This window comes from Hemitrygon akajei, chromosome 5, assembly GCF_048418815.1.
Source record: "Hemitrygon akajei chromosome 5, sHemAka1.3, whole genome shotgun sequence".
Lineage (NCBI taxonomy): Eukaryota > Metazoa > Chordata > Chondrichthyes > Myliobatiformes > Dasyatidae > Hemitrygon > Hemitrygon akajei.
In genome coordinates, this window is record NC_133128.1 from 197,661,295 (window position 1) to 197,924,442 (window position 263,148).

At 43.5% G+C, this 263,148-nt stretch overlaps 2 protein-coding genes across 2 annotated transcripts; both read right to left on the reverse strand.

Moving 5' to 3' along the window:
* Window positions 1-78,546: 78,546 nt before the first annotated feature.
* Window positions 78,547-88,747, reverse strand: LOC140728618 (uncharacterized). Its single transcript, XM_073047619.1, has 2 exons — window positions 88,701-88,747; window positions 78,547-82,771 (listed from the first exon to the last, which is right to left on the reverse strand). Exon 2 carries the CDS (start codon window positions 81,585-81,587, stop codon window positions 79,983-79,985), a length of 1,605 nt encoding a protein of 534 aa, XP_072903720.1. The 5' UTR covers window positions 81,588-82,771; window positions 88,701-88,747; the 3' UTR covers window positions 78,547-79,982.
* A 16,006-nt stretch (window positions 88,748-104,753) lies between these two features.
* On the reverse strand, window positions 104,754-225,501 carry rab3gap1 (RAB3 GTPase activating protein subunit 1; the record flags this gene model as incomplete). Its single annotated transcript, XM_073044527.1, has 20 exons — window positions 104,754-105,490; window positions 106,128-106,148; window positions 113,475-113,577; window positions 119,470-119,585; window positions 119,666-119,769; window positions 119,973-120,069; window positions 144,130-144,357; window positions 144,670-144,807; window positions 148,844-149,257; window positions 152,830-152,884; window positions 159,168-159,340; window positions 163,180-163,278; window positions 176,387-176,559; window positions 176,654-176,746; window positions 176,860-176,933; window positions 180,528-180,596; window positions 190,891-190,972; window positions 196,405-196,504; window positions 213,250-213,415; window positions 225,382-225,501. Coding segments are annotated over 20 exons (2,668 nt in total), but the record flags the coding sequence as incomplete, so codon positions are not given.
* Window positions 225,502-263,148: the final 37,647 nt, after the last annotated feature.

Genomic DNA, 263,148 nt, shown 5'->3' on the forward strand with positions numbered 1-263,148 from the left:
TGTTTGGGATCCTCCAGTGTCCCATAAAAAGATAACAGCATGGCCTGTTGTAATGGGGAACTTCAATATGCAAGAGAATTGGGGAAATCAGGTTGGATTTGGATTACTAGAGAGGGAAATTGTTGAATGCCTATGAGGTGGGTTTTTAGAGCAGCTTGTGCTCGTCTACTCGAGGAAAGGCTGTCTTATATTAGGTGTTGTGTAATGATCAGAATCTTATTAGGGAGCTTAAGGGAAAGGGGCCTAAGGAGGCAGTGATCATAATATGATTGAATTCATGCTGCAATTTGAGAGGGAGAAGCTGTGGTAAACCATGTAGATCTGTCTGGACATGCCTGGACACATCCCTCATCTGACTGCTCCTGTGGCTCCTCCCACAGACCCCTGAATAAAGGCAATTGTGTCACTGCTCCTCCCAATGTCCAAGACAGACATACAGTATGGACGTGGATCTATTTTACTGTTAATAAAAGCCTTTCAGTATTTACTCTACTTCCAGTCTTTTGGAGTAATTGATAGTGCATCAATTTTATTAACAGTAATTTTAAGGCATGGAGCCCGTCCTGAAACCCGACAAGTTAGACCTCGACCCGCAAACACCTGAGGCCGGAAATGCTTTCGAACTCTTGCTAGCCTGCTTCAAATCATACCTGGAGGAGATTGAAGTGACCAAGTCCATGGCGAAGCGCAGAGTTCTCCTCTCCAAGGTCAGTCCACGGGTCTACTCAATGATTAGAGACCAGCCGAGTTACGATGGCGCGATGAGCGTCCTCAGAAGACAATACCTGTGGCCCGTAAATACCGTCTATGCACGACATCAGTTAGCGACGTGGCAGTAGTGGCCTGGAGAGTCGAACACTGAGTTTGTCTGGGCCCTACAGACACTTGTGCGGGCCTGCGATTGCCGGGGGCTTTTGGCTGAACAGCATGCAGAGTTCCTAGTAAGAGATGCCTTCGTCAGGGGGACCAGGTCAGTGTATGTACGCCAGCGGCTGCTAGAACACACCGATATTACCTTACGTTCGGCGATTGAGCTGGCCGACACACTGGAGGCTGCTCTGCACAACTCTGACACTCTCCAGGCACGTGATCTCCCGACGGCCTCGTGGATGCCGCAGACCCCGCAACCCACCAGCGAATCGACCACGGCTGTTGCCAGTTGCGAGTCCGTGAAGTTTTACTTCTGCGGACTCGAGAAGCACCCCCGGAAATGCTGCCTGGCCTGAGAAGCTACCTGCTCCAGCTGCGGAAAGAAGGGCCACTTTGCCCTCATGTACAGGCCTGAGAAGCTCAATGAGCCCTCCGATGCCCTATCCCAGGGAATGTGTGCCAGCGCGCAGATCGACCGGCTATACGCCCTACATGTAGATCTTTGCCACCCGGGGGTCACCCGACTTTTCCACTTCATGAAAGCCTGGAACCTGCCTTACTCCCTTGAGGAGATCAGGACAATGACCAGGGACTGCCAAGTCTGCGCAGAGCAAACCGCACGTCTACCGACCCGAAAAGGCACAACTAATCAAGGCCACCCGCCCCTTTGAGCAACTGAGTGTCGACTTTAAGGGCCCCCTTCCCTCCACCGACCGCAATGTGTACCTTCTTAACGTAATCGATGAGTACTCGTGGTTCCCCTTCGCCATCCCCTGCCCCGATACCACTACCATGTCAGTCATAAAAGCCCTGTACAAGCTCTTCACTCTGCTCAGATACCCATGCTATATCCACAGTGACAGAGGGTCCTCATTTATGAGTGACAAGCTGCGCCAATACCTGCTGGCTAGGGGTATTGCAACTAGTAGGACCACGAGCTATAATCCCCAGGGAAATGGACAGGTGGAGAGGGAGAATGCCATGGTATGGAAGGCCACACTCTTAGCCCTTAGGTCAAAGGGAATGCTGGTCTCTCGCTGGCAGGAGGTCCTTCCCGAGGCACTCCACTCCATCCGCTCCCTGTTATGCACGTCCACCAATGCCACTCCTCATGAGTGACTCTTCTCTTTTCCCAGGAAGTCAACCACCAGGACCACCCTACCGGCTTGGCTGACATCCCCGAGGCCAGTGCTGCTCCGGAAACATGTGAGGAGCAATAAATACTCCCTGATGGCCGCGAGGGTTCACCTACTTCATGCGAATCCCCAGTATGCCGACGTGGTCTTACCTGATGGGCGGGAAGACACAGTCTCCATCCGCGACCTGGCGCCCACAGGAGCACCAGACCCCTACCCTGAACACTCCATGGTGACTATGATCCCCATACCCACCGATCTATATACTCACAAGACACTGTGCACTCCAAGCCCTACATAGACACCACACGACACTCCCATACCGGGCACGACTCACACACACAGGGATTACCGATGTCTAACGTGCTGACACCTCAAGTCAGGCCGGAGCCAACACAACCACCGTCGCCAGTGCAATCACCACCAGTGCTACGTAGATCGCAGTGACGGACTCAACCGCCTGATAGACTTAACCTGTAAATAGATTTGTTTTAAATATTGTCAGTCACTTCACCCTGCGGGACTCTCTTTTTTAAAAAGGAGGGGTGAATGTGGTAAACCATGTATATCGTCTGGACATGCCTGGACACGCCCCTCTGCTGACTGCTCCTGTGGCTCCTCCCACAGACCCCTGCTAACTGTTCCTGTGGCTCCTCCCACAGACCCCCTGCTGACTGCTCCTGTGGCTCCTCCCACAGACCCCTGCTAACTGCTCCTGTGGCTCCTCCCACAGACCCCTGAATAAAGGCAATTGTGTCACTGCTCCCCCCACTGTCCAAGACAGACATACAGCATGGACGTGGATCCATTTTACTGTTAATAAAAGCCTTTCAGTATTTACTCTACTTCCAGTCTTCTGGAGTAATTGATAGTGCATCAGAAGCATAACTCACATGTATCAGTATCACAATGGAATAAAGGGAATTACAGAGGCATAAGAGAGGAGCTTGCCCAGGTGGATTGGAGGAGGATACTGGTGGGGATGACAGAAGAACAGAGATGGCTGAAGTTTCTGGGAATAGCTTACAAGGCACAGGATAGATCTGTCACACGGAAGAAGTTCTCAAATGGCAGGGGTAGGCAACTGTGGCTGATAAGGGAAGTTAAGAAATGCATAAAAGCCAAGGACAGGACATACAATGTAGCAAAAGTGAGTGCGAAGTTGGATGTCTGGGAGGCTTTTAAAATCCACAAAAGGCAACTGAAACACTATAAGAAGAGAAAAGATGAAAAATGAGAGAAACTATCTGATAATATAAAGCAGGATACTAAAAATTTTTCAGTTATATTAAAAATAAAAGGGAGGTGAGAGTTGATTTGGACCACGGGAAAATGATGTTGGTGATATAGCAATGGGAGACAAAGAAATGGCAGATGAATTTAATAAGTACTTTGCTTTAGTCTTTACTGTGCAAGACACTAGCTGTATGCCAGAGGTCGGTGGATGTCAGGAAGCATGAGTGAGTGCTATTGCTATTACAAAGGAAAAGGTGACAGACAAACTCTAAGATCTTAAGTTGGATAAGTCACCAGGACTACATGGACTACATCCCAGAGCCCTGAAAGAAGTTGCTGAAGAGATAATGGATGCATTCGTCATAATCTTTCAAGAATCACTTGATTCTGGCATCCCTAGAGGACTGAAAAATTCCAAATGTCACCCCATTCTTTAAAACAGGAAATAACAATCGATTCAGACCAATCGATTTGAAGAGAGATAGAGAGCTCACCTGGGAGGCAAACTACTATCTGTGTTTCCTTTTCGCATCCGCAGAATCGCCTATCTGTCCCCCTAACTATAAAGTCCCCTATTACTGCTGCCTCCTCTTCAATTCCCTACCCTTCTGAGCCACAGGGCCAGACTCAGTGCAAGAGGCATGGCCTCTATTGCTTCCCCCAGGTAGGCCACTCCCCCCCCACAACAGCATTCAAAATGGAGTACTTAATATCAAAGGGGACAGCCACAGGGGTGCTCTCCACTACCTGATGCCCTCCCTTCCCTCTCCTGACAGTCACCCACTTATCTGTCTCCTGTGGCCCCAGGGTGACTACCTGCCTGTTACTCTTGTCTATCACCTCCTCGCTCTTCCTAACAAGCCAAAGGTCATCAAGCTGCAGCTCCAGTTCCCTAACTCAGTCTCTAAGGGGCTTCAGCTCGATGCACCTCGTGCAGATGTGGCCACCAGGGAGGCTGGAAATCTCCTGGACATCCCATATCTGACACCCAGAACAGAAAACTGGCCTCATGGTTAAATCCACTATTCTAATTCACTGAGCCCCGTGAGACGCTCTCTTTTAAACTCTTCTCACCATCTCTATCTTGATGACCTTCGGCTTGTTAGGAAGAGCGAGGAGGTGATAGACAAGAGTAACAGGCAGGTAGTCACCCTGGGGCCACAGGAGACAGATAAGTGGATGACTTATTGGAGTGGTCCAATAAGGTTGGAGTTGGAGGTTGGAGTGGTTGGAGCACAAGTAGAGACAGCTTGTAGGGAGTTTGTGACGAAGGATAGGCAGATGTTGGAGCAAAGGTGCACTCAGCCTGATGGTTTCAGATGTGTCCATTTTAATGCAAGGAGTATCATAAACAAGACAGATGAACTTAGAGCATGGATCAATACGTGAAACTGTGACGTTGTGGCCACTGATTTGAGTGTACTCTGTATTACATTGACTGTTCTATTTATTATAAATTATTATAAATTACTATGATTGCACATCGCACATTTAGATGGAGACATAATGTAAAAGTTTTTACCCCTCATGTATGTGAAGGATGTAAGAAATAAAATCAGTTCAATTCAATTACAGAGACTGGGATGTCTCAGAAGCAGGAATGGCTGCTGAGTGTGCCAGGCTTTAGATATTTCAAAAAGAACAGTGAGGTGGAGGCATGGCATTGCTAATTAGGGGTAGTGTCATGGCTGCAGAAAAGGAGGAATTCATGGAGGGATGTTCTACTGAGTCAGTGTGGGTGGAGGTCAGAAACAAGGAAGTGACAATAACTTTAATGGGTGTTTTTATAGACCTCCCCCCCCAGAAATAACAGGGATGTTGAGGAGCATATAGGGAGGCAGATTCTGATACAGTGTGATAATTAGGTTTGTTGTGGTGGGAGATTTTAACTTCCCTAATATTGGTTGGCATCTCCTTAGTGCAAGGGGTTTAAATGTGGTGGAGTTTGTTAGGTGTGTTCGGGAAGGTTTCCTTACACAATAAGTAGAGAAGCCATCTAGAGGAGAGGCTGTACTTGATCTCGTATTGGGAAATGAACATGGTCAGGTATCAGATCTCTGGGTGGGAGAGCATTGTGGAGGTAGTGACCACAACTCTGTCTCCTTCACCATAGCACTGGACAGGGATTGGAGCAGACAATTTGGAAAACATTTAATTAGGGTAGGTGGGAATATGATGCTATTAAGCAGGAATTTGGGAGCATAAATTAGGAGCAGATGTTCCCAAAGGAATGCACGGCAAAAATGTGGCAAATGTGTAAGGAAGATTTGCATGGAGTTCTGCATAGTTATGTCAGAATCAGAATCTGGTTTATTATCACTGACACGTGATGTGAAATTTGTTAACTTGGCAGCAGCAGTTCAATGCAATACATAATCTAGCAGAGAGAGAAAACAAAATAATAAATAAAAATAAAACACAATAAATAAACAAGTAAATCAATTACATATATTGAATAGATTATTAAAAGATGTGCAAAAACAGAAATACTGTATATTAAAAAAGTGAGGAGGTGACCAAAGTTTCTTTTTTTTTGTAATTAATTTTTTTATAATGAAGTTCATCAAACAAACATTTCCATAAGATGTATTTCAGACATTGTACATATATATTATATAATCATATATATCACAAAATCTCCACAAAGTATTTATCTGGGGTATACACTTATAGAAAAGAGTGGAAAGAAAAAACAAGCAAAAGGAAAGAACTATGTTCAAGTAGAGAGTGATCTTTTTTTTTACAACAGATTCATTGATTTGTGAGAATAAAATCAGGCCTATGAGGCATTATGTAGTTAAACCATCTTTCCCAGTATGAATCAAATTGTTCCAGCTTATGATTAACAGAAGCTGTTATCTTCTCCATTTTGTAAATGTCCATTGTAATTTCCATCCATGTATTTAAAGTTGGGCTCTCCTGTGATAACCATTTCCTAGTAAGAGTCTTTTTACCAGCCACCAACAGTATATTCATTAAATATTTATCTCTTTTCAACCATTCTTGAAGTATATATCCAATATATATGGTCTTACTCTCCAAGGGTATTTCACATTTAAAGATGTCTTGTAGGGCATTGTGTATCCCCCTCCAATAGTTTTTGATAACAGGGCAGTCCCAAAAATATGATAATGATTTGCATTTTGATTTCCACAATTTCTCCAACAAACGGAGGTTACTATCATAATGGGATTTCTGAGAGGGTGCAATAAAATATCTTATCAAGTTTTTCCATCCAAACTCCCTCCATTTCTGTGAATTGGTACACTTCCATTGATATCTCCATATTGTTGTCCATTCTTCCTCAGATATAATTATCCCTCCTTCCTTCTCCCATTTTGATTTAATGTATGAAGTCGAATGTGTTTTAAGATTTGACAACCCCTTATACATGCTTGAAATGATTCTACTACCATTATCTGAATTATATTCTTTTCTAAAGAGCTCTATCAAGCATGTATTTGCCTTGGTTACATTTTTAAACGTCTTATTAACATATTGTCTCACCTGTAAATACTGATAAAAATCTTGTTTTTCTAATAAGTGTTTCTCTTTAAGCATTTCAAAACTGAACAGTGTTCCTTCTTTCATTATGTTGCAAAGAACTGTTATTCCTTTAGATGTCCAGTCCTTAAATCTAGCATCCAATTTGTTTAGTGTAAAATCAGAGTCATATGCACACCATTTAAGAATTGCAATATCTTCCTCTAGATTATATTCTTTTATAGTGGTTTTCCATATTTTAAGAGTCAATTTCACCCATAGGTTATCAATAGTATTTATGTACCTTTGCAGGTTGTTCTCAGCCAAAATTGCTTGTATTGGGATGGGACGTACCTGCTCCTCAATGTTTTTCCATTGAGAGTCATATGATGGGTTGCACCAACATATCACAGCTCTCAACTGTGCTGCAAAATAATAATCTCTAAGAGAAGGTAGGCCCCATCCCCCCTTTTCCTTTGCTAATTGCAAAGTTTTGAGACGAACTCTAGGCCTTTTACCCTGCCAAATATACCTTGATAGCATCTTGTTCCATTCATTGAATTGATTTTGATTAATCTCTTTTGGTAGGGTCTGAAAGAGATATAACAGTCTGGGCAGTATATTAATTTTAATAGACTCAATCCTTGAACTGAGACTGAAAAAAGGAATCAGGCTCCATCTTGCCACATCTTCCTTAATTTTTTTATATAAAGGCTGATAATTACATTCTGATAATTTTGCCAAATCTTTTGGCATAATGATGCCCAAATATTTGAAAGACTCTGTGTGCCATGCCCAGGGGTATCGACTTTCAATTTCTCTTGGTGGGCTATAGTAATATGAAAGTACTTGGGTTTTATCTATGTTGATCTTGTATCCTGATAATTGACCATATCGTTCAAAGGATTGCATCAATTTAGGTAAAGAGTATGTTGGTTGCCCTAGATAGATCAAAATGTCATCTGCAAAACAAGCCAATTTATGCTCTGTCCCTTTAACAGTAATTCCCCTGATACCTTCATTTTGTCTGATGTATTGAGCTAATGGTTCCAGATATAGCACGAAGAGTAGCGGTGCCCATGCACAACTCTGTCTTGTGCCCCTTTCTAGGGTAAGACTATTTGATAAATATCCATTGATTTTAATCCTAGCAGTAGGATTGTCATATAGTGTCTGTATAGTTTTAATAATTGTGTCTTGGAAACCAAATCTATGTAAAACTCTGTAAAGAAAATTCCAATTAACCGAATCAAATGCTTTTTCAGTGTCCACGCTTATCACTATTACTTCGATTTTATTTTTTTGTATATGATCCATAATGTGAAGTGTCCTTCATATATTGACTTGAGTCTGGCGTTGTCGTATAAAACCTATCTGATCATTACGTATCAGTATGGGTAGAAACTCCTCTAATTGTTTGGCCATGATGAAGGTAAATAACCTATAATCTACATTAAGAAGGGATATTGGTCTAAATGACCCGCATTCCATTTTATCCTTGCCTTCTTTTGGTATAGCTGAGATTATCGCTTCCTTCCAACTGGGTGGAATTTGTGCCTTTTTTAGAGCCCAATTCAGTGTGGGGAGTAAAACAGGAATTAACTGATTTTTAAATTCTTTGTACCACTCTGCCGTATACCCATCTGATCCTGGTGACTTGCTTAATTTAAGCCTACTAATTGCAGCTTTTAATTCAACTTCAGCTATGTCAGCAGTCATCCTATTTTGTTCTTTGCTTAAAGTGGCTAACTCTAGAGAATTCAAGAAGGTGTCAATTCGGGTTATGCTTCCCTCTGGAACTTTGGAATATAGCGTTTTGTAAAACACTTCAAAAGCTTCTTGAATTTCACTTAGCTTATTTTTTTTATCATTTTTGTTCTTGGGTCCCTAATTCTATGAATTGTATTTTCTGCTATTTTTTTTTCCATTTCCACACCAATATTTTCATAGATTTCGATCCACTTTCATAATGTCTCTGTTTCAGAAACATTAAGTTTTTCCTGATTTCTTGCGTAGCCAAATTATTTACTTCATTCCTAATTCTTTTAATTTCCCCTAATGTATCCTGTGCCAAATTCAATTTGTGTTTTTTCTCTAGTTCCTTCAGCCTATTTTGTAATTCCTCTGATGTTTTATTCCTTATTTTTTTCTTATATGAAGATATCGCTATAATTTTCCCTCTTAAGACCACCTTCAGAGTATCCCATAAAATGGGAGGTGAAACCTCTCCATTATCATTAAATTCTAAGTAGAGACCAATTTCTTTTTTAATTTGTTCCTTAAAGTACAGATCATTGAGTAGACTTGAATTTAGCTTCCAAATAGTATTCTTTGGTTGTAGGTCAAAATCAACAGATAAATATATAGTGCATGGGCACTTACATCTATTGTCCCAATTCCACAGGTGTTTATTTTGTCTTTGTCTTTTCCAAATGTTATGAAATAGTCTATTCTTGTATATACAGAATGGGGAGCAGAATAATGAGTGTAATCCCTTCTGTCAGGGAAAATGTCCCTCCATATATCAATTAAACCAACATCCTCAAAAAGTGTATTAACTTTCTTATGTAAAGATTTTGTTTCATAGGTTTTTCTATTAGAAGAGTCTAAGTTTGGTTGTAATTGTAAATTTAAGTCTCCCCCACATATCAGGAGGCCTTCTGTTTCCGTTACCATAATATCAGTAATTTTCTGAAAGAAACCAATATCACTTTCCCAGGGGTGCATATATAATCAATAGAGTAACTGAATTGCCATCTATATTCCCCCTTACCAGAATATATCTGCCTTCTTTATCTCCCATTTCGAATATTTTTTCAAAATTTAGCTTATTTGAGATAAGAATAGCAACTCCTCTCCTATGTTCTGAATTATATGAGGAGACAAACAGATTAGTGAAGCCCATTCTCTTTAGTTTTTTATGCTCATTATCACTTAAATGAGTTTTCTGTAAATATACTACATGGGCTTGTTCTTTTTTCATTTTGGATAAAATTCTCTTATGTTTGATTGGATTTAATAGCCCATTTATATTAAAAGATATGAATTTTACCTTGTCCTTAGCCATCTGTATTTATCTGTCAATGTATCATTGAAATTAGAATAAAACAATCGATCTACTCCTTGAACAAATAAGAACCAAGAAACTCAAATAATAACAAAAATGGCAACGAACGTGTGATTCCAAGGCTGAGGTCTCTAGTAAATGACCCTGCGTTGAGCTAGAGGAAATTTCTAGCTGTGGGGGATAACCCCTCCTATTTGTGAGTTGAGGGCCCCCAATGCAGTATTCATAAAAGTCAGTGAACAAATCCATTACACAGAAAAGACTTCCCTGTGTACTCCTCCTATATACATACATACATGCACACACACACACAAATATATCATATGCATACATATATATACACACACACACACACACACACAAATATATCATATGCATACATATACACACACACACACACACACACACACACACACACACACACACACACACATATATACATATTCTCATTTTGGTGGGGAAAAAGGAGTAAGTGAGCGAATAAAGAATAACAACTAAGTAATATAAAATCCACGTTATAATAAATATTTCTCGAGATAGGTATATCACCGTGTACTTTTGCTTCTGTTTAGCTTCTCAACATTTAACGTTAGCCAAACCTTATGGCTCTTCTGAAGGGGGTGAGGACTGTCTTTGGGAAACTCCCGGTCTCTTCCTGATATGTTTCTCTCGGCCTCCTCCCGTCTCCTGCCTTCTCGATTCTCGCACTATTTCCCAAGCTGAGCGAGACAATTCCTCAGCCAGGCTTTCTTTTTTTTGGTCATGCTGACGGGCAACCCTCTGGCCTTCATGTCTGTAGTCGCCTCTTCCACTGTCTGGTACAACTGCATCCCGTTGTCATAAAACACTCGAAGTTTAGCAGGGTACGGAGTTTGAAATCTAATGTTATTTTGCTTTAATACTCACTTTACTTCGGAGTATTCTTTGCATTTCTGGAGGACCGTGGGGGGGGGGTAATCTTGGTTGAAATATATTAATTTATCCTCTAAAAACACTCTCTTCTTACCCCAGGCCTTTTTTAAAATCTCCGCCTTGGTGCTGTACCAAAGGAATTTTATTATAATTGAGCCTGGCTTTCTATCCTGGGTAGGTTTTGGAACGAGCGCGCGGTGCGCTCTCTCAACTTCCAGCTTCATAGCCGGGGGAAGCTCCAGAGCGTTCCGCAGTAACTTTCCAACAAACTCTGTCATAGACGAGCTCTCCGCTCCTTCGGGAACGTTGTAGATTCTGATATTTTTCTGCCGTGATCTTCCCTCCAGGTCAAGCAGTTTACCTTCTTGGTGATGTATGATTTTTATTGTCTTGCTCAGTATCCGTTCCACGTTTTGAATGCGATCTTCCACCTTCTCAATGCGAGTCTCTGCCACCGCTATTTTTTGATTAACGCTGGTGAGCTCTGCCTTAATATCACAGAGCTGCTGCTTTATATCTTTCTGTACCTCCATTATTTCTTTCAGGATTTCGAAGATATTCGCCACTTCATCTGAACGAGGCCCAGCAGGAGGTGACCAAAGTTTCAATGTCCATTTAGGAATCAGATGGCAGAGGGGAAGAAGCTGTTTCTGAATCACTGAGTGTGTGCCTTCAGGCTTCTGTATCTCCTACCTGATGGTAACAGTGAGTAAAGGGCATGCCCTGGGTGCTGGAGGTCTTTAATAATGGATACTGCCTTTCTGAGACACCGCTCCCTAAAGATGTCCTGGGTTCTTTGTAGGCTAGTGCCCAAGATGGAGCTGACTAGATTTACAACCTTCTGCAGCCCCTCCATACCAGACAGTGATGCAACCTGTCAGAATGCTCTCCACGACACAACTATATTAGTTTTTGAATGTATTTATTGACATACCAAGTTGCTTCATACTCCTAATGCAGGGAAAGGATAGCAGAGTTAAAGAACCATGGTATACAAAGTATGTAGAAAATTTACTTAAGAAGAAAAGAAAAGCTTATGAAAGGTTCAAAAAACTAGGTACTGTTAGAGGTCTAGAAAATTACAAGCTTGCTGGGAAGGAGCTTAAGAATGGAATTAGAGAGCCAGAAGGGGCCATAAGAAGGCCTTGTTGGGCAGGATTAAGGAAAACCCCAAGGTTTTCTACAAGTATGTGAAGAACAAAAGGATGAACCATGTGAGAATAGGACCAATCAGATGCGATAATGGAAATGTGTGCATTGGATCAGAGGAGGTAGTGGTGGTACTTAATAAATACTTTGTTTCAGTATTCACCAATGAAAAGGACCTTGGCAATTGTGGGAATGGCTTACAGCAAACTGAAACGCTTGAGCATATAGACATTAAAAAAGAGGATGTTCTGGAGCTTATGAAAAGTATTAAGTTAGATAAGTCACTGGCCCAGATAAGATATACTCCAGGCTACTGTGGGAAGTGAGGGAGGAGATTGCTGAGCCTCTTGCAATAATCTTTGCATCATTAATAGGGACGGGAGAAGAACTGGAGAATTGGAGGGTTGCAAATGTTATTCCTTTCTTCAAGAAAGGGAGTAGAGATAACCCAGGAAATTATAGACCAGTGAGTCTGACTTCAGTGGTGGGCAAGTTAATGGAGAAAATCGTGAGAGGCAGGATTTATGAGCATTTGGAGAGACATAATCTGATTAGGGATAGTCAGCATGGCTTTGTTAAGGACAGGTTGTGCCTTACAAGCCTGATTAAGTTATTTGAGGATGTAGCAAAACACATTGATGAAGGTAGAGCAGTGGATGTAGTGTATGTGGATTTCACTAAGGCATTTGATAAAGTTCCTCATGCAAAGTTCCTTCAGTAAATAAGGGGGGCTGGGATCCAAGGGGACATTGCTTTGTGGATCTAGAATTGGCTTGCCCACAGAAGGCAAAGAGTGGTTGTAGATGGGTTGTCTTCTGCATGGAAGATGGTGGCCAGTGGTGTTTCACAGGGATCTGTGCTGGGACCCCTCCTCTTTGTGATTTTTATAAATGGCCTGGATGAAGAAGTAGAAGGGTGGGGCAGTAAGTTTACTGATGATACAAAGGTTGGGGATGTTGTGGATAGTCTGGAGGGTTGTCAGAGGTTACAGTGGGACATCGATAGGATGCAGAACTGGGCTGAGAAGTGGCAGGAGAACTTCAACCCAGAGAAGTGTAAAGTGGTTCATTTTGGTAGGTCAAATTTGAAGACAGAATATAATATTAATGGTAAGTCTCTTGGCAGTATGGAGGTTCTGAGAGATCTTGGAGTCCGTGTCGATAGGACACTCAAAGCTGCTGCGTAGGTTGTTGTTAAGAAGGCATGTGGTGTGTTGGCATTCATTAACCATGGGAATGATTTCAAGAGCTGTAAGGTAATGTTACAGCTATATAAGACCTTGGTTAGACCCTACTTGGAGTACTGTGTTCATTTCTGGTCACCTCACTACAGGAAGGATATAGATACTATAGAGAGAGTGCAGAGGAGATTTACAAGGACGTTGTCTGGATTGGAGGGTGTACTTTATGAGAACATCAAGAGGAAGAAGGAAGCATTTTTTAGATATAAGAAGCAGGAAGCAGGAGGGGCTCATGAGAAATATAGGGTAGCCAGGAAGGAGCTTAAGAAAGGACTTAGGAGAGCTCAAAGGGGCATGAGAAAGCCTTAGCATGTAGGATTAATATTCTATGCATATGTGAAGAACAGAAGGATGACAAGAATGAAGTTGGAGCAGCTAAAGGATAAAAAAGGCAACATGTGCCTGGAGGCGGAGGAGGTTGAGGAGGTCCTAAATGAATACATTGCTTCAGTATTCACAAGTGAAAAGGACCTTGTTCAAGATGAGGTTGAAATAGAACAGGCCTGTGTGCTGGACAATGTGGAGATTAAGGAAGAAGACATGTTGGATCTTCTTAAAAACATCAAGATTGATAAGTCCACAGGGTCAGACGTGATCAAGTCAAGTCAAGTTAAGTCACTTTTATTGTCATTTAATAACTGCTGGTACAGTAATTAGTAAAAATGAGACAACATTTTTCAGGACCATGGTTTACATCACACAGTACAAAAACTAGACTGAACTACGTAAAAAAAAACAACACAGAGAAAGCTACACTAGACTACAGACCTACACAGGACTACATAAAGTGCACAAAAACAGTGCAGGTATTACAATAAATAATAAACAGGACAATAGGGCAAGTGTCAGTCCAGGCTCTGGGTATTGAGGAGTCTGATAGCTTGGGGGAAGAAACTGTTACATAGTCTGGCCGTGAGAGCCCGAATGCTTCGGAGCCTTTTCCCAGATGGCAGGAGGGAGTAGAGATTGTATGAGGGGTGCATGGGGTCCTTCATAATGCTGTTTCCTTTGCGGATGCAGCGTGTAGTGTAAATGTCCATGATGGCAGGAAGAGAGACCCCGATGATCTTCTCAGCTGACCTCACTATCCGCTGCAGTGTCTTGCGATCCGAGATGGTGCAATTTCCGAACCAGGCAGTGATGCAGCTGCTCAGGATGCTCTCAATACAACCTCTGTAGAATGTGATGAGGATGGGGGGTGGGAGATGGACTTTCCTCAGCCTTCGCAAAAAGTAGAGATGCTCCTGGGCTTTCTTTGCTATGGAGCTGATGTTGAGGGACCAGGTGAGATTCTCCGTCAGGTGAACACCAAGAAATTTGGTGCTCTTTACGATCTCTACCGAGGAGCCGTCGATGTTCAGCGGGGAGTGAGCGCTCTGTGCCCTCCTAAAGTCAACAACCATCTCTTTTGTTTTGTTCACATTAAGAAACAGGTTGTTGGCTCTGCACCAGTCAGTTAGCCGCTGCACCTCCTCTCTGTAAGCTGACTCATTGTTCTCGCTGATGAGACCCATGTTGCTGTGGGATGTGAGAGAAGAGATCGCTGCAGCAGTAGCTATGAGCTTTGAATCCTCTTTGGCTGAAGGGGAGGTGCCGGAGGATTGGAGAATGGCAAATGTAGTTCCTTGTTTGAAAAAGGTAGTGGGGAGAATCCTGGGATCTATAGACCAGTGAGACTTACATCGGTGGTCTGCAAACTATTGAAAAAGATTCTTAAGGATAGGATCTACAAGCATTTGGAGAAGTACAGTCTACTCATGGATAGTCAACATGGCTTTGTGAAGGGAAGGTCGTGCCTCACGAGCCTGATTGAGTTTTTTGAAGAGGTAACAAAAGAAATTGATGAGGGTAGGGTGGTAGATATTCTACATGGAATTTAGCAAGGCATTTGACAAGGTCCCCTATGACAGACTCATCCAGAATGTCATGAGGCATGGGATCAGTGGAACCTTGGCTGTTTGGATAAAAAATTGGCTTACAGGAAGAAAGCAGAGGGTAGTAGTGGAAGGAAAGTATTCTCTCTGGAGGTCGGTGACTAGTGGAGTGCTGCAAGGATCTGTCCTGGGACCCCTGCTCCTTGTGATTTTTATAAATGACCTGGATGAAGAGGCGGAAGGACAGCTGAGTAAGTTTGCGGATGACACGGAGATTGGAGGAGCTGTGGATGGAGCTGTAGGTTGTCGAAGGTTACAAGGGGATATAGACAGGCTGCAGAGTTGGGCAGAAAAATGGTAGATGGAGTTCAATCTGGATAAGTGTGAGGTGATGCATTTTGGAAGGACAAACCAGAAGACTGAGTACAGGTTTAATGGTCAACTACTTAAGAGTGCAGATGAACAGAGGGACCTTGGGGTTCAAAAACATACATACCTGAAGATCGCTGCACAGGTTGATAGGATATTTAAGAAGGCCTATGGGATGCTAGGCTTCATTAATAGGGGGATTGAGTTCTAGAGTAGAGAGGTCATGTTGCTACTCTACAAAACTCTGCTGAGACCACACTTAGAGTATTGTGTTCAGTTCTGGTCACCTCATTATAGGAAGGATGTGGAAGCTATGGAGGGGGTGAAGAGGAGATTTACCAGGATGTTGCTCGGTTTGGAAAACAAGTCATATGAAGCAAGGTTAGCAGAGCTGGGACTTTTCTCTTTGGAGCGTAGAAGGATGAGAGGGGACTTGATAGAGGTCTACAAGATTATGAGAGGCATAGATAGGGTGGATAGTCAGTACCTGTTTCCCAGGGCACGAACAGCAAACACTGGAGGGCATATGTAATAAGTTAAGGGAGGGAAGTTTAGGGGAGACATCAGGGGTAAGTTTTTACACACAGGGTTGTGGGTGCCTGGAATGACTTGCCAGGGATGGTGGTGGAGGCTAAAACATTAGGGGTATTTAAGAGCCTCTTGGACAGGCACATGGATGAAACTAAAATAGAGGGTTACGGGGTAGTGTGGGGTTAGTACTTTTTTTAAGGAATATATGGGTCAGCACAATGTTGAGGGCTGAAGAGACTGTACTGTGCTGCAGTATTCCAGTGTTCTAGTGTTCTAGAATAGGTTGAGTGTACTTGGCCTTTTCTCCTTGGAACAATAGAGGTTGAGAGGTGACCTGATAGAGGTGTATAACATCAAGAGGGGTCTGTACTCACTGGAATTTAGAAGAATGCAGGAGGATCTCATAGAAACCTACCAAATATCGAAAGGACGAGAGAAGGTGGATGTGGAGTTGCTTCCTCTGTGGGAGTATCCAGAACTAGAGGATACAGCCTGAAAATTAAGGGGAAACCTTTTAGAACAGAAATAAAGAGGATTTTTAAAATTTTAGCTAAAATGTGGTGAATCTGCAAGAGGCTTTGCCACAGTTTACAGTTGAGGCCAAGTCCATGGTTATATTTTAAATGGAAGTTGACAGCTGCCTGATTGGATGGGGCATCAAGGAATATGGTGAGAGGGCAGGTGTATGGTGTTGAATGGGATCCGGGATCCACAGTGATGAAATGGCATACTGGACTCGATGGGCTGAATGGCCTAAATCATGGCTTGACGGACACCATAGAGTCTTTTAAGATACTTTTAGATGGGTACAAATAGAGGTAGGGAAATATGTGGTAGGGAAATTCTAGGCAGTTTCTTGAGTAGGTTATATGGTCAGCACAACACTTTGGGCTGGATGGCCTGTAATATGCTATAGATGTTTATGTTCTATGTTCTAATTCTGCTCCTATGTCTTACCTTCATATCATTTGCAAACTTTTCAACAAAGCCATCAATTCCATCATCCAAATCATTGACATATAACAAAAAGAATTGGGCCCAACACAGACCCTGTGGAACACCACTTGCCACCAGCAGCTGGCCAGTAAAGGCTCCCTTTATTCCCACCCTTTGCCTTCTGCCCATCAGCAACTGCTTTATTCATGCTATAATCTTTCCAGAGATACCATGGGCTTGTAGCTTGTAAGCAACCTCATGTGTAGCACTCTGTCAAAGGTTTTCTAAAAATCCAAGTATATCAACCATTTCTCCTTTGTCTATCCTGCTTGTAATTTCTTCAAAGAATTCCAAAAGATTTGTCAGACACATTTTTCCCTTGAAGAAGCCATGCTGACTATGGCCTATTTTACCATGTGCTTCCAAGTACCCTGAGACCTCATCCTTAGTAATCAACTCCAACTTCTTCCCAACTACTGGACTATAGTTTTCTTACTTCTGCCTCTCCCCATTCTTGAAGACTGGGGTGACATTTGCTATTTTCCAGTCTCTTGGAATCATTCCAGAATCCAATGAGTCTTGAAAGATCATTGTTAATGCCTCCACGATCTCTTCAGCCACCTCTTTCAGAATACAGGAGTGTCATCTGGTCCAGCTGACTTATCTACCTTCAGACCTCTTAGTTTGCCAAGACCCTTCTCACTAGAAACATAGAAACATAGAAAACCTACAGCAAAACACAGGCCCTTTGGCCCACAGAGCTGTGCTAAACATGTACTTTAGAAATTACCTAAGGTTACCCAAAGCCCTCAATTTTTCTGAGCTCCATGTACCTGTCCAGGAGTCTCTTAAAAGACCCTATTGTATCCGCCTCCACCACTGTTGCCAGCAGCCCATTCCACACACTCACCACTCTGTAAAAAACTTACCCCTGATATCTCCTCTGTACTTACTTCCAAGCACCTTAAACCTGTGCCCTCTCATACTAGCTCTTTCAGCCCCGGGATAAAGCCTCTGACTATCCACATGATCAATGCCTCTCATCATCTTATACACCTCTATCAGGTCACCTCTCATTCTTCGTCGCTCCAAGAAGAAAAGGCCAAGTTCACTCAACCTATTCTCATAAGGCATACTACCCAATCCAGGCAACATCCTTGTAAATCTCCTCTGCACCCTTTCTATGGTTTTCACATCCTTCCTGTAGTGAGGTGACCAGAACTGAGCACAGTACTCCAAGTGGGGTCTGACCAGGGTCCTTTATAGCTGAAACATTATCTCTTGGCTCCTAAACTCAATCCCATGATTGATGAAGGCTAATGCATCGTATGCCTTCTTAACCTGCATAGCTGCTTTGAGTGTCCTATGGACTCGGACCCCAAGATCCCTCTGATCCTCCACACTGCCAAGAGTCTTACCATTAATACTATATTTTGACATCATATTTGACCTGCCTAAATGAACCACCTCACACTTATCTGGGTTGAACAGAGAAGTTCAACCATAACTCTCCAGTTATAGTATGTCCCGTGACACATGGAACTTTCATCATGTTGCTGGAGTCTTCCATAGTGAACACTGATGCAAAACACTTATGCAGTTTGTCTGTCATGTCATTGTCCATAAGACCATAAGAGATAGGAGCAGAATTAGGCCATTCAGCCCATCGAGTCTGCTCCAACATTCCATCATGGCTGATCCCGCATCCCACTCAATCTCATACATCTGCCATCTCATCATAAAGTTTGATGCCTTGACCATTCAGGAAACTATCAATTTTTGCTTTAAACATACACATGGTATTAGCCTCCACAGTCTGTGGCAGAGCAATCCACAGATTCACTACTCTCTTGCAAAAAAAAATCCTCCTTACCTCTGTTCTAAAGAGTGGCTCCTCAATTTCGAGTCTGTGCCCTTTAGTTCTGGACAGTCCCACCATGGGAAACATCCTCTCCACAAATTTGGAGAAGGAAGTCTGAGAATCAGAACTGGAGTGCAGCAGGAGCCATTTTAATTTTGACAGACAGACATACTTTATTGATCCCGAGGGAAATTGGGTTTCGTTACAGCCGCACCAACCAAGAATAGTGAAGAAATATAGAAATATATATTTTTTCTTCTCTTTGGTGTTGAGAGAAGCGGGACTGCGCAGGTGTGTGATGTCGGGCAGTGAAACGCGGAAGATTTAAAAGGAACACAGCCTTATACAGTGGGCAGCGTTGTTTGCAGGCAACGGAGTGAGCCAGGAACAGAGTGAAGGGTTAAGGGCTTTGGCTCAATGGGCTTAGGCGGAAACGGGTGAGGCAAGTTAGGTTTAGGTTTCAGTTTTTCCTGTTAATTGAGGAAAGGGGGAATTATGAGTGTGAGGGCAGCTTGTTGTTCTCGGTGTTGGATGTGGGAGGTCCTGGAGTCTCCTAGCCTCCTGGATGTCCACATCTGTGCCAGGTGCGCCCAGCTGCAGCTCCTAAGGGACCGTGTTAGGGAACTGGAGGCGCAACTCGATGACCTTCGTCTGGTCAGGGAGAGTGAGGAGTTGATAGAGAGGAGTTACAGGTGGGTGATCACACTGGGGCCATGGGAGGCAGACAAGTGGGTCACGGTTAGGAGAGGGAAGGGGAAGAGTCAGGTACTAGAGAGAACCCCAATGGCTGTACCCCTTAACAATAAGTACTCCTGTTTGAGTACTGTTGAGAGGACAGCCTACTTGGGGGAAGCAACAGTGGCCATGTCTCCAGCACAGAGTCCAGCCCTGTAGCTCTGAAGGGTAGGGAAAGGAAGAGGAAGGCAGTAGTAATAGGGAACTCAATAGTTAGGGGGTCAGACAGGTGATTCTGTGGACGCAATCAGGAGACCTGGATGGTAGTTTGCCTCCCTGGTGCCAGGGTTCGGGATGTTTCTGATCGCGTCCAAGATATCCTGAGGTGGGAGGGTGAGGAGCCAGAGGTCATGGTACATATAGGTACCAATGACATAGGTAGGAAAAGGGAAGAGGTCCTGAAAGGAGAATATTGGGAGTTAGGAAGGGAGTTGAGAAGAAGGACCGCAAAGGTAGTAATCTTAGGATTACTGCCTGTGCCACTCGACAGTGAGAGTAGGAATGGAATGAGGTGGAGGATAAATACGTGGCTGAGGGATTGGAGCAGGAGGCAGGGATTCAAGTTTCTGGATCATTGGGATCTCTTTTGGGGCAGGTGTGACCTGTACAAAAAGGACGGGTTAAACTTGAATCCTAGGAAGACCAATATCCTGGTGGGGAGATTTGCTAAGGCTATTGGGGAGACTTTCAACTAGAATGGTTGGGGGTGGGAATCAAATTGAAGAGACTAGGAGAGAGGAGGTTAGTTCACAAATAGAGAAAGCTTGTAGACAGTGTGTGAGGGAGGATAGGCAGGTGATAGAGAAGGGGAGCACTCAGATCAAAGATATAGGGGAGAAGGAAGAAAAAGATAATAAAGTTGTTTGCACCGTTAGGGATAAACAGAGAGTAAGAGGTGGAGAATTTCTTAAATGCATCTATTTTAAAGCTAGGAGCATTGTAAGAAAGGTGGATGAGCTTAGAGCATGGAGTGATAACTGGAAATATGATATTGTAGCTATTAGTGAAACATGGTTGCTGGAGGGGTGTGATTGGCGACTAAATATTCCTGGATTTTGTTACTTCAGGTGTGATAGAACTGGAGGGGCAAGATGGGGAGGTGTTGCATTGCTTGTCAGAGAAAATACTACAGCGGTGCTTTAGCAGAATAGATTAGAGGGCTCATCTAGGGAGACTATTTGGGTGGAACTGAGGAATGGGAAAGGTGTAGTAACACTTATAAGGGTATATTATAGACCACCTAATGGGGAGCGAGAATTGGAGGAGCAAATTTGTAAGGAGATAGCAGATATTTGTAGTAAGCACAAGGTTGTGATTATGGGAAATTTTAATTTTCCCCACATAGACTGGGAAGCCCATTCTGTAAAAGGGCTGGATGGTTTGAAGTTTGTAAAATGTGTGCAGGATAGTTTTTTGCAGCAATACATAGAGGTACCAACTAGAGAAGGTCTCAGGATGAGGCTTTTCATTCCAGGACGAAGGAGATGTCTTCCTTTTTTAAACAAAGGGGCTTCCCTTCTTCCACCATCAACTCTGCTCTCAAATGCATCTCTCCCATTTTCCGCACATCTGCCCTCACCCCATCCGCCCACCACCCCTCTTGGGATAGGGTTCCCCTTGTCCTCACCTACCACCCCACCAGCCTCCAGGTCCAACGTATAATCCTCCGTAACTTCCGCCACCTCCAACGGGATCCCACTACCAAGGACATCTTTCCCTCCCCCCCCTTTCTGCTTTCCGCAGGGATCGCTCCCTACGCAACTCCCTTGTCCACTCATCCCCCCCACATCCCTTCCCACCGATCTCCCTCCTGGCATTTATCTTTGTAAACGGAACAAGTGCTACACCTGCCCTTACACTTCCTCCCTCACCACCACTTAGGGCCCCAGACAGTACTTCCAGGTGAGGCGACACTTCACCTGTGAGTCAGCTGGTGTGGTATACTGCGTCCGGTGCTCCCGGTGTGGCCTTTTATATATTGGTGAGACCCGATGCAGACTGGGAGACCGTTTAGCTGAATACCTACGCTCGGTCCACCAGAGAAAGCAGGATCTCCCAGTGGTCACACATTTTAATTCCACGTTCCATTCCCATTCTGATATGTCTATCCATGGCCTCCTCTACTGTCAAGCTGACGCCACACTCAGGTTGGAGGAACAACACCTTATATACCGGCTGGGTAGCCTCCAACCTGATGGCGTGAACATTGACTTCTCTAACTTCCGTTAATGCCCCTCCTCCCCTTCTTACCCCATCCCTGACATATTTAGTTATTTGTTTTTTTCTCTCTCTCTCTGCCCATCACTCTGCCTGTTCTCCATCTCCCTCTGGTGCTCCCCTCCCCCTTTCTTTCTCCCTAGGCCTCCCGTCCCATGATCCTTTCCCTTCTCCAGCTCTGTATCACTTTCGCCAATCACCTTTCCAGCTCTTAGCTTCATCCCACCCACTCCGGTCTTCTATCATTTCGCATTTCCCCTCCCCCTCCTACTTTCAAATCTCTTAGTATCTTTCCTTTCAGTTAGTCCTGGCGAAGGGTCTCGGCCCGAAACGTCGACAGCGTTTCTCCCTATAGATGCTGCCTGGCCTGCTGTGTTCCACCAGCATTTTGTGTGTGTTGTTCAAATTTCCAGCATCTGCAGATTTCCTCGTGTTTGCTCAATAATAAGCAAATGCTTTGAGGGGCTGGTCAAGGACTACACCTGCAGTTTGCTGCCACCCACACTGGACCCCTTACAACTCACAACTGACACAACTGATTGACGGATGACACAATAGCCACAACTCTGCACACCTACCTTACACATCTGGAGAAGAGGGATGCTTATGTGAGAATGTTGTTCTTGGACTGCAGTTCAGCATTCAACACCATAATTCCCTCTACGCTCGACAAGAAGCTCAGAGACCTTGACCTTGACCCTGCCTTGTGTAGATGGATCTTGAACTTCCTGTCAGATCATTGGCAGGTGATAAGAGTGGGTTCCCTCATCTCTGCACCTCTGGTCCTCAACACAGGTGCCCCTTAGGACTGTGTCCTAAGCCCCCTCATTTACTCTCTGTATACCCATGATTGCTTTGCCATCCACAGCTCCAATCTGCTGATTAAATTTGCTGATGATACTATGTTGATTGGCCTTAGTGCAAATAATAATGAGGCAGCCTAGAGAGAAGCAGAAATCACCCTGACACAGTGGTGTCAAGAAAACAACCTCTCCCTCAATGTCGCAAAAGCAAAGGAGCTGGTTGTGGACTACAGGAGCAATGGAGACAGGCTCATTCCTATTGACATCAATGGATCTGGGGTTGAGAGGGTGAACAGCTTTAAGTTCCTCAGCATACACATCACCAAAGACCTCACTTGGTCTGTACATATGGCTGGGTGGTGGAAAAAGCACAACAGTGCCTCTTACACCTCAGACAATTGAAGAAGTTGGGTATGGAACTCAAATCCTAAGAACTTTCTACAGGGGCACAATTGAGAGCATCCTGACTGGCTGCATCACTGTCTGGTATGGGAACTGTACCTCCCTCAATCGCAGGACTCTGCAGAAAGTGGTGCGGACAGCCCAGCACATCTGTAGTTGTGAACTTCCCATGATTCAGGACCTTTACAAGGACAGGTGTGTAAAAAGGGCCTGAAGGATCATTGGGGACCCAAGTCACCCCAACAACAAACTGTTTCAGTTGCTACCACTTGGGAAATGGTACCACAGCATAAAAGCCAGGACCAACAGGCTCCGGGATAGCTTCTTCCACCAGGCCATCAGACTGATTAATTCATGTTGATACAATTGTATTTCTATGTTATATTGACTGTCCTTTTATACATACTATTTATTACAAATTACTATAAATTGGACATTGTACATTTAGACAGGGACATAATGTAAAGATTTTTACTTTTCATGTATGTGAAGGATGTAAGTAATAAAGTCAGTTCAATTCAGTGTGTACAGGCCCAAAACTGCCAAACACCCCTCATACGTTAACCACTTCATTCCCGGAATCATCCTCATGAACTCCTCTGGACTCTGTCCAATGACAACACATCCTTTCTGATATATCAGGCCCAAAACTGTTGACAATACTCCACAGTTTTGTCCCCCATTACCACCTCACCAGCAGCATTTTCAAGTGGTCCGATATCCACTCTCACCTCTCTTTTACACTGATGAAACCTTTGTTATTTTCTGGAATGTTATTGGCTAGCTTACTTTCATATTTCATCTTTATCTTCTTACTGACTTTTTAGTTGCCTTCTGTTGGTTTTTAAGAGCTTCCCAATGCTCTAACTTCCCACTATTTTTTGTTCTATTATACGCCCTCTCTTTGGCTTTTATGTTGGCTTTGACTTCTCTTGCTAGGCACAACGGTTGTGTAATCTTTCTTTAAAATACTTCTTCCTCTTTGGGATGTATACATCTTGTGCCTTCCAAATTCATTCCAGAAATTCCAGCCATTACTGCTGTGCCATCATCCCTACCAGTGTCCTTTTCTCCTCCCTCTTGCCTCTGTAATTCCCTTTACTCCACTGTAAAACTGATACACCTGACTTTATCTTCTCAAATTTCAGGGTGAATTTGATCATATTATGATCACATCCCCCTAAGGGTTCTTTTACCTTAAGCTCTTTAATCAATTCTGGTTCATTGCACAACAACCAGTCCAGAATAGCTGATCCTGTAGTGGGCTCAATCATGAGCTGCTCTAAAAAGCCATCTCATAGGCACTCTAGAAAATTCCCCTCCAATCTTCAATCTTCAATGAGCAGTGTCTCAGAAAGGTGGCATCCATCATTAAGGACCCCCATCACCCCAGGGTATGCCCTCTTCTCATTGTTAATGTCAGGAAGGAGGTAGGGAAGTCTGAAAGCACACATTAGGCAATCTGGGAACAGTTTAAAATCCAGCCCCAACCTGATTTTTCTAAATCTACCTGCACATTGAAATCCCCCATGAATATTGCAATATTGCCCTTTTGGTATATAGTTTCCATCTCCTCAAACATGAGGAAATCTGCAGATGCTGGAAATTCAAGCAACTCAAAATGCTGGTGGAATGCAGCTGGAAAGACAACATCTATAGGAAGTACTTCTTCCTATAGATGCTGCCTGGCCTGCTATTTTCCATCTCCTGTTGCATTAGTAGATCACATCGTTACTGCTGTTTGAGGGTCTGTGTACAACTTCCATCAAGTTTTTTTTTACCTTTGTGGTTCCTTTGCTCTATCCACAATGATTCAACACCTTCCGACCCTATATTACCTCTTGTAATGATTTAATTTAATTTTTTACCAACAGAGCAATGCTGCCCCCTCTGCCTTCCTGCCTATCATTCTGATAGGTGTGTTTATCCTTGGACATTAAGCTCTCGGCTATAATCTTTCAGCCATGATTCAATGATGCGTTCAACATCACACCTGCCAAAATGCAACTGCAAACTGCACTATTTTTGATTTGACTATTTAAGATACATTCTGTGGATGAAGATGAGACCACATTTGATGAGTAATTAATGCAGAAATCTAGGTAATTGCAAAGGGCTCACAATTTTTTTCTTGCAACTGTATATATATTAAATAGTTAAATTAAAAATAGTGCAAAAACAGAAATAATAAAAGTGAGGTAGTGTTCATGGGTTCAACATACATTTAAGGATCGGAGGGCAGAGGGGAATAAACTGTTCCCGAATTGCCTAATGTGTGCTTTCAAACTTCCCTACCTCCTTCCTGACATTAACAATGAGAAGAGGGCATGCCCTGGGGTGATGGGGGTCCTTAATGATGGATGCCACCTTTCTGAGACACTGCTCATTGAAGATGTCGTGGAGTAAGAATGACGAGGGCTTTTTCAGACTGTAAGCAGTTACAAGTGTACTGGCTTCACTGAATATCAAATAATTAGAAGTCTGATTTGTTTCTATGTTTGCATGCGATTCAAAGCTGAGAGACTGAGATAGGAAAACGATGCAGAGATACTGCGTGATTTAGACACCTGAGAATGTGGACAAGTGTTAAGAGGCATGTAGCATAATGCATATCATAGTGCGGTTAACGAGCGCAGTGGATAGAAGGGAACAGATGGATTTTATCTACTTGGATTTCCAAAAGGCATTCAATAAGGTGTGGCATAAAAGACTTATCCAGAAGATAAGGATGCATAGAGTTGGGGGTTGATGTATTAGCATGGATAGAGGATTGGTTAACTAATAGAAAGAAGAGAGTTGGGATACATGGGTGTTACTCTGGTTGGCAATCAGTGGTGAGTGGTGTCCCCTCAACTGTTCATGATATACATCAATGATCTGGAAGAGGGGACCGAGAGTAGTGTATCTCAGTTTACTGATGATACTAAATTGAGTGGAAAAGTAAATTGTGCAGAAGATATGGAGAGTCTGCAGAGAGATGTAGATAGTTAGGTGAGTGGGCAAGGGTCTGGCAGATGGAGTGCAATGTTGGTAAATATGAGGTCATCCACTTTGGAAGGAAAAATGAAAGAGTAGATTATTTTTTAAATAATAAAAAAATGCAGCATGCTGCTGGGCAGAGGGACTTGAGAGTGTTTGTGCATGAATCATAGAAGGTTGGTTTGCAGGTGCAGCAGGCTATCAAGGAGCAAATTGAATGTTGGCCTTCATTGCTAGAGGGATTGAATTTAAGAGCAGGAAGGTTATGCTGCAACTCTACAGGGTACTGGTGAGGCCGTACCTGGAGTACTGCATGCAGTTCTGGTCTTCTTGCTTGAAGAAAGACCACCTTGCTTTGGAGGCTGTGCAGAGGAGGTTCACCAGATTGATTCCAGAGATGAGGGGGTTAGACTATGTGGAGAGATTGAGTTGCTTGGGACTGTAATTGCTGGATTTCAGAGGAATGAGAGGAGATCTTATAGAAACATATAAAATTACAAAAGGAATAGATAAGGTAGAGGCAGTAAAGTTGTTTCCACTGGTAGGTGAGACTAGAGCTAAGGGACCTAGACTCAAGATTCGGGGGAATAGATTTGGGACAGAGATGAGGAAGCACTAGTTTTCCCAGAGGATGGTGCATCTGTGGAATTCTCTGCCCAATGAAGCAGTGGAGACGACCTCAGTAAATATACTTAAGACAAGATTGGATAGATTTTTGCATAGTAGGGAATTAGGGGCTATGGGGAAAGGCAGGTAGGTAGAGATGAGTCCATAGCCAGATCAGCCATTGTAAACTTAAATTCACCGGACCAATAACCACATCACAAACAGTTCTTTACTTTATCCTTTTCACCAGTCTATTCGTTCGCACTCAGCCAGCGAGAGGCACAGAGCCAAAACACCAGAGGGACAGAATTCCTCTCCCCCTGGGGGCTCGTATCAGACCTCTGTCTAACATGAAGAAGCATTACAATTTATAGAACTAGCGAAACAAAGAGCACTTATTTCACCTGGTATTCCCGCCAAATCTGTTGGAGCAAAACTTAATTTCTTAGATAAGAGAGTCCACTAAATCAAGGTTTTAATTATAAATTAATGTTTTTTCCAGTCCTTATCAGTTATTCCCTTTGCTAGGCCCTGACTTAATTACAGACAGATATTCATTCCTGTCCTTATCAATGAGCCCTCCCTTTTGTTAGACAAAGGAGGGAACTTAGCTCAATTCGTAACCCATGAGAACCCAACGCTACATAGCATTCCCAAGAGACATCTGTGAGTTGTTAATGTAAACAAGCTGCTGGCAGATTCCTCAGAGAAGGACAAACATAAATTTGCACACTATCCAGAACAGAGCACACATAAGTTCGCATTTAATTTTAACTCGTTATACACAGGATCCAAGAATCATCTCTTACATCCCCAATACCCTTAAAACTTTATCACCATGATCATATTGAATGATGGAGCAGGCTCATTGGGCCAGATGGCGCACTCCTGCCTCTATTTCTTATGTTCTTATCTATTTGGTGGAAAAACTGAGAATGCATGGAAATAGATTGGGAAATTGTAAGCGTGGTTACATCGAGACATGGTTGTCCTTCTGTACGGTCTGTTAGGTGTCACTATGGAGTGAGAGGTCAGCCAGTAGCAACACACACAAAATGCTGAAAAAACTCAGCAGGCCAGGCAGCATCTATGGAAACAATAAACAGTCGATGTTTCGGGCCAAGACCCTTCATCAAGACTAGAAAGAAAGAGAAGAAGTCAGAGTTGGAAAGTGGTAAGTGATAGGTGAAACTGGGAGGGGGGGTGGGAGAAGTAAAGAGTTAGGAAGTTGATAAGTGAAAGAGATAAAGGGCTGGAGAAGGGGGAATCGGAAAGGAGAGGACAGAAGACAATGGAAGAAAAGGAAGGAAGAGGAGCACCAGAGGGAGGTAATGGGCAGGTAAGGAGATAAGATGAGAGAGGGAAACAGGAATTGGGAATGGTGAAGGGTGGAGGGGAGAATTCTGGAAGTTCAAGAAATCGATGTTCATGCCATTAGGTTGGAGGCTACCCAGATAGAATATAAGGTATTGCTCCTCCTCCCAGTACAAGAGGTCATAGACTGACATGTCAAAATGGCAATGGGAAGTAGAATTGCAATGAATAGCCACCGGGAGACACTGCTTTTCTCGGTGAAGCCGTCTCCCGATCTAAGTCAGGTCTCACCGATGATATAAAGGCCACATCGGGAGCACTGGATACAGTTGATGACCCAATAGACTAACAGATGAAGTGTCATCTCACCTGGAAGGACTGATTGGGGCCCTGAAGGTGTGAGGGAGAAGGTGTGGCACTTGACCGCTTGCAAGGATAAGTACAGTACCAGGAGTGAGTTCATCAGGGAAGGATGAGTGGACAAGGGAATTATGTAGGGAGCAATCCCGCGGAAAGCAGGAAGTGCTGGTGTATGGGGGGGATTAGTATTTTGCCTTTCTGTGAAAGGATGTGTGTTGGATTACCATGTGTCCCTCAGGAAAAGTAATGTCGCAGTTTTCCAGATGCGCTTCGGAGACGCAGCAACAAAATATTGATACGCTGCTGGGTGCATCCTCTGCGTTACTTAGTTTCCACAAAACACGCTCCTTATGTATCTTAAGATGGACAGATTCAAGATATACAGTAAACAAAAAATATAAAACTGTGAACACAAAGCTAATTCTATTTATTGATACAGATGTTCAAACAGTCGGTCTTCAGAGTCACTTGATACACCAGGCTGAACAGAACTTAATTCCCATGCTGAATGTTTCATTTTCTTTTCAGCATTTTGCAGCATTTGTACCAGTGAATGCAATATCCATCATCCAGTAGGTCACTCGGACAGGAATCCAGACAAATGCCCCCAGTCTTGAAGCAAAGGTCTAAGGGTCATAAAAAGCAATTTTATTAAGTGATTGTTAGATGATGTTATGTGCAAATGCAGTAAAAACTTGTAAAATTGCTGAAAGTATATTTAGTGCTTTGTAGATGGGCATAGATCCTGAGACAAATAGCGGTGGATGTTGTCTATATGGACTTCAGTAAGGTCTCTGACAAGGTTCCACACAGTAGGTTAGTTAGGAAGTTTCAATTGTTAGGTATTAATATTGAAGTAGTAAAATTGATTCAACAGTGGCTGGATGGGAGATGCCAGAGAGTAGTGGTGGATAACTGTTTGCCAGGTTGGAGGCTGGTGACTAGTGGTGTGCCTCAGGGATCTGTACTGGGTCCAATGTTGTTTGTCATATACATTAATGATCTGGATGATGGGGTGGTAAATTGGATTAGTAAGTATGTAGATGATACTAAGATAGGTGGTGTTATGGATAATGAAGTAGATTTTCAAAGCTTGCGGAGAGATTTAGGCCAGTTAGAAGAGTGGGCTGAATGATAGCAGATGGAGTTTAATGCTGATAAGTGTGAGGTGCTACATTTTGGTAGGACTAATCAAAACAGGACATACATGGTAAATGGTAGGGCATTGAGGAATGCAGTAGAACAGAGTGATCTAGGAATAATGGTGAATAGTTCCCTGAAGGTGGAATCTCATGTGGATAGGGTGGTGAAGAAAACTTTTGCTATGCTGGCCTTTATAAATCAGAGCATTGAGTATAGGAGTTGGGACGTAATGTTAAAATTGTACAAGGCATTGGTGAGGCCAAATTTGAAGTATTGTGTACAGTCTGGTCACCGAATTATAGGAAAAATGTCAACAAAATAGAGAGAGTACAGAGGAGATTTACTAGAATGTTACCTGGGTTTCAGCACCAAGGTTACAGAGAAAGGTTGAACAAGTTAGGTCTTTATTCTTTGGAGTGTAGAAGATTGAGGGGGAACTTGATAGAGGTATTTAAAATCATGAGGGGGATAGATAGAGTTGATGTGGATAGGCTTTTTCCATTGAGAGTAGGGGAGATTCAAACAAGAAAACATGAGTTGAGAATTAGGAGGCAAAAGTTTAGGGCTAACACGAGAGGGAACTTCTTTACTCAGAGAGTGGTAGCTGTGTGGAATGAGCTTCCAGTAGAATTGGTAGAGGCAGGTTCGATATTGTCATTTAAAGTAAAATTGGATAGGTATTATGATTGCACTGCTCCTGGGAAACGCTGTCTCATTCTGCCCTGCAGAGCTGATGTACGGTTAGAATGACAATAAAGTTTTTGAATCTTTTTTATATGGACAGGAAAGGAATGGAGGGTTATGGGCTGAGTGCAGGTCGGTGGGACTAGGTGAGAGTAAGCGTTCGGCACGGACTAGAAGGGACGAGATGGCCTGTTTCCGTGCCGTAATTGTTATATGGTTACATGGTTAACTCTTATCCTTCGTGATCATTATGATCCAACGGATGTTAGAGATAGTGGATCATGTTTGCATTTCACGAAGCGGAGCTGAAGTGGACTGCTGCATTAAGCAATAGTCGTGTAGCAGATTGGCCTTTGCGTATGGATACAGAATTCGCTAAACAAGGGAGAGAATGATTATGGATACATTCAGGTTGGCAAAGCAATAGAGACGGTCCCAAACCCCTATTTTATCCACGGGATGTTGCGTCAACGCTGGGTCCCTATTGTCCCTATTGTTTGGCACTGCGGCCAAACTAAATATCTCCGGTCAGCTCAGTTCTGTGCTTGTCCGGTATTAGACATATGATTGGGATTCCTAACAATCCCCTCCAACAGCATTGAAAACGATATCTGAAGGTCAGGTTATACCTTCTAGCTGCAGACCGGCAGAGAGTAACTTAAATCTAGCTTCTTCTATTTCTACTATAGAGCGAACTGTACTATATACAATTAACAGTTATGTTAACCTACCAATATATAGATCCTCTCTAATCTCGTCTGTGAACGGCGTGGTCAGCAGTAATATTCCAAAAACAAACAGAAACACGTTCCCCATCTTCAGCTGTATTCCCCCTCCACGATCAAAAAGGCGGTTTTCGATCTGATAGCCGATTTTTACATTTACAACGAGCAGGTTAATGCACTGAGTTGATGAGTGTGGTTAGCTGTGGGGAGGAGCCATTGTTGTCGATTTGTTCCAGGAGGCGGCCGTCAGTCAAACTAGTTTCTAATAGGTTCATAAACTCCGATTCTTTGCCAATATGAATTATCTAACGCTGTAGAAACATGTTTGTGTGTCTGGGCACCAGTCCAAATTAAAATCGTCAAACTAACGACGAGCAGTGAGATAGCCTAGAGTCAAACTTTCCGACACGTCTTCTTCCCCATTGTGTTAATGTGCGGGTGCTTCTTTCCCCGTGTCCCAGCCCCTTTGATCGTTTTATCTTGTGCCTCCAAGTACTCCGAAGCCATATTCTTAACAATCGACTCCAGCATTTTCCCAACCACTGAGGTCAGACTAGCTGGGCTATAACTTTCCTTCTCTGCCTTCTTGAAGAGTGGAATGACATTTGCAATTTTCCCGTCGTCCGGAACCACGGCAGACTCTATCTGTTACTGCATGAATTTTTACTAATGCCTTTACAATTTCTTCAGCCACCCAGTTCAGAACACTGGGGTGCACACAATCTTGTCCAGGTGACTTATTTACCTTCAGATCTTTGCTTCCCAAGAACCTTCTCCCTAGTATTGACAACTTCACTCACTTCTGCCCCGACACGGTCGAACATCCTACATACTGCTACTATCTTCCGCAGTGAAGACTGGTAGGAAAAAGGTGGCACGGTAGCATAGTGGTTAGCACAACGATTTACAATACAAGCGACCAAAGTTCAATTCCTGACGCTGCCTGTACGTTCTTCCCGTGACCACGTGCGTTTCCTCTGGATAGTCCTGTTTCCTCACATAGTCCAAAGATGTACCGGTTGGTAGGTTAATTGGTCATTTTAAATTGCCCCGTGATTAGGCTAGGGTTAAAATCAGGGGATTGCTGGGAGGCGTGGCCTGAAGGTCCGGCAGGACCTATTCTATGCTGTATCTCAATAACTTTTTATTTAAATTAAAAAAACTTATTCAGTTCATCCGTCATTTCCTTGTTCCCAATTAGGTAACACTCTCCAGTATCATTTTTCAGTGGTCTAATATCTACTCTCATCACTTTTTTACTCTTAATATATGAAAAAAAAATCTTTTTGATATTACTGGCTAGCTGACCTTCATATTTCATCTTCTCACACCCTCATAATTATTTTAGTTGCCTTCTGTTGGTTTTTAAAAATTTCTCTATTCTTTAACTTCCCTCTAATTTTTGCTCTATTATATGCCATCTCTTTGGGGTTTCATGGAACTCAGCAGATCAGGCAGCATTTATGAAAAAGAGTAAACAGTGACAGGTGAAACCAGGAGAGGGGAAGAGTTGGGAATTTGATTGGTGAAAGAGATAAAGGGCTGGAGACAGGAGGATCAGATAGGATAGGGTAGAAGACCATGGAAGAAAGAGAAGGAGGAGGAAGAGCACAGAGAGAGGTGATGGACAGGTAAGTTGATAAGAGAAGGAAACAGAAATGGGGAAGGCAATTACTGGGTTTGAGAAATTGATGTTCATGCCATCAGATTGGAGGCTACCCAGACGGTATATAAGGTGTTGCTCCTCCAACCTGAGTGTGGTCTCATCCAGACAATAGAGAAGGCCATGAACTGACAAGTCAGAATGGGAATGGAAAGTTGAATTGAAATGGGTGGCTACAGAAAATTCCCACTTTTTGTGTTCAATGGAGTGAAGGTTTCCAGCGAAGCGGTCTCCCAATCTATGTCAGGTCTCACGAATATACAGGAGGCCACGTTGGCAGCATCGGATACATTAGATGACCTCAACAGGCTCACAGGTGAAGTGTTGTCTTACCTGGAAGAACTGTCTGGTGCCCTGAATGATAGTGAGGGGAGGAGATGTAGGAGCAAGTGTGGCACTTGTTTCACTTGCAAGGATAAGTATCAGGAGGGAGGTCAGTGGGGAGGGATGAGTGGACAAGGGAGTTGCATAGCGAGTGATCCCTGCGGAAGGTGGAAAGTGGGAACCAGAGAACCCACCATCTCCAACAACCACAAACCACGATCTCTGCACCTGCCCATTTGGACCTCAATTCCATCTGATGCCCGCCGCTTACCATAAGACCATAAGACATAGGAGCAGAATTGGGCCATTCAGCCCATCAAGTCTGCTCTGCCATTCCATCTTGGCTGATCCCAGATCCCACTCAATCTGCCTTCTTGTCCTATCCTTTGATGCCCTGACTGATCAGGAAATGATCATCTTCCACCTTAAATATACTCACAGACTTGGCCTCCACCACAGTCCATGGCAGAGCATTCCATGGATTTACTACTCAATAGACAATAGACAGTAGATGCAGGAGTAGGCCATTCTGCCCTTCTAGCCAGCACCGCCATTCACTGTGATCATGGCTGATCATACACAATCAGTACCCTATTCCTGCCCTCTCCCCATATCCCTTGACCCCGCTATCTATAAGAGCTCTATCTAACTCTCTCTTGAATGCATCCAGAGACTTGGACTCCACTGCCTTCTGGGGCAGAGCATTCCACATATCCACCACTCTCTGGGTGAAAAAGTTTTTCCGCATCTCTGTTCTAAATGGCCTACCCCTTATTCTTAAACTGTGGCCTCTAGTTCTGGACTCACCCATCAGTGAGAACATGCTTCCTGCCTCCAGCGTGTCCAATCCCTTAATAATCTTATATGTTTCAATCAGATCCCCTCTCATCCTTCTAAATTCCAGTGTATACAAGCCCAGTCGCTCCAATCTTTCAACATATGACAGTCCCGCCATTCCGGGAATTAACCTTGTGAACCTATGCTGCACTCCCTCAATAGCAAGAATGTCTTTCCTCAAATTTGGAGACCAAAACTGCACACAATACTTCAGGTGGTGTCTCACCAGAGCCCTGTACAGCTGCAGAAGGACCTCTTTTCTCCTATACTCAATTCCTCTTGTTATAAAGGCCAGCATGCCATTAGCTTTCTTCACTGCCTGCTGTACCTGCATGCTTGCTTTCATTGACTGATGTACAAGAACACCTAGATCTCGTTGTACTTCCCCTTTTCCTAACTTGACTCCATTTAGATAGTAATCTGCCTTCTTGGTCTTGCCACCAAAGTGGATAACCTCACATTTATCCACATTAAACAGCATCTGCCGTACATTTGCCCACTCACCCAACCTGTCCAAGTCACCCTGCATTCTCATAACATCCTCCTGACATTTCACATTGCCACCCAGCTTTGCGTCATTTGCAAATTTGCTAATGTTACTTTTAATCCCGTCATCTAAATCATTAATGTATATTGTAAACAGCTGCGGTCCCAGCACCAAACCTTGCGGTACCCCACTAGTCACAGCCTGCCATTCCGAAAGGGACCCTTTAATCGCTACTCTTTGTTTCCTGTCAGCCAGCCAATTTTCAATCCATGTCAGTACTTTGCCCCCAATACCATGTGCCCTAATTTTGCCCACTAATCTCCTATGTGGGACTTTATCAAAAGCTTTCTGGAAGTCCAGGTACACTATATCCACTGGCTCTCTGGCTAAAAAACCTTAACTCTTTAACTCTCCTCTACAAGGTTGCCCCTTACTTTTGAGGCTGTGCCCCTTAGTTCGGGATACCCCCACGATAGGAAACATCCTCTCCACCTCCACCCTATCTAGTCCTTTCAACATTCAGTAGGTTTCAATGAGATCCTCCCCCCCCCCCCACGTTATTCTAAATTCCAGTGAGTACAGGCCCAAAACCGCCAAATGCTCCTCATATGTTAACCCCTTCATTCCTGGAATCATCCTCATTAACCTCCTCTGGACTCTCTCCAACGACACTGCATCCTTTCTGAGATAAGGGGCCCAAAGCTGTTGACAATACACAAAGTGTGGCCTGACTAGTGTCTTATAAAGGCTCAGCATCTCCTTGCTTTTATATAACCATATAACAATTACAGCACGGAAACAGGCCATCTCGGCCCTTCTAGTCTGTGCCGAACACTTATTCTCACCTAGTCCCACCGACCTGCACTCAACCCATAACCCTCCATTCCTTTCCTGTCCATATACCTATCCAATTTTACTTTAAATAATATCAAACCTGCCTCTACCAATTCTACTGGAAGCTCGTTCTACACAGCTACCACTCTCTGAGTAAAGAAATTCCCCCTCATGTTACCCTTAAACTTTTGCCCCCTAACTCAACTCATGTCCTTTTGTTTGAATCTCCCCTACTCTCAATGGAAAAAGCCTATGCTCGTCAACTCTATCTATCCCCCTCATAATTTTAAATACCTCTATCAAGCCCCCCCGTAACATTCTATGCTCCAAAGAATAAAGACCTAATTTGTTCAACCTTTCTCTGTAACTTAGGTGCTGAAACCCAGGTAACATTCTAGTAAATCTCCTCTTTATATTCTATTCTCCTTGAAATAAATGCCAACATTACATTTGCCTTCTTTACCACTGACTCAACATGTAAATTAACCTACTGGGAGTTTTGCATGAGGACTCTCTGCCTCTCTGTTGTTTAGATAACAGTCTGCACTTCCGCTCCTTTTACCAAAATGCATTATCATATGCTTCTTAACATGTATTCCATCTGGCATTTTTTATTACCACTCTGAGTATGTCCACTCAGAGGATGCTAGCTACGTTTGCCCCTGACTTCCTTTTCGTACTGATCTATCCCAGATGCCAACTGGCTGCTGGTTAAAGCTTTATTGCACTGCTGTGAACTGCTCCTGCCTTTTATCTTTGGGCAGTGGACCTGATTGGAGTTCCCTCCTCTCCTTACTTCCAATGTCCAGAATGGCCACTGGTCAAGGCTCTATGTCATGGTACTTAGCATCTGCTAATAACTGCTTTAGTCCACTTTCCTCACACATTTTGCCAAGTTTATTCTTAAATTGTTCTATTCGTCCTTTCCACTAGGCTCTCTGACTGAAAATCAAAATGTTGATTCACCTGTAAGGCTTTGCATAATTCTTTACTTAATTTGCCAGTGAAATGGGTACTGTTGTCACTACACAGTTTCCAGGGGATCCCAAATCGTGGGATTATTTCCTTTAACAAACATTTTACTAGAGTAACTAATGTATTCAAACCGTTGTGAGAACACATCAATAATGACTAGCAGATACTAATTCCCTTTACATTAAGACAATTTAATAAAGTCTATCCATAAGTGTTTAAAAAAAAAGACATCTGATGGGAGGCTATGAACCCCTGATATTTACAGTGGCATGCAAAAGTTTGGATACACCTGGTCAAAATTTCTGTTACTGTGAATAGCTAAGCGAGTAAAAGATGACTCACTGTGGAAAGCTACAGGGAGGTAGTCACACCGAGGCTACCGGAAGCAGGTCGTTGGGTGACAGTCAGAGCAAAGGTGAGTAGACAGGTAGTGCAGAGCACCCCTGTAGCCATTCCCCTGAATAATAAGTTTACTGTCCTGGATACTGTTGGCGAGGATGACCAACCAGGTGTGAGCCACGGTGGCAGGGCCTCTGGCACTGAGTCTGACCCTGTGGTGCAGAAGGATGGGACGGAGAAGAGGAGAGCTGTCGTCATTGGAGACTCTATAGTCAGGGGAGCAGACAGGAGATTTTGTGGACATGAGAAGGACACCCGCATGGTTTGTTGCCTCCCGGTGCCGGGGGGATGTCTCTGACCAGGTGCATGACATCCTGGTACGAGAAGGAAAGCAACCAGAAGTCATGATACATGTTGGTATCAATGACATAGGCAGGAAGAGAGATGAGGTCCTGTAGTGTGAGTTTCGGGAACTAGGCAGAAGGCTGAAGAACAGGACCTCAAGGGTGGCGTTCTCAGGATTGCTGCCAGTACTACGTGATAGTGATGGTAAGAATTGGAGGAGATGGCAGTAGAATGTGTGGCTGAGGAGTTGGTGCAGAGGGCAGCGTTTTAGATTTTTGAATCATTGGGATCTCTTCTGGGGAAGGTGGGACCTGTACAGATTGGATGGGTTGCACTTGAACTCGAGGAGGAGCAATATCCTTGCAGGTAGGTTTGCTAGCATGGTTTGGGAGGGTTTAAACTAATTTGCAAGCGGGATGGGACCTATAGCGATAGAGCAGTGAAAGAAGTGCATGGAGTAAAGCCAGATCTAACATATAGAGAGTCTTTGAGGAAAGAGCAGCAGAATAAAGGTAGTAAGGTAGAAGGGCTAAAGTGTGTGTACTTCAATGCAAGAAGCATCAGGAACAAAGGTGATGAACTGAGAGCTTGGATACATACATGGAATTATGATGTAGTGGCCATTACGGAGACTTGGCAGGTACCAGGGCAGGAATGGATTCTCAATATTCCTGGATTTCAGTGTTTTAAAAGGGATAGAGAGGGGGGGAAAGGGGGAGGAGGGGTGATATTACTGGTCAGGGATACTATTACAGCTACAGAAAGGGTGTGTAATGTAGCAGGATCCTCTTTTGATTCAGTATGGGTGGAAGTCAGGAACAGGAAGGGAGCAATTACTCTACTGGGGATATTCTATAGGCCCCCTGGTAGCAGCAGAGATACCAAGGAGAAGATTGGGAGGCAGATTTCAGAAAGGTGCAAAAATAACAGGGTTGTTATCATGGGTGACTTTAACTTCCCTAATATTGATTGGCACTTGATTAGTTCCAAGGGTTTAGATGGGGCAGAATTTGTCACAGTATGTTGACAGGCCGACTAGGGGGAATACCATACTAGATCTAGTATTAGGTAATGAACCGGGTCAGGTCACAGATCTGTCAGCGGGTGAGCATCTAGGGGACAGTGATCACCACTCCCTGACCTTTAGCATTATCATGGAAAAGGATAGAATCAGAGAGGACAGGAAAATTTTTAATTGGGGAAGGAAAAATTATGAGGCTATAAGGCTAGAACTTGCGGGTATGAATTGGGATGATGTTTTTGCAGGGAAATGTACTATGGACATGTAGTCGATGTTTAAGGATTTCTTGCAGGATGTTAGGGATAAATTTGTCCCGGTGAGGAAAATAAAGAATGTTAGGGTGAAGGAACCATGGCTGACAAGTGAGGTGGAACATCTAGTCAGGTGGAAGAAGGCAGCATACATGAGGTTTAGGAAGCAAGGATCAGATGGGTCTATTGAGGAATATAGAGTAGCAAGAAAGGAGCTTAAGAAGGGGCTGAGAAGAGCAAGAAGGGGACATGAGAAGGCCTTGGCAAGTAGGGTAAAGGAAAACCCCAAGGCATTGTTCAATTATGTGAAGAACAAAAGGATGACAGGAGTGAAGGTAGGACCGATTAGAAACAAAAGTGGGAAGATGTGCCTGGAGGGTGTGGAAGTGAGCGAGGTCCTCAATGAATACTTCTCTTCGGTATTCACCAATGAGAGGGAACTTGATGACGGTGAGGACAATATGAGTGAGGTTGATGTTCTGGAGCATGTTGATATTAAGGGAGAGGAGGTGTTGGAGTTGTCAAAATACATTAGGATGGATAAGTCCCCGGGGCCTGACGGAATATTCCCCAGGCTGCTCCTCGAGGCGAGGGAAGAGATTGCTGAGCCTCTGGCTAGGATCTTTATGTCATCGTTGTCCACGGGAATGGTACCGGAGGATTGGAGGGAGGCGAATGTTGTCCCCTTGTTCAAAAAAGGTAGTAGGGATAGTCTGGGTAATTATAGACCAGCGAGTCTTATGCCTGTGGTAAGAAAGCTGTTGGAAAAGATTCTTAGAGATAGAATCTATGGGCATTTAGAGAATCATGGTCTGATCAGGGACAGTCAGCATGGCTTTGTGAAGGGCAGATCATTTCTAACAAGCCTGATAGAGTTCTTTGAGGAGGTTACCAGGCATATAGATGAGGGTAGTGCAGTGAATGTGATATACATAGATTTTAGTAAGGCATTTGACAAGGTTCCACACGGTAGGCTTACTCAGAAAGTCAGAAGGCATGGGATCCAGGGAAGTTTGGCCAAGTGGATTCAGAGTTGGCTTGCCTGCAGAAGGCAGAGGGTCGTGGTGGAGGGAGTACATTCAGATTGGAGGGTTGTGACTGGTAGTGTCCCACAAGGATCTGTTCTGGGGCTTCTACTTTTCGCGATTTTTATTAACGGCCTGGATGTGGGGCTAGAAGGGTGGTTTGGCAAGTTTGCAGATGACACAAAGGTTGGTGGTGTTGTAGATGGTGTAGAGGATTGTCGAAGATTGCAGAGAGACATTGATAGGATGCAGAAGTGGGCTGAGAAGTGGCAGATGGAGTTCAACCCGGAGAAGTGTGAGGTGGGACACTTTGGAAGGACAAACTCCAAGGCAGAGTACAAAGTAATTGGCAGGATACTTGGTAGTGTGGAGGAGCAGAGGGATCTGGGGGTACATGTCCACAGATCCCTGAAAGTTGCCTCACAGATAGATAGGGTAGTTAAGAAGGCTTATGGAGTGTTAGCTGTCATAAGTTGAGGGATAGAGTTTAAGAGTCGCGGGGTAATGATACAGCTCTATAAAACTCTGGTTAGGCCACACTTGAAGTACTGTGTCCAGTTCTGGTCACCTCACTATAGGAAGGATGTGGAAGCATTGGAAAGGGTACAGAGGAGATTTACCAGGATGCTGCCTGGTTTAGAGAGTATGCATTATGATCAGAGATTAAGGGAGCTAGGGCTTTACTCTTTAGAGAGAAGGAGGATGAGAGGAGACATGATAGAGGTGTACAGGATTTTAAGAGGAAAGACAGAGTGGACAGCCAGGGCCTCTTCCCCAGGGCACCACTGCTCAGTACAAGAGGACATGGGTTTAAGGTAAGGGGAGGGAAGTTCAAGGGGGATATTAGAGGAAGGTTTTTCACTCAGAGAGTGGTTGGTGCATGGAATGCACTGCCTGAGTCAGTGGTGGAGGCAGATACACTAGTGAAGTTTAAGAGACTACTAGACAGGTATATGGAGGAATTTAAGGTGGGGGGTTATATGGGAGGCAGGGTTTGAGGGTCGGCACAACATTGTGGCCGAAGAGCCTGTAATGTGCTATACTATTCTATGTTCTATGACCTCATTTCCAAAAGGCATAAAGTTAACAATAACACATTTCTTTAATATTTTAAGCAAGTTTTTTTTATTTCCATCTTTTACAGTTTCAAAATAACAAAAAAGGAAAAGGGCCCGAAACAAAAGTTTGGGCACCCTGCATGGTCAGTACTTAGTAACACCCCCTTTGGCAAGTATCACAGCTTGTAAGGGTTTTCTGTAGCCAGTTAATAGTCTTTCAATTCTTGTTTGGGAGATTTTCACCCATTCTTCCTTGCAAAAGGCTTCTAGTTCTGTGAGATTCTTGGGCCATCTTGCAAGCACTGCTCTTTTGAGGTCTATCCATAGATTTTCGATGATGTTTAGGTCAGGGGACTGTGAGGGCCATGACAAAACCTTCAGCTCGTTCCTCTTGAGGTAGTCCATTGTGGATTTTGAGGTGTGTTTAGGATCATTATCCTATTGTAGAAGCCATCCTCTTTTCATCTTCAGCTTTTTTACGGACGGTTTGATGTTTGCTTCCAGAATTTGCTGGTATTTAATTGAATTCATTCTTCCCTCTACCAGTGAAATGTTCCCCCTGCCACTGGCTGCAAAACAAGCCCAAAACATGATCAATCCACCCCTGTGCTTAACAGTTGGAAAGGTGTTCTTTTCACAAAATTCTGCACCCTTTTTACTCCAAACATACCTTTGCTCATTGTGGCCAAAACATTCTATTTTAACTTCATCACTCCACAGGACTTGTTTCCAAAATGCATCAGTCTTGTTTAGATGTTACTTTATAAACCTCTGATGCTGAATTGTGTGGTGAGGATGCAGGAAAGGTTTTCTTCTGATGACTCTTCCATGAAGGTCATATTTGTGCAGGTGTCGCTGCACAGTAGAACAGTGCACCACCACTCCGGAGTCTGCTAAATCTTCCTGAAAGTCTTTTGCAGTCAAGGGGGGGTTTTGATTTGCCTTTCTTTGCCTTTCGATTTGTATTTCTTTGGCAGTTTGGACGGGGCACGACTGCACAAGCGCGTGAAAGTTGACCTGTGAGGCAATGGGAGAGTTTAAAAAGCAAGCAGATTGAGAAAGGGCGGTCATTTCTTCGGTAGTTTGAATGGAGCATGACTGCACAAGCACGTGAAAGTCAGCCCATGAGGCAATGGGAGAGTTTAAAAAGTGAGCAGATTAACGGAGCGGGCAATGTAGTAGCAGGCAATGGAGTAGTGGGGGACAGAGTAGGAAGGCTTTGGTGAGCAAAGGCTGAGGACGAGCTTGTTCCCATTCAGGTAAGGCAGGGTAAGTTCCTTTAATAATTCTAATAAGCTTAGGAGTAGGTAATGGAGGCAGCAGTTAGGGCAGTCGAATGCTCCGTTTGCAGTATGTGGGAAGTCAGGGCGAGCACAATTGTCCTTGATGACTACACCTGTAAAAGGTGCATCCAGCTGCAGCTCCTGACAAACCGAGTTAGGGAACTGAAGCTGGAGCTGGATGAACTTCGGATCATTCAGGAGGCAGAGGCAGAAATAAACCAGAGTTACAGGGAGATAGTCACCCCTAAGAGTCAGGAGACAGGTAGCTGGGTGACTGTCAGGAGAGGGAATGGGAATAGACAGGAAGAGCAGAGCACCCCTGTGGCCGTTCCCATTAATAATAAGTATACCGTTTTGGATACTCTTGGTGGGGACAAGCTACCAGGGACAGGTTGCAGTGGTTGTGTCTCTGGCACCAAACTGGACCCTCAGCTCAGAAGGGAAGGAGGGAAAAGAGGAGAGCAGTAGTGATAGGGGATTCGATAGTTAGGGGGACAGATCAGAGGTTCTGTGGAAGAGATCGAGAATCCCAGATGGTCTGTTGCCTCCCTGGTGCCAGGGTCTGTGATATCTTGGATCGAGTTCTCAGTATTCTCAAGAGGGAGGGTGAGCAGCCAAATGTCGTGGTCCATGTAGGGACCAATGACGTGGATAGAAAGAAGGAGGAGGTCCTGCAAAGAGAACTTAGGGAGTTAGGTGCAAAGTTGAAGGATAGGACCTCCAGGGTTGCAGTCTCAGGGTTGCTACTCATGCCACGTGCTAGTGAGGCTAGAAATAGGAAGATAATGCAGCTAAATACGTGGCTAAGGAACCATAGAACCGTAGAACACTACAGCACAGTACAGGCTCTTCAGCCCTCCATGTTGTGCCGACCCATATAATCCTTAAAAAAAAGTACTAAACCCACACTACCCCATAACCCTCTATTTTTCTTTCATCCATGTGCCTGTCAAAGAGGCTCTTAATACCCCTAATGTTTTAGCCTCCACCACCATCCCTGGCAAATCATTCCAGGCACTCACAACCCTCTGTGTAAAAAACTTACCCCTGATGTCTCCCCTAAACTTCCCTCCCTTAATTTTGTACGGATGTCCTCTGGTGTTTGCTGTTGGTGCCCTGGGAAACAGGTACTGACTATCCACCCTATCTATGCCGCTCATAATCTTGTAGACCTCTATCAAGTCCCCTCTCATTTTTCTACTCTCCAAAGAGAAAAGTCCCAGCTCTGCTAACCTTGCTTCATATGACTTGTTCTCCAAACCAGGCAACATCCTGGTAAATCTCCTCTGCACACTCTTCATAGCTTCCACATCCTTCCTATAATGAGGTGACCAGAATTGAACACAATACTCTAAGTGCGGTCTCACCAGAGATTTGTAGAGTTGCAACATGACCTCTCTACTCTTGAACTCAATCCCCCTGTTAATGAAGCCTAGCATCCCATAGGCCTTCTTAACTACCTATCAACCTGTGCAGTGACCTTGAGGGATGTATGGATTTGAACCTCAAGGTCCCTTTGTTCATCCACACTCTTAAGTAACTGACCATTAATCCTGTACTCAGTCTTCTGGTTTGTGCTTCCAAAATGCATCACCTCACACTTGTCCGGATTGGTGCAGGAGTGAGGGCTTCATGTTTCTGGACAATTGGGCCTTGTTCCAGGGAAGGTGGGACCTTTCCTGATGGGATGGGTTGCACCTGAACTGGAGGGGACTAACATCCTTGCTGGAAGGTTTGCTCGTGCTGCTCCGGGGGGTTTAAACCAGATTTGCAGAGGGAGGGGAACCAGAGTGTAGAGCAGATAGTGAGGTGGAGGAGGATAAAGGTCATGCGAGAGCTGCAAGTATAGTGCATGGAGAAAGCCAGATCTAACATATCAAGAGGCTTTGAGGAAAGAGAAACAGAATAAAGGGTGCAAAGGTAGTAAGGTAGAAGGGCTAAAGTGCGTGTACTTCAATGAAGCACCAGGAACAAAGGTGATGAACTGAGAGCTTGGATACATACATGGAATTATGATGTAGTGACCATTACAGAGATTTGGCTGGCACCAGGGCAGGAATGGATTCTCAATATTCCTGGATTTCAGTGCTTTAAAAGGGATGGGGGGGGGGGCGGAGGGGAGGAGGAGTGGCATTACTAGTCAGGGATACTATAATAGCTACAGAAAGGGTGGGTGATGTAGCAGGATCCTCTTTTGAGTCAGTATGGGTAGGTCTGGAACAGGAAGGGAGCAGTTACTCTATTGGGAGTATTCTATAGGCCCCCTGGTAGCAGCAGAGATACCGAGGAGCAGATTGGGAGGCAGATTTTAGAAAGGTGCAAAAATAACAGGTTTGTTATCATGGGTGACTTTAACTACCCTAATATTGATTGGCACCTAATTAGTTCCAATGATTTAGATGGGGCATAGTTTGTTAAGTGCATCCAAGATGGATTCCTGTCACAGTATGTTGACAGGCCGACTAGGGGGAATGCCATACTAGATCTAGTATTAGGTAATGAACTGGGTCAGGTCACAGATCTGTCAGTGGGTGAGCATCTGGGGGACAGTGACCACCGCTCTCTGACCTTTAACGTTATCATGGAAAAGGATAGAATCAGAGAGGACAGGGGATTTTTTAATTAGGGAAGAGCAAATTATGAGGCTATAAGGCCAGAATTTGTGAGTGTGAATTGTGATGATGTTTTTGCAGGGAAATATACTATGGATGTGTGGTCGATGTTTAGGGATCTCTTGCAGGATGCTAGGGATAAATTTGTCCGAGTGAGGAAGATAAAGAATGGTAGGGTGAATGAACCATGGGTGACAAGTGAGGTGGAGAATCTAGTCAGATGGAAGAAGGCAACATACATGAGGTTTAGGAAGCAGGGTTGAGATGGGTCTATTAAGGAATATAGGGTAGCAAGAAAGAAGCTTAATAAAGGGCTGAGAATAGCAAGAAGGGGCATGAGACAGCCTTGGCGAGTAGGGTAAAGGAAAACCCCAAAGCATTCTTCAATTATGTGAAGAACAAAAGGTTGATAAGAGTGAAGATAGGACCGATTAGAGATAAAGGTGGGATGATGTGCCTGGAGGCTGTGGAAGTAAGCGAGGTCCTCAATGAATACTTCTCTTTGATATTCACCAATGAGAGGGAACTTGATGACGGTGAGGACAATATGAGTGAGGTTGATGTTCTGGAGCATGTGGATATTAAGGGAGAGTTGGAGTTACTAAAATACATTAGGATGGATAAGTCCCCAGGGCCTGACGGAATATTCCCCAGGCTGCTCCACGAGGCGAGGGAAGAGATTGCTGAGCCTCTGGTTAGGATCTTTATGTCCTCGTTGTCCACGGGAATGGTACCGGAGGATTGGAGGGAGGCGAATGTTGTCCCCTTGTTCAAAAATGTTAGTAGGGATAGTCCAGGTAATTATACACCAGTGAGCCTTACGTCTGTGGTGGGAAGGCTGTTGGAAAAGATTCTTAGAGATAGAATCTATGGGCATTTAGAGAATCATGGTCTGATCAGAGACAGTCAGCATGGCGTTGTGAAGGGCAGATCATGTCTAACAAGCCTGATAGAGTTCTTTGAGGAGGTGACCAGGCATATAGATGAGGGTAATGCAGTGAATGTGACATACATGGATTTTAGTAAGGCATTTGACAAGGTACCACACGGTAGGCTTATTCAGAAAGTCAGAAGGCATGGGATCCAGGGAAGTTTGGCCAGGTGGATTCAGAATTGGCTTGCCTGCAGAAGGCAGAGGGTCATGTTGGAGGGAGTACATTCAGATTGGAGGGTTGTGACTAGTGGTGTCCCACAAGGATTGGTTCTGGGACCTCTATTTTTCGTGATTTTTGTTCATGACCTGGATGTGGGGGTAGATGGGTGGTTTGGCAAGTTTGCAGATGACACAAAGATTGGTGGTGTTGTGGATAGTGTTGAGGATTGTTGAAGATTGCAGAGAGACATTGATAGGATGCAGAAGTGGGCTGAGAAGTAGCAGATGGAGTTCAACCCAGAGAAGTGTGAGGTGGTACACTTTGGAAGGACAAACTCCAAGGCAGAGTACAAAGTAAATGGCAGGATACTTGGGAGTGTGGAGGAGCAGAGGGATCTGGGGGTACATGTCCACAGATCCCTGACAGTTGCCTCACAGGTAGATAGGGTAGTTAAGAAAGCTTATGGAGTGTTAGCTGTCATAAGTTGAGGGATAGAGTTTAAGAGTTGCGGGGTAATGATACAGCTTTATAAAACTCTGGTTAGGCCACACTTGAAGTACTGTGTCCAGTTCTGGTCACCTCACTAAAGGAAGGATGTGGAAGCATTGGAAAGGGTACAGAGGAGATTTACCAGGATGCTGCCTGGTTTAGAGAGTATGCATTATGATCAGAGATTAAGGGAGCTAGGGCTTTACTCTTTGGAGAGAAGGAGGATGAAAGGAGACATGATAGAGGTATACAAAATATTAAGAATAGATAGAGTGGACAGCCAGGGCCTCTTCCCCAGGACACCACTGCTCAATACAAGAGGACATGGCTTTAAGGTAAGGGGTGGAAAGTTCAAGGGGGATATTAGAGGAAGGTGTCTTACTACTCAGAGAACGGTTGGTGCGTGGAATGCACTGCCTGTGTCAGTGGTGGAGGCAGATCACTAGTGGAATTTAAAAGACTACTGGACAGGTGTATGGAGAAATTTAAGGTGGAGGGTTATATGTGAGGCAGGGTTTAAGGGTCGGCATAACATTGTGGGCCGAAGGGCCTGTACTGTGCTGTATTGTTCTATGTTCTATATTCTATGTTCTAGCAATCCTATGAGCAGTTCTCTCAGAAAGTTTTCTTGGTCTTCCAGATCTCAACTTGATCTCCACCGTTCCTGTTAACTGCCATTTCTTAATTACATTATGAACTGAGGAAATGGCTATCTGAAAATGCGTTGCTATCTTCTTATAGCATTCTCCTGCTTTGTGGGCATCATTTATTTTAATTTTCAGAGTGCTAGGCAGCTGCTTAGAGGAGTCCATGGCTGCTGATTCTTGGGACAAGGTTTTAGGAGTCAGGGTATTTATAAAGCTTTGAAATTAGGCCTTTCCTAATGATGACTGTGTACGAGCCATAGCCCTAACAAGCTAATTAAGGTCTGAGACCTTGGTAAAAGTTATCTGAGAGCTCAAATCTCTTGGGGTGCCCAAACTTTTGCATGGTGCTCCTTCCTTTTTTTCACTCTAAAATTGTACAAAACAAAAATAAAACATTAATCTTGCTTAATATGTTGAAAACAATGTTTTATCTTTAACTTTATGACTTTTGGAGATCAGTTCATCTTCTACTCATTTAACATAGAAACATCAAAAACCTACAGCACAATGAGGCCATTTGGCCCACAAAGTTGTGCCGAACACGTCCCTGCCTTAGAAATTACTAGGCTTACCTATAGCCCTCTATTTTATTAAGCTCCATGTACCTATCGAAAAGCCTCTTAAAAGACCCTATCATATCTGCCTCCACCACCATTGCCGGCAGCCCGTTCCACACAGTCACCACTCTCTGAGTAAAAACTTACCCCTGATATCTCCTCTATACCTACTCCCCAACACCTTAATCCTGTGCCCTCTTGTGGCAACTATTTCAGCCCTGAGAAAAAGCCTCTGACTATCCACACAATCAATACCTCTCATCATCTTGTGCACCTCTATCAGGTCACCTCTCATCCTCCATCGCTCCAAAGAGAAAAGGCCGAGTTTACTCAACCTATTCTCATAAGGCATGCTTCCCAATCCAGGCAACATCCTTGTAAGTCTCCATTGCACCCTTTCAATGGCTTCCACATCCTTCCTGTAGCAAGGCAACCAGAACTGAGCACAATTCTCCAAGTGGGGTCTGACCAGGGTCCTATAGACCTGCAACATTACCTCTCGGCTCCTAAATTCAATTCCACGATTGATGAAGGCCAATACACCATATGGCTCCTTAATCACAGAGTCAACCTGCACAGCTGCTTTGAGCGTCCTATGGACTCGCAGCCCAAGATCCCTCTGATCCTCCACACTGCCAAGAGTCTTACCATTAATATTATATTCTGCCATCATATTTGACCTACCAAAATGAACCACTTCACACTTATCTGGGTTGATTTTGTGCTCTTCCCAGCCCACTGCAATCCCTCTTCCTGTCCAGCCCAGCACTATTAGTGCTAGATGATGGATTGTGAAAACAGAAACTGTGGTACATGTACTGCTCTTCCTTCATCAATGTGTTAGTCACATCCTCAAAAAATTCAATCAGGCTTGTAAGGCATGACCTGCCCTTTACAAAGCCATGCTTACTACTCCTAATCATATTGTACCTCTCCAAATGTTCATAAATCCTACTTCTCAGGATCTTCTCCATCAACTCCATCACTGGTCTATAATTTCCTGGGCTATCTCTACTCCATTTCTTGAATAAAGGAACATCTGCAACCCTCCAATCCTCTGGAACCTCTCCCATCCCCATTGATGATGCAAAGATCATCGCCAGAGGCTCAACAATCTCTTCCCTCACCTCCTACAGTAGCCTGGGGTACATTTTGTATGTTCCCGGCAACTTATCCAACTTGATGCTTTCCAAAATCTCTACCACATCTACTTTCTCAAGCTTTTCAGTCTGCTGCAAGTCATCACTACAATCACTAAGATCCTTTTCCATAGTGAATACTGAAGTAAAGTATTCATTATCTCTGCTATTTCCTCTGGTTCCATACACACTTTCCCACTGTCACACTTGATAGATCCTATTCTTTCACGTCTTATCCTCTTGCTCTTCAAATACTTGTAGGATGCCTTGGGGTTTCCCTTAATTCTGCCCACCAGGGCCTTGTCATGGCCCCTTCTGGCTCTCTTAATTTCCTTCTTAAGCTCGTTCCTAGTAGCTTTTTAATCTTCTTGACCTCTAACATTACCTAGCTCTCTGAACCTTTTGTAAGCTTTTCTTTTCTTCTTGACTAGATTTATTACAGCCTTTGTACACCACGGTTCCTGTACCCTACCATAACTTCCCTGTCTCATTGGAACATACCTATACAGAACTCTACACAAATATACCCTGAATATTTGCCACATTTCTTCCATACTTTTCCCTGAGGACATTTGTTTCCAATTTAAGCCTCCAATTTCCTCTCTGATAGCCTCATAATTCCTGTTACTCCAATTAAATGCTTTTCTAACTTGTCTGTTCCTATCTCTCTCCAATGCTATTGTAAAGGAGATAGAATTATGATCACTATCTCCAAAATGCTCTCTCACTGAGAGATCTGACACCTGACCAGATTCATTTCCCAACACCAAATCAATTTCTCAATTCACAGTAACAGAAATTTTGACCAGGGGTGCCCAAACCTTTGCATTCCACTGTATATCAGTTTTCCCCAATTCAAATCTCTCCAAATCCATCCCTGGCCCTGATGGCTCTGGACTCCTCTATACCGGTGATACTAACACTAAAGATCCTCAGAGATTTAAAAGTTCTTTTCCACCACCATCAATGTCGGTTCCAACAACCCCGAACACCTTCAAACTGCTAACCGTGCAACCTCTAAACCTGGACCTCAACCGACAGCGTCTTCAGGCCGTGAATTTACGTGCTGCTGCTGGAAGCCCAGTCACTCCTTCCTCCACAACTCTACAATTCTGTGTCTCTCAGGCCCCACTGTTAACGCTTGGGTCCGCTGAGCCTCCATCTTCTTCCCACTCCATCTTCGCTGAACACCCCAACCCTCCTCACTCCTCAGACACTACCAACACTCTGATCCCAGCTCTCATCCAGAATTCACAATTCCCTCTGACCTTCCCTTCTCTGAGGCAGAATATTTTGTCCTCTGTAAGGACCTCACCTTTGTCCCCTTGTTCCAATACCTCAGTAAGCTCCGTGCCTGCCATGATGCCAAACTCTTCTTTGGCAGCCTCTGTCTCTGTGCCTATTCTCCATCCCACACTAATGACCCCTTCTCCAGTTTTCAACCCTTCATCTATTTCTGGACACCCCACTCTGGTCTTCTGCCTTTTTATTGCTAACTTCCAAGGAAACATCAACCGTCTCAACTTTAACGCTCCTCTCTCCAATTCTAACCTCACTCCTTCTGTACACATAGCTCTCCACTCTCTCCACACTAATTCCAACCTCACCATGAATTCCCACAGATGAGGGGGGGGGGGTGCCTTAGTAGTATGACGTACTGACCTCTGCCTTGCTGAAGCTAGGTGGGAACTCTCAGATACCTCCTCTTACTTATCCCTTGAACAGGACCCCATTAGCGAGCACCAGGCCATTGTCTCCCACACCATCACCAAAATTATGGACTCTCAGAATCTCCCATCCACTACCACCAACCTCACAGTTCCCTACCCCGTACTCCCATTTCTACCTCCTACCCAACATCCACAAACCTGCCTGTCCAGGTTGGCCCATTGTTTCTGATTGTTCCTGCCCCACTGAACTTATATCTGCATACCTTGACTCAGTTTTATCCTCCCTGTTTCAGTCCCTACCTACCTACATCCGTGACATTTCACATGTTCTTGATCTTTTCAATGACTTCAAGTTCCCTGGCCCCATTTTCTTACTTTCACTATGGATGTCCAGTCCCTATACCATAACACCATAAGACATAGGAGCCAAATTAGGCCATCTGGCCTATCGAGTCTGCTCCACCATTTAATCATAGCTGATCCTTTTTTCCTATCTCCTCCTCAACCCCAGTTCCTGGCCTTCTCCCCATAACCTTTGATGCCATGTCCAATCAAAAACCTATCAAACTCTGCCTTAAATATGTCCAACAACTTGGCCTCCATAGCTGTATGTGGCAACAAGTTCCACAAATTCACCACCTTCTGGCTAACAAAATTTCTCTCCATCTCTGTTTTGAAAGGGCACCCCTCTATCCTGAGGCTGTGCCCTCTTGTCCTAGACTCTCCCACCATGGGAAACATCCTTTCCACATCTACTCTGTCAACATTCAAAAGATTTCAGTGAGATCCCTCCTCATCCTTCTGAATTCCATTGAGTACAGACCCAGAGCCATCAAACATTCCTCATATGATAACCCTTTAATTCCTGGAATCATCCTTGTGATCCTCCTCTGGACCCTCTCGAATGCCAGCACATCTTTTCTAAGATGAGGGGCCCAAAACTGTTCACAATTCTCAAGGTGAAACCTCACCAGTGCCTTATAAAGCCTCAGCATCACATCCTTGCTCTTATATTCTAGACCTTTTGAAATGAATGCTAACATAGCATTTGGCTTCCTCACCACTGATTCAATCTGCAAGTTAACCTTCAGGGTGTTCTGCACAAGGACTCCCAAGTCCCTCTGCATCTCAGGTTCCTGGATTTTCTCCCCTTTTAGAAAATAGTCTGCACATTTATTTCTACTACCAAAACTGCATGATCATGTATTTTCCTACATTGTATTTCATTTGTCACTTCCTTGTGCATTCTCCTAATCTATCTCAGTCCTTCTGCATCCTACCTGTTTCCTCAATGCTACCTGCCCTCCACCAATCTTCATATCATCTGCAAACTTTGCAACAAAGCCATCTATTCCATCATCTAAATCATTTATATAAAGCATAAAAAGAAGTGGTCCATCTGGGAATCTCGTTCTTGCCCGCAGAACCTCCTGACTGTTCCCCTTACTAACTAATCCCCTATCACCACAGCGTGCCTCTTCTCTCCCCTTTCCTTCTGAGTGACAGAGCCAGAGCAGTACCAGAGACCCAACCACTGTGACTTTCCTCTGTGAGGTCAACCCCCCCCCCCCCACCCCAACAGTATCCACAGTGATATACCTTACCTGTTGCTGAGGGGGATGGCCACAGGGGTAGTCCTCCACTGGCTTTTTAACCCCTTTCCCCTTCCTGACTGTCACCCAGTTTCCTGCGTCCTGCACATTGGGGGCAATTACCTCTCTATATGTATTTACTGTGATTGGCTGCAAGTAAAGGAATCTCAGGGACTCAACAGGTCAGGCAGCATCATGGAAAAAAAATAAACAGGACTTCTGATGAAGGTCCTCAATTCGAAACATCAACTGTTCACCTATTTCCAATGATGCTACGTGACCTGCTGAGTTCCTCCAGCATTTTGTGTATTTGCTTTGGATTTCCAGCATCTGCAGACTTTCTCATGTTAATAAATCTCAGAGTTGTATATGTACTTTGATAATAAATTTACGACCAACTTTTACGTGTGGAGTGTGTTTAAGGACCAACTGGCATATTTCAGTCAGAAGAAAGAACAAGAATAGTAAGATAAAAGAACACATCTGGCCTGTACATGCAGGAACCTCCTAGTCTCCATCTGGCTAATAGGATTCACCAGCCCCACATCTAGGCTGATCATCTGCAGCCTATTTAACCCCAGTTCTCGGCCACAGTCCTTGTTTACTTAGCAATACAGCCAACCTCAGCTATTACTCCTAGCCTTCACTCTCTCTGCCTAAAGTTTACCTTGCTACCTGTTGTGTTTAGTTTCGGTTCTCTTATTTTGTGGCCCCCTCATGGCTTGTTATTTTGTGGTCTATCAGTCACTGCTAAACGTCTCTGCTGCTCTGCTTTTGGGTTGAGCCTTCTCTTCATTTCCTGACAGAACCTTCGATGTTTACAGATGAAATATATTTATTCAAGAAAAAGGAAAACTATGTACTGTGATGCTTAGGAAGGAATCAAACAGAACCCTTAAGGATTATTTAAAAACCAGAAATGATACCGAGAAAGGCCTGTGACTAGTGGTGTGCCACAGGGATCAGTGCTGGGTCCATTGTTATTTGTCATCTATATCAATGATCTGGATGATAATGTGGCAAATTGGATCAGCAAATTTGCTGATGATACAAATATTGGAGGTGTAGTGGACAGTGAGGAAGGTTTTCAAAGCTTGCAGAGGGATTTGAACCAGTTGGAGGAATGGGTTGAAAAATGGCAGATGGAGTTTAATGCAGACAAGTGTGAGGTATTGCACTTCGGAAGATGATGCACCATCAATAACTCTCGGAGATGTGAGACGAGATATAGGCTTTTATTGGCTGGAAGAAAGGACAAGCAGCAAATGACCACCACACTACATCCTGGAGACTGAGGCCGGGGCTGTGTCTCCAATCACCTTTATACCGGGGTCCGTGGGAGGAGCCACAGGAGCAGTCAGCGGGGTGGGGGGGGGGGCGTGTCCAGACAGGTATATGTAGTTCACCACAGAAGGTCAAACCAAGGTAGATCATACAAGGTAAATGGTAGGACACTGAGGAGTGCAGTAGAAAAGAGGGATCTGGGAGTACAGATACGTAATTCCCTAAAAGTAGCGTCACAAATAGATAGGGTTGTAAAGAGAGCTTTTGGTACATTGGCCTTTATAAATCAAAGTATTGAGTATAAGAGTTGGAATGTAATGGTGAGGCTGTATAAGACATTGTTGAGACCGAATTTGGAGTATTGTGTGCAGTTTTGGTCACCTAATTACAGGAAAGATATTAATAAGGTTGAAAGAGTGCAGAGAAGATTTACAAGGATGTTGCTGGGACTTGAGAAACTGAGTTACAGAGAAAGGTTGAATAGGTTAGGACTTTATTCCCTGGAGCGTAGGAGAATGACGGGTGATTTGATAGAGGTGTATAAAATTATGATGGTTATAGATAGAGTGAATGCAAGCAGGCTTTTTCCACTGAGGCCAGGGGAGAAAAAAACTAGAGGTCATGGGTTAAGGGTGAAGGGGAAAAAGTTTAAAGGGAACATTGGGGGGGGGGGGCTTCTTCACGCAAAGAATGGTGGGAGTGTGGAATGAGCTGCCAGATGAAGTGGTGAATGCAGGCTCACTTTTCAAGTCAAGTCAAGTCACTTTTATTGTCATTTCGACCATAACTGCTGGTACAGTACATAGTAAAAATGAGACAATGTTTTTCAGGACCATGGTGTTACATGACACAGTACAAAAACTAGACTGAACTATGTGGAAAAAAAACCAACACAGAGAAAGCTGCACTAGACTACAGACCTACAGGACTGCATAAAGTGCACAAAAACAGTGCAGGCATTACAATAAATAATAAACAGGACAATAGGGCAAGGAGTCAGTCCAGGCTTTGGGTATTGAGGAGTCTGATAGCTTGGGGGAAGAAACTGTTACATAGTCTGGTCGTGAGATCCCGAATGCTTTGGAGCCTTTTGACATTTAAGAAAAACTTAAACAGGTATATGGATGAGAGGGGTTTGGAGGGATATGGCCCAGGTGCAGGTCAGTGGGACTAGGCAGAAAAATGGTTTGGCACAGCCAAGAAGGGCCAAGAGGCCTGTTTCTGTGCTGTAATGTTCTAAGGTTCTATGGTTCTAAAGGAATTAGGAAAGCATTGGGAAAGCCACGAGATGCCATGAAAAGTCCATGGCAGGTTGGATTAAAGAGAAACCCAAGGCATTATATACACACATCAAGATCAGGAGGGTAATGAGAGAATGGGTAGAACCACTCAAGGATAAAGGGGGCAGGGTATCATTTGCTTGGATGTAGAAGATGTAGCTGAGGTCAAATGTAGAAGATATTACACTGTTAATAGCAAAATACTTAATAGTGTTCCAATCACGAACAAGAGAAAATCTACAGATGCTGAAAATCCAAGCAACACACACAAATGCTGGAGGAACTCTTCCATAGCATCTATGGAAAAGAGTATTGTTGACATTTTGAGCTGAAACCCTTTGGCAGGACTGGAGAAAAAAAGCTGAGGAATAGATTTAAAAGGTGGGGGTAGGGGAGAGAGAAACACAAGGTGATAGGTGAGACCTGAAGGAGGAGGGATTAAGTAAAGAGCTGGGAAGTTGATGGATGAAAGAGGCAGAAAGCCATGGAAGAAAGAAAAGTGGAGAGGAGCACTAGAGGGAGGTAATGGATGGGCAAGGAGACAAGAGAGAGGGAAAAGGGGATGGGAAAAGTGAAGGGGGCAGGAGGCATTACCAGAAGTTTGAAAAATCAATGTTCATGACACTACTACTGGCTGTTGATGCAGTAGCAGTGATTTTATAGGTGCTCCTACTCTTTTCAATTTACTGCTTCCAACTTTTGAAAACTTACTTGTAAACGCAGTATTGCTTTATGATGAGTCATGCTAAAGCCACTAAAAAAGAAGAGGACCCACCAGTAACTTAGGAAGCTATTATGGAGATACTTCAGAAGCATAAAAATGAACTTTTGGAGAAGTTCCAACAACTCAGCACTGAATTTGAACAAATGGATGTAAAATTGGATTCTATTCAAAAAACTTTCAGTGAGCACAAGAAACAGATAAAAGAGAACGAAGACACTTTGACGATGTTCGACGCGAAGATTGATGACCTGGAACATATCTGTGATAAACAGTTAAAGGTTAATGAAACACTAAGACAGAAGATTATTGACTTAGAAAATAGAAACAGAAGAAATAATTTATGTATTCTGGGTTTTAAAGAGACATTGGAAGGCAATCAGCCTTCAGAATTTTTTGCAAACCTTTTGGCTAAATTATTTCCGAATATTTTCCTAAAATAAACTGAGCTCACAAATCGCCTGTACTGAGACCTCCTCCAGAAGGACGACCCCGTTCAGTGATAATTTGCCTACATGATTTTCAAACAAAAGAACTTTTAATTCGTGAATTTTGGTGGAAAGGTATGATTGATTATGAAGATCAGAAATTCAGAATTGTGGAAGATTTTTCACCCGAGAGATTAAATGAACGCTTCAAGTTTAAAAAAGTCAGGTCGGAGCTATATAATAAAGGTTTTAAACCCTCTCTTCGTTACCCCGCTCGTCTTAGAATCATTTTGAAAAATGGCTCTCAGAGATGGTTCCGGCTGGCTCAAGAGGCGTAGGATTTCTTGAGTGCTGAATCAATTTAACAGTTCAATAACTCTTTACACAAATTTATCTTGTGTCTTCTTGATAGATCCTTTTTTTTTAAGAATCAGGAGTCCAATTGTTCATTACTTTCTTTTATGAACAATTGTTTTTTTTATTACTTTTGGTATACCTTCATATCTAATTTTTTGTACTTTTATTCCCTTGTTTAGAAAATTTAGGATTTATTATTAGTAAATTTTCTTTGAGTTAATACTTTCTAAGCTAATATGTTTTGAGCTTTCATACGTCTTTCTAATCTTTTTTATACTATGATTTTCTATGAGGTTTTTTAAAATATGTTTTTTATTTTGCTTTGTTTTTTGTTATGTTTTCTTGGAATGCAGTTTAGCCTTGAATTTTTTTTTGGAGCTCAGCCAGTAGTTTGTTTTGGGAAGGAATGATAGATTTGGCTGTCAACTGTTCTTTGGTCAACCTTCTCTCTTTGGGCGGAGAGTGGGGGTGGCTTTCTTTTTTTCTATCAGCTGTTTGGTTCTCTTAGCTTCATTTGTTGCTTGGTTACTTTATCATAAAGCTCGTTCTTTGGATTTAATGTATATTCCTGTGGTTTTTATTCTAACCTCTCTTTAAAGTAATATTTTAAATGGATCATGTGATTAATTTACTTAGTTTTAATGTGAAAGGATTAAACCATCCTATGAAACGTAATAAGATATTTAATTATATTAAGAAATTGATTGTCTCAATTATTTTTTTCAAGAAACACATGTTCATCAATGTGATAATTTAAGTCTTTTCAACCATTGGAAAGGTGTATTTCTCCATTCCTCCTTTCAGGCTAAGGCAAGAGGAGTTTCGATTCTTATAGACAATTCAGTTTCATTTGTTCAACACAATATAGTGTCTGATACCAATGAGCGTTTTGTTATAGTGTCAGGGAAATTAGATAATAAATTAATGGTTTTTGTTGATTTGAATGCCCCGAATATAGATGATCCAGGCTTTTTTGAATGTTTTTTTTTGCTTTTACCAGACTTAAGTTTATATTCTTTGATTTTAGGAGGAGACTTCAACTGCTGTTTAAATCCTGTCTTAGATCATTCTTCTTCTAAATGATTGACTTGTAGTAGATCTGCCTTTTTATCCAATCTTTCCTTTTTTTTGGAATTTATTTTTTTATTGAAGTTCATCATCAAACAAACATTTCCATAAGATGTATTTCAGACATTGTACATATATATCATATAATCATATATATTACAAATCTCCACAAAGTATTTATCTGAGGTATACACTTATAGAAAAGAGTGGAAAGAAAAAACAAGCAAACGTAAAGAACTATGTACAAGTAGGGAGTGATCTTTTTTTACAACATATTCATTGATTTGTGAGAATAAAATCAGGCCTATGAGGCATTATGTAGTAAAACCATTTTTCCCAGTATGAATCAAATTGTTCCAGCTTATGATTAACAGATGCTGTTATCTTCTCCATTTTGTAAATGTCCATTGTAATTTCCATCCATGTACTTAAAGGTGGGCTCTCCTGTGATAACCATTTCCTAGTAAGAGTCTTTTTACCAGCCACCAACAGTATATTCATTAAATATTTATCTCTTTTCAACCATTCTTGAAGTATATATCCAAAATATATGGTCTTACTCTCCAAGGGTATTTCACATTTAAAGATGTCTTGTAGGGCATTGTGTATCCCCCTCCAATAGTTTTTGATAACAGGGCAATCCCAAAAAATATGATAATGATTTGCATTTTGATTTCCACAATTTCTACAGCAAACAGGGAGGTTACTATCATAATGGGATTTCTGAGAGGGTGTAATAAAATATCTTATCAAGTTTTTCCATCCAAACTCCCTCCAGTTCTGTCAACTGGTACACTTCCATTGATATCTCCATATTGTTGTCCATTCTTCCTCAGATATAATTATCCCTCCTTCCTTTTCCCATTTTGTTTTAATGTATGAAGTTGAATGTGTTTTAAGGTTTGACAACCCCTTATACATGCTTGAAATGGTTCTTCTACCATTATCTGAATTATATGCTTTTCTAAAGAGCTCTATCAAGCATGTATTTGCCTTGGTTACATTTTTAAATGTCTTATTAACATACTGTCGCATCTGTAAATACCGATAAAAATCTTGTTTTTCTAATAAGTGTTTCTCTTTAAGATTTCAAAACTGAACAGTGTTCCTTCTTTCATTACGTTGCAAAGAACTGTTATTCCTTTAGCTGTCCAGTCCTTAAATCTAGCATCCAATTTATTTGGTGTAAAATCAGAGTCATATGCACACCATTTAAGAATTGCAATATCTTCCTCTAGATTATATTCTTTTATAGTGGTTTTCCATATTTTAAGAGTCAATTTCACCCATAGGTTATCAATAGTATTTATGTACCTTTGCAGGTTGTTATCAACCAAATTTGCTTGTATGGGAATGGGAAGTACTCGCTCTTCAATGTTTTTCCATTGAGCGTCATATGATGGGTTACACCAACATATCACAGCTCTCAAATGTGCTGCAAAATAATAACTCTAAGAGAAGGTAGGCCCCATCTTTCCTTTGCTAATTGCAAAGTTTTGAGATGAACTCTAGGCCTTTTATCCTGCCAAATATACCTTGATAGCATCTTGTTCCATTCATTGAATTGATTATGATTAATCTCTATTGGTAGGGTCTGAAAGAGATATAACAGTCTGGGCAGTATATTCATTTTAATAGACTCAATCCTTGAACTGAGACTGAAAAATGGAATCAGGTTCCATCTTGCCACATCTTCCTTAATTTTTTTTATATAAAGGCTGATAATTACATTCTGATAATTTTGCCAAATCTTTTGGCATAACGATGCCCAAATATTTGAAAGACTCTGTGTGCCATGCCCAGGGGTATTGACTTTCAATTTCTCTTGGTGGGCTATAGTAATATGAATGTAATTGGGTTTTATCTATGTTGATCTTGTATCCTGATAATTGACCATATTGTTCAAAGGATTGCATCAATTTAGGTAAAGAGTATGTTGGTTGCCCTAGATAGATTAAAATATCATCCACATAACAAGCCAATTTATGCTCTGTCCCTTTAATAGTAATTCCCTGATATCTTCATTTTGTCTGATGTATTGAGCTAATGGTTCCAGATATAACACGAAGAGTAGTGGTGACCATGCACAACCCTGTCTCATGCCCCTTTCTAGGGTAAGACTATTTGATAAATATCCATTGATTTTAATCCTAGCAGTAGGATTGTCATATAGTGTCTGTATAGTTTTAATAATTGTGTCTTGGAAACCAAATCTATGTAAAACTCTAAAGAAAATTCCAATTAACCGAATCAAATACTTTTTCAGCATCCACGCTTATCACTATTGCTTCGATTTTATTTTTTTATATATGATCCATAATGTGAAGTGTCCTTCGTATATTGTCTTGAGTCTGGCATTGTCGTATAAAACCTAGCTGATCATTACGTATCAGTATGGGTAGAAACTCCTCTAATCGTTTGGCCATGATGGAGGTAAATAACCTATAATCTACATTAAGAACGGATATTGGTCTAAATGACCCGCATTCCATTTTATCCTTGCCTTCTTTCAGTATAGCTGAGACTATCGCTTCCTTCCAACTGCATGGCATTTGAGCCTTTTTTAGAGCCCAGTTCAGTGTGGGGAGTAAAACAGGAATTAACTCATTTTTAAATTCTTTGTACCACTCTGCCGTATACCCATTTGATCCTAGTGACTTGCTTAATTTAAGCCTACTATTTGCAGCTTTTAATTCAACTTCAGTTATGTCAGTGGTCATCCGATTTTGTTCTTCGCTTAAAGTGGGTAACTCTAGAGAATTCAAGAAGGTGTCAACTTGGGTTATGCTTCCCACTGGAACTTTGGAATATAGCATTTTGTAAAACACTTCAAAAGCTTCTTGAATTTCACTTAGCTTATTTTTATTATTTTTGTTCTTGGGTCCCTAATTCTATGAATTGTATTTTCTGCTACCGTTTTTGTCAGTTTCCACGCCAGTATTTTCATAGATTTCGATCCACTTTCATAATGTCTCTGTTTCAGAAACATTAAGTTTTTCCTGGGACTTCCGGTAAGATGGCGATTGTTTAGCTGCTCCGAACTTTTGTTCCGTTACTGTCGCTACCTTTGCACTAAATGTCTCCATTTTTTAAACCTTAGTTAGGAATTATTTCGGTATCTCTTACTTGCCTGTGAATATATCTAACCTACAATGTCTAGCAAGAGTTCTAAATCCGGGAGAAAAGAAGCTATGACCCCGTCGGACGAGACTCTGGTTGCGCTGGGAAAGCTCTGAGACGAAATCTTAAAGGAATTTAAAACCGCTTTCAAACAGTTAGAAGACAAACTGGATCGGATCAACGATAAAGTGGACAAACATGCTGAACACTTATCTCGCATCGATTCGACTTCTGAAGATTTAGAAAGTTGTGTTTGATACTTGGAGACTCTCTGTTCCAGCTTAGAGGAAAAATCTAATAAACTTCTTTCCAAAATGGTGGATCTCGAAAATCGCAGCAGACGCTGCAACATCAGAATTCTGGGATTACCAGAGGCGACTGAAAAGGGACCAACTGTGAAGTTTTTCACCGAGTTTCTCTGTGAGTTATTCGGGAAAGATTTGCTTCTGAATCCGCCCGAGCTTGAACGGGCACACAGAGTTTACGTTCCCCCCGGAATTCTGGGCTCCCGCCCGCGACCAGTAATCTTGTGTTTCCATCAATACCAGGTAAAACACAGTCTGATTGTGGAGGCACGTCGCAGAGGTTTTTTTTCTTTCCAGGATACAACCATTCGCTTTGTGGAAGATTTTGCACCCCAGACCTTAAAGATGCGCACTGAGTTTAAAGGCGTAATGAAAGTACTTTTTGATCGTGGTTTCAAACCTTCCCTTTGTAACCCTGCTGATCTACGAATCAAGCTTAATACCGGGGAATTCAAGTGGTTCAAATCAGCAAAGGAAGCTGAAGCGTTTGTGGCAAGTCTTCCGGCTATCCAGTCATCTTCGGAATCTGATCGGACCTCCTAAAATGGTGGATAAGTACTCCTCGTAGTAAAATTACTTTCTCTGGACTCGGAATTCACTTGAATCACTCAGACATTATTCATTGAAACTTTAAGGGCTGTTGACAATCTCTCCCAGGATTTGGTGTGTGTGTAACCTATTTTTATTCTTGTATAACTTTACCTACAGAGTTCTACAACTAATTCTAACTTGTTTTGGAGGTTTGAAGTCTTTAGTGAAGGCCTCCCTGTTTGTCGGTTCACAGTTCAACTGCTGATTTATTTTTCCTTTGCTTTAAATATTTATTTATTTTATCTTTTTCTTTTCTTCACCCCTTTTTTCTAATCTCTGAATTTTTTTCTCCCTTCTCTGTAAATGGTTGATAAATACTCGTCTTTAATTTATAATTTTCCCCTTCCTCTTCTTTTTTCTTTTTCCTTCTTACCTTTTTTTCCCCTTTCTCTTACTTTATTCTTCTATAATTTTTCGCGGGTAGGTTAGTTTTGGTTTTCTTCCGATTTTCTCTGTATTAAGTTGTATATTTCTGCAGAAGGTGTTCTAATCTGTAGTTATGTTTTCTAGTGCATAAACTAGTGACTATTTGCTATAGTATTTATACGGAACTGTTGTTAATGACACAGATCTGGAAGTTGTATTTGGGTTAATTTTTTTGGTAGAGCTAGCTACTTGTTTTGGTAGCCGTCTAGTTTTGGGTTGTGTGGGTGGGGTGGATTTTCCAGTTCCAACATCTCTTTATTGCTTAGGACATGTTTATATTTTGACCTTACGAATCTATGTTTACATCTCTGCTTCCAGACTGCTATTGTACTGCTTGATTTTTTATATGCCTGCTGCCTTTTATGCATTAGTAATTGATAATGGCTAGTGCACTTAAATTCGTGAGCTGGAATGTAAAGGGATTGAATCACCCTCTTAAAAGGAGGAAGGTATTCTCACATATTAAACAACTCAAAGCTGACATTGCTTTCCTCCAAGAAACTCATATTCGTTGTTTTGATAACTCCCGGCTTCTGTCAAAGTCGGCGGGTCAGCATTTTCATTCATCCTTTGCCGCTAAAGCTAGGGGAGTTTCCATTCTAATTAACTCAAATATTCCTTTTGAACTCCATAATAAAATATCTGATATAAATGGCCATTTTATTATTGTTTCTGGTAAACTATATAACACTAAAGTTGCACTAGCAAACCTGTATGCCCCCAACTTTGATGATGTTAACTTTTTTGAATGGTTTTTTTCCTCACTACCAGACTTAAACTCATACTCTCTTATATTGGGTGGTGACTTCAACTGTTGGTTGGATCCTAAACTGGACCGATCGTCTTCTGTTACCAGATCACCTACTAAATCTGCCTTAGCTGTTCAATCGTTTCTCTCTAATTTTGGTATCTCTGATATATGGCGTTTCCTCCATCCTACGGAGAGAGATTATTCCTTTTTCTCACATGTTCACCATACCTTCACTAGAATTGACTATTTCTTACTCGATAACCAACTTATCCCATTTGCCCACTCTTGTGACTATCAGAGTATACTGATCTCTGACCATGCCCCAATTACCCTCTCTCTGAACTTTCCTGGTCTCCCTCAGAGGAACAAACACTGGCGGTTCGATTCAACTTTACTATCGGATGATGATTTCATAAAATTTATTAAGGACCAGATAACCTTTTATTTTAACACTAATACATCACCTGAAGTGCCATCCCAGATTGTCTGGGATGCCATGAAAGCATATCTGAGGGGTCAAATAATCTCTTACACAGCAAATCTCAATAGAAGATCCCATGCAGATCGAGCAGACTTCATTAACCAGATTAAAGATTTGGATCAAATATATGCCCAAACTAAGAACCCTGAATTATACAAGAAGCGCGTTGAACTCCAAACTAAATTTAACCTTCTGTCCACTCAACCTGTCGAACGCCAACTTCTCGAAAGCAAGAGCCGCTTTTACATTCATGGGGATAAGTCTGGTAAATTCCTAGCCAATCAGCTGAGGCGTTCCAAAGCCAAACAACATATTACAAAGATCCGGAAGGAGAACGGAGACTTTACATCGGATCATTTAGAAATTAATGACGCATTTAAAAAAATTTTATTCTCGGCTTTATTCCTCTGAATCCCTGAATGACAATATCTCTGTGGATCAATTTTTACAGAATCTGAATATCCCCTCACTTTCATCTGATTTCAAAGCCAAACTCAATGCACCTATATCACCAGAAGAAATATCTTTTGCAATTTCTGCACTGTCCTCAGGGAAATCTCCTGGACCTGATGGGTGCCCTGTGGAATTTTATAAATCATTCTCCTCACTTCTTTCTCCTCAGTTACTTTCAGTATTATCTGACTCGTTTAATTACGGCGAGTTGCCACCCTCTTTCAATGAGGCATCTATTATTCTTCTTTTAAAAAAGGGCAAAGACCCAACAGAGTGTTCCTCGTACAGGCCGATCTCTCTGCTCAATGTTGATGTAAAGATCTTAGCTAAAGTGTTGGCTCATAGATTAGAAACCGTTATTCCCTCCATTATCTCTGATGACCAAACAGGCTTTATTAAAAACCGTCTCCCTTTTTTTAACATTCGGCGTCTATTTAATATTTTATACTCAGTTCCAACCGAGACTCCTGAATGTGTTATCTCCCTTGATGCGGAGAAAGCATTTGACCGTATAGAGTGGAACTACCTTTTTGCAGTCTTAGAAAAATTTGACCTCGGCCAAAGTTTCATCTCTTGGATCCAATTGCTGTACCTGTGTCCTACTGCTTCTGTTCTAACTAATTTTCAGAAATCCCAAGTATTTAATCTCAAACGTGGCACCCGTCAGGGATGCCCCTTAAGTCCCTTTCTCTTTGATTTGGCTATAGAACCTCTGGCGATAGCATTTCGAAATTGTCCTGAATTGACCGGGATTTGGAGAGGGGGTGTTGAGCATAAAGTTTCTCTCTATGCTGATGACTTATTACTCTTTCTCTCAAATCCGTCTACATCCTTACCTCTAATGTTTTCACTTCTTGACCAGTTTAGCCAGATCTCTGGCTATAAACTCAACTTACATAAGAGTGAACTTTTCCCAATTAATAAAGAAGCACAAGAACTAATATTTCGTGATCTCCCTTTTAAAGTAGTCCATAATCAATTTACTTATCTTGGAATTACAGTCACAAGGAAGTTTAAAGATCTCTTTCGTGAAAACTTTGTCAATCTTTCATATGCTATAAAACAGAGTCTGGTACAATGGTCACCTCTATCTATGTCCTTGGTAGGTCGTATTAATGCTGTTAAAATGTATGTTCTCCCCAAATTTTTATACTTATTTCAATCTATCCCAATTTTTATTCCTAAATCTTTTTTTGATTCCTTAGACTCTATTATTTTGTCATATCTGTGGCAGAATAAGCACTCTAGAATTAATAAAATCCACCTCCAAAAATCTAAAAAAGAGGGTGGCATGGCTTTACCTAACTTTCGCTTATATTACTGGGCAGCTAATATACGTTGAGCAGGCTTCTGGTCTTTCTTCCACGGTCAACCCGAGTGCCCTAACTGGGTAGCAATGGAGTTGAGCTCCACTAAAGAATTATCTATATCTGCACTTCTTGGCTCTGCACTCCCTAGCAGTCTGCCCAGATCAATAGCTAATCCTCTGGTTAGACACACTTTGCGTATATGGGCTCAGTTCAGGCAATGCTATGGTTTCCAGGGGTTTTCCGTTTCTAGCCCTGTCGCACATAATCACCTTTTTTTACCTACTACGTATGATTCAGCATTCCATGTTTGGTACAGGAAGGGCATTAGACATTTTGAAGATCTCTTCATTGATAATCGCTTCGCTTCTTTTCAGCAGCTCTCCGTTAAGTTGAATCTGCCTAACGCTCACTTTTTCAGATATCTCCAAATCCGACACTTTACTGCTCCTTTAATTCCTAACTTTCCTGAAATGCCTGCGAAAAATGCTATGGACCTATTTCTTTCCATTAATCCACTAGGTAAAGGTTTAATTTCAATTATCCGAGATAAACTAGCAGCCTTACAATGGGCCCCTGTGGATAAAATTAAAATGGCCTGGGAGCAGGATTTAAATATCTCCTTATCCGAGGAGAGCTGGGACTCAGTTCTCAAATCAGTTAACTCAACCTCCCTTTGTGCTCGCCATTGCCTCTTACAATTTAAGATTGTTCATAGAGCCCATATGTCTAAATCTAAACTATCTCGATTCTACCCTGGCATTAGTCCGCTCTGTGATAAATGCAAGAGGGGCGAGGCCTCTCTCATCCATATGTACTGGTTCTGTCCTAGCTTGGAGAAATTCTGGAAAGATGTCTTCACTACATTATCAGGTATTCTGAATCAGCACCTAGAACCTAACCCCTTAATTGCTCTGTTTGGTTTTTGGGGTGAGACAGATTTATGTCTGGGTCCGACCAAATGCCGAATACTATCCTTTGCCTCTCTCCTGGCGAGACGCTTGATCCTCCTTAGATGGAGAGATGTTGCCCCGCCCACTCATGCGCAATGGCTTAACGACATTATGGCCTGCTTGGACCTCGAAAAAATTCATTATTCAGTTCTTAATTCGGATCTAAAGTTCCATAAGGTCTGGGGACCTTTTATTGAGTACTTTCATAACCTTCCTCCTGACTAGGGTTTTCTTTTTTTTTCTTTATCTTTTTCTTCTTTTCGGTCCCTTGCTTTCAGCTCCCTTTTTTTTCTGGTAGTAGGCATTATTATCCTCTGTTACTAAGTGTATTCACAGTCTGGGAGTTTGACTGTCCGGACTTATACTCTTTATACTGTGTGGTGGTTGGTCTGGAGTTGTTGTTGTTTTTTTCTTGTGTTGTGGGGCTTGGGGAGGACACTAAGCTCACTTGTCTTTAATTTAGGTGCTTTTTTGTTAAATCCTCTTCCTTTGTAGTATATTGTTATTGTATGCTTAATCTTGCACTGTATTAATGCTCCTCATTGGGATTTGGGGTTTTTAATTTTGTAAAATGTTTTGAAAAACTAATTTAAAAAAAAGTTTTTCCTGATTTCTTGCATAGCCAAGTTATTTATTTCATTCCTAATTCTTTTAATTTCCCCTAATATATCCTGTGCCAAATTCAATTTGTGTTTTTTCTCTAGTTCCTTCAGCCTATTTTGTAATTCCTCTAATGTTTTATTCATTTTTTTTCTTATAGGAAGATATCACTATAATTTTCCCTCTTAAGACCGCCTTCAGAGTATCTATATCCAATCTTTTCTAATGAAATTTGATATTGTTGATATTTGGCATTTTTTGCATCCAAAAGATAAAGAGTACTCATTTTTTTCTCACGTTCATCATTCCTACTGCAGGATTGATTATTTTTTTGTTGCTAGCCAATTGATTCCATTGGTTCGATTCTCTGAATATAAAGAAATTGCTGCTTCAGATCATGCTCCTGTGTTTTTATCTTTAAATTTTCCGGGTGTCTCCCAAATAAAATGGCATTTTAATCCAAGATTTTTTTTAAATTTTGGAGAGACAAATTATTCTTTTTTTTTGAAGAGGTATTCTAGAATTGTTAGAAGAGACTTCTAGTCTTATTATATGGATGCTTTTAAGGCTTATATTAGAGGTCAAATTATTTCCTTTACCGCAAGTGTTAAGAAAAAACCTAATAAGGAGAGAATTGAATTCGCAAATCAATTGAAACAATTGACCAAAAAGATGCTTTGCCTCTAGATCCTGTTTTATATAAAAGAAGTGTTGAAATTAAAACTAAATATGATCTGCTTCTAACTTATCTAATTGAAATGCAACTTTTAAAAGAAAAACTCAGTTTTATGTTCATGGAGAAAAATCGGGTAAACTATTAGCTAACCAATTAAAGACCTTTATAATTAAACATCAAATTAAAGAAATTTGTAAAGCTAATGGTGATAAAACATCTGATCATTTAGAAATAAATTATGTTTTTAGAGAATTTAACTCTAAATTTTATAGTCCTGATCCTCCTAAAGATAACACCTGAATGAACAGTTTTTTAGGTTGATTAAACATTCCTACACTTTCTGATGATACTCGAAAATTGTTGGATCAACCTATTTCTTATGAGGAAATTGCCATGGTTGTTCACTCTTTGAACTCGGGGAAGGCTCAGGGTCCTGATGGATTTTCTGGAGAGTTTTATAAGGCATTTTCCTCTTTGCTTATACCTCATTTATATTCAGTCCTTTCTGACTCTTTTAAATTAGGTAAGTTGCCACAATCTTTTTATGAAGCCTCTATTTTGCTTATTCTTAAAAAGAATAAGGACCCAATTGAATATAACCATATAACAATTACAGCACGGAAACAGGACATCTCGGCCCTTCTAGTCCGTACTGAACGCTTACTCTCATCTAGTCCCACCAACCTGCACTCAGCCCATAACCCTCCATTCCTTTCCTGTCCATATACCTATCCAATTTTTTTTTAAAATGACAATATTGAACTTGCCTCTACCACTTCTACTGGAAGCTCATTCCACACAGCTACCACGCTCTGAGTAAACAAGTTCCTCCTCGTGTTACCCCTAAACTTTTGCCCCCTAACTCTCAACTCATGTCCTCTGGTTTGAATCTCCCCTACTCTCAATGGAAAAAGCCTATCCACGTCAACTCTATCTATTCCCCTCATAATTTTAAATACCTCTATCAAGTCCCCCATCAACCTTCTACGCTCCAAAGAATAAAGACCTAACTTGTTAAACCTTTCTCCGTAACTTAGGTGCTGAAACCCAGGTAACATTCTAGTAAATCTCTTCTATATTCTCTCTATTTTGTTGACATCTTTCCTATAATTCGGTGACCAGAACTGTATACAATACTCCAAATTTGGCCTCACAAATGCCTTGTACAATTTTAACATTACATCCCAACTCCTATACTGAATGCTCTAATTTATAAAGGCCTGCATACCAAAAGCTTTCTTCATCACCCTATCCACATGAGATTCCACCTTCAGGGAACTATGCACCATTATTCCTAGATCACTCTGTTCTATTGCATTCCTCAATGCCCCACCATTTACCATGGATGTCCTATTTTGATTAGTCCTACCAAAATGTAGCACCTCACACTTATCAGCATTAAACTCCATCTGCCATCTTTCAGCCCACTCTTCTAACTGGCCTAAATCTCTCTGCAAGCTTTGAAAACCTACTTCATTATCCACAGTGCCACCTATCTTAGTATCATCTGCATACTTACAATCCAATTTACCACCCCATCATCCAGATCATTAATGTATATGACTGACAACATTGGACCCAGTACAGATCCCTGAGGCACACCACTAGTCACCGGCCTCCAATCTGACAAACAGTTATCCACCACTACTCTCTGGCATCTCCCTTCCAGCCACTATTGAATCTATTTTACTAATTCAATATTAATACCTAACGATTGAACCTTCCTAACTAACCTTCCGTGTGGAACCTTGTCAAAGGCCTTACTGAACTCCATATAAACAACATCTACTGCTTTACCCTCGTCAACTTTCCTAGTAACCTCTTCAAAAAATTCAATCAGATTTGTCAAACATGACCTTCCACGCACAAATCCATGTTGACTGTTCCTAATCAGACCTTGTCTATCCAGTTAATTATATATACTATCTTTAAGAATACTTTCCATTAATTTACCCACCACTGACGTTAAACTGACAGGCTGATAATTGCTAGGTTTACTCTTAGAACCCTTTTAAAACAATGGAACCACATGAGCAATTATGCCAATCCTCTGGCACCATCCTTTATATTCTTTAAAAGTGCCAGTACTTCCTCTTCTTTAATCATCATAGTTTCCATAACTACCCTACTTGTTTCCCTTACCTTACACAATTCAATATCCTTCTCCTTAGTGAATACCGAAGAAAAGAAATTGTTCAAAATCTCCCCCATCTCTTTTGGCTGCACACATAACTGTCCACTCTGATTCTCTAAGGGTCCAATTTTATCCCTTAGTATCCTTTTGCTATTAATATAACTGTAGAAATCCTTTGGATTTATTTTCACCTTACTTGCCAAAGCAAACTCATATCTTCTTTTAACTTTTCTAATTTCTTTCTTAAGATTCTTTTTACATTCTTTATATTCTTTGAGCACCTCATATACTCCATGCTGCCTATATTTATTGTAGATCTCTCTTTTTCTGAACCAAGTTTCCAATATCCAATATTCTATACGAATGCTCTTCTTATAGACCTATTTCCTTACTTAACGTTGATACTAAAATTTTATCTAAATTTTTGACTTGTAGGATTGAAAATATTTTGCCAGCTATTATCTCTGATTATCAGATTGGATTTATAAAAAATCGATACTCCCACTTTAATATGCATCATTTACTGAATGTTATTTTTTCTCCTTCTTAGGAGATTTTGGAATGTGTGATATCCTTAGATGTTGAGAAGGCCTTTGATAGGGTTGAATGGAATTATCTATTTAAAACTTTAGAAAAATTTAACTTTGGGCCCGATTTTATTCAATAGATTAAATTACTTTATTTATCTCCCTCTGCTCAGGTTCTTACTAACTCTCAGTACTCTAAACCATTTAAACTTTATGGTGGAACTAGACAAGGTTGTCCTTTGAGTCCTTTGCTTTTTGATTTGGTTTTAGAACCTTTAGCTATTGCTTTCCAGGAATCTAATGATATCACTGGTATTTTAAGGAGGGGTATTACCCACAAAGTTTCACTTTATGCTGATGACATTTTGCTCTACATTTCTAATGTGGAGTCTCCTTTACCTTCTTTACTCTCTAGCTTTAGTCAGTTTTCAGGATATAAACTTAAACTTTCATAAGAGTAAACTTTTTCCTTTGAATAGTTTGGTATAGTTAATACTAACCTTCCTTTTTAAATTGTAAGAAATCATTTTATGTATTTAGGCATAACAATCACTAGGAATTATAAATTCCTTCTTAAAGAAACATTTTTTACACTTCTAAAGTATGTTAAGAAGCTACTATCTAGTTGGTCACCCCTCTCTGTATCATTGGTTGGCTGAATCAATTCTATTAAAATGAATATTTTACCTAAATTTTTATATTTATTTCAGGCCATACCTGTTTTTATTCCTAAATCCTTTTTTGATTCTTTGGATTCTATTATATCTTCTTATATATGGAATAATAAAATTTCTTGATTAAATAAAGTTCATCTTCAGAAAGCTAAAAAGAATGGAGGTTTAGCCTTACCCAATTTTAGATTTTATTACTGAGCAGTCAATATACAGAATCTTACGTTTTGGTTATATTATATCAATCGAGAGGATTGTCTGGTCTGGGTTTCTTTAGAAGCTAACTTTGTTAATAAATTTTCTATCATTTCTCTTCTTGGATCCTCAATTCCTTTATCTTTAAGTAATTTAATTGATAATTTTGTAGTTAAACACACTTTGAGGATTTGGGTACAATTTAGAAAATATTTTCGTTTATTGAGTTTTTCACTTTCCAGTCCCATTTTTTCTACTGTTTTTTAAAACCTTCTACCGTAGATTCCGGACTACAAAGCGCACCTGATTAAAAGCCGCTGGCTCTAATTTTAGAAATAAAATCTATTTTATAAATGTACAGGCCGCACCGGATTTTAGGCCGCACCGAATTTCCGGCGGAACGGATTTTCGGCGCACTGGATTTCCGGCGGACCGGATTTTCGGCCGCTTGTAATATGAGATATTTACACAGAAAGATATTACACGTGTTGGGCTTCAAATTCTGCCCTGTGTTCGTTTTGGAAGAGAGACAACCAACACCGGATTACAGTGCAGCGTGGCTTTATTGCAGAACGCGTTTTGCCTTCCCCTTACATTCTGCTCTTATTTATACTCCTTTTTCCCCCAAACCAAACCCTCGCTACACATATTTGGTAAGGCTAAACTTTGTTATACCTACCGGTATTTGGTAACATCGGACACTTGTGTCCTTATTGGCCCGATACCATTCACACACGAGTTTTACTGTTTTTTTGTTTACTGAATCGCTAGCAGTTTCGGTGCAGCGGAATCCTCAGTTTCGCTCCCTCCCTCCCTTGTACTGCTGTCTAATATCACGTGAGCCATTCCTGACCTGAAGCGGCAGTCCCAAATTAAATCTCCACCGTCTCACCATCGATTCATGTATGCCAAGATTACGCGCAGCAGCTCGATTTCCTTGTTCAACCGCCAGATTGATTGCCTTTAACTTAAAAGCTGCATCATATGCTTTTCTTCGAGTGTTTTCCATGTTGATGAGGGTGAGTACAAATGGCTGATTTACAATAATTTGTGAAGTGCGCTTGATTTATCGTACAATTTCATTGGACCTCTGTGAACTACTCATCAATTTTATTGGTCTACTGTTACGAGGCAAAATGTTTTGGCGGCATGGGAAAAAACCTTATATTAGCCGCACCTTATTATAAGCCGCTATGTTCAATGCTGTTCAAAGCATGGGAAAAAAGTAGCGGCTTATAATCCGACATCTACGGTATGTCTGATGTAGTTTTGAAAGAGTGTCATAGATTGGCTATTAAATGTTTTCATGATTTGTTTGTTGGAGATAGTCTCTCTTCATTTGAACAACTGTAATTTAAGTATAGTCTACCGAGAACTCACTATTTTCAATATTTATAAATTAGAGACTTTTTGCGTTCTCAAGTACATACATTTCCTAAAAGTCCAGATAAAAATTTACTTGATATAATTTTAAAATTTGAAACCCTTCTATAATACATTTATATCTAATATTTATGATACATTGTTGGGAATGAGAAATATTCCTTTAGATAAAATTAAAAATCTTTGGGAACAAGATTTACAGATTTCAATTTCTGAGGATACTTGGAATGAAATTTTTAAATTGGCTAATACCTCATCGTTATGTACCCATCATTCCCTTCTACAATTTAAAGTGGTTCATAGAGCCTATATGTGTAAAGATAAGCTGTCTCATTTTTATTCGGATATATCTCCCTATTGTGATAGATGTAATAACGGAGAAGCTTCACTAATCCATATGCTTTGGACTTGTCCGAGTCTTGAAAAATATTGGAAGTATTTCAAACTTTTTTGGTGCTTTTCAAGATAGATTTTAAACCTAATCCTTTGACTCCCTTACTTGGTATTGTTGGAGACACATGATTTGCATATTTTGGCCTTTATTTCTCTTATAGCCAGGAGGGAATTGTTGCTTAAGTGGAAGGATGTCACTCCGCCACTCTTTGGTTACATGATGTTATGTCTTGCTTAAATTTAGAGAAGATTCGCTGTTCAATTTCTCAACATAGACAAGATTTTTTTTAACATTGTGGGGACCTTTTTTGAATTACTTTCAAAATCTTTGATTTGCTAATAAGAACAGATGTTGGCTAATAATATGTTTTACTATATGTTAAGGAATTTTTCCTTTTCTTTTTTTTAACCAAACAGCTGTTTTTTTTCAGGTAGTGGATTTAGATTTTTTGTATAATTATTTCTTTTCAATTTTATGTTTAAATTTAATCTGTATGAATATGGGGTAATTAGGCTTTACAATTCTACCGCCAGGACTTAAGAACTTTTTAAAAGCTATTATTAATGCTTTTTGAGATAGTGATTTAGATGCATATCATATTTTTTACTGAGTTAAGTATTGTATGTAATTAGTTTTGCTACAACAAGTGTATGGGACATTGGAAAAAAAGTTGAATTTCCCCATGGGGATGAATAAAGTATCTATCTATCTATCTATCTATCTACACTTCATCTGTGATTTCAATATATTGTAATCGATATATATTATATATCTTATATATCTTACTGTACCCTGTATTCCTTTATGTAAGAAATCAATAAAAATATTGAAAAAGAAAAAAAAATCAATGTTCAAGACATCAGGTTGGAGGCTACCCAAGTGGAATATAAGATGTTGTTCCCCCAACCTAAGTGTGGTCTTATCACGACAGTAGAGTCAAAATCTATGTTTTTTGCTGTAATTTTGTCTTATGAAATCATCGCTGAAAATTATACTTTTTGTTATGTTTGTACTGACCAAAATAAAATATCATTCATTCATTCATTTATTTTGAATGGGATGTGATATTAAAACATAGAAACATAGAAAGCCTACAGCACAGTACAGGCCCTTTGGCCCACAAAGTTGTGCCAAACATGTCCCTACCTTAGAAATTACAAGGCTTCCCTATAGCCCAGTGTTTTACTAAGCTTCAAGTACCTATCCAAAAGCCTCTTAAAAGACACTATCATTTCTGCCTCCATCACTGCTGCTGGCAGCCCATTCCATGCACTCACCACTCTCTGAGTAAAAGACTTACCCCTGACATCTCCTCTGTACCTACATCCAACCACCTTAAAATGATGCCCTCTTGTGCTAGCCATTTCAGCCCTGGGGAAAAGCCTCTGACTATCCACATGATCAGTGCCTCTCGTTATCTTATACACCTCTATCAGGTCACCTCTCATCCTCCGTCGCTCCAAGGAGAAAAGGGCAAGTTCGCTCAACCTATTCTCATAAGGCATGCTCTCCAATCCTGGCAACATCCTTGTAAATCTCCTCTAGACCCTTTCTATGGTTTTCACATCCTTCCTGTAGTGAGGTGATCATAACTGAGCACAGTACTCCAAGTGGGGTCTGACCAGTGTCCTGTATAGCTGCAACATTACCTCTCAGTTCTTAAACTCAGTCCCACGATTGAGGAAGGCCAATGCATCGTATGCCTTCTTAACCACAGAGTCAGACCGTGTAGCAGCTTTGAGTGTCATATGGACTCGGTCCCCAAGATCCTTCTGATCCTACACACCGTCAAGAGTCTTACCACTAATGCTATATTCTGCCATCATATTTGACTTACCAAAATGAACCACCTCACACTTATCTGGGTTGAACTCCATCTGCCACTTCTCAGCCCAGTTTTGCATCCTATCAATGTCCCGTTGTAAACTCTGACAGCCCTCCACACTATCCACAATACCTCCAACCTTTGTGTCATCAGCAAATGTACTAAACCATCCCTCAACTTCCTCATCCAGGTCATTTATAAAAATCACAAAGAGTAGGGGTCCCAGAACAGATCCCTGAGGCACACCACTGGTCATCGGCCTCCATGCAGAATATGACCCGTTTACAACTACTCTTTGCCTTCTGTGGCAAGCCAGTTCTAGATCCACAAAGCAATTGTCCCCTTGGATCCCATACCTCCTTACTTTCTCAATAAGCCTTGTATGGGGTACCTTATCAAATGCCTTGCTAAAATCCATATAACTACATCTACTGCTCTACCTTCATCAACACGTTTATTCACATCCTCAAAAAATTCAATCAGGCTCGTAAGGCATGACCTGCCTTTAACAAAGCCATGCTGACTATTCCTAATCATACTATGCCTCTCCAAATGTTCATAAATCCTGCCTCTCAGGATCTTCTCCATCAACATACCAACCACTGAAGTAAGACTCACTGACCTATAATTTCCTGGGCTATCCATTCTCCATTTCTTGAATAAGGGAACAACATCTGCAACCCTCCAATCCTCTGGAACCTCTCCCATCCTCATTGATGATGCCAAGATCATTGCCAGAGACTCAGCAATCTCCTCCCTCGCTTCCCACAGTAGCCTGGGGTACATCCCGTCCAGTGCTGGTGACTTATCCAACTTGATGCTTTCCAAAAGCTCCACCACATCCTCTTCCTTAATATCTACATGCTCAAGCTTTTCAGTCCACTGTAATTCATCCCTGCAATCACCAAGATCCTTTTGCATAGTGAATACTGAAACAAAGTATTAATTAAGTACATCCTTTTCCACTGTCACAGTTGATTGGCCCTATTCTCTCACGTCTTATCCTTTTGCTCTTCACATACTTGTAGAATGCCTTGGGGTTTTTCTTAATCCTGTCCGCCAAGGCCTTCACATGGCCCCTTCTGGCTCTCCTAATTTCATTCTTAAGCTCTTTCTTGCTAGCCTTATAATCTTCTAGATTCCTAACAGTGGGGAGGAATGACTGGACAAGGGGGTCATAGGGAGCAATCCCTGCAGAAAGCAGAAAGTGGGGTGGAAGGGAAAGATGTGATTGGTGGTGGGATCCCATTGGAGATGGTGGAAGTTTTGGCGAACCGCGAAGAAAAAGAATTTCAGGATGCATATTGTGTACATTTCTCTGACATTAAATGTGCCTATTAAAACCTATTGAATTATGAACTGGATGTACCAGCTAGTGGGATGGTAGGTGATAACAAGAGAAACCCTATCCCTAGTGGGGTGGCAGGAGAATGGTGTGATGTAAGTAGATGTGCATGAAATGGAAGAGATGCTGTTGAGTGTAGTGTTGATGGTGGAGGAAGGGAAGCCACTTTCTTTGAAAAGGTAGGACATCTCCTTTGTTCTAGAATTAGAAGCCTCTTCCTGAGAACAGATGCGGTGGAGACAGAGGAATTGAGAGAAGGAGATGACTTTTTAACAAGTAACAGGGTGGGAAGAGGTATAGTCTAGGTAGCTGTGAGAGTCTGTGAGTTTATAATAGACATCAGTGGATAAGCTGTCTCTGGAGATAGAGACAGAGATCAAGAAAGGAGATGGAGGTGTCGGAAATGAACCAGGTAAATTTGAGGGCAGAGTGTAAGTCGGAAGCAAAGTGTATGAGTTCAGCATGGGTGAAGGAAGCACCACTAATGCAGACGTCAATGTAGCATATGAAAACTAGACTATTCCATGTAGCTAACAAAAAGACAGGCATAGCTGGGACCCATGCAAATGCCCATGGCTACAACTTTTGTTTAAAGGAAGTGGGAGGAGCCAAAGGAGAAATTATTTAAAGTGAGGCCAAGTTCTGCTAGGTGGAGGAGAGTGGTGGTGGAGGGGAGCTGGTTAGGTCTGGTGTCCAGAAAGAAATGGAGAACTTTGAGGTCTTCCTGGTGGGGAATGGAGGAGCATAGGGACTGTACATTCATAGTAAAAATAAGATGATGAGGCCAGTGAACCTGAAATCATTGAGAAGATCCGGAGCATGTGTGGTGTCACAGATGTAGGTGGGAAGGAACTGAACTAGGGAGATAAAACAGTCGAGGCATGCAGAAATGAGTTCAGTGGGGTAGGAACAAGCTGAAACAATGGGTCTATCTGGACAAATAGGTTAAGAATCTTGGGTAGAAGGTAGAAATGGGAGGTGCAGGGTGCAGGAACTATAAGATTGGTGGCAGTGAATGGGAGATCACCAAAGTCAATAATGTCGGTGATGGTGTGGCAGACAATGGCTTGGTATTCCTTAGTGGGGTTCTGTTACATCGAAACATAGAAAATAGGTGCAGGAGTAGGCCATTCAGCCCTTCGAGCCTGCACCGCCATTCAGTATGATCATGGGTGATCATCCAACTCAGAACCCTGTACCTGTTTTCTCTCCATACTCCCTGATCCCTTTAGCCACAAGGGCCATATCTAACTTCCTCTTAAATATAGCCAATAAACCGGCCTTAACTGTATCCTGTGGCAGAGAATTCCACAGATTCCCCACTCTCTGTGTGAAGAAGTTTTTCCTCATCTCGGTCCTAAAAGGCTTCCCCTTTACCCTTAAACTGTGACCCCTCGTTCTGGACTTCCCCAACATTGGAAACAATCTTCCTGCATCTAGCCTGTCCAATCCCTTTAGAATTTTATACGTTTCAATAAGATCCCCCCTCAATCTTCTAAATTCCATCAAGTATAAGCCTAGTCGATCCAGTGTTTCTTCATATGAAAGTCCTGCCATCCCAGGAATCACAGTTTGAAAGGGCAAGAGCAGTTATAAAAGAAAATGTCACGTTAGCAGGTAGGAAAACATTGTTATAATTATACAGGGTGATATTGAGGGTGTAACTGGCTTGCCCACAAAAGGCAAAGAGAAAGTTCCTTGCATCGAAATATATGCAGCTCAGAACATTAGGACCACCATGGTTAGCCTTTCAATTTTTGTCTCTGTATGCAGGCCTAACATTTTTCAACACCATTCCTGGAGAAACACTCCAGTTTCCAAACCTCTTTAATCCTCCAGAACAGCACTAGCAAATGTTCCTACGAAGATATTACTTCCTCTTGAGTTCAGTTGCAAACAGTCCCGTCTCTACATGGATAAGGGGTGTCCCACAGACAATAGTGTGGAGGGGTACCCTAGAGGAGGGAGTGATGGTAATATGCCAGAGATGGGGACACAGGTTGGGGTTGTCCCATAGATGGAGAGATGGATGAAGGGAGTAACAGGAGGAAGGGGGCATCCCATTGTCAGTGGGGGTGTCCCAGAAACTGAGGATGTACAAGGGGTTCCAGATGGGGGTGGGGTTGGTAAGAGGAGTCGTCTCAGAAGTGTGTGGGATGGAGGAAAGGCGGCCATTTCAGAGACAAAGGATAGGAGACTAAATAGGGTGGGGAGAATGGAGGTACGTGGAAACAGGGAGGAGGTTGGCTAGAAGAGGGGAAAGGGGAAAGGAGGAAGGGTGTGAAGGGGATATGCGCCATGTCAGGAACAGGAGGATGGTGAATAGGGTGTCCCACGGACGAAGGGCTGGAAGGCACATCACATGGATGGTGGGGGGGGGGATATAGAGGCATATCAAACGTGGGGGTGCAAAGAGGCATCCCAAAAATGGATGGGGTTGGTGTGAGGAAGAAGGGGAGAAACAGGCATCTGAGTGTCGGATAGGATGGGAGAATGGGTTGGGGAGGGGTGAAGGGAAATTGGGTTGCCCCAGAGACAAATGATTTGAGGATGGCATGGGAAGTGGGGGCGGGGGGAGGAAGGGGGTGCCCCAGAGGAGAACATAGAGGCAAAGAATGGGTACCCCTGAGATGTGTTGGGAAAGAGGTCTCCCAGAGAAAATGGGAAGGGGGAACCACAGAGGGTGTAGGTGAGCAAGGGGCAACACAGAGATGGAGGAAAGGGAGCAACCAAGAGATGGGGGAGGGGCAGCCCAGAGATGGGATAATGGGGACAGCCAGGGAATTGAGAAGAGGATGTGCCTCAGACAGTGGGGTCAAGAGGGTGGGGGTGTGGCAGGAGGTGTCTTTTTTAATTGTATTTTTTATGGCAAGATCCTGCTGAACATTAAGAACTTAAAAGAACAGAGATCTACTCCATCAGCAAGTTGTTTGTTGTCGGAGAAAATGAAGGAGTTGGCCTTGCTGCAGGTTGTCATGCTGCCTGTGACAGAGAGGCATTGGAGTGGGAGTGCAGCTTAACAGCAAGTCATTATATTGAGATCGCAACACCCTGTTGAACATTGTTAACATGGAATACTGTAGTCCAATTCACTGGCTTATTGGTAAACAGCAGGGGAGCTGCATAGCCACGGTCATAGTGTAGACCTCAAACCGTGGTGTCACCTGTTTGCAGCCCCCCAAGAGAAGCGTTGATCAATGCTGCCCCCAGTGTCACTCAGCAAAAGACAAACTATATTGTGTTCAACTGCACACTTCTACACCGTTTATGGTCTCAGGGTCTTGGATTATTATTTGTGTGACAGTATTTTATTGATATCTCTTGTATGTGCCTTGTGATATGTGTGACTATTGGTATTATATTGCACCTTAGCCCCGGAGTAAAACTGCTTCATTTGGCTGTATTTATGTATGGTTGATTGACAACTAAATTTGAACTTAAACTAGTGGCAAAGCCTGAAACGGGCATTGAGGTGAGAAGGGGAGTGACCTAGAGACAAGAGCTAGTGGGGATGTAAAAGGGTAGGAATGATCCAGTGATGGAAGTTGTGGGGGTTGGTGGAAGGGAGTGACCTAGAAATAGAGGGAGTGGAGGAAGGAAAAGGGACACGCAAATTGAGCAGGGAGTGAATTGACTGGTAGATGGAGGAGGATGTAACAGAGCGATCTAGTGAAGAGAGGTAGTGGTAAAAATGTGAGAGACATTGGGGATATCGGGTGAAGCCAAGAAACCGGAAGACAGGAAAGGGGCAGAGGAGTGGAGTGTGGATCAACTGGTGAGAGGGTTGACCAGAGGCTGGGGGTAAAGGAGTGATCTTAAGATGGGAAGAGGATTAGGGGAGGAAGGAATACAGACTTAGAGAGTGGGTGATGAAGTGCCTCAGCCCAAAAAGTCAATCATTCATTCCACTCCTCAGATGCTGTCTAACTTGCTGAGTTCCTCCAGAATTTTGTGTAAATTGCATTTAGTTTTGTTGGTCATTACAACCTGTAAGAATATATCATGATAAGTGTTCTGTGTATGTAATTAAGACATTAGAAGATGCACAAGATTTCAATTGGTCAATATTGATATAAAATTGATAATTCTGAGCAGATTGGTGATGGGCTAGATTGTTGCCTTTGTGCACAAGTGAATAATGTTTGAAAGAAAAGCAAGTGCAAATTGTCAGAGACCAGTTGGTATCACTCTATCCAGAGTGGTGAGCATTCAGTACCCATCAGTATAGGGGATGCATTTTAAGGGTAAGCTGAGTGAACAGAATAGAGCAAAGAACATAACTACAGGGTGATGGGAAGTGTTGGAACAGGAACACTGACAGGAACCAGAGGGACAGAACGGCCTCTCTACTGTTGATTGAGTATGCTGAGGAGTCAGCAAAGACCTGAGACACAAAATTTAAAATAGAACTTATTTATTATGACAGATCCACAATATTTAACTCCAGTCTGGTTAGAGACTAATGTCATCAGAACAATCTCCTCCTGAGACCAGGGTTCAGTTCCAGGTCTGATGAACAGCAATAATAACTCCAAATCTGACACCAACAGTCACTCTTCAATTTACGACTGGATGCACCAAATGTGATGGTTGGATTATACACTCACATAAAAAAGAAACAATGGAATCACTTGGTGGAAGGATCCAGAACCAGGTGACGTTCAACAAAGGTGATCCATTAAAGAACCAAAAGCTATGCAAGGAATTTGTTTGTCCTGTTTAGCCCAATTGACACTTTAATTCACTGGAAATTGGACCCAGTTCTTTCTTTTGGGCCTGTCTCAACTATTTCCATTAGGTATAGACATCAGCTGGTTCTGGACATCAGACCTGATCTCAATGCTTCACTTCAATTATTAGGAAATCATGTATTGACTTGTCTGAAAGATACATTATAAATTCTTCATGCGAAATAAACGAACTATATTTTTTGTCGGTAGTCCCAATCCTTAGATTTAGGTAACAAGATCTCAGTTGTGCCTGGAAGGTCCAGTGCACCCATTCTCGGAGACTTTTGACCACTGAATGGATGCGCAGCTTTCAACAAACTTTCGACTCTCAGCACCTGTGCACTTGACTTGCAGTGATAGTACATTCTGAAGCTCAAAAGATTTCTGGGTAAAAATAGTGCCATTGTAAGTGCTTACAAGAATTGCCTCCCCCCTGCCAAATGGCACCAATCCAGACAATATTTTTTTTGAGAATTCAGTAGCCAGTTTAACACAGCAAGTTCCCACAGGAAATATACTCAATGTCACTTTGAGTTGAGGCATTGTGTACATCAACAGTCAAAGTCAACTTAATTTTTTTCTCTGTCAATCAGCCTTACAAATGCTGTTTCTCTATCATTTGTTACCTTGTCCCCGCCCCACCCTCAACTACAAATGTTAATCTTCCTTGACCCAGAGATTTGAGGGACAAAGAACATGTCAGATATAACTCCAGTCAGCTCATCACCTTCTTCAGTCTGTAGAAAGTCAAGCAAGGAAATTCAAGGGAAACCTCCTCACCCACAGATTGGTGACTGTTTGGAACCCATCACCACAGGGTGAATGAGAGGTAAACAGCAGTGATGGATTGTTGTGGAACAGAAATACAAGCAGAGACTCCCTTCTGTCAACTGGATGTGTTTAAATTCACTAGGTACCTAAGACAGATGTTAAAGTAGAACTGATTTCTTTGTCACAGATCCAGAATATTAAACTCCTGTTCCATTAAGGGAAGAAATTCCTCCCATGTCCCGTGACCAAGGCGCAGAACTGGGTATGATGCGCAGCAAGGTTCAACACCAAAAGTCACTTTTGAACTTGCCTCTGGATTCAGCAAGTGATAGTTAAACCTTTTCCCCAGTGTGAACTCGGTAGTGCGTCACAAGGTTAGATGATTGAGTGAATCCCTTCCCACATTCAGAGCAGATGAACGGCCTCTCCCCAGTATGAACTCGCTGATGTACCTTCAGTTGAAATGACCGAGGAAATCCCTTCCCACAGTCTGAGCAGTTGAATGGCCTCTCCCCAGTGTGAACTGACTGGTGTGCCAATAGGTGAGATGACTGAGTGAATCCTTTTCCACAGTCAGAGCAGGTGAACGGCCTCTCCCCGGTATGAACTCGCTGATGTACCTTCAGTTGAGATGACCGAGGAAATCCCTTCCCACAGTCTGAGCAGATGAATGGCCTCTCCCTAGTGTGAACAAACTGGTGTGTCTGTAGGTTGGATGAGTGAGTGAATCCCTTCCCACACACTGGACACGTGAATGGCCTCTCCCCAGTGTGAACTCGCTGGTGTGTCTGCAGGTGGGATGACCGAGTAAATCCCTTTCCACATTCAGAGCAGGTGAACGGCCTCTCTCCAGTGTGAACTCGCTGATGTTCATTCAGTTGAGATGACTGAGTGAATCCTTTCCCACACACTGAACATGTGAACGGTCTCTCCCCAGTGTGAACTCGCTGGTGTGCCTGCAGGTGGGATGACCGAGTGAATCTCTTCCCACAGTCTGAGCAGGTGAATGGCATCTCTCCTGTGTGAACTCTCTGATGTTCCTTCAGTTGAATTGACTGAGTGAATCCCTTCCCACATTCAGAGCAAGTGAACGGCCTCTCCCCAGTATGAACTCGCTGATGTACCTTCAGTTGAAATGACCGAGGAAATCCCTTCCCACAGTCTGAGCAGATAAACGGCATATCCCTAGAGTGGACTGACTGGTGTGTCTGCAGGTTGCATAATTGAGTGAATTTCTTTCCACACACGGAACAGCTAAAAGGCCTCTCTCCCGTGTGAACTCGCTGGTGCGTTTGTAGGTGAGATGACTGAGTGAATCCCTTCCCACATTCAGAGCAGGTGAATGGACTTTCTCCAGTGTGAATTGACTGGTGTGCCAGTAGTAGAGATGATTGAGTAAATCCCTTCCCACAGTCTGAGCAGGTGAATGGTTTCTCCCCAGTATGAACTAACTGGTGTGCATGGAGATTGCATAGCTGAGTGAATCCCTTCCCACATTCTGAACAAGTAAATGGCCTCTCTCCAGTGTGAACTCGCTGATGTATTTGTAGGTGGGATGACTGAGTGAACCCCTTCCCACAGTCTGAACAGGTAAACGGCCTCTCCCCAGTATGAACTCGCTGATGTAGTTTCAGTTGAGATGATTGAGTGAATCCTTTCCCACATTCTGAGCATGTGAACGGTTTCTCCCCAGTATGAACTGACTGATGTGTCTGTAGATGGCATAACTGAGTGAATCTTTTCCCACACACAGAACAGGTGAACGGCCTCTCCCCTGTGTGAACTCGCTGGTGTGTCTGTAGGTGGGATGACTGAGTGAATCCCTTCCCACATTCAGAGCAAGTGAACGGCCTCTCCCCAGTGTGAACTCGCTGATGTACCTTCAGTTGAGAGGACTGAGGAAATCCCTTCCCACAGTCTGAGCAGATGAATGGCATCTCCCTAGTGTGAACTGACTGGTGTGTCTATAGGTGGAATCTGTGAGTGAATCCTTTCCCACAGTCTGAGCAGGTGAACAGTCTCTCTCCAGTGTGAACTGACTGGTGTGTCTGTAGGTAGGATGACTGAGTGAACTCCTTCCCAGATTCAGAGCAAATGAATGGCTTCTCCTGAGTGTGAAATTGCTGATGTGTCAGCAATCAGGTGGCCAAGTGAATCTTTTCCTGCACATGGAACAGTTGAATGGTTTCTTTCCCTTGTGAATTTATTGGTGTGTCTGCAGGTCGGCAGAGTGAGTGAATCTCTTCCCACACTGAGAGAAGGTGAATAATATCTCCTTGCTATTAATTCTCTGGCAATTTATCAAGTCAGATTTCAGACGTAGAGAATGGATTTCACTAAGTTACAACAGAAAACTTAATTTTAGACACGAAGCACATTTCCAGTTGGAATGAGATACACTTTCATCTCTAAAGACCAATGACAGCTATATTGGTGTTACAAAGTAATGTTTCCTTAAGGTTGTTAAGGGGGAGGTAGTGGGGGTAAGCTCCCATTACCGATTAAATGCTCCCAATGGCATATGTCTCAAATAGCCTCTGACCACCAAGTTCAACTCCTGACCTTCACGTGTGCACTAGCTACTAAGCCTGGTGGAGCCGTTTCTACTGACAGCAGAAGGGACAAAGGCAAGTTACTGGTGCCTTAAAACCTGTCCCTATGGGCAGATGGGGCTCACCAAACTGGTTGGAAACTCATCTAGAAAGAAAACTGGTCTCAAAACATCCACTGCCTTGCATGGCGAAGGCTTCAGAAGTAAACCATGAGGAAAAATCTGGAGCTGGAGTCCCTAAGGCAGTACTAGGTGGAGTTCAACGTTGACTGGTAACTCCTGTGACGCATCTGCTGCCAAACTGTATCGCTCTCCGTCATTCCTTTGGATTCATCAGCTCCGTGGAGAGATGGAGTCTGCTACATGGGCAACAGCCTGCTCTTCATATCGTACTGCCCTGGCTTGCATATTACGTAGACAGTTGGGTTGCAACATCTAGAGTTGACCCAGACCAACGGAGGACCTCTGAAGAAATATCTGGTCAATCCTTAAATATCTGGACAGAGACAGCAAAACTGATGCATTCTTGTCTTTGAAATTCTCATACACAAATTCTTTGTCATTTCTAACCTGTAAAAAGATTTACAAAAGACATCAATGGAAGAAAATCAACATTTCAGGTATTATTTTAGTCTCTATAGTGAGTTCTGACATCACACTTTTACAGCGAGGTTAAACACAAGTTGGAGAAACAACTCCTCATCTTCTAACTGGGCATGGATCAGGCATCCAGACTGACGTCACATTCTGTTTTTTCTGTCTGTACTAGAACGGGCCATTTCTGCCAGTCATCAGTCTGTGACTTGGCTCAGTTTGTCTCTCTCCATTAGTATTATTTAAAAGTTCAACAGTTCAAAGTAAATTTATTATTAAATACATGTATATCACCATATACAATCCTGAGATTCATTTTCTTGTGGGCATACTCAATAAATCCAATAACCGTAATAGAATTAATGAAAGACCACATCAACAAACCATTCAACCAGTGTGCAAAAGATAACAAACTGCAAATACAAAAAGAAAAAAAAAAGAAAAATAAATAAATAAGCAATAAATGCCAAGAGCATGAGATGAAAGGTCCTTGGAAGCGAGTGCATAAGTTGTGGGAACAGTTCAATGACAGGTCAAGTGAAGTTATCCCCTCTGGTTCAATAGTCTGATGGTTGAGAGGTACTAACTATTCCTGAACCCGGTGGTGTTAGTCATGAGGCTTCTGTACCACCTTCTTGATAGCAACAGTGAGAAGAAAGCACCAACTTGGGTAGTGGTGGTTCCTGATATTTCAGGTTCCGGTAATTTCTCACAGTGCTGCAAAGAACTTGTTATAGTCCTTGGCTGCTTTTGGAGTCTTTTTAGCTACTCTGACACCCTCCCCCCAGTGACTGATAGTGTTGAACTCATCGAAGGTAATGCCAATAAGTATGAAGGGGAGGACAATAGTCTTTCTCATTGTATGGCAATTTTGTGATGTGAAAGCTACAGGTTACTTGTTACCCAGGACACAAGGTAGATTGGTGCTGGATCCCAAGGGGGGAGTTTCTAAAATGCCTATGAGCAGCTCATGGTTGAGTTCACTAGGGGATCAGTTATTCTGGATTGGGTGCTGTGCAATGAATCAGAATTGATTAGAAGGTTATTTCTTCAGTGGTTCCACCGGGGCATCACTGCGCAAACGCATGGACGTCAGCCAGTGAGAACATTGAGAAGAGCTTAAAAGCTAAAAGAGTTTAAAAGGAGGACAGTTATTTCTTCAGTGATTTGATTGGAGCACAACTGTGCAACCGTGTGGACATCAGCCAGTGAGAACAGTAAGAGTTTAAAAGGAGATGGTTTTTTTCTTCAGCGATTTGACTAGGGCATGACTTGAGCAAACACATGGATGTCAGCCAGTAAGAATGGCAAGAAGAGTTTAAAAGGAGGCGGTTATTTCTTCAGTGGTTTGATCGGGGCACGACTGCATGAGTGCATAGACGTCAGCCAGTGAGAACAGTGGAAGAGTTTAAAAGCAGACAGCTTTATAGAGCGGGCAGTGGAGTAGAAGGAGACAGAGTAGGAAGGCTTTGGCTCAACAAGGCTTCAACAATAACAGATCGAGGTGAGGTACGTTATCTATGTAGAATACAGACAGGAAGAATGTGAGTGAGACCAGTTTTCTGTGCTCGGTGTCAGATGTGGGAAGTCCAGGAGACTCCCAGCCTCCCAGACGGCCACATCTATGCCAGGTGTGTTGAGCTGCAGCTCCTTAGGGAACTGGAGATGCAGCTGGATGACCTTCACTTGGTCAGGGAGAGTGAGGAGGTGATAGAGAGGAGCTGTAGGCAGGTTGTCACCACGAGGGCTTGGGAGACAGATAAATGGGTAACAGTCAGGAGGGGGAAGGGCAGGAGTCAGATGCTAGAGAGTACCCCTCTGGCTGTACCCACTTGACAATAAGTACTCCTGCTTGAGTACTGTTGGGGGAGACAGCCTACCTGAGGAAAGGAACAGTGGCCGCGCCTCTGGCACAGAGTCTTAGCCTTGTGGCTCAGAAGGGTAGGGAAAGGAAGAAGGCAGCAGTGATAGGGGACTCTACAGTTAGGGGGTCAGACAGGTGATTCTGTGGATGCAGGAAAGAAGCACGTATGGTAGTTTGCCTCCCAGATGCCAGGGTCTTTCTGATCGTGTCCACGATATCCTGCAGTGGGAGGGAGAACAGCCAGAGGTCGTAGTACATATTGGTACCAATGACATAGGCAGGAAAAGGGAGGAGGTCCTGAAAGCAGACTGCAGGGGGTTAGGAAGGAAGTTGAGAAGCAGGACCACAAAGGTAGCAATCTCGGGATTACTGCCTGTGCCACGTGACAGTGAGTAGAGAAATAGAGTGAAGTGGAGGATAAATGGTGGGTGAGGGATTGTAGCAGGGGACAGGGATTCAGGTTTCTGGATCATTGGGACCTCTTTTGGGGCAGGCATGACCTGTACAAAAAGGACAGGTTGCACCTGAATCCCAGGGGGACCAATATCCTGGTGGGGAGGTTTGCTAAGGCTATTGGGGACAGTTTGAACTAGGATTGCTGGGGAGCAGGAACCAAACTGAAGAGACGGAGGAATAGGCGGTTGGCTCACAAATAGAGAAAGCTTGGAGAGTGGGCGAGAGGGAGGAAAGGCAAGTGATAGAGAAGGGACGCGCTCAGTCCAATGGTTTGAGATGTGTCTATTTCGATGCAAAAAGTATTATGAACCAAGTGGATGAGCTTAGAGTGTGGATCAGTACTTGTGGCCATTACAGAGACTTGGATGGCTCTGGGGCAGGGATGGTTACTTCAAGTGCCGGGTTTTAGATGTTTCAGAAAGGACAGGGAGGGAGGCAAAATAGGTGGGGGCACGGCACTGCTGATCAGAGATAGTGTCAAGGATGCAGAAAAGGAGGAAAACATGGAGGGATTGTCTACAGAGTCTCTGTCAGTGTAAGTTAGGAAAAGGGGTTAAAAACTCAACTGGGTGTTTTTTATAGACCACCCAATAGTAACAGGGACATCGAGGAGCAGATAGGTAGACAGATTCTGGAAAGATGTAATAATAACAGGGTTGTTGTGGAGGGAGATTTTAATTCCCCAAATATCAATTGGCATGTCCCTAGAGCGAGGGGTTTATATGGGGTGGACTTTGTTAGGTGTGTTCAAGAAGGTTTATTGACACAATATGTAGATAAGCCTATGAGAAGAGAGGCTGTACTTGATCTGGAATTGGGAAATGAACCATGTCAAGTGTCAGATCCCTCAGTGGGAGAGCATTTTGGAGATAGTGATCACAATTCTATCTCCTTTACCATAGCTTTGGAGGGGGATAGGAACAGACAAGATAGGAAACCATTTAATTGGAGTAAGGGGAAATCTGAGGCTATCAGACAGGAACTTGGAAGGATAAACTGGAAACACATGTTCTCAGGGAAATGTATGAAAGAAATTTGGCAAATGTTCAGGGGATATTTGTGTGGGGTTCTGCATAGGTACATTCCAATGAGACAGGGAAAGGATGGTAGGGTACAGGAACCATGTGTACAAAGGCTGTTGTAAATCTAGTCAAGAAGAAAAACTTACAAAAGGTTCAAAAAACTAGGTATTGATAGAGATCTAGAAGATTAAACAACTAGCAGGAAGGAGCTTAAGAATGAAATTAGGAGAGCCAAAAGGGGTCATGAGAAGGCCTTTGGCGGACAAGATTAAGGAAAACCCCAAGGCATTCTACAAATATATGAAGAGCCAGAGGATAAGGTGTGAGAGAATAGGACCAATCAAGTGTGACAGTGGAAAAGTGTGTATGGAACCGGAGGAGATGGCAGAGGTACTTAATGAATACTTCAGTATTCACTACGGAAAAGGATCTTGGTGATTGTAGTGATGACTTGCAGTGGACTAACAAGCTTCAGCATGTCGATATTAAGGAAGAGGATGTGCTGGAGCTTTTGGAAAGCATCAAGTTGGATAAGTCGCTGGGACCGGACGGAAGCGAGGGAGGAGATTGCTGAGCCTCTGGCGATAATCTTTGCATCATCAATGAGGACGGAAGAGATTCCAGAGGATTGGGGGTTGCGGATGTTGTTCCCTTATTCAAGAAAGGGAGTAGGGATAGCCCAGGAAATTATAGACCAGTGAACCTTACTTCAGTGGTTGGTAAGTTGATGGAGAAGATCCTGAGAGGCAGGATGTATGAACATTTGGAGAGGCATAATATGATTAGGAATAGTCAGCATGGCTTTGTCAAAGGCAGGTCATGCCTTACGAGCCTGATAGAATTTTTTTGAGGATGTGACTGAACACACTGATAACAGAGCAGTAGATGTAGCATATATGGATTTCAGCAAGGCATTTGATAAGGTACCCCATGCAAGGCTTATTGAGAAAGTAAGGAGGTATGGGATCCAAGGGGACATTGCTTTGTGGATCTAGAACTGGCTTGCCCGCAGAAGGCAGAGTGGTTGTAGACAGGTCATATTCTGCATGGAGGCCGGTGACCAGTGGTGCACCTCAGGGATGTGTTCTGGGACACATGTGTTCTTTGTAATTTTTATAAATGACCTGGATGAAGAAGTAGAGGGATGAGTTAATGATGACACAAAGGTTGGGGGTGTTGTGAACAGTGTGGACGGCTGTCAGAGGTTACAGCAGAAATTGATAGGATGCAAAACTGGGCTAAGAAGTGGCAGATGGAGTTCAACCCAGATAAGTGTGAAATGATTCATTTTGGTAGGTCAAATATGATGGCAGAACATAGCATTAATGGCAAGACTCTTGGCAGTGTGGAGGATCAAAGGGAGAGTCCATAGGATGCTCAAAGCAGCTGCACAGGTTGACTCTGTGGTTAAGAAGGCACATGGTGGATTGGCCTTCCTCAATCGTGGGATTGAGTTTAACAGCCGAGAGGTAATGTTGCAGCGATATAGGACCCTGGTCAGACCCCAGTTGAACTACTGTGCTCAATTCTGGTCGCTTCACTACAGGAAGGATGTGGAAACCATAGAAAGGGTGTACAGGAGATTTATGAGGATGTTGCCCGGATTGGGGAACATGCCTTATGGTAATAGGTTGAGTGAACTTGGCCTTTTCTCCTTAGAGTGATGGAGGATGAAAGGTGACCTGATAGAGGTGTACAAGATAATGAGAGGCATCAATCGTGTGGATAGTCAGAGGCTTTTTCCCAAGGCTGAAATGGCTAGCACGAGAGGGCACAGTTTTAAGGTGCTTGGAAGGAAATACAGAGGGGATGTCAGGGGTAAAAAAATTTTTACGCAGAGAATGGTGAGTGCGTTGTATGGGCTACTGGCGGTGGTGGAAACAATAGGGTCTTTCAAGAGACTCCTGGATGGATACATGGAAGTTAGAAAAATAGAGGACTATGGGTAAGCCTAGGTAGTTCTAAGGTAAGGACATGTTCAGCACAGCTTTGTGGGCCGAAGGGCCTGTATTGTGCTGTAGGTTTTATATGTTTCTGGAACTAATTTACTTTTTCACTGACTGGAACATAGAACATAGGATAGTACAGCACATTACAGGACCTTCGGCCCACAATGTTGTGCCGACCCTGCTGTTGTCCCGAAGGAAGACTCTTCATTTGAGATTAACTTCAGAGCTATATTTTTGTTCCTTAGATTTAGATACCACGAGCTTATCAGTGCTTGCAAGATCTAACTGCTCTAATTTCCTGCGCATGCAGTTCCAGAGAAAGTCAGAGCATCATCCATGGCTGCTTGTATACCCAGAAAGCCCCACGACCGAGAGACCCACCAACTCGTCAAGGCTACAGGAATGCGCATGCGTTCTGGAAATGGCGCTATCACCCTTCGCTCATCAACCGAGAAATCTCGGGGGCCCAGTGACGGCCCATGGGGCTGAGAGAGAGGGAAAGGACCGGGACTGCGTGGCCACGGTGTGTCGAGTGCTCACGGTGATTGTCCCTCAGTCGGCGTGCGAACGCCAGTGCTGATGAAATCCTGAGCCCAAGCCCCTTTCCTACCTACCTGCTGCCGAACCTCTGGAGCCTTTTGTCAACTAGACGCATGCGCGGTTTTCGGGAAATGTCGGCGTCTTTTACGCCTGCGCAGTTTACATCTGGTCGCCGTTGGCGAATTGTGAAGCGCGGAGTTGTGTGGGTCGGGATTGTGCCATTAAACTCGTCTGCTAGCATTGGTTCGGCGTCATACAGCTTCTTGATTGGACATGGCATCAAAGGTTATGGAGAGCAAGCCGGGGAGTGGAACTGAGGGGGAAAAAACAGGATTAGCCATGATTGAATGGCGGAGCAGACTCGATGGGCCAAATAGCCTAATTCTACCCCTTTGTTTTATGGTCTTGTATGCTTTGAAACAATTAATGTTTTTTTTAATGTAGAAAATTTAGCAGCAAGCTCCCACAAACAATATACTCGATATCAACAGGCATGCTGTGTGTCAAATGCCAAAGTCCAATCCACTTATAATTGCTGATATAAAATACAAGAGTTCTCCAAATGTTGAATGTATAGAGCACACATACAATGGATTTAAGGGGAAATTGAGTCAACAGAGGAAGAGAAAAGAACATCGTTACAGGGTAATGGGAGGAGACTGAACAGGAATACCGACAGGGACCGCGAGACAGAATGGTCTCTCTATTGTACATTGTATAGTCAGTAACAAACCAGAAACACAACATTTTAAAATAAATTAGCACTGATTTATTTATTGACCGATCTACAATATTTAACTCCAGGTCAATTAAAGGCTAATACCAGTGATGAACAACAGCAATAACTGCAGAATCTGATACCAACAGTCACTCTTCAATTTATGGCTGGATTCACCAAATGTAAAGGTTGAATAATTAACATAGAATTATTTAAACTGCCTCCCTGTGTGAACCTGCTGCTGTTTGAGCAGTTGGGATGATGGAGGAAACCTTTGTTCTCACAGGCCATGTTGCAGCCTCTCAGTGTGAACTCGCTACTGCCCCACAAGGTGGGATAACTGATTAAATCTCATTCCACAAACGGAACAGGTGAACAGTCTCTCCCCAGTGTGAACTGACTGGTATGTCTGCAGGTGGGATGACCAAGTGAATCCCTTCCCACATTCAGAGTATGTGAACGGCCTCTCCCCATGGTGTATCTGTAGGTTGTATGACCAAGTGAATCCCCTACCATAGATGAAGCAGATAAACAGTCTGTCCCCACTGTGAAATCGCTGGTGTGCCTGGAGGTTAGACGACACAGTAAATCTATTTCCACAGTGAGCAGGTGAATGACTTCTTCACAGAGGGAACTCACTGCTGTCCCTTCAGGAAGGATGAACTATTGAATCCGTTCAGCCCCACGGAACAGGTGAATGATCTGTCTCACGTGAGCTCACTCATGTATCAGAAGGTTGGATGACTGAGTTACTCCCTTCTTGCATTCAGAGCAGATTAATGACTTTTCTCTACTGAACTCACTGGTGTGTCAGCAAATGAGATGACAGAGGTTAGGCCTGTCCACAGATAAAGCTGACAAACTGTCTCTCCCTTCTGTGAAATCGCTGGTGTGTCTGCAAGTGAGATGAATGTGAATCCCTTCCCACACTTGAAGCAGGTGAACAGCCTGTCACTCCTGTGAATTTTCTTATATAACTTAAGCAGATTAGATGTCAGAATGAATCACTTCCTGCAGTCAGAGCAGATGAACTATCTCTCTGTGTTGTGAAACTGCTAATACTGTATATCTTCAGGCTGGATGACTGAGTAGATCCTCTCCCACACACAATCCATATACACTACATCTACTGCTCTTCATCAATGTGTTTAGTCACATCCTCAAAAAATCCAATCAGGCTCATAAGGCACAATCTGCCCCTGACAAAGCCATGCTGACTACTCCTAATCATATTATATTTGTTACGTACCCCATAACTGGGTGTCTTACCAGCAAAGATAGAAGTATCCATTGGAGTCTGGTACTATTTTCAAAACAGTGTTTATTAGTAAAATATACAAATCAATATCAACAATGCAAATATACAGATAATACACGTTAGCAATACTAAACCTAAAAGTGTGGGTATAATAATAATAATCAATAATAAACAAGCTCTATCGTTGTCTAGGGGATAATGAATTATCATGGGAAAGTATAAATTTCAGTTCAGTTCATGTAGGCTGAGGTAGTTGTTGGTTCTTTTGTTGTAACCGTTGGAGGGAGAGAGAGAGAGAGAATGGGTGAGCAAACAGTGACAGCTACAGTCAGTCAAACCTTCCTTTACGTTCTTGATCTGTCGATGTGTTGTTGTAGCCATTCAGGTATGACCCCTCTCGCCTTTAAAGCTAGACCGTTCTTCTGTGGTGGACTCGTCACCCAGGCAAGGGTGGACACACACACAAGCCCCCACCGGCCTCGCTATAAACACTGTGAGTTAAAATTGACCGATCCTTCGTTCGGTCTCCGATGCCCCACACCTTCTTGTGGGTTCCAACACTTAAGCAGTGCTCACTAGTGTGCCTCTTGGTGCGCTTCTTGGTGTGTCTCCTGGTGTGTCTGAGGGGTGTCTCCCCAGACCTCACTTTTATCCTTACTCACAGGGTCTCAGGTGTCAATCAGTTTTGAATGGCTTAGCCCTTCAAACCAGCCCACTCCGGCTGTCCACTGAGGAATTTTAATGAACAGAATAGTACAAAGTAAACAGCCCTCTCCAGAGCCATAAGTCTTACAGGAGTCATAATATGGTGGAACAACAAGATTCTCTCTCCCGGTGTTCTCTCTCCCTTATCTGAAGCAAATGTTCCAGTCCCAGTATGTTTTTCCCTTTGACTCTCTTTCTCTCTCATTAGCAGCATGGCAACAGTAACAGTTTGTGATTCTCCCGGGGGGGGGGGGGGGGGAACATGGGCAACTCTGTACCCTTCTGCCCATCAGAGCTGTTCATCCTTCATAACATACCTCTCCAAATTTTCATAAATCCTGCCTCTCAGGATCTTCTCCATCAACTTACCAACCACTAAAGTAAGACTCACTGGTCTATAATTTCCTGGGCTATCTCTACTCCCTTTCTTGAATAAAGGAACAACATTCGCAACCCTCCAATCCTCTGGAACCTCTCCTGTCCCCATTGATGATGCAAAGATCATCGCCAGAGACAGACAGACATACTTTATTGATCCCGAGGGAAATTGGGTAAGCAGTCTCCTCCCTCGCCAGGGGTACCTCTGATCTGGTCCTAGCAACTTATCCAACTTGATGCTTTCCAAAAGCTCCAGCACATCCTCTTTCTTAATATCTACATGCTCAAGCTTTTCAGTAATGCTGCAAGTCATCACTACAATCACCAAGATCCTTTATCATAGTGAATACTGAAGTATTCATTAAGTACCTCTGCTATTTCCTCCGGTTCCATACACACTTTCCCACTGTCACACTTGATAGGTCCTAATCTTTCACGTCTTATCCTCTTGCTCTTCACATACATGTAGAATGCCTTGAGATTTTCTTTAATCCTGCCCAAGGCCTTCTAATGGCCCCTTCTGGCTCTCCTAATTTCCTTCTTAAGCTCTTTCCTATTAGCCTAATCATCTTCTAGATCTCTAACATTACCTAGCTCTCTGAACCTTTTGTGAGCTTTTCTTTTCTTCTTGACTAGATTTATTACAGCCTTTGTACACCACGGTTCCTGTACCCTATCATAACTTCCCTGTCTCATTGGAACGGCCTGGTTGAGGGAAGTGCCTGGTGTGAAAAGTGCCAGTCTTTGGCTCAAGAGTCTTCAGCGAGGAGGCTGAGGGAGGAGACTACGTCACAATTGGAGAGGGTGAAGACATGACCGCTAAGCTGATTCAGAGTGCTACATGCATGATGTGGGAGATCAGGGACACTGATGGTGCCCCCGGCTGCTACAGCTGTGGAAAGTGTGTCCAGATTCAGCTTCTGAAGGAGCATGTTGCAGCACTGGAGAAAGAACTGGATGACCTCAGGTTTATCCGCAAAAACGAGAGTTTTCTGGACAGGACCTACAGTGAGGTCGTTACACCAAGGATATTGGAAGAGAGAAAGGGGGCGATGATGAGGAAGGAAAGGATGCTTGAAGTACAGGAGACCCTGGGGGATGTACCTCTCGTAAACAGGTTCACCCTCTTGGAAGCTGTCGGGACAGAAGGCACCGCCAGTCTGAGATGCGGACAGGTTTGCAAATCGAAAATTGGTGCAGAAGCAGAGCCGAGGAGTCAGACATCAGGAAGAGCCGTGGTAGTAGGGTACTCCATAGTAAGAGGTATGGAAAGGGGTTTCTGTGGCAACAGGCGAGATTTAAGGATGGTGTGTTGCCTCCCTGGTGCTAGGATCCAGGACATCACGGTCCGATTGCAGGAATCCTCAAGGGTGAAGGTGAACAGCCGGAAGTGGTAGTGCATGTCGGCACAAATGACACCGGGAAGAAGAGGAAGGACATTCTGCAGCGGGACTTCAGAGAACTCGGAAGAAGGCTGAAAAGCAGGACTTCCAGGGTGGTTATCTCCGGTTTGCTTCCAGTTCCTCGTGCTGGAGAGGGCAGGAACAGGGAGATAATGGATCTGAATGTGTGGCTGAGGAACTGGTGCAGGAAGCAAGGATTTATATTCTTGGACCACTGGGATCTGTTTTGGGGCAGGGATGAATTGTACAAAAGGGACGGGTTGCACCTTAATAGGCGGGGGACCAGCATTCTGGCAGACAGGTTTGCCACTGCAACACAGATGTGTTTAAACTAAGTAGTGGGGGGGGGGGGGGGGGAGGGGATGAACTGGAAATATAAAGATGGAGTTAAAGGGAAAGTGAAAATAAGAAAAGTTAAAAAGGACAACAGAATCAATGGAGTAGAAAGCTCAAGAAGAGATCATACAGTATGGCCAAGTGAAATAGGAATTGATATGAAAGGAGAGGGGAGTAACAAATTAAAAGTATTATATATGAATGCACAAAGTATAAGGAATAAAGTAGATGAGCTTGAAGCTCAGTTGGAAATTGGCAAGTACAATGTTGTGGGAATAACAGAGACATGGCTTCAAGCGGACAGGGCCTGGGAAGTGAATAGTCAAGGATATATGTCTTATCGAAAGGACAGACTGACTGGCAGAGGGGGTGGGGTGGTTCTGTTGGTGAGGAATGATATTCAGTCCCTTGCGAGGGGGGACATAGAATCAGGGGATGTAGAGACAGTATGGATAGAACCGAGAAATTCTAAGGGTAGAAAGACCCTAATGGGAGTTATCTACAGGCCCCCAAACAGTAGTCTGTTTGTAGGGTGTAAGTTGAATGAAGAGTTAAAATTGGCATGTCGCAAAGGTAATGATACAGTTGTCATGGGGGATTTCAACATGCAGGTAGACTGGGAGAATCAGAATGGTACTGGACCCCAAGAAAGGGAGTTTGTGGAGTGCCTCTGAGATGGATTCTTAGAACAGCTTGTACTGGAGCCTACCAGGGAGAAGGCAATTCTAGATTTAGTGTTGTGCAATGAACTGGATTTGATCAGGGACCTCGAGATAAAGGAGCCATTAGTAGGTAGTGACCATAATATGATATGTTTTAACCTACAATTTGAGAAGGAGAAGGGAAAATCGGCTGTGTCAGTATTACAGTTGAACAAAAGGAACTATGGAGCTATGAGGGAGGAGCTGGCCAAATTTCAATGGAATAATACCCTAGCAGGGCAGACAGTGGAACAAAAATGGCAGGTATTTCTGGGAATAATGCAAAAGGTGCAGGATCGGTTCATTCCAAATAGGAAGAAAGATCCTAAGGGGAGTAAGGGGTGGTAGTGGCTGACGAGGGAAGTAAAGGACAGTATAAAAATAAAAGAGAAGAAGTATAACATAGCAAAGATGAGCGAGAAGCTGGAGGACTGGGAAGCTTTTAAAGAGCAACAGAAGATAACAAAAAAGGCAATACGCAGAGAAAAAAATGAGGTACAAAGATAAACTAGCCAAAAATATAAAGGAGGATAGTAAAAGCTTCTTTAGGTATGTGAAAAGCAAAAAAATAGTTAAGACCAAAATCAGGCCATTGAAGACAGAAACGGGTGAATTTATTATGGGAAACAAGGAAATGGCTGATGAGTTGAACAGGTCATACAAAAAAGCTGGATGAACTCAGAAGGTCGGGCAGCATCCGTTGAAAGGAGCAGTCAACGTTTCAGGTCGAGACCCTTCGTCAGCACTGAAGAAGGAGGGGATAAGGGCCCTATAAAGAAGGTGGGGGAGGGTGGAAAACCAATCAGAGGAAAGATCAAGGGGTGGGGGAGGGGAAGCAGGGAGGGGATAGGCAGGAGAGGTGAAGAAGGAATCTAAGAGGAAAGCACTATGGGTAGTAGAAGAAGGCAGATCCTTGAGAGGTGATAGGCAGCTAGAAGAGGAGACAAGAGTGAAGGTGGGATGGGGAAAGGGAGAGGCAGGGAATTACCGGAAGTTGGAGAATTCGATGTTCATACCAAGGGGCTGGAGACTCCCCAGACGGTCTATGAGATGTTGTTCCTCCAACTGAAGTTTGGCCTCATCATGGCAGTAGAGGAGGCCATGTATGGACATATCCGAATGGGAATGTGAAGGAGAGTTGAACTGAGGGGCAACCGGGATTAGATTAGATTAGATTCCTTCTTCACCTCTCCTGCCTATACCCTCCCTGCTTCCCCTCCCCCACCCCTTGATCTTTCCTCTGATTGGTTTTCCATCCTCCCCCCACCTTCTTTATAGGGCCCCTGCCCCCTCCTTCTTTAGTCCTGACGAAGGGTCTCGACCCAGAACGTTGACTGCTCCTTTCAATGGATGTTGCCCGACCTGCTGAGTTCATCCAGCTTTTTTGTACGTCTTGATTTGACCACAGCATCTGCAGTGTACTTTGTGTTTACTTTGAGTTGAACAGGTACTTTGGATCTGTCTTCACTAGCAAAGACACAAACAATCTCCCAGTTGTAATAGTGGCCAAAGGAACTAGGTAATAGATGAACTGAATGAAATTTATATTAGGGAAGAAACGGTATTGGATAGACTGTTTGGTCTGAAGGCTGATAAGTCTCCGGGACTTGATGGTCTGCATCCCAGGGTACTTAAGGAGTTGGCTCTAGAAATCGTGGACGCATTGGTAATCATTTTCCAATGTTCTATAGATTCAGGATCAGTTCCTGCAGATTGGAGGGTGGCTGATGTTGTCTCACTTTTCAAGAAAGGAGGGAGAGAGAAAACAGGGAATTATAGACCAGTTAGCCTGACGTCAGTAGTGGGAAAGATGCTGGAGTCAATTATAAAAGAGGAAATTACAACACATTTGGATAGCAGTAGAAGGATCAGTCCGAGTCAACATGGATTTATGAAGGGAAAATCATGCTTGACTAATCTTCTGGAGTTTTTTGAGGATGTAACTATGAAAATGGACAAGGGAGAGCCAGTGGATGTCGTGTACATGGACCTCCAGAAAGCTTTTGATGAAGTCCCACATAGGATATTAGTGGGCAAAATTAGGTCACATGGTATTGGGGGCAGAGTACTGACATGGATTGAAAATTGGCTGGCTGACAGGAAACAAAAAGTAGCGATTAACGGGTTCCTTTCAGAATGGCAGGCTGTGACTAGTGGGGTACCGCAAGGTTTGGTGCTGGGACCGCAGCTGTTTACAATATACATTAATGATTTAGATGAAGGGATTAAAAGTAACATCAGCAAATTTGCCGATGACACAAAGCTGGGTGGCAGTGTGAAATGTCAGGAGGATGTTATGAGAATGCAGGGTGACTTGGACAGGCTAGATGAGTGGGCGAATGTATGGCAGATGCAGTTTAATGTGGATAAATATGAGGTTATCCACTTTGGTGGCAAGAACAGGAAGGCAGATTACTATCTAAATGGAGTTAAGTTAGGAAAAGGGGAAGTACAACGAGATTTATGTGTTCTTGTACATCAGTCAATGAAAGCAAGCATGCAGGTACAGCAGGCAGTGAAGAAAGCTAATGGCGTGCTGGCCTTTATAACAAGAGGAATTGAGTATAGGAGTAAAGAGGTCCTTCTGCCGCTGTACAGGGCCCTGGTGAGACCCCACCTGGAGTATTGTGTGCAGTTTTGGTCTCCAAATTTGAGGAAGGACATTCTTGCTATTGAGGGAGTGCAGCGTAGGTTCACAAGGTTAATTCCCGGAATGGCGGGACTGTCATATGTTGAAAGATTGGAGTGACTGGGCTTGTATACACTGGAATTTAGAAGGATGAGAGGGGATCTAATTGAAACATATAAGATTATTTTAAGGGATTGGACACACTGGAGGCAGGAAGCATGTTCCCTCTGATGGGTGAATCCAGAACTAAAGGCCACAGTTTAAGAATAAGGGTTAGGCCATTTAGAACAGAGATGCAGAAAAACTTTTTCACCCAGAGAGTGGTGGATATGTGGAATGCTCTGCCCCAGAAGGCAGTAGAGGTCAAGTCTCTGGATGCTTTCAAGAGAGAGTAAGATAGAGCTCTTATAGATAGCAGGGTCAAGGGATATGGGGAGAGGGCAGGAATGGGGTACTGATTGTTTATGATCAGCTATGATCACAGTGAATGGTGGTGCTGGCTAGAAGGGCCGAATGGCCTACCCCTGCACCTACTGTCTATTGTCCCTATACAGAACTCCACACAAATATTCCCTGAATATTTGCCACATTTCTTCTGTACTTTTCCCTGAGAACATGTTTCTAATAGCATATATCATGAAATTTGTTAACTTTACATCAGCAGTACAATGAAATACACGACAAATAAATATAGAGAAAAAAAGAATTATAGTTGTTACATATCCCGTGGGTATCTTGTGGCTGTCTTATGACCATGATGTAATTGAGCATCTGGTGAGCATGATGCAACCGTCTTGTAATGGTGGGATGATGTAATTTCCCACCAATGTGAGGTCACATGATGTAATTTTCCCACCAGAGAGAGGTCATGTGACAGCCTGTTTCAACAGGTATAAAACGGGAAAGCCTTGCTGTGATGCAGGTCAGTTCATTGTTTAATTTGTCAGACTCCATTATGCTGCATATTCATCTCATGATGCAGTTTCATTTTAAAGCGGAGTTTTACTTTCTATTGTAATTTGTGCCAGCAGTTTTGAAAATCACTGCCAGTTATGTTCGAGATATCTTTGATTTAATTTTTAAGTCTATGTATTGGAGAGTGAAGATTTGTCAAAGTGTGGGGAACCCGAAGGATCGAGAAATGTTGGTGTCGTCGGCGGTAATACAGGGTCGACCTTATTGAGTCCTCATTCATGGAGGTAGTAACCTGCATTCGAGATAGCCCCTGCATTGTGAAAGCAGAAAGGGCTGGGCGCAGCATTATTCGCCAGGGAAAAGGTCAGTTCTTTAAACCATTTTTATTTCCTTCGTTGTGAATCCTTCGGGCAAGGCATATTTCAGCTGGGATCAGCAGTAACATCACATTGTCGAGGAATTCGTTACTTCAGGAAAGTCTCTCTTAATTGACTGTTAGATCATTTGGACTTCCGCGTTTACCACTTTTAAGAACTGTGTTCACATTTATCGCTTTAAGAACTGTTCGAGTTGCTGTATAGCAGTTAACTTCCGGTTAAGTTAGTCGTTTGCTTACTTTTCATTTTTATTGCGCAGTGTTTAATAAATGTTTTGTTTATAAAAAACCTGTCTCAATTCTATATTCATTGTTGCCATATTGTAACACAGTATGTATGGCTTTTAAATAGTAATTAATAAATAATAATTAAGTGCTGCAAATAATTAAATAAAAGTAATGAGATAGTGTTCCTGGGCTCAATGTCCATTTAGAAACCAGATGACAGAGGGGAAGCTGTTCCTGAATAACTGAGTGTGTGTCTTCAAGTCTCTGTTCTCATTTCCCAATGGTAACAACGAGAAGATGGCATGTCCTCTGTGATGGTGTCCTTTGCACTGCTCCTTGAAGATACCTTGGATACTCCGGAGGCTGGTACTCATGAAAGAGCTGAGTAATCTTACAAGTTTCTGTTACTTACTTTGATCTTCTGCAGTAGCGCTCCCCCACCCCACCCCACACGGCGATGCAGCCAGTCAGAATGTTCTCCATGGTACATTTGTAGAAGTTATCAAGTGTTTTAGTAGACAAACCAAATGTCTTCAGTCGCCTAATGAAATATAGCTGCAGCCTTGCCTTCTTTATAGCAGCATCAATATGTTGCATCTGGGTTAGATCCTTAGAGATATTGACACCCAAGAACTTGAAATTGCTCACTCTCTCCACTTGAGATACCTCTGTGAGGATTGGTGGATGTTCCCTCGTCATACACTATAAGTCTACAATCAGCTCTTTGGCCTTACTGATGTTGAGTGCAAGGTTGTTGCTGCAAACAGCTTAATGACACAATGACATGACTCCATCTTATTTTGTCAATATTTGTTATTTATTTATAATTATTTCTTTTTCCTTTATTTTTGCATTTGCAGTTTGTTGTCTTTTTCACACCAGTTATCTGCCCTGTAGTATGGTCTTTATTAATTCGGTGGTGGTTATTAGTATTATTGAGTATGCCCGCAAGAAAATGAATGCCAGGGTTCTAAATGGTGACATGGAGTACATGTACTTTGATAATAAATTTACTTTGCGTTTTTATGGGGATACAAGTGTATAGGAACTGGAAAGCCATGGTGAAAATGAGGTGGTCAGTCAGGGAATTCGAAGTTGTTGAGAAGATTGAGAGCACGTGAAGTGTTGTGGATGCAGGTGGGGGGGGGGGGGGTTTAGATTGGAGTCGAGGTATGCAGGAGCAGACTGAGACGATAACCAAAGACAAACATGCATAGTCAGTTCCTTGGATCTGTGATAGAAACACTATTGTGTGAAGGAACTAGGAGTGGTGGCAGAGCTCCAGAGCTGATGATGTTAGTGAAGTAACCACGTCATTAACAGTGGCCTGATGGCTCAAAGGGTCTTTTTCAAGGGGTAATTAAGCAAGAGGAGGCATCTGAGAGTTGCCACCTGGGATCACATCTGGGGTTCGGCGTGACCTCTACAAGTGATGGGTTACACCTGGACCCGAGGAGGACCAATATTCTTGCAGGCAGGATCGGGAGTGAATTGACTTTATTTCTTACGTCCTTCAAATATGTAAAAATCTTTACGTCTCCTTCTGAATGTACAATGTGCAAATTATAGTAATTTGTAATAAATAGTATGTATAACAGGACATTAAATACAGCTTAGAAATACAATTGCATCAGCATGAACTAATCAGCCTGATGGAAGAAGCTGCCCCAGAGCCTATTTGGCCTGACTTTAATGCTGTAGGACCATTTCACAGATGGTAGTAGCTGCAACAGTTTGTTGTTGGGGTGACTTGGGTCCCCAGTGATCCTTCAGGCCTTTTTTATGCAACTGTTGGTGTAAATGTCCTAAATAGTGGGAAGTTCACATCTACAGATGCACTGGGCTGTCTACACCACTCTCTGTATCTCCCTGCGATTGAGGGAAATAGAGTTCCCATACCAGGCAGTGATGCAGCCAGTCAGGATGCTCTCAATTGTGCCCCTGTAGAAAGTCCTTAGGATTTGGGGACTCATGCTGAACTTCTTCAGCCATCTGAGCTGAAAAAGGTGCTGTTGTGCTTTTTTCTACCACCCAGCCGTATGTACAGAATAAGTGAGGTCTTCGGTGATGTGTATGCTGAGGAACTTAAAGTTGTTCACCCTCTCAACCCCAGATCCATTGATGTCAATAGGAGTGAGCCTGTCTCCATTGCTCCTGTAGTCCACAACCAACTCCTTTGTTTTTGCGATTGAGAGGTTGTTTTCTTGACACCACTGTGTCAGGGTGATGATTTCTTCTCTGTTGACTGCCTTGTTATTAATTGTGATAAGGCCAATCAACATAGCATCATTAGCAAATTTAATTAGCAGATTGGAGCTGTGGATGGCGATGTAATCATGGGTATACAGAGAGTAAATGAGGGAGCGAAGGACACAGCCCTCAGGGACACCTTTTTTGAGGGTCAGAGGAGCCTTCACCCTGCCTTGTGCAGCTTAGATTGTCAGCAAGTGGTAAGAGTAGGCTCCTTTACCTCTGCTCCTCTAACCCTCAGCACAAGAGCACCACAGGGCTGTGTTCTAAGCTCCCTCCTTTACTTTCTGTACACCCATGACTGTCACCATCCACAGCGCACTCTGCTAATTAAATTTGCAGATGATACATTGATTGGCCTTATCTCAAATAATAACAACATTTTGTGGTTTCACTGCCTTGATGACTTTGTACAGATTGTAGATGCATTTCTTGAGTTCCTGTTGGTCACCGACAATGCAAGCTCTGTGTCACACGCGAAGTACTGCTCACACGGAACTGTTGATCCAGGGTTTCAACTCATCTCACCAACCAGACCTTTATCTGCAAGTCCAAATTGTTTATATACTTCAAGTAACAGCATTGGTCAAAGACTGTCAATTACAAAAATAATCATGTTTCTCCAACCAGCAAGTCAACTTCAGATCCAATTTGACAGGTTCTCACCTTTGAAATTTGTCAAGACCTCCTATTACATTTTTTTTCAACCCTCTGTTAGAGATCAAGCCTTTTCGGTATGGAAAATAAAGGGTATAGTATGTTTTCGTGATTAATTTTTGTATAACTGTTTCATGTCTTTTGAACAGTTGTCTAATAAATATAATTTACCCAGATCTCATTTTTTTTTTAGATATTTACAGATTAGAGATTTTTTGAATACTATGTTATCTACTTTTCCGATTTCATATCCAACCAATATCACAGAAAAGATTTTAGGTTTAAACCCTTATCAAAAGGGTTTAATAACAATCATTTATGATATGATTATGAAAACAGAGTCAGGTATATCTGATAAAATTAAGAATGAATAGAAGGAACTTCAACTCTCCTTTTCTACAGAGAAATGGGAGAAAATTTTTCAATTAGTTAATTTTTCTTCTATTAGTGCTAAATATGCGTTGATTCAATTTAAAGTGGTACACAGGGCCCATATGTCTAAAGATAAATTAGCTCATTTTTATTCTCATAAATCCAATCGGTGATAGATGTCATTCTGAGGTAGCTTCTTTGACTCATGTTTTGGTCTTGCCCTTTTCTGGAAAAATATTGGAAAGCTATTTTTGATACTATTTCTACAGTTCTGCGTATTGATTTACAACCTCATCCTATTACCGCAATTTTTGGTCTACCAATAATGGATTTACCCTCCTCAGCTTGTTGAATGATTGCAATTGCTACTTTAATGGCTAGAAGACCCATTTTACTGAATTGGAAAGCGATTAACCCTCCGACTAGATCTCAATGGTTTTCCCGAACCATATCTTGTTTAAACTTAGAAAAAAATTAAAAGTGGTACTTTTGATCCCTCGGTTAAATTTGAAGAAACTTTGAAGAGGCCTTTTATTCAATATTTTCATAGAATGTAATTTGACCTTTTCTGATTCCTTTGTATTAACCTTAAATATAGGTAGAGGAGCGGAGTTGATGACATTAATGATTGTATCCGATGTAAAAAAAAAATCAGCCCAGCTTTGTTTAGTTTATCTTATTTTTGATTTTTCAATTTGGGTTTTTTTTTCTTTGTTTTTTCTTTTCATTTCTTTATATCATGTTTATATTAAGAGCTTGGGAGGTCAACTATATTGGTGTTACCTATTGCTTATATCAACATGTGTTAATTACCAATAATGAAATCCCACTCTCTTTGTACTATTATGACCGCTATGTATACGTGTTTAAAACTTAATAAAAAGATTGAAAAAGAAAGAAATCTGTCATGACCTTACTAAAGTCGGCTGCATCAACCATGCAATTACACAAATAGTTAATCCTTTGAAAACATTAGTCAATTTAAAATGTGCTTGACTGATTAATTCAGGTGCAGATTAATTCTTCACTGTGGTTTATTGCAATAATTTCACTGCCACTTGTATTAGGCTCAACTGAATTCTGATTGTCTGGCTTACCCACTGCTGCCATTTGAGTAAGTAACATTTTTCAGTAGCTTAAGAAAATTTGAATATCTCTTTCAGAATTTGTACAATTTTCTGCTCTCACTTCCCTGATAATATGCAGGTCAGGCTGAATTTGTGCTTCCCTACTCTTCCTGGTAGTGCTAATGTTACTCCCTCACACACTAAACATAACTGCAACAAACCATCTACTTTCCACCTTTCATCTTTGCTAAAGGCTCTCCAGTCAGGATAAGTCTCCAGTCATCCTTTATACAACAATTACAGTGCCTATAAAAAATATTCACCCCCTTGTAAGTTTTCATATTTTATTGTTTTACAACATTGAATCAAAGTGGATTTCATTTGGCTTTTATGACACTGATCAACAGAAAAACTCTTTCGTGTCAAAGTGAAAACAGGTCTCTACAAAGTGAACTAAATTAATTGCAAATATAAAACAAAAAATGATTACAAAAGTACTAACACCAAATGATCACTGGTGTAGCCAACTGGTTTTAGAAGTCACATAACTAATTAAATATAGATCTGTTTTTGGCCTCCTATGTGCAGTCAAGCTGTTTCAATTGACTGTAGTAAAAATACACCTGTATCTGTAAAGTTCAACAGCTGGTCAGTATCCTGGCAAAAACTACACCATGATGAAAAAAAAACACTCCAAGCAACTCCAGGAAAAGGTTATTGAAAAGCACAAGTCAAGAGATAGATACAAGAAAATTTCCAAGTCACTGAATATCTCTTGGAGTATGAGTCATCAAGAAATTTAAAGAATATGGCACAGCTCTAAATCTGCTGAGTGCAGGCCATCCTCAAAACTGAGTGAAAGTGCAAGAAGGGGACTGGTGAGGGAGGCCACCACAAGACCCATGACAACTCTGGAGGAGTAACAAATTTCAGTGGCTGAGGTGGGAGAGTGGTAAAGTTAAAAAAAACTCATGTAATCTCAGCTCAAGTTTGCCAGAAGGCATGTGGGGAAACTCTGAAGTCAGTGGGAAGGTGGTCTATGGTCTGATGAAACCAAAATTGAGCTTTTTGGCCATCACACTAAAGGCCATCTTTGGCATAAGGCAAATACTGCAAATCATCAAAAACACACCATCCCTACTGTGAAGCATGTTGGTGGCCGCATTATGCTGTGGGGATGCTTCACTGCAGCAGGCCCTGAAAACTTGTGAACGCAGAAGGCAAAATGAATGTAGCAAGATACAGGGAAATCCTGGAGGAAAACCTGATACAGTCTGCAAGAGAACTGTGACTTGGGAGATTTGTTTTCTAACAAGACAATGACCCCAACCACAAAGCCAAAGCTACACAGGAGTGGCTTAAAAACAACAAAATTGGTGTGACCAATTCATAATCCAGACCTCAATCCAACTGAGAATTTGTGGCTGGACTTGAAAAGGGCTTTTCACTCACGATCCTAATGCAATCTGATAGAGCTTGAGCAGTTTTGTAAAGAAGAATAGGGAAAATTTGCAGTGTTCAGATGAGCAAAGCTGATGGAGATCTATCCAGACTCAAGCTGTAATTACTGCCAAAGGTGCTTCTGCTAAATACTGACTTGAAGGGGGTAAGTAATTATGCAATGAATTATTTTCTGTTTAATAATTGGAATAAATTTAGACCAATTTGTAAAAATTTGTTTTCACTTCGACACAAAGGATTCTTTTCTGTTGATCAGTGCCAAAAAAGCCAAATTAAATCCACTGAGATTCAATATTGTAAAAATAATAGAAGATGAAAACTTCCAAGGGGGGTAGGCAATATAGTGAAAGAGAACAAATTTTTTGTGAGCAACATGAATGTTGCAATGGATAACAAATACATTGTGATTACACATTGTTAAAAAGAGTCTGAGTAGCCAAAAATTCACTGCAACTTACCTTCTTCATTTGTGGTGTTCTTGCTGTGGATGCAAGTAGAGGTTTATTTTTCATCAAACTCAAGGTAGTCAGAGCCTCAACTTGGGCTCTATGGCTACTCAATTGTTGAAAAAACAAATATTGTTTTTGTAAATTAAAATAACAAATAATTCTGCTCTGCAGAGGCAATACATTTTTGCTATTACTGAATTGTAACCACATTTTTGACAATACTATTTGTAATTTGTATGATTTATTGATGCAATAAAAAAAACATTTGAAGCACCTACATCAGAAAACTTATACTAACGTTGAATACAAGGTACAAGCTGGGATCTTTTGTGGCCATTCCAAACTCTCTCCAGGACTGTAGTAAGTTTTGTCTTGCACTCAGCAGACCATTCAATGAAGTAATAACTGTCAGACATATTCAATACAGAGTTAATTTTACAAGTAACATTTTACATTTTATCATATATAACTACAGTTACTTTTGTTTTGAAACACTGTTTAAACATTTCTGCTTTTGCCAAATTCTTTCTTTTGTGAAATTTTACCAGAATCACTGCTAGTGTGTATATGTCCTTGAATATTAATGAAGTACTAGATTAATTTTGAGGAACTTAGCAACTTCAGCTAAAGCATGTTTATTTACTAAAGTGTGTAAAATGTAGGAATGACACAAAAGTAGTTGTGAATGATCATATTTTAATTACATTATCAATTTATATTAGAAGAATGACGTGTCAGATGAAAATGCACCAGCTAGACGGAATTCATCTTTTAACAAAACACAGTACATGCGTTGTGGTAAAGATCTCGAGTATGGTGCAGGGCGAGGTACAGTTGTCCGAAGAATTATTTCTCGTCCAGTTGGCAGAGGAAATTCTGATGCTGCTCCTGGACTTGATCTGTGCTCATCAGAAGAACTTTGCTTTATGGGTTCATCATCAACTGGATTCAGAGTTGGGGCCTTGAAAATAGAAGAGATTTTTTACACACCAATCATCAAAAAAGCCTGGCTAGTATTTGCAACTGATTTACTAGCATTGACAATGATAGCTTTTATTTACAAAAAGAACTCAAAACAAGAATTATAGGTACAGAATTGGCAGCTGGATATGAAATTAGCCAAACATGTAGATGCTAGAATTGATATTGATAAAATTACTTTGTTTAGGCAGCCCTGGATTTAAAAAAAATCTCTATCTTTGAAAAAGCTACCATGCTCCAATTCCAGATTGGCTGTTTTTAAAATGTACGTTTTTCTCCCCCAAATGAAGTTTGAATGAACATTCTAAACAAATTCAAATGCTAAACAGTGAGTGAGCAGTATGAAAGTCAAAGGAAAAATTGTAACTGGATTAGAATATGAATGGTTCCATTTCAATAGTATTTAAGCTCATGGGGAAATAATTTCTGTAATTATAAATATTATCCAAATAGCCTGATCCATTAAAGCAGATGGGTCATATTAACAAATAGAAATCAAAGAAATCAAACTGGAACGAATGCTACATGGCTACCATTTATGCATTCTCCCAAAACGAAATGTGCATCTACATGAGGCATGACATGAAGGGTGCTGGAAGAGAACAGTTGGTTGTTACCTCTTCAGTAGATTCAGAAAGCTTGAGAAGGGGTGAAATAAAAGTCGTATTAGGAAAAAATCAATGATGAAAGGAAAAATCAAATCAGATGGCCAAAAGGTCAAAATACCTCAAGGAAATACAAAACACCAAAACATAGTTATTTAATAACATGATTAAAATTATTATTTATACAAGTTATTCATCATCAGTTACTATATACAGTGCCCTGAAAAAGTATTCATCCCCCAACCCTTGTATTACAACCAAGGATTTTGATCAATTTAACTGAGTTTTTATGTGAATCACATGCTCCTTTTTCTCCCCCCAAAAAAATACAGTGAATATTGTAAAGCATGAAAAACTAAAATTTCAAGAACTGAAATGTCAGTAGTTCAAAAGTATCCATCCCTTTGCTCAATACTTGGTTGAACAATATCTCAAAGCTATTACAACCAGCAGTCTCTATTAGCTTTGCACAATGTGACACAAGATTTGCCCATTCCTTCTTACAAAATTGCTCAAGTTGTGCTAGGTTAGTTGGGGAATGCCGGTGAACAACAATCTTGAGGTCTTTGCAGAGATGTTAGATTTAAAGTCAGGACTCTGACTGGGCTACTCAAGGACATCAATTTTCTTCATTTGAAGCAATTCCATGGTTGCTCTGGCAGTGTGCTTTGGATCATTGTCCTGCTGAAAGACAAACTTCCTCCCCAGTTTAAGCTTTCTGGGCAGAGGCCATCAAATTTTAACCCGGCTCTCTCTCTCTCTTCTCATCAATCATCACCAGATTTCCAGTCCCTGCTGCAGAAAAGCATCCCCATAGCATGATGCTACCATCACTTGGGACATACTATTAAGATGTGGAAGGCTCAACACTATTTGGTCTGAATGGCGGAAATCTAATACCGAACATAAGAACATAGAACCGTAAGAAATAGGAGAAGGCCATCTGGCCCGTCGAGCATGCTGCACCATTCAATCATGGTTGATCTGACCATGGACTCATCTCCACCTACCTGCCTTTTCCCCATAACCCTTAATTCCCCTGTGCAACAGCCAGGTAACACCATCCCTACTGTAAAGTATGGTGGAGGTAGCATGATGCTATGTGCATGCTTTTCAGAAATCTGGTCAGAAGCGATGGGATGATGTATACTGCTGAACTGGGGAGGAAGTTTGTCTTTCAGCAGGACAATGATCCAAAGCACACTGCCAAAGCAACCAAGGGTTGGTTTCAAATGAAGAAAAGTGATGTCCTTCAGTGGCCCAGAGTCCTGACCTTAAACCTGGCAAGACCTGGCAGACATCAAGATTGCTGTCCTCTGCCGCTCCCCAACTAACCTAGCACCGCTTGAACAATTTTGCAAGGAATGGGTAAATCTAGCTCTATTACATTGAGCAAAGTTTACAGATTTATCCAAAAAGACTACTAGCTGTAATAATCTACGAGGTGGTTTAACTAAGTACTGAGCAAAGGGGGATGAATACTTTTGAACTGCTGACATTTCAGTTTTTGAATTGTTACTTTTTCATGCTTTACAATTTGCAGTTTTTTTAGGCTGTATACTGCAAAAAAGGAGCACGTGATTCAAAATAAAAATCCTCAGTTAAATTTATCAATATCTCTGGTTGTAATACTTATTTATGTGAACAAAGGGCTGGGGACTGAATACTTTTACAAGGCCCAGTCTGTAGGCTGAAAATGCAGTAAAGCAACAGGCAATTTACCCGCCAGAATTACAAAAGTCCTGAGTAATGTATCATTTACCCAGTGGACTACGGAGTCAGTTCTCCAAAATAAACATACTGTGGCGACCCACTTCCCAGCGCACTTGAACCGGCTCACAAAGTGGCACGCGCCGGCATCGAGGCCGGTCCCAAAGAGGGCGCCAAGCCTGCTTCACCAGCAAGGGGAAAAGCCCGCGCGCGGGACGGGACTGTGAATATGCGCCCCCTGCAGCATTCCTGCCCTCCCCGGGCGGGATCAGGAAGGCTTTACAGCGAGGCCGCGAAGTTTGAATAAATCTCTTTTGCAACTGCAGCTCACTGACTACGTGTCGTTATTTCAGCGCTGCGTGTAGCACACCGCTACAATTGGTGACCCCGACGGCCCAAATGATATTTGGACCGGAGATGAACGACACCGCATCTGTTCATGCAGTTTTGTTAAAACTGCCAAGCTTCTGGACGCTGCGACCTCATCTATGGTTTCAGCAAGCAGAAGCCCAATTCCACATTCGGCAGATAACCTCAGATGCCACACGTTACTACTACGTGGTGAGCTCACCTCGACCAGGAGACAGCCGCCCAGGTTGAGGAGTTCATACAGTCGCCCCCGGAGGACGGCAAATACACAGAATTCAAACCCCTGCTCATAAGGACCTTCGGACTCTCACGGCGCGAGTGAGCTGCCCACTTTCTGCACCTGGATGGTTTGGGAGACAGGCCACCGTTGGCTTTGATGAACGAGATGCTATCCCTGGCCGGAGGACACAAGCCCTGCCTCATGTTTGAGCAGGTGTTCCTGGAGCAGCTGCCCGAGGAAATACGCCTGCTGCTGTCCGACGCGGATTTCAGCGACCCCCGGAAGGTGGCGGCCCGCGCAGATGTGCTGTAGAAAGCCAAGGAGAGTGGGGCATCCGTCGCACAGATCACCAGGCCACGCTCCCAGCAGCAGACCAGACCAGGCCCGGCCTCAGAGCCCACTAACCCCAGAGGCAGGGGTGAGGAGACTAACGAACAATGGTGCTTCTACCACCAGTGGTGGGGCACAGAAGCCCGCCGCTGTAGCCCACCCTGCAAGTTCCCGGGAAACGCCAGGGCCAGCTGCCGCTGATGGCTACGGCGGCTGGCCATCGGGATAGCCTCCTGTATGTCTGGGACAAGCAGTCCGGACGCCGCTTTTTGGTCGACACCAGAGCCGAGATCAGCGTCTTACCTCCGACAAGTTACGACACCCACAACAGAGAACTGGGTCCCACCCTGAGGGCCGCGAACGGCAGCACAGTAAGGACCTACGGCACCCGTACGGTGCGGCTACAGTTCGGCTCCAGCCGGTTCACATGGGACTTCACACTGGCCGCCGTAGCCCAACCGCTCCTGGGGGCGGATTATTTGCGAGCTCACAGCCTACTGGTTGACCTGCCAAGGAAGAGACTGGTCCACGCTGAGACCTTTCAAACGTTCTCCCTGGGTGAAGCCCAGTTGCCGGCCCCACACCTAGACTCCATCACGCTGTCCAACAACGACTTCACCAGAGTCCTGGCGGATTTCCCATTGGTTCACGGCAGCCATACCCAGACACGGCGTACAGCACCACATCCCGACACAAGAACCACCCCTACACGCCCGTGCTCGAAGGCTTCCCCCGGACAAGCTCCTACTGGCAAAGAAGGAGTTCCAAGAAGATGGAGGAATTGGGGATCATACAGCGGTCCGACAGCCCATGGGCCTCCCCCCTGCACATGGTGCCCAAGGCAACAGGGGGCTGAAGACCATGCGGCGACTACTGCAGGCTGAACGAGGCTACAACACCGGACCGCTACCCTGTGCCACACATTCAGGACTTTGCAGCAAACCTGCATAGCGCACGGATGTTCTCCAAGGTAGACCTCGTCTGGGGATACCATCAAATCCCGATGCATCCAGACGACGTCCCCAAAACGGCACTCATCATCACCCCATTTGGCCTTTTCAAGTTCCTCTGCATGCCGTTCGGCCTAAAGAATGCCAGACAGACATTTCAGCGGTTAATGGACGCGGTGGGATGCGACCTGGACTTCGCTTTCATCTATTTGGACGACATCCTCATAGCCAGCAGTAGTCGTCAGGAGAATCTGTCCTAACAATCAACCCGGCCAAATGCCAGTTCGGGCTCGACACCATCGACTTCCTGGGCCACAGGATTACTAAAGACGGGGCAACCCCTCTGCCCGCCAAGGTAGACGCGGTCCGCCACTTCCCCCAACCCAACACAATCAAAGGCCTTCAGGAATTCGTGGGTATGGTGAATTTCTAGCAACACTTCCTCCCTTCAGCAGCCCGAATCATGCGCCCCCCTGTTCGCCCTGATATCGGCTAAGGGTAAGGACATTACCTGGGACGAGGAGTCCGCCACCGCTTTCATTAAAACCAAAGAAGCCAAGGCAAACGCCACGATGCTAGTCCACCCCAGAACGGACGTCCCTACCGCCCTCACAGTGGACGCATCTAACACGGCAGTCGGTGGAGTGCTGGAACAACTCATTGAGGGTCGCTGGCAACCCCTGGCGTTTTTCAGCGAACACCTACAACCACCCAAGCTCAAATACAGTGCTTTTGACCGGGAACTGCTGGCGCTATACCTGGCAATCCGGCATTTCAGGTACTTCTTAGAAGGTAGGCCCTTCACCGCATTCACGGACCACAAACCTCTTATCTTTGCGTTCAGGAAAGCATCCGACCCATAATCGTCCCGCCAGCAGCGACATCTGTCCTACATTTCCGAATACACGACGGATGTCCGGCATGTCTCGGGAAAGGACAATATCGTGGCGGACGCTCTCTCCAGACCTAATATCCAAGCCCTGTCCCAGGGGGTAGACTATGAAGCGCTGGTGGAGGCGCAGCAGGCAGACGAGGAGATCCCTAGTTACAGAACCGCAGTCTCCGGTTTGCAGCTCCAGGACCTCCCCGTAGGCCCAGGTGAGAGGACCCTACTCTGTGATGTCACCACCGGCCAGCCCCGCCCCGTCGTCCCGGCAGCCTGGCGGCGGTGCATTTTCAACTCCATTCACAACATCAGGTCAACCGTCCGGATGGTAGCCAACAGGTTCGTTTAGCACAGATTCCACAAGCAGGTCAGTGAATGGGCCAAAATGTGCATGCACTGCCAAACAGCTAAGGTGCAGCGGCACACCAAAGCCCTGCTGCAGCAGTTCCACCCCATCCGCCGGCGTTTCAACCACATTCATGTGGATATTGTGGGGCCCCCTGCCAGTGTCGCGAGGAGCGCGGCACCTCCTGACTATCGTGGACCGGTTCACAAGATGGCCAGAGGCGGTCCCGCTCACCGACACCAGCTCCGAATCTTGCACCCGAGCACTGATTGCAACCTGGGTATCTCATTTTGGTGTACCAGCCCACATTACCTCCGACAGAGGCGCCCAGTTCACCTCCAGCCTGTGGTCAGCTGTGGCCAGCCTTTTGGGGACACAGCTGCACCACACAACTGCCTACCACCCACAGTCCAACGGACTAGTGGAGCGTTTCCACCGTCACCTGAAGTTGGCTCTCATGGCCCGCCTCAAAGGGCCCAACTGGGTGGATGAGCTTCCCTGGGTCCTGCTCGGAATCCGCACGGTGCCCAAAGAGGATCTGCACACCTCGTTGGTCGAGTTGGTGTACGGCGCACCCCTGGTCGTCCCAGGGGAGTTCATACCAGTCCCAAGGGGGCAAAAGGAAGAACCCATAGCAGTCCTGGACAGAGAGGCTCGGTAACCTGGCCCCCATACCCACTTCATAGCATGGGCAGAACCCGACCTGCACAGCCGGTCGAGATTCAGGCACCATGGCGCAGAGGCAGACCTCCCAAACAGGGACCGACCCAGACTGAGGACATTGGGGGGTGTATCGCCGGTTCTGGGGGGAGGGGGGTGGTTATGTGGCGACCCACTTCCCAGCACACTCGAACCGGCTCACAAAGTGGCACGCACTGGCATTGAGGCCGGTCCCAAAGAGGGCACCAAGTCTGCTTCACCAGCAAGGGGAAAAGCCCGCACGCGGGATGGGACTGTGAATATGCGCCCCCTACAGTATTCCCGCCCAGGGAGGGCGGGATCAGGAAGGCTTTAAAGCACGGCTGCGAAGTTTGAATAAATCTCTTTTGCAACTGCAGCTCACCGACTACCTGTCGTTATTTCAGCGCTGCGTGTAGCACACCGCTACAATACTATATTTCTGATAACATTTTACATTAATGAATATTTGGACAACCTACCATCTTCATTCAATGCAATAATGTGATCTGCCTTCTTATTAACAGATTAAATATACTATTTGCTTTTTTGTTAAATTTATAAAAGGGGAATAAACCCTAATAGTTATAATAAAAACACCAACTTATTCAGATGCAGACCTTTACTAAGAAACTATTTTCCAAACTGCCCATTGTTACATTTGGGCATCATGTTTAAAGATCCTGGGTATGTATCTGTACACATCCAATTTCTATGGTTATACAGTGGAACCCATTGAAGTGAACAAGCTGTTGATCAACAAGAAAAAATGCACATCTTGTCAACTCAGAAGTAACGTGCCGATTAGTATACACATGTTGCAGTTTTCATTATTATTTATCACTGAATAGTTAATCTTTCAAATGTAGCATTTTTTAGTTTGAAGTTTATTCACATTGCTAGCATTGGACCTTACTTACACCAGAAACATGAACTTTAGGACTCGCTTTCTAAGGCTCTCCTTGTCTAATGGTAGTTACAATACAGGACATGCACTTTACCATCCACATACAGTTGCATTTCTCTTGGTAAAACAAGTTGGTTTTGTTCTCCAGATATATAAAGAATAGAGAACAAAAGAACACCTATAATGAAGAGCAGGAACAGCAATACGACTAGATGTAGGATTACTTAAATTCCAAATGTACTTCAACATATGAAGACAATGGCAGAATATTTGCTTCAATTCTTAATCTGTACAACTCTGACACAGAGCAGCCACTTGAACAACTAACCACATTTTGTTCCTTTTAAAAAGTAGGGGAATATTATTCTTTACAATTGAAAATGTTTGTATTCAGTGGAACTACTGTCCATTTAGCTAAGGGCAGAATGTGTATCTATGTACTTGTGAGGCTACTTTTGTTTAAAATCCCTGTACAACACTTTACAAATAGTGAATATTATGAATTTCTCATGACTGTTGTTTTAATGTCAAAATTAAACCAACTGTTCAATTTTTTTAAAACGGGAAATTGATCCCTCCCTAAAACCTTACCTTGCCTTGAAAGAACAATTGACACAGGCAGGGAGAAAGATAATTTGACCTTGCTGTATGGCATGGTACCAGACAAACTAGGCACCTGATTTTTTGAAAGGTTGAACAGTTCAAGTGACATTGTCCAAGGAGTGTTGCACAGAACATTATTGTAAAAATGAAATGTAACACCCAAGTTGCAACATATGTGAATTTCCCTTCCAGTAAGTTAAAAAGATGCTTTCAAAAGCCAGTTAATGTGTTTCTGTTAAGAATAGTGTTTAAAAATGCAGTATTCCATTTCTTCACTAAATACTTCATTCCATGTTTAAAGATCATTCATTAAATAATTTCAGAATCAAATCTAGATACACAATTTCAGTTTATTCTTACCCTCTGTGCATTAACAAATAATTTGTAAATGACGTTCCCTGTAGGGCCTCGTCCTGCTCCATTAACAAGCACTTCTGGCTGGTCTAAAAGACAGCTCACAAACCTAAAAAAAATTAAGATGGTGAATCACCAAGTTTCCTATCATGAGCAACACACACAAAATGCTAGAGGAACTCAGCAGATCTGGCAGCATCCAAGGAAAAGAATCAGCAGTTGACATTTTGGGCTGAGACCATTATCAGGACTGGAAAGGGGGAACACACTGGAATAAAAAGATGGGGAGGGGAAGGAGTATAGCTGGAAGTTGATAGGTGAAGCCAGGCAAGTGGGAAAGGTAAAGGGCTGGGAGGAAGGGATCTGTTAGGAAAAGAGAGTGCACCATAGGAGGAAGTGAAGGAGGAGGGGACCCAAGGGGAGGTGTTAGGCAGGTAGGAAGAGATAAGAGACGAGAGGCAAAAATACTGGAAGGAGAAATTGATATTCATACCGACAGGTTGGAGGCCATCTAAACAAAATATGACATGTTGCTCCTCTGCCCTGAGAGTGGCCTCATCATGGCAAAACAATGTAGGAACAAGAATGGGGACAGGAGTTAAAACGGCTAGTCACTGGGAAATTCCGCTTTTGGCAGATGGTGCGGAGGTACTCGACAAAGTGGTGCCCCAATTTACATCGGGTCTCACCAATATAGAGGAGGCCACTTCAGAAACACCAGATACACAGTTTTGCAGGGAAAGTGTTACTCAATTGGAAGGACAGTTTGGGGTCCTGAGTGGAAAGAAGGCAGGAGCTGAATAGACAGGCGTAGCATTTTTGTTGCTTGCAGGAATGTGTCAGGAGGGAGATGAGTGGGACAGTGATGAATGGACAAGAAAACATGGAGGGAGAGCAATCCCTGTGACACAGGGAGATTGTGAGTGAGTGTGTGTGGGGGGGGGGGACGTGTGAGTGAGGGTGAGTATATGCGCAAGTGCGTGTGTGTGTGATCATGTGCGTGTGCATGATTGTGTGCACGTGCATGTGTAGGTAAAGATGTGTTTGGTGGTAGGACACCGTTGCAGATGGTGGAAGTTGTGGAGAATGATATGTTGGATGTGAGGGCTCATGGGTGACAGGTGAGATCAAGAGGAATATGAACACAAAAAAATCTGTAGATGGTGAAAATCCAAGCAACGCACACAAAATGCTGGAGGAAATCCAAGTTTTTCCATAGATGATGCCTGGCCAGCTGAGTTCCTCCAGCAATTTTTGTGAGGTCAAGAGGAACTCTATCCCTGCTAAGGCAGTGGGAAGATAGGGAAAGCACCGATGTTTGGAAAATGGAGGAGATGCATGCAAGGGTAGCAACAATAGTGGAGGAAGAGAAACCCTTTATTTTTTGAAGGAGAATATCTCTGATGTCCTGGACAGAGACAGTGCAAGCAGAGAGGTGGTCAAAATAGGTGTAGGAATAGGTTTATAAAAGACCAAAAGACCACAAGACATAGGAGCAGAATTAGGCCATTTGGCCCATTGAGTCTACTCGGCCATTAAATCATGGTTAATCCTTTTATCCCCTCCTCAGCCCCATTCCTAGGCCTTCTCCCCACAACCTTTGATGCTGTGTCCAGTCAAGAACCTATCAAGCTCTACCTCAATACATCCAACGATCTGGCCTCCACAGATGTCTGTGGTAATAAACTTCCACAAATTTACCACTCTCTTGCTAAAGAAATTTCACTGAAACTATTATTTAAATGGACACTCTCTACTCTGAGGCTGTCCTTCATTGGCTCTGCACCCGTCCGTTAGCTGCTGGACCTCCTCTCTGTAAGCTGACTTGTCGTTCTTGCTGATGAGACCCACCATGGTCGTGTCATCGGCGAACTTGATGATGTGGTTCAAGCTGTGTGTTACAGCACAGTCATGGGTCAGCAGAGGACTGAGCACACAACCCTGGGGGCCCCCTTGCTCAGTGTGATGGTGTTGGAGATGCTGCCTCCGATCTGGACTGACTGAGGTCTCCCAGTCAGGAAGTCTAGGATCCAGTTGCAGAGGGAGATGTTCAGGCCCAGTAGGCTCAACTTTCCAATCAGTTTCTGAGGGATGATTGATTTGAATGCTGAACTGAAGTTTATGAACAGCATTCGAACGTACATCTCTTTTTTGTCCAGGTGGGTTAAGGCCAGATGGTGGGTGATGGTAATGGCGTCGTTTGTTGAGTGGTTGGGATGGTATGCAAACTGCAGGGGGTCTAGTGAGGGGGGCAGCAGGGTCTTGATGTGCCTCATGACGAGCTTCTCGAAACAATTCATGATGATGGATGTGAGTTTAACGGGGCAGTAGTCATTGAGGCAGGACACTGAAGACTTCTTCGGCACGGGGACGATGGTGGCGGCCTTGAAGCACGTTGGAACGGTGCTGCTGCTCAGGGGGATGTTGAAGATGTCAGTGAGAACATCTGCTAGCTGGTCTGCACATCCTCTAAGCACTCTACCAGGAACATTGTCTGGTCCAGCAGCCTTCCGTGGGTTGATCCTGCACAGGGCTCTTCTCACGTCGGCCACGGTGAGGCACAGCACCTGGTCATTCGGAGGAGGGGTGGACTTCCTCGCCGCCACGTCATTTTCCGCCTCAAAACGAGCGTAGAAGTTATTCAATACATCTGGGAGGGAGGCATCACCCACACAGTCAGGTGACATTGTCCTGTAGTTGATGTCCTGAATGCCCTTCCACATGCACCGTGTGTCGCTGCTGTCCTGGAAGTGGCTATGGATTCACTGAGCATGTGCACGCTTTGCCTCTCTGATGGCTCGGGACAGTTTGGCCCTTGCTGTCGTTAGGGCTGCCTTGTCGCCTGATCTGAAGGCGGAGTCACAGGTCCTCAGCAGCGCATGCCATCTAGGCTTTTCAGCATTCAAAAGGTTTCAATAAGATTTCCCATCATCTTTCTAAATTCCAGCATGTACAGACCCAGAGCCATCAAATGTTCCTCGTATGATACTGTATCATTCCCAGAATCATCCTTTGAACCCTCTCCAATGCTAGCACATCTCTTCTTAAATGAAGAGTCCTAAACTGTTCACAATACTCTAGTTGAGGCCTCACCAGTGCCTTATAAAACCTCAGCATCACATCCCTGCTCTTGTATTCTAGACCTCTTGAAGTGAATGCTAACATTGCAGTTGCCTTCCTATCCACCAATTCAACCTGCAAGTAAACGTTTATGGTGTTCTGCACAAGGATGCCCAAGTCCCTTTGCATCTCAGATTTTTGGATTTTCTCCCCATTTAGAAAATAGTCTGCACATTTATTTCTTTGACTAAAGTGCATGACCATGCAATTTCCAAGATTGTATTTCATTAGAGGGCTATGCAGTAGGAAAATTCTAGGCAGTTTCTAAAGTAGGTTACATGGTCAGCACAACATTGTGGGCTGAAGGGCTTGTAATGTGCTGTAGATTTCTATTCTATTTGCCACTCTCTTGCTCATTCTCCTAATCTGTAAGTCCTTCTGAAGTCTACTTGTTTCCTCAACACTCCCTACCCCTCTCTCAATCTTCGTATCATTTGCAAACATGGTGAGTCAAAAGGGCAATCCTATGGTAGTCATAGGAGATTTTAACATGCAGATCGATTGGGAAAATCAGGTTGTTAATGGATCTAAAGAGAGTAACTTTGTTGAGTTACTTTTTGGAACAGTTAGTCGTTGAGCTTACTAGGGATCATCTATACTGGATTGGGTGTTATGCAATGATCTGGAAGCGAATAGGGAGCTTAAGGTAAAAGAATGCCCAGGAATCAGTGATCACAATATAAGAACATAAGACTATAAAATAAAGGAGCAGAAGTAGGCTATTCGGCCCATCAAGCCTGCTGTGCCATTCAATCATGGGCTTATCCAATTCTTCTAGTCATCCCCACATCCCTGCCTTCTCCTCATACCCTTTGATGCCCTGACTAAAAAGAACTTATCTATCTCTGCCTTAAATACACCCAATGACTTGGCCTCCACAGCCGCTTGTGGCAACAAATTCGACAGATTTATCACCCTCTGACTAAAGTAATTTCTCCACATCTCTGTTCTAAATGGAAGTTCTTCAATTCTGAAGTTGTGCCCTCTTGTCCTAGACTCCCCTACCATGGGAAATAACTGCCATATCTGATCTGTTCAGGCCTTTTAGATATGATTGTATTCAACTTGAAATTTGATAGGGAGAAAGTAAAGTCTGATGTAGCAGTATTTCTATGGTGTAAGGGAAATTACAGTGATATGAGAAAAGAGTTGGCCAAAGTAAATTGGAAGGAGCTGCTGGCAGGGATGTCAGCAGAGCAGCAATAATGTGCGTTTCTGGGGAAAAATGAGGAAGATGCAGGACAATGAAGAAATGAAGAAATACTCAAATGGTAAAATACTACATCCGTGGCCAACAAGTGAAGTCAAAGCTATTGTAAAAGCAAAAGAAAGGGCATACAAAGCAAAAATTAGTGGGAAGATAGAGGATTGGGAAGCTTTTAAAAACATACAGAGAGCAACTAAAAAATCATTAGAAGAGAAAAGGTGAAATATGAAAGCAAGCTAGCAAATAATATCGAAGTGGATAGTAAAAGATTTTTCAAGTATGTTACGAAGAAAAGATAAATGAGAGTGGATATAGGGCCACTAGAAAATGAGGCAGGAGAAATAATAACAGGGGCAAGGAGATGGCTGATGAACTAAATGAGTACTTTGCATCAGTCTTCACTGTGGAAGACATCAGCAGTGTGCCTTATGTTGTAGTGTGTGAAGGAAGAGAAGTGGGTGCAGTTACTGTTACAAGAGAGAAGGTGCTCAAAAAGCTGAAAGACCTAAAGGTACGTAAGTCACCCGGACCAGGGGAACTGCACCTTAGGGTTCTGAAAGAGGTAGCATCAGAGATCATGGTGGCATTAGAAATGATCTTTCAAAAATCATTGGATTTTTGAAAGATCCAGAGGACTGGAAAATTACAAATGTTACTTCACTCTTTAAGAGAGCAAGAAGGCAGCAAAACGAAAATTATAGACCAGTTAGCCTGACCTCAGTGGTTGGGAAGATGTTGGAGTCAATTGTTAAGGATGAGGCGATGGAGTACTTGGTGACACAGGACAAAACAGTACACAGTACAAAGTCAGCATGGTTTCTTTCAGGGAAAATCGTGCCTGATGAAACTGTTGGAATTCTTTGAGGGGATTACAAGTAGTATAGATAAGAGGGATGCAGTGGATGTATATTTGGACTTTCAGAAGACCTTTGACAAGGTGCCACACGAGGCTGCTTACCAAGTTAAGAGCCCATGGTCTTACAGGGAAGTTACTAACACGGTTAGAACAATGGCTGATTCGTAGGAAGCAGCAAGTGGGAATAAAAGAATCCTTTTTTGGTTGGCTGCCAGTGACTAGTGGTGGTGTACTGCAGGGGTCGGTGTTGGGACCACTTCTTTTTATGCTGTATATAAATGATTTAAATGATGGAATAGATGGCTTTGTTGCCAAGTTTGTAGATGATATGAAGATTGCTGGAGAGGCAGGTAGTGTTGAAGAAACAGGTAGGATGCAGAAGGTCTTAGACAGATTAGGAGAATGGGCAAGAAAGAGGCAAATGAAATACAATGTTGGAAAATGCATGGTCGTGCACTTGGGTAGTAGAAATAAACCTGCAGACCCTTCAGCGAAATCCACATTGTCATGCGGAGGACATGCAATTCCACACACTCAGCACTCAAGGTCAGCTGGGTCCCTGGTACTGAGACCAACTGTAAAAAATAAACCCAAGGAATACGATATTCTTAGATGATTACCTCAGGTTACTTACTGTACATAACAGTAAATACTTTATTAAAAATTTTCTATTTATTTAGCTTACTCTCATAAATTACACAAAAATATTCACTGCCCATCTCTGATTTACAAAATCAATGAAACGTTCAGCATATTAAATCAAATTATCAGTTACCAGTTGGAAAATGGATAACATAACAATATACCACAACATTTACCTTTCCAATTCCACATGTTCATTGTCCTTCTCATGTTTCTTAATTCCAAATTTGGCTTGGAGTGATCGTGATCTTGCAATAATAGCTTCTGCAGATATTATTTGACTAATTATTTCCTAAAAAAATGTATCACATAGTTACATTTCTCAATTTTTGAAAGGCACTTTTAGTTCAAGAGAGAATTAACAAAACTTACTTCCAATTTTTTGATGTCAGGGTTTGAGTATCTTAATAATTTGCCAGCTTGAGTAATGATCTGCTGAATTAATTTCTTTACAGATGGGATATCTTCAACAGACTCTGAAGGTGGGAAACAAAATAGTAGGATTATTCAGACTGGAAGCACAATGACAAAACAATGTACAAAGTTCTGTTAACAGCAAATAGCTAATTAAGGTAATCAGTAAACTAGTTAGATCAACAATTAATGGAATTCTGTATTTTCCCACTCACAAGCAATTACATATATTCCTGTAATGTCATAATATCAAATCTATATTCACCTTCTTCCTTAATCTTCAACAGTGCTGCATGCAAGATGCAAGGCAGTAAATGTCTAGTCAAATCTGCAGGCTTCAAACCAACTAAATAGTGAAGGACCTGGGAGAAAACATTTGTCCTATTAACTCAATTCATACATCAAAATCTGTAGACAGATATCAATTAGAACATGGCTAAAATAACAATTAAACAACCTAAAATTGCTTCACCTTGCTTTCTAATAATAGTACATAAATTACCTACATGCAGGAAAAAAATCTTTAGTACCTCATCATGCTCAAGAAACTTAAAATCATAATCATGTTGAATACATATCTGCTGTACTTTAGTGAGTTTTGATAAGTTCGTTTACCTCAATGCAAACAGATGTGCAAAAGTTACAACACATTCACTCACATAGGAGTTTGGTCTAATGAGTCTGCTCTGTCATTCAATCATGGTTAATATTTTCATTCCCGTTCTCCTGCTATCTCCCCCGTAACTATTAACGTTCTTATCAATGAACGTTGATAGTTACCTATCAAATTCTGTCTTAAATATATCTACAAACTTGGCCTTCATAGCCATCTATAGCAATGGATCCACAGATACACCACCCATGCGCTCACAAAATTGCTTCTTCTCTCTCTATTCTGAGGCTGTGCTCTCTGGTACCAGAATCTTCTATTAATGGAAACATCCTCTCCATATCTACTCCATCCATGTCTCCTAGTATCAGAATCAGAGTCAATATCACCAGCGTGTGACATGAAATTTGTTAACTTAGTAGCAGCAGTTCAATGCAATACATAATCTAGCAGAGAGAGAGGAAAAAAAAACATAATAATAAACAAGTAAATCAATTACATATATTGAATAGATTCTTTAAAAATGTGCAAAAACAGAAATACCGTATATTAAAAAAGTGAGGTACAGGCAGTCCCCAAGTTACAAACGTCCGACTTACGAACAACTCGTACTTATGAACCGAGGAAGGAGAATGCCATCCGCCATTTTAAGTTGTTGCCGTTGACACTGTGTTGAGTGTGTAATTTTGTACTTGGCTTAAATTTTTCTTAGCAAGATTCACCCTGACCCCGCTCCCCCACCTTTTCCGGTTAGCTGGTGACGCAGTGAGATCAGCGCAAGGCTCAAGAACAGAGGTTCCCGAGCTTAATCCAGTGATAGACCGCTCCCGAGCGCGCCGGATTGATGTCGAGCCAGCAACTCAACCTCGTTAAGAAAAAACACTGCCACCTCCAGTTTAACTTCCCACACGGAATATTGTGGAGGATCAAATACCCAAACCCAGCACAGCCCCCACTTGTCCCATCTAACCTGTCTCAGTGCAGTGGTCCTTAGGACCCAGTGGACCTTGGGAGCTGGCGGAGGTCGGGACCCACCGCCCGCAGAGTTTCTGTTCCATTGATGGGAAGCAATCATGATTGAAAATAAAAAGTGGAAATAATAAAGCAATCGGAAAAAGGTGAAGCATCATCGGTTATTGGAAAAGCATTAGGCTACAGTCAGTCAACAATCGGAACAATTTTAAATGATAAAGTGAGAATAATGGAGCATGTGATAGGCCCTGCCCCAATGAAAGCTACAATTATTACTAAGCAGTGCAGTGGTTTAATTATAGGAATATATACGTTTCTTAAGTGTTTTATATGCATAGAAAGGTAAAATATATACTATATACTAAGACAAGTGTTTGACTGATGCTAAATAATACCAGATGTACTTGTTCTGACTTCTGTACAAATCCAACTTAAAGATGGACTCAGGAACGGAACTCGTTCATAACCTGGGGACGGCCTGTAGTGTCCAAAGCTTCAAAGCCCATTCAGGAATCGGATGGTAGAGGGGAAGAAGCTGTTCCTGAATCGCTGAGTGTGTGCCTTCAGGCTTCTGTAGCTCCTACCTGATGGAAGCAGTGAGAAAAGGGCATGCCCTGGGTGCTGGAGGTCTTTAATAATGGACGCTGCCTTTCTGAGACAGCGCTCCCTAAAGATGTCCTGGGTAATTTGTAGGCTAGTGCCCAAGATGGAGCTGACTAGATCTACAACCTTCTGCAGCATCTTTCAGCCCTGTGCAGTAGCCCCTCCATACCAGACAGTGATGCAGCCTGTCAGAATGCTCTCCATGGTACCTCTATAGAAGTTTTTGAGTGCATTTGTTGACATGCCAAATCGCTTCAAACTCCTAATAAATTATAGCCGCTGTCTTGCCTTCTTTATGACTACACCAATGTGTTGGGACCAGGTTAGATCCTCAGAGATCTTGACACCCAGGAACTTGAAGCTGCTCACTCTCTCCACTTCTGATCCCTCTATGAGGTTTGGTATGTGTTCCTTCGTTACACCTTTCCTGAAGTTCACAATCAGCTCTTTCGTCTCACTGATGTTGAGTGCCAGGTTGTTGCTGCAACACCATTCCACTAGTTGGCATATCTTACTCCTGTAACGCCCTCTTGTCACCACCTGAGATTCAACCACCAATGGTTGTATCGTCAGCAGATTGTTAGATGGTATTTGAGCTATGCCTAACCACAGTCATGTGAATAGAGAGTAGAGCAGTGGGTAAAGCACACACCCGAGGTGCACCAATGTTGACCGTCAGAGAAGAAGATATGTTATCACCAGTCCGCAGAGGCTGTGGTTTGAGGATCAAAATACAGAGGGTGGTACAGAGGCCCAGGTTCTGTAACTTCTCAATCAGGATTGTGGGAATGATATTAAATGCTGAGCTACAGTCAATGAACAGTATCCTGACACAGGTGTATCTAGAAGGTTTCAATCAGGAACCCCCCCCCCACCCCACACACACACATCCTTATGCACTCTATCGAGCACAAGCACTGAGGCATCAAACACTGCCCATATGTTGAATCTGCGATAATTTTGTGAACCTCCTCTGGACACTTTCCAGAGCAAGCACATCCTTTCTCATATACAGAGCCTAAAATTGCTCACCTCAACCAAATTGTGTTGGCACGTCCCCTTCATTTGAGCATATAGTTGTAATTGAGCATATAGTTCTAATGCAGCGCATGTGGAAGGGCATCCAGGACATCACCAATTACAGGACAACATCACCTGACTGTGCAGGTGATGCCTCCCTCCCAGATGCGCTGAATAACTTCTACGCCCAGTTTGAGGCGGAAAATGACGTGGTGGCGAGGAAGTCCACCCCTCCTACAAATGACCAGGTGCTGTGTCTCACCGTGGTCGATGTGAGAAGAACCCTGTGCGGGGTCAACCCACGGAAGGCTGCTGGACCAGACAACATCCCTGGTAGAGGGCTCAAAGGATGTGCAGACCAGTTAGCAGATGTTCTCACTGACATCTTCAACATCTCCAAGCAGCGCCACCGTTCCAACGTGTTTCAAGGCTGCCACCATTGTCCCCGTGCCGAAGAAGTCTTCAGTGTCCTGCCTAAATGATTACCGTCCTGTTGCACTTACATCCATCATGAGGCATATCATGACCCTGCTGCCACCCTCACTGGACCCCCTGTGCAGTTTGCGTACCAGCCCAACCGCTCAACAGATGACACCATTGCCACCACCCTCCACCTGGCCCTAACCCACCTGGACAAAAAAAGACACATATCTTCAGATGCTGTTCATAGACTTCAGTTCAGCATTCAACACAATCATCCCTCAGAAACTGACTGGAAAGCTGAGCCTACTGGGCCTGAACACCTCCCTATGCAACTGGATCCTAGACTTCCTGACTGGGAGACCTCAGTCAGTCCGGATCGGCAGCAGTATCTTCAACACCATCACACTGAGCATGGGGGCTCCCCAGGGCTGTGAGCTCAGTCCACTGCTGTTCACTCTGCTGACCCACGACTGTGCTGCAACACACAGCTCAAACCATATCATCTAGTTCGCCGATGACACGACCGTGGTGGGTCTCATTAGCAAGAATGACGAGTCAGCTTACAGACAGGAGGTGCAGCGGCTAACGGACTGGTGCAGAGCCAACAACCTGTCTCTTAATGTGAACAAAAGAGATGGCTGTTGACTTCAGGAGGGCACGGAGTGACCACTCCCCGCTGAACATCGACGGCTCCTCGGTAGAGATCGTAAAGAGCACCAAGTTTCTTGGTGTTCACCTGACGGAGAATCTCACCTGGTCCCTCAACACCAGCTCCATAGCAAAGAAAGCCCAGCAGTGTCTCTACTTTCTGCGAAGGCTGAGGAAAGTCCACCTCCCACTCCCCATCCTCATCACATTCTATAGGGGTTGTACTGAGAGCATCCTGAGCAGCTGCATCACTGCCTGGTTTTGAAATTGTACCATCTTGGATCGCAAAACCCTAGAGTGGATAGTGAGGTCAGCTGAGAAGATCATCAGGGTCTCTCTTGCCGCCATCACGGACATTTACGCTACACGCCACATACACAAAGGGAACAGCATTATGAAGGACCCCATGCACCCCTCATACAATCTCTTCTCCCTCTCGCCATCTGGGAAAAGGCTCCGTAGCATTCGGGCTCTCACGACCAGACTATGTAACAGTTCCTTCCCCCAAGCTATCAGACTCCTCAATACCCAAAGCCTGGACTGACACCTTGCCCTATTTTCCTGTGTATTATTTATTGTACTGCCTGCACTGTTTTTGTGCACTTTATGCAGTCCTGTGTAGGTCTGTAGTCTAGTGTAGCTTTCTTTGTTGTTTTTTTGGTAATTTTTTTTATTGAAGTTCATCATCAAACATTTCCATAAGATGCATTTCAGACATTGTACATATATATCATATAATCATATATATCACAAATCTCCACAAAGTATTTATCTGAGGTATACACTTATAGAAAAGAGTGGAAAGAAAAAACAAGCAAAAGTAAAGAACTATGTACAAGTAGGGAGTGATCTTTTTTTTTACAACAGATTCATTGATTTGTGAGAATAAGATCAGGCCTTTGAGGCATTATGTAGTTAAACCATTTTCCCAGTATGAATCAAATTGTTCCAAATTGGATAAAATTCTCTTACGTTTGATTGGATTTAATAGCCCATTGACATTAAAAGAAATGAATTTTACCTTATCCTTAGCCATCTGTATTTATCTGTCAATGTACCATTGAAATTAGAATAAAACTTAATCGATCTACTCCCTGAACAAATAAGAACCAAGAAACGCAATTAACAACAAAAATGACAACGAATGTGTGATTCCAAGGCTGAGGTCTCTAGTAGATGACCCTGCGTTGAGATAGAGGAAATGTCTAGCTGTGGGGGATAACCCCTCCTACTTGTGAGTTGAGGGCCCCCACTGCAGTATTCATAAAAGTCAGTGAACAAATCCATTACACAGAAAAGATTTCCCTGTGTACTCCTACATATACACACACATATACATATATATATATATATGTATGTATGTGTGTATATATATATATATATACACACACACACATATATATACACATATACATATATATATATACATACATATATACACACATGCATACACATATATATATATTCTCATTTTGGTGTGGGAAAAGGAGTGAGAGAATAAAGAATAACAACTAAGTAATATAAAATCCACATTATAATAAGTATTTCTCGAGATAGGTATATCACCGTGTACTTTTGCTTCCATTTAGCTTCTCAACATTTTTAAAGTTAGTGAAACCTTATGGCTCTTCTGAAGGGGGTGAAGACTCTCTTTGAGAAACTCCCGGTGTCTTCCTGATATATTTCTCTCGGCCTCCTCCCGTCTCCTGCCTTCTCGATTCTTGCACTATTTCCCAAGCGGAGCGGGATAATTCCTCAGTCAGGCTTTCCCTTGTTTTGGTGACGCTAACGGGCAACCCTCTGGCCTTCATGTCTGTAGTCGCCTCTTCCACTGTCTGGTACAACCGCGTCCCATTGTCATAAAACATTCGAAGTTTAGCAGGGTACGGAGTTTGAAATCTAATCTTGTTTTGCTTTAGTACTCGCTTTACTTCAGAGTATTCTTTGCATTTCTGCAGGACCGCGGGGGGTAATCTTGGTCGAAATATATTAATTTATCATCGTAAAACACTCTCTTCTTACCCCAGGCCCTTTGTAGAATCTGTGCCTTGGTGTTGTACCGCAGGAATTAATTATTATTCAGCGTGGCTTTCTATCCTGGGTAGGTTTCAGAACAAATGCGCGGTGGGCTCTCTCGACTTCCAACTCCATAACCGAGGGAAGATCCAGCGCGTCCCGCAGTAACTTTTCGACAAACTCCGTCATAGACCAGCCCTCCGCTCCTTCGGGAACGTTGTAGATTCTGATATTTTTCTGCTGTGATCTTCCCTCCAGGTCAAGCAGTTTACCTTCTTGGTGATGTATTATTTTTATTGTCTTGCTCAGTATCTGTTCCACGTTTTGAACGCGATCTTCCACCTTCTCAATTCGAGTCTCTGCCACCGCTATTTTTTGATTAATGCTGGCGAGCTCTGCCTTAATGTCACAGAGCTACTGCTTTATATCTTTCTGGACATCCATTATTTCTTTCAGGATTTCGAAGATATTCGCCACTTCGCCTGAACGAGGCCCGGCGGCCGCCTCGCTAGCACGCGGTTGGGTCGGAAACCTGCCCGCTGCACTCCGCTCGGACGCAGGCTCCGCAGTGTCACTTTTTAAATTTCCATTTCTTCTCCCCATTCTTGCCCTTCTTTTCAGTTCATATTTAATGGGGCTTAATACGTGTTTTTCCGGAGGAGCTTGTGACTTAAGCTGCCATTCTCGACGATGACGTCACCGGAACCACCTGTTGTTGACTTTTTTTGTGTAGTTCAGTCTAGTTTTTGTACCGCGTCATGTAACACCATGGTCATGAAAAATTTTGTCTCATTTTTACTGTGTACTGTACCAGCAATTATGGTCGAAATAACAATAAAAGTGACTTGAACTTATCCTCAACCCGTGTGGCAGCATGAATTCTGCTACTTGCTAATTCTCAGAGTTTATTAAACATTTTAACACTATTACAGTACCAGTGACACAGGTTGAATTCATGCCACTGTCTGCAAGGAGTTTGTATGTTTCTCCAGGTGCTCTGGTTAGAGGTGAATTGGTCACATGGGTGCATGGTCAGTGCAGGCTCATTGAGCTGAAAGGACCTGTTACCATGCAGAATCACTAAATAAATAATAATAAAATAAATACATCTTAACTGTTTATGCAAAGGTTGTCTCAGCTCACTCTGTTCTGAAATTGTTGCATTTCATCTTTTACCTACACCCTTTCATTATTGAGTCATAGAAACATAGAAAATAGGTGCAGGAGTAGGCCATTCGGCCCTTCGAGCCTGCACCGCCATTCAGTATGATCAGGGCTAATCGTCCAACTCAGAACCCTGTACCTGCTTTCTCTCCATACCCCCTGATCCCTTTAGCCACAAGGGCCATATCTAACTTCCTCTTAAATATAGCCAATGAACCTGCCTCAGCTGTTTCCTGTGGCAGAGAATTCCACAGGTTCACCACTCACTGTGTGAAGAAGTTTTTCCTCATCTCGGTCCTAAAAGGCTTCCCTTTTATCCTTAAACTATGACCCCTCGTTCTGGACTTCCCAACATCGGAAAATCTTCCTGCATCTAGCCTGTCCAATCCCTTTAGAATTTTATACATTTCAATAAGATCCCCCCTCAATCTTCTAAATTCCAGTGAGTATAAGCCTAGTCGATCCAGTCTTTCTTCATATGAAAGTCCTGCCATCCCAGGAATCAATCTGGTGAACCTTCTCTGTACTCCCTCTATGGCAAGAATGTCTTTCCTCAGATTAGGGGACCAAAACTGCACACAATATTCTAGGTGCGGTCTCACCAAGGCCTTGTACAACTGCAGTAGAACCTCCCTGCTCCTGTACTCAAATCCTTTTGCTATGAATGCCAACATACCATTTTCCTTTTTCACCGCCTGCTGTACCTGCATGCCCACCTTCAATGACTGGTGTACAATGACACCCAGGTTTCGTTGCATCTCCCCTTTTCCTAATCAGCCACCGTTCAGATAATAATGTTTTCCTGTTCTTGCAACCAAGTGGATAACCTCACATTTATCCACATTAAACGGCATCTGCCATGAATCTGCCCACTCACCTAACCTATCCAAGTCACCCTGCATCCAATTAGCATCCTCCTCACAGCTAACACCGCTGTCCAGCTTCGTGTCATCCACAAACTTGGAGATGCTGCATTTAATTCCCTCGTCGAAATCATTTATATTGTAAACAACTGGGGTCCCAGCACTGAGCCTTGCAGTACCCCACTAGTCACTGCCTGCCATTCTGAAAAGGTCCCATTTACTCCCACTCTTTGCTTCCTGTCTGCCAACCAATTCTCTATCCACATCAATACCACACCCCCAATACCGTGTGCTTTAAGTTTGCACACTAATCTCCTGTGTGGGACCTTGTCAAAAGCCTTTTGAAAATCTAAATATACCACATCCACTGGCTCTCCCCTATCCACTCTACTAGTTACATCTTCAAAAAATTCTATAAGATTCGTCAGACATGATTTTCCTTTCACAAATCCATGCTGACTTTGTCCGATGATTTCACCTCTTTCCAAATGTGCTGTTATCACATCTTTGATAACCGACTCTAGCATTTTCCCCACCACTGATGTCAGACTAACCGGTCTATAATTCCCTGGTTTCTCTTTCCCTCCTTTTTTAAAAAGTAGGGTTACATTAGCCACCCTCCAATCCTCAGGAACTAATCCATAATCTAAGGAGTTTTGAAAAATTATCACTAATGCATCCACTATTTCTTGGGCTACTTCCTTAAGCACTCTGGGATGCAGACCATCTGGCCCTGGGGATTTATCTGCCTTTAATCCCTTCAATTTACCTAACTCCACTTCCCTACTAACATGTATTTTGCTCAGTTCCTCCATCTCATTAGACCCTCGGTCCCTTACTATTTCCGGAAGATTATTTATGTTCTCCTTAGTGAAGACAGAACCAAAGTAGTTATTCAATTGGAGTGCCATGTCTTTGTTCCCTATGATCAATTCACCTGTTTCTGACTGTAAAGGACCTAGATTTGTCTTGACCAATCTTTTTCTTTTCACGTATCTATAAAAGCTTTTACAGTCAGTTTTTATGTTCCCTGCCAGCTTTCTCTCATAATCTTTTCCCCCTTTCCTAATTAAGCCCTTTGTCCTCCTCTGCTGGTCTCTGAATTTCTCCCAGTCCTCAGGTGTACCGCTTTTTTTTGCTAATTTGTATGTTTCTTCTTTGGACTTGATATTATCCCTAATTTCCCTTGTCAGCCATGGGTGCACTACCTTCCCTGGTTTATTCTTTTGCCAAACTGGGATGAACAATTGTTGTAGTTCATCCATGCGATCTTTAAATGCTTGCCATTGCATATCCACCGTCAACCCTTTAAGTATCATTTGCCAGTCTATCTTAGCTAATTCATGTCTCATACCTTCAAAGTTACCCTTCTTTTAAGTTCAGAACCTTTGTTTCTGAATTAACTATGTCACTCTCCATCTTAATGAAGAATTCCATCACATTATGGTCACTCTTACCCAAGCGGCCTCGCACAAGATTGCTAACTAACCCTTCCTCATTGCTCAATACCCAATCTAGAATGGCCTGCTCTCTAGTTGGTTCCTCGACATGTTGGTTCAGAAAACCATCCTGCATACATTCCAAGAAATCCTCTTCCTCAGCACCTTTACCAATTTGGTTCACCCAATCGATATGTAGATCGAAGTCACCCATTGTAACTACTGGTCCTTTATTGCACGCATTTCTAATTTCCTGTTTAATGCCATCCCCAACCTCACTACTACTGTTAGGTGGCCTGTACACAACTCCTACCAGCGTTTTCTGCCCCTTAGTGTTATGCAGTTCTACCCATATCGATTCCACATCCTCCAGGCTAATGTCCTTCCTTTCTATTGCGTTAATCTCCTCTCTAACCAGCAATGCTACCCCACCTCCTTTTCTTTCCTGTCTATCCCTCCTGAATATTGAATATCCCTGGATGTTGAGCTCCCATCCTTGGTCACCCTGCAGCCATGTCTTTGTGATCCCAACTATATCATATTCATTAATAACTATCTGCACATTCAATTCATCCACCTTGTTACGAATGCTCCTCGCATTGACACACAAAGCCTTCAGGCTTGTTTTTACAACGCTCTTAGCCCTTATACAATTATGTTGAAAAGTGGCTCTTTTTGCTTTTTGCCCTGGATTTGTCTGCCTGCCACTTTTACTTTTCACCTTACTACTTTTTGTTTCTACCCTCATTTTACACCCCCATCTCTCTGCACTTGTTCCCATCCCCCTGCCACATTAGCTTAAAGCCTCCTGAACAGCAGTAGCAAACGCTCCCCCTAGGACATTGGTTCCAGTCCAGCCCAGGTGCAGACTGTCCTGTTTATACCGGTCCCACCTCCCCCAGAACTGGTTCCAATGCCCCAGAAATTTGAATCCCTCCCCCTTGCACCATTTTTCAAGCCACATATTCATCTGAAATATCCTCCTATTTCTACTCTGACTAGCATGTGGCCCTGGTAGTAATCCAGAGTTTATTACCTTTGTGGTCCTACTTTTTAGTTTATCTCCTAACTCCCTAAATTCACCTGGTAGGACCTCATCCCGTTTTTTACCTATGTAAAAAAAGTCCTCATGTAATGTACATATTTAGGGTGATCTGATGAATCCTGCTTACACCTGTTGTGTAATTCTGTACCTGGCTGAGGAACATACCTCGACTCTTTCATCCTGCCTGGTTCAATCCCTTCCTACCACTTCACACATTCTGGATTTTTTCAATGACTTCAAATTCCCTGGCCCCAATTGTCTCATTTTCACCATGGATGTCTGGTCCTTTTACAACTCCATCCAATCAGGAGAGCCTTAAAGCTCTCTGCTTCTTTCTAAACAACAGACCCAACCTGTTCCCTTCCACCACCACTCTCCTCCATCTGGTGGAACTGGGCCTCACTTTCAAAAATTTCTTCTTCAGCTCCTCCAACTTCCTTCAAACGAAAGGTGTAGCTGTGGACACTCACATGGGTGCTAGCTATGCAGCACTTTTCCTATGCTACATCAACAACTGCATTGGTGCTGCTTCCTGCACCCATGCTGACCTTATTAACTTTGCCGGCAACTTCCACTCTGCCCTCAAATTTATCCAGTCCATTTCTGACACCTCCCTCCCCTTTCTCGATCTGTCTACATCTCTGGAGGCAGTCCATCTACTGATATCTTTTATAAATCCACTCATTCCCACAACTACCTAGACCTCTCTTCCCGCCCTGCCTCTTGTAAAAATGCCATTCCCTTCTCAGTTCTTCTGTCTCAGCTGCATCTGCTCTCAGGATGAGGCTTTTTATTCCAGAACTAATGAGATGTCATTCTTCTTCAAAGAGTTTTCCCTTCCTCCACGATCAATGCTGTCCACACCAGCCTCTTTTCCATTTTGTGCACATCTGCCCTCACCCCATTCTCCCACGAACCCATCAGGGGTAGGGTTCCTCTCTTCCTTACCTATCACCCCATTAGCCTCCGCGTCCAGCACATAATTCTCCGTAATTTCTGCCAGTTCCAACTGGATCCCACCACCAAGCACAACTTTTCCTCGCCCCACTTTCTGCTTTCCGCAGAGATTGCTCCCTACGTAATTCTCTTCTCCATCCGTCCTTCCCCATAGATCTCCCTCCCGATCTTGCAAACAGAACAAGTGTCACACCTGTCACTACACTACTCCCTCACTACCATTCAGTGCCCCAAACAGTCCTTCCAGTTGCTGTGATACCTCACCTCTGAGTCTGTTGGGGTCCTCTACTATATTCGGTGCTCTTGGTGTGGTCTCTTGTATACTGGTGAGACCTAACTTCGGTTGGGAGACTGTTTCGCCGAGCATCTATCCTCCATCTGCCAGATAACGTAGGATCTCCCAGTGGCCATCGATTTCAATTCTACTTCCCATTCTGACATGTCAGTCCATGGCTTCCTTCACTGCTGTGATGAGGTCACACTCAGGTTGGAGGAGCAACACCTTATATACCGTCTGGGTGGCCTCCAACTTGATGGCATGAACATCAATTTCCCGAACTTCCAATAACTGCCACCCCTCCCCCCCACCTCAACCTTCACCATTCCTGTTTAATTCTCTCATCTTATCTCCTTACCTGTCCATCATCTCCCTCTGGTGCTCCTCCTCCTTCCCTTTCTTCCATGGTCTTCTATGCTCTATCAGATCCCTCCTTCTCCAGCCCTTATCTTTCATCTATTAACTTCCCATCTCTTTACTTCACCCTTCCCCTCTCCTGGTTTCACCTATCACTGTTTACTCTTTTCCATAAATGCTTCCTGATCTGCTGAGTTCCATGGAATCCAAAGAGGCAGCATATAATAGAGCAAAAATTAGTGGAAAGTTAGAGAATTGAGAAATGTTTAAAAACCAACAGAAGACAACTAAAAAAGCCATGGGGGTGGGGGTGGAGAAGATGAAATATGAAGGTAAGCTAGCTAATAATATCAAAGATTTTTTTTAACGATATATAAAGAGTGAAAGAGAGGTGGAGAATAGATATTGGACCACTGAAAAATGATGCTAGAGAAGTAGTAATGGGAACAAGCTCTGGGGCCTGGACCCCGAGGCTTCGATTTGGCCTGTGCTCAACCTTTCAGGCTCTTCTACACTCTCAGCGACGGGTCTGCCACCTCGCCTTGTCTGGTTCTGCCACATCAAATTGCCTCCAAGTCCAAAGGAAAGCTACATACTTGCAATGATCGTTTGCCAGAAAAGTGTGATTAACAAGGTATTTAGTTGCAATCCTTGTTTTGTTAGCCACCAGCCAGAAGTCGCTGAGGATCATCAGTGCCATCTTAAACAGGAAGACCAATCAACCTCCCAGCTCTTTACTCTAACCGCCCCCCATAGATTCTCCTATCACCTACCACCAGGTATCCCGCCCCCCCCACCTTTTTCATCTGACTTCTCATCCTTTTTTCCCAGCCCAGTTTACTCTTTTCCATAGATGCTGCCTGGCCTGCTAAGTTCCTCCAGCACTTTGTGTGTGCTAGTTAGATTTTCAGAATCTGCAGATTTTCTCATGTGTGAGGAAAAAGTTTTTTTTATAGAATTTTACAATCGATGAGGGAAACTGTATGGTTAAACCATACTTAAAAATGTTGTTCCTTCTCATTAATTAGTTAATTAAAAGGCTAATATTCTACTTCCACCACTTCCAGTACAAAATTCCCTGTTCTACTTCTCTCAGAATGCAACACTGTCCAAAACTTTTATCATCCAAAGGAAATGGGCTACTACATTATTTAATCAAAATACTTCAGTAAAATTTAGCTGAACCAGTGTGAAATTGTATCAGGGTTGTTTTACTTTCAGAATAACTCTTTAGCTTCTATGGAAAAAAGTGGCTTAAGGTGAGGAAAGTAGCATGCACATTAACCCAAGGGAACACATAAGCCAGGTCAAAGTATATGCCAGAAAATGTTTGTGCCCCAAGTGACCTGCCAGATCCAACATGAAGTAGTACTATAGTAATCTCTGCAAGGAGTGGGAATCCCACCACAGTGGAATAATTCCCAAAGAAATTCCATACTCTTACCAGTCAGGGAGATCCATATCCAGGTGCTTACACCAGTACAGTGAATATACTAATAACAATTTATAGAGTTCTTTAGGTAAAGTGCCACTCATCAGAAAATTCAGAGATGTTACAGGAATCACTTATGTAAATGGAGCTATGATTCATTCATTGACATGTTAAAAATCAAAGTAAGATGTGAAGGACTTCAGTGTGTCCTGAGCTCTTCAGACTAGTTAATGTTCTACTATGTCCAAGGTGATAATTGGAATGCAGAGAAATGTGCACTGGGAACATAAAATGAATAATTTTGCAGATTTCTGCAGAAGAATCTATCAGCTAGTTACTTGTAGCTTGTCCCAGTAATGCTTCCCTCTAACTGGGAGATAGCCTCTGGTTACTGAGCCCCGTGACTTCCACCTGCCTAGGACCCTCTGACCCATTATCTCTTTGTGGCTCGTTCTCTCTTTTTGCTTTGCTAGACTATGCCACACATAGCACACTAAGTATTTGCATCTATTTCACCTATACCACAGTACCCTCTTTTAATAAGACCACAAGATATGGGTACATGGAGCTTAGAAAAATAGAGGGCTATGGGTAACTATAGGTAATTTCTAAAGTACATGTTTGGCACAGCATTGTGGGCCAAAGGCCCGTACTGTGTTGTAGGTTTTCTATATTTCTATGTAGGAGCCGAATTAGGCCATTTGGCCCATCATGTCTGCTCTGCTATTTCATTGTGGCTGATCCAATTTTTGTTTTAGCCCCGGTTTCTTGCCTTCTCCCCATCTCCCTTCGAGCCCTGACCAATCACGAATCTACCAAACTCTGCCTTAAAGACTGCTTCCACAGCTGCCTGTGGCAAAGAATTCCACCGATTCACCACTCTCTGGCTAAAGAGATTGCTCCTCATCTCCATTCTAAAGCACGCCCCTCTATTCTGAGGAGGTGTTCTCTGGTCTTAGTCTGTCCCACCGTAGGAAACATCCTTTCCACACCCACTCTTTCAAGGCTTTTCACTATTTGATAGTTTTCAATAAGGCCACTCCTCAACTTTCTGAAATCTAGAGAATAAAGGTCCAGAGCCATTAAACGCTCTTCATATAACAAGCCTTTAAATCCTGGAATCATTCTTGTGAACTTTCTTTGAACCCTCTCTAGTTTCAGCACATCCTTTCTGATAGAGGAACCAAACCTGCTCACAATACTCCAGGTGAGGCCTCACCGGTGCTTTATAAAGTCTCAAAATCCCATCCTTGCTTTTATATTCTAGTCCTCTTGAAATGAATGCTAACATCACAATTGCCTTCCTCACTGCAGACTCAAACGTCAAATTAACCTATTTGGGAATCCTGCACATACCCTTCCCAACACTGCATTCCATCTGCCACTTCTTTGCCCATTTTCCTCATCTGTCTTAGTTCTACGGTAGCCTCCCTACTTCCTCAAAACTATCTGACCCTCCACATATCTACAAACTTGGACCACAGCTATCAATTCCATCATCAAAATCATTGACATATAACTTAAAAAGAGTCTGTCCCAACAGACTCCTGTGGAACACCACGAGACGCTGGCAGACCATCAGAAATGGCACCGTTTATTCTTACTTGGTCTCCTGCCAATCAGCCACTGTTTTTTCCATGCAGGAATCTCTCCTGTAATACTATGGGCTCATAGCTTCTTAAGCAGCCTCAGATATGGAACCTTGTGAAAGGTCTTCTGAAAATCCAAGCACACATCAACTGATTCTCCTTTGTTTATCCTGCTTATTCCAACAAATTTGTCAGGCAACATTTTTCTTGTGGAAAGCATGCTGACTGCAGCCTATTTTATCATGTGCCTCCAAGTACTCTGAGACCTCATCTTTACTAATTGTAGCTGAAGGAACTACGGATTATCCTCTTTCATATTATTGGTTAGCCTACTTTCGTATTCCATCTTTAACTTCTTAATTTTTTAGTTGCCTTCTGTTGGCTTTTAAAAGCTTCCCACAATTGTCTAACTTCCCACTAATTATTGCTCTATTACATGCCCTCTCTTAGGTTTTTATGTTGGCTTTGACTTCTTTTGTTGGCCACAATTGTGTCACCTTGTCTTCAGAATACTCTTCCTCTTTGGGAGGAATATATCCTGTGCCTTCTGAATTGCTTCCAGAAATCTCAGCCATTGCTGCTCTGCCATCATCCCTGCCAGGGTTCTTTTCAAATCTATTGTGGCCAACTCCTCTCTCAAGCCTCTGTAATTCCCTATATTCTGCTAAAATACTGATACATGTGACTTTAGCTTCTCCTTCTCAAATTTCCAGGTGAATCTGATCATATTAGGTGTGTATTTTCTGAATTCAGTGAGAGCACTACTTGACTTCCAAGACAGAACCCCAAGGGTTTTTTTTTTAAATTTAAGCTCTCTGATCAATTCTGATTCATTGCACAACACACATAGAACACAGAAAAGTACAGCACAGTACAGGCCCTTCGGCACACAATGTTGTGCCGGCCCTTAAACCCTGCCTCCCATAAACCTTTTCACATGGAAACTACACACAAAACTTTGTGAAATTTGTGCAACATCTGATGAAGCATTATCACACTATAATCACCTTATCTGTTAACAACCATAAAAGAACAAACACTGTTATCAGAATAAACCAAGGCATTTTCCAGGGTGACTCTAAGGCCACTGTGGTTTTGCCAGCATTAAACACTCTATCTAATTTGCTGAATTGGACAAAAATTGGGTATCAAATCAGAAAGGGTGTACAGGGGTGAGATAAAACATAGAATGGTACAGCACATTACAGGCCCTCAAACCCTGCCTCCCATATAACTCCCCACCTTAAATTCCTCCATATACCTGTCTAGTAGTCTCTTAAATTTCACTAGTGTATCTGCCTCCACCACTGACTCAGGCAATGCATTCCATGCATCAACCACTCTGAGTGAAAAACCTTCCTCTAATATCCCCCTTGAACTTCCCTCCCCTTACCTTAAAGCCATGTCCTCTTGTACCAAGCAGTGGTGCCCTGGGGAAGAGGCGCCGGCTGTCCACTCTGTCTATTCCTCTTAATATCTTCTGTACCTCTATCATGTCTCATCTCATCCTCCTTCTCTCCAAAGAGTAAAGCCCTAGCTCCCTTAATCTCTGATGATAATGCACACTCTCTAAACCAGGCAGCATCTTGGTAAATCTCCTCTGTACTCTTTTCAATGCTTCCACATCCTTCCTATAGTGAGGCGACCAGAACTGGACACAGTACTCCAAGTGTGGCCGAACCGAGTTTGATAGAGCTGCATCATTACCTCGTGACTCAAACTCTATCCCTCGACTTATGAAAGCTCACACCCCATAAGCTTTCTTAACTACCCTATCTACCTGTGAGGCAACTTTCAGGGAACTGTGGACACACACTCCCAGATTCCTCTGCTCCTCCACACTACCAAGTATCCCACCATTCACCTTGTACTCTGCCTTGGTATTTGCCCTTCCAAAGTGTACCACCTCACACTTCTCTGGGTTGAAGTCCACCTGCCACTTCTCAGCCCACTTCTGCATCCTATCAATGTCTCTCTGTAACCTTCGACAATCCTCTACACTATTCACGACACCACCAACCTTTGTGCCGTCTGTAAACTTGCCAACCCACCCTTCTACATCCACATCCAGGTTGTTAATAAAAATCACGAAAAGTAGGGGTCCCAGAACCGATCCTTGTGGGACACCACTAGTCATAACCCCCCAATCCAAATGTACTCCTTCCACCACGACCCTCTGCTTTCTGCAGGCAAGCCTATTCTGAATCCACCTGGCCAAACTTCCCTGGATCCCATGCCTTCCGACTTTCTGAATAAGCCTACCGTGTGAAACCTTATCAAATGCCTTACTGAAATCCATGTAGATCACAACCACTGCACTACCATCAACTATATGCCTGGTCACCTCCTCAAAGAACTCTATCAGGCTTGTTAGACACGATCTGCCCTTTACAAAGCCATGCTGACTGTCCCTGATCAGACCATGATTTTCTAAATGTCCATAGATCCTGTCTCTCAGAATCTTGTCAACAGCTTTCCCACCACAGATGCAAGACTCACTGGTCTATAATTACCCGGACTATCCCTACTACCTTTTCTGAACAAAGTGACAACATACGCCTCCGTCCAATCCCCCAGTACCATTCCCGTGGACGAGGACATAAAGATCCTAGCCAGAGGCTCAGCAATCTCTTCCCTCGCCTCGTGAAGCAGCCTGGGGAATATTCCGTCAGGCCCTGGGGACTTATCCGTCCTAATGTATTTTAACAACTCCAACACCTCCTCTCCCTTAATATCAACATGTTCCAGAACATCAACCTCACTCATATTGTCCTCACTGTCCTCACACAATCCAGAATAGTTGATCCCCTAGTGGACTCAACCATGAGCTGCTCTAAACTTGTAGGCATTCCAGAAATTTCCCCTCTTAAAATACAGCACCAGCCAGATCTTCCCAATCCACTTGCATACTGAAATCTATGTGTATCGTAACATAGTCCTTTTGGCATGCATTTTCTATCTCCCATTGTAATTTGATGACCACATCCTTACTACTGTTTGGGGCTCTGCAAACAACTCCCATCAGGGTCTTTTTACCTTGCAGTTCCTTAGCTTTATCCATAATGATTCAATATCTTCTGATTCTAGGTCAGCTCTATCTAATAATTTTATTTTATGTTATTCTTTTTTTAAACCAATAGAACAACAATGCCCCTCTGCCTACCTGCCTATTCTTTCAATAGTTCCTATCCTTGGCCATTAAGTTCCCAGCTGTAATCTTCTTTCATCCATGATTCATTGATGCCTACAACACTATACATGCCAATCTGCAACAATGCTGCAAGTTCATCTACCTTATTCAGTATACTGCATGCATTTAGAATCAGGTTTATTATCACCAGCATGTATCGTGGGATTTGTTAACTTAGCAGCAGTAGTTCAATGCAACACATAATCTAGAAGATAAGAAAATAATAAATAATATACGTATATTGAATAAAGGGTAGTGTAAAAACAGAAATAATATATGTTAAAAAATGAGGAAGTGTTCACAGGTTCAATGTCCATTTAAGAATCAGATGGCAGAGGGGAAGAAGCTGTTCCTGAATCACTTCAGGCTTCTATACCTTTACCTAATGGTAACAGTGAGAAAAGGGCATGCCCTGGGTGCTGGAGTTCCTTAATAATGGACGCTGCTTTCTGAGACACCACTCCTTGAAGGTGTCCTGGGTACCTTGAAGGCTAGTACCCAAGATGAAGTGGACTAAATTTCCGGTCCTGTGCAGTAGCCCCCCCCCCCCACCCCCATACCAGACAGTGATGCAGCCTGTCAGAATGCTCTCCACAGTACATCTATAGAAGTTTTTGAGTGTTTTTGTTGACATACCAAATCTCTTCAAACTCCTAAAGAAATACAATTGCTGTCTTGCCTTCTTTATAGCTACATCGATATGTCGGAACCAGGTTTGGTCCTCAGAGATCTTAGGCACTCAGGAAGTTGAAATGCTCACTCTCTCCACTTCTGAACGGTCAATGATGATTGGTATGTGCTTCTTCATCTAGTCAGCTCTTTTGTCTTACTGACATTGAGTGACAGGTTGTTGCTGTGCTACCACTCCACTAGTTGACTTATCTCACTCCTGTACACCCTCTTGCCTCCATCTAACACTCTACTAACAATGATTGCATCGTCAGCAAATTTATAGATGGTATCTGAGCTATGCCTAGCCACACAGTCATGGGTGTAGAGAGAGTAGAGCAGTGGGCTACAGAGGTGCACCAGTGTTGACCATCAGCAAGGAAGAGATATTGTCACCAATTCACACAGATTTTGGTCTTCTGGTTAAGAAGTCGAGGATCCAATTGCAGAGGGAGGTACAGAGGCCCAGCTTCTGTAACTTCTCAGTCAGGATTGTGGCAATGATAGAGTTAAATGCTGAGCTATCGTCAATGAACAACATCCTGACATAGGTGTTTATATCATCCAGATGGTCTAAGGCTGTGTGAAGAGCCACTGAGATTGCATCTGCTGTTGATCTATTGTGGCGATAGGCAAATTGCAATGGGTTTAGGTCCGTGATGAGGCAGGAGTTCAGTCTAGTCATGACCAACCTCTCAAAGCATTTCATCACTGTAGATGTGAGTGCTACCAGGTGAAGGCAGCTCACATTATTCTTCTTAGGCTCTGGTGTAATTGTTGCCTTTTTGAAGCAAGTGGGAACTTCCACCCATAGTAGTGAGAGGTTGAAGATGTCCTCGAATACTCCCACCAGTCGGTTGGTACAGGTTTTCAGAGCTTTACCGGGTACTCTGTCAGGACCTTTTGCCTTGTGAGGGTTCACTCTCTTTAAAGACAGCCTAGCATTGGCCTCTGAGACAGAGATCAGAGACTCGGCCTCTGTGTGTCAGACGGAGTGGTCATCAGCACTGGGGCTCCACAGGGGACTGTCTTGTCTCCCTTTCTCTTCACCATCTGCACCTCGGACTTCAACTACAGCACAGAGCCTTGCCATCTTCAGAAGTTTTCTGATGACTCTGCCATAGTTGGATGCATCAGCAAGGGAGATGAGGCTGAGTACAGGGCTACAGTGGGAAACTTTGTCACATGGTGTGAGCAGAATCATCTGCAGCTTAATCTGAAAAAGACTAAGGAGCTGGTGGTGGACCAAGGCACTGGTGACCCCTGTTTCCATCCAAAGGGTCAGTGTGGACATGGTGGAGGATTACAAATACCTGGGGATACGAATTGACAATAAACTGGACTGGTCAAAGAACACTGAGGTTGTCTACAAGAAGGGTCAGAGCCGTCTCTATTTCCTGAGGAGACTGAGGTCCTTTAACATCTGCCGGACGATGCTGAGGATGTTCTACGAGTCTGTGGTGGCCAGTGCTATCATGTTTGCTGTTGTGTGCTGGGGCAGCAGGCTGAGGGTAGCAGACACCAACAGAATCAACAAACTCATTTGCAAGGCCAGTGATGTTGTAGGGGTGGAACTGGACTCTCTGACGGTGGTGTCTGAAAAGAGGATGCTGTCTAAGTTGCATGCCATCTTGGACAATGTCTCCCATCCACTCCATAATGTACTGGTTAGGTACAGGAGTACATTCAGCCAGAGACTCATTCCACCGAGATGCAACACTGAGCGTCATAGGAAGTCATTCCTACCTGCGGCCATCAAACTTTACAACTCCTCCCTTGGAGTGTCAGACACTCTGAGCCAACAAGCTGGTCCTGGACTTATTTCCATTTGGCATAATTTACTTACTATTATTTAATTATTTATGGTTTTATTTTGCTATATTTCTACTCTATTCCTGGTTGGTGCAACTGTAACAAAATCTAATTTCCCTCGGGATCAATAAAGTATATCTGTCTGTCTGAGATCACAGGTTCATCAGGTGCAGCAGGGATTTTCACAGCTGTAGTTGTATTCTCCCTTTCAAAGCAGGCATGGAAGGTATTGAGTTCATCTGCTGTGAAGCATCACTACCATTCATGCTACTGGGTTTCGCTTTGTAGGGAGTAATGCACTGCAAACCCTGCAAGAGTTGTTATACATCCGATGTCACCTCCAACCTCGTTCAAAATTGTCTCTTCGCCCTTGAAATAGCCCTCTGCAAGTCACAGCTGGTTTTCTGGTACAGGCCTGGGTCGCCAGACTTGAATGCCATATATCTAGCCTTCAGCAGACGACATACCTTCTGGTTTATCCATGGCTTTTGGTTTGGGAATGTACAGCAAGTCTTTGTAGGTACACACTCATCCATACAGGTTTTAATGAAGTTGGTAACAACTGCAGCATACTCATCCAGATTCAAAGATGAATCCCTGAATATAGTCCAGTCCACCAATTCAAAGCAGTCCTGTAGGTGCTCCTGTGCTCCCCTTGTTCAAACCTTCTTGGTCCTCATTACCGGTGCTGCAGTCTTCAGACTCTGCTTACATGGATTTTAGTAAGGCATTTGACAAGGTTCCACATGGTAAGCTTATTCAGAAAGTCAGAAGGCATGGGATCCAGGGAAGTTTGGCCAGGTGGATTCAGAATTGATTTGCCTACAGAAGGCAGAGGGTCGTGGTGGAGGGAGTACATTCAGATTGGAGGGTTGTGACTAGTGGTGTCCCACAAGGATCTGTTCTGGGACCTCTACTTTTCGTGATTTTTATTAACGACCTGGATGTGGGGGTAGAAGGGTGGGTTGGCAAGATGACACAAAGGTTGGTGGTGTTGTAGATAGCGTAGAGGATTGTCGAAGATTGCAGAGAGACATTGATAAGATGCAGAAGTGGGCTGAGAAGTGGCAGATGGAGTTCAACCCGGAGAAGTGTGAGGTGGTACACTTTGGAAGGGCAAACTCCAAGGCAGAGTACAAAGTAAATGGCAGGATACTTGGTAGTATGGAGGAGCAGAGGGATCTGGAGGTACATGTCCACAGATCCCTGAAAATTGCCTCACAGGTAGATAGGGTAGTTAAGAAAGCTTATGGGGTGTTAGCTTTCATAATTCGAGGGATAGAGTTTAAGAGACGTGATGTAATGATGCAGCTCTATAAAACTCTAGTTAGGCCACACTTGGAGTACTGTGTCCAGTTCTGGTCGCCTCACTATAGGAAGGATGTAGAAGCATTGGAAAGGGTACAGAGGAGATTTACCAGGATGTTGCCTGGTTTAGAGAGTATGGATTATGATCAGAGATTAAGGGAGCTAGGGCTTTACTCTCTGGAGAGAAGGAGGATGAGAGGAGACATGATAGAGGTGTACAAGATATTAAGAGGAATAGACAGAGTGGACAGCCAGCGCCTCTTCCCCAGGGCACCACTGCTCAGTACAAGAGGACATGGCTTTAAGGTAAGGGGAGGGAAGTTCAAGGGGGATATTAGAGGAAGGTTTTTCACTCAGAGAGTGGTTGGTGTGTGGAATGCACTGCCTGAGTCAGTGGTGGAGGCAGATACACTAGTGAAGTTTAAGAGACTACTAGACAGGTATATGGAGGAATTTAAGGTGGGGAGTTATATGGGAGGCAGGGTTTGAGGGCCTGTAATGTGCTGTACCATTCTATGTTTTATCTCACCCCTGTACACCCTTTCTGATTTGATACCCAATTTTTGTCCAATTCAGCAAATTAGATAGAGTGTTTAATGCTGGCAAAACCACAGTGGCCTTAGAGTCACCCTGGAAAATGCCTTGGTTTATTCTGATAACAGTGTTTGTTCTTTTATGGTTGTTAACAGATAAGGTGATTATAGTGTGATAATGCTTCATCAGATGTTGCACAAATTTCACAAAGTTTTGTGTGTAGTTTATATATATCAAGAACTTCAATTAACTTAGAATTTGGGACAGAATCAAATGCATTTTGGTAGTCAGTTTAACAACATGAAAGTTTTCTGCTTTTTCACCGGGCTTGACTTAGAATTACAAAATCTATTAATGAGCTGTTCTTTGCACCCTTTCATACCCTTACGGCTTCCTATCTGCTCTTCTGTAAATATACTGAGGTTATCTAAGTGAGTGGTGCTTAGCTGCAAGATGTATGATGTTTTATGTAGAGTCTGAAAACAAGTAATAGGACAGTATTTTGATGGGTCATTTGTGATTTCTCCTTTAGATAAGAGATATGTTTTACCTTCTGTCAAAAATGCTGAAATTTTAAGAAAATTGTTCTTAAGTATTCATTGTTACATATGAAGGCAATATATATACCGTATATATATCTATACACACAAGACCATAAGACTAAGACACAGGAGCAATATTAGGCCATTTGGCCCATAGCGTCTGCTCTGCTATTCAATCATGATTGATCCTATTTTCCCTCCTCAGCCTTCTACCAGTAACCTTTGATGCTGTGGCCAATCAAGAATCAATCAAGCTCTGCTTAAAAGACACCCAAAGACCTGGCTTTCACAGCTGTCTGTGGTTATAAATCCCACAAATTCACCACCCTCTGGCATTTAAGGCAGAGGTAGATATGTTCTTGTTTAGCCAGGGCATCAAAAGGTATAGGGGAGAAGGCAGGGGAGTGGGGATGACTAGAACAATTGGATCAGCCCATGAATGAATGGTGGAGCAGACTCGATGGGCCAAATGGCCTACTTCTTCTCCTATATCTTATGGTCTTGTCCCAGACTCCCCCACCATGGGACACATCCATTCTGCATCTACTCTGACTAAGCTTTTAAACATTCATAAGGTTTTAATGAGATCTCCCTCATCCTTCTAAATTCCAGCGAGTACAGACCCAGAGCCATCTAACTCTTTCATCCTTCTGAACCGCAACAAGTATGAATATTGTAACAACTTTTCCAGTTGTGGGTATTGTTACTATTACAATATTACAGAACCTGCTTTTGTTTATTTCCCATTCCAACATTTTGCTTACGCCTGTCTTAGTTTTATATGCAAGTTCCTTTCTGCTCTCCAATTTATACTTGGCTTTTGGTCCACAATTATTTACTTGTATCTTTCAGGTGAGCTGCAGTCTTTCTTTATATTTCCTTCTACCTTTTTTAAGCTATTTTTATTTTCCTTCATTACATTATTATTAAAGTTAGAATTTGCCAGTCGTACCTTCTCAGCCTCCCTTGTGTCATCAAAAAGACGTCTTTGTCGTCGAGCAGGAGTTGGCTTTGCTGTTTCCCATACTTCCACCCACATGTTACCAGGGATTTTCATTCTGGCACTCAGCTCTCCCCTGAGAACCTTGTCACCTACTTCATCAGTGAATTCTTCTTCAACATAATCACGTGGAGAGTACCACCTCACAAAATCTTCCAAACAACAGCCCGGATTTGCAGCCTAATAAACAAATCAAATGGGTCATAAAATTATTATTCTACACTTGAATTATATATTTTTTTAAAGAAGTAAAATTCATAGCTTGATTCTCATTTATTTTAACATTATGTTATTTACAAATGTAATACTGGTCAATAAAATCAATATATTATGCTTCTATCAAATATCATTTCCTCCAAATATTGTTGAATATTATTGTCCCATCCTATACAAATCATAAGGGCTCTAATAGATAACCAGAAGTAGAGGGGAACTTCAACTAGTACTTACTAAGCATTCAGATGTAGACAAAATTATCAGAAGGAATTTTACCTTGAATGATTCCATGTCTGACAGCAAACAAGCACTCTGCATTCTAGCACGCAGATGTGCTCCTTCAGCTGAAGTTCCCAGTTTGGCTAATACCTCTGATTGTTCTTCTAACACATCTTCTGTCATTGGTGCTGGCTCCTGATAGAGAAAGGTTTTAGAAAATTAAGCTTTGATTCCTATGATGTGCAAGGAAGGAGACATGGGAAGGAAAAGACCATAAGACATAGGAACAGATTTCGGCCATTCAGCCCATCAATCCACTCTGTCACTTCATGTCTGATCCCAGATCCCATTCAACCCCATACACCTGCTATCTCACCATATCCCTTGATGACCTGACCAATTAGGAATCTATCAGCCTCTACTTTAAATATACCCATGGACTTGGCCTCAACCGCAGTCTGTGGCAGAGTATTCCATATATTCACCACTCTTTGGCTAAAACAAAAATTCCTCCTTACCTCTGTTCCAAAAGGTCGCCCGCAATTTTGAGGCTGTGCCCTCTAGTAATGGATACCACCACTATAGGATACATCCTCTCAACATCCACCTTATCTAGTCCTTTCAACACTCAGTAGGTTTCAATGAGAACCCCCCCCCCCACCGCATTCTTCTAGATTCCAGTGAGTACAGGCTCAAAGCTGCCAAACACTCCTCATATGTTAACACAAAGTACACTGCAGATGCTGTGGTGATATCAACACGTACAAACAAGCTGGATGAATTCAGCAGGTCGGGCAGCATCCGTTGAAATGAGCAGTCAACATTTCAGGCCGAGACGTTGACTGCTCATTTCAATGGATGCTGCCCAACCTGCTGAGTTCATCCAGCTTGTTTGTACTCCTCATATGTTAACCCCTTCAATCCCAGAATCATCCTTGTGACTCTCTCCAATGACAATACATCCTTTCTGATACAAAGAGCTCAAATATGTTGACAATACTTGAAGTGTGTCCTGACTAGTGTCTTATAAAGCCTCAGCATTATATCCTTGCTTTTATATTCTATTCCCCTGGAAATAAATGCCAGCACTACATTTGCCTTCTTTACCACAGACTCAACTTGTGAATTAATCTCCTGGGAGTCTTGCACGAGGACTTCCAAGAACCTCTGCGCCTCTGGTGCTTCAATTTTCTCCCCATTTAGATAAAAGTCTAAATTGTTCCTATTGTTCCTTTTACCAAAATACATTCTCATACATTTACGAACACTGTATTCCATCAGCCACTTTATTGCCTATTCTTCCAATTTGTGCAAGTCCTGCTGCAATCACATTGCTTTCTTAATATTACCTATCTTCATATCATCCGCAAACTTTGCCACAAAGCCATCAATTCCACTATCTAAATCATTGACAACGTAAAAACTAGTGGTTCCAATACTGACCCCTGATGAACACCTCTAGTCACTGGCAGCCAACCAGAGAAGACCCCTTTATTCCCACTCGTTGCCTCCTCCCTGTCAGCCATTCCTCTATCCATGCTTATACCTTTCCTATAACACTAAATTATTTAATCTTATTAAGCAGCCTCATGTGAGGCACTCTATGAAATGCCTTCTGAAAATTAAGTAAATGACATCCAGTCCCTCTCCTATCCAGACGGAATAGAAGGTGTTGTTCCTCCAACCTAAGTGTGGTCTCATCACGACAGTGGAGGAGGCCACAGATATTGGAATGGAAATGAGAAGTGGAATTAAAATGGGTAGGCACTGGGAGGTCCCGCTTTTCCTGATGGACGAAGCGTAGGTGCATGGTGAATTCAGGGCCCCAAACAGTCATTCCAGCTGAGGCAACATTTCACCTGTGAGTCTGTTGGGGTTATATACTGTGTCTGGTGCTGCTGGTATGGCCTCCTGTAAATCAGTGAGACCTGACATAGATTGGGAGACCACTTCACTGAGCACCTATGCTCCGTCTGCCAGAAAAAGTGGGATCTCCCAATGGCCACCCATTTTAATTCGACTTCCAAAATGTCTATCCATGGCCTCCTCCACTGTTGTGAGGAGGCCACACTTAGGTTGGAGGAACAACACCTTATATTCTGTCTGGGTGGCCTCCAACTTGATGGCATGAACATCAATTTCTTGAACTTCCGGTAACTGCCACTCCTCCCCCCCACTTCAACCTTCACCATTCCCCATTCCTGTTTAATTCTCTCATCTCCTTGCCTGCCCATCACCTCCCTCTGGTGCTCCTTCTCCCTTTCCTTTCTTCCATGGCCTTCTGTCCTCTTCCATCAGACTTCCCTTTCTCCAGCCTGTATTTCTTTCACCAATCAACTTCCCAGCTCTTTACTTCATCCCTCCCCCTTCAGGTTTCATCAATCTCCTTGTATTTCTCTCTCCCCTCCCTCACCTTTTAAATCTACTCCTCAGCTTTTTTTCCCCTCAGTCCTGATGAAGGGTCTGGCCCAAATCACTGACTGTGCCCTTTTTCCATAAATGCTGCCTGGCCTGCTGAGTTCCTCCAGCATTTTGTGTTACCCCGAAACCTCATCCTTAATAATGGTGTCCCACACTTTCCCAAACATTGAGGTTAGGCTTACTGTCTTATAATATTGTCTGTCTTCCTGGCTTCTTAAAGAGTGAAGTAAGTTTTGCAATTTTCCAGTCCTCTGGAACCATGCCAGAATCAAGTGATTCTTGAAAGATCATGATTAATGCAAACGGTATCTCTTCAACAACCTCTTTTAGGATTCTGGGCTGTAGTCCATCTATCTAGATGACTTACCACCTAACACCTTTCAGTTTGTATAGCACATTTTCCTTTGTAATAGCAATAGCACTCACATCGTATCATCTGCAAACTTGGCAACAGAGCTATCTATTCCATCATCTGTGTTATATACAGCATAAAAAGTGGTCCCAACACAGACCCCTGCGGAACACCAACTGTCACTGGCAACCAACCAAAAAAGGATCCTTTTGTTCCCACTCATTGCCTCCTACCAATCAGCCAATGCTCTATGTTAGTAACTTTCCTGTAAGACCATGGGCTCTTAACATGGTAAGTAGCCTCATATGTGGCACCTTGTCAAAGGCCTTCTGAAAGTCCAAATATACATCTACTTTATCCCCTTTATCTATCCTAATTGTCATCTCCTCAAGGAATTCCAACAGGTTCGTCAGGCAGGATTTTCCCTGAAGGAAACCATACTGACTTTGTATTATCTTGTTCTGTGTCACCAAGTACTCCATCACCTCATCCTTACAATTGACTCCAACATCTTCCCAACCACTGATGTAAAGGCTAACTGGTCTATAACGTCCTTTCTGCTGCATTCCTCCTTTCTTAAAGAGTGGAGTAACATTTGCAAATTTCCATTTCTAATGCTACTACAATCTCCAAGGCTATCTCTTTCAGAACCCTAGGGTGCAGTACCTCTGGTTTGGGTGACTTATGTGCCTTTAGGTTTTTCAGCTTTTTGAGCACATTCTCTCTTGTAACTGCTCTCACTTCTCTTCCTTCACACACATCAGACATACTGCTAGTGTCTTCCACAGTGAAGACTGACGCAAAATACTCATTTAGTTCATCAGCCATCTCCTTGTTCCCCGTTCTTCTTTCTTCTGCCTCATTTTCTAGCAGTCCTATATCCACTCTCATTTCTCATTTATTTTTAACATAGTCATACAGAGCAGAATATAAGAATACACAATGTATGACCCAGAAGCAGACCCTTCAGCACAATGCTGACCAAGGTCCCTACCTAGGCTACTCTTATTTGCCCATATACCTTTAAATCTTCCCTAGCCACATCCCTGTTTAAATATCTTTTACATGGGATTGCATTTTAACGTGGAACCTGCCTCTACTACTTCTCTGGAGGTTCGTTCCATATACCCACCATCTTTGGCTGCACACAATTAAATTTTCATTGCTGTCAAAACATATCCATGCACCTTGTCCACACAAATACAGGGAATTAAGGGTGGAAATCACACTCTGTTCTTTTATTGATGCAGGGTCTCAACTATTAGCTCATCTGGTATCAGCAAAATTAGCCAAATCTAGAATCAGATGAATGACCTTCTGCCAAGCATAGCAGTGGATGTTAAAATTTATACATGGAGTGATCAAAGATGTTATATATCTACAGACCAATATGAAGGGCCTTGATACACAATATCATCTGTATATTCAGTTTAAAAAGAAAGATGATAATAGTTTTACTTGTGTAAGTGGAATATAAAGTGGATCTCCCGTGAGAAGAAGTGTCAGTTTGCCATGCTGATGCAAGCGTCCATCTGGTTTGTACTTTTGAACATCTTTCTTTGCTCCTTCATTATTTTTGTCACCTTTTGTCATTCCTTCTTTTGTTTCACTCTCCTGTCTACTTTCCTTCAACTCTTCTGTGTCACTCAGACACTCAAAAAACTCATCCTCACTGTCACTCCACGAGTCCCAAGATTTCTGTTGAGATGATTCTTTGCTTTCCTTCTCAAAATCTTTGTTATCCATACATTCTGTTGTCCCTTTGCTGGTGTTATTTGACAGCTTCCTTTCTGCCGAAGCAACAACATTTTCTGACATCTGTTTCTTTCCACCATCTCTTGCTCTTTTCCTCTCAATGCAACAATTCAGCATCTTAAAAGTAAAAAAAAAGTTTTTACAAAAGATATAACATTGTCTATTTTATTTCTCCCCCTCCACTTGTACTCAAGAGATTAAATGCATCATATCCTAGCAAATTTCATCTGCAGCTCCATGAGTTTTTTTAAAAATGCAGATTACAGAATCCATCATATAATTTCTCTGGTGGTTTCTTTTCTTGTTTTCTTCCTCCAAACAATTTCCCTTACTGCAAGATTGATTGCTTATCAAGTTGGATAAGTCACCGGACCGGATGAGATGTACCCCAGGCTACTGTGGGAGGCAAAGAAGGAGATTGCTGAGCCTCTGGTGATGATCTTTGCATCATCAATAGGGACGGGAGAGGTTCCAGAGGATTGAAGGGTTGTGGATGTTGTTCCATTATTCAAGAAAGGGAGTGAAGATTGCTCAGGAAATTATAGACCAGTGAGTCTTCAGTAGTTGGTAAGCTGATGGAGAAGATCCTGAGAGGCAGGATTTATGAACATTTAGAGAGGTATAATATGATTAGGAATAGTCAGCATGGCTTTGTCAAAGGGAAGTCATGCCTTATGAGCCTGATATAATTTTTTTGAGGATGTGACTGAACACACTGATAACAGAGCAGTAGATGTAGCATATATGGATTTCAGCAAGGCATTTGATAAGGTACCCCATGCAAGGCTTATTGAGAAAGTAAGGAGGCATGGGATCCAAGGGTACATTGCTTTGTGGATCCAGAAGTGGCCCGCCCACAGAAGGCAAAGAGTGGTTGTAGACAGGTCATATTCTGCATGGAGGTCAGTCACCAGTGGTGTGCCTCAGAGATCTGTTCTGGGACCCCTACTCTTCGTGATTTTTATAAATGACCTGGATGAGTAAGTGGAGGGATGGATTAGTAAATTTGCTGATGACACCAAGGTTGAGGGTGTTGTGGATAGTGTCATCAGCAAATTTACGAAACCCATCCCTCCACTGTGGCAGTCACAGGTTACAGTGGGACATTGATAGAATGTAAAACTGGGCTGAGAAGTGGTAGGTGGAGTTCAAACGAGATAAGTGGTAAGTGGTTCATTTTGGTAGGTCAAATATGATGGCAGAATATAGTATTAATGGTAAGACTCTTGGCAGTGTGGAGGATCAGAGGGATCTTGGGGTCCGAGTTCATAGGACACTCAAAACTGCTATGCAGGTTGACTCTATGGTTAAGAAGGCATATGGTGCATTGGCCTTCATCAACCATGGGATTGAACTTAGGATCCGAGAGGTAATGTTGCAGCTATATAGGACCCTGGTCAGACCCCACTTGGAGTACTGTGCTCAGGTTCTGGTCGCCTCACTATAGGAAGGATGTGGAAACCATAGAAAGGGTGCAGAGGAAATTTACGAGGATTGGGGAGCATGCCTTATGAGAACAGATTGAGTGAACTCGGCCTTTTTTCCTTGGAACAATGGAGGATGAGAGGTGACCTGATAGAGGTGAATAAGATTGTGTGGATAGTCAGAGGCTTTTTCGCAGGGCTGGAATGGCTAGCACGAGAGGACACTGTTTTAAGATGCTTGGAAGTAGGTACAGAGGAGATGTCAGGGGTAAGTTTTCTTTACGCAGGGAGTGGTGAGTACTTGGAATGGGCTGCCGGCGACGGTGGTGGAGGCAAATACGTTAGGGTCTTTTATCAGACTCCTGGACAGGTACATGGAGCTCAGAAAACTAGAGGGCTATGGGTAACCCTAGGTAATTTCTAAGGTAAGGACATGTTCGGCACAGCTTTGTGGGCCGAAGGGCCTGTATTATGCTGTAGATTTTCTATGTTTCTATATCTGGTATTTTATTTCCATAGCAACCTAAAATCTCAGGTAGAATATGATACAGTTTCAATTATTCACATTCAATTGGAACAGTTGATACAGTTCCAATTACTCACATTCAATTGGAACAGTTCATACAGTTCCAATTATTCACATTCAATTGCAACAGTTAGATAAGATGGCTGTTAAACAACTGCAAATGAAATGTTCTGCTCAGATAAATAATTGGAATTTGCTACAAATCCTGAATTTAAAACTGACTTTGGCAAAAAGTACAGTATCACAGAGGCAGTCCTTGGGTTGCAAGAGAGATTGGATCCTAAGAACTATTTGTAACCCATATTTTACATAAGTGAAAAATGAACATAGACCATCGAAATCTACAGCACATTACAGGCTTTTCAGCCCACAATGTTGTGCCGATCACGTAACCTACTCAAGAAACTGCCTAGAATTTCCTTAACATATAGCCCTCTATTTTACTAAGCTCCATGTACCTATCTAAGAGTCTCATAAAAGACCCTATTATATCCGCTTCTTCTACCTTCACTGGCAGTGCATTCCACGCACCCACGACTCTCTGTGTGAAAAGCGTACCTCTGACATCCCCCTTGTACTTACTTCCAAGCACCTTCAAACTAAGCCCCCTCGTGTTAGCCATTTCAGCTGCTCAAAGACATCTTATATGGCCAACTGTCCAGTGGTACCCCAAAACGAAGAGGCCAGTGACTATGGTACAAAGATGTTCTTGCACAGGAGCCTCAAGAAAGCTGACATTGCCCCATCAACATGGGAGGATCTGGCTCAAGATTGCTCATAGTGGAGGAACGCCATCAGAAAAGGTGTGGATGCTGCTGAGAAAAAGCTCATAGAGGCAACAGAGGAAAGGCACAGGAAGCACCACAACAGAGCTTCTGCCCCTACTGCCCCTTCAGGCCTCACCTGCCAGGTATGTGGTAAGCAGTGCCTGTCAAGGATCGGCCTGTACAGCCACTCCAGGAGGCACATATCAAATCCTACTGACTGACTGAAAGCAACCATCATCACCCTATGGGATGGAGAGAGGGAGAGAGTCGGGGGAAGGGGAAAGATCACATTAAGAGCTGAAATGGGAGACGTGATTGCCAGCCAGTCTCACTGGCTCAGTGACTGGGCGAGTAATTCTTCTCGGTGCTTCCAGCTCTGCTTGGCTTGGCTTGACCCAGCCCCCAACTGGGAATGGTAGGGACGGAAGGCAAGTGGAAATACCCTGTTCCCACCCAGAAGATGCCTGTAGCAATGGTCAAATTTATGTAGCCAGTCTCTCAAACACTTGTTTATATGTACCAGTGTCCATAGGTCAGGTGTTCATTTTCTAAAAAAATGTACTTTTAAAACTAATGACATTGAAAAAATATAAAAAAAATGTTTTTCTTAATTATAACTTATGAAAGATTATATTTTCAAGTTAAAAGAAACAATGGTATCTCGGTTGAGTTCTACTACAATTAATTTCTTATGTTTTCATTGCAAGGATGCAATTCATCCAAAAGACAAAACAAAATTTAATAACATTTTCTTTTATTTGCATTGGATAATTGCTAGTAAATATGAGAATTATATAGTTAGTTTAAAGTTCATGTTTAATTGTCACTCAACTATACACATGAATACAGTCAAATGAAACAGCATTCATCTGGGGCCAAGGTGAAAAAAACAGTACCGACAGTCAGACGCAGCACATATAGTTACAATAGCAATTTAGCAATGAACATCAATGGTGACATTCTCAATTTTACCTGCAATTTTTGATGTAATAAGCAGCACTTTAAATCTGGAGGTCCAGTGGATAATCTGAAAAACAGAATTAGGACAATAAGACCATAAGATACAGGAGCAGAATTAGGCCATTTGGCCCCTGAGTCTGCTCCACCATTCAATCATGGCTGATCCCCTTCTCAGCCCCACTCCCTGGCCTTCTCCCCCATGACATTTGATGCTGTGGCCAATCAAAAACCTAACAATCTCCACCTTAAATACACACAATGACCTGCCCTCTACTCTGTCCAGGTCTTTCAACATTTGAAAGGTTTAAATGAAAACACCACTCATTCTCCTACCCTCTCATTCCTGGATTCATTCTTGTGAACCTCCTTCTGAAACCTCTCCTTTTCTTAGATAAGGACCAAAACTGTTCACAATACTCAAGGTGAGGCCTCACCAGTGCCTTATAAAGCCTCAGCATCCTTGCTCTTGTATTTTAGACCTCTTGAAATGAATGCTAACATGGCATTTGCCTTCCTCACCACCGACTCAACCTACAAGTTAACCTTCAGGGTGTTCTACACAAGGACTCCCAAGTCCCTCTGCATCTCAGATTTTTGGATTTTCTCCCCGTTAAGAAAATAATCTGCACATTTAGTTCTACTACCAAAGTGCATGACCATGCATTTTCCAACATCTCATTTCATTTGCCACTTTCTTGCCTGTTCTCCGAATCTGTCTTTCTGCAGCCTTCCTGCTTCCTCAACATGACCTGCCCCTCCACCAATCTTCGTATCATCTGCAAACTTAGCAACAAAGACATCTATTCCATCATCTAAATCAGTCATTCTCAATGGGGGCCATATGGCCTCCTTGGGGGCACTGGCACATTTGAAGGGAAAACTGTGAGAAGAGGAGCCCCAAGGGCTTATGGGGGCCCTGGTAACTGAACCGATGAAATACCCAAGCAGCAGCCTTCATTGATGTCAATAATTTCCCTCCTATTTATAATTTCTTTCCAACACACTATTTGAATTCGGCACACCAGGTAAATTCATTGCTTAAGTTCCACCCACACAGCCTCACTTCAGAGTCAGTCGCGAATCAGACTGCACCGGGTCAACATATTTAATCAAGGCTTCTTGCATCCACTATCACCATACTTCATTCTCCAAAGATCCGCGTGTCTTGCTAGGCCTTTTTTTTAGCCTAGTAACTTTAAAGTATGTGTGTTTGGATATATTATGTGTTAATGTAGGTTGTGAAAAGTGTTTATTACTGCATATGAAGTCACTAAAAAAAAATCCCTGGCTCCAGGTTACAGCATTTTTTGTCAGTAATGTATCTGTATTTCACGCACTGACTCCCAAGTCAAACACGTTTAGGCAGCCTTCCTAAACCATTTCCCAGCCAATATTGTCAATTAAGCTAGAAAAAAATAGCAAAATCATTTTTTAATTTTTTTTTCATTTTTGGTAGTTTTTAGCAAACGCATATAACAAGGAGAATTGAAATATTGTTTTATTGTGCATTTATACTATTGTGGCGACCCACTTTCTGCGCAAGCGAACCGGCTCACAAATAGCCTGCGCGCGGGGAGAGTCTTTTGTAATGCACCTCTGACATCATTTCTCTAGTCTCGAAACGACTAGTCTCGATGCGTGGTCATTGTTTCTAGCTCTGTATGTAGTACATCGCTACATTGATGACCCCGACGGTCCAAACAGGATTTGGACCTAAGATGACCGACTCTTCATCTGTTCATGCAGTTTCGCAAAAACTGACGATTTTCTGGACGCTGCGACCACGCATGTGGTTTAGCCAAGCAGAAGCCCAGTTCCAGATTCGGCAGATATCTTCTGATTCCACGCATTACTACTACGTGGTGAGCTCCCTTGACCAGGAGACAGCCGCCCAGATCGTGGATTTCATACAGTTGCCCCCGGAAGAAGGCAAATATGAAGCATTCAAGGCGCTGGTCATTGGGACCTTTGGCCTCCCACGGCATAAGCGAGGTGCCTGCCTGCTGCACCTGGACGGTTTGGGAGACAGGCTGCCATCAGCATTAATGAACAAGATGCTGGCCCTGCCTGACGGACACAAGCCCTGCCTCATGTTCGAGCAAGCGTTCCTAGAGCAACTGCCCGGGGACATACATCTGCTGCTGGCCAACGCAAATTTCAGTGACCCCCGGAAGGTGGCGGCCCGGGCAGACGTGCTGTGGAAAGCCAAGAGGGAGAGCGTGGCGTCCGTCGGTCAGATTACCAAGCCACGCGCCCAAGAGCAGACCAGACCAGGCCCCGCAAGGGGGCTCACACAACCCAGAGGCAGGAGTGAGGAGGCCAGTGAACAGTGGTGTTTCTACCACCAGCGGTGGGGCACAGAAGCCTGCCGTTGTCGCCCGCCCTGCAAGGGCCAGGGCCAGCTGCTGCTAATGGCTATGCCGACTGGCCACCAGGAGAGCCTCTTGTACGTCTGGGACAAGCAGTTGGGACGCCGCTCCTTGGTCGACACCGGAGCGGAAATCAGCGTCTTACCCCCAACGGGGTACGACACTCGCAACAGGAAGCGAGGACCCACCCTGAGGGCCACAAACGGTATCACGATACGGACGTACAGCACCCGCACAGTGCAGCTGCAGTTCGGCACTAGCCGGTTCACGTGGGACTTCACACTGGCCGCCGTGGCCCAACCATTCCTGGGGGCGGACTTCTTGCAAGCTTACAGCCTGCTGGTCGACTTGCAAGGGAAAAGACTGGTACATGCTGAGACTTTCCAGACGTTCTCCCTGGGTGAAGCCAAGTTGCCGGCCCCACACCTGGACTCCATCATGCTGTCGGACAAAGAATTCACCAGAATCCTGGTGGACTTTCCATCGATTCTGGCACTGCAGTTCACGGCAGCCATGCCCAGACACGGAGTACAGCACCACATCCTGACCCAGGGACCACCCCTCCACGCCTGCGCATGAAGGCTTCCCCCGGAAAAGCTCCACCTGGCGAAGGAGGAGTTCAAGAGGATGGAGGAATTGGGGATTGTATGGAGGTCCAACAGCCTATGGGGCCCCCCCACCGCACATGGTGCCCAAAGCAGCCGGGGGCTGGAGACTATGCGGTGACTACCGCAGACTGAATGAGGCTACAACTCCAGACCGCTACCCCGTGCCGCACATACAGGACTTTGCAGCAAACCTGCACGGGGCAAGAATCTTTTCTAAAGTAGATCTCGTCCGGGGATACCATCAAATCCCAGTACACCCTGAAGACATCCCCAAAACAGCACTCATCATCCCGCTCGGCCTGTTCGAATTCCTCCGAATGCCGTTCGGCCTGAAGAATGCCTCACAGACGTTCCAGCAACTAATGAATGCAGTGGGACGCGACCTGGACTTTGCGTTCATCTATTTGGACGACATCCTCATAGCCAGTAGTAGTCGTCAGGAGCATCTGTCCCACCTCTGCCAGCTCTACTCCCGCCTGAGTGATCTCGGCCTCACGATCAACCCGGCCAAATGCCAGTTCGGTCTCGACACCATTGACTTCCTGGGCCACAGGATTACCAAAAATGGGGCAACACCCCTGCCCGCGAAGGTAGACGCGATCCACCACTTTGCCCGGCCCAACACAGTCAAAGGCCTGCAGGAGTTCGTTGGTATGGTGAACTTCTACCACCGTTTCCTCCCCTCAGCAGCCCGTATCATGTGCCCTTTGTACACCCTGATGTCGGGTAAAGGCAAGGACATTACTTGGGACGATGAGGCCGCAGCCGCTTTTGTTAAAGCCAAGGAAGCCTTGGCAAATGCTGTGATGCTGGTGCACCCCAGACGGACGTTCCGACTGCCCTCAGTGGACGCATCCGACACAGCAGTTGGTGGGGTGCTGGAGCAACTCATCGAGGGGCGCTGGCAACCCCTGGTGTTCTTCAGCAAGCACCTATGACCACCCGAACTCAAGTACAGTGCCTTCGACCGGGAGCTTTTGGCACTGTATCTGGCAATCTGGCATTTCAGGTACTTCTTGGAAGGCAGGCCGTTCACCGCGTTCACGGACCACAAACCGTTGACCTTGGCGTTCACGAAGGTGTCCGATCCCTGTTCGGCTCGCCAGCAGCGACATCTATCCTACATCTCCGAATACACGACGGACATCCGGCATGTCTCGGGAAAGGACAACGTCATGGCGGACGCACTCTCCAGACCAGCTATCCGGGCCCTGTCCCTGGGGGTGGACTATGCAGCACTGGCGGAGGCCCAGCAGGCAGACGACAAGATGCCCAGCTACAGGACCGCAGTCTCGGGTTTGCAGCTGCAAGACTTCCTCGTAGGCCCAGGTGAGAGGACCCTCCTGTGTGACGTGGCTACTGGCCAACCTCGCCCCATCGTCCCGGCAGCCTGGCAGCGGCGAGTTTTCAACTCCATACACAGCTTGGCGCACCCATCTATCAGGACGACTGTCCGGCTGGTCTCCAGCAAGTTTGCATGGCACAGACTTTGCAAACAGGTCAGCGAAAGGGCCAGAACGTGCACGCAGTGCCAAACAGCCAAGGTGCAGCAGCACACTAAAGCCCCACCGCAGCAGTTCGAACCCATCCGCCGGAGGTTCGACCACATTCATGTGGATATCGTGGGGCCCCTACCAGTGTCACAAGGAGTGCGGTACCTCCTAACTATGGTAGACCGGTTCAAGAGATGGCCAGAGGCGGTCCCACTCACTGACACATCTGCCGATTCCTACGCCCGAGCGCTGATTGCAACCTGGGTAGCACGCTTTGGGGTACCGGCCCACATTACCTCCGACAGAGGCGCCCAGTTCAGCTCCAGCCTGTGGTCAGCTGTGGCCAGCCTGTTGGGAATGCAGCTACACCACACAACTGCCTACCACCCACAGTCGAACAGACTAGTGGAACGGTTCCACCGTCACTTGGAAGTCGGCTCTCATGGACCTTACTGGGTGGACGAGCTTCCCTGGGTCCTGCTTGGAATTCGCACAGTACCCAAAGAGATTCTGCACACCTCGTTGGCCGAGTTGGTGTACGGCGCACCCCTGGTCATCCCAGGAGAGTTCATATCAGCCCCAAGGGGGCAAGAGGAAGAACCCGCAGCAGTGCTGGACAGACTACGCGAAAGGCTCGGCAACCTGGCCCCCATACCGACTTCACAGCATGGACAGACCCCGACCTACGTACCCAAAGACCTGCAGAACTGTAAGTTTGTGTTTGTACGAAGGGGCGCACACCCGGCACTGCTATAGCGGCCGTACGAGGGGCCTTTCAAGGAGATCAACAACAACGGGTCCACGTACGTTCTGGACATTGGGGGTAAAGAGGTTTTCACGGTGGGCCGACTCAAACCAGCCCATGTGGACTTGGTGCAGCTGGTCGAGGTTCAGGCACCGCGGCGCAGAGGCAGACCTCCCAAACAGAGGCTGATCCAGATTGTGGACATTGGGGGGTGTATTGCCGGTTCTGGGGGGGGGGGGTTATGTGGCGACCCACTTTCTGCGCAGGCGAACTGGCTCACAAATAGCCAACGCACAGAGAGAGTCTTTGGTAATACACCTCTGACGTCATTTCTGCCCGGGGAGGGCGGGGGCTAGGGATTAAAAGCCAGCACCACGAAGTTTGAATAAACTAGTCTCAAAACGACTTACTGACTGCCTGTCGTTGTTTCTAGCTCTGTATGTAGTACATCACTACACTATGTCATTTGCTAAATCTCAATTGAAATTGTAAATTTTCACGGTAATTTGGCGACTAACCATACCTGAGTTTCCCAAGTCACTTGAAAGGGGGAATCTAAGAAGAGCTCCTAAGGGGGCCGTGGCCAAAAATGGTTGAGAATCACTGATCTAAACCATTGATGCACAACATAAAAAGCAGTCCTAACACTGGCCCCTGTGGAACACCACTAGTCATTGGCAACCAACCAGAAAAGGATCCTTTCATTCCCACTCACTGCCTCCAACCATAATAAACAGTATCTATTTTGCGGTTGCTTTGTGATGGGATTACATCACTATCTTTTAACATACATCATTTTTGTTTATGCACTTTTTAAAAATATATAAATAAAATATACACACACATCTACCACAAATTTTCAAAACATGCATTGAATAAATTTATCATTTAAATCTATTTTTAAATAGTCTACAGGCTGGCACACCTTAAATTTCAGGCCCTATTCAGTAGAACCATTTGAATTGTAATTCTACTCGTCAAGTATGAAACTCAAACTCAAATCTGTTCAGTCAGTTGTAGAGTGCAAATGGCTCAACACAGTTTGCATTCAATGTGAAGTGCAATCTGGATTATCAACATATTCAATCTGACAGTGAATAAAGGCGAGACAAAGGGATTAAAATCAATGTCTTACCCTGGCACAAGATAATTATTTTCCAATCTGTATCGCATTTCCAACACAAATTCTTGCCATAAATGGGCCACACCCCTTAGGCCGCCATGGTAAAAGTTAACCATACAGAGACACAAAGCCAACTTGTATGTCAGACTGTCTGTAGGAGCAGATTTAAATTGACTATAAAGGCTCTGTAAGAGAAAATATAAAGGATAATAAAATATACAGGTATTCTAATTTAATATACAAGAACACATGATATAGGAGCAGAATTAGGCCATTTGGCCCATTGAGACTGCTCCATTTCATCATGGCTGAACCATTTTTCCTCTCAGTCCCTATCTCCTGCCTTCCACCAAATCCCTTCATACCCTAACCAATCAAGAATGTATCAATCTATGTCTTAAATACATATAACGACTTGGCCTCCACAGCTCCCTGTGGCAATGTATTCCACAGATACACCATTCTCTGGCTAAAGTAATTACTCCTCATCTCCTTCTACATGGACAGCCTTCTATTCTGAGGCTGTGTCCTCAGAAGATTTACTAGAATGTTACCTGGGTTTCAGCATCCAAGTTACAGGGAAAGATTGAACAAGTTAGGTCTTTATTCTTTGGAGCGTAAAAGGTTGAGGGGGGACTTGATAGAGGTATTTAAAATTATGAGAGGGATAGATAGAGTTGACGTGGATAGGCTTTTTCCATTGAGAGTAGGGGAGATTCAAACAAGAGGACATGGGTTGAGACTTTACTCAGAGAGTGGTAGCAGTGTGGAATGAGTTTCCAGTTGAAGTGGTAGAGGCAGGTTCGGTATTGTCATTTAAAGCAAAATTGGATAGGTATATGGACAGGAAAGGAATGGAGGATTATGGGCTGAGTGCGGATCAGTGGGATTAGGTGAGAGTAAGCATTCGGCACAGACTAGAAGGGCCAAGATGGCCTGTTTCCGTGCTGTAATTGTTATATGGTTATATGGTCTCAGACTCTCTCACCAAAGGAAAGATCCTCTCCACACCCTCTCTTATGCATTTCCCACTTTGATAGGTTTCCATCAGATCAACCCTCATTCTTCTGAATTCTAGTGAAAATAGGCCCAGAGCCATCAAATGTTCTTCATATGACAAGCCGTTCATTCCTCAAATCATTTTCGGGAACCTCCTCCAGTATCAACACATCCTTTCTAAGATAAGAGGCCCAAAACTGCTCACAGTACTCAAGAGAGGTCTAATCAGTGCTTCATAAAGTCCCAACATTACATCCTTATAGTTATATTCTAGTCCTGTTGAAAGGAATGCCAACATCGCATTTGCCTTCCCCACCACAGACTCAATCTGCAAATTAATCTTAAGGGAATTCTGCACAAGACCCTTTGCGACTTAGTATATTGTATTTTCTCTCTATTTAGAAAAACAGTCAACCCTTTCATTTCTATCAAACTGTATGACCGTACACTACCCAACACTGTATTCCATCTGCCACTTCTTCTCCATTCTCCTAATCCGTCTAAGTCCTTCTGTTGCCTACTTCCTCAAAATTACTTGCCCCTCCACCTGTCCTCGTATTGTCTGCAAACTCTGCAACAGAGCCATCAATTCCATCATCCAAATCGTTGACATGTAACACAAAAAGCAGTCCCAACACAGACCCCTGTGGAACACAATTAGTCAAAGGCAGCTAACCAGAAAAGGATTCCTTTATTCCCACTCTTTGCCTCTTGCCAATCAGCCACTGCTTTATCCATCCTAGAATCTTTCCTGTAACACCATGAGCTCACAGCTTGTTAAGCAGCCTCATATGTAGCACTTTGTCAAAGGCCTTCTGAAAATCCAAATACACAACAGCAACCATTCTCCCTTGTCTATCTTGCTTGTTATTTCTTCAAAGAATTCCAACAGATTAGTCAGGCAAGATTCTCCCTTGAGGAAACCAAGAAGTTTGAAGTTAATAACTCATTTCCTTCTACCTCAGGCCACGGACTTATCAATCACCCTGATGAGTTATCAACTTCAAACTTCCTGCATAATCACTCAGAGTTGAACTGCATGTGCATGTAACCAGAGCTGTATAACTCATTTCCTTCTACAGTAGGCCATGAACTTATCAATCACCCCTGCTGTGGACACTTTCTGGGGGTCCAAGATCCTTATGCTCCATGACCGCTGGACTAAGTGCGTAAATGTAGGAGAGGACTATGTTGAAAAAGAAGTGTACTAGGTTTTCTAAAATCGACTCTCTCTACCTTAGGCCACAAACTTATCAATCACCCCTCGTATATCTGTTAAAAAAAAAACTTCTGGTATCCTCTTTAATATTATTGGCTTGCTTGCTTTTGTATCCCATCTCTACCATCTTAAAGACTTCTTTTAGTTGCCTTCTGTTGGGGCAACTAAAGGCAACTTCAACTTCTAAATTCACATCTACATTTTACTTTAATTAGGGATGAAAATGAACAAACTTGAGAATATGACATAATATATACTGAGAACATGATCGTTAGGATTTGTGAAAGAAATAACTAGCTTATTTGACAGGCAAACATGAGGAAATCTGCAGATGCTGGAAATTCAAGCAACACACACAAAATGCTGGTGGAACGCAGCAGGCCAGGCAGCATCTATAGGGAGAAGCGCTGTCCTGACGAAGGGTCTCGGCCTGAAACGTTGACAGCGCTTCTCCCAATAGATGCTGCCTGGCCTGCTGCGTTCCACCAGCATTTTGTGTGTGTAGATTACTTGAGTTGGCCTAAATGATAGAAACTTACAATAACACACACACAATGCTGGAAGAACTCAGCAGGCCAAGCAGCATCTAGGAAAAAGAATACAGTCAACGTTTCGGGGGCCCCGCCAAAGGGTTTTGGCCCAAAACTTTTTTTCCTAGATGCTGCCCGGCCTGCTGAGTTTCTCCAGCATTCTGTGTGTGTTGCTTGGATTTCCAGCATCTGCAGATTTTCTTGTTTGTGAAACTTATAACAAGTTTATTATGAACTACCGGTAAGTTACAAATGCAACTGGTTAAATTAATCACAATACCCCCAAAAAATTGATAAATAGATAACAATGCAAGATAGCAAGAAGAAATAGCAACAGAGTTAATTTACAGTAAATAGTTGCTGCATATTTGGCTCACTTATACAGCAGAAGCACAAGCACACAAGACTAAGTGCCTACTTTAACTGTAGAAAAGCTAAGTGGCAGTTAAGAGCCCAAAGAAAATAATTGACCAAGAAAGAATGGTGGTCTTTGACTATAGTGGAGGAATTGCAGGAAATAACTACTGGTATTAGACATGGGCCCTTCAATAAATGTCGGCCTGTCACCACCATATAAAGCTTTCTTGTGTGATTAACGCACACACAATTTTTAAATCCCGTATTTTCATGGGAAGTCATAAATATGGTATCTATCATGCATTGATCAATGATAGACCTTATTTAGTTGCAGCAGCCATTTATAAGTGTATCAGATAATGAGCATACTGCTCCTAATTAAAATAAACTTCAATGAAAATAAGTTATGATAAATTTCAAGCATTCTTTTAAGTTGCTCTGTGTGGTATTATTTAATGATCTATGCAATTTCTTTCTTTGCCAGATATAGTTAAACAATGTTTAAATTACTATAATACTTCAAATGGAAACTGGACTACAACACACCCAAATACGCAGAACAAAATACAACTGGTAGTCAATATTATAGTGTGCTAAATTTTGATGACCAGAAACTAATTTTTCTCCCATTGCTTACAACAGGATTTATCTTATAGAATTACAGAGATCAATGACCTTAGTAGAGAGAAGTAAAATCACAGTAAAAAGTGTTTGCAAGTTCTGTCAAACTTAGTTCATGAGGTTATTGAAAAATGGGAATGCACAATATAAGTTCCAGGAGCATTCTAATTGGAGTTGTGGGCAACTTTAAGTCGATAGTCTGAAGGCGTTATGATCAGCTTAATGCATCTGAGCCTAACATGCAAAATAGTTAAATACCTTCAAGGGTTGAATTGGATAATAATGTTTTAGAACTTACACACTCTTCTTCAGCCATAACAATACTACATCCTTTTGAGCTGCTCTGATTAGCATTACATGAATCAGCAGCCTTCTCAGCAGCATCTGGAAACAGAAACTAAATATACAAAATGTAAAATTAGTACATATTTCATTATCACTAATAGCAGAAAATACTAGTAACATCAATACTGGGAAAGAGTATTTTTAAAAAATCCATTAAATACTCTTCAGATTGGAGTTGGGGTGCTTATCTAATTTTTGATTATATTCTTAATGTAATTTCCATTGCTGTTAACATTTTATATTTATCACCATAACAAGGAAACAGTATCAAGATCAAATCCTCTTGCAATATCTGAAAACATTCAAATTACTTAACCACCTTTTTGAAAAAGTATGCCCATCTATTGGAATTAGTTGCATTTTTTATGCAAAAGTAATAGTTGATTAAAAAATCTTTAGGAATTCTAAAATCATAGATTTACAAACACACAATGGGTATTTTTTTTAATGCAACACACACAAAATGCTGAAAGAACTCAGCAGGCCAAACAGCATTCTATATATATGTCGCCTCACCTGGAAGGACTGTCTGGGGCCCTGAATGGTGGTGAGGGAGGAAGTGTAAGGGCAGGTGTAGCACTTATTCCTGTGAGTCAACTGGTGTGGTATACTGCATCCGGTGCTCCCGGTGTGGCTTTTTATAGATTGGTGAGACCCGACGCAGACTGGGAGACCGTTTTGCTGAATACCTACGCTCGGTCCACCAGAGAAAGCAGGATCTCCCAGTGGCCACACATTTTAATTCCACATCCCATTCCCATTCTGATATGTCTATCCATGGCCTCCTCTACTATCAAGATGAATCCAAACTCAGGTTGGAGGAACAACACCTTATACACTGGCTGGGTAGCCTCCAACCTGATGGCATAAACATCGACTTCCGTTAATGCCCCTCCTCCCCTCCTTACCCCATCCCTGACAATATTTAGTTGTTTTTTTTCTCTCTCTCTGCCCATCATTCTGCCTGTTCTCCATCGCCCTCGGTGCTTCCCCCCCACCCCTTTCTTTCTCCCGAGGCCTCCCATCCCATGATCCTTTCCCTTCTCCAGCTCTGTATCACTTTCGCCAATCACCTTTCCAGCTCTCAGCTTCTTCCCACCCCCTCCAGTCTTCTCCTATCATTTCGCATTTCCCCCTCCCCCCACTACTTTCAAATCTCTTAGTATCTTTTCTTTCAGTTAGTCCTGACGAAGGGTCTCAGGCCGAAACGTCGACAGTGCTTCTCCTTATAGATGCTGCCTGGCCTGCTGTGTTCCACCAGCATTTTGTGTGTGTAGCTGGGAAGTTGGTTGGTGATAGAGACAGAAGGCCATGGAAGAAAGAAAAAGGGGGGAGGGGGAGGAGCACTAGAGGGAGGTAAAGGACGAGCAAGGAGGCAAGGTGAGGGAGGGAAAAGGGGATGGGAAATATTGAAGTGGGCGGGTGTGTGGGAGGTATTCCCGTAAGTTTGAGAAATCGATGTTCATGCCATCAGGCTGGAAGCTACCCAAACGGAAACGGAATACAAGATGTTGTTCCTCCAACCTAAGTGTGGCCTCATCACGACAGTGGAGGAGGCCACGGATGGACATATTGGAATGGGAATAGGAATTGGAAATAAAATGGGTGGCCACTGGGAGATCACACTTTTTCTGGTGGATGGAGCATAGATGCTTGGCAAAGCAGTCTCCCAGTCTACATTGGGTCTCACTGATAGACAGAAGGCCACACCGGGAGCACTGATCACAATATGACTCACAAGTGAAGTGTCACCTCACCTGAAAGGACTGTTTAGGGCTCTGAATGGTAGTGAGGGAGGAGGTTTAGGGGCAGATGTAGCACTTGTTCCAGTTGCAAGGACAACTGCCAGGAAGGAGATCAATGGGGAGGGATGAATGGACAAGAGAGTCGTGCAGGGAGCAATCCCTGTGGAAAGCAGAAAGTGGGGAAGTGTGGGGGGGGGGGGGGGCGGAGACATGCTTCTTGGTAGGATTCCGCTGGTGGCGGAAACTTTGGAGAATTATGAGCTAGATGCAGAGGCTGTTGGGGTGGTAGGTGAGGGCAAGGAACCCTATCCCTGTTAGAGTGGCAGGAGGATGGGGTACGAGCAGAGGTGTGTGAAATGGAAGAGATGCAGTTGAGGGCTGCATTGATGGTGGAGGAAGGGAAGTCCCTTTCTTTGAAAAAGGAAGACATCTCCTTCACTCTAGAATGAAAAGCCTCATCCCGAGAGCAGATGCAGCAGAGACAGAGGAATTGAGAGAAGGGGATGGTGATTTTACAAGTAGCGTGGTGGGACGAGGTATAGTCCAGGTAGCTGTGATGGGTTTGTAATAGACATCGGTGGATAAACTCTCTCTGGAGATGAGATCGAGAAAGAAAAGGGAGGTGTCGGAAATGGACCAGGTGAATTTTACAGCAAGGTGGAAGTTGGAGGCAAAGTGGATGAAATGAGTTCAGCACAGGAACAGGAAGCAGCATCAATACAGTCGTTGATGTAGCGTAGGAAAAATGCAGGACGGTCACTGTAGGCTGTTCCACGTAGCTGACAAACAGGTAGGCACAGCTGGGACCAATGTGAGTGCCCATGGCTACCCCTTTTGCTTGAAGGGTGGGAAGGCCTCAAAGCTCTCTGTTTCTTTCTGGACACCAGACCTAACTAGTTCCCCTCCACCACCACTCTCTGCCTAGCGGAGCTTGTCCACACTCTCAATAATTTCTCTTTTGGCTCTTCCCACTGCCTTCAAACAAAAGGGGAAGCCATGGGCACTCGTTACCCCTTTTGTAGATTGGGAGACCGTTTCCCCAAGCATCTATGCTCCATTCAACTTCCCATTCCAATATGTCTATCCATGGCCTCTTCCACTATTATGATAAGGCCACCATTAGGTAGGAGAAACAACACCTTATATTCCATTTGGGTAGCCTCCAGTTTGCTGGCATGAACATCAATTTCTCAAACTTCTGGTAGTGCCTCTCACGCCTCCCTTCACCATATCCCATTCCCTTTTCCCTCTCTCATGTTATCTCCTTGCCCACCCATCGCCACCCTTTGGTGCTCCAACCCCACCACCCTTTTTTCTTTCTTCCATGGCCTTCTGTCTGTTTCACCAATCAAATTCCTAGCTCTTTGCTTCTATCCTTCACCCTCCAGGTTTCACCTATTGCCTGGTGTTTCTCTCTCTTCCCCCTCCCCCCCCCCCCCCCCCCCCACCTTTTAAATCTACTCCTCAGCTTTTTTTCTCCAGTCCTGTCGAAGGGTTTCGGCCTGAAACATCAACAGTACTTTTTTCCATAGATGCTGCCTGGTCTGCTGAGCTCCTCCAGCATTTTGTGTATGTTGCTCGGATTTACAGCATCTGTAGTTTTTCTCTTGTTTGTATATTTTTTAAATTCCTGTTTTTCACAATGTGGTGACTGTCTCCACCTATTGGCAGACAAGTGGTATAGCGGTTTCATAACGGAGTATCACCTTTTTCAGTTTTCATTGGCTAAGTATTAGCACATAACATTTGCTGTGACTGTGCATCTTTTAATTGGCCCTTGTAAAATCTCAGGAATTTGCCTTTTCTCAAGTATAAAAGTGCCAATCTCTGTGTTCATCTCAGTTCTTCTCTTCAGTTCATATGCTCTGTATCCGTTCCTTCTTTTAAACTTTAAAATAAGATCAAGAAGCAATACTTCTCCATCATTCTTGGAATTCTAAAAGAACCTGGGGACTGAAAATTCACTAAATCACACGCTTCTAAAAACTTTTGGTATTTAGTTGTTTAAGTAGAGCTCTGGAATTCTCCTCTCAAGCCGTATGTCAAAGACCCTATGCAGATTCAGAAGGCCTAACACTGAGAGGCATAGGAAGTTATTCCTACCTGTGGCCATCAAACTTTACAACTCCTCCCTCTGAGTGTCAGACACCCTGAGCCAATAGACTGGTCCTGGACTTAATTCCACTTGGCATGATTAACTTATTATTTAATTATTTATGGTTTTATATTGCTATATTTCTTCACTATTCTTGGTGCGGCTGTCATGAAACCCAATTTCTCTCGAGATCAATAAAGTATGTCTGTCTGTCTAATATGTCTAATCACAAAGAACAGAAAGTCTGCAGAACCAGGCAGCACAAGACGTAGGAACAGAATTAGGCCATTAAGCCCATCAATTCTGCTCTGCCATTCCATCATAGCTGATCCCAGATCCCACTCAACCCTATACACCTGCCTTCTTGCCATATCCTTTGATGCCTTGACCGATCAGGAAACAATTATTTTCCGCCTTAAATATGCCTACTGTTATATACCCATAGGGTTCATTTTTTCCCCCCTGTGGACTGTCACTTTAAAATGCCGAGATAATTGAGACTGACTTCTGCTCTGTTGGATTTCTACTGACTACAGATTTGCTGGGTTGCCGTGGTGGAAGAGAGGTGGAGTTATTTGATGGACAATGGGTGTTTACATCAGTTCGCAGCATGTTTATATTAATCAAGGTCAGATGATTCTCTCAAAGACAGAGAAACATGGTTAGAGTTGAGATGGTTTCAATCATGGAAAGACACCAGTGAGTGGGATTGCTGGTTTAAACTTTCAGTAACCCAAAGGGGTGAGTTGAGATTGATCCAGAGTATTGATAAATGACTCTCACATTTGCTACAACTGGAGGCAGTTGCAGAGAAGAGGGGAGAGAAAGGTTTGAAACAGAAGAAACCTAGTGACAAAGAGATCACTATTTGGACTCTCTCCAAGTAGCCCATAAGGGTGAGTCTGATTCCATTCAAATACGAAAGTGTGGTTGTCACATAGTTAATCCACAGGAATGGGTTCTCTGGTGAAGGAAAACCTTTGTGAATACCATGTGTGTTAACCCTTGTCTGGGAAAGAAGGCACCCCTGTGGCAAATCACTGTTGGGAGTTACCTCATATGTTGTGGAACTGGATAAGTGGCTATCACATTGTGTGACTGGGGTAACCTTGTGGAATCTACCAGTGTGTCTACCCTTGCCTGGGTGGTAGTTTTCCTTTGAAGATGGTCCCCTTTGTGATAAGCTAAAGTTGGTGCTACATTGTGTGGATTTGGAGCTGACGGCGGAAGACCAATGGCATCTGTTTACTTGTTTTTCTTCTATCGTAGAATTCACCTTTCGATTACAAATATCTCTCATACCAACAATAACAACTCCGTGCATTGAATTGAACTTTGTTACATTACCATCAGAAGACTTTAAACCTTGCCACCTGAACTTGAATGAGTTTGGGAATTATATTATATAGACACACACACACATACATATACATACACACATAACACTGCTAACTTTTGATTTACCTGGTTTAAGTTACTATATTAAGTAGTTACTAAAATAAATAGTGGTTTTAACATCAAAACCAGACTCCAGGTGTACTCTATTGCTGCTGATACTTTTACAGGGTTGCATGCATGTAACATTAATTAGGGGCTCGTCTGGGATATGAACATATTTGGGGGCTTACTGATTGCTCAAATACCGATTTGATTGGGGAAATCCCTTTTGGTTTACTTGTGTAAGGGAAAATCAGCAGCAATGGATGTTGATAAATTTCTGGAAACGCCATCCTCTGAGGTATCAGAGGATGTCAGTAGGTTTGAGTTGTTGAAACTTACTAAGGTGAAATCGACAATGAGGTGGTCACAGATGCAGAAGACAATAGCCGAGTATTATATATCTGAGGATATGTTTAAAGTAGAGGAGTTGGAGTTGTTTCCTGAAAGTAAACCTAGCGGGTTTGAGCACCAGTATCATATGGAAAGATTAAGGATCGATGCTGAGGAGAAGCAAAGACAGCATCAGCTCGAGGCTGAGGAGGCAGACAAGCAGAGGGCCGAAGTAGAAAGACAGAGGTGGTTCGAGCTGGAAAAGATAGAGAAATTGCAGCAAGGAGGTCTAGTGTTAGACCCTGGCGGTGGGTTTAGTACCAGTCAAGAAGTTAAGTTGGTACCTCTGTTTGAGGAAACAGAAGTTGATAAATACTTCTTGCATTTTGAAAAAGTGGCTCAGAATCGAAACTGGCCAAAAGACAACTTGCCTGTGTTGTTTCAAAGTGTATTTAAGGGTAAAGCCCAACAAGTTTATTCGGCTCTATCTCTTAAAGAAGCAGCTGATTATGATACAGTGAAATGGGCAGTGCTTAAAGCTTATGAGTTGGTTCTGGAAGCTTACAGACAAAGGTTTAGAAATTTGAGGAAATCTGGGAACCAAATGTATGTGGAATTTGCCTATGAGAAGTTTGTGTACTTCAATTGTTGGTGTACCTCAGAAGGGGTAAATGAAGATTTTAACAACTTGAAAGAGTTGATTTTGATTGAAGAATTTAAAAGTTGTGTCCCTGATGAGATAAAGACGTACCTAGATGAAAAGAATGCTACCACTTTGCAGGAGTCTGCTAGACTAGCAGATGAGTATGTTTTAACCCACAACGTTAAGTTTCTCCCGAATGAGAGCTTCCAAGAGAGTAGCTGGGATGATCAGGGTGAATAGAAGTTGAAGTTGGAACTAGTGATGAAAGCCTGAAAGAGGAGGCAGCCCCAGATGCCTGTGTTCAGGTTGTTGAAGCATCTGTAAACCTGCAGGATGTTGAACATGGTGTTGAAGCTCAGGTAAAGCCTGAGATGTCTGATTCAGTTGGAAAGGAATTCTGTCATTCTGTGAAGTCTAGATTGGTTTCAAGACCTTTAACCTTGCTGAAGGAGCAGTGGTCTACTGAGACAGTGCATGTTGGCTTGTTCAACTATATTTTGGAATTTAAAGTTAAACAAACTCAAGTTTGTGGTTTGGAGAGACAGGGTTCAGAGACTTCCCAAAACAAAGGGAAGTGTTATTTTGACCAAGAGGGACCATCTGCAAATATTACTATGGAAACATCTGGAACTAAGTCTTGAAAATAGAATGACTTGTTTGGAACTTTTTACAAGGTAAACATGATTTCAGTAAGTTTAACGAATGTGATTAGTTTGGAAAACATTGGTACGCAGCTGGCACCTGTTCAGAGTAAAGTTCAGGCAGTTTTTGTAGGTCCTATTCGAGCTGGGAAGCAAGCTGATCACGTAATGGTTAATCATTCTGTTTTGAAGTGGACAAGGGTAACTGGTTGATTAAACTCCATTTTGAATACAACAGAATCTGGTTTTGCAGGAATTTGATTTTGGTAACAAAGCATGTGAAAGGACAAGACAATATTATGGTTGGTTGACTGGATGTTAAGTTTAACAGTGAAATAGAAACTAGTATTTGTATACGTTTCTGTAATGGGCTACATAATAATCACATGTATTGCTTTACACAATAATCTACAGTTAAAAATTTTGCTCCTTGATCAAAATTTTGCTTTGGGGGGGGGGTGTTATATACCCCTAGGGTTCATTTTTTTCCCTGTGGACTGATAGCTTAGGGTGGCGTAGACAGTGCCCCGCTAGTTGTAGTCTTTTCGCCTCGATTTTAGTAGTGAGCATCGGTAGGTTGTCATAGAGCTCAACATTCGTCATGTGCTGTTGCCAACTCATGTCAAGAGCCATCCAGAGAATTTGTGTATAGCAACCATCTAATGACTTTCACATGGTCTTGGTGAGTGCCCACATCTCACATCCATACGTGAGAATGGACTCTATGACTGCTATGAAGATCCTCTTTTTAAACCCTCTGGTCAGGTTCGACGTCCAGATTTCCTTCATGTCGTTCACAGCCCTCCATGCCAGCGGCTTCTGTATCTTTATGTCCTTCTCCAAACTCAGCATTCTTGACCCGAGGTACTTGTAGTCTAAGACTTCCTTAATGGTATCATTCTTTACGGTCTTGAGAGCACCTTAATCGCAGTTGAACGCCACGTACTCTGTCTTTTTAGCGTTTAGGTGAAGTCCAACTTTGTTGCACTCAATTTTCACTTTTGGCAGTAGCTGCTGTACTTCCTCCATCTGGTCAGACAGCAGGACTATGTCATCTGTAAAATCGAGATCTGTGAGCGTAACTGGTCTGACTCTTTTGGTTCGTCCTGGTTTTATGGTAAAACCAAGCTTGTCATGATCTTTGGTAGCTTGACGTAGAGCATAATCAAGGACGATTATAAAAATGTAGGGTGCCAGAGTGTCTCCTTGCAGCACACCAGCTAGGAGCTCGAACACCGCTGTTTCTCTGTCTGGTGATACAACTTTCACCATGATCTTGGTATAGCTGGACTCTATTGCTCTCAGTAGATGGTCTGGCACTCCGTAAGCTTTCAGGATCTTCAGCATTTTACCTCGGTTAATGGAGCCAAAAGCTTTGCAACGACCTCGCATGTCATGGAACTGTATAAGTGGCTATCACGTTGTGTGATTGGGGTAACCTTGTGGAATCTACCGGTGTGTCTACCCTTGCCTGGGTGGTAATTTTCCCTTGAAGATGGTTCCCTTTGTGATAAGCTACTGTTGGTGATACTTCGTGTGTGGATTTGGAGCTGACGGCGGAAGATCAATGGCACCTGTTTACTTGTTTTTCTCCTATCATGGATTTCGCCTTTTGATTACAAATATCTCTCTCATACCAACAATAACAACTCCGTGCATTGAACTGATGGTTACATTACCATAATAAGACTTTAAACCTTGCCACCTGAGCTGGAATGAGTTTGGGAATTATATTTACACATATATATGCATAACACTACTAACTTTTGATTTATCTGGTTTAAGTTACTATATTAAGTAGTTACTAAAATAAATAGCGGTTTTAACATCAAAATCAGACTCCAGGTGTGTTCTATTGCTGCTGATACTTTTACAGGGTTGCGTCTACGTAACACTACGGACTTGGCCTCAACCACTGTCTGTGGCAGAGCATTCCATAGATTTACTACTCTCCGATTTAAAAAAAAATCCTCCTTACCTCTGTTCTAAAAGGTTTCCACTCAATTTTGAGGCTGTGCCCTCTAGTTCTGGATACCACTACCAGAAGAAACACCCACTCCACATCCACCTTATCTAGTCCTTTCAACATTCGGTAGGTTTCAATGAGACCCACGCCCCCCCCCCCCCCACTCATCTAAATTCAAGCGAATACTAGCCTAAAGCTGCCAAATGCTCCTCAGGTTAACCCCTTCATTCCTGGAATCATCCTTGGGAACCTACTCTGAACTCTTTCTAATGACAACACATCCTTTCTGTGATATGGGGCCAGAGGGATGGATGGCTGCTGTTGCTTCCCCCAGGTAGCTCATTTCCCCCCACCCCCAACAGTACTCAAAATTGAGTACTTATTATTTACGGGGATGATTACAGTGGTGCTCTCCTCTATCTGACGTTCTCCCCTCCCTCTTCTGGCAGTCACTCTTGTAGCCTTGGGATGATTACCTTCCTGTAGCTCCTGTCTATCACCTCATCACTTTCCCTAAAAAGCCGAAGGTCATCGAGCTGCAGCTCCAGTTCCTTAACACCGTCTCTAAGGAGCTGCAACTTGATGCACCTGGTGCAGATGTGGCCATCAGGGAGGCTAGTAGTCTCCTGGAAATCCCACTTCTGATACCCAGAACAGAACACTGACACTGTAGACATACCCCCTATAATCTCAAGAGTTTAATAAGAAAAAAAAAGAAATAAGAAATAAGGAATTTCCCTGCTTACCTTGCCTCTGCCTGCTCTCGCGAAGCCCTGTTGAGCCAAAGCCTTACTACTCTGACTCACACCACTCCAACGACGACTGCTCTGCTAGACAGTATCCCTCTTTTATGGAGTCTGGGGTTTAAAGCTCTTCGTCAGACTTGCACAGGAACTCTTCTACTGTGTCTGCACCTTACTCCAATCAAATGGAAAAGAGTACAGTTGACGTTTCGGGCCAAGACCCTTCACCAGGACTGGAGAGAAAAGATGAGGAGTCAGACTAAGAAACACAAGGCAATAGGTAAAACTGGGAGGGGTGAAGTAAAGAACTAGGAAGTTGATTGGTGAAAGATACAGGGCTAGAGAAGGGGGAATCTGATAGGAGAAAAGGGGGAGGAACACCAGAGGGAGGTGATAGGCAGGTAAGGAGATAAAGGTGAGAGAGGGAAATTGGAATGGGGAATGGTGACATGCGGGTGGGGTGGTGGGAGGCCATTACCGGAAGATAGATAAATCAATGTTCATGCCATCAGGTTGGAAGCTACCCAGACGGAATACAAGGTATTGCTCCTGCAACCCAAGTGTGCCCTCATTGCAACAGTAGAGGCAGCCACCGGCTGACATGTCCGAATGGGAAGTAAAATTAAAATGGATGGCCAACCTGATCGCATAAACATTTCATTTCTCAAGCTTCCAGTAAAGCCACACCTCCCCCCCACCCCCCAGCATTCCCATTTCTCTCTCTCACCTCACCTCCTTACCTGCCCATCACCTCCCTCTGGTCCTCCTCCTCCCTTTCTTTCTTCCATGGCCTTCTGTCCTCTCCTATCAAACTTCCCCTTCTCCACCCCCTGCATCTCTTTCACCAATCAATTTCCCAGCTCTTTACTTCATCTCTCTCACTTTCACCTATCACCTTGTGTTTCTTCCTCCCTTTCCCCCACCTTCTTTCTGTATTTCCAGTCCTGATGAAGGGTCTCGGCCCGAAACGTCGACTGCACTCTTTTCCACAGATGCTATCTGGCCTGCTGAGTTCCTCCAGCATTTTGTGTGTGTTGCCTAATATGTCTGATGAGTCTTATTAAGGCTCCACAGAACGACAAGATGGATTTGTCCTTGGCTTCCACAAATTAAAATGAGGAAGAAAGGAGAGACAGGTAAGGGTATTCCAGTTTTGAATTCCAAACAGTTTCATTAAAAAAAACAGGATTGAGATGGGTAATGTAGAGGAATTCATCAGCCAGCAAGTTCAGTCCTCCATATGGATCAAGCAAATCTGAGTATAAAGGCAGGCTAGTGAGATCTGACAGTATGAGTAGAGCTATGAATCTGAGCACGAAGACAGGCAAACAAGATCTGACTGTATATAGCTATAAATATGAACACAATAACAAGCAGTGATATCTGACAATGAGTTGAGCTTCCAGTAAAATGAAATTACAGCTGTATAGTGCTACAATCCCCTTTTAATTTTAGTTTTCTTTTTAGATTCAAATTCCTAATTATGGTATCACTTGCATTCAATCTTTCAAAAAGTACTCTGTACTACCTTCAGCTGAATGCAAGCTCCAGAATTTACACAGGTGCCCCTGCAGAATTCCAAGTTTCTGGCGTTCGCCTTTATCAGAGCTGGGATCGGTATTTTCTATCCTGTCATTGTCTGTACTGTCCTAATAAGACAATAAGATTAGGAGCAGAATTAGGAACTTCAGCCCATTCAGCTCCGCTGTTCAATCAAGGCTGATTTATTATCCCTTTCAACCCCATTCTCCTGCCTTCACCCTGTAACGTTTGATGCCTTTACTAATAAGAACTTCTCAACCATTGCTTTAAATATACTCAATGACTTAACCTCCACACTCTCTATGGCAATGAATTCAACAGATTCATCATCCTCTGGCTAAAGAAATTCCTCCCCATCTGTACTCTAGAGTCATCCTTCTATGCCCACAGGTCCTGGACTCTCTCCACTAATTTTTGGTAATTATATGCCTTCCCTTTAGCTTTTACGCTGTCTTTGACTTCCTTTGTCAGCCAAGGGTGCTTCAGCTTCACTTTAGAATGTTGCTTCTTCTTCAGCAAGAACTGATCCTGTATTACTCCCAGAAACTCCAGCTATTCCTACTCTAACATCATCTCCATTAGTGTCCCCTTCCAACTAATTTTGGTGAGCTCCTCTCCCATGCCACTCAACTGCAATTACAGTACATCCAATTTTAACTTTTCCCTCTTGGACCACAGGGTGATACCTTCATGTATGATTACTGCCTCCCAAGGGTTCCTTTATCTTAAGCTTCCTAATCAAATCTGGTTTATTAACCAACATCCAATCCAGAATTGCCTTTCCCCTAGTGAGCAACCACTAGTTGCTCTAAAAAGCCATTTTGTAGGCATTCTACAAATTCCTTCTCTTGATATTGAAATCTCCCATAATTATTGGAAAACTGTCCATTTTACTGCCTTTTCTATCTCCCGTAGTAATTTTTAATCCACCACCCGGCTATTGTTTTGGAGGGCTGTATGTAATTTCAATCAGGTTGTTTTTACCCTTGCAGTTTCTTAACTCCATGCACAAGGATTCTACATCCTCTGATCCCATGTTACTTCTTTCTAAAAATTCATTTTAATGTTTTTGTTTTAAATCAACAAAGCCACCTCATCCCACTGTCTACCTGCCTGTCCTTTTGATGTGTATCCTTAGAGGTTAAGCTCCCAGCTATGACCTTCTTTCACTACAACTCAGATGCCCACAACATCATTGTTGCCAATTTCTTACTGAGCTACAAGATCATCTACCTTATTTCATACACTGCATGATTTCAAATAACACATTCAGTCCTGTAATTCACCACCCATCTTTTCAATTTTCTCTCCATGTTGCGTGAAGGTAAATTCTTCTCCCTTTCTAAACTATTTATCTAATTCTTTATTCTGCAAACCAGTAATATCTTCTGTACTCTCCTTCTCTTTTACTTTATTCCATATTTTTCCAAGCTGTTGAATCCATCCCTCTGCTATTTAGTTTAAAGCCCTATCTACAGCCCTAGTTATGCGAATTAATGAAGTCAATATGGCAACGTAATATTCCACAGACTTCCCCAATCTCTGGATAAACTTGGTCCCAGAGAAAAGAACAGAAGAATTAACTGTTAGAACATCAAGCCAGTTTACTTTAAATACTTAAGCTAGCTTTATTTTTACGTATTTTTAGTGCCTAGTTATGTTTCCTGATGTTTGAAATGCAAAATCCATGACGTTTAATTTCTTGTTAAAAGAGTATTCAATTTTTAACAAACCCTAAGTGTTTGTAACTCTGGATGTCAAAGGTTATTGCCAGATATAGATCTTAATCTAGACAAAGACTTAAAATGTTGTTGCGACTATAGCTGAATGTCCTTTGCTACACTGGGCCATTCTCAAATGCAGAAAATTGTACTGAAATCAAATGGAAGCAATCAGCATAGTACTGCCAAGATTATACCAATATTGGGGCAACTGATTAGCTACCTATTATTAATATAAAAAGCTAATTTAAGTTATCAAAAACAGGCATATTTAAAAATGAAATAAATACTTACTAATAAAATTGAATTTAGAACTTCATTACTAATTGGTGACTCTTCTGTACGTCTGTGTTTATGCATCCTCTTGCGAGCACTGTGGACCATATTTGACATAGTGGACAGTCGAGGCATATGAACAGATGTTGGTTCTGTGAGCTTCTGCAATGCTTGGCTAATATCTGCATGATCTATTAGAAGAATGCCAAATAACATATTTAGCAGAAACAATAATAACACACATAAACACACAACTATCTGAATATTAAATTCTTTTGTTTAAACCTTTGGTTTCATCCTCAAGCGTTGACCTTCCAAGAATCTCATCTGCTGACTCTTTCCGGAGACAAAGTTTGAAGAATTCAGTAAGAAAATCTCCTGTTAAAAAACAGTCATATCATTTAAGCATTCCAGCAGAATAATACTAAATGTAAAATTTTGAATTCAGTTTCATTTCCGGGCTTTCGTAGTACAGAAGAAGAATTTTATACCCAACAAACACTGGGGGTTATCAGCCTTCCTCACCCTAACAGACCATAGGGGTGCTTGCAGAGCATCAAGATCCCTGGCAAAAAAGAAAGTGAACAGTTATGGAACATATTTTAGAGATCAGTCTCTGGACAACAAGCTGTGTAAACTGAGAACCAGAATCTCCTATCAGCGGTGTTAGGGTTAATTCGAGACTGCCATTACAGGTCAGGAGTGGCTCACGTAATGAGAGGGAGGGGGGAGCGAAACTGGGGACCCCGCTACATCGAAACTACTAGTGTCACGCGATTCAGTAAACAAAAAGAAACAGATAACTTGTGAGCATATGGCTGCGGGCCAATAAGATGGACACAAGTGCCTAATATTACCTAATATGTAGCGGGGGGTTGTGCTGGGGGGAAAAAGGGATATAAATAAGAGAAGATTGTAAGGGGAAGTCGGAAAGCGCGCCTTCTCCAGCGACTCCGTCGACTCGCTGTGCCAGTTACGATTCTGCCAATAAAGCCACGTTTTGCTATATTCCGATGCTGGTTGTCTCTCTTCCAAACGAACACAGGGCATAACTGGAGCCCAACAGCGGGAACAAAGGAATGTAACATTTTGTACTTCATGGAGACCTGGCTGATGGAGGAGATAACAGACCACACTAATGAACCCGCTGGGTTCTCCCTGTTCCAAATGGACAGATCAAAAATCCTTTCTGGGAAGAGTAAAGGAGGAAGGGTATGCTTCATGGTCAACAACGCTTGGTGCGACCCCCAGAAATTGCATGCCCTCAATCCTTTTGTTCCCCAGACCTGAAATACCTGGTGCTACTATGCAGACTCTACTGACTACCAAGGAAGTTCACGGCTGTTATCATCACAGCGGCGTACATTCCACTGCAGGCTGATACTGACCTGCCCCTTAAGGAAATGTACGAGACCATCAACACGCTGGAGACTGCACACGCAGAGGCTACCTTCATCGTTGCTGGTGAGTTTAATCGAGCGTCACTGATGAAAGTCTCTCCGCAGTTTTGTCAGCACGTTTGGGTGAGCACGCGTGGCAATAACACACTTGACCATTGCCACACTACCTTCTGCAACCCTTACAAAGCTCTCCTTTGCCCAGCTTTTGGAAAATCAGACCATTCTTCAATCCTGCTTTTGCCAACATACAGGCAGAAGCTGAAACAAAAGATGGCCATAGTTAAAACCATCCACTGTTGGTCCGACCAATTGGCCTCCATGTTGCAGAACTACTTCAACGACGTCAACTGGAATATCCTCCACGATGAGGATACCTCTGAGTTCACAGATGGAGTCATGTGCTTCATCCGGAAGTGTATTGACGATGTTACCCCCCCCCAGAAGTCGCTAAGGGTCTTCCAGAACCAGAAACCCTGGATCATTAGTGCCGTGTAAGCAGCGCTTACCACGTGACATGGAGCTTACATTGCTGGCAATCAGCAGGAGCTCAAGAAAAGCAGCTACGATCTGTGCAAAGCTATCAAGGCTGCGAAACAACAATACAAGGACAAGACTGAGTCTTGATTCACAATGAATTGCACACGTGACTTGTAGTGAGGGTTGCAATCCATCGCAGACTTCAAAGCCAAACGAACTGGTGCCACCAACATCGCAGCCTCTCTCCCCCAGATGAGCTCAATCGCTTTTACACTCAGTTCAATATCGCTAGCTTTGAGCCTCCGAGGAAAGCCACCACTACAACCTCAAACTTGGTCATCTCTAAGGCTGAAGTACGCTGATGTCTCCAACAGGTGGACAGTCACAAGGCTGTGGGACCAGACAGCATCCCAGGGTAAGTACTCAGGATGTGCACAGCACAACTGGCAGGTGTGTTTACTGACATCTTTAATCTCTTCCTCTCTCAGTGTAGAGTGACCTCCTGTTCAAATTATCCACCAATGTCCCTGTACCAAAAAAGACCAAGGTAACATGCTTGAATGACTGGTGTCCTGTCACACTCAACTCAATAATAAGCAAATGCTTTAAGAGGCTGGTCAAAAACTACATCTTCAGCTTGCTACCATGCAAACTGGACCCCCTACGATCCACCTACCGACACAACCGATTGCCACTGATCTACATACCGTCCTTACACATCTGAAGAAGAATGTTCTTCTTTGACTACAGTTCAGTATTCAACACTGTAATTCCAACCAGGCTTGACAGGAAGCTCCGAGACCTCGGCCTTGACTCTGCCTTGCGCAGCTGGATCCTGGACTTCCTGTCAGATTGCCAGCAGGTGGCAAGAGTGGGCTCCCTCACCTCTACCCCTCTGACTCTCAACACAGGAGCCCCTCAGGGATGTGTACTAAGTCTCCTCCTTTACTCCCTGTATACCCTTGTCTGTGTCGCCACCCACAGCTCTAATCTGATAATTCATTTTGCCGACAAAACTACATTGATTGGCTTAATCTCAAACAATAACGAGGTAGCCCACAGGGAAGAAATCATCTCTCTGACACAGTGGTGTCAAGAAAACAACCTCTTCCTCAATGTCACAAAAACAAAGGAACTGGTTGTGAATTACAGGAGGAACGGAGACGGGTTAATCCCTATTGACATCAATGGATGCGGGGTTGAAAGGGTATACAGCTTCAAGTTCCCTGGCATCCACATCACCAAGGACCTCGTGGTCTGTACACACCAGCTGTGTGGTGAAGAAGGCACAACAGCGCCTCTTTCACCTCAGAAGGTTGAAGAAATTTGGTTTGGGCCCCCAAACCCTAAAAACTTTCTGAAGGGGCACAATTGAGAGCATCCTGACTGGCTGCATCACTGCCTGGTATGGGAACTGTATCACCCTGAATCGAAGGATTCTGGAGTGTGGTGTGGACAGCCCAGCGCATCTGCAGCTGTGAACTTCCCATGATTCAGGACATTTACAAAGACAGGTGTGAAAAAAGGGCCTAAAGGATCACTGGGGACCAGTGTCACCCTAACCACAATCTATTCCAGCTGCTACCATCCGAGAAACGGTACCACAGCATAAAAGCCAGAACCAAAAGGCTCCTGGACAGCTTCTTCCACCAGGCCATCAGACTGATTAATTCACGCTGATTTCAGTGTATTTCTATGTTACATTGACTGTTTTATTTATTATAAATCATTATAAATTACTATGATTGCACATTTAGACATAGACATAATGTAAACATTTACTCGTATGTGAAGGATGTAAGAAATAAAGTAAATTCAATTCAATACACAGTAATAAACAGATGATACTGTTTAAAAACACAAAATGCTGGCAGAACTCAGCAGGCCAGACAGCATCTATGGGAGGAGGTAGTGACGATGTTTCGGGCCGAAACTCTTCATCAGGAGTGATACTGTTTCCCTTCTCAGCAAAAATTATTAATTTCTCACACATAATGAATGGAACTGGACCTATTTTAAGTTTAAAGACAAGTGTTATTTTTAGATTAGTTTTGCTTAAGGAAACAATTGCAGATCATGTTTTATTTTAGGCTTTCAGCATCTGCAGCATTTTGCTTTTGGAGAAAAGTAGTGCATAGTTTGAATCTTTCCAAAGAAATAGTTCATTTTGTGGAAGTAGCAAAGGTTGAAATACAGTACCAACATTTCTGAGATCTTATGTTTGCAAACAACATAATTTAGTTTTATGCAAAAAATTTAAACTTAAGCAAATTAGTACTTACGAGTATACATCATTATCAACAATAATGCCTTCTGTAAGATGAGGCCAAGTGGTAGCTAAATGTAATTCACTAAAATAGAAATCAGTGACAATAGTTAGAATTTTAAACATTATTATTCTTAATGATTAATCATCAGTAAATGCAGTGCATATATTGACCAAAGACTGCCAAAAGACTGGATGATCACCTATCTCTTCCAACCTGCTTCTAGAACAAGAACCATATTCATTGAAATCTTTGTACTGCTAGATTATCAATGGAGATTTGAAATCCAGATCTTCCAATTCACTGTTTAGAGTTGCATTGATTTGATTTTCACCGACATTCACAAGCTGTACGTAACAGTCCCATTTTCCAGTGACAGCTTGCTTAATGCAAGGGTTAATGCATCACAGTGGCCCTCTAACATTGATGAGATATAATCATTCTTTAAAAAAAAACATCTTTTCAATCTATTAGGACTGCTGTATAACAGCCTGTGATAAGCAATGTCAAAATAAATACAAGCTGGTTCAGTGAATAAAATAACCGGATCTTTACTCGGAAGCTCAGAGAGTCAAGACATAGCCGTAACATCAGACTGGGGCAGCACAACGCTTTACAGTACCGGCAACCAAGGTTCAGTGGACCCCTAGCATTAACAAAAGGGGTCTGTGGATCCCAGGTTGGGACTCCTGTTTTAAACTAATTTGGCAGGATGAAGGGAACCAGAGTGATAGGACTAAGGATGTGGCAGTTGGTATAGACCATAAGACATAGGAGCAGAAATAAGCCAGTTGGCCCATCAAGTCTGCTCCTCAATTCAATCACGGCAGATCCTTTTATCCCCTCCAGAGCCCCACTCCCCGTCCTTCTCTCTGTATTTTTTGATGACGCGGCCAATCAAGAAGATCAAGTTCTGCCTTAAATACACCCAACGACCAGGCCTCCACAGCTGCCTGTGGTAACAAATTCACCACCCTCTGGCTAAAGAAATTTCTCTGTTTCTCTGTTTTAAATGGATACCCCTCTATTCTGAGGCTGTGCCCTCTTGCCCCATCAAGGAAAACTTCCTTTCCACATCTCCTCTGTCTAGGCCTTTCAACATTCAAAAGGTCTCAATGAGATTCCCTATCCTTCGAAATATCAGTGGGTACAGACCCAGAGCTACAAAATGTTCCTCGTATGATAACCTTTTCATTCCCAGAATTATGCTTATGAACCTCTTCTGAGCCCTCTCCAATGCCAGCACATCTTTTCTTAGATAAGGAGCCCAAAATTGTTCACAATACTCAAGGTGAGGCCTCACCAGTGCTTTATAAAGCCTCAGCATCACACTCCTGCTCTTACACTTTAGACCTCTTGAAATGAATGCTAACACTGCATTTGCCTTCCTCACCACTGACTCAACCTGAAAGTTGACCTTTAAGGTGCTCTGCACAAGAACTCCCAAGTCCCTTTGCATCTCAGATTTTTGGATTTTCTCCCCGTTTAGAAAATAATGTATTCTTCTAACAAAATGCATGGCCATGCATTTCCCAACATTGTATTTCATTTGCAAACACAAGGAAATCTGCAGATGCTGGAAATTCAAGCAACACACACAAAATGCTGGTGGAACGCAACAGGCCAGGCAGCATCTATAGGAAGAAGCACTGTCAACGTTTCGGGCCGAGAACCTTCGTCAGGACTAACTGAAAGAAAAGATAGTAGGAGTCCCATCCCATGATCCCTTCCCTTCTCCAGCTCTGTATCCCTTTTGCCAATCACCTTTCCAGCCCTTAGCTTCACCCCACCCCCTCTGGTCTTCTATTATTTCAGATTTCCCCCTTCCCCTCCTACTTTCAAATCTCTTACTATCTTTCCTTTCAGTTAGTCCTGACAAAGGGTCTCGGCCTAAAACGTCGACACTACTTCTTCCTATTGATGCTGCCTGGCCTGCTGCGTTCCACCAGCATTTTGTGTGTGTTGACTATATTTCATTTGCCAGTTTTTTGCCCTAAACTACCCAAGTCCTTCTGAAGGATTTTTCTTTCAACACCACCTGCTCCTCCACCAATCTTCGCATCATCTGCAAACTTGGCAACAAGGCCATCTACTCTATCTTCTAAATCATTGATATACAGCATAAAAAGAAACGGTCCCAATACTGGCCACTGCGGAACACCACAGGTCACTGGCAGCCAACAAGAAAAGGATCCTTTTATTCCCACTCACTGCCTCCTACCAATCACCCAATACTAGTAATTTTCCTTAACTTGCTAAGCAGTCTTGTGTGGCACCTTGTCAAAGGCATTCTGAAAATCCAAATATACAACATCCACTGCATCCCCTGGCAATCTCAAGAAATTCCACAGATTTATCAAACAAGGTTTTCCTTTAAGGAAACCATGCTGACTTTGTCCTATCTTGTCCTGTGTCTCCAGGTACTCCATAACCTTATCTTTAACAATTGACTCCAACATCTTCCCAACCACTGAGGTTAGGATAACTGGTCTATAATTTCCTTTTTGCTCCCTCCCTCCTTTCCTAAAGAGTGGAGTTACATTTGCAATGTTCGAGTTCTCCGGAACCATGCCAGAGTCCAATGATTCTTGAAAGATCATTACTAATGCCCCCATAATCGCTCTTTCAGAAACTTAGGGTGCAGTTTATCTGGTCCAGGTGACTTGTGGACCTTTAGGTCTTTCAGGTTTTTGAACACCTTCTGCCTTGTAATAATAACTGCAGTCATTTCTCTTCCCTCACACCCTTCAACATCTGGCACACTCCTAGTGTTTTCAAGTGGAAAATGATGCAAAATACTCACTTAGCTCATCTGCCATCTGCTTGGCCACTTTTATTGTTTCTCTAGCCTCATTTTCTAGCAGTCCTAGATCCACTCAGATCTCTTTTTTTTAAAAATATACTTTTTCTATCCAGCTTGATATTGTTTGCTAGCATACTTTCATATTTCATCTATTCCCTCCCAATGATTCTTTTAGTTGCTTTCTGTAGCTTCTTAAAAGCTTCCCGAACTTCTATCTTCCTGCTAACTTTTCCTTTGGTGTATGCCCTCTCATTTACTTTTACATTAGCTTTGACTTCCCTTGTCAGCCACGGTTGTACTATTTTGCTATTTGAGTATTTCTTTGGTTTTGAAATATACCTATCATGCATCTTCCTCATTTTTCCCAGCAATGGCTCTATCCCTGCCAGCATCTCCTTCCAATTTATTTTGGCCAACTCCTCTCTCATACTACTGTAATATCCTTTACTCCACTGAAATACTGCTAAGTCAAACTTTACTTTCTTCCTATCAACTTTCAAATTGAACTCAATCATATTGTGATCACTGCTTCCTAAGGGTCTCTTTACTTTAATCCCCCCCAATCGCCTCTGATTCATTACATAACACCCAATCCAGTACAACTGATCTCCTAGTAGCCTCAATGACAAACTGCTCTAAAAAGCCATCTTGCAGGCATTCAACAAATTCACTCTTTTGGGATCTATTACCAACCTGATTTTCCCAATCTACCTGCATGTTAAAATCTTTCATGACTATAACATTGCCCTTTTGATACAACTTTTTTTTATCTCCCACTGTAACATGTAGTCCACATCCCAACTATTGTTTGATGGCCTGTATATAACTGCCATCAGGGTCCTTTTACCTTGCATTTTCTTAACTCAACCCACAAGGAATCAACATTTTCCAATTCTATATTCCATTCTTTACCAGCAAAGCCATGCCACTCCCTCTTCCTACCTTCATTTTCATCTGATGCAATGGGTCACCTTGGAAATTCAGCTCCCAATAACAACTTTCAGCCACAATTCAGTGATGACCACAATATCATACCTGACAATCTGTAATAATGCAACAAGCTCATCCACTTTATTTCTTATTCTCCATGCACTGAGATATAACTGAGTACTGTACAGTCGGCCCTCCTTATCTGCGAATTCCGCATGCACGAATTCAACCAACTGCGAATCGCGAAAACCTGGAAGTGCTCTTTGAGCACTTGCTGTTCGAGAATGTACAGACTTTTTTTCTTGTCATTATTCCCTAAACAATGCAGTTTGATAACTATTTTACATAGCATTTACATTGTATTAGGTATTATAAGTAATCTAGAGATGATTTAAAATATACAGGAGGACGTGCATTGGTTATTGTGGATCGGGATCGAAAAAAATCAGAAGTTCTCTTACTCGGTAAGTTGGAACAGGTACATCTGGTATCATTTAGCATCAGTTAGTCAAATGTTTGTCTTAGTATATAGTATATGTTTTACCTTTCTGTGCATATAAAACACTTAAGAACGTATGTTTCAGTGCCAGGTTCAGGAACTTCTTCCCAAGTTCAATCCAGTGACAGACCGCTATCGAGTGCGCTCTCCACCGTGCCGGGTTGATGAGAGGATCAAAAACCCGAAACCCCAAAACCCAATAATTAAACCACTGCATTGCTTAGTAATAATTGTAGCTTTCACCGGGGCACAGCCTTTCTCACTTTATCCATTAAAATTGTTCCAATCGTTGACTGACTGTAGCCTAATGCTTTTCCAGTGACCTATGGCGTTTCACCTCTTTCCGATCACTTTATTATTTCAACTTTATTTTCAATCGCAATCGTGATTATTTTCATGAACAGAAACACTGCAGATTCAGATCTCTGCCGCTGGGTCCTAACGTCCGCTACACTGAGACAGGTTAAATAAGTTCTGGGGTTCCGCTGGGTCCTAGGATCCAACGTATTGAGACAGATTGAATAAGGGTCTTGAGCATCCGCGAATTTTGGTATCCGCGAGGGGTCCCGGAACCAATCCCTCGCAGACAAGGAGGGCCGACTGTATTTGCTATCCTTTTTGATTCCGTATCCCTAATGCACTGATACTCTGTTGGTTGCAATTTCATCCTATCATCTGCCTACCTTTCCTGAGAGGGCAGGCAGATGCTACAACTAGATTCAGAGTGTAGTGAGATTGTGAGGAAGGACAGGCAAAAGACTGGGCAAAATTGCATTCAATGGGATGAATTAAAGTGTACCAGAGGGCCAAAATCAAAAAGGGTGATGAATGCAGGACTGAAGTTGTTATTCTTGAATGCACACAGAACACAAAATACAATAGATGATCTTGTAGTGCAGTTAGATTGGCAGGTAAGATATCGTGGGCATCAGTGAGTTGCAGCTGAAAGATTATAGTTGGGAGCTAACATCCAAGAATACACATTGTATTGAAAGGACAGGCAGGTAAGTAAGTAGAGGGGGCGGTGTGTATCTATTAGTAAAAAATGAAATCAAATCCTTAGAAAGATCGGAAGATGTAGAAACCTTGTGGTTGAATTAAGAAACTGCAAGTGTAAGGAGACCCTGTTGGGAGTTATTTACAAGCCTCCAGACAGTAGATCATTAGAAATAAGAGCAGAATTAGGCCACTCAGCCCCATCAAATCTGCTCCACCTTTCTATTATGGCTGATCCCAGATGCCACACAACTCCATACACCTGCCTTCTCGCCATTTCCTTTGATGTCCTGATATGTGTATAGGGTTGAGTGGGATCCAGGATCAGCTATGATGGAAGGCAGGGCAGTCTTGATGGGCTGAATGGCCTAATTCTGCTTCTATGGTTTTATCCCTTGATGCCCTGACCAATCAGGAAACGATCAGCTTCCACTTTAAATATACTCACAGACTTAGGTTCCACAAATTCACTACTCACTGGCTAAAAAAATTCCTCCTTGCCTCTGTTCTAAAAGGTTGCCCTTCAATTTTGAGGCTGTGACCTCTAGTTCTGGATACCCCCAACATATGAAACATCGTCTCCACATCCACCCTATTTGTCCTTTCAAGATTCGGTAGGTTTCAATGAGAAAGGAGCAAGATGTTCAACGGTTTCATTTAATCAGAGAATGTGTACAATATTCAACCCAAAATTCTCACTCTCCACATAAGTGGGCTAAAAATTACAACAGGTGATAGAAAAGGCATGTAAAAAAGGCAATGGGGGAGCTTCAATATGCAAATAAATTGGAAAATCAGGTCTGGAATTTGTAGAATCCCTATGAGACGGATTTTTAGAGCAGCTTGTGGTTGAGCCCACTAAGGAAATGTCATTTTGGATAGGATGGTATGTAATGACTCATATTTGATTAGGGAGCTAAAGACAAAGGAACCCTTAGGAGACAGTGATCATAATATGATAGAATTCACCCTGCAGTTTGAGAGGGAAAAGCTAAAATTAGATGTATCCATATTAGAATGGAGTAAAGGGAATTGCAGAGGCATGAGAGAGGAGTTAACCAAAGTTGACTGGAATGGGGACGCTAGAAGGATGAGGCCAGAATAGCAATGGCTGGAGTTTCTAGGGGAAATTCTGAAGGTGCAGGAAAGATACACCCCCAACATGAACAAGTATTCTAAAGGGAGGATGAGGCAACTGTGGTTGACAAGGAAGTCAAAGACAACACAAAAGCAAAAGAGAATGCAAATAATATAGCAAAAATTACTGGGAAGGTAGAGGATTGGGAAGCTTTCTAAAAACTACCAGAAAGCAACTAAAATAGCCATTAAGAGAAAAGATGAAATATGAAGGTAAGCTAGCCAATAATATAAAACATGATACAAAAATGTTTTTTTCAGCTACAGTTTATATTTAAAAAAATCAAAGAGAGATGAGAGTAGATATTGGAACACTAGAAGATGACACCGGAGACATAAAAATGGGGGACAAAGAAATGGCAGATAAAATAGATAAGTATTTTGCATCAGTCTTCATTGTGTAAGACACTAGCAGAATGCCAGAAATGCTATTAATCAGGAGAAGGTGCTTGGGAAGCTGAAAGGTCAGAAAGTAGATTAGTTACCTAGACCACATGGACTACACCCCAGTTTTCTGAAAGAGGTGGCTGAAGGATTGTGGAGAAATTAGTAATGATCTTTCAAGAATCACTAGATTCTTGAATATTTGGAAAATTGCAAATGACACTCCACTCTTTCAGAAGGGAGGGAATTACAGGCCAGTTATCCTGACCTCAGTGGTTTGGAAAATGATGAAGTCTATGATTAAGGATGAAGTTTTGGGGTACTTAGAGGCACATGACAAAATAGAGCAAAGACAACATAATTTCCTTAAGGGAAAATCATACCTGACAAATTTGTGGAAATTATTTGAGAAGTAACAGGCAGGATAGATAAAGGAGTCAGTGGATGCTGTTTATTTAGATTTTCATAAGGCTTTTGACAAGGTGCCTCACATGAGGATGCATAATAAGACCCCATGATATTACAGGAAAGATACCAGCATAGATGGAAGATTAGCTAACTAGCAGAAGGCAAAGAATGGGAATATAAGGGGCTACTTGTGACTAGCAGTGTTCCACAGGGGTCCATGCTGGGACCACTTCTTTTAATATTATATGCCAATGATTTGGATGAAGGAATTGATGGCCTTGTGGCCAAGTTTGCAGGCGATACCAAGACATGTGGAGGGATAGACAGTGTTGAGGAAACAGGGACCACAGAAGGACTTTTGACAGATTGGGAGGATGGGTGAAGAAGTGGCAGATGGACTAGAGTGTACAAGTTCATGAGCCCACACTTTGGTAGAAGGAATAAAAGCACAGACAATTTTCTAAATAGGGAGAAAATTCAAAAATCAGAGGTGCAAAGGAACATGGGAGTCCTTGTGCAAGATTCCCTAAAGGTTAACTTGCAGGTTGAGTCAGTGCTAAGGAAGGCAAATGCAGTGAAACATCGAAACATAGAAAACCTACAGCACAATACAGGTCCTTCACCCCCAAAGTTGTGCCGAACATGTCCCTACCTTAGAAATTACTAGGTTTACCTATAGCTCTCCAGCTTACTAAGCTCCATGTACATATCTAAAAGTCTCATAAAAGGCCCTATCGTATCTGCATCCACCACCATTGCTGGCAGCCCATTCCACACACTCACCACTCTGAGTAAAAAACTTACCCTGACATCTCCTCTCCCCACTCCTTAAACCTGTGTCCTCTTACGGCAACCATTTCAACCCTGGGAAAAAGCCTCTGACTATCCACACGATCAATGGCTCTCATCATCTTATACACCTCTATCAGGTCACCTCTCATCCTCTGTCGCTCCAAGGAGAAAAGGCTGAGTTCACTCAACCTATTCTCATAAGTCATGCTCCCCAATCCAGGCAACATCCTTGTAAATCTCCTCTGCACCCTTTCTATGGCTTCCACCTCTTTCCTGTAGTGAGGCGACCAGAACTGAGCACAGTACTCCAAGTGGGGTCTGACCAGGGTCCTATAAAGCTGCAACATTACCTCTCAGCTCCTAAATTCAATTCCACAATTGATGAAGGCCAATACACCGTACGCCTTCTTAACTACCATTCGTTTCAAGGGGTTCAGAATACAAGAGCAGGATGTGAGGCTGAGGCTTTATAAGACACTGGTAAGGCCTCACCTTAGTATTGCGAACAGTTTTGGGCTACTTATCCAAGAAAAGATGTACTGGCATTGGATAGGATTCAGAGGAGGTTCACAAGGATGATTCTGGCAATGAATGAGTTATCATATGAGGAATTTTTGATGGCTCTGGGCCTGTACTCACTGGAATTTAGAAGGATGGGGGGGAGGGGATCTTACTGAAACCTTTCAAATGTTAAAAGGCCTTGACAGAGTAGATGGGGAAAGGATGACCAGAATAAGAGAGCATAGCCTCAAGATAGAAGGGTGTTCATTTAAAACAGAAATGCAGAGAAATTTCTTTAGCCAGAGGGTGGTGAAATCTGTGGAAACCACTGACACAGATGGCTATGCAGGCCAAGTCATTGGGCATATTTAAGGCAGAGGTTGATAGGTTCTTCATTAATCAGGGAGTGAAAGGTTATTGGGAAGAAGACAGGAGAATGATGCTGAGAGTGGTAATGTCAGCCACAATGGAACTACGAAGCAGCATCAATGGGACAAATGGCCTAATTCTGTTCTCATGTCTTATGGTATCTGAACATAGACCTCTGACTAGCAATCCCATTTCATATTGGAATCCCATAAACACTGCAAATTCAGCATCAACTATATCCTGTCAATTTTCAAAATCACATATTTGGACTGCTACCTATAACAGATTCAAAAATTATACTCATAGATCAAAGGACTGTTGGCTATCATTACTGGACTGTAAATAAAAGGAGGAAACAGTAGATAAAATTGCAATTTTTTGAAATGTTTGAAACATAATTAGAATTGTAGAACTCTGCAGTATAGAAACAGTCCTTTGGCTCTTCTAGTCTGTGCTGAACCATTAAGCTGCCTAGTCCCATCGACTTGCACACGTACAGGCAAATCGGATTTATTTAGTTTAGCATCATAATCAGGGCAGGCATAGTGCACCCAAGAGCCTGTTTCTGGGCTGTCTTGTACGCTCAAATTAAGTCTGTTCAAGAAGGAACTTGATATTTTTCAAATGGCTGCAGGGATCAATGGCGATAGGGAGAAAGCTATAACAGGAAATTGAATCTGAATGTTTAATTATGAATGGCAAAGCAGGCTCAAGGGGCCAAATGGCCTCACTCCTGCTTCTATTAATTTTTGTTTCTATGTTCCATTCAGCGTGGAATGGGTGATGTACAATTTTAGCTCAAGGTGGAACTTTGTTGGAAAGAAGCCTTGTTTTCACAAATTACATCATTTACTTTGACACTATAATGAAAGCAAATGCAATTTGCGTCAGGTTATCAATATTGATCTGATGGGTGCAGAAGAACGATCATTCTGATAACAATAATAATTTCTGTGTTCACCAAATGTTTCATAATACAAAAATCACTGAGGGCATACATATTGATTTACTGTGTGTATGAGGTACAAATAAAAATTATTCTTATCCACCATGCTTTTCGAAAAAGGACTAATTTGTGTGTATTGATGACAAAAAAGAACCAATCCAAGAGTTGCATTTACAGCAATTCAAAAAAAACAAACAGGTTTTCTACTTAAGACCTATTCAGTGAGTTAAAACTTCGTTGAAGACCTAGTACATTTCTGAGAGAAAACTCAGACATCCATCTCTCTAGTTTAAAGTAACGCTGCTGATGAATTGATAGGGATGGGTAATTATTCGAAAGGTGCAAAGAGACTATAAGGGAAGATAAGTGCATTCTTAGATTTATAGTGCGTGGCTCCACATATCAATTTTTTTTCAAAGCAATAAATTTATCGAGGTAATGAGTTATTTTTGCTTATCTCCGTCAACCACACTACTATTTAACTGGGTGGGGAAATAAGACCACCATCTAAATCCCCCTCAGACATATGAAATTTAACTTTATTGACTGTAAAACACTCAGATGTATTACCGGGTCAGATACCGCTTGTAGCAGAATTGTCACTCAGCCTCACCTAATAGGGTCTTCGCATGCTCCAAATGGTAACTTTCCAAATTCTAGACCACCCACCTCTCCTCCAACCAATGCATCAAAATCTACAAAAAAGAAAAAACTTTGAACCATTTATAAAACAACCATAATGTTAACATACATCAACCATGCAGAAATTACTCTTCCTTTATTTCCAAATTATAGAAACAGGTAAAGTACCATGTAATACCATGCTATTCAAGTCAAGTTTATTGCCATTTAACTATCTACACGTAGATAGAAACAAGACAAGGATTCTCCGAACCAACGTGTAAAGTATAGTAGTAGACGTAACACACAATAACTTAGGAAGTAAAGATAAACTCTTTATGTGATGAGTCACACATAAATAACAAACTAAAGTGCATAAATTGAATATTGTAAGGTACAGAACAGATTAACCAGTGGCACTTTGAATAAGAGGCAACAGGGAGTTCAGAAGCTTAATGGTTTCGGGGAAGAAACTGTTTCCCATCTTATTTTTATGCATCCAAGTCTCCTGCCTGATGATAGAACCTCAGAGGATGTTGGATGGATGGATGGGTGGGAACCTTAGTAATACCAAGGGCCCTGCATATGCAGCGCTCCTGATAAGTGTCCTTGATGAATGATAGGGAGACCCCTATGATCCTCTCAGCTGTTCTCACAGTCCTTTGTTGGGACTTCTGGTCTGATTCTCAGCTATTCCCAATCCAGATGGAGATGCAGCTTGTCAGGACTCTCAATGGTGTTCCTGTAAAACACATGAGGGAGGGAGGTTGGGAGTGGGAGGAGCCTTGCTTACCTCCATCTTCTTAGTAAGTGGAGGCGCTGCTGTGCCTTCTTGTTCAGGGAGGAAATATCAAGGAACCAGGTGAGGCCACCTGTGATGTGAACTCTCAGGAACTTGGTGCACTTAACTCTCTCTCAGAGGGTATGGTTCACCTGCACCTTCCTGAAGTCCACAATGTCCTCTCTATATTCAAGCTTAGGTTGTTCTTCTCACTCCAATCTACCAGTCGTTCCACTTCCTCTCTATACTCTGTCTCGCCATTGTTCTTGATGAAGCCAACCACTGTTGTGTCATCTGCAAACCTGATTGCATGGTTTGAGCTGAATCCTATGACTCAGTCATGTGTCAGCAGTGTGAACAGCAAAAGGCTGAGCACACAAGACCTGGGGAGTGCCAGTGCTCAGCGTAGAAACATTGCTGCCCACATGGATTGACTGCGACCTTACTGTTAAGTAGTATATTTATCAGGCCCTCAGCTTTGCGTGCATTGACTCTGGTCAGGGTCTTCCTCACTTCAGCTTCAGCCAGATGTTGGAGTACCTGCTCCCCTGGGGTGGGGGGGGGGGGGAAAGAGGTGCCTTCCTCACTAGCACTTTGTTCTGCACTTCCAACTGGGCATAGAAGATACTCAGCCTCTCAGGAAGTGAAGTATCCTGTTCACTGATGAGCACGGGAGACTTGTAGTCTGTAATACTCTGAATTCCCTGCCACATACGGCTCGTGTCCCTGGTATCACAGAAGTGGCTGCAAATCCTCTGAGAATGCTTTTGTTTCACATTCTGATTGGAGTAGGCTTCAGCAGACGACGTACCTCCTGGTTTCACGGCTTTTGGTTTGGGAATGTGCAATAAGTCTTTGTAGGCACACACTCATCCACACAGGTTTTAATGAAGTCAGTAATAACTGCAGCATACTCATCCAGGTTCGAAGATGAATCCCTGAATACAGTCCAGACCACCAATTCAAAGCAGTCCTGTAGGCGCTCCTGTGCTTCCCTTGTCCATACCTTCTTGGTCCTCACTACTGGTGTTGCAGTCTTCAGTCTCTGCCTATACTCAGGAAGAAGTCCAGCCAGGTGATCAGGCTTCCCAAAGTGAGGACATGGATTAGCACGATAGGTATTTTTGATGGTGGTGTAGCAATAGTCCAGGGTGTTGTTTGCTCTAGTACTGTAAGTGATCTGTTGATGGTAATTGCTTAGTGATTATTTTTCCAGACTGGCCTGGTTAAAATCTCCCAAAACGATGGTGAAAGCATTGGGATGCACTCTTCCGGGCATGTTGATCCCATTGCTCAGATTTCCTATAGCCTGAATGACACTGGACTGAGGTGGAATGTATACTACTACCAAAATGACCCTGGCGAACTCGCACTGTAGATAAAAAGGACGATACTTAACCACTAAATATTCCAGGTCTGGTGAGCAGAATTGGGACAGCACTGATATATTTGTGCACCAAGAAGAGTTGATCATGAAGCATGCTCCTCCACCTCTGCTTTTGAGAGACTCTATAGATCTATCTTGACGGTGTCTATTAAACCCTTCGATCTGAATTGCTGTATCCAGTACAGGAGGGGTTAACCAGGATTCCTTGAAAAAAAGTACACACACAGTCCTAATGTCCCTCTGATTCAGCACTCTAGCTCTGAGATCATCGATTTTATTCACCAGAGATGCTAACATGGTTGCCATAGCTGGCAGCGTCCCTGAATATTCTCCAGTTTGAATTATCAAAGCAGCCTGCAGTGTTGAGATTGCATCTTCAGGCCAGGTTTTCACCACCTTTAGAAATGGCCTGGCCCATTTGATCAGTGGTTTGTATGCTGGAATTAACATTATATAAGTGATCTGAGATAGAAACAGATATTCTGCTCCTAGATACTCTGCCTACATAAAATGCTTCCAGGTAGCCTGCCTATGCCAAAGGTTATCCTTATTGTATCCATTTGATAGTTTCATTTTCAATACTTGAGAAAACCTAATTCTTTGCAAAAAAATTAAAACAATCGCGAATTAGATGAGGTTAGTTACAGACCATATTAATATAGAAGAATTAGTAAACAGCAGTAAAGTAATTGCAAATGCCACTGGTCTCAAACAAATTTCTCCATATACATTTAGCTTTCTTTGTGATGAGAACTTTCTCTGTGGTGTCAGAGGATCCAGGCACCCAGATAGTAAGTTGGCTGCACACAGAGAAGGAATATACCACTGCATAATATGCATAACATTCCCAGCAGTTTTAGTTTCCAAAAATAATTAAAACATAAAAATATCAGATAATAGTTTTACTGCGGTAGTAAGTGTAAACCAATTGCTCAATACTCTGTAAAAATGATAGTAACTTGATGACTTCCCTTCATGGGTAAGACAAAAATCCTGATCCTGCTGTTATAATTCTGCCTTTCTCCAAAGCCTGACCCCATTCAATCAAGGAAATAACACAACTTGATGTGAACTTCAAAAATGTGCAAATAAATTTCACAGTAAAGCATCCTGAAAAATGTTATTGCAAAAGGCTGTAAAACCACAAGACTTAGAGCAGAACCAGGCCATTCAGCCCATCTAGTCTGCTCTGCCATTCCATCATGGCTGATGCCAGATCTCACTCAATCCCATACAACCGCCTTCTCGCCATATCCTTTGATACATTGACCAATCAGGAAACAATCAACTTCCACCTTAAATGATCCATGGACTTGGCTTCCACCACAGTCTTGATAGAGCATTCCACAGACTCACTACTCTCTGGCTAAAAAATTCCTCATTACTCTATTCTAAAAGGTCACCCTTCAATTTTGAGGCCCTCTAGCTCTGGATAACCCCACCAAAGGAAACATCCTCTCCACATCCACCCTATCTAGTCCTTTCAACATTCGGTAGGTTTCAATGAGATCCCCCTGCATTCTTCTAAGTTCCAGTGAGTACAGGCCCAGGGAAGCCAAACACTCCTCATTGTTAACCCCTTCATTCCTACGAAAGGTCATCTGTCTCCACCAATGCTGCCCAGCCTGTTTAGTGTACGTCTATGTTTCAAATCATTTGCAAAGCAAACGTAAAAGGTTTTTATGTGTCACACATTTAAATAATTTACTGATTTTATTTATGAACATTCACTCAAAAAAATTACTACTGTACTCCAGTAGTGTCACATACCCCCTTTTATTGTTTTACAACACTGAATCAGTGGATTTAACTCTGGTTTTTTTGACACTGGTCAACAGAAAATGACTGTTTTGTGTCAATGTGGAAAAACACATCTCTACAAAGTGATCTAAATTAATTACAAATATAAAACACAAAATAATCAATTGCACAAGAACTCACACCCTTCAAGTCATTATTTAGTGAGTACACCTTTGGCAGCAATTACAGCCTTTAGTCTGTGTGGATAGGTCCGTATTAGCTTTGCACATCTGGACACTGCAAATTTTCCCCATTCGTCTTTATAAAACTGCTCAAGCTCTGTCAGACTACACGAGGATTGAGAGTGAACAGCCCTTTTGGGGGTGGAGGGGTTGGGGTTGAGATTAATACTTTTTATAGGAACAGTATATTATTCAATTAGAAATGCAGTCAGTCATAAAATTAACATTTTTGCAGACTATTGGACATTAGTCCTGTTAATAACCAATGACTTTTATTGTATGTTTCTTTTTTACTATAACACAATAGTACAATAATCTTTCAGTGCTCGAGGGATTTTAAAAGGAGTACTGGACATAGTGCCACAGTGAATGTAAGAGGAACAGGAAACAGCATCCTCATAATTATGATAGGGAGTACAGTTAAAAGACTACAGTAGGTTTAAAGTAAGTGTAGGAAACAGGGCTTCTGTTAGTTTAGAAAGAACATTGGGAACAGTCACCATGAGTTAAACAGTACAGGAAACAGAACTACTGTATTTAAAATATGAATAGTTATTTGGATGACAAAATCAAAATCAAGGACAGAACACCTCTGGAGGTGCAGAAAAGGGAAAAAATAGTAATTCCATAGCTTGTCACTGTCTACCTGCTACGTATCTTAACATCAAAAGCAAATGAGGATAGGTGTCTGAGCAATTTGTCTATCACAGTGGTGAATTTTTAAAAATGACATGGATAAGAAAGACTATTACAGAACTGACTGATGAAGCAAGCTATAAAGGATAAATATCCTGTCTCCTCCTGTAATACCTCAATGTACTGTTGTAATGAAATAATCTATACAGATGACATAATAGTTCCTCACTGTACTTCTGTACATGTGGCAATAATAAACTAATTTACCATTGAAGTAGATATAGTCTGAGTACTTGAACTTTATCATAGAAACCCTACAGCATAATACAGGCTCTTCCGACCACAAAGTTATGCTGAACATATCTCTACCTTAGAAATTACTAGGCTTACCTATAGCCCTCTATTTTTCTTAGCTCCATGTATCTGTCCAGAAGTCTCTTCAGAGACCCTATCGTATCCACCTCCACCACCGTTGCCGGCAGCCCATTCCACGTACTCGCCACTCTGCGTAAAAAACTCCGCTGTACCTACTCCCCAGCACCTGAAACCTGTGCCCCCTTGTGGCAACCATTTCAGCCCTGGGAAAAAGCCTCTGTCTATCCACACGCATCAATGCCTCTCATCATCTTATATACCTACATCAGGTCACCTCTCATCCTCTGTTGCTCCAAGGATCATGTGCAATTGCAAGTTTTAAAATTACAACATGGAATATCCTACCTGGTGGTTGCTGAGGCCAAGAATACTGCTGCCAATCTTGAAGGATATAAGTAAACCGAATAGCTACATTTATTGGGGGCAAAGGTGTCAAAGGGCACCCCTAAAAGAGAAAATAGAAAGAGACCAAATTAGTGGGCTATTTGATTCCGATACCATTTAAAATCTCACATGAACATAAACTTAGCTAATGAAATAATGCTTGTCAGGATTAGAAACAGAAGCTGGAATCAACCATGAGGTATAAGGCATCTTCCACCATTCAATAAGATAATGGGTGATGTTCGATTTTAATGTCATTCCCCTATAATGGCCCTGTATCACACAATTCCTATCATTTCTAAATGAGTGATGCTCTGTCTTCAAGTCATTCCCCTGTTGTTCTACCTACCAATCATACCTAAAATCTACTAATATCTGGCATGACTACCTTGTTACAACTGAAGGTTTGTGTTCCGAGAAAATCATGATTTTCTGTAAAGCAAAGTCAAATCAACAAAATGTACCATGTCTGAACAACCGGCATCCTGTCACAGTCACCTCAATAATAAGCAAATGCTTTGAGAGGTTTGTCAAAGACTACATCTGTAGCATGCTACCACCCACAATGGACCCCTACAATTCGCCTACCGACACAACCAATCGACAGATGACGCAATAGCCACAGCTCTGCACACCATCTTTACACATCTGGAGAAGGATGCCTATGTGAGAATGCTGTTCTTGGACTACAAACCAACATTCAACACCACAATTCCCTCCAGGCTTGACAAGAAGCGCAGACATCTCGGCCTTCACCTTGCCTTGTGCAGCTGGATCCTGAACTTCTTGTCAGATCGCTGGCAGGTGGAAGAGTGGGCTCCCTTACACTGCCCATCTGACCCACAACACAGGTGCCCCTCAGGGCTATGTCCTTAGCCTCCTCCTTAACTCTGTGTATGCCCATGACTGTGTCGCCACCCACAGCTCCAATCTGCTAATTAAATTTGCTGATGATACTACATTGATTAGCCTTATCTCAAATAATAACAAGGCAGCCTACAGAGAAGAATTACACCCTGACACAGTACTGTCAAGAGAACAACCTCTCCCTCAACGCAAAACAAAAGGTGTTGGTTGTGGACGACAGGAGGAATGGAGACAGGCACCACTGACATCAATGGATCTGGGGTTGAGATATGAGAGTAAACAGCTTTAAGCTCTTGGCATACACATCACCAAGGATCTCACGTTGTCTGTACACACCAGCTGTGTGGTGAAAAAGGCACAACAATGTCACTTTCACCTCAGAAGAAGTTTGGTATGGGCCCCCAAATCCTAAGAACTTTCTACAGAGGCACAATTGAGAGCATCCTGACTGGCTGCATCACTGCCCAAACTTTGAGATCTTCAGGCCCAGAGCTCGAAAAAAGTGGTGTAATGGACTTTTAACATTGTAAACCAGTGAGTTGTTTGCTGTCATTCTGCTCGCTGGGAAAATGGAGACACCTTCTTCTCCTTTATTAGGACGAGAGAGAACCTGTACTATGTCATATACTGGGTGAGACACCAAGTTTTTGGGGTATTGGAAGTCTGAGATTTTGCTATTGCTTTGCTCAGGCTTGTGTGCTCAGTGGCAGGTGCCAATGCTTTTTTTTGCCAGTGGGGGAGGAGGGGGATTGTTGCTTGCTGCCGCTTACGCGTGGGATAGAAGGGAGCTCGGGGGGGACTTTGGGGTTCTAACATCTGTCATTCATTCTTTAGGGCACTCTGTTTTTGTAGATGGTTGCAAAGAAAAAGCATTTCAGGATTATATTGTATACATATCTCTGACTGTAAACTGGACCTTTGATATGGGAACCATACTTAGCTTAATCATGGGACTGTGCAGAGAGTGGTGCGAACAGCCCAGCACATCTGTAGATGTGAACTTCCCACTATTCAGGACATTTACAAAGACAGGTGTGTAAAAAGAGTCCAAAGGATCTTTGGGGATCTGAGTCACTCCAACCACAAACTGTTCCAGCTGCTACCATTCGGGAAACAGTACTGCAGCATAAAAGCCAGGCCCAACAGGCTCCGGGACAGCTTTTGCCACCAGGCCATCAGACTGATTAACTCACGCTGATACAATTGTATTTCTATGTTATATTGACTGTTCTGTTGTACACACTACTTATTACATATTATTATAAATTGCAATTTAGATGGAGACGCAGTGTAAAGATTTTTACTCGAGTATATGAAGGATATCAGTAACAAAGTCAATTCAATTGCAAGTTTAAAAAAACTTTTATTTATATTTTTTACCCCCACAAGGTTGAGAGGAGCAAGTTTTATTTCATGCCCCAAGTATTTGGAAAGTGATTTGTGAATTATGTTTACCCAAATGGCCTTCATGTGGGAGCAACTGAGCATCTGAGTAGTCATTTCCAAAGATTCAGGTCCCACAGGGTGTCTGTCCTGAAAAATTGATCTTTTACTTGAGTCTCTGACATGGTTCTAGAAATGCCAATATTATTTCTGCACCCTCTTTGTCAAAATCCTTAAGAATGTTGTACATTTCAATGAAATCACCTCTCATTTCCTTAAACTCAAAAATGTATTGTGCAGTCTGCTTAATTTCTCCACACAACAACCCTGACAGGTATATTGGGACCACAGGAGACAGAGAAGTAGCTAACAGTCAAGACAGGGAAGGGCAAGAAACAGGTACTAGAGAGTACCCCAGTGGCTGTCCCTCTTAACAATAAGTATTCTTGCTTGAGTACTGTTGGGGGGACGGCCTACCTGGGGAAAGCAACAGTGGTCTCGCCTTTGGCACAAAGTCTGGCCCTATGGCTCAGATGGGTAGGGAAAGGAAGAGGATGGCAGCAGTGATAGGCGATTCTATAGTTAGGGGGTCAGATAGGCGATTCTGTGGACGCAGGAAAAAAAAACGCGGATGGTAGTTTGTCTCCCAGGTGCCAGGGTCCGGGATGTTTCTGATCGCATCCACAATATCTTGAAGCGGGAAGAACAGCCAGAGGTCGTGGTACATATTGGTATCAACGACATAGGTAGGAAAAAGAAGGAGGTCCTGAAAAAAGATTACAGGGAGCTAGGAAAGAAGTTGAGAAGCAGGACCTTAAAGGTAGTAATCTCAATATTAATGCCTATGCCACATCACAATGAGTACAGGAATAGAATGAGGTGGAGGATAAATGCATGGCTGAGGGATTGGAGCAGTGGGCAGGGATTCAGATTTCTGGATCATTGGGACCTCTTCTGGAGCAGGTGTGACCTGTACAAAAAGGACGGGTTGCACTTGAATCCAAGATGGACCAATATACGGGTGGGAATGTTTGCTAAGGCGATTGGGGAGAGATTAAACTAGAATTGCTGCGGAGTGGGAACCAAACTGAAGTGATAGAGGAAAGGGAGGCTGGCTCACAAATAGAGAGAGCTTGGAGACAGTGCGAAAGGGAGGATAGGCAGGTGATAGAGAAGGGACGCGCTCAATCCGATGGTTTGAAATGTGTCTATTTTAATGCGAGGAGTATCGTGAATAAAGTGGATGAGCTTAGAGCGTGGATCAGTACTTGGAGCTATGATGTTGTGACCACTACAGAGACTTGGATGGTGCACGGGCAGGAATGGCTTCTTCAAGTGCCAGACTAGATGTTTCAGAAAGGATAGAGAGGGAGGCGAAAGCAGTGGGGACGTGATACTGTTTATCAGAGATAGTGTCATGGCTGTAGAAAAGGAGGAAGTCATGGAGGGGTTGTCTACGGAGTCTCTGTGGGCGGAAGTTAGAAATAGGAAAGGGTCAATAACAATACTGGATTTTTTTTTATAGAACACCCAATAGTAAGAGGGACATTGAGGAGCAGATAGGGAAACAGATTCTAAAAAGGAGTAATAACAACAGGGTTGCTGTGGTGGGGTATTTGAATTCCCCAAATATTGACAGGCATCTCCCAAGAGTGAGGGGTTTAGATGGGGTAGAGTTTGTTAGGTGCAGTTGGACTGTTAGGGAGGGTAAGTGAATGATAAGACAAAATTGCAGCTAGCAGGGTGAACATCAGTGTATTAGAGATGCAGAATCAAAAAGGGTAGCAAATAAAGTACTCAATGCATGGAGTATAAGAAATAGGGTGGATGATCTTGTTGCACTTTTACAGGTTGTCAGGTATGATTACTGTGGCCATCACTGAATCGTGGCTGAAGGATGGTTATAGTTGAGAACTGTATATCCAAGTTGACACATTGTATCGGATGGTTAGGAAAGGAGGAGGAGGAGGTGGCGTGGCTCTGCTGGTAAAGAATTGCATCAAATCAACAGAAAAATTTGACACAGGATTGGAAGATTTTGAACCCTTGAGCATTGAACTAAGAAAGTGCAAGGGTAAAGGTCTCTGATGGTAGTTATATACAAGCCTCCAAACAGTAGCAGGAATGCAGACTACAGATTACAACAGGAAATAGAAAAGGCATGTGAAAAAGGGCAATGTTACGATAGTCATGGGAGATTTTAACATTTCGGTAGATTGGTGTGTTCAGGAAGGTTTCTTGACACAATATGTAGATAAGCCAACTAGAGGAGAGGCTGTACTTGATCTGGTATTGGGAAATCAACCTGGTCAGGTGCCAGGTCTCTCAGTGGGAGAGCATTTTGGAGATAGTGATCACAATTCTATCTCCTTTACCATAGCATCAGAGAGGGATAGGAACAGACAAGTTAGGGAAACGTTTAATTGGGGTAAGGGAAAATACAAGGCTATCAGGCAGGAACTTGTAAGCATAAATTGGAAACAGATGTTCTCAGGGAAATGTACAGAAGAAATGTGGCATATGTTCAGGGGATATTTGCATGGGGTTCTGAATAGGTATGTTCCAATGACACATGGAAAGGATGGTAGGGTACAAAATCTGTGGTGTACAAAGGCTGTTGTAAATCTAGTCAAGAAGAAAAGAAGACCTTACGAAAAGTTCAAAAAGCTAGGTAATGACATGAATCTAAAAGATAATGAGGCTAGCAGGAAGGAGCTTAAGAATGAAATTAGGAGAGCCAGAAGGGGCCATAAGAAGGCCTTGGCAGACAGGATTAAGGAAAACCCCAAGGCACTCTACAAGTATGTGAAGAGCAGGAGGATAGGCATCCGTTAGTTTCGTGAGACCGTGGATTTGCGCCTTGGAAGGTTTCCAGGGCGCAGGCCTGGGCAGGGTTGTACGGGAGACCGGCAGTTGCCCAAGCTGTAAGCCTTCCCCTCTCCATGCCACCGATGTTGTCCAAGGGAAGGGCACTAGGACCCAAGCAGCTTGGCACAGGTGTCATCACAGAGCAATGTGTTGTTAAGTGCCTTGCACAAGGACACAACACGCTGCCTAAGCTAAGGCTCGAACCAGTGACTTTCAGATCACTAGACCGATGCGTTATCCACTAGGCCACGTGCCAACACATAGCAGGAGGATAAAACGTGACAGAATAGGACCAATCAAGTGTGACAATGGAAAAGTGTGTATGCAACCGGAGGAATTAGCGGAAGTACTCAATGAATACTTTGCTTCAGTATTCACTATGGAAAAGGATCTTGGCAATTGTAGGGACGACTTGCAGTGGACTGAAAAGCTTGAGCATGTAGATATTAAGAAAGGGGATGTGCAGGAGCTTTTGGAAAGCATCAAGTCCAATAAGTCACCTGGACCGGATGGGTTGTACCCCAGGCAACTATGGGAAGCGAGGGAGGAGACTGCTGAGTTTCTGGCAACGACCTTTGCATCATCAATGAGAATGGGAGAGGTTCCGGAGGATTGAAGGGCTGTGGATATTCTTCTCTTATTCAAGAAAGGGAGTAGAGATAGCCCAGGAAATTATAGTCCAGTGAGTCTTACGTCAGTGGTTGGTAAGTTGATGGAGAAGATCCTGAGAGGCAGGATTTATGAACATTTGGAGAGGCATAACATGATTAGGAACAGTCAGTATGGCTTTGTCAAAAGCAGGTCATGCCTTACAAGCCTGATTGAATTTTTTGAGGAAGTGATTAAACACATTTACGAAGGTAGAGCCACAGATGTAGTGTATATGGATTTTAGCAAGGCATTTGATAAGGTACCCTATGCAAGGTTTTTTGAGAGAGTAAGGAGGCATGGGATCAAAGGCGACATTGCTTTGTGGATCCAGAACTGGCTTGCCCACAGAAGGCAAAGAGTGGTTGTAGACGGGTCATATTCTGCATGGAGAGCAGTGACCAGTGGTGTGCCTCAGGGATCTGCTCTGGGACCCCTACTCTTGGTGATTCTTACAAATGACCTGGATGAGGAAGCGGAGGGATGGGTTAGTAAATTTGCTGATGATACAAGATTGGGGATGTTGTGGATGGTGTGGAGGGCTGTCAGAGGTTACAACGGGGCATTGATAGGATACAAAACTGAGCTGAGAAGTGGTAGATGGAGTTCAACCCAGATAAGTGTGAAGTGGTTCATTTTGGTAGGTCAAATATGATGGCAGAATATAGCATTAATGGTAAGACTCTTGGCAGTGTGTAGGATCAGAGTGATCTTGGGGTCCGAGTCCACAGGACACTCAAAGCTGCCATGCAGGTTGACCCTGTGGTTAAGAAGACATACGGTGCATTGACCTTCATCAATCGTGGGATTGAGTTTAAGAGCTGAGAGGTAATGTTGCAGCTACATAGGACCCTGGTCAGACCCCACTTGGAGTACTGTGCTCAATTCTGGTCGCCTCACTACAGGAAGTACCGTAGATTCCGGATTACAGAGCGCACCTGATTAAAAGCCGCTGGCTCTAATTTTAGAAATAAAATCAATTTTTTACTTGTACAGGCCGCACCGGATTTTCGGCCGCAGGTGTCCCACGTTGTAATATGAGATATTTACACAGAAAGATATTACACATGAGGATTTTTTAACTTTTAATTAAATCCATATGGTAACAAACAAATATATATTGCAAATGCTTTTTTTCAAACCGTGCCTGTAATACGGCTACTTTTAAATATACATACGTATCGGTAACACAAATTATGTTGCATATACTTTTTTACTGAACAGCACGAACAACATTCCAATATCTCCTAGCGACTGGTAAAAATATATATACTGCAGCCTACCAGGAAAAGTTATTGATCGCCTTTAACTTAAAAGCAGCGTTTTCGCTCGGGTCTGATGTGCTCGGGTCTAATGAGCTCGCGTAACGCGATCGGGTCTAATCGGGTCTAATGTGCTCGGGTCTGATGAGCTCGCGTAACGCGATCGGGTCTAATGTGCTCGGGTCTGATGTGCTCGGGTCTGATGAGCTCGCGTAACGCGATCGGGTCTAATCGGGTCTAATGTGCTCGGGTCTGATGAGCTCGCGTAACGCGATCGGGTCTAATCGGGTCTAATGTGCTCGGGTCTGATGAGCTCGCGTAACGCGATCGGGTCTAATCGGGTCTAATGTGCTCGGGTCTGATGTGCTCGGGTCTGATGAGCTCGCGTAACGCGATCGGGTCTAATGTGCTCGGGTCTGATGAGCTCGCGTAACGCGATCGGGTCTAATGTGCTCCGGTCTGATGTGCTCGGGTCTGATGAGCTCGCGTAACGCGATCGGGTCTAATCGGGTCTAATGTGCTCGGGTCTGATGTGCTCGGGTCTGATGAGCTCGCGTAACGCGATCGGGTCTGATGTGCTCGGGTCTGATGAGCTCGCGTAACGCGATCGGGTCTAATGTGCTCGGGTCTGATGAGCTCGCGTAACGCGATCGGGTCTAATCGGGTCTAATGTGCTCGGGTCTGATGTGCTCGGGTCTGATGAGCTCGCGTAACGCAATCGGGTCTGATGTGCTCGGGTCTGATGAGCTCGCGTAACGCGATCGGGTCTAATGTGCTCGGGTCTGATGTGCTCGGGTCTGATGAGCTCGCGTAACGCGATCGGGTCTAATGTGCTCGGGTCTGATGTGCTCGGGTCTGATGAGCTCGCGTAACACGATCGGGTCTAATGTGCTCGGGTCTGATGAGCTCGCGTAACGCGATCGGGTCTAATGTGCTCGGGTCTGATGAGCTCGCGTAACGCGATCGGGTCTGATGTGCTCGGGTCTGATGAGCTCGCGTAACGCGATCGGGTCTAATCGGGTCTAATGTGCTCGGGTCTGATGAGCTCGCGTAACGCGATCGGGTCTAATGTGCTCGGGTCTGATGTGCTCGGGTCTGATGAGCTCGCGTAACGCGATCGGGTCTAATCGGGTCTAATGTGCTCGGGTCTGATGTGCTCGGGTCTGATGAGCTCGCGTAACGCGATCGGGTCTAATCGGGTCTAATGTGCTCGGGTCTGATGAGCTCGCGTAACGCGATCGGGTCTAATCGGGTCTAATGTGCTCGGGTCTGATGAGCTCGCGTAACGCGATCGGGTCTAATGTGCTCGGGTCTGATGAGCTCGCGTAACGCGATCGGGTCTAATCGGGTCTAATGTGCTCGGGTCTGATGAGCTCGCGTAACGCGATCGGGTCTAATCGGGTCTGATGTGCTCGGGTCTGATGAGCTCGCGTAACGCGATCGGGTCTAATGTGCTCGGGTATGATGAGCTCGCGTAACGCGATCGGGTCTAATGTGCTCGGGTCTGATGAGCTCGCGTAACGCGATCGGGTCTGATGTGCTCGGGTCTGATGAGCTCGCGTAACGCGATCGGGTCTAATCGGGTCTAATGTGCTCGGGTCTGATGAGCTCGCGTAACGCGATCGGGTCTAATGTGCTCGGGTCTGATGAGCTTGCGTAACGCGATCGGGTCTAATCGGGTCTGATGTGCTCGGGTCTGATGAGCTCGCGTAACGCGATCGGGTCTAATGTGCTCGGGTCTGATGAGCTCGCGTAACGCGATCGGGTCTAATGTGCTCGGGTCTGATGAGCTCGCGTAACGCGATCGGGTCTGATGTGCTCGGGTCTGATGAGCTCGCGTAACGCGATCGGGTCCAATCGGGTCTAATGTGCTCGGGTCTGATGAGCTCGCGTAACGCGATCGGGTCTAATCGGGTCTAATGTGCTCGGGTCTGATGAGCTCGCGTAACGCGATCGGGTCTAATCGGGTCTAATGTGCTCGGGTCTGATGTGCTCGGGTCTGATGAGCTCGCGTAACGCGATCGGGTCTAATGTGCTCGGGTCTGATGAGCTCGCGTAACGCGATCGGGTCTAATGTGCTCGGGTCTGATGTGCTCGGGTCTGATGAGCTCGCGTAACGCGATCGGGTCTAATCGGGTCTAATGTGCTCGGGTCTGATGTGCTCGGGTCTGATGAGCTCGCGTAACGCGATCGGGTCTGATGTGCTCGGGTCTGATGAGCTCGCGTAACGCGATCGGGTCTAATGTGCTCGGGTCTGATGAGCTCGCGTAACGCGATCGGGTCTAATCGGGTCTAATGTGCTCGGGTCTGATGTGCTCGGGTCTGATGAGCTCGCGTAACGCAATCGGGTCTGATGTGCTCGGGTCTGATGAGCTCGCGTAACGCGATCGGGTCTAATGTGCTCGGGTCTGATGTGCTCGGGTCTGATGAGCTCGCGTAACGCGATCGGGTCTAATGTGCTCGGGTCTGATGTGCTCGGGTCTGATGAGCTCGCGTAACACGATCGGGTCTAATGTGCTCGGGTCTGATGAGCTCGCGTAACGCGATCGGGTCTAATCGGGTCTAATGTGCTCGGGTCTGATGAGCTCGCGTAACGCGATCGGGTCTAATGTGCTCGGGTCTGATGAGCTCGCGTAACGCGATCGGGTCTAATCGGGTCTAATGTGCTCGGGTCTGATGAGCTCGCGTAACGCGATCGGGTCTAATCGGGTCTGATGTGCTCGGGTCTGATGAGCTCGCGTAACGCGATCGGGTCTAATGTGCTCGGGTCTGATGAGCTCGCGTAACGCGATCGGGTCTAATGTGCTCGGGTCTGATGAGCTCGCGTAACGCGATCGGGTCTGATGTGCTCGGGTCTGATGAGCTCGCGTAACGCGATCGGGTCTAATCGGGTCTAATGTGCTCGGGTCTGATGAGCTCGCGTAACGCGATCGGGTCTAATCGGGTCTAATGTGCTCGGGTCTGATGAGCTCGCGTAACGCGATCGGGTCTAATCGGGTCTGATGTGCTCGGGTCTGATGAGCTCGCGTAACGCGATCGGGTCTAATGTGCTCGGGTCTGATGAGCTCGCGTAACGCGATCGGGTCTAATGTGCTCGGGTCTGATGAGCTCGCGTAACGCGATCGGGTCTGATGTGCTCAGGTCTGATGAGCTCGCGTAACGCGATCGGGTCTAATCGGGTCTAATGTGCTCGGGTCTGATGAGCTCGCGTAACGCGATCGGGTCTAATCGGGTCTAATGTGCTCGGGTCTGATGTGCTCGGGTCTGATGAGCTCGCGTAACGCGATCGGGTCTAATGTGCTCGGGTCTGATGAGCTCGCGTAACGCGATCGGGTCTAATGTGCTCGGGTCTGATGTGCTCGGGTCTGATGAGCTCGCGTAACGCGATCGGGTCTAATCGGGTCTAATGTGCTCGGGTCTGATGTGCTCGGGTCTGATGAGCTCGCGTAACGCGATCGGGTCTGATGTGCTCGGGTCTGATGAGCTCGCGTAACGCGATCGGGTCTAATGTGCTCGGGTCTGATGAGCTCGCGTAACGCGATCGGGTCTAATCGGGTCTAATGTGCTCGGGTCTGATGTGCTCGGGTCTGATGAGCTCGCGTAACGCAATCGGGTCTGATGTGCTCGGGTCTGATGAGCTCGCGTAACGCGATCGGGTCTAATCGGGTCTAATGTGCTCGGGTCTGATGAGCTCGCGTAACGCGATCGGGTCTAATCGGGTCTAATGTGCTCGGGTCTGATGAGCTCGCGTAACGCGATCGGGTCTAATCGGGTCTGATGTGCTCGGGTCTGATGAGCTCGCGTAACGCGATCGGGTCTAATGTGCTCGGGTCTGATGAGCTCGCGTAACGCGATCGGGTCTAATGTGCTCGGGTCTGATGAGCTCGCGTAACGCGATCGGGTCTGATGTGCTCGGGTCTGATGAGCTCGCGTAACGCGATCGGGTCTAATCGGGTCTAATGTGCTCGGGTCTGATGAGCTCGCGTAACGCGATCGGGTCTAATCGGGTCTAATGTGCTCGGGTCTGATGTGCTCGGGTCTGATGAGCTCGCGTAACGCGATCGGGTCTAATGTGCTCGGGTCTGATGAGCTCGCGTAACGCGATCGGGTCTAATGTGCTCGGGTCTGATGTGCTCGGGTCTGATGAGCTCGCGTAACGCGATCGGGTCTAATCGGGTCTAATGTGCTCGGGTCTGATGTGCTCGGGTCTGATGAGCTCGCGTAACGCGATCGGGTCTGATGTGCTCGGGTCTGATGAGCTCGCGTAACGCGATCGGGTCTAATGTGCTCGGGTCTGATGAGCTCGCGTAACGCGATCGGGTCTAATCGGGTCTAATGTGCTCGGGTCTGATGTGCTCGGGTCTGATGAGCTCGCGTAACGCAATCGGGTCTGATGTGCTCGGGTCTGATGAGCTCGCGTAACGCGATCGGGTCTAATGTGCTCGGGTCTGATGAGCTCGCGTAACGCGATCGGGTCTAATGTGCTCGGGTCTGATGTGCTCGGGTCTGATGAGCTCGCGTAACACGATCGGGTCTAATGTGCTCGGGTCTGATGAGCTCGCGTAACGCGATCGGGTCTAATCGGGTCTAATGTGCTCGGGTCTGATGAGCTCGCGTAACGCGATCGGGTCTAATGTGCTCGGGTCTGATGAGCTCGCGTAACGCGATCGGGTCTAATCGGGTCTAATGTGCTCGGGTCTGATGAGCTCGCGTAACGCGATCGGGTCTAATCGGGTCTGATGTGCTCGGGTCTGATGAGCTCGCGTAACGCGATCGGGTCTAATGTGCTCGGGTCTGATGAGCTCGCGTAACGCGATCGGGTCTAATGTGCTCGGGTCTGATGAGCTCGCGTAACGCGATCGGGTCTGATGTGCTCGGGTCTGATGAGCTCGCGTAACGCGATCGGGTCTAATCGGGTCTAATGTGCTCGGGTCTGATGAGCTCGCGTAACGCGATCGGGTCTAATCGGGTCTAATGTGCTCGGGTCTGATGAGCTCGCGTAACGCGATCGGGTCTAATCGGGTCTGATGTGCTCGGGTCTGATGAGCTCGCGTAACGCGATCGGGTCTAATGTGCTCGGGTCTGATGAGCTCGCGTAACGCGATCGGGTCTAATGTGCTCGGGTCTGATGAGCTCGCGTAACGCGATCGGGTCTGATGTGCTCGGGTCTGATGAGCTCGCGTAACGCGATCGGGTCTAATCGGGTCTAATGTGCTCGGGTCTGATGAGCTCGCGTAACGCGATCGGGTCTAATCGGGTCTAATGTGCTCGGGTCTGATGTGCTCGGGTCTGATGAGCTCGCGTAACGCGATCGGGTCTAATGTGCTCGGGTCTGATGAGCTCGCGTAACGCGATCGGGTCTAATGTGCTCGGGTCTGATGTGCTCGGGTCTGATGAGCTCGCGTAACGCGATCGGGTCTAATCGGGTCTGATGTGCTCGGGTCTGATGAGCTCGCGTAACGCGATCGGGTCTGATGTGCTCGGGTCTGATGAGCTCGCGTAACGCGATCGGGTCTAATGTGCTCGGGTCTGATGAGCTCGCGTAACGCGATCGGGTCTAATCGGGTCTAATGTGCTCGGGTCTGATGAGCTCGCGTAACGCAATCGGGTCTGATGTGCTCGGGTCTGATGAGCTCGCGTAACGCGATCGGGTCTAATCGGGTCTAATGTGCTCGGGTCTGATGAGCTCGCGTAACGCGATCGGGTCTAATCGGGTCTAATGTGCTCGGGTCTGATGAGCTCGCGTAACGCGATCGGGTCTAATCGGGTCTGATGTGCTCGGGTCTGATGAGCTCGCGTAACGCGATCGGGTCTAATGTGCTCGGGTCTGATGAGCTCGCGTAACGCGATCGGGTCTAATGTGCTCGGGTCTGATGAGCTCGCGTAACGCGATCGGGTCTGATGTGCTCGGGTCTGATGAGCTCGCGTAACGCGATCGGGTCTAATCGGGTCTAATGTGCTCGGGTCTGATGAGCTCGCGTAACGCGATCGGGTCTAATCGGGTCTAATGTGCTCGGGTCTGATGTGCTCGGGTCTGATGAGCTCGCGTAACGCGATCGGGTCTAATGTGCTCGGGTCTGATGAGCTCGCGTAACGCGATCGGGTCTGATGTGCTCGGGTCTGATGAGCTCGCGTAATGCGATCGGGTCTAATCGGGTCTAATGTGCTCGGGTCTGATGTGCTCGGGTCTGATGAGCTCGCGTAACGCGATCGGGTCTGATGTGCTCGGGTCTGATGAGCTCGCGTAACGCGATCGGGTCTAATGTGCTCGGGTCTGATGAGCTCGCGTAACGCGATCGGGTCTAATCGGGTCTAATGTGCTCGGGTCTGATGTGCTCGGGTCTGATGAGCTCGCGTAACGCAATCGGGTCTGATGTGCTCGGGTCTGATGAGCTCGCGTAACGCGATCGGGTCTAATGTGCTCGGGTCTGATGTGCTCGGGTCTGATGAGCTCGCGTAACGCGATCGGGTCTAATGTGCTCGGGTCTGATGTGCTCGGGTCTGATGAGCTCGCGTAACACGATCGGGTCTAATGTGCTCGGGTCTGATGAGCTCGCGTAACGCGATCGGGTCTAATCGGGTCTAATGTGCTCGGGTCTGATGAGCTCGCGTAACGCGATCGGGTCTAATGTGCTCGGGTCTGATGAGCTCGCGTAACGCGATCGGGTCTAATCGGGTCTAATGTGCTCGGGTCTGATGAGCTCGCGTAACGCGATCGGGTCTAATCGGGTCTGATGTGCTCGGGTCTGATGAGCTCGCGTAACGCGATCGGGTCTAATGTGCTCGGGTCTGATGAGCTCGCGTAACGCGATCGGGTCTAATGTGCTCGGGTCTGATGAGCTCGCGTAACGCGATCGGGTCTGATGTGCTCGGGTCTGATGAGCTCGCGTAACGCGATCGGGTCTAATCGGGTCTAATGTGCTCGGGTCTGATGAGCTCGCGTAACGCGATCGGGTCTAATCGGGTCTAATGTGCTCGGGTCTGATGAGCTCGCGTAACGCGATCGGGTCTAATCGGGTCTGATGTGCTCGGGTCTGATGAGCTCGCGTAACGCGATCGGGTCTAATGTGCTCGGGTCTGATGAGCTCGCGTAACGCGATCGGGTCTAATGTGCTCGGGTCTGATGAGCTCGCGTAACGCGATCGGGTCTGATGTGCTCGGGTCTGATGAGCTCGCGTAACGCGATCGGGTCTAATCGGGTCTAATGTGCTCGGGTCTGATGAGCTCGCGTAACGCGATCGGGTCTAATCGGGTCTAATGTGCTCGGGTCTGATGAGCTCGCGTAACGCGATCGGGTCTAATCGGGTCTAATGTGCTCGGGTCTGATGTGCTCGGGTCTGATGAGCTCGCGTAACGCGATCGGGTCTAATGTGCTCGGGTCTGATGTGCTCGGGTCTGATGAGCTCGCGTAACGCGATCGGGTCTGATGTGCTCGGGTCTGATGAGCTCGCGTAACGCGATCGGGTCTAATGTGCTCGGGTCTGATGAGCTCGCGTAACGCGATCGGGTCTAATCGGGTCTAATGTGCTCGGGTCTGATGTGCTCGGGTCTGATGAGCTCGCGTAACGCAATCGGGTCTGATGTGCTCGGGTCTGATGAGCTCGCGTAACGCGATCGGGTCTAATGTGCTCGGGTCTGATGTGCTCGGGTCTGATGAGCTCGCGTAACGCGATCGGGTCTAATGTGCTCGGGTCTGATGTGCTCGGGTCTGATGAGCTCGCGTAACACGATCGGGTCTAATGTGCTCGGGTCTGATGAGCTCGCGTAACGCGATCGGGTCTGATGTGCTCGGGTCTGATGAGCTCGCGTAACGCGATCGGGTCTAATCGGGTCTAATGTGCTCGGGTCTGATGAGCTCGCGTAACGCGATCGGGTCTAATGTGCTCGGGTCTGATGTGCTCGGGTCTGATGAGCTCGCGTAACGCGATCGGGTCTAATCGGGTCTAATGTGCTCGGGTCTGATGTGCTCGGGTCTGATGAGCTCGCGTAACGCGATCGGGTCTAATCGGGTCTAATGTGCTCGGGTCTGATGAGCTCGCGTAACGCGATCGGGTCTAATCGGGTCTAATGTGCTCGGGTCTGATGAGCTCGCGTAACGCGATCGGGTCTAATGTGCTCGGGTCTGATGAGCTCGCGTAACGCGATCGGGTCTAATCGGGTCTAATGTGCTCGGGTCTGATGAGCTCGCGTAACGCGATCGGGTCTAATCGGGTCTGATGTGCTCGGGTCTGATGAGCTCGCGTAACGCGATCGGGTCTAATGTGCTCGGGTCTGATGAGCTCGCATAACGCGATCGGGTCTAATGTGCTCGGGTCTGATGAGCTCGCGTAACGCGATCGGGTCTGATGTGCTCGGGTCTGATGAGCTCGCGTAACGCGATCGGGTCTAATCGGGTCTAATGTGCTCGGGTCTGATGAGCTCGTGTAACGCGATCGGGTCTAATCGGGTCTAATGTGCTCGGGTCTGATGTGCTCGGGTCTGATGAGCTCGCGTAACGCGATCGGGTCTAATGTGCTCGGGTCTGATGAGCTCGCGTAATGCCCCCACCTTCCCGTTTATCGCAAACTGGTATCCCGCAAGACGCGGCGAAACCGGGTGTGACGTCATAGCATCCCGGGATGTAGTACAGAAAACAAATATAGTTAAAACACTTCTAACTTTAACTAACAAATGAATTACTAAGCGATAATATTATAAACTAAGTAACTGCCATAAAGGCAGCACAATGCTTTTCTTCGAGTGTTTTCCATGTTGATGAGGGTGAGTACAAATGACTGATTTACAATAATTTAATTGTGAAAGTGCGCTTGATTTATCGTACAATTTCATTGGACCTCTGTGAACTACTCATCAATTTTATTGGTCTACTGTTACGAGGCAAAATGTTTACGAGGCGGCATGAAAAAAAACCATGTATTAGCCGCTCTGGATTAAAGGCCGCAGAGTTCAAAGCTGTTCAAAATGTGGGAAAAAAGTAGCGGCTTATAATCCGGAATCTACGGTATGTGGAAACCACAGAAAGGGTGCAGAGGAGATTTACAAGGATGTTGCCTAGAATGCAGAGCATGCCTTATGAGAATAGGTTGAGTGAACTCAGCCCTTTCTCTTTGGAGCGACGGAGGATGAGAGATGACCTGATAGAGGTGTGCAAGATAATGAGAGGCATTGATCATGTGGATAGTCAGAGCCTTTTCCCCAGGGCTGAAATGGCTAGCACGAGAGGGCATAGTTTTAAGACGCTTGGAAGTAGGTACAGAGGAAATGTCAGGGGTAAGTTTTTTTTTAATAAACGCAGAGGGTGGTGAGTGCATGGAATGGGCTGCCGGCAGCGGTGGCGGCAGTAATAATAGGGTCTTTTATGAGACTCCTGGGTGGCTACATTGAGCTTAGAAAAATAGAGGGCTATAGGTAAAGCCTAGGTAGTTCTAAGGTAGGGACATGTTCGTTGTTGGCCGAAGGGCCTGTATTGTGCTGTATGTCTTCTATGTTTCTATGTTCTATGTAGTTTTACTCAGTAAGCTCCATTTATTAAGACTAGGCTAATGTTTCCCACCATTAAAAATTAACTTCATTAGATTTGAAGCAGAATTCAGAATATTTTTAATAAGCAGTGGAAAATCTGAAAGAATACAGAGAAAGTCTGGGCTAAGACTAACTGGTTTATTTTTCGAAGTGACTACGAACATACTGCGGGCAAAATAACTTTGTTCAATATTGCTAAATTTTGTGATTCCAGTTATATCCTGTAAAGCAGATTCCCGTATCTAAAAATACTTACAATCTTGGATTTAAAAACATCCAGAAGACCTGACAGATGATTATATTGATTTGGTGCTTTCCGAAGATGAACCATTTCAAAATCTGTCCGGATACCAGGGCCTTCGCATACACCGACGTACATTCGCCGCGACCTTTGTTGAATTTGCACAAACAGGGCCACCTGACTAATTTAAAATACATAATTACTCAATTCACTTAACTCTACAATGATCCATCAATAAATGCTATCACCACTAATAAAGGGATCAGATTTTTTTAAAATTATGCAGTTGCTATATTTCAGCTGCATCTTTTCAAACATGAACTTTACTTTTACAATGGTGTAAACTTCCAAGCTTCACATCACATGGTAGAAAGAACAGAAACAAATTCCTCGACCAAAGCGCTGATTAAGGTTTATCAAAAACAGGCCATGATCTATAATTGGATGGGGTGAGGGACTTTACCTTATGGGAAACCAAAGTATGGGCCGATGGAAGGGTAGCAGAGAAATCACCAGAGTTATTCTGTAATGATCGATAAACCAACTGTTTGAAATCAAATAACCATTCCTCCTGTCTCAGGGTTGGGTGTGTCTGTACCCTCACCACCCAGTCCCCAACCCGGCACTCCTTCATCCGACATCCTTCCCACAGTACTCCACCCTCGCCATTCTCAAACTGCCTTTGCTCTACCAGATTTACAAACTTGCTCTATGCTGCATGTTGACAAATACAATGCTGTGCAAAAGTATCAGGTACACTAGCTATATATGCCGTAGACCTTCGCACAGTATTGTGTGTGGTCTAAAATAAAGACAAACTCAAATACTAGATGATACGTTACATCACAATCCAAAATATTTTCAATGTCTTAATGCCTAAAAGCTAATATTAAAGACAGTAATATTGATGCTTTACAAGAAATGGGCAGAAATACCCTGTACTAACAATGACAGCTGACACAACTGAATTAGCCATCGATACTGTCTTAAGTAAATAGGCAAATTTCAATATACAGTAGGTCACTATATAACAGAGAATGATCAGAATTGTTTAAGACCACAGAATACATCGCCACCAAGTGGAATTAGAAGTTTTCTATTCGTACACTGGTGTATTTTGGAGAGGGAAGGAAAGCAGCCAGATGTCTTTGTACATATATAGGTATAAATGGCATAGGAAGGAAAAGCAATGAGGTCCTGAAGAGAGAATTCAGAAAGCTGGGCAGAAAGCTGAGAAGCAAAACTACCAAGGCAGTAATTTCTGGATTGCAACCTCTGCAATGTCATGTACCAGTGAAAGTAGAAATAGGATAATTTGGCAGCTAAATACATCGCTGATTAGCTGGTGCAGGGAGCAGGGCTTCAGGTTCTTGGATCATTAGGATCTCTTCTGGGAGAGATATGACCTGCACCTGAACTCAAGGGGGTCCAATATTCTCACGGGCAGGTTTGTTAGAGCTGTTGGGGAGGGTTTAAACTAATTTGGCAGGGGGTGGAAACCGGAGTGAAGAGACTCAGGATAGGACAGATGGTAAAAAAGATAGTGTGCAGTCAGACTGTTAGGGAGGGTAACTGGATGATAGGACAAAATTGCAGTTAGCAGGGTGAGCATCAGTGTATGAGGGATGCAGAATCAAAAAGGGTAGCAAATAAAGTACTCAATGCAAGGAGTATAAGAAATAGGGTGGATGATCTTGTTGCACTTTTACAGGTTCTCAGGTATGATACTGTGGCCATCACTGAATCGTGGCTGAAGGATGGTTGTAGTTGAGAACTATATATCCAAGTTGATACATTGTATTGGATGGTTAGGAAAGGAGGAGGAGGAGGTGGCGTGGCTCTGCTGGTAAAGAATTGCATCAAATCGATAGAAAGATTTGACACAGGATTAGATTTTGAATCCTTGAGCACTGAACTGAGGAAGTGCAAGGGTAAAGGCCTCTGATGGTAATTATATACAGACCTCCAAACAGTAGCAGGAATGCACACAATAGATTACAACAGGAAATAGAAAAGGCATGTAAAAAAGGGCAATGTTATGATAGTCATGGGAGATTTTAACATGCAGGTAGATTGGGGAAATCAGGTTGGTAATAGATCCCAAAAGAGTGAATTTGTTGAATGCCTACTAGATAGCTTTTTAGAGTAGTTTATCCTTCAGCGCACTAGGGGAACAGCTACACTGGATTACATGTTATGTAAGGAACCAGATAGTGATTAGGGAGCTTAATGTAAAGGACTCCTTAGAGGCAATGATCACAATATGATTGAGTTCAACTTGAAATCAGATAGGGAGAAAACAAAGTCTGAAATAGCATTATTTCAGTGGAGTAAAGGAAATCAGTGGTACGAGAGAGGAGCTGGCCAAAGCAAATTGGAAGGAGATGCGGGCAAGGATAGCAGCACAGCAACAATGGCTTGAGTTGCTGGGAAAAATGAGGAAGGTGCAGGATAGATGTATTTCAAAACTAAAGAAATACTCAAATGGCAAAATAGTAAAACAGTGGCTGACAAAGGAAGTCAAAGCTAATGTAAAAGCAAATGAGAGGGCAAATCAGGGTTAGGGATATTGGAAACTTGGTTCGGAAAAAGAGAGAGATCTACAATATGTATATAAGAGGCCTGGAGTAAATGAGGTGCTCAAGGAATTTAAAGAATGTAAAAAGAATATTAAGAAATTTTGGCGAACAGTTTAAAAAGGGCAAGGAATCTGCAGAAGTTTCTGATTCAGAAAAAGGAGGCAGCAGGAGAACACCTAAAGATTTCCAGCGGGAAGACATTTTGAGTTCTCGGGCAAGAGAGAGGCCAAACTACGCAGGTGCGTGAAGTCAGCCAGTTGAGCGCGAACAGTTTAAAAAGAAGGCAGCCATATCCAGCGGGCAGCATTGGGAGCAGGCAGTGGAGTGAGAGGCAGCAAAGTGAAAGGGCTTAGGCTCAACGGGCTTCGGTGGTAATGGGATGAGGTGAGGGAGTTGTTGATTTCAAAAGGAGGTAGTATGTGTGTCAGGCCAGTTTTCTGTGGTCGGTGTCAGATGTGGGAGGTCCTGGAGTCTCCCGGTGTCCTGAACGGCCACATCTGCACCCGGTGCATCGAGATGCAACTCCTAAGGGGCCGTGTTAGGGAAATGGAGCTGCAGCTCAATGACCTTCGTCTGATCAGGGAGAGTGAGGAGGTGATAGAGAGGAGTTACAGACAGGTCGTCACTCCGGGGCCATGGGGGACAGACAAATGGGTCACAGTCAGGAGAGGGAAGGGGAAGAGTCAGGTACTAGAGTACCCCTGTGGCTGAACCTCTTGACAATAAGTACTCCTGTTTGAGTACTGTTGGGGGTGGGGGGGGGGGGGAAGAGACAGCCTACCTGGGGGAAGCAACAGTGGCCATGCCTCTGGCACAGACTCTGGCCCTGTGGCTCAGAAGGGTAGGGAAAGGAAGAGGAAGGCAGTGGTGATAGGGGACTCTCTAGTCAGGGGTTCAGACAGGCGATTCTGTGGACGCAGGAAAGAAACTCGGATGGTAGTTTGCCTCCCAGGTGCCAGGGTCTGGGATGTTTCTGATCGTGTCCAAGATATCCTGCAGTGGGAGGGAGAACAGCCAGAGGTCGTGGTACATATTGGTACCAATGACACAGGTAGGAAAAGGGAAGAGGTCCTGAAAGAAGACTACAAAGAGTTAGGAAGGAAGTTGAAAAGCAAGACCTCAAAGGTAGTAATCTCAGGATTACTGCCTGTGCCACACGACAGTAAGATTAGGAATAAAATGAGGTGGAGGATAAATGCATGGCTGAGGGATTGGAGCAGGGGGCAGGGATTTAGATTTCTGGATCATTGGGACCTCTTTTGGGGCGGGTGTGACCTGTACAAAAAGGACAGGTTACACTTGAATCCCAGGAGGACCAATATCCTGGCGGGCAGGTTTGATAGAGCTGTTGGGGAGGGTTTAAACTACAAACCCCATTTCCAGAAAAGTTGGGATATTTTCCAAAATGCAATAAAAACAAAAATCTGTGATATGTTAATTCACTCGAACCTTTATTTAACTGACAAAAGTACAAAGAAAAGATTTTCAATAGTTTTACTGACCAACTTAATTGTATTTTGTAAATATACACAAATTTAGAATTTGATGGCTGCAACACACTCAACAAAAGTTGGGACAGAGTTAAAATAAGATTGAAAAGTGCACAGAATATTCAAGTAACACTGGTTTGGAAGACTCCACATTAAGCAGGCTAATTGGTAGCAGGTGAGGTATCATGACTGGGTATAAAAGTAGCATCCATCAAAGGCTCAGTCTTTGCAAGCAAGGATGGGTCGTGGCTCACCCCTTTGTGCCAAAATTCATGAGAGAATTGTTAGTCAGTTCAAAAGGAACATTTCTCAACGCAAGATTCCAGAGAATTTAGGTCTTTCAACATCTACAGTACATAATATTGTGAAAAGATTCAGATTGTGTAAAGGGCAAGGTCGGAAACCACTGTTGAATGTGCGTGATCTTCGAGCCCTCAGGCGGCACTGCCTAAGAAACCGTCATGCTACTGTGACAATTATAGCCACCTGGGCTCGGGAGTACTTTGGAAAACCATTGTCACTTAACACAGTCCGTCGCTGCATCCAGAAATGTAACTTGAAACTGTATTACTCAAGGAGGCAGCCATACATCAACTCTATGCAGAAATGCCGGTGAGTTCTCTGGGCCCAAGCTCATCTCAGATGGACCAAAAGATTGTGGAACCGTGTGCTGTGGTCAGATGAGTCCACATTTCAGCTAGTTTTCGGAAAAAACCGGCGTCGAGTTCTCCGTGCCAAAGATGAAAACGACCATCCTGATTGTTATCAGTGAAAGGTGCAAAAGCCAGCATCTGTGATGGTATGGGGGTGCATCAGTGTCCACAGCATGGGTGAGTTGCATGTATGTGAAGGTACTATTGACTCTGAGGCGTATATTAGCATTTTAGAGAGACATAAGTTGTCATCAAGGCGACGTCTCTTCCCGGGACGTCCATGCTTATTTCAGCAGGACAATGCCAAATCACATTCTGCATGGGCTACAACAGCGTGGCTTTGTAGACACAGAGTGCGTGTGCTTGACTGGTCTGCTGCCAGTCTAGATCTATCTCCTATTGAAAGTTTATGGCGCATCATGAAGAGGAGAATCAGACAACGGAGACCACGGACTGTTGAGCAGCTGAAGTCTTATATCAAGCAAGAATAGACAAAATTTCCAATTGCAAATCTACTAAAATTAGTATCCTCAGTTCCAAAACGATTAAAAAGTGTTATTAAAAGGAAAGGTGATGTAACACAATGGTAAACATGCCTCTGTCCCAACTTTTGTTGAGTGTGTTGCCACCATCAAATTCTAAATTTGTATATATTTACAAAATACAATTAAGTTGGCCAGTAAAATTATTGAAAATCTTTTCTTTGTACTTTTGTCAGTTAAATAAAGGTTCACGTGAATTAACATATCACAGATTTTTGTTTTTATTGCATTTTGGAAAATATCCCAACTTTTCTGGACATGGGGTTTGTAGTTTGGCAGGGGGTTAGGAATCAGAACGTGAGTGCAGGGATTAAAATAGAAGGAAAAGGGCATGATGCTAAGAGTTCTGAGTTGATGAGGAGGGACAGGTAGGGGACAGAACATGATTGCAGCCAGTTAAAGGGGTTGAAATGTGTCTATTTCAATTCTAGGAGTATTAGGAACAAGGAGGATGAACTTAGAGCATGGATTAGTACGTGGAACTACGATGTTGTGGCTGTTACTGAAACTTGGTTGGAGGAAGGGCGGGATTGGATGATGCAGGTCCCAGGGTTCAGGTGTTTTAAAAGGAATAGGATGGGAGGTAGAAAAGGGGGGGGGGGTGAGGGGGAAGTGGCATTGCTAGTCAGGGATAGTATCATGGCTATAGAAAGAGAGGACGCTGCAGAAGGAGTGTCCACAGAGTCAGTCTGGGTGGAAGTCAGAAATAGGAAGGGATCAATCACGGTGCTGGGAGTAGTCTATAGGGCCCCAAACAGCCCTCAGGACACTGAGGAGCAGTTAAGCAGGCAGATTTTTAGAATGGTGCAGGAAATACAGGGTAGTAGTTATGGGTGATTTCAACTTCCCTCATATTGACTGGCACCTCCTGAGTGCAAGGGGGATAGATGGGGCTGAATTTGTCAGGTGTGTACAAGAAGGATTCCCAACACAGTATGTGGACTGGGCGACGAGTGGAGAGGCTATACTGGATCTAGTTCTGGGTAATGAACCCGGTCAGGTGACAAACCTCTTGGTGGGGGAGCATTTTAGTGAGAGTGACCACAACTCCCTTAGCTTCAGCATAGCTATGGGAAAGGGATAAAATCAAACAAAATGGTAAAGAGCTTAACTGGGGAAGGGCTAACTTTGAAGGGATGAGGCAGGAACTAGCGAGATTAAACTGGAAACAGATGTTCAAAGGGGAAAGCACAGAAGTAATGTGGGAGAAGTTTAGGGACCACTTGAGCAGTGTTCAGGATAGGTTTGCCCCACTGAGGCAAGGAAAAAATGGTAGGAAAAGGGAACCGTGGCTGACAAAACATGTGAAGCAACTCGTCAAGAGGAAAAAGGAAGCATATGTTAGATATAAGAAGCAGGAAGTAGGAGGGGCTTATGAGAAATATAGAGTAGTCAGGAAGGAGCTAAAGAAAGGACTTAGGAGAGCTCGAAGGGGGCATGAGAAGGCCTTGGCATATAGGATTAAGGCAAACCCCAAGGCGTTCTATGGGTATGTGAAGAATAGGAGGATGACGAGAACGAAGGTGGGACCGCTAAAGGACAAAGAGGGCAACATGTGCCTGGGAGCGGAGGAGGTTGGGGAGGTCCTAAATGAATACTTTGCTTCAGTATTCATAAGTGAAAAGGATCTTGATCAGGATGAGGTCGAAGTAGAGCGGGCCTGTGTGCTGGACAATATGGAGATTAAGGAAGAAGTAGTGCTGGATCTTCTTAAAAACATTAAGATTGATAAATCCCCAGGGCCGGATATGATACACCCCAGGTTGTTGTGGAAATTGAGAGAAGAGATCGCAGGAGCATTAGCTATGATCTCCGAATCCTCTTTGGCTGCAGGGGAAGTGCTGGAGGACTGCAGAATGGCAAATGTAGTTCCCTTGTTTAAAAAAGGTAATAGGGAGAAACCTGGGAACTATAGACCAGTGAGTCTTACGTCAGTGGTATGCTAACAACTGGAAAGGATTCTTAAGGATAGGATCTGTGAGCATTTGGAGAAGTACAGTCTACTCATGGATAGTCAACATGGCTTTGTGAAGGGAAGATCGTGCCTCATGAGCCTGATTGAGTTTTTTGAAGAGGTAACAAAAGAAATTGATGAGGGTAGGGCAGTGGATGTGGTCTACATGGACTTTAGCAAAGCATTTGACAAGGTCCCTCATGAGAGGCTCATCCAGAAAGCTTTGAGGCAAGGGATAAGTGGAACCTTGGCTGTTTGGATAAAAAACTGGCTTAAAGGAAGAAAGAAGAGGGTAGTTGTGGAAGGCAAGTATTCTGCATGGAGGTCGGTGACTAGTGGAGTGCCACAGGGATCTGTCCTGGGACCCCTGCTATTTGTGATTTTTATAAATGATCTGGATGTAGAGGCAAAAAGATGGGTGAGTAAGTTTGTAGATGACATGAAGATTGGAGGATTTGTGGATGGAGCTGTAGATTGTCGAAGGTTACAAGAGGATATAGACGGGTTGCAGAGTTGGGCAGAAAAATGGCAGATGGAGTTCAATCCGGACAAGTGTGAGGTGATGCATTTTGGAAGGACAAACCAGAAGACTGAGTACAGGTTTAATGGTCAGTTACTTAAGAGTGTGGATGAACAAAGGGACCTTGGGGTTCAAATCCATACATCCCTCAAGGTCGCTGCACAGGTTGTAGGGTAGTTAAGAAGGCCTATGGGATGCTAGGCTTCATTAATAGGGGGATTGAGTTCAAGAGTAGAGAGGTCATGTTGAAACTCTACAAATCTCAGGTGAGACTGCACTTAGAATATTGTGTTCAATTCTGGTCACCTCATTATAGGAAGGACGTGGAAGCTATGGAGAGGGTACAGAGGAGATTTACCAGGATGTTGCCTGGTTTGGAGAACAAGTCATTTGAAGCAAGGTTAGCAGAGCTGGGACTTTTCTCTTTGGAGCGTAGAAGAATGAGAGGGGACTTGATAGAGGTGTACAAGATTATGAGAGGCAGTGATAGGGTGGATAGTCAGTACCTGTTTTCCAGGGCACCAATAGCAAACACCAGAGGGCATCTGTTCAAAATTAAGGAAGGGAAGTTTAGGGGAGACATCAGGGGTAAGTTTTTTAGAGAGAGGGTTGTGAGTGCCTGGAATGACTTGCCAGGGATGGTGGTGGAGGCTAAAACATTAGGGGTATTTAAGAGCCTCTTGAACAGGCACATGGATGAAAGAAAAATGGAGGGGTATGGGGTATTGTACTTTTTTTAAGGATTATATGGGTCAGCACAACATGGAGGGCTGAAGGGCCTGTACTGTGCTGTAGTGTTCTATGGCTCTATGGAAAGAAATTAGAAAAGCTAAAAGATGATATGAGGTTGCTTTGGCAAGTAAGGTGAAAATAAATCCGAAGGGTTTCTACAGTTCGATTAACAGCAAAAGGATAGTGAGGGATAAAATTGGTCCCTTAGAGAATCAGAGTGGACAGCTATGTGTGGAGCCAAAAGAGATGGGGGAGATACTGAACAATTTCTTTTCATCGGTATTCACTAAGGAGAAGGACATTGAAGTGTGTAAGGTAAGGGAAACAAGTAGGGTAGTTATGGAAACTATGATGAATAAAGAAGAGGATGTACTAGAGCTTTTAAAGAATATCAAAGTGTATAAATCTCCGGGTCCTGACAGGATTATCCCTAGGACCCTGAGGGAAGTTAGTGTAGAAATAGCAGGGGCTCTGACAGAAATATTTCAAATGTCATTAGAAACGGGGATAGTGCCAGAGGATTGGCATATTGCTCATGTGGTTCCACTATTTATAAAGGGTTCTAAGAGTAAACCTAGCAATTATCAGCCTGTAAGTTTGACGTCAATGGTGGGTAAATTAATGGAAAGTATTCTTAGAGATAGTATGCATAATTATCTGGATAAACAGGGTCTGATTAGGAGCAGTCAACATGGATTTGTGTGTGGAAGGTCATGTTTGACAAATCTTATTGAATTTTTTGAAGAGGTTACGAGGAAAGTTGATGAGGGTAAAGCAGTGGATGTGGTCTATATGGACTTCAGTAAAGCCTTTGACAAGGTTCCATACAGATTAGTTAGGAAGGTTCAATCGTTAAGTATTAATATTGAAGTAGTAACATGGATTCGATAGTGGCTGGAAGGGAGATACTAGAGAGTAGTGGTCGATAACTGTTTGTCAGGTTGGAGGCCGGTGACTAGTGGTGTGCCTCGGGGATCTGTACTGTGTCCAATGTTGTTTGTCATATGCATTAATGATCTGGATGATGGGGTGGTAAATTGGATAAGTATGCAAATGATACTAAGATAGGTGGCGTTGTGGATAATGAAGTAGGTTTTCAAAGCTTGCAGAGAGATTTAGGCCAGTTAGAAGAGTGAGCTGAAAGATGGCAGATGGAGTTTAATGCTGATAAGTGTGAGGTGCTACATTTTGGTAGGACTAAACAAAATAGGACATATATGGTAAATGGTAGGGCATTGAGGAATGCAGTAGAATAGAGTGATCTAGGAATAATGGTGCATAGTTCCCTGAAGGTGGAATCTCATGTCGATAGGGTGATGAAGAAAGCTTTTGGTATGCTGGCCTTTATAAATCAGAGCACTGAGTATAGGAGTTGGGATGTAATGTTAAAATTGTACAAGGCATTGGTGAGGCCAAATTTGGGGTATTGTGTACAGTTCTGGTCACCAAATTATAGGAAAGATGTCAACAAAATAGAGAGAGTACAGAGGAAGTTTACTAGAATGTTACCAGGAGTTCAGCACCTAAGTTACAGAGGAAGGTTGAACAAGTTAGGTCTTTATTCTTTGGAGCGTAGAAGGTTGAGGGGGGACTTGATAGAGGTATTTAAAATTATGAGGGGGATAGATAGAGTTGAGGTGGATAGGCTTTTTCCATTGAGAGTAGGGGACATTCAAACCAGAGGACATGAGTTGAGAGTTAAGGGGCAAAAGTTTAGGGGTAACACCAGGGGAACTCTACTCAGAGATTGGTAGCTATGTGGAACGAGCCCAGTAGAAGTGGTAGAGGCAGGTTCGATTTTGTCATTTAAAAAAAAAATTGGATAGGTATATGGACAGGAAAGGAATGGAGGATTCTGGGCTGAGTGCAGGTAGGCATGGACTAGAAGGGCCGAGATGGCCTGTTTCCGTGCTGTAATTGTTATGTGGTTATATGTTATATGGTTATACAACAAAGCAAAAATTAGCAGGAAGATTGAAGATTGGAAAGTTTTCAAAAACCTACAGAAAGCAACTTAAAGAATCATTGGGAAGGAATAGATGAAATATGAAAGTATGCTGCAAACAATAGCAAGTTGGATAGAAAAAATATATAAAAAATAAAAGATGTGAGCGAATGGACTGCTAGAAAATGAGGCTGGAGAAACAATAAGAATGGCTTAGGAGATTGCAGATGAGCTAAATAATAATGTCGTGCCAGGTGTTGAAGGCTGTGAGGGAAGAGAAGTGAGTGCAGTTACTATTACAAGGGAGAAGATGCTCAAAAAGCTGAAAGATCTTAAGATGCACTAGTCACCCAGACCAGATGAAATGCACCCAAGGGTTTTGAATAATAGTAGCTATTATGGAGGCATTAGTAATGATTTTTCAGAATAATTGGATTCTTGCATGATTCCGGAGGACTGAAAAATTCCAAATGTCACTCTACTCTTTAAAAAAAAGGAAGGAGGCAGCAGAAAGAAAATATAAGACCAGTTAGCCTGACCTCAGTGGTTAGGAAGATGTTGGAGGTTAATTGTTAAGGATGCAGTTATGAAGTACTTGGTGACACAAGACAAGATAGGACAAAGTCAGCATGGCTTAACTTCAGGAAAAATCTTGCATGACAAACCTGGTGGAATTCTTTGAGGAGATTACATGTAGGATAGATAAATGGGATGCAGTGGATATTATAAATTTGGACTTTCAGAAGGCCTTTGACTAGGTTCCATATGAGGCTGCTTAGCAAGTTAAGAGTTCATGGTATTACAGGAAAGTTACTAGCACTATTAGGGCATTGGTTGATTGGTAGGAGGCAGTGAGTGAGAATAAAAGGATCCTTTTCTGGTTGGCTGCCAGTGACTAATGGTCAGTGTTAGGACTGCTTTTTTTTAATGCTGTATATCAATATTTAGGTGATGGAATAGATGGCTTTGTTACCAAGTTTGCAGATGATACAAAGATTGCTGAAAGGACAGGTCCTGTTGAGGAAACAGGAAGGCTGCGGATTAGGAGAATAGGCAACAGAGTGGCAAATGAAATACAAAGTTGGAAAATGCATGGTCATGCACTTTGGTAGTAGAAATAAATGTACAGACCATTTCTAGATGGGGAGAAAATCTAAAGGGTGGTGAATTTGTAGAATTTGTTACCACAGGCAGCTGTGGAGGCCAAGTCGTTGGGTGTATGTAAAGCAGAGATTGATAGGTTCTTGATTGGCCATGGCATCAAAGATTTTAGGGAGAAAGCCAGGAATGGGGCTGAGGAGGGAAAATAAAGGGTCAGTCATGATTGAATGGTGGAGCAGACTCAATGGGCCAAATGGCCTAATTCTGTTCCTGTGTCTTAAGGTCTTGTTATGTGACATAACAATGCATTTATAATAAGCATAAACATTACTCCAATTTCTTAACTGAAGATTAATTGGATTGGCCACATGATCACCATATCTACACGAGAAGTACAGAGACTGGGAACCCAAACAGTGTTTCTTAGTTTTCAAAACCATTTTATTTATAACACTCAAATAAAGTATTCTGCGGCATACTTACCACTCACAAGTATGGTAGGTTGCAAGATGTTACAAGTACTATTGATCAACTCTTGTGAAAGTATCAATCAAAAATAGACCTCAAGTACCCTTCTTTGATGACCCATCTGTGAACATGTAATAAAATCCTCTTTAAAATATAAACTTACCAACCAGTGTTGCCCAAGGCAATAGAGACAGAGCTAAGCAGAATGTTGCACTTCGATTCACTGATGACTGCATCATTAGTAGCTGATGGAGCAATTATGACAAAATCTCGTAGACCATACCTAGGACAAGAAGTTCCAGAAACTAAATTTGCTATTTATAGTTGTTCATCTTTGAGCATGAGTGGCAAGATGAATAGTTACAACCAGTTATCTACAGTTAATCAAAACTCTTTATGTATGTAGTAAATGTAAACAATGTATTTCTTAAACACAAATTTTCTATATTACATTACTACTGATATTTATCTCAAATCAAAAGCATTTATAGTTTAGCTGTACATGTCTTGATAGCATCAAATGGTAAAGCTCTATACCCTAGAGCAGCCCAAAGAGCCAGTGAATCATACAAAACTGAAACAGGCCTTTTCAGTCCACTTTGCGATGCCAATCTACATTCATTTCATTTACCTGCTTCAGGCTTAAATCCCTCCACTTTTCCCAATCTAGTTACCCACCCAAATATTCTTTAAACCTCCTACTGTGTGCTGATTAAAACGACAAGGGAGATTGAAACAGAGGCAAATGCAGAAGGTGAGCATTGCCTGCCTGCCTTTTGATCTCTCTGCTTGGAGAGAGTAAAGCCTGCCGCTATGCTCAGAGAACGTTATCCAGGTTTTCTGCATTTTGGATATGTACTTAAACTCATGGTTTTTCAGTCATATAGTTTTTAATATTGTATTTTTCACCCAAACTTTCTGCAAGATCCACAAGGATCTGTTCTGGGACCCCCCCCCCCCCCTCTTTGTGATTTTTATAAGTGATCTGGATGAAGAAGTAGAAGGGTGGGTAAGTAAGTTTGCTATGACACAAAGGTTGGGGGTGTTGTGGATAGTCTGGAGGGTTGTCAGAGATTACAGTGGGACATCGATAGGATGCAGAACTGGGCTGAGAAGTGGCAGGTGGACTCCAACCTAGAGAAGTGTAAAGTGGTTCACTTTGGTAGGTCAAATTTGAAGACAGATTATAATATTAATGGCAAGACTTTTGGCAGTGTGCAGGATCAGGGAGATCTTAGAGTCTGTGTCCATAGGACACACAAAGCTGCTATGCAGGTTGACTCCGTGGTTAAGAAGGTATACAGTGCATTAGCTTTCATCAACCATGGAAGTGAGTTTAAAAGCCAAGAGGTAATGTTATATAGCTATATAGGACCCTGGTCAGACCACACTTGGAGTACTGTGTTCAGTTCTGGTCACAGGAAGGATGTGGATACTGTAGAGACAAGACAGATTTACAAGGATGTTCCTTGAACTGGAGAGCATGCCTCACATGAATAGGTTGAGTGAACTTGGCCTTATCTCCTTGGAGTGACGAAGGATGAGGGGTGACTTGATAAAGGTGTATAAGATGATGAGAGGCATTGATCGTGTGGACAGCCAGAGGCTTTTTCCCAGGGTTGAAATGGCTAACACAAGGGAACATAGGTTTAAGGTGCTTAGAAGTAGCTACGAGTTGGATGTCAGAGCTTAGTGTTTCCACACAGAGAGTGGTGGATGCTTGGAATGCACTGTCAGCGAGCTGCTTATGATAGGGTCTTTTAAAAGACTCTTAGATAGGTACATAGAGCTTAGAAAAATAGAGGGCTATGTGGTGGGGAAATTCTAGGCATTTTATAAAGTAGATTACATGGTCGGCACAACATTGTGGGCTGAAGGGCCTGTAATATAACCATAGAACATTACAGCACAGAAACAGGCCTTTTGGCCCTTCTTGGCTGTGCAGAACCATTTTTCTGCCTAATCCCACTGACCTGCACCTGGACCATATCCCTCCATACATCTCTCATCCATATACCTGTCCAAGTTTTTCTTAAATGTTAAAAGTGAGCCCACATTTACCACTTCATCTGGCAGCTCATTCCACACTCCCACCAATCTCTGTGTGAAGAAGCCCCCCCCCCCCATGTTCCCTTTCAACTTTTCCCCCTTTACCTTTAACTCTTTTTTTTCTCCCCCAGCCTCAGTGGAAAAAGCCTGCTTCCATTCACTCTATCTGTATCCATCATAATTTTATATACCTCTATCAAATCTCCCCTCATTCTTCTAAGCTCCAGGGAATAAAGTCCTAACCTAGTCAACCTTTCTCTGTAACTCAGTTTCTCAAGTCCCGACAACATCCTGGTAAACTTTCTCTGCACTCTTTCAACCTAATATCCTTCCTGTAATTTGGTGACCAAAACTGCACACAATACTCCAAATTCGGCCTCACCAATGCCTTATACAACCTCACCATAACATTCCAATTCTTATACTCAATACTTTGATTTATAAAGGCCAACGTACCAATAGCTCTCTTTATGATGCTATCTACCTGTGACGCCACTTTTAGGGAATTTTGTATCTGTATTCCCAGATCCCTCCACTGCACTCCTCAGTGCTCTACCTTGTACGTTCTACCTTGATTTGTCCTTCCAAAGTGCAACATCTCACACTTGTCTGTATTAAACTCCATCTGCCATTTTTCAGCCCATTTTTCCAGCTGGTCCAAATCCCTCTGCAAGCCTTGAAAACCTTCCTCACTGACCACTACACCTCCAATCTTTGTATCATCAGCAAATTTGCTGATCCAATTTACCACATTATCATCCAGATCATTGATATAGATGACAATTAACAATGGACCCAGCACTGATCCCTTTGGCACACCATTAGTCACAGGCCTCCACTCAGAGAAGCAGTCCTCCACTACCACTCTCTGGCTTCTCCCATTCAGCCAATGTCTAATCCAATTTACTACCTCACCATGTATAACTAGCGACTGGATCTTCCTAACTAACCTCCCATGCGGGACCTTGTGCCTTACTGAAGTCCATGTAGACAACATCCACTGCCTTCCCTTCATCCACTTTCCTGGTAACCTCCTTGAAAAACAGATTTGTTAAACATGACCTACCACGCACAAAGCCATGTTGACTCTCCCTAATAAGTCCCTGTCTATCTAAGTACTTGTAGATCCGATCTCTTCGTACTCCAATAATTTACCTACTACTGACGTCAAACTTACTGGTCTATAATTTCCCGGATTTTTTTTAGAGCCTTTTTTAAACAACGGAACAATGTGCTGAAGATTTCCATGTTCTATGAGTCACTTGATTCTGGCATGGTTCTAGAGGACTAGAACATTATAAATGTCACTCCACTCCATATGAAGTGAGGAAGGCCAAAGCCAGGAAATTACAGGCCAGTTAGCATAATCTCAGTAACTGGGGAAGTATGAGGTCCATTATTAAGGTGGTGGTTTCTGGTACTTGGAGACTAATGACAAGTCATATTCAGCATTGCTTCATGCCTGACAAATCTGTTGAGTTCTTCAAGGAAGTAAGGTGGAAGTAAGCAGGGGAGAGACAGTGGGTGTCATTTACTTCAATTGTAAGTATTTGATAAGTTGCCACACGAGGCTACTTAACAAGGTAAAATCCCATGGCATTACAGGAAAAACAGTGGCATGGATAGAGGAATGGTTGACAGGCAGAAGGCAGCGAGTGAGAATAAAGGGGACCTTTTCCGGTTGGCTGTCAGTGACTAGTGGTGTTCCTCAGGGGTCAGTATTGGGACTCCACTTTTCACATTGCTTGTCAATGATTTAGATAATGGAATTGATGGCTTTGTGGCAAAGTTTACCTCAAAGATGATAAGAAGATAGGAGGGGTAGGTAGTGCTGAGGAAGTAATGTGACACTGGTCAGGTCACACTTGGGAGTATAGTCAACAACTTTGAGCCCCGTATATCAAAAGGATATGCTGTCATTGGAGAGTTCAGAGAAAGTTCATGAGGATGATTCCAGGAATGAAGAGATTAACATATGAGGAGTGCTTGGCAGCTTTAGGCTTGTACTCGCTGAAATTTAAAAGAATATGCGGTGCTCTCATTGAAACCTGCCAAAGGTTGTAAGAACTATATCAGGCAGATGTGGATAGGATGTTTATTAAGGTGGGGGTGTCCAGAACTAGAGGGCACAACCTCAAAATTGAGGGACGACCCTTTAGAACGAAGGTAAGGAGGAATTCTTTTTAGAGAGGGTGTAGTGAATCTGTGGAAATGATCTGCCACAGACAGCTGTGGAGATTGAAAGCAAAATCTGATAGTTTCCTGATTGTCAGGGCATCAAAGGTTATGGTGAGAAGGCAGGTGTATGTTGTTGAGTGGGACATGGGATCAGTAATGATGGAGTGGCAGAGCAGACTCTATAGGCTGAATGGCCTAATTCTGCTCCCATGTTTTCTGGTCTCGTGGAATCTGCTCTGTCATTTCTTCATGGCAAATCCAATTTTCCTCTCAGCTCCAATCTCCTGCCTTCTTCACACCACCACCCCCACCCCCCCTCCCCCAGTATCCCTTCATTCCCTGACCAATCAAGAACCTTTCAACCTCTGCCTTAAATATAAATAACGACTTGGACCCCACAGCTGCCTGTGGCAAAGAATTCCATAGATTCACCACTGTCTGGCTGAAGGAATTCTTCCTCATCTCCCTTCTAAAAGGACTCCCCTCTCTTCTGAGGCTCCGTCCTCTGGTCTTAAGACTTTCCCAGCATAGTAAAATTCCTCTCCACATCCAGGCCTTTCACCATTCAATAGGTTTCAGTGAGGTTACTCTTAATTCTTCTGAATTCTTGTGAATACAGGCCCAGAGTGATCAAACACCCTCTTCATATGACAAGCACTTCAACCCTGGAATCATTTTCCTTATCCTCCTTTGAATCCTCTCAAGTTTCAGCACATCCTTTCTGAGATCCTGTAGGCAGCGCAGTACACGGCAGCAGCAGCAGCAGCCTTTTGGATCTAGTGCTACTTTAATTTAGTTTTTTAAATTTAATCTTAAATTAAAATTTAATTTTAAGGCACAATTAGGGTTTAGGGCAATGGATAACAGAGTGACTATCTACCATCGCTAGTTACTGCTACAATACAGAGATTGCCCAAAAATAAACCTTCATGAAAATCTGCTGGGTAGATTGTGCGACTTCGGCTTGCTGAGGGAATCGGGCCTGCAGTCCTCGGAAACGCTTGATGCCGGTAGCCGGAGTTGGGGATGTCATAGGCGGTGTGAGTGGAAGCGGAAGCGGGACGAGCGGGCAGGAGTCTGTGGCAGGATAAAAGCAAGCCTTAGCCGGCCAGTCCTCCTGTCCATTCTGCTCTCCAATGGACATTAATTGGACTACATCTGTGGCAACGAAATACTTGGCAGAAGTACAGAAACAGATGGAATCCCGGACGCCACCATTCAGCTGATTACTTATGTAACAGATTTTCCCCCAAGCCAACAGACTACCAACCTACTGACCGCTGCAGTGCCTATTGTCTTGTTTATTATTTATTGTAATGCTTGCACTGTTCTGTGTACTTTAAGCAGTCCATAAATGGGTAGGTCTGTAGTCCAGTATAGTTTTTGTGTTGTTTTTACATAGTTCAGTGTAGTTTCTGTATTGTTCATGTGGCACCATGGTCCTGAAAAACGTTGTCTCCTTTTTACTGTGCACTGTACCAGCAGTTATGGTTGAAATGACAATAAAAAAGCAACTTGACTTGACTTGATAAGGAGACCAAAACTGCTCCCAATACTCCAAACATGAGGAAATCTGCAGATGCTGGAAATTCAAACAACACACACAAAATGCTGGTGGAACACAGCAGGCCAGGCAGCATCTATAAGGAGAAGCACTGTCGACGATTCGGGCTGAGACCCTTCGTCAGGACTAACTGAAAGGAAAGATAGTAAGAGATTTGAAAGTAGTGGGGGGAGGGGGAAATGGGAAATGGTAGGAGAAGACCGGAGGGGGTGGGATGAAGCTAAGAGCTGGAAAGGTGATTGGCAAAAGTGATACAGAGCTGGAGAAGGGAAAGGATGATGGGATGGGAGGCCTAGGAGAAAGAAAGGGGGAGGGGAGCACCAGAGGGAGATGGAGAAAAGGCAGAGTGATGGGCAGAGAGAGAGAGAGAAAAAAAACAACTAAATATTGTCAGGAATGGGGTAAGAAGGGGAGGAGGGGCATTAACGGAAGTTAGAGAAGTCAATGTTCATGCCATCAGGTTGGAGGCTACCCAGCAGGTATATAAGGTGTTGTTCCTCCAACCTGAGTGTGGCTTCATCTTGACAGTAGAGGAGGCCATGGAATGGGAATGGGACATGGAATTAAAATGTGTGGCCACTGGGAGATCCTGCTTTCTCTGGTGGACAGAGTGTAGGTGTTCAGCGAAACGGTCTCCCAGTCTGTGTTGGGTCTCACCAATCTATAAAAGGCCACACCGGGAGCACCGGACGCAGTATACCACACCAGCCGACTCACAGGTGTGTCGCCTCACCTGGAAGGACTGTCTGGGGCCCTGAGTGGTGGTGACGGAGGAAGTGTAAGGGCAGGTGTAGCACTTGTTCTGCTTACAAGGATAAGTGCCAGAAGGGAGATTGGTGGGAAGGGATGGGAGGAACGAGTGGACAAGGGAGTCGCGCAGGGAGCGATCCCTGTGGAAAGCAGCAAGTGGGGGAGAGAAAGATGTGCTTGGTAGTGGGATCCCGTTGGAGGTGGCGGAAGTTATGGAGAATTATACGTTGGACCTGGAGGCTGGTGGGGTGGTTGGTAAGGACAATACTCCAAGTGAGGTTTCACCAGGGCTTCAATATTATATCCTTGCTTTTAGATTTTGGTCCTCTTGAAATGAATGCCAGAAGTCTTGGTACACATTGGTACCAATGACAGAGGTAGAAAAAGGGAGGAGGTCCTGAAGAGAGAATCCAGGGAGTTGGATAGGAAGCTGAATAGCAGGACCTCCAGGGTGGTAATCTCAGGACTGCTGCCTGTGCCACGAGCTAACGAGTGCAAAAACAGCATGATCAAGCATATTAATGCGTGGCTTGTCCCCAACCACCAGGCCGCAAAGCATGTGCTACTGGGCCACAAGGAAATGATATGATTTGGAGATATGAAACGATAAGTCAGCTGCACCTTTCCTCATTCCGTCACGCCCACTGTTGAACTTGAATGCACGCGAGGTCATCAGTCGCCTAAACGCAGTGATACCCTAGCACCAGGGATCACTGGTTGGGCTCAGGTAACTGGCCACCTTGTGCGGCTGGCGAGAAACGCTGCTGATACTGGCTTGGAGTGTGGACAGATGGGTGCTGCCTCTAAACCTGCTCGTGGGGAAACCAGTGCTAAAATATTCATAGGCGACCTAATTCAGGCTCAGGGTTTCATAAGTAGCAGAGCAGCTACCTCGCTGTGATCTACTGAAAGTCACCCCTCAAGCCAGATTTTTGTCGGCCACTTTCTCCAAACTGTGACCGCCGCGGCCCCGGTATGGGGACCTCTGGCTCTTCTCTTGTCCTCTCACTGGTGTGTTGCAATGATTTTATATGTTCATACGAGGAAAATATGCGCAGTGTGTTTATTATCCAAACGTTATTTAAAATGTTATGATGCTATTAACTTATAAGTGAGTTATAATTGACTTATCACTATATTCATGTAAGGAAAATATGCGCTGTGTGTTTAATACTAAATTCGTTAGATAAACCCTTTTAGAAACAAAATTGAGTGTATTAGCCACTTATAAGTGACTTATAGTTGACTTATCACCTATACTCCAGTCGTGATTTGGCTAAAGGATAGCTGCCACTGGGAGCTGAACTTCCAAAGATATACAGTGTATCCAAAAAAATAGGTTAGTAGGCAGAGGGGATGGTGTGGCCCCAAGTACAAGTAATATTAAATCATTAGAAAGGAATAACATAGGATCAGAAGGTGTAGAGTCATGGGTTGAGTTAAGAAAAGGCAAGGGTAAAAGGACCCTAATGGCAGTAGTATACAGGCTTCCAAACAACAGCGAGAAAGTGGTTTACAAATTACAGAAGGAGATAGAAAAGGCATGTCAGAACGGCAATGTCATGATAATCGTTGAGGATTTTAACATGGAAGTGGATTGGGAAAACCAGACCAGCACTGGACTTCGAGAGAGAGAATTTGTAGAATGTCTAAAGGATGGCTTTTCAGAACAGCTTGTTATTGAGCCCATTAGGGAATTGGTTGTGCTGGATTGGGTGTTGTGCAATGATCCTGAGGTGATAAGAGAGTTTATGGTTAAGGAACCTTTAGGGAACAATAATCAAAATATGATCGAATTCACTTTGAGATTTGAGAAGGAGAAACTACATTCCCATGTGTCAGTATTTCAGTGGAATAAAGGAAATTACAATGGCGTGAGAGGGGAACTGGCCAAGGTTGACTGGAAAGGGACACTAGCAGGAAGGGCAGCAGAGCAGCAATGGCTGGAGTTTCTGCGGAAAACGAGGGAAGTACACGACAGATATGTTCCAAATAAGAAGAAATTTTCAAATGGAAGAAGGATACTACCATGGCTGACAAGTGAAGTCAGAGCCAAAGTAAAAGCAAAAGAGAGGACATACAAGGAAGCCGAAGCCAGTGGGAATATAGAGGATTGGGAAGCTTATAAAAACTTGCAGAAGGAAACTAAGGTCATTTATTTAAGGAAAAGATGAATTATGAAAGGAAGCTGGCAATTAATATCAAAGTAGATACTAAAAGCTTTTCTCAGTATATAAAGGGTAAAAGAGAGTTAAAGGTACATATAGGACCAATATAAAATGACACTGGAGATATTGTAATGAGAGATGCAGAGATGGCAGAGGAACTAAATGTGTATTTTACATCAGTCTTCACAGTGCAAGACATCTGCACAGGGAAATGATGTATGTTCAGTGAAAATTACAACTAAGAAAGTGTTCAGGAAGCTTAATGGTCTGAGGGTGGATAAATCTCCTGGACCTGATGGGATGCACCCTTGGGTTCTGAAAGAAGTTGCTGGAGAGATTGCGGAGGCATTAACACTGATCTTTCAAGAATCGATAAGATTCTGGCATTGTACCAGATGACTGGAAAATTCCAAATGTTACTCCACTATTTAAGGGTGGGAGGCAGCAGAAAGGAAACTATAGACCTGTTAGCCTGAATTCAGTGGTTGGGAAGTTGTTGGAATCAATTGTTAGGGATGAGATTATGGAGAACCTGGAAGCACATGACAAGATAGGCCAAAGCCAGCATGGTTTCCTGAAAGGAAAGTCCTGCCTGACTAATCTACTGCAATTTTTTGAGGAAATTACAGCCAGGGTAGACAAAGGAGATGCAGCAGATGTGGTGCACTTGGATTTTCAGAAGGCCTTTGACAAGGTGCCACACATGAGGTTGCTTAGCAAGATAAGATCCCATGGAATTACAGAGGAGTTACTAGCATGGGTGGAGCATTGGCTGATCACCAGAAAACAGAGTGGGAATAAAGGGATCCTATTTTGCCTGGCTGCCGGTTACCAATGGAGTTCCTCAGGGGTCGGTGTTGGGACCACTACTTTTTATGATACATGTCAGTGATATGGACTGAGGGATTAATGGATTTGTAGCTAAATTTGCCAATGATACAAAGATAGGGTGGAGGAGTGGGTAGTGTTGAAGAAACAAAGCGCCTGCAGAGAGATTTGGATAGTTTAGGTTAATGGACAAAGAAGAGGCAAATGAAACACAATGTTGGAAAGTGTATGGTCATGCACTTTGGTGGAAGAAATAAACAGGTAGACTATTATTTAGATGCAGAGAGAATTCAAAATGCAGATACGTAAAGGGACTTGGGACTCCTTGTGCAGGATACCCTAAAGCATATATGTCAAACTCAAGGCCCGCGGGCCAAATCCGGCCCGCGAGATAATATCTAATTACTATTAAAGCTGGCCCCAGTAATCGAAGCGCCTATGGCGTATGATATGGCTAATGCTGAGTTTATTCAGGTACCAGGTTTTCAGGGTTTTTAGTGTTTATTCGGCAGTCTTCTTCCTAAGAAACGGAATTTGTAAAGTGAAACACTTTGTAGTTATAGCAGAGACTGAGACACATGAGAGCAGGCTGAAAAAACGGAGGCAACGAAAGCTGCGTTCGCACGCGTCCGACTGATCCGGCCCGCATAAAGCTGCATTTTGCTCAATCCGGCCCGTGACCTAAAACGAGTTTGACACCCCTGCCCTAAAGGTTAATCTCCAGGTTGAGTTGGTGGTGAAGAAGGCGAATACAATATTGGCATTCATTTTTAGAGGTATAGAATACAAGAGCAGGGATGTGATGTTGAGTCTCTATAAGGCACTCATGAGACCACACTTGGAGAATTGTATGCAGTTTTGGGCTCCTCATTTTAGAAAGGATATACTGACACTGGAGAGATTTTCAGAGAAGATTCATGAGCATGATTTCAGAAATGAAAGGGTTACCATATAAGGACTGCCTCGCAGCTGTTGTGCTGTATTCCCTGGAGTTTGGGAGAATCAGCGGGGATCTCATGGAAACATTCCGAATGCCAAAAGGCCTGAATAGAGTATATATGGCAAAGTTATTTCCCATGGTAGGGGAGTCTAGGACAAGAGGGCACGACTTCAGGATTGAAGGATGTCCATTTAAAACAGACATGCAGAGGGTGGTAAATCTGTGGAATTTGTTGCCACGAGCGGCTGTGGAGGCCAAGTTGTTGGGTGCATTGAAGGCAGAGATAGTTACCGTAGATTTCGCACTACAGAGCGCACCTGATTAAAAGCCGCTGGCTCTAATTTTAGAAAGAAAATCAATTTTGTACTTGTACAAGCCGCACCGGATTTTAGGCCGCAGGTGTCCCACGTTGTAATATGAGATATTTACACAGAAAGATATTACACGTGAGGATTTTTTAACTTTTAATTAAATCCGTATGGTAACATAAACAAATACATATTGCAAATGCTTTTTTTCGAACCGTGCCTCTAACACGGCTACTTTTAAATATACATACGTATCGGTAACACACAAATTACGTTGCGTATACTTTTTTACTGAACAGTGCACGAACAACATTCCAATATCTCCTAACGACGTAAAAAAATATATACTGCAGCCTACCAGTAAAAGTTATTGATCGCCTTTAACTTAAAAGCAGCATTTTCGCTCGGGTCTAATGCGCTCGGGTAATGTGCTCGGCTAATGTGCTCCCCCCCCACCTTCCCGTTTATCGCAAACCGGTATTTCCCACAAGACGCGGCGAAACCGGATGTGATGTCATAGTATCCCGGGATGTACAGAAAACAAATAGATAGATAGATACTTTATTCAACTAGAAAATACTAACAAATGAATTACTAAGCGAAAATATTATAAACTAAATAACTGCCATAAAGGCAGCACAATGCTTTTCTTCGAGTGTTTTCCATGTTGATGAGGGTGAGTACAAATGACTGATTTACAATAGTTTAATTGTGAAAGTGCGCTTGATTTATCGTACAATTTCATTGGACCTCTGTGAACTACTCATCAATTTTATTGGTCTACTGTTACGAGGCAAAATGTTTTTGGCGGCATGAAAAAAAATCATGCATTAGCCGCACCATAGTAAAGGCCGCAGTGTTCAAAGCTGTTCAAAGCGTGGGAAAAAAGTAGCGGCTTATAATCCGACATCTACTTGATTAGCCAGGGCATCAAAGGGTATGGGAAGAAGGCAGAGGACTGGGGATGAATGGAAGAATTGGATCAGCCCATGATTGAATGGCAGAGTAGACGATGGGCCAATTGGCCTTCTTCTGCTCCTATATCTCATGGTTTTATGAATGTTAACATCTCATTCGCCTTCCTCACAACAGACTCAACCTACAAGTTAACCTTTAGGGAATCCTGCACAAGGGCTGCTAAGTCCCTTTTAGTCTAAGATTTTTGCATTTTCTCTCCACTTAGAAAATAGTCAATCCTTTCATTTCTTCTACTAAAGTGTGTGACCATACAATTCCCAACAGTGTATGCCATTTGCTATTCCTTTCACCATTCTTCTAATCTGTTTAAGTCCTTCTGTAGACTCTCTAATTCCTCAAAACTCACTGCCCCAACACCTCTTTTCATATCATCCCAAACCATTGAGATATAATGTAAAAAGAGTCAGTCTCAAGACATACTCCTGTGCAGCACCACTAGGCACCAGCAGCCTACAAGAAAAGGCCACTTTTTGCCTCATGCCAGAATATTTCCTGTAATACCATGGAGTCATAGCTTGCCAAGCAGACTCATATATGGCACCTTGTCAAAAGCCTTCTGAAAATCCAAGTGCACATCACCAACCATTGCCTGTCCTGTCTGTTATTTCTTCAAAGAATTCCAGCAGATTTGTCAGGCAAGGTTTTCCCTCAAAGAAACCATGCTGACTATGGCCTATTTTATCATGAACCTCCAAGTACCCTGAGATCTCATCCTGAATAATCCACTCCTACATCTACCCAACCAATGAGGTCAGACTAACTGGCCTATATTTTCCTTTCTTCTGCCTCTCCCCACTTCCGGAAGAGTGGAGTGACATTTGCAATTTTCCTGTCTACCAGAACCATTCCAAAATCTCGTGATTCTTGAAAGCTCATTACTAATGTCTCCACAATCTCTTCAGCCACCTCATTTAGAAACCTAGTAAGTCATCTGGTTCAGGTGACTTTTCTACCTTCAGAAAAGTCCCAAGAACCTTATCTCTCATTATGCTAACTTCACACACTACATGACTCTTGACACCTGCAAATTCCACCATACTGCTGATGTCCTCCACAGTGAATACTAATGCAAAATACTTATTCAGTTCATCCACCATTTCCTTGCCTCTCATTACTACCTCTCCAGCATTGTTTTCCAATGGTCCGATACCCATTCTTGCCTCTCTTTTACACCTTATGTATCCGAAGAAACTTCTGGTATCCTCTTTAATATTATTGGCTAGCTTACTTTTGCATTTCATTTTTTTTTTTAGTTACCTTGTTTTTTTAAAAATATCCCCAACCCTCTGAACTTTCCACTAATTTTTGATCTACTATATGTCCTCTCTTTGGCTTTTATATTGGCTTTGATTTCTCTTGTTAGCCACAGTTGTGTCATCTTTCCTTTAGAATAATTCTTCTTCTTTGAGATGTATCTTTAATCCTTCCGGATTGCTTCCAGAAATTCCAGACATTGCTGATCTACCATCATCCTTGCCAGTGTTCTTTTCCAATCAATTCTGGCCAACTCCTCTCTAATGCCTCTATAATTCCCTTTCCTTCACAGTAATATTGATACTTCTGACTTTAGCTTCTCCTCAAATTTCAGGGTGAATTTGATCATATTATGATTACTTTCCCCATAAGGGTTCTTTGTACCTTAAGCTCTCTGACCAATTGTGTTTCATTGCATAACACCCAATCCAGAAAAGCTGAGCCCCTAGTGGCCATCTTGTATACACTCTAGAAATTCCCCCTCCTGAAACCCCAGTACTAACCTGAATTTACCAATCAACTTGCACACTGAAGTCACTCATGACCTTTGTAACATTGTCGTTTTAGCATGCATTTTCAATCTCCCATTGTAATTTGTAGGCCACATGCTTACTACTGTTTGGGGATCTGTATACAACTCCCATTAGGTCTTTCTACCCTTGTAGTTCTTTAGCTCTATCCACAATTCAACACCTTCCAAACCCATGTCACCTCTTTCTAATAATTTCATTTGTTACTATTAGAACAATGCTGCCTCCATTGCCTTCCTGCCCGTCCTTTTGATCATCCTACCATGTCATTAATACTTAGAAGGATGACGACTTCTAACTGTTCACCCTCCCTTTAAGAATGCTGAGTGCCCCATCACCACAGCATGCCTCTTCTCCCCCCTTCCCTTCTGAGTCGCTGTCAGAGACCCAACCATTGTGAATTACCTCTGTTAGGTTATTTCACCCCCCACCCCCGCAACAGTATCCAGTAATATATCTTACCTGTTGTTAAGGGGGAAGGCCACAGGGGTACCCTGCACTGGCTCCTTAACCGCTTCCCTCTTCCTGACTGTCACTCAGTTTCCTGTGTCCTGCACCTTGGGTGTAACTACCTTTCTATGCATCCTATCTATCACCCCTTCAGCCTTGCGAATGATCTGGAGTTCATCCAGCTCTAGCTCCAACTCCTGATTGTGGTTTACTAGAAGCTGCAGCTAGATGCACTTCTCGCAGAGGTAGTTGTCAGGGACACTGGAGGTCTCCCTGCCTTCCCACATACTGTAAGAGAAGCATTCAACCATCCTGCCTGGCATCTTTGCTATTGTAGCTAAGCAGATATAAAGAAAACAATAAACAAGCTTTTCTTTCCCTTTGCTTTCTCTGACTAAAGCCTCTCTTCATGGAAACCTTGCAGAGCTAAAGCCTCAAGATCACCAGTCTCTGTCCAGTCAGACAACGGTCGCTGCACTTACCCCACATTCCTTGAATTTGTTCTTGCTTATCAATCCAACATGCCGACTGGCCACTGGACGAAGTTCTTTTTCATATATCCCACTAGAATTTTATTTTAACTGGTTTGCTCCACATTTGACTCCACATGAAGCCCAAGTGCCCTAACAACTTTAATCAGGATTCTCTAGCATTCAGTGGAGAAATTGGCTCTCCAGACCTGCTCGGGGTTAGATACCACTGATTTCAATGAGGATTTTATTTTCCCCATGAGGCGGCACGGCAGCAGCGGCCTTTCAAACCTGGTGTTACTTTAATTTAATTTTCTATTTTAAGTTTGATACACAATTTTCGATTAGAGCACATGGATAACAGAGCGGCTATCTACCGTCGCCAGATACTACTACGATACAGAGATCACCCAAAAACAAATCTCCACAAAGATCTGCTGGCTGAATTACGCAATGTCGGCTTGCTGAGGGGAACAGGCCTACAATCCTTGGACTTGCCTGATGTTGGGAGCCGGAGATGGAGACGTCGAAAGTGATGTGCGAGGAAGCAGAAGCGAGGCAAACGGGCAGGGGTCTGTGCCAGGCTAAAAGCAAACCCTAGCCGGCCGGCTCTCCCGTCCATTCTGCTCTCCAATGTCTGCTCCCTGGACAATAAAATGGACTACATCCGACTCCAACGTAATACTCGGCAGGAGTACAGAGTTTGCTCCGCGCATTTCTTCACAGAGACATGGCTCACTGATGGGATTTCAGACGTTGCCATCCAGCTAGATGGGTTAGCTTTGTTTCGTTCGGACAGAGATGCAGCTGTCTCCGGTAAGGTCTGCGGTGGCAGTGTCTGTGTTTATATTGACACGGAATGGTGTAAGAACTCTGTGCTGGTTTCTAGACACTGCTCATCGTTAGTGGAGTTTGTGGCAGTTCGATGCAGACCATTTTATTTGCCACGGGAATTCATCTCTGTCCTTATATTCGGTGTCTACATTCCCCCCAGCGCTAATGCTAAGGAGGCACTCTGTGAACTGTACGGGGCTATTAGCAAACTGCAGAACGCACATCCTGATGGTCTGTTTATTGTCACCGGTGATTTTAACCATGCGAACCTTAAGTCAGTGTTCCCCAAATTCCATCACTATGTGGACTTTGCAACGAGGGGGGAGAACGCATTGGACCTGGTTTACACAAACATTCCCGACGCGTACCAGGCAGAGCCCCGCCCCCACCTCGGATACTCAGACCACATCTCTGTTATGCTAATCCCAGCATACAGACCGCTTGTCAGGCGCTCCAGACCAGTTCAGAAGCAGGTGAAAACCTGGCCAGTAGGAGCCATCTCTGCTCTTCAAGACTGCTTTGAGAACACTGACTGGCACATGTTCAGGGAGGCTGCAACCGATGGCGACTCTACCAACTTAGAGTACACAGCATCAGTGACCAGCTACATCAGCAACTGCATTGATGATGTTACTCTGACCAAGACCATCACTATACGTGCCAACCAGAAGCCATGGATGACCGTAGAGGTGCGTGCGCTGCTGAGGTCCTGTGACTCCGCCTTCAGAGCAGGCGACAAGGCAGCTTTAACAACAGCAAGGGCCAAACTGTCCCGAGCCATCAGAGGGGCAAAGCGTGCACGTGCCCAGCTAATCCACAGTTACTTCCAGGACAGCGGTGACACGTGGCGCATGTGGAAGGGCATCCAGGACATCACCAATTACAAGACAACATTACCTGACTGTGCAGGTGATGCCTCCCTCCCAAATACGCTGAATAACTTCTACGCCCGGTTTGAGGCGGAAAATGACGTGGCGGCGAAGAAGTCCGCCCCTCCTGCGAATGACCAGGTGCTGTGTCTCTCCGTGGCTGACGTGAGAAGAACCCTGTGCAGGGTCAACCCACGGAAGGCTGCTGGACCAGACAACATCCCTGGTAGAGTGCTCAGAGGATGTGCACACCAGCTAGCAGATGTTCTCACTGACATCTTCAACATCTCCCTGAGCAGTGCCACCATTCCAACGTGCTTCAAGGCCGCCACCATCGTCCCCGTGCCGAAGAAGTCTTCAGTGTCTTGCCTAAATGACTACCGTCCCGTTGCACTTACATCCATCATCATGAAGTGTTTCGAGAGGCTTGTCATGAGGCATATCAAGAACCTGCTGCCCCCCTCACTGGACCCCCTGCAGATTGCGTACCGTCCCAACCGCTCAACAGATGACGCCATTGCCACCACCCTCCACCTGGCCCTAACCCACCTGGACAAAAAAGACACCTATGTTCACATGCTGTTCATAGACTTTAGTTCAGCATTCAACACAATCATCCCTCAGAAACTGACTGGAAAGCTGAGCCTATTGGGCCTGAACACCTCTCTCTGCAACTGGATCCCAGACTTCCTGACTGGGAGACCTCAGTCAGTCCAGATCAGGAGCAGTATCTCCAACACCATCACACTGAGCACAGGGGCTCCCCAGGGTTGCGTGCTCAGTCCACTTCTGTTCACTCTGCTGACCCACGACTGTGCTGCAACACACAGCTCGAACCATATCATCAAGTTCGCCGATGACACCATCGTGGTGGGTCTCATCAGCAAGAACGACGAGTCAGCTTACAGAGAGGAGGTGCAGTGGCCAACGGACTGGTGCAGAGCCAATAACCTGTCTCTGAATGTGAATAAAACAAAAGAGATGGTTGTTGACTTCAGGAGGGCACAGAGCGACCACTCCCCGCTGAACATCGACGACTCCTCGGTAGAGATCGTTAAGAGCACCAAATTTCTTGGTGTTCACCTGACGGAGACTCTCACCTGGTCCCTCAACACCAGCTCCATAGCAAAGAAAGCCCAGCGGCGTCTCTACTTTTTGCGAAGGCTGAGGAAAGTCCATCTCTCACCGCACATCCTCATCACATTCTACAGGGGTTGTATTGAGAGCTTCCTGAGCAACTGCATCACTGCCTGGTTCGGAAATTGCACCATCTCGGATCACAAGACCCTGCAGCGGATAGTGAGGTCAACTGAGAAGATCATCGGGGTCTCTCTTCCTGCCATCACGGACATTTACATAACACGCTGCATCCGCAAAGGAAACAGCATTATGAAGGACCCCATGCACCCCTCATACAATCTCTTCTCCCTCCTGCCGTCTGGGAAAAGGCTCCGAAGCATTCGGACTCTTACGACCAGACTACCGTAGATTCCGGACTACAGAGCGCACCTGATTAAAAGCCGCAGGCTCTAATTTTAGAAATAAAATCAATTTTTTAATTGTAAAGGCCGCACCGGATTTTAGGCCGCACCGCTACTTTCAAATATACATACGTATCGGTAACACAAATTACGTTGCATATACTTTTTTACTGAACAGCACGAACAACATTCCAATATCTCCTAGCGACTGGTAAAAATATATATACTGCAGCCTACCAGGAAAAGTTATTGATCGACTTTAACTTAAAAGCAGCGTTTTCGCTCGGGTCTAATCGGGTCTGACGCGCTTGCGCAATGCGATCGGGTCTAATCGGGTCTGACGCGCTTGCGCATTGCGATCGGGTCTAATCGGGTCTGACGCGCTTGCGCATTGCGATCGGGTCTAATGCGCTTGCGCAATGCGATCGGGTCTAATCGGGTCTGACGCGCTTGCGCAATGCGATCGGGTCTAATCGGGTCTGACGCGCTTGCGCATTGCGATCGGGTCTAATCGGGTCTGACGCGCTTGCGCAATGCGATCGGGTCTAATCGGGTCTGACGCGCTTGCGCAATGCGATCGGGTCTAATCGGGTCTGACGCGCTCGGGTCTTGCTTTTCTTCGAGTATTTTCCATGTTGATGAGGGTGAGTACAAATGACTGATTTACAATAATTTAATTGTGAAAGTGCGCTTGATTTATCGTACAATTTCATTGGACCTCTGTGAACTACTCATCAATTTTATTGGTCTACTGTTACGAGGCAAAATGTTTACGAGGCGGCATGAAAAAAAACCATGTATTAGCCGCTCTGGATTATAGGCCGCAGAGTTCAAAGCTGTTCAAAATGTGGGAAAAAAGTAGCGGCTTATAATCCGGAATCTACGGTATGTAACAGTTTCTTCCCCCAAGCTATCAGACTCCTCAATACCCGAAGCCTGGACTGACACCTTGCCCTACTGTCCTGTTTATTATTTATTGTAATGCCGGTACTGTTTTTGTGCACTTTATGCAGTCCAGTGTAGGTCTGTAGTCTAGTATAGCTTTCTCGGTTTTTTTTTTATTACATAGTTCAGTCTAGTTTTTGTACTGTGTCATGTAAACCATGGTCCTGAAAAACGTTGTCTCATTTTTACTATGCACTGTACCAGCAGTTATGGTTGAAATGACAATAAACATTGACTTGACTTGATTATACTGATATAATGGTATAGCAATTATAAATTATTTATTTCAACTTTGGTTCATTAAGGTTGTTATAGCAAGGGAGGGGTAAAGTGGGGAGAAGTTCCCACTACCTATTAAATGCTCTCAATACCACGTGTCTGTTGAGTTTATTGAATGCCTGCGAGATGGCTCTTTGGAACAGTTTGTCGTTGTGCCTTCTAGGGGATCACAGATACTTTATCAGGTGTTATGCAATGAAACAGGTGATTAGGCACTTAAAGTAAAAGATCCCTTATAAGGCAGTGATCAAGTTCTACTTGAAATTTGACAGGGAGAAACTAAAGTCTGATGCAGCAGTATTTCAATGGAGTAAAGGAAATTACAGTGATATGAGAGAGGAGTTGGCCAAAGTAAATTGGAAGGAGATGCTGGCAGGGATGACAGCAGAGCAGCAATGGCATAAGTTTCAGGGGAAAATGAGGAAGGTGCACAAAAAATGTATTCAAAAACAAAGAAATACTCAAATGGCAAAATGGTACAACCATGACTGACAAGTCAAAGCTATGGTAAAAGCAAAAGAGAGGGCGTGCAACAAAGTAAAAGTTAGCAGGAAAATAGAAGATTGGGAAGCTTTTAAAACCCTACAGAAAGCAGTTAAAAGAATCATCAGGAGGGAAAAGATGAAACATGAAAGCAAACTAGCCAACAATATCAATGTGAATAGTAAAAGCTTTTTCAAATATGTAAAAATAAGAGAGATGAGAGTGGATTAAGACCACTAGAAAACGAGGCCACAGAAATAATAACGGGATAAGGAGATGGCAGATGAACTAAATGAATATTTTGCTTCAGACTTCACAGTGGAAGACACCATCAGCGAACCAGGTGTTGATGGGTGTGAGGGAAAAGTAGTGAGTGCAGTTATGATTAAAAGGGAGAAAGTGCTCAAAAAGCTGAAAGACCTAAAGGTACACAAGTCACTCGGACCAGATGAACTGCACCTTAAGATTCTGAAAGAGACAATAGTAATGATCATTCAAAAAAACACTGGACTCTGGCACAGTGTTAGAGGACTGGAAAATAAGACCATAAGACAGAGGAGCAGAATTAGGCCACTCGGCCCATTGAGTCTGGTCCACCATTCCATACGGCTGATCCCGGATCCCACTCAACCCTATACACATGCCTTTTCACCATATCCTTCAATGCCCTGACCAATGAGGAAATGATCATTATTTTAATGGCTCTGTCTGTTGAAGTAGACAATGGATGCACCTGGTTTTCCAGGGTGCAGACCTGGGCGATGAATATGGAGATCCTGGGCTGTCCAGACATCAAGATCCCCCTCTCGGCCTCGTGGATGTGGTCCAAAGGAATGCGAAGCAGTACATTTGGCATCAGCTTGGCTGCAGGAGCTGCCAGAAGGTGACGTGATACGTCATCCAACCGCCTTAGGGGCTCCACTCCGGATTTGTGTAGGGTTTACTCTTTAGCCTTCTCTTCTCCTGAAGATATCCGCAAGGCAATGGGATCCATAACCCTGGATAGGGGTCCATACCGGGTACTGTCAGCCGGAGCCAGCTAAGCCCAGGACTCGTGTAAGGTAGGGTCGTCACGCCTTGTAGTAGTGACGTATGGAGACACTACCTACTACCCAAAATGATCAACTTCTGTATTAAATATACGCAGACTTGGCCTACACCACAATCTGTGGCAGAGCATTCCACAGATTTACTACTAGTGTAGTTTTTTTCTGTGTTGTTTTTACATAGTTCAGTCTGTTTTTGTACTGTGTCATGTAACACCATGGTCCTGAAAAACATCGTCTTGGTTTTACTATATACTGTACCAGCAGTTATGGTCGAAATGACAATAAAAAGTGACTTGACTTGACTAGTACGCTCCTCTAATCCACCTGGGCAAGTTCCTCTCTCACACCTCTGTATGTCCGTTTATTCCACTGCGATATTGATACATGTTATGCATCTCCCTCTCAAATTGCAGAAATGAATTCAATCATATTATGATCACTACCTGTCAAGGGTTCCTTTATGTTAACCTCCCTGATTAGGCTCATGCACAAGCTGCTCTAAAAAGCCATCTTGCAGGCATTCAACAAATTCCCTCTCTTGCAATATGATGCCAAACTTGATTTTCCCAATCCCTTTGTATATCGAAATCCCTGATTACAATTGTGTCATTATCCTTATTACATGGTTTTGTAATCTCAACCCCACACCCTGGCTACTATTTGAAGGTCTATACATGATTCCCTCAATGCTTTTTCCCCTTGCAATTTCTTAACTCCACCCACAATTCAAAATTCTCCTCTATGTCACCTCTTTCTAAAGATGTAATTCCATCTCTTACTAACAGAGCCACACCACCACATATGCCTTCCTGCTTGACTTGTTGATACTGTTATGAATGTACCACAGCTCGGAGGGGCCGAAGGGTGCGGGGTAGCCCCCTCCTTTGTGAGAATCGCAAGATCACTATTGAGTCCATTCAGGAGACCCAGGAAATGAGAGAAAGACAGGCAGAATCCACAAGTCGTTGGAATGTGTCTTGGCCTCTGAGAGGCCGACCCATTGATGCTGGCTATTGTCTCTTGGAGACGGACTTGTGTATTGCATCCTGTACGATGCATCGACGCCCCAGGCAATGAAACGAGGGGGAGGTTGGTGGAGGGATTGCCTCACTCCAACCTGATTGACATCTGAGACCCTGTGAGTCAGGATAAAGAGGGTCTGTGGGAACAGCCCCTAAGACGCACCAGAATACATGCTAGAAATCCTGTGACAGCGTTTAATAGCGACAGCCGGTGGGGGGCTCGTGTGCGTCCTTTCCTTGCCTGGGATTGGCGGCCTTACCACGGAAGAACGGCTTTAGCTAAAGGAGAGGCCACAAGTGAACGGCCACCCCCAACGAGACTCCGACGGATCAAACTCATAAAGGTTGGAAAACCTGCAGGGTAACTGTTCCCATTCTATTCCTATTTCTCTCTCTCTCCAACAAAATGCAACACAGTGACAACCAAAAGACGGCAGCTTGTGGAACTGCAGTGAACTGTACATTTCCATTGGACAATTCATTATCCCCTAGACAACGACAGAGCTTATTTCTTATTGATTATTATTATACCCGCACCTTTAGATTTAGTATTGACAACGTATATTATCTGTATGTTTGCATTGATATTATTTTTGTGTATCTTTACTAATAAACACTGTTAAAATTAGTACCATCAGACTTCAACGGACCTCTCTATCTTTGCTGGTAAGTGACCCAGTTACGGGGTACGTAACAATACAAAGTATATCCTTTGAAGTTAAGGTCCCAACTATGACATTCTTTCATCCACAACTCAATCACGCCCACGATGTCATACCAATCAATCAGTAATTTTTCCATGAGTTTGTCCACCTTATTCTCAATGCTACGCGCATTAAAATACAGCACCCTCAGTCCTGCATTCTTCACCCAATCATTAGCTTGTCCTTCCTTACATTCATGTTGCACCCATCATCTACTTGTAATCCTACTGGATCATCCTTAGCTCTGTCATACTGGTTTCCCCTGCCATATTAGTTTAAACCACTGGCAACAGCCCTCGTAAATCTGCTCACAAGAATATTGGTCCCTCTTGGGTTCAGGTGCAACCCGCCCCTTGTGAACAGGTCCCACCTGCCCCAGAAGTCCCAATTATCCAGAAATCTGAACTCCTGCCCTTTGCGCCAATTCTTCAGCCACACATTTATCTGCCACCTGACTCTATTCCTATGCTCACTATCACGTGGCACAGCCAGCAAGCCAAAGATTAATACCTTTGAGGTCCTGCTGCTCAGCTTCCTTCCTAACTCCCCATATTCTGTCTTCAAGACCTCCTCCCTCTTTCTTCCCATGTCATTGGTATCAATATGTACCACAACTTCCAGCTGCTCATCCTCCCTTTTTGGGATATTCTGGACTTGTCCATCTCGAACCCTGGCACCTGGGAGACAAACTACCATCCCTGTTTCCTTTTGGCATCGACAAAATTGCATATCTGTCTCCCTGACTATGGAGTCCCCTATTACTGCTGCCATTTTTAGTTCCTTATCTTTCTGAGCCACAGGGCCACCAGATTCACTGCCAGAGGCACAGCCACTGTTGCTTCACCCAAGTAGGTCACCCCCCCCCCCCACCACAGTACTCAAAATGGAGTAATTTTTGTTGAGGGGGCAGCCACAGGTGCGCTTTCCACTATCTGATGTTCTTCCCCCCCCTTCTGACAGTCACCCATTTATCTGTCTCCTGTAGCCTTGAGGTGTCTACCTCCCTGTAGCTCCTATCTATCACTGCTTCACTTTCCTTCAAGCCGAAGGTCACCGAGCTGCAGCTCCAGTTTCCTAATATGGTCTCTGTGGAACAGTATCTAGACGCACCTGGTGCAGATATAGCCATCGGGGAGGCTGCCAGTCTCCTTGAAATCCCACATCTGATAGCTAGAAAATTGCAGATGTGAATCCACTCTTTAAGAAAGGAGGAGGGGAACAGAAAGCAAATTACAGACCAGTTTGCCTGATCTCAGAGGTTGGGAAGACACTGGAGTGAACTGTTAAGGATGAGGTGATGGAGTACAAGGTGACACAGGACAAGATGGGACAAAGTCAGTGAAAATCTATCCTGATAAACTTGCTGGTATTTTTGAGGAGATTACAAGTAGGATAGATAAAGGGAATGCAGTGAATGTTGTATATCTGGACTTTAAGACCTTGATAAGCTGCCACACACAAAGCTGCTTACCACGTTAAGAGCCCATGGCATTACAAGTAAGTTACTAGCACGGTTAGAGTATTGGCTAATTGTTAGGAGGCAGCGAGTGGGAATAAAAGGATCCTTTTCTGGTGTGACTACCGGTGTTCGACAGAGGCTGGTGTTGGGAGCACTTCTTTTTATGCTGTATATCAATAATTTAAATGATGGAATAGATGGCTTTGTTGCCAAGTTTGCAGATGATACAAAGATTGGTGGAGGATCAGGTAACATTGAGGAAACAGGTAGGCTGCAAAAGGACAGATTCAGAGAATGGACAAGAACGTGGCAAATGAAATAAAATGTTAGAAAATGCACAGTCATGTACTTTAGTAGTAGAAATAAATGTGCAGACTAAGTTCTAAATGGGGAGAAAATCCAAAAATCTGACACGCAAAGCAACTCAGGAGTCCTTGTGTAGAACACCCTAAAGCAGGGGTGGCCAACCTTTTACAATCCATGTGTCAATTTTTTCACTCACAAGTTCAGATGCGATTTTTTCACACACGAGTTCTATATTAACATTTTTACAAGAATTGAATGGGGGTACAGGTGTTGTATGGCGCATCTGAACTCCTATGAAAAAACTGACGCATGGAATGTAAAAGGTTGGCCACCCCTGCCCTAAAGGTTAACTTGCAGTTGATGGTGAGCAAGGCAAATGCAATATTAGCATTCATTTCTAGAGATCAAAACAAGAGTAAGGATGTGATGCTGAGGCTTTATAAGGCACTGGTGAGTCCTCACCCTGAGTACTGTGAACAGTTTTAGGCTCCTGAAAAAAGAAAGGATGGTTCACAAGGATAACTCCAGAAATGTAAGATTATCATACAAGGAATGCCTGATGGTTCTGGGTCTGTACTCACTGGAATTTAGAAGGATGAGGAGGGTATCTCATTGAAACTTTTTGAATACTGAAACGGCTAGACAGAGTAAATGTGAAAAAAGTATTTCCAACGGTGAGAGTCTAGGTCAAGAGGGCACAGCCTCAGGATAAAGAAGTGTCCATTTAAAACAGATGTGGAGAAATTTCTTTAGCCAGAAGGTGGTGAATTTGTGGAATTTGCTATCGGGGCAGCTGTGGAGACCAGGTCATTGGATTTATTTAAGGCAGAGTTTGATAGGTTCTTGATTGGACATGGCATTGAAAGTTCTGGGGAGAAGGCTAAGGAATGTGACTGAGGAGGGGAAAAAAGGATCAGCCATGATTGAATGGTGGAGCAGACTCAATGGGCCAAATGGTCTAATTCTGCTCTTATGTCTTATGATGTTTCAAATAATCTCTGACAACCAAGTCCAGCTTCTGGGGTGGCTTAGCTTCTAAGCCCAGTGGATCCATTTCCGCAGACAAAGGGCAAGCCAATCGCTGCAGTTAAATGGGACTCATCAGCCATGGTTGGCAGCTCATATAGGAGAAGGAATACAGCTGCCTTGAGGCTATACCCCCTTATGGGGAAGGCTTCAGGAGTAACTCCACGAGGAAAATCTGGAACTGAAGTCGCCAAGGTAGTCCTAGGTTGAGTTTAACACTGACTGGCAACTCCTGCGATGCCACTGCTGTCAAACTATAACCAGGAGTCAAGGAGCCTTTGTGTCAGTGAGAATGACTTTATCATCCAGACCAGACAAGTATAAATGTGGGCAGACCAGAAGAGGCAAAAGTAGTCAAGATGATTAGAGCAGTGTTTCCCAACCTTTTTTAGCCCAACATTCCCCTAAAGCACTTTCAGACATGCCAATGTCCTTCTTAGGCGCTTTCTAACACCCCCATTGAGTAAAGACATGTTCACCTTATGCTAACATAAGAAAAATTGTTCTTCTTTAAAATTCTTATTTGTCTTTTAGCCTAGCTTACACAGTACCTGTGCACTGTACATCAGGTTGGTATCAATGTGATCCTTAAGCTTAATGGTTTTTAGCAAGAGTTATCTGGTTTAAGTTGCGACAGCAAAAGCTTCAAGTCCCCAAGTGCAACATTATCCAAGCGGTTTCTGGTTTATGCGAGTATGTGGTTCACTGACTGAAGCCTCTTTCAAAAAGATAGGAGGATGGAAATGCAATAAACAGCAGTTTGGCTCTTCTCTAAAGACTGGGAAACTTCGTATGACAGTGCAGCTTCATACCACAAAAGCTGACATTTTTGAAAAGCATTTTGCTTCTTCATCATTTTGAATTTTGATGATTTCTTCTTGCAAGCTCTCTTCCTGTTCTGCCACTTTGCAAAGAAATGGGTTGATTACCCAGTCTGGAATTTACAGATCATTCAAATCCTTGAATCAATTCTGAAAATCCTTCTTCAGTGACTGCAGGTGTAAGCAATATTCTTGCAAACCACCAGCTGTGAAAGAAAGTTCCATACTTCCCATTCAGGGAAACTGAGAACATTCTTCTCCAACGTTATACATTTAGAATGTTCATTTTGTCATACAGATCGGCTAGGTATGCCACATCTCCATATGGAAGTTCAATCTTATTTCCAAGTTCTTGTTAACTTTGAGCAAAAATTCAACCAGTGTCAAAAAGATCAAAAAAATGTTTTAAGCAGCAGACTTTTGACAGCCAACACACTTCAGTGTGAAGAAGCAAATGCTCAAACTCTTCATCATCTTGGCATAACTGACGAAATATTCTGCTTTTTAATAGACGAGCTTTAATTTTGTTGATAGCAGATATTACAAGAGTCATGCTTGAAAAACAGTCACTGACTGAGGTTTTTGGCTGTGAGATGGTGACAATGAATTACACAATGGACTCCAAACAGACTTGAAATTTATTTTTTCATAAATGCCACTAAACCAGCATGGCCAGCTGCTGTATATGGTGCTCCATCTGTTGCACAAGAAATCAAGTTCCTAATTAGAACACTTTTATCCTCAATATACATTTTGAGCTTATCAGATTGATTCTCTGTTGAGATTTGTTTTTAAACTTTAAACAAAAGAGAACCTCTTCATAAACTTTTCCATTTTTGATAAACTGTGCATATGCCATTAGCAATGCCTCGTTGTCTTGCACTGTGGACTTATCCAGTTATCCAAAGGAAGTGAAGATGAAGTCAATCACAAGAGCAAAAATTACACTGACAAGGATTCAAATTGGAATCCAAATATTAGTCGGGACAGAGCTGGTGTTCAGCAAATTGTCTTTATATTATTCCAGTTAGCACGAATGACCAATCACATAAGACCTCATAATTCCCCAAGATGATTCTTGATCGCACATGTGAAGCTGAGGACACTTTGAACATCAAGAGGAATCCTCAGGGTTGACAGGTTCACTGATTGGCTCTATTTCACCGTTTGGTTCCAACCAGCACTGTATCATTGCGCAACTTGCTTTCCATTGATACGTAGAGAAATTTGAGAGGGTGTACTTGACTTACCAACTGTTAAAATGTGCGAACTCATTCCATGCCACAAGTCAAATGGAACTGGCTGTTAATTTATGCATCCCCAATAATTTCTGTTTGGTTGGTACGATCAGATGAGATTTGCCAAATTTCAAACACATTGTAGCGACAAGTACTCACAGTCTGCAGAGTTTTGGTTCTTCCTTTGTTTCAATGCCTCATTTTTTTTTGGAAGAGCCTGCTCTACAAATAGTTAATCAGGTCTCGTGCCTCAAGTTAGGGTGCTGCTTACAGCTACCCAAGAATCCTGAGCGCTCCCCCAACAACTAATTTCCCTAACGCCTCCTTTGGATGTGTAACCGTCCCTGTTGGGAATCACTGGATCTAATCACTTTACACTTACAATTCTGTGCTTTTATATTCTGTGTTGTCGTGCATTTTCTTGTGGGCATTTGCATGACCTGTTGTGTGTCTGTGTGTAGTGTTGATGTTCTTGTTGTTGTATGTGCGATTTTTTTTTGCATGGGGGGGTTGATATTCTTATTGCCATTTGCGCGATTTGTATTTTTTGTGCGCGTGGGAAGGTTTGATGTTTTTCTTTGAATGGGTTCCGTGGTTTCCTTTATTTTGTGATTGTTTGTGGGAAGACGAATCTCAGGGTTGTATATTGCATACATACTTTGATAAGTCTACTTTGAACTTTGACTGTGTGGCTAAGCACAACACCAATGCCATATTTAAATTTGCTGATGTCACCACTGTCAGAAGCTGAATCAAAGGTGGGAACGAATCAGTATAGAGGAGGGAGATTGAAAATCTGGCCCACAACAACAACCTTTCATTCAATGTCAACAAACCCAAGGAGCTGATTATTGACTTCAGGAGGAGGAAACCAGGAGGTCCAGGAGCCAGTCCTCATGGAGGATCAGAGGTGGAGAGGGTCAGCAATTTTAAATTTTGGAGGACTTGTCTTGGGCCCAGCATGCAAGTGCAATTAGAAACATAGAAAGCCTACAGCACAATACAGGCCCTTCGGCCCACAAAACTGCACCAAACATGTCCTTACCTTAGAAATTACCTAGGGTTACCCATAGCCCCCTATTTTTCTGAGCTCCATGTACCTATCCAGGAGTCTCTTAAAAGACCCTATCGTATCCGCCTCCACCACCGTCGCCGGCAGCCCATTTCACGCACTCACCACTCTCTGCGTAAAAAACTTACCCCGACATCTCCTCTGTAATTATGAAGAAAGCACAGCAGTGCCTCTGCTTCCTTAAGAGCTTGCGAAGATGTGGTATGACACAAAACTTTGACAAACTTCTACAGACTGGCTGCATTGCAGCCTTGTACGGAAACACCAATACCCTGGAACAGAAAATCCTACAAAAAGTAGTGAATACAGCACAGTCCATGATGGGCAAGCCCTCCCCACCATTGAGCACATATACATGGAGTGTTGTTGCAGGAAAGCAGCATCCATCATTTGGGACCCTCACCACTCAGGTCATGCTTTCTTCTCACTGTTGCCATTAGGAAAGTGGTACAGGAGCCTCAGGACTCATATCTGAGGATCGTCATAATTGCTTAGCCCACTGCTCTGAACTCTCTACACTCATAACTCTGAATAGGCACAACTCAAAATATCATCTATCAAGTCTCCGATGACAACATGGTCATTTCGAATCTCAGATGGCAATGAGGCAGCATACAGGAATGAGAAAGATCGGCTGATAGACTGCTGTTGCAACAATAACCTTGCACTCAATGTCAGCAAGAGCACGGAATTGACTGAGGACTTCAGGATAGGGAAGTTGGGAGAACACACACCAGTCTTCATTGAGGTGGTCAGTGGTGGAAAGGGGGGGCAGTTGCAAGTTCCTGGATGTCAACATCTCAGAGGAACTATCCCAGGCCTAACATATTAATGCAATTACAAACAAGGCACACCAGCAGCTATACTTCATTAGGAGTTTGAGATTTAGTATGTCACCAAAGAATCTAGCAAATTTGTACAGATGTATTGTGGAGAGCCTGGTGGGACTAATGTTCAGAGTTACAACTATTTCAATGCAAGTACTGTTCAAAGTACATATACAACCTTGAGATTCATCTTGTATGCAGCCACGAAAAAAAAGCATAGCAGAGCTTGTTAAAAAATAGCCCACACAAACAAGACTGTCAAACATCCAGTGTGCGTTAAAACAGATCGTGCAAACAATAAAAAGGTAAACAAATAACACACAGAACATTACCACAGAGATCCCAAAAGTAAGTCCTCAGCCACAGAAACAGATTAGTGCTGAGGTGAGTGAAGCAGATGGCTACAGGCCGTAGCCAGAGTCAGTACAGCACTGACGCGGATGCTGATGGTGCAGGTCACAGATGCAGGGTCAATTCAGCTCACGGAACAGTGAGCTGAACACCAGTTTGTCCTTCGCCCGCGACTTTGACACCTTGATCAAATTGCGCAAATAATTAAAAAACATGAATTGCAGAGTCCCCAAAAGCAAGTGCACAGCTGCAGAATCTGTTCAGCACTAAGGCAAGTGAAGCCCTTCCAGGACCCCGATGGCAGCAGGGCAACAACTGCTCCCAAAACTGGTGGTGTGGGACTCAAGACTCCTGCACCTCCCATCTGATGGCAGCAGCAAGAAGAGAGGGAGACCGGTCAAACATAGGCAGATGGCACAGAACAGCTGTTTGTTTATCCCTCTCATCCCCAACGATTTTAATCTTGCTTAACGCTTTAAATCAGCAATGGAACCAACATGGGTTCGTCTTCCACTAGCAAGCCTCAGCACAGTGTCCACCCTAGTCATACCTGTAGTCACGAGGAAATCTGCAGATGCTGGAAATTCAAACAACACACACAAAATGCTGGTGGAACACAGCAGGCCAGGCAGCATCTATGAGGAGAAAGACCCTTCCTGACGAAGGGTCTCGGCCCAAAACGTCGACAGTGCTTCTCCTCATAGATGCTACCTGGCCTGCTGTGTTCCACCAGCCTGTGTGTTGATACCCGTAGTCTCGAGTTTTGTTCATTAAATCCCCCAGGAAAAAAAAAAATCGCAAAAGCACCAGATTGATTAGTCAGTTCTAAAGAACTCCCTTGAAAGGGAAATTACAGGCTGCAAACTGCAACGACTGCAGGTCAGCAGTAGCATTTAGGTAACATAAATGAGCTTAGGGCATGGATCATTACATGGAATTATGACATTCTGGCCATTAGTGAGACTTGGTTGCAGAAAAGGCAGGACAAGTAACTCAATGTGCCAGGGATTGTTTTAGAATGATAGAGGTGAGTTATTATAAGAGGGGGAGAGTGGCATCACAAAGTTTTACAGTACAGGTGATCAGGGTGCAATTTCGGCCACTGCCTGCAAGAAGTTTATACATTCTCCCTGTGTCTGCATGGGCTTTCTTCAGGTGCTCCTGTTTCCTCTCACAGCCCAAAGATGTATCAGTTGGTAGGTTAATTGGTCATAAATTGTCCCATGATTAGGCTAGGATTAAATCAGGGGATTGCTGGGTAGTATCACTTGAAGGGCTGGAAGGTTCTATTCCACACTGTATCTCAAATAAATAAAAGGACAGACTGGAGGCTCGGTTAGTTAGGTTACATGGGTGGAACTGAGAAATAAGAAAGGGATGACCATATTAATGGAATTATATCATAAATCTCCCAATAGTCAGCAAGATTGAGTGTAGGGGAGCACATTTGCAGAGACAGTAGACATTTAGCAGATATTTGTGAGAAAAATAATTTTGTGATAGTAGATGATTTTAATTTTCCACATATTGAAAAGGGACTCCCGTACTGTAAAAGGATGAGATAATTTGTCAAATGTGTTCAGGAAAGTTTCTTTAACAATATATAGAGGTATCAAGCATAGAGAGCGTGATGCTGGTGATTGCTGTCTTGAAACAAATTAGGATGGATGAATCCCAAGGGCCTGACAAGGTGTCCCCTTGGATCTTGTGGGAGGCAAGTGCAAAAATTGCAAGGGCCCTGACAAAGCTATTCTCCAATCTTCTGGCACCTCACCTGTGGCTAAGGTGAGATGATGGAAGACTGGAGGATAGCTAATGTTGTTCTGTTGTTTAAAAAAGTCTCTTAAGAATAAGCCAGGGAATTACAGACCAGTAAGCCTGACGTCAGTAGTGGGTAAATTAATAAAAGGTATTCTAAGAGACTGGGAATAACAGGTATTTGGATAGACAGGGTCTTATTAGGGATGGTCAACATAACTTTGTGTGTAGTAGGTCATGTCATGTCCATGTTGAGATTACCAGGAAAGTCGATGAAGGAAAGGCAGTGGATGTTGTCAACATGGACTTTAGCAAATCTGGTCCAGAAGGTTCAGTAGCTTGGCATTGAGGATGAAGCAGTAAATTGAATTCAACATTGGTTTAGCAGGAGAAGTTAGACTGGAGATTGAGTGCTGCATCCATTGTTTTTAGTCATCTATTAACAATTAAGATGATAAACGGAGTAAACTAGATCAACATTTGCAGATAACACCAAGATTAAGGGCCTAATGGACAGTAAGCTTACAGTGGGATCTGGACCAGCTGGGAAAATGGACTGGAAAAAATGGCAAGTGGAATTTAAAGCAGACAACTGTAAGGTGCTGCTGCAAGGGCAAACCAGGGTAGGGCTTGCACAATTAATGATAGGGCAATGTGAAGTGCAGTAGAACAAATAGATCTGAGAATACAGATTCACGATTCCTTGAAAGAGTTGTCATAGGTAGATAGTGTTGTAAAGAGAGCCTTTAGTTCATAAATAGAAATGCTGGGTATTGGAGTTGGGATGTTATGTTGAAGATGTTAATGAGGCTAAATTTGGGGGATGGTGAGCAGTGCTGGTCATCTACTGACAGAAAAGATATCAATAAGATTGAAAGAGTACAGAGAAAATTTACAAGGATACTACTGGGAGTTGAAGACCCAAATTATTGGGAAAGGTTGAATGGGTTAGGACTTTATTCCCCAGAGCGATGGAAAATGAGGGGAGATTTGATAGACGTATATAAAATTATGAGGGGTACAGGTAATAGAAAAAGTTGGCTTGCATTTGCCCTAAGATTAGGCAAGACTAGAACTAGAGATCATAGGTTAAGGATGAAAGGTGAAATATTTAAGAGGAACCTGACGGTGATCTTTTTCACCCAGAGCGTGACGAGAGTGTGGAACAAGCTGCCGGTGAAAATGGTGGGTGCAGGTTCAATTGTAAAATTTAAGAGAAGTTTGGATAACTATATAGATGGGAGGGGTATGGAGAGCTATGGTCCAGGTGAGGTCAGTGGACTAGCTCCAGCATGGCCTAGATGTGTTGAAGGGTCTGCTGAAGCTGTAATGCTCCATGAAACTAACTAGTACAAAGGATGAAAGGAGGCTGTGAAGGTTTGTAGCCTGAGCATCCCACCATTGAAAACATCTTCAAATAGCAGAGCCTCAAGAAGACAGAATCCATTATTTAAGCCCCTAATGATTCAGGATATACCATCTTCTCATTACTACCACTAAGGATGAGGTTCATGAGCCTCAACATTTTAGAAACAGTTTCTTCCTCTCCAACATCAGATTTCTGAAAGGTCCTTGTTATTCTCCTTTTACACTTTGCCACAAAGTGTTTCTGCTAGAGAAACAAGTTTCATGACACATGTCACTGATAATAAATCTGATGAGATTTCTGATTCTGAATTCATAAGATGAAACTGATTATTTAAATACAGGTAAGAAACAGTTAAAATCCCAATTTACTTTTTCAAAGTATAAATCAAGTTAAGTTTAACTGTCATTTGGCCATACATAAATAGAGCCAGATGAAACAGTGCAAGACAGATATACTCCAAATAAGAAGAAATTTTTGAATGGAAGGACACTACCGTGGCAGACAAGTGAAATCATAGAAACATAGAAAATAGGTGCAGGAGTAGGCCATTCGGCCCTTCGAGCCTGCACCGCCATTCAGTATGATCATGGCTGATCATCCAACTCAGAACCCTGTACCTGCTTTCTCTCCATACCCCCTGATCCCTTTAGCCACAAGGGCCATATCTAACCTCCTCTTAAATATAGCCAATGAACCGGCCTCAACTGTTTCCTGTGGCGCAGAATTCCACAGATTCACCACTCTCTATGTGAAGAAGTTTTTCCTCATCTCGGTCCTAAAAGGCTTCCCCTTTATCCTTAAACTGTGACCCCTCGTTCTGGACTTCCCCAACATCGGAAACAATCTTCCTGCATCTAGCCTGTCCAATCCCTTTAGAATTTTATACGTATCAATAAGATCCCCCCTCAATCTTCTAAATTCCAATGAGTATAAGCCTAGTCGATCCAGTCTTTCTTCATATGAAAGTCCTGCCATCCCAGGAATCAATCTGGTGAACCTTTTCTGTACTCCCTCTATGGCAAGAATGTCTTTCCTCAGATTAGGGGACCAAAACTGCACACAATATTCTAGGTGCGGTCTCACTAAGGCCTTGTACAACTGCAGTAGAACCTCCGTTCTCCTGTACTCAAATCCTTTTGCTATGAATGCCAACATACCATTTGCCTTTTTCACCGCCTACTGTACCTGCATGCCCACCTTCAATGACTGGTGTACAATGACACTCAGGTCTTGTTGCATCTCCCCTTTTCCTAATCGGCCACCATTCAGATAATAATCTGTTTTTCTGTTCTTGCAACCAAAGTGGATAACCTCACATTTATTTCCCACTCACCTAACCTATCCAGGTCACCCTGCATTCTCTTAGCATCCACCTCACAGCTAACATCGCCGCCCAGCTTCGTGTCATCCGCTCATCCGCAAACTTGGAGATGCTGCATTTAATCCCCTCGTCTAAATCATTAATATATATTGTAAACAACTGGGGTCCCAGCACTGAGACTTGCGGTACCCCACTAGTCACTGCCTGCCATTCTGAAAAGGTCCCGTTTACTCGCACACTTTGCTTCTTGTCTGCCAACCAATTCTCTATCCACATCAATACCATACCCCCAATACCATGTGCTTTAAGTTTGCACACTAATCTCCTGTGTGGGACCTTGTCAAAAGCCTTTTGAAAATCTAAATATACCACATCCACTGGCTCTCCCCTATCCACTCTACTAGTTACATCTTCAAAAAATTCTATAAGATTCGTCAGACATGATTTTCCTTTCACAAATCCATGCTGACTTTGTCCGATGATTTCACCTCTTTCCAAATGTGCTGTTACCACATCTTTGATAACCGACTCTAGCATTTTCCCCACCACCGATGTCAGACTAACTGGTCTATAATTCCCCGGTTTCTCTCTCCCTCCTTTTTTAAAAAGTGGGGTTACATTAGCCACCCTCCAATCCTCAGGAACTAATCCATAATCTAAGGAGTTTTGAAAAATTATCACTAATGCATCCACTATTTCTTGGGCTACTTCCTTAAGCATTCTGGGATGTAGACCATCTGGCCCTGGGGATTTATCTGACTTTAATCCCTTCAATTTACCTAACACCACTTCCCTACTAACATGTATTTCCCTCAGTTCTTCCATCTCACTAGACCCTCGGTCCCTTACTATTTCCGGAAGATTATTTATGTCCTCCTTAGTGAAGACAGAACCAAAGTAGTTATTCAATTGGTCTGCCATGTCTTTGTTCCCTATGATCAATTCACCTGTTTTTGACTGTAAAAGACCTACATTTGTCTTGACCAATCTTTTTCTTTTCACGTATCTATAAAAGCTTTTACAGTCAGTTTTTATGTTCCCTGCCAGCTTTCTCTCATAATCTTTTTTCCCTTTCCTAATTAAGCCCTTTGTCCTCCTCTGCTGGTCTCTGAATTTCTCCCAGTCCTCAGGTGTGCTGCTTTTTCTGACTAATTTATATGTTTCTTCTTTGGACTTGATACTATCCGTAATTTCCCTTGTCAGCCATGGGTGCACTACCTTCCCTGGTTTATTCTTTTGCCAAACTGGGATGAACAATTGTTGTAGTTCATCCATGCAATCTTTAAATGCTTGCCATTGCATATCCACCGTCAACCCTTTAAGTATCATTTGCCAGTCTATCTTAGCTAATTCACGTCTCATACCTTCAAAGTTACCCTTCTTTAAGTTTAGAACCTTTGTTTCTGAATTAACTATGTCACTCTCCATCTTAATGAAGAATTCTATCATATTATGGTCACTCTTACCCAAGGGGCCTCGCACGACAAGATTGCTAACTAACCCTTCCTCATTGCTCAATACCCAATCTAGAATGGCCTGCTCTCTAGTTGGTTCCTCGACATGTTGGTTCAGAAAACCATTCCACATACATTCCAAGAAATCCTCTTCCTCAGCACCCTTACCAATTTGGTCCACCCAATCTATATGTAGATTAAAGTCACCCATTATAACTACTGTTCCTTTATTGCACGCATTTCTAATTTCCTGTTTAATGCCATCCCCAACCTCACTACTACTGTTAGGTGGCCTGTACACAACTCCCACCAGTGTTTTCTGCCCCTTAGCGTAATGCAGTTCTACCCATATCGATTCCACATCCTCCAGGCTAATGTCCTTCTTTTCTATTGCGTTAATCTCCTCTCTAACCAGCAATGCTACCCCACCTCCTTTTCTTTCCTGTCTATCCCTCTTGAATTTTGAATATCCCTGGATGTTGAGCTCCCATCCTTGGTCACCCTGGAGCCATGTCTCTGTGATCCCAACTATATCATATTCATTAATAACTATCTGCACATTCAATTCATCCACCTTGTTACGAATGCTCCTCGCATTGACACACAAAGCCTTCAAGCTTGTTTTTACAACACTCTTAGCCCTTATACAATTATGTTGAAAAGTGGCTCTTTTTGCTTTTTGCCCTGGATTTGCCTGCCTGCCACTTTTACTTTTCACCTTACTACTTTTTGCTTCTACCCTCATTTTACATCCCTCTGTCTCTCTGCACTTGCTCCCATCCCCCTGCCACATTAGCTTAAAGCCTCCTGAACAGCAGTAGCAAACTCTCCCCCTAGGGCATTGGTTCCAGTCCAGCCCAGGTGCAGACCGTCCTGTTTATACCGGTCCCAACTCCCCCAGAACTGGTTCCAATGCCCCAGAAATTTGAATCCCTCCCCCTTGCACCATTTTTCAAGTCATGTATTCATCTGAAATATCCTCCTATTTCTACTCTGACTAGCACGTGGCACTGGTAATAATCCAGAGATTATTACTTTTGTGGTCCTATTTTTTAGTTTATCTCCTAACTCCTTAAATTCACCTTATAGGACCTCATCCCGTTTTTTACCTATATCATTGGTACCTATGTGCACCACGACCACTGGCTGTTCACCCTCCCATTCCAGAATGTCCTGCAGCCGCTCAGAGACATCCTTGACCCTTGCACCAGGGAGGCAACATACCATCCTGGAGTCTCGTTTGCAACCGCAGAAATGCCTATCTATTCCCCTTACAATCGAATCCCCTATCACTATAGCACTCCCACTCCTTTTCCTTCCCTCCTGTGCCGCAGAGCCACCCGTGGTGCAATGAACTCGGCTGCTGCTGCTTTCCCCAATGAGACATCTCCCCCAACAGTATCCTTTCTTTCTTTTTCAATCTTTTTATTATTATTATTAATATCAACATGATAAGATTAATACATAGATAGTGGGTTTACAAACTTACAAATTTAAACTGAACATAAAATAATACACAAGCAATAGTTACAATAGTTAAGTCTTCCCAAATCATGAATGATACAAATATCACATAAACAAAGCAAAACTAGGTATATCCTATTATATAAAAAAAAACAGAAAAAAGAAAAAGAAAAAAAAATTTAACCCTAAGAAAAACTAATCTAACAACCTAATAACTAATAAAGAGAAAATAAAAAGGAAGAAAAAAAAGAATAATGTTTATAGTATCTATATAAAAAAAATACAAAATCATCAGTGTCGCCAACTCCGATCCTCTCAACGTATGTATAATCAAAACCGGAAAAAACGAATAGGTTTGGAACAGGGTCAAATTACATCATATGAAAATACTGAATAAATGGTCTCCATGTCTTTTCAAATTTAATAGAAGGGTCAAATACAACACTTCTAATTTTCTCCAAATTTAGACATAACATAGTTTGAGAAAGCCAATGAAATACGGTAGGGGGATTAATTTCTTTCCAATTCAACAAAATAGATCTTCTAGCCATTAATGTAAGAAATGCAATCATTCGACAAGCAGAAGAAGATAAATGTATTGAGTCCATCATTGGTAAACCAAAAATTGCAGTAATAGGATGAGGTTGTAAATCAATGTTCAATACCGTGGAAATAATATCGAAAATGTCTTTCCAATATTTTTTCAAAAGCGGACATGACCAAAACATTTGAGTTAAAGACGCTATCTCAGAATGACATCTGTCACATATAGGATTTATATAGGAATAAAAACGAGCCAATTTATCCTTGGACATATGAGCCCTGCGCACAACTTTAAACTGTATTAATGAATGTTTAGTACATATAGATGATAAATTGACTATTTGAAGAATTTTATCCCAATTCTCAATAGGGATAGTAAGGTTAAGTTCTCTTTCCCAATCATTTTTAATCTTACAGAAGGGCTCTGAACGTATTTTCATAATTATATTGTAGAGTTTTAATATTACACCTTTCTGAGAAGGATTTAGTTCTAACAAATTCTCCAAAATACCTGAAGACTCAAGATTTGGAAAGGTAGGAAGCACAGTGTTTAAGAAATTCCTAATCTGTAAATATCTAAAAACATGAAATCTAGGCAAATTATATTTATTAGATAATTGTTCAAAAGACAAAACAATTATCCAAAAATAAATCGGAAAATCATAGTAATCCTTTAGTCTTCCAAGCTGAATAAGCTTGGTCTATAATAGAAGGATGAAAAAAGAAATTGGATACAATAGGAATAGTTAAAACAAATTGATTCAACCCAAAAGATTTCCGAAATTGAA

Coding starts and splice junctions, on each gene's coding strand:
- LOC140728618 (XM_073047619.1), bottom strand. CDS start 81,587: ATGCCATTCATCTGCTCAGACTGTGGGAAGGGATTTCCTCAGTCCTCT.